Source organism: Colossoma macropomum, unplaced genomic scaffold, assembly GCF_904425465.1.
Source record: "Colossoma macropomum unplaced genomic scaffold, Colossoma_macropomum, whole genome shotgun sequence".
Classification (NCBI taxonomy): domain Eukaryota; kingdom Metazoa; phylum Chordata; class Actinopteri; order Characiformes; family Serrasalmidae; genus Colossoma; species Colossoma macropomum.
In genome coordinates, this window is record NW_023496050.1 from 1,773,776 (window position 1) to 2,062,133 (window position 288,358).

Consider the following 288,358-nt stretch of genomic DNA (forward strand, 5'->3'; position numbering starts at 1 on the left):
AATGTAGGATAATATAGTATGAAAGGTAGATGTAGTACATATTTTTGATTAAACACTCATGTGCAAATAAATAAATAAATAAATGAATGAATGAATGAATGAATGAATGAATAAAAAAGGCCATGTCCAAAATATATAATGTTTTTACTGATGGTTTTGACCTGTTCTGAGTTCAGATTTAAACCATATTAAACCGTATAGAGAACATTTGTTCTCGCATTAAAAACAAACTAGGTTGCAATGTTTTTCAATTGTTCAAAGCCATCAGTGCTGAGCACAATACTGACTCTGCTTTCTGTAAATGGCTGCCTACAAGCTGTCCCACAAGACTTTTAAAGAAATCAAAGGAAAAGCTATTCCATACTTAGTTACTTTCTCTATTTGTTTAATTCGTGCTAATTTACTGACCAGTGATTTGTTGTTAAGGCCGTTAAAATATTAATGATTTGCCATTTTGGGCTTGGCCAATTTTTAGGAGCAGATCTTTTTAATATGTTCTATTATAATAGAAACAAATTCATACATTATTTGACATAAAGTGTCTTGAGGAAAACATCACAGAGAATAAATATAGATAAAATGTATTATCAAAAAACATTCGCGTGAAATGTGCGATTTGTTTATTATTATTTTGAAATAAAACAATGTCTCAAATAAATTGCTAATTTATATTTTTTTATATGTGGGGCGTATTAGACCCACGCGAAACCTCTTCAGTTCACGCTCTAAAATACGGTTTAAGTATGTATTTGTTTTTTGTTTTTTTTTGTTTTGTTTTTGTTTGTTTTTGTTTTTTTTTTTCATAGCAATAAAATTAATCTGGTAATAAAACAGTTGATATTAGAAAAACACACTGCCGACTCAACATGAAGCATTTCCGGTAATGTATCGGAAGTGACGCACACAGCAGCTCCGCCCGTTGTGTTGAAGATGGCCCATCTGGAACGAATATCGAGTAGATTTTGATTAATTTTAATGATGTTTCTGCAGTTTGCTGCGTTATTTATCTGATAAAAGTACAGTTTCCATCTGCTGTGTCGCGATACGCCGTAAGGCTGCCTTTGCGGTAAGACTGTATGCACAAAATATACAGCGAGCTGAAACGCACCTGCCAGACTGACTCACTCTCCCTTTAGTAGACTCGGTAAACATCAAGCTGAGTCGCTTAACTGTACGAAATTTAGCGTAAATCTGAACATGGCGTTTGTGCTTATGTGACTACTGAAAACAAAACACAAACACAACGTCGTTATTTTAAAAATCGTCATTGTTTACAGTTCACGAATCTAAAGTAGGCGTTTTATTCGAATTTTCCGTTCCACCTTAAATAGCTACAGTATAACGCCTGCAGGTGCCAGAAGTGGCGGAGTGCTGCCCCATTTAAGGTGGAACAGTAGATTCTAATAAGTGTATAGCGAGTTTTCTGTAATAAACCTGATAACCATGACTTCATCGGAGACAGTTGTTAAGGTTAGCTAGCTAGCTGGTTGAATTTTTGTCTGGCGTGACTGGCATGATGCATACACGAAGCAAGCTAACAGGTTAAAATAAAGTTGCTGGGTAAACTGGGGGAAAAAGTGCTCATCAACGTTTAGGTAATAGCTATTCAGCGGCAGGTGTGTTGTTTTCAGTGTTTATTGGCCTTGCTGGCGAGTTGAGCCTTATTGTGGTCAGCTGTACTCTAGTCTCTACTGATAGGAAAAGAGCTGATCTTATGGTCGTATTAAAGGTTTGATTGTGATTCACAGCCTACAGTTACTTTAAGAAGACTGACCACTTCCTGGCATGTTTTCGGACATCATGGACTACGAGCTGGAGGAAGATAAACTGTAAGTGCTACAGTCATATGCAAAAATTTGAACACCCTAGTCAAATAACATGTTTTGATTTTCTAAGTAAAATCATTTAAGACATATTATCCCTGTGGTGCTTTAATACGTAAGTTTTCTGCAAAACTTAATCTATTTGTTGAATTTACATTACATTAAAATGTAAATGTTCCCTAACCTTGGCACACATTTTATGTTTTAATATTTTTCATAATATGTTAAAGTCAGCTAATAAATGGTGCTTTCTGTAGAGAGTATGTTAATTTCATATTACGTGTATTGTTGATTTTGAGTCTTTTGTTTGTTGGTTTATGGCTGTGTTATTGTGTTCAGTGTGTTGTGTATTTAATTTGTGAAACATTTTGTGATTCTTCTGTATAGTTTTGCTATATACATAAATATTTACTTCCTTTTTTACCACTGGTTAGTTCTTATTATTGCATGACTTTGCATGATCACTTCTTCCAGTGCAAGCCATGTTCAGAAGCATTGCTGCATGAAAGAAAACAACACTGTTGCTTTGGCTCCTCTGCACCTCTAAGTAATAAAATAGTCATGTTCTTTGATAAGACTGTGTTGTGTTTCCCCCTGCAGTGGGATCCCCACTGTTCCTGGCACAGTGACCTTGAAGAAAGATGCACAGAACCTGATTGGGATCAGCATAGGAGGAGGCGCACAGTACTGTCCCTGTCTCTATATTGTACAGGTTAGTGCTGGGCAATATATAATTTACAGTACAATGCCAGAATTGGTACAACAATATCGCTTCGAGTTCTTGCGGTATTGCTGAATGCCAAAGACTGCAGTGTATGTCATTTGAATGATGCTTCAGATTTTTTTGAAAGAACGGTTCAAAATGCATAAAAACTAGATAAACAGTAAGTTTCCTTTCTAGAACGGAAGCAAGACGTATCCATGCAAACTTAAATTTCATCTGACACCATTAATTATTTGGAAAATATATGATATATGAGTTATTCAATACTGTGCAGGACTGGTACATGTAGTCTCTTTTTCTCTGTGCTGATGTGATGCTTATGTTTACTTTTGAGGTTTAAAGTAAGGTGTGGGGTTTGGTAAATTGTTGTATTTGGACTGATGGCGAAATGTGATATATAACAGAAATAGGAGTTTTTATTATTTGTAAAGTGCAGGGGAGAATCAAAGTGTTAGTTTATGTGCCTCTGTGTGTTTGTGGATGTGGGTCAGGTGTTTGATAACACACCGGCAGCACTGGACGGAACGCTGGCAGCAGGAGATGAGATCACAGGTGTGAATGGAAAAACAGTGAAGGGCAAGACTAAAGTGGAAGTGGCCAAGATGATCCAGGCTGTGCAGGTAGAGTGACGTGTGAGAGAAAGAATGAATATATTTATAAAAGGGTTTCAAAAATTGAGAAGACAGAAGCAAATTCTGAAGGACCAGGTTTTCCAGACATAAGTGAAACCAAGTGTTGCGGTATAATGTAATTTCTGTTGACCTTATGATGTATTTAGTATAGTTTGAGAGAAGATATAATCAATGTTTGAAAAACCAAAATATCACTCAGGCACTGTGCAAAAGTCAGAGACCACCCACAAGTTATTAATTTTTCAGTGTCACGAAAAAAAAAAGGAAATATTTATGTAACGGAATACAACAAAACATGTAATAACAACAACCATGTTATAAGTATAATATTAAATCTGTCAGTATGTAATTTGTATACTCTACTGCAACTGTAACTCAGAACTCCCAAAACTCTCCCTGACATTATTCCCTTTTGAATAGACACTAACATTAAAAGAAAGAGACAACATGGGATTCCTAACAACTGAGCAAGGCCTGGTAGACCACCAAAACTGTCATCATCAGATAAACAGCACTTAAAGTTTTTATCTTTGAGGATGAGGAGAAAATCAAACTCTACTTTTGCTTCAGATTTGAAAAAAAAGAATCCACAGGTGTTTCTGTCTGTGCTTCCACTGTGAGAAAACCACTCAACACTATGGGTCTGAAAGGATGTGTAGCTGTCAAGAAAAGACAAAAAGAAGAGTATTTGCTTTTTGTCTTGAACCTGAAAGATGAATAACTTGTACTTGATGGCTGTTTTGACTGTCAAAGAAATACATGGAAGGATGGTTTCTGACATTGCACAGTACTGTTCGTGCCACCCTTGTGCTTCAGGGAACAGAAGTGAAATTGTGGATAAACTCATAACCACTCCTAAAATTTAGACAGAATTGAATTGCCTTTTAAAAGAGGTAAAACAAATCTTGTTAATGCAGTGTCTCTCTATTTTTGCAGGGTGAAGCTGTGATTCACTATAATAAACTGCAGGCTGACCCCAAACAGGGAAAGTCTCTGGATATAGGTAAGGAGAGAGAGATGGGACATGATTGCTCAAGCTGTGTGTCTTGAGAGAGTGCGTGTGCATGCATGAGAATGAGGGACAAACTGATGGGATTAGTGTAACATGATGAGGTGGGGTAATGTTATTTTTACTGGAGATTTTCACTGGTTTTAATCCCATTCAAATCTGTCACATTAGTCATTTTTTAAGAACTATGCTGCTTTATCCAAGATTCCACTGTCTTTTACCTGCTATAAAACAAACCATAGAAATAACCCTGGATTATGTTAATCCTTTGTGCGTTGACATGTTGGTCAAAAAAAAAAATTGCATTGGAGGCACTTGAAAAAGTTTTTATTTGTTTTTGCCTTGGGTTAAATCAAACTGATATGTATTGTCCTATTTCAAGTATAATTCTAAATGTTAAAATGTAAAATGACAGTAAAAAAAAAAATGTAGTGATGCTGACGTTTGGCTGTAATGTTAACAGTGCTTATAACGCTGCGCTCACTTAAGACAGCTAGCTAGAAGGTTTGGGTAAAAGGGATAACAGCTAAATTGAATGGGTCTAAATTGCCTGGTTTCTGCTGTCTTTTAGAGTGAAGGCAGTGTAAAAATCAGGTAGCCTGTCCTATATCAGTCAATCACACCAGGAATTCTTATGCCATGCAAATCGTTTCTGTTGTAAATCTGTTTTACCCTAATATAATCCCATCTCAACAGTACTTTACAAAGAATGAAGTAATGACAGAAAACCTCAGGGGAACCTTAAATGCTGAGTAATATTGTCTAATGTTCTGATCTGCAGGACTGAAAGTGGTTTTGTGTATGTATATGTGGGTAAAGCTGTGTATGTTTCCTCTCAGTGCTGAAGAAGGTGAAGCATCGTCTGGTGGAGAACATGAGCTCAGGAACAGCAGATGCACTCGGACTCAGCAGAGCCATTCTCTGCAATGGTGACCATTTACACTCCTTTATTCTGTTTAAAGGCCGATTTATACTTCATAGATGATGCATGTAAATGAACACTACCAGCAAAAGGTTTAGACGTTTCTGATTGGATGTATTTCAAATTTCCTAGACATTTTGATTTAAAGGCTTCTACTTGAAATGTTCGAAGTCGGTTCTAAGACAGATATTCAATTTCAATGGCAGTGTATGAATCAATGTTCAAAAGAACAGATTTAGTTGTAAACAATATTTTTTAAAAATAAGTTGTTTTCATTTTGCATCTTAAAGTTAGAACCACAATCATTATATAATCCTCATTACAGTGTGTTTCTCATTAAAAGTTTATTCCTTAAGTCCTCATTCACTGTACATTGGGTCTTGGACGCTGCCCCTTTCACACATTCACAGTATGTGAGGGTATGTTGATGGACACCCAGGGGTTAAATTGGGCTGGATCGCACTGGAGCCGAGCTCCAGCACCTTCGATTAGCCTAGATTATTTACTATTGTTTATCCTGTTAAGTCAGTTTGCAAAGCCAGATACAATTCCTGACTGAAAAAGCTAAATTACACATTTGCTCATACTGTAGTTCTGTTGCATGTAAAGATTTTTTAGGTTTTTACCAAATTTAACAGCCTGGTTTAATTATGATGCCTTCTGTTGCTAAATATTCTCAAAGTTGCACATTTGAACTTAGTACGCTGGGTAAAAGTGTTTTAGATTTATGTTGCTAGTCAGCTCTATCAGTTGGTTATACTGGTTAGTAATGTTCTGTAGGAACGCTGGGGTTGCAGGGTTTACAGATGTTTGTGGAAAAAATGGCAGTGAATTGGCTATAAAATGTTGCACAGAGGTGATGTGGTTTATAGATGTTTATGTTTTTGTTCATTTAGATGGGCTTGTAAAGAGACTGGAAGAACTGGAGAAAACTGCAGAACTTTACAAAGGTAAAAATTACTGTTTTTAATTGGTTAATAATGGATTTTTTTTACACTTAAAAAATATGATTTCTCTGTTTTGATTGTATGTGTGCAGGGTTGATGGAGCATAGTAAGAGGTTGCTCAGAGCTTTCTTTGAACTCTCACAGACCCACAGAGGTAAGACATCTCTCAACAGAATTAGGGGAAACATTTCTTGCAGAGTGGTGATGCACAGTACTGTGTAAAAGTCTGACACCACCTTTTGTTTATTTAATCTCCAGTCAAAATGCCTCTAAGTTATTAAGTTTTTAGTGACCGGAAGAAAAAGGTAGAAAATATATTTAATGTGAAATTGTGCTTTATTACAGCTTCCATTCTTTTCAGAAGACTTGCTTTCAGTTTTCCAAAGAAATCTGCAGAAATGTTTTTCCACAACTCCAAAGTTTAGTCTGTGAAGTTGGTTGCATTTTCTGCTTCTTATAATCCTAGTCATTCCAAACACATTGGGTAGTATTAACTCTGGGGTGGGGGGGTCCATTGTTCTGAAAACACAGGCAGCTTCTTTTTTTAATTTGCAAATTTTCTTTGCTTTTCTTGGCAGCTACACATCCTTTTAGAATTTTTTTGTCTGAAGCAAGAATAAAGCTTGATCTGTTAAAGATGAAAGCTTTAGGTACTGTTTATGAAGTAAATGAAAGGTGGTCTCTGACTTTTTCATAGCACTGTACTTGATAATATGTCTAAATGTAAACTCTTCTCTGTTTCTCTCAGCTTTTGGGGACGTTTTCTCTGTTATTGGAGTAAGAGAGCCGCAGGCTGCAGCGAGCGAGGCCTTTGTCAAATTCGCAGAAGCTCATCGTAACATTGAGAAATATGGCATTCAACTCCTCAAGACCATAAAACCTGTGAGAAACTTTATGACTAGGCTAGGGCCTTTCAGTGTGGGCTGTCTGTGGGACTTGTGGGAAACTACACAGATACTTTATCCTGAAACAGTTGGCCAGTCAAATCCAACACATTATATTACACAACCTCCTCTGTTCAGCTCCAACAGTGCTAAGGACAGAAAAAATATGCAAAGCCATCTGCTAACTGTGTTTTCCCTGTCCTGTGACTAGATGCTGCATGATTTAAACACTTACCTGCATAAGGCCATTCCTGACACCAGGCTGACCATCCGCAAATACCTGGACGTCAAGTTTGAGTATCTGGTAAGACGTTCGACAACGAGTGCAAAAGGACCAATAGCTCAGATCATAGGGTATAGTCATTATATATCCAAAACTTGTTATACAGTAACCGATTTGAATTACTCTATATCCATTATGAATTATTCAGTAACTACTATGAACTGTTCAGTATTTTCTATGAACTATACAGTGACTACTATGTGTTATTCAGTGTCTACTATGACTTACTTAGTATCTGGTGTTTATTATTCATTTTTTACTATGAATTATTTAGTAACTACAATGCATTATTCAGTATCTGCTATGTATTATTGAGCATCTGTTATGAACTATTCATTACCTACTATGAATATTTAGTATCTACAATGAACTGTTCAGTATCACTCGGTTATGAGTGAAGAATTACTCTTTATAGTTTTAAGGGGTTAATAAACTCAAAACATTTTAGAGTAGAGATAAAAAAAAAATACATTTTCATGTGTTTCTTGTGCTTTGTGTGTGTGTTAGTCATATTGTCTGAAGGTAAAGGAGATGGATGATGAGGAGTACAGCTGCATTGTGAGTTCCTCGTGTTTTATTTATTCTTATTAATGAAATCAGTATAATTAAAGACCAATCTTTTTGTGGATAAAGGTATCCACACAGTTCTATACTCATGATAGGATGAATGTTTGAACCTGACCACAGATCTAAAATTGACCAAATTTTCATCTGTGACTAGGAGTCCCCGATGAGAGAGTTAAGCATGTTGTCATTAGGAAGGGAAGGTCACAGGATGATTGTTTGCCATGTAATTTTGGGCCTTTCATTTGATTAGGCATTTTACTAAAGTGGTGAACAGTTTTGGAAAAAGTAATTAAATATTTTCACAAGTTAGGTTATTTATGTAGAATTAGTGTGTAATGTTTAAGCTAAAGTTAATGTTTAACTACCATGTGTTTCTGGTAGTAACCCCTTTATGCTTATTCACTTCCTTACTAACATGGCTTGATGCTTTTTTCCCATCATTACGCCATTCCTAGCGTACATGCGGATGTAGCATTTTAGTCCCAACCTTTCCAGAATCTGTGAACATGTGAAGTTATTGCTCCTTTAATATTTTATGGCTATCAGATGATGCATTATGAAATGAATAGTGTGGGCACTGAAAGTCGCCGACTCGCTGTTCTTATTACTCAGGGTTGGGAAACTGTTTTCAAAGTTGATTCAGCTGATTCTGTTTTTAAAGATGCCGTAGTTGAAGTGCTGAACTGTTTTATTTAGAAGGTGAAGGGGGCCCTAATAATCTGTGGTGTGCATGTGTGTGTGTTGTGCAGGCTTTGGGTGAGCCTCTGTACAGAGTGAGCACAGGAAACTATGAGTACCGTCTTATCCTGCGCTGTCGGCAGGAGGCTCGCTCACGCTTTGCTAAAATGCGCAAAGATGTCCTGGAGAAGATCGAGCTACTGGACCAGAAGCATGGTGAGTTTAATATTTGAGTCTGCACCCAGGATGGATTCTGGGTGGAGAGGATCGTTATTGCATTATCGCACTTTCATGAAATCGTGGCTCGGTTGTGTAATTCACGTTTGTTTGTTGTTATTGCACAACGATTAACAGTGTTCCTTCAGTGCTGGATGTCCATTTGCAAGAGTAGCTGAAATCATTGGGCTGTTCTCAGATGAGAATATTTTTAGCTATCCTGGCTGGCGCAAGATGTGAAGCAAACACTTGCATCACTTTCTCTCTCCTCCGTAGACCTAAGCATTCCTTTACCTGCTAGTACAGAACTTGACACTGAAGTAACATGACTATACCTGCAGGATCTTTTTAGCAGTTGACCGATCACAGTTCGAATTGTGGAAGAAGTTTTCTGGCAGAGGTTTTTCGAAGGTAATAGTAGGCAGGGGTATTTTAACCTAACATCAGTATATGTCTAAAAGCCTACCTTCTGTCAGTAAATTTAAGTACATTATTTAGATTGTAAAAAATGTATTTACTTGTAAACAGGCAGGCCAGGTGGGTCCTACAAGAAATTAAAACCAAATTATGTTTCAGTTTGATGGACAAATGGGTAAATATTTTATGTTGTTTGTTGTGCAGAAACATGGTATTACATTCTCAAAAAGCCTACAATGAAAACTACTAACAAAAACATATTAGTTTATGTCATGGCTGCTAACACTATTTATTTTCTGTGTCTTTTTGGCTGTGGCCGTCTAAGGCCTAGTCCACAATTATAATAATATTTTTCCCCTGTTTAAAAAAAAACCAAAAAAAAAAACCTTTGTCTACATCAGCACACCAGACTCTAAATCACTTGCATGAGCATACCAGCCCTGTAGCTGTGATAATATCTCTAGAAAATTCAAGAACACCTCAAGAACATAGTGGCATGAAACATTATGCAAAATATAAAATGTGCCAAAAGCTAAAGAAGAGATTTTGTAACATGAAAGCAGGGTGTTACAACCACTGCAGACTTAACCTGCAGGCCATCAGACCTTCATAATTTGACATTCCCACAGATTCAGAGTCAGATTTTTCTTGGAAATAAAAGCTTTAAAAAGCAAAAGAAGACCTGTGGGTTTGTTTACACCACCACAGCTACAGCAACATCAATCCTGAATCAGGTTTCAAGATGATTGCTACTGTTTAGATAGTAGATAGATAGTATTAGAGATGTTCATTCTGACTAATTAATGAATGGTTATTCTGGAAATTCGGGAAGGGGCTGTAGGCACACAGTCATGATTAGGTGGAAAAGCTGGGTTTTTCTAGCTTTTCTGCCCATTTTAATTGTGAGGTTAGGATTTACTTCAGATCTGACTTTGGTTAATGATCATCAAGTGAAATTTACTTGGAATCATTGAGGTATTTTTAATATTTGCAGTCAAGATGACGCCCCATTTACAAGAGCTGAGTACATTCTGATGCTGCTGCACTACAGTTTAATGAAAAAGTAAATTCAATTCAATTGTAAACATGTTATCAACTACAAAATCACCCCTAAATTGGCACCAAACTAAACTGAAAAGTTTTCTGAAATGTTCAGATACGTGTAGATGGGGAATTAAAGTCAAATATATCAAAAGATTCTTGGCAGTTTGAGCTTTAATTTTCTCCAGTTTTAAACCAGAGTGACGTGACTCAGTGCATCATGTATTGTTAAATTTGGAATTTAGGCTGTGTGAGTTTACAGTTTATATGGGGGATACAAATCTTGTTGAACACGTTGAAAACTTAACAAGACATTTACCTTGTCTGAGGGCGTTTGTGATGTCAAAAACAATACATCTTATTCAAGGAAATAACACGGGATATAAGTCCCAATTTGATGACTACAATTCATTTATTTTATTTTATTCCATTAAAATGTGTAACTGCAACAACTCAGTAAAAAAGTGAGATCTTAACAGTAATTACTGATCAAATAAAGATGTGCTGAAGTCTTTCATGCATGGAACATCTTGCCTCACTAAATATAAACAGGGGCATAAATGATGTAAATGTTGTAGTTACATCGATGCTGTTAAATACAGAAAAGGCCATTTAATATTGTCTGGCCTAGTAGCTAAATAATAGGCCACAATAACAGTAGCATATAGGCAGACTTAACAAGGTAAGCTTTAGCCATTTTATACTTTTAATGAGAAGTAGGCTTTTACTATGAATCTAAAGCAAGAACAACGTTTCTGAGCAGAAACATGAGCATGTTTATTTTGCCTGGTTTAAGTAGACTCCTCTGTGGCATTACTACATTACTTGGTTTGCACAAAAAGAATTACTGTAGGAGAAGGCTGCTGCAGCTATAGATTAAGAGGCTCTTCAGTCTTTAGGTTAGGAAAACCTCTGTCAGTATTCACTTAGGTGGTTTGCTGGTGGCTCAACAAAAATCTGAATTGACCATGAATATGCAAATCAACATATTCTAGCATCAGTGTGGTCAATGATGTAAGCATACAGCACTAAGAGCAGATAGCTTTCACATGTTATTCGGACTGCTCCATTTTCAGGAGGACCAGGAATCGGTTCTCTGGACCAAATGCTTGATCCAGACTGTCTCTGATCTGGAAGAAGCCTGAAGTGTTCCCTTAGAGCGCAGTTTTACTGCAAGCTGGCTTTATGCACTGAATCCCAATGTTCACTGTAAAATAATACTCTTCGTAATGATACTGAAGCTACTGATGGCGATTTGTTGCTCTGTGTTGGTTTTAGGAAACCAAAGCTGGTCTGTTTCCCTTTCAACGTGAGCCTACTCATACAGAATTACAAATAGAAGAAACTGGTGTTAGCTAACATAAGACAAGCTGAGACAAGCATGAAATGAGCATAAATGCAGTGCAAAGCCAGGTAGGGATCTGCTCTGTATCTGTTTACCATGAAAAAGTGTTTAAGTTGTACGTTTGCCTTTAGCTTGCTGCAGACTTTGCTTTAGAACAACAAATAGTTTCTGAGCTTCGAGTAAATATTATTGGTTTATTATAATGTTCCCAGATCTTTGGTGAATGAAAACAAAAGGATGCTAAAACTGATCTAATATGGTCATGTTTTCTAGTATGTATTAATTTTCTTGCTGCTGCTTCATTTTGTACACGCTGTAGTTTTTTGTGGTTGTAGGAAGTCCTGTGAGCAATGCATTGTCATAATTGAGGTGGGGAAAAAGCTAACTGGTACAGCAGTGGATTCTGATAAGGACTTAGCGGTTTCTACACATGGTCTTTTGTCCATTGGACAATGTGCCAACATGTTAGTTTGTCAGAGAAATATACTATTTTCAGTGTTTCTGGATCTAGATAACATCAGCTAGAGTCATTAGCCTAGTGTGCGGTAAAGTTGTGCTACCTCTGACTTCTCAGTCACATCCTTAACATCGCGTCCTTGGCAATGTGCTAATGTTAAGGCACTCATGTTTTATTGTAGCAGTGGGTCATATAATATATACAGTAACGTGCAAAAGTTTCAAAAACTGATAAGAAGCTATTTGCTTGGTCTGTAAGCATATATTTGCTCCATTTTTATGTCTTTTTATGAGCACAACCTCAAACCTTGAGTGGTTAACCAAGTACTCTAATGAAGTACATCCCTAAACAGTGTCATATGGTGTCAGAAACCACATAAGCAAGTCTATAAACAGATCACTTAATGATTCAACACAGGTGGGGCAACTGTTTGATGATTTTCAACCTCTGAAGCTGTGCATTTTAGTTGAGAAACAGCAATGAGTACCATGCAAAAACAGCACACACCATCACAGATGACCATGCAATAAATACATTTGATATTTGCTGAACTGTTGTTTTAAAGTGTTCTTGCTTCCTCTTCCAGTTCAGGACACAGCTACAGCATCATCAATCCTGAATCAGGTTTCAAGACGATTGCTTCTGTTTAGATAGTAGATAGATAGTATTAGAGATGTTCATTCTGACTAATTAATGAATGGTTATTCTGTAAATTCGGGAAGGGGCTGTAGGCACACAGTCATGATTAGGTGGAAAAGCTGGGTTTTTCTAGCTTTTCTGCCCATTTTAATTGTGAGGTTAGGATTTACTTCAAATCTGACTTTGGTTAATGATCATCAAGTGAAATTTACTTGTAATCATTGAGGTATTTTTAATATTTGCAGTCAAGATGACGCCCCATTTACAAGAGCTGAGTACATTCTGATGCTGCTGCACTACAGTTTAATGAAAAAGTAAATTCAATTCAATTGTAAACATGTTATCAACTACAAAATCACCCCTAAATTGGCACCAAACTAAACTGAAAAGTTTTCTGAAATGTTCAGATACGTGTAGATGGGGAATTAAAGTCAAATATATCAAAATATTCTTGGCAGTTTGAGATGTGCTTGAGCTTTAATTTTCTCTAGTTTTAAACCAGAGTGACGTGACTCAGTGCATCATGTATTGTTAAATTAGGAATTTAGGCTGTGTGAGTTTACAGTTTATATAGGGGATACAAATCTAGTTGTACACGTTGAAAACTTAAGAAGACATTTACCTTGTCTGAGGGCGTTCGTGATGTCAAAAACAATACATTTTATTCAAGGAAATAACACAGGATATAAGTCCCAATTTGATGACTACAATTCACTTTATTCATTTTATTTTATTCATTTTATTTTATTCCATTAAAGTGTGTAACTGCAACAACTCAGTAAAAAAGTGAGATCTTAACAGTAATTACTGATCAAATAAAGATGTGCTGAAGTCTTTCATGCATGGAACATCTTGCCTCACTAAATATAAACAGGGGCATAAATGATGTAAATGTTGTAGTTACATCGATGCTGTTAAATACGGAAAAGGCCATTTAATATTGTCTGGCCTAGTAGCTAAATAATAGGCCACAATAACAGTAGCATATAGGCAGACTTAACAAGGTAAGCTTTAGCCATTTTATACTTTTAATGAGAAGTAGGCTTTTACTATGAATCTAAAGCAAGAACAACGTTTCTGAGCAGAAACATGAGCATGTTTATTTTGCCTGGTTTAAGAAGGCTCCTCTGTCGCGTTACTACATTACTTGGTTTGCACAAAATGAATTACTGTAGGAGAAGGCTGCTGCAGCTATAGATTAAGAGGCTCTTCAGTCTTTAGGTTAGGAAAACCTCTGTCAGTATTCACTTAGGTGGTTTGCTGGTGGCTCAACAAAAATCTGAATTGATCATGAATATGCAAATCAACATATTCTAGCATCAGTGTGGTCAATGATGTAAGCATACAGCACTAAGAGCAGATAGCTTTCACATGTTATTCGGACTGCTCCATTTTCAGGAGGACCAGGAATCGGTTCTCTGGACCAAATGCTTGATCCAGACTGTCTCTGATCTGGAAGAAGCCTGAAGTGTTCCCTTAGAGCGCAGTTTTACTGCAAGCTGGCTTTATGCACTGAATCCCAATGTTCACTGTAAAATAATACTCTTCGTAATGATACTGAAGCTACTGATGGCGATTTGTTGCGCTGTGTTGGTTTTAGGAAACCAAAGCTGGTCTGTTTCACTTTCAACGTGAGCCTACTCATACAGAATTACAAATAGAAGAAACTGGTGTTAGCTAACATAAGACAAGCTGAGACAAGCATGAAAAGAGCATAAATGCAGTGCAAAGCCAGGTAGGGATCTGCTCTGTATCTGTTTACCATGAGAAAGTGTTTAAGTTGTACGTTTGCCTTTAGCTTGCTGCAGACTTTGCTTTAGAACAACAAATAGTTTCTGAGCTTCGAGTAAATACTATTGGTTTATTATAATGTTCCCAGATCTTTGGTGCATGAAAACAAAAGGATGCTAAAACTGATCTAATATGGTCATGTTTTCTAGTATGTATTAATTTTCTTGCTGCTTCTTCATTTTGTAAACGCTGTAGTTTTTTTGTGGTTGTAGGAAGTCCTGTGAGCAATGCATTGTCATAATTGAGGTGGGGAAAAAGCTAACTGGTACAGCAGTGGATTCTGATAAGGACTTATCGGTTTCTACACATGGTCTTTTGTCCATTGGACAATGTGCCAACATGTTAGTTTGTCAGAGAAATATACTATTTTCAGTGTTTCTGGATCTAGATAACATCAGCTAGAGTCATTAGCCTAGTTTGCAGTAGAGTTGTGCTAGCTCTGACTTCTCAGTCACATCCTTAACATTGCTTCCTTGGCAATGTGCTAATGTTAAGGCACTCATGTTTTATAGTAGCAGTGGGTCATATAATATATACAGTAATGTGCAAAAGTTTCAAAAACTGATAAGAAGCTATTTGCTTGGTCTGTAAGCATATATTTGCTCCAAAAAGCTAATATTATAGTAAGTACAAATAGTGTTTTTATTTATGTCAGTGTGTTCACGTCATTTCCGAACCTCTGCTCATGGCGGCACTTTATTATTTGTAGTAATCATCGAATACCTGGTTTGGTCAATAAATACATCATACTTAAGTTATGTTAAGTCAAACGTGCAGGTGATGGAATTGAACAAATCCATGTGATGGCTGGGGGCATCGAAGAACCAATCTGAAAATCTGGAACTAAACTTTGTTCTTCCGACTAGCTAGCAAGATATTAACCACACTTTTCTGAAAAAATAAATTCTTGTCAGTATTTATTTTGTTCATGTTTATTTGTATTTATTTTAATGTTATAAAGTGTTTTACTAGCAGAAACACACTTACTGCACAGGTATTACATTTTACAATCTTGCTTAAACATAATCACTGAATTGTTGGCCTACATAATTTTTTTAAGTCTTTTTATGAGCACAACCTCAAACCTTGAGTGGTTAACCAAGTGCTCTAATGAAGTACATCCCTAAACAGTGTCATATGGTGTCAGAAACCACATAAGCAAGTCTATGAACAGATCACTTAATGATTCAACACAGGTGGGGCAACTGTTTGATGATTTTCAACCTCTGAAGCTGTGCATTTTAGTTGAGAAATAGCAATGAGTACCACGCAAAAACAGCACACACCATCACAGATGACCAGTCAATAAATAAATTTGATATTTGCTGAACTGTTGTTTTAAACTGTTCTTGCTTCTTCTTCCAGTTCAGGACATCGTGTTCCAGCTGCAGAGGTTTGTGTCCGGGATGTCCCGTTACTATGACGAGTGCTATGCCGTGCTGAAGGAGGCAGACGTGTTCCCCATTGAGGTAGACCTGTCCCGCACCATGATCAACTACAGCAGCCAGAGCCAGTCCTACGAGGATGATGAGGAAGAGGAGGAGGAAGAGCGGGAAAAAGGGGAGGGAGGCGGCTCTGCAGGTCAAGCAGAGAATGGGGCTGAGAAACTAATAGATGATGAATGAGTGAAGGAAAGAACTGGACAGTGGCTGAGAATGAAGTGGAGAAACCAATGAATAAACCTGTCCTGCTGAATGAATGAATGAATGAATGAATGAATGAATGAATGAATGAGTGTGTGAATTAACAGCTAAGTCAGTGAGTAAGTGTGTCTCAGTGTGGAGAAACACAATGTATGAATGGTGTAGATCGTTGTGGAGGGAAATGCTTGAGTGAATGTGTGAAAAACAACACTGTTGTTACAAAGAGATACAGTCGTCTTTATTTGTACTTCTTTGGCAAAATCACAGCAGATCTTTTATTTTCAATTAGCGTAGTTACTCAGTTCTTTGTAGAATGATACATTTTAAACTGCCTCATAAAATCAACACCCAAGGGACTATCTTAGATTTTCACTATACATATTTAACTTCTCTGAGCATCTTTCTTCAATCTGTTTTGTAGTTGGATTTGAGTTGGATTTATCTCCCTTGGGCCACAAATTCTATGGATGAGTGAAAATGTTTTGATCAATATTGCCCATCAAGTACAAATCAACAGAGATTGATTGTGTATGACTGAACAGTTGAGGATTTCCTCAAGTGGTTTGGGTGCCTTGAGTCCTAGATTTCACTGCATTACATATTCGAGTGAAACTGCAGTAGTGAGTTCACTCATTGTTAGCTAATCATATTTGACGGTCATGATTTGCATGGTTATCTGAAATAATTGGTAATTAAGACATTTCTTTTTGTTGCTGAATTCAGAAGTTGATTTTGTCATTGAAAGATAGACTTTCTTTGCACACACTATGCAGATAGCAGTGCATTCTGGACCAGACCAATGGCTTTCAGTTCCAAAATTGTTCAGATTTGTTCAGTTTTAATGGCTACATTTTTGTTTTCTTTGGAAGTGAAACGTTTTGATTCCGTTTTTGTGGTTCCTCTACTCACTGTGGCAGAGTAGCTGTCTACAACAGGCTTGCACTATCCAACTCCTGGACATCTACTGGCCCACAGAGTTTATTTCCAATTCCTAATGAAGTATGTAGCTAAGTATGTTCGGTTCAGGTTGGAGTTCATGTTAAAATCCAGTTACATTTTGTAGGAAGGCTGTTTGGATAAACAGCTGTGATCTTGTAAACTGAAACATACTCTATTTAAAATTGAAGGGATGTGTATTTATCTGCATTTATTTATTTGATTATTATGATGTTTAACACTTTGTTGAAGAGGACCTAAAAAGTGAAAAGTTACTAAAGCAGTCAGCTGCTGTGCTAAACTGTTTGACTGGATAGCTTTATTTAAAAAAAACCCTTAGTTAATGAACACTGGAGAAGTTTGAACCTTTGTCTATGTAATGAATTTCTCTGTTATTTTTACACTGGTTTATTCTCTTTCTGTTTGGGGTGCTTTGAAAATGTGTGGGATTCAGCCTCTATTCAGCCTTTTGTGTGTCTGTGAATGTTACAGAGACATTACCATGGTGGGAAAATGTACTACAGATTTATGTAACTTCAGAAAGTATATTAAAAATACATTAAAAATATTTGTTGCAAACAAAAAAGCGTTAACGTGTTTAAAGCTCAACACACTTTCTGCACACGACTTACTGCCTTTTATTCCATATGCAGGCGACTAACAGATTACTAATATAAGGGAATCACAGTAACGTTGTAGAAACATCGCCCACTGCATTACAATGTTGTCGTGTTTATTGAAATAGCGCAGTACATCAGAATGTGGAGTCGCTTTATAAACGCCCCGCCCCTCGAGCTTATAACGCCGCCCCAGTGGCCTAATGGATAAGGCACTGGCCTCCTAAGCCAGGGATTGTGGGTTCGAGTCCCATCTGGGGTGAACAGCTTTTCTTCGACCTACTTTCAATTTGTCTTTTTGTGATTTACGTTTTGTTTAACCGCTAAAATAGGACACATTAACGAGATAATCGGCGAAAGTCATAACGCCTCGGTGACGAGGAAGCTGCTCCACAGGCAGAGATTTTCCTAGACCACTTTCAGTTCTGCTCCGTGTTTTTGAAGAGCCTCAGTGCAGAAGTGAAGTGCGTCCTGTCTGTGACATTAAAACAATGACAGGCATGAAAATATCTGTTTTCATTTTCGCCTGTGTAACATTATGTGGAGCCGTGGTGAGAGCTGAAGGTAAGTTACCTTTACTTCATTTGTCCTTCACTGCGTTAAGTCCATGTTGTTTACGCTTGTCTGGAGACGGTGCCTGAGCTTCTGAACTTCTGAACTAGCTGTGAAAAAACAAGATTGTTTTTCGACATAAGTTGTGACTGCAAATGGTTAAAAAATCTCAGAACTGTAGTCAAGTCGGTGTTGGGTGAATATGTGGGTCTATCCACAAATAAAGACCTTTTCGCTTCGCCCGCAGAGCTGATTTAAGATGAATGCTAAGCCGATTTGGCTAAACATTGCTGTCTGTGTTTAGCGGTCTTACTCAGGTAGAGTAATGCTGACCATACACTAGAAGACTTTGAAAAGATTTTTGAAAGACTAAAGTCTGACACCCTCTCACATCTGAAGACAGTGTCACGTTTTTTAGTCACAGAATATGATTTTGCGAAGACTAGGAATCTTGCAATGTCACTATTTACAAGACTGCAACTAGATTTTTTGAGATTATTCCCCATCATGCACCTGGTGGAGATTTACAAGCAGAGAAACACTTTTCCCTCCACTATGTTGTGGTACAGATGGGAAGATGCGCTGGCTGGGCGTGTTTAAGATCTGGGGCTCAGCTCAGTTCACTGTAGAACTGTATATTCTGGCAGATCATCACCCAGAATCTTTTAATTAACCTGTAAAATGTGCAGCTACTTTTTAAATTTGATATAAAGATTTACACATCAACACAACACGCAGCGATTCAGCATTGTCGACTGGGTGTCATGAACTAAACCATAAGAAACAAACAAACAAAATAAGAAACCACTGTAACAGAAAACGGAAAAAAATAGAAAACAGTTGATCGTTCTTCAGTGATGGCGTTCTTAAATATTAAAACAGTTTACATTTTAAGTTAATATGATTATTGTACTGAACTGCCGTTTTTTACTGAGATTTCAGGCAGTCATGCCTGCATATATTCTCTCTCTCTCTCTCTCTCTCTCTCTCTCTCTCTCTCTCTCTCTCTCTCTCTCTCTCTCTCTCTCTCTCTCTCTCTCTCTCTCTCTCTCTCTCTCTCTCTCTCTCTCTCTCTCTCTCTCTCTCGCCCGCAAGCACTCACGTGCGCCCCTGGCACTTCACTATTTGCATGAGCCAAAACCTACGATAATATTAAACACGGTTGATTTTGTCGCAGCGTCAAGACTGACTTAAGACCTCCATCTTGACCACCTTACACCAAACGATCGAGATGACGCGAGCGCGACGCGACTCTAACATGACTCTCAGGATTTTATTCCGACATGGATTTGTCTGCGACAGTGAAATCGCTTGAAAAGTCGTTTGGTGTAAGGCCGGCAGAAGTCTGCCTGAGGTAAAAGTGGTGATACTGCAGTGACTCCTGTAGAAGTTAGAGTAGCTCCCCAAACCAAGTTAACTAAAGATTCAGGTCAAAAACTGCTTAAAGGGGAATCCCAACAAGTGTTCAAACCACCTGCATAATTCAGTCATTAAGGTAGTAGTCATGAGGTAACAGTCATTCAGAGTATTCTGATTTAATTCATTAGAGAGAATCAGTGGTGGTGATAGGAACTAGGTGTCACGGTGCTACAACACAAATATAGCCATTAGATTTACTATCCAGAATGATCTGTACAACTACGTATCTTCTAAGCTTCTACATGTAGTGCTGGTCTTGTTAAAACAGTGGTAAATCTGAACAAGCTTTCTTGGGAATTTTGCCTTCCAACACCCTGTATGTACCTTTCCTTCATGAATGGATTAAAAAAATATATAATTTTTCACCACAATCTGGTGCATGGTGACAAAATCACAACTCAGAAGACATTTTAGAGGTGGTAAAAACTCTACATTTGGTAGAAGATTACAGGGAAACAAGAAGTTTGTCTTTTAAATCATATCAAGCATGATTTATCTTATCATATAACCAGGAACATAAATTAAACAGTGTAGAAATGGTCCATTTTTATTTCAGGTTCACTTTAAAGGTGCAGAAGAGTGTCTTATAATTTCCACACCTACTTTTAAGCCTCCAATTTGTCCTGTCTAATAGGTATGGTTTCCAAAATTGAGTGAAATCATTCAGTTTGTGACTGCAATAGCTGTAGATCAGGAGTAAGACTTGCTTTGTATAGGGCTGAATGATTTGAAGAAAATATCTAAATGCAACTTTCCTGACCAGCATTGTGACAGTGATTAAAATTGCAGTTATTTTCTATAAATTGAGGTCCAGGCCTGTTTCATGGCCAAGAACACCAGTACGTCCAGCTTTTAGAACACATGGTCAGCCTAAAGGAATTGATTACTTGTTAAGACACTTTTGACAGCGTAGACTAAAATTAGAATAGCAGTTCTTGTGGAAAAATTGCACCCTTTTAAATCGCAGTTTCGATATAAAATGGTTAATCTTTCAGCCCTACTTGTGTGTTTTCTTTTGCACCTGTTAAATGTCATTTTACATCCTCATAACAGTTCCTTTCTCAGTGTGGAGAAAAAATTGCTCATTTAGAGTGCGTCTTTCATTAGTAATGCAAAAGGGGAAATGTTTTCTGTATCAGAAAAGGAAGTGTGTCTGTTAGAAATGTGGTTGAGTTCTAAAAATTTGCTGAACAGAATTTTCCATAAATTCAAACACCTAAGTATATATAACATTTAAAAAATGACACAGTGACTCTGGGGCATTTAAGATGCTGATACAAAAGCTCATAGGCAGAGCTCTTTTCTGCAGTGGTCAGAGCTTCCTATAATAACCTATTACTAAGGTATGTGGTCAGCCATGTGACCAGCAGCAAGGCAGTTATACGAACCTAACATGTATGCCACAAACTAAGTGTGAAAATATTACCCTGTTTAGTGTGAAAGACCTACATTTGGACCGCAAACGCAATACAACGACTGGCCCAGAATAGCTGTGTGTTGACTGACCAACCGAGGCTTAAATGACATCCTAGCTGTTGCTCAGTGTGTTGTTTGAAATGCAACTCTATTCTTGTTCTCACATCAATATGGAGTGGAATTCATGACAAATCGAAAAGCTCACTATGGTGGAAAAGCATGAAATGCAAAGCACTCAAGACATTACTTTTCCATAGTGATATGCAGAATATATGTCAATATGAAAAGCAAAACCTTTATTACATTGTTTTCACGTCGCTTGTCCTCTTTACTGAAAAACATGAGGAATTGCATTTTAAAAAATGTTGAATTCATGTTAGAATTGAAATTATACTTAAAATGCATTTGCCTCACTGAAATGCAGCCAAAACTGTGAAATGCAAAGTATACATATGATTGCTTTTAAACAGCAACAAGTACAAGATCCACTACACAGACTTAGCGTTGTTTTAAGTATTGCACAGTGGAAAGCAATATAACTCGTGCCTTTATTAGGCTACATTTTAAGGTGGATTGTATTAATTTCTTACATAAATTCAGCATTTCCTTTTTTTTTAAATGCAAATCCTCATGCATTGTTTTTCATTAAAGAGCTCAATAGACATGAAAACAGTGTAATAGAGGGTTTGTTTTTCATTTTGGAATAAATTCTGCATGACACCATGGAAAAGTAATGATATGTATGCATTTCATTTCATGTTTGTTCACTGTAATTACTGCTTTCTAGTTTGGCATGAATTGCTCTCCACAAAGTTTTCCTGAGTTTTTGCCACATACAGTTTTATGCAAATGTTTTGGCATCCCCTGGCTAAATTACATACTTTGTTGATTTTTAAAGTGAAAAGGAGTAAAAATGTTCACAGCAAACTATTTTAAAAATAACAAATTTCTGCAAATGTTCATGCACATTTAGTTAAAAAGGAAACAGAATAAAAAAAATAGTAATTGTGGCATATACAAATGTTTAGGCACCCTGCTAAGTCAGTACTTATCAACACCCCCTTTGACAGACATCGCAGCTTGCAAATGTTGTTTGTAGCCAGCTATGAGACTTTCTGTTCTTGTTTTAGGAATTTTCACCCACCTTTTCTTGCAGAACACTTCTAGTACTGCATTTTCCATGGGGCGTCCTGCATGAACAGCGTGTTTAAGATCTGTCCAGAGACTTTTAATGATGTTCAAGTCCAGGGAATGTGAAGGCCTTTCCAAAAGCTTCAGCTTGCATTTGTTGAAGTAGTTAATGGCGGTGTTTGAGGTGTGTTTTGGATCATTGTCCTGTTGTACAAGCCAGCCTCTTGGTGTGGCGTGCAGTACCAGTTTGGTGTGAAATGCACCATTTTAGGAAAAGTAACCAAGTCAGCATTGTTGACAGTGGTGGTAATAGGAGCCAGACATCTGAGGAGTTTGACTCACCTAAATTCTGTCACACTTGCTCAATGCCTGAGAAGATGTTTTACGATAGTTTTGCAAAACATTTTTTAGGAAATAAAAGAGCTGAATATAGTGTGTACAGAGCTAATTCACATACATTCACAGTAAGGCACAGTAACAAAAATAGCCTGTTTAATTATAAAGGGCAAAAAAGAAGTTGGTAAATGGTGATGTGAAAATGAATCAACACGCATTTTCTAAACCGCTTATCCTTCTGGGTGGCGGGGGGTGCTGGAGCATATCCCATCGGTCATAAGGCGGAATGCAGGATACACTCTGGACAGGCCGCCAGTCCATCGTAGGGCAGACAGACAGACAGACATATACATTCACACACACATTCACACCTAGAGGCAATTTAGCGTGTCCACCTGGCCTGACTGCATGTCTTGGGACACATTCTAAGCAGAGGTAAATTATAAAATACAAGAAAAATGTAAGATATAGGCCAGTTAAAATCTATTCATGGCTGATGGGTACATGTGGAAGGTTGTGAGGCAAAATAATACCCAACAAAACATATATTTTTAGATTTACCACTATTTTACCATCAACTTAACATATAAAAACTCCAGTGCTTTTGGATATTAAATAAAATGGCTATATTTGTGTTGTAGACATTGTGACTTCTGGTTCTTATGACCACCATTGTGGAGAAGTCTGAGTCAGCCGTTTTTTAAAAACTTGTCTGTGTTTTTTTTCCCCCAAATGCTACAGTAATGGCTGACTGTGTCATTATCTGACTCATGGACTGCTAAACATGTGCACTCAATTTAGCGACACACTTGACAATAACCACCTCAGTGCAAGTATGAAGTTGCCGTTTGACGATATTATTGCAGTGATAATTGTTCAGGTCTGTTTTTTTTTACTAGCCATTCAGTTGCACTGGCTCCTGTCTGAATCTTTAATAAGATTTTGTGGCTCTCTTATTGTGTTCCTCACTCAGGGGTACTGAAGGCCACTGTCTACTGGAACGCAACACAAAAGTCCGTGTCACTGAAAGAGGGTGTGCTGGATAAAGCGGGCGATGCTTACGGTTACTATAATGACTCATTCTCCTCCACGGGATGGGGAGTGCTGGAGATCCGTGCGGGTTATGGAGAGACTCCAGAGCCAGATGCCATCACGTACTTCCTGGCTGGGTATTTGGAGGGGTTCCTTACTGCCCGGTAAGTGGACACAGATACAGTTTGTAAATAGGAGTCACACTTATACTTACTGTGTAATTCATTACTCGTAATCACCCCTTACCCAAAGATTACTCCACTGAATAGGCTTGTACTGGGCAATATATCGTTTATACAGCTGTACCAATTCTGTTGTCACACTGTGATATTGATTTTCACTTTCATAGATGACTAGCATTATATTTATGACTTTATATTCCATACAGTGGCATAAATGTTTTTTTTTTTGTTTTTTTTTAGTTTGTTTTTCAGTTTTTTAAAAGTGTTAACTACAGTGTATGTCATTTTGTAGGTGCCTTGAAAGAACAGTTTTAAAGACGTAAAAATGAAATAGATTGAGGTTTCCTTTCTGAAAATGTGTTTTTTTTTGCCTGGTTAACATTTACAGTGCTGTGTAAGACAAAACAGCAAAACAGTCCATTCAAATAAGCTGTTTTGGGCTTGTAAGACTTTCTTATAGCATAGAATAGCAGCACTCAGGAAGCAAGTGGACCTTTAACCTTTCTTAATGTTAATCATTAATATCATCTGATGTTGTGGTGTAGTAGTTCAGGTTCAGAAGGTAAAAAATCATTTTTTTATTCAAACTTCTTGTCCTCTGCTGCTAGTTTGAGCTAATTAGAGAAGCCAATTGGATTTTTTTTTAGCTGAATTTTCCACTTCAGTAAAAACATGTCCAAGAGGGACCTAGTGAGAGCACTAAGGAATTGGTGCTCTATCATCAATGTGACTGTGTAATTGTTTTTTGTCTGCAGGCAGATGTATGACCACTTCACCAACATATATCCACAGATTATAACGGAGCAAAAAGTTCTGTTGGCAGTGAAGAAGTTCATGAAGTAAGTGTGTTTCTTCTCAAAACCTCTCCACTGGGCCCCACAGAGCTGAATTACAAAGCTAACATTAGGGTACATCTCTGTGTTCAATAGACAATAATGGTTAGAAAATAAAAATACATAATTAGCAGTCAATAACAGTTAGAAAATCTGCTTCTCAGTTGTCTCTGCTCCAGTTGGTCACTCTAGCAAAGTGTGTCAAATTGGATTCCTTGCAGGCCACAGCTCTGCAATGATTAGTGTTTTTTTCCTTTTCTAACACTCTGAATTCAACCCATGATGGCCTTGCTAATGAGCTATTGAGTCAGAAGCAAGGAGAAACACTAAAGTTTTCAGAGATGTGGCAATTTTAGGCTCAAATAATCTGGCTAACTAAAATCTTTTAATGTGAGACACTACACTGCTTCCACTTCTACATAGACTACAGAATAGGGGTTGTGGACTGTCCTGCTTTTTTATGTGGGCCAAAGAACTTTCGCCAGCCTATCACTGTTTCCATTTGTGGGATGAATGTTATCTTAGTGTCACAGATATCCTACTACCACAAGCAAGGCAATGAACATAAACTGTACTTGACCCCTTAATGATCGATTTAAAGGAGAATTCCATTTTTTTTTCAAAATTTCTGCATAATTAAATGTGTAAGATAAAACACAGTGGTTTAGAGTGGTTTGATGTGAAATGCTCTGTTCTAAAGAAGCTTACTTTCAAAATTGTTCACAGTGGTGGTGATAGGAACCAGACATCTGAAGACTTCAGTGCTACTAAAAGCTCCCTCACAGAAAGTTATCTCATGAAAAGGTTATGGATACGCTGCCTGAGACTTTATTTTATAATAGTTTCGAGATTTGATTTGGGCTTAAACATATTTTTTAATGCATTCATTGTGGGGAGTTACGTGCAGAATGTTATAAGGCAAAATAGTCCCCAGAGAAGACATATTTTTCAGATTTATCACTATTTATCTGTTGTCAACATGACATCCCCTAGTCTTTATTTACTTTATTACTTGATTGTATTTCTAGTCTCTAGTATCTACTATTCTATCTTCTAGGGTTATCTCTAGTTTTCACTGTATGGAAATGTTTTTGTTATTAGGAAACAGGATGCGTGGGCTCGGCAGCAGGTGAAGCTGAAGAGCAGTGATCCTTTCTGGAGCCACACCGGCTTCATCTTGGCTCAGACGGACGGGCTGCAGGCTGGTGTGGCAGACTGGGCTAAACGCATGGGGAGGAAGGTGAGGGGAAGAGAATGCGGATGGAGAACGGTCATAAAGTATAGAATTATTGGGGCAATACGTTTACAGGATGCCATACAGTCAAACGTGTAATATATTAATAATTTAAATGCACTATTGGAAACATTGCTTAAACAATATCAATACAATACAGCATTTTTTATGGCTCCATGTTTGGAGGCATTCCATGGTTCATAGAACCTGTCAGTTGATTGGGTATAAAAACAATAAATGTTCATGATGTAAACCCACATACATATAAAGATATGACAAAAATTAAGCAAAAAAGGACTTAAAGGGCAAAAATGTCTGGCACAATATTACCTTCACAGTAAAAGGCAGTGATCTGAGAGTTTTAATTCTAATATGGTTTAATAATAACAGTTCATATTGCTCTGCAGTGCCCCATATCCTTAGACTATTTTAGAATTTCTTTATTCTCTCTAGCCAATTTATAATGCTCTAAAACCTTTTGGTGCTGTTGTTATATTAGGCAAAAACACTGTAAGTTTCTTACTCTTCTGAACTTACTTGTTTGTTTAATTATCATAGTCTTTAATGGTATAAATAAATCTTACATAAATCTATGCCAAGGGTTTTACACCTGGTCACGTTACATGATTCTAAGTAAAATTAACACATCCTCTACAGCGAACAAATGTACAAGTTTAACATATTGTGAAAAAATGCAACATAGAATATCAAATGTGCCATATGTTTTGTACAGGCCACATTTTTTTTTTCCCACTCACTCCAATATGTTAAAAGCAAATAACCAGTAATTCTGTGCTTAAATGTTCAGAAGTGTGTTCTCTGCAGAGGACAACAAAACACATGTTTTCTCCAGGAGTGCTCAAACAATTTACTGGTTAAGAACCGCTGACTTAAAACATGTATACATGCTGGATAACCTTGCAGTGTTCTTACTAGGTTTGTCACGATAATGAAATTTTAGCTGACAATTAATTGTCTTATGAATAATTGCAATTAAGGATTTCTTTTTTGTTCATTTGTTGCTGTCTTGCTTTCTAGCTGTCTTTTTCCTTTGTAGCTACCACTAGATCATACTGATATGAAATGATACACTGCGCTGTAGTGCTGATGTGCACAGTCTACAGTCAAGTTTCAACACTTGTTCTGCACGCAAACATACAAAAGTTAGCGTTAGCTATCCATATAACAAACAAAACCCCCAAACATTTCCTTAAACGTGTTTTAGCACTCAGTTAAAAGTTGTGAACGTGCACTGGGTTTAGAACGTCTGTGAGACCCATAGCTTGTCTCAGTGACTTTCCCACTTTCATTTTTTCTCAACAAAACTGATGAAAATGCATCCATTTCATAGTTTGCCTGTGATGTGATATGAGAAGTGACTGGACAATAATTACGGTCAGCTTAAATAATTGCGATCAGGCGATTATGTAATAATTGTCAGGCTAAATTCTTACATCTTTCTTAAAATATGGGAAACATTCTATATAGTGACTGGGTTTAAGACCGTCTCATGACTCAACAAAAACACAAACATTTATTTGTTAATTTATTGTATTGTATGCATTTATTTATTAAATAATTTGCTTAGCAGATACAGTCGTACGCAAAAGTTTGAATACCGCCAGTCAAACTACATGTTTTGTCGTAGTGACAAGCTAACACACCCTCTACAGAGAACAAACTGAAGTGTACAGTTTTTCTGGAACTTTGGTTTGCAATTTCTATCAGTTTGCTAAATGTGCCATATAAACATAAATAAATAAAACATGAAATATTAAATGAGCCATAACATTTTTGTTTTATTTTTTCCCAATATGTTAATTTCAGCAAATAAACGGTAATGTACAAAATGTAAATTAAATGTATTAAAATGTGCAGACATGTGCTCCCTCTAGAGGATGTGTTAATGTATTTTCACTTTGAAAATCAACGAAACATGGAACCTGACCGGGGTACCCAAACTTTCACATACGCCATGTAAACGCGTCTATTGTGTAGTTGCATGTTTGTGTAAATGAGAAGAGAGCATTAGTAGCGTTAGTATCGTTCATCCATAAAATCTCACGGTGGTTAAGCATTACATAACACTTTACTGAGCACTGTAACTCCCATTTAGCCTGAACTGTAAGTGTAATTGTGTCTCTTTCTCTCCCTGTAGCCCCTGTCTCTGTTTGAGGTGCAGTTTCTGAATGCTGTGGGAGATCTGCTGGACCTGATCCCTGCACTGGTACCTGGAGCTAAAGTGAATCTGAAACACTATAAAGAGCCACCCATGGGTCACTGCTCCGCTCTCATTAAGGTAGACCTGCACTTTAGAACCATGACAGCCAGTCAGCTGATGAGTGATCATGAGGGTCCAAAGTATTAAACCCAGTTTTACACACAGTGCTGACTCTCAGTAACAATAATGCTTCAAAGTATTCACATCAGCATGTTTTATGCTACACCTTATCTCAGATTGGTTGAGGTGCCTTAAATACAGCGACCAACTAGTTTATTAAGTTCACCTTCTTGCATCCATTTTATCTGGTTGACTTACTATATACGTGCACTTTTTAGTTCTACAATTACAGTCCATCTGTTTCTTTAACCCCTTTCACCCTGTTTGTCAATGGTCAGGACCCCACAGGATCATCACAGAGCAGGTGTTATTTGGGTGGTCGATTATCGTCAGCACTGCAGTGACATTGGCATGGTGGTGGCGAGTTTGTGTGTGTTGCGCCGGTATGAGTGGATCAGACACAGCAGTGCTGCTGGAGTTTTTAAACAAAGTGTCCACTCACTGCCCTAATAGACACACATGGCTTATTGGTCCATGTTGTAGATGGTGCACAGATTGTGTTGGCCATCCTCTAGTCCTTCATTAATGGTCACTTCTGGCTGGATATTTTTGGTTGGTGGACTATTCTCAGTCCACAGTGACACTGAGGTTTTTAAAAACTCCAGCAGCCCTGCTGTGTCTGATCCACTCTTACCAGAACAAGACACTCTAACACACCACCACATCAGTGTCACTGCAGTGCAGAGAATGATTCACCACCCAAATGATATCTGCTCTGATGTAGTCCTGTGGTGGTCCTGACCATTAAAGAACAGGGTAAAAGGGAACTAACAAATGAAACAGATATATAGTAAGTTGAACTGATAGGATGGAAAATGAGAATAGAAACAGGGAAGTATACTTAATGAAGTGGCTAGTTGGTGTATACAGTACCAGAAATGTAAACACCAGAGGCCACCTTAAACACAGCTTGTTTTACATGAGGAGATGGGGTAATGTCATTTTTATCAGTGTTTCTCAGATATTTCAGTCCTGCTTGAATGCGCCATGTCAGTCATCCAGTCAGTACAGATTCTGCTGCCTTTTACTTAATATATACAAGCAGTAGAAATAACAAGGTTATGTTAACCCTGTGTGAATTGACATGTCACTATTGATGATATTTATTCTGTGAAAAAGGAGTTTTCTTAAGGATACAGTGTGTCTAAGATCAAACCGATATTTTCTATTTTACCTTGTGTACAACATGTACAAGAATATTGAAATGCAAAAAATGACAGAAATAAAATGTTGATTTTATGCAGCACTGTTGACTCTTGACTAATAATAATGGCAGTAACACAGTGCATTCACCTAAGACAGCAAGGTTAATGTTTACGGTAAACAGAATAACAGTTAAATTATTTTCTTTTTTTTAATGTCTTCTTTTCTTTTCTGCAGTGAAAGCGCTGCGTAAATCGAGTAGTCACTTTTGTCTCAGGCATTTATACCAAGATTTCTTATCACATGCAAATTGGTCATAACTATTAGACATCATGTGGTAAAACATTTAGTTTATATTTATAATATTGGAATATGGGCACTCAAAACGAGTAACTGCTGTCCTGTTTGCTTAGAGGTGTTTTCAAACAAAGCTTTGAATCTCAACAGTTTACACCATCATTTTAGACTGAACACAGTGAATGTGTATCCATACCTGATATGTATCTGAGCCAGATCTCCACTTCCAGTTTACAGTCGTGGTGGAGTAGAGGAAAAGTAGTCACTGTTGTTCTCATGGACGTCACTGATAACTTTAAACTTCATTCACCCTGTTTTATGTTCAACTTGCATTAACATGATTTTCATATTCAGTTCATGTGAGCTGTTAAGTTATTGTAGGTAGAAATACATTCTTTGCTTACTTTGTCCACTCATAGAGCTCCTACAGAATGCACTGCTTTTTAAATTTAAATGGAACAAAATCTTTCTTTACTCAATTAAGTACTCAAACTAATGTGATTCATCAACTAATTGCTTTACAGTCCTAATTTTTATATTTTAATTTAAAAAGTATCTGAATATATCAGGGACACCCTGTCTAACCCAGAGGTAAATGGGGCAGTGTTGGCCAGATGGTCATTATCAGCTGTAGTTCCCGAGGCTCGATGTAACTGGCCAAAAACAACTAAACCAATAAGCCAATTCAAATAAACAGAGCTAAAAATATTACGTACAGGCAAACTAATATTATAATTAACATAAAGCACAATACAAACAAAAGAGATACATTTTTTTTTCCTCAAATGTATCTAGAACACTCAGCTAGTGTGTTGCGCTTGCTTGAGAACTTGATTTTGATAATAACTATACATTGTGTGTGTCTGTGTGTGTGTGTCTGTGTGTGTGTGTGTTGCAGATGTTGCCAGGTTATGAGAATGTGCTGTTTGCTCACTCTAGCTGGTACACCTACGCCGCCACTCTGCGCATCTTCAAACACTGGGACTTCAAACTGAGTGAACCTCACACAGCCACAGGGAAACTCTCCTTCAGCAGTTATCCTGGTGCGTGCAGAAACCTACCTATGCATGCGCTCACACACACACACACACACACACACACGCAATTATTCAGCATATAATGTATTTATACCCTGTGTGTACCCTGTGTTTGATTTGTGTGTAATTGCTTTAGCGTAATAAACCTGTGTTTTCCTGCATATTTTGTTGTTTTCTCTATTCTGCCACACCTGTTGCAGTCAGTCGGGTTACTAACCCTGCCAAACTAGGGCTGAGTGTGGCTCAATTTTTTTCTGATACTTTGACTCCAGTAGACCACTGAACTCATGTTGAAATTCTGTAGTCGAGTGACATGCAGTGGAAAAATGTGTAAAGGATAAAGTTCTGGGTTTAGAACCTTTTTTCTGTAAATTTATAAATCACATTCATTTTTGCTATAAAAAATCCAGCTTAGATCCGGAGTTCATAATGTACATATTATATAATACCAACTATAGAGTGATGCGCTACTTCAGTGGTCTATACCGGTTCCTGATGAAGTGCATTTATATGCCACTTAAAGGTGCCGTTTTTCACTATTAAAGAGGACCTAAAATTATAAAATTAGAGTTTTTAGTGATTTTAAGTAGATTAACAAAAAAATAAAAATTGCAGATGCCACATGCACACACACTCCCAAACTGATGTGTAGTCACATAGTTTTGTATCTGATGTCCCGCAGGTTTTCTGGTGTCTCTGGATGATTTCTATCTGCTGGGCAGTGGTTTAATGATGACCCAGACCACTAACAACATCTTCAACGCCTCTCTGTACAGCTATGTCACCCCTGCCAGCCTGTTTGCCTGGCAGAGGGTCCGACTGGCCCATGCGCTCGCCCACAATGGCCTGGAGTGGGCTAAGGTCTTTGGCAGGTACAACTCTGGTGAGAAAATGCCTATTTAACTGGGAGTTACATAGTTAAACAGTTTATCTGATTATCGTTTCCAGTCGAATGCAAAAGTTTGGCCATCCCTGGTTAAATGATATGTTTTGTTGATTTTCTAAGTGAAAGTAACACATGTTAACAGTTGGGGACTGTTCAAACTTTGCATACAGCTGTGTATACAGGTTAGGATTTAATTACAGTTCTACCAAATTTGATGTCCCTCATTTTTTATGACCTTTAATACCCCTAATGGCCTAGCTATTGTATGTTTTGCTGATTTTTTGAAGCTTTATGGCCTGTCCAGCTGTTGAATAGCATTACAGATACAAGCTTAATAGGTGTTTAAAATACAGATTAAAAAAAAAAACACATTTGTTCAGCCCATGACAAACATGTTGGGTCACTTTTTATATTAAACATTTATATAAATAAAGATTTGTTGTTGTTGTTGTTGTTGTTGTTGTTTATCATTATTACTATTATTATTATTATTAGTAGTAGTAGTAGTAGTAGTAGTAGTAGTAAGAGTAAGAGTAAGAGTAGTAGTAGTTTGAAGTGGTGGTAATTGTGATAGTAGTGGATAGTAATTGTAGTTGTGTGGTGTTTGTAGTTGGAGGTGGTAATGATAGTGGGCAGTGGTAGGTGGTGGTTATAGTGGTGGTGATAGTAGTAGGTGGTTGTTGGTGGTTGGTAGTGGTAGAAGTTGTAGTTGTCATTGGTGGTAGTCATGGTGCTAGTAGGTGGTGGTGGTGGTAGGTGTTGGTGATAGTGGGTGGTAGTAGGTAGTGGTTGTAGTATGGTCGTGGTGATAGTAGTAGGTGGATGTAGCTGGTAGTGGTGGTTCTAGTTGGTGGTGGTAGTATGTGATAGTGGTAGTAGTTGTAGGTGGTGGTGGTGGTAGTAGTAGTAGTAGTAGTGAAACGTTTGTCCTTTTTGCATGGATGAAATGTCAAGGTCAGTGACAATGACTGTCTTGTTTTTTCTTACTCTCAGGCTCATATAATAACCAGTACATGGTGCTGGACACAAGTAAAGTTTCTCTGGGCTCCAGTATTGATGATGGCGCTTTAATTATAGTGGAGCAAATCCCTGGCCTAGTGGAGTATTCGGACCAGACACAGGCACTGCGCAGAGGTAAAGCTCTCTCAAAGTACTTTTAATTGGCACATATCATAAAACCAATTTTTCTCTGCTACTTTGAGTTTAATGTAGTATGTACACTTTGTTACAATTTCAAACTGTACCATTCACTTCCCTCTCACTCCTCACTGCCTCACTTAACATTTTTTTTTCTGTACATTTCGGTCTGGACTGCTTTTTGAATAAGGCCAACCAGAACAGAGGTCATTTACATATCAAATGTTCAGGGCAGAGTAACAAAAAAGCCTGTTTAATTCTAAGTGATAAAGTGAGGTTGGAAAACGATGAAAAAAGAGTGCATATAACCACACGATCATTATAGGTGAAAATAAAATGCATACTACATACAGTACACACTCATGCAGTAGTGAACATGCAACATGCAATAGTAATGCTTAGTGTCCAGTTTGCAGTTAAATTGCTCTGCGTGTTCCTAAGATGCTATCTTGTTGACTCCAGGTTACTGGCCCTCCTACAATGTGCCATTCCATCAGAGGATCTACTCTCTGAGTGGCTATAAACAGATGTGGAAGAAATATGGAAATGAATTCTCCTATGACCTTTGTCCCAGAGCCAAGATCTTCCGCAGGGATCAGGGGAGCGTGACTGACTTGGCCTCTCTCAAACACATCATGAGATACAATGGTAACCATAGTAACAGTAACATTAATGTCTAATACTAGGATGTCAGTCTAAGGCTGCTTTAACACACAGTTCGTTTGCTAAAGTCCACTCCAGAGTTTGGGTCATGATATATCTTTTTCATTTGGTTGGTTTGGTTTCACATTGCATTGTCCACCATATAATAGAGGTGAGTGTTGGTTAATTGGTCAGAAATTAGGTAATTAAACAAGTGCCTCTACTTTGCCTCTATTAATGCCAAATGTGCCCAATTTTATATTTCAGTTACTATTATAAGATCCTACAGAAGCCCTAAAGAGCCAAGAGTTTCTTCCAGCATCAACATTACTCATGAAACTAATGTACAAATATAACTAATACTTTTCATTTTGAGTGAAAACTAGCATAGGGCTACATCAAAAACAACTCAGAAAATAATTTAGATGTGTAAATGTTTAGCTCAACCTGAAAAGAGTGCTTTAGTTACATGCATAACCTCTTGGTAATTTGAATAAAATATATACATTTTTAAATCCAGACTTTCTGTATGTTACTCTGTAAGTTGTAGTTTTATAGTAAAAGCTCCATAACTACTCAAATCTAAAGCATAACACTGAATATTCTTAGAGTAGCCTGTTAGCTCTTTGCCAAGCTGTTCATCCAAGATTAACTAGTTAAACATAACTGCATACCAAATACTCTTCTTACCTGGAGTATTTAGTCTGTCTTCAGCTGTTTACTCCATACTGGGGCTATATGGCAAAAATATTTAGTGTTTTCCATTCTAAGGGCAGCTGTCTAACTAGTCACTGCCTTTAAAGGCACCTCTCTCTTTGGGCAGCATTTTAGCCGAAAAGGAACCTTAGTAGGCATCGCATTTGGGACAGTGCTTCAGAACCATCATATGTCATAACTTTCACTATGTTGCACACGTTTCATCTGTTTACTCACAGTCACTGGTCAGCTTACACTCACTGTTTAGCTGTTAAATAATATCAAATAAACTTGCTTACATGTTTTCTAAACCTGTATGTGAGGTGTGACATATGGGGGTTCTGGGTGGTCCGGGACCCCTTAATTAACCTCTTGGATACCCTGAATGTCTCAAAATTGTGGGGTGGTCTCCGAAAATAAACAACGATGTTACGATGTTAGACTTAAATACTAACTGAAGGAAAGGTCATTGTTTAGCTCACTGGAGATGCAGCACTGGTCTACCTCACGGTGGCGCTGTACCAGATTGGTTCATTCAGTTGGTCTTTCATAGCCTACCAAAAGTAGCTTTACCCAGGATACCTCTGAAAATCTTCACAATATGCGACAGCATATTTGTAAATCTGACAAACGTGCCAAGTTTTCCAAGACTTTGGTGGAAAGAGTGAACTGTTACTTATTTCTCAACCAAAGACACTGAGATGTGGAAGATCTCAATTAATTTGAAAAAGAGCACATTACCAAACTAGAAAACAGCATTTCCAGAAGAAGAACTGTTAAAACAAACATTTCATTGCCATTGAAGCTATCATCAGTGCCTCTGTGGTGAGGTGTTTTGCACACTGCCTGTATGACATGGTTATATATAAAAATATTCTGTATATGCTATAAAACCTGAAGTAGAGGCTGTTTTGAAGCCTGAATTTTGTCTTCATTTTTGTCCATCATCACTTAACAACTACCTTTTTGAAAACTGTGGGTGGAAACATTAACAAGAAAGCTAAAATTGAAGTCAAATTTACTGTTTTATTCTCTCTTCTATTGTTGATTTCCCCTTTAGAGATAAAAAGATACATTTTTTTGACATCTGTTCCTGAAAGGATTCTGAACTGAAAGAATTCATTCTGAACTGAAAACTAGTAGAATGACCTCTGCACTTTTGTTTTATAGATTATGAGAATGACCCATATTCAGAGGGTGACCCCTGCAAATCCATCTGCTGCCGTAACGACCTGCGTAAAGAGCATGCGTCTCCTGACGGTTGCTATGACACCAAGGTAACATTCCTCTATCTCCTTCCCTTCTGTGCTCTCCTTCAGCCTGCACTCTCCCACATTCAGGTCACTGTCTGTGTGTCCTGTTTTTATTACACATTACACTTGAGTAATTTCGGTATTAGATTAGTTCAGTACATACTGAGGTGAGTTTGCTCATCTGTGTATTTGTATCTCAGACATTTGTGTGTGTGTCTCTCTCTCTCTCTCTCTCTCTCTCTCTCTCTCTCTCTCTCTCTCTCTCACTCACTCTATCACTCTCTTGCTAGGTGACAGATTTCCTGAAGGGGCAGAAGTTTGTATCTGAGGCTCTGAATGGTCCGACCACAGAAGGTGGTCTGCCTCCATTCTCATGGGATCGGTTTAACAGTACAGCTCACCAGGGTCTGCCACGTGTCTACAATTACACCTTCATCACCATGCAGCCTGTGCTCTTCACTCCATGAGCTGCCTCTGGGGGGGGGCAGTTTTCCTCTGGGAGATTTTAGGTACCACCTGTTTGTTAAATCAGTAACACTTCTCCAAACACTCTGAGGTCTTGCTTCAAAACTTAAGAATTACCTTTGTGCACAGCGAAGTTCAGAACTGCTGGGTGAAGTCACTTTCAGGACACAGTGTTTTTTAATAACTGGACATTTTTGTGGAACATTTTAAGTATGATCTGATGTAACTAGCTAGATGCCTTCTTTGCTTTATGTTGTTCAGTGCCTTTTGTTTTCGAGTTCTTGAGTCTTCTGTTAAGGTACAGCCAGGGTGGTGTCTTTGAATGTCGGTATTCAAAGGTTTTGTTTGTTTTTGTTTTGACAGTGTATGTATTTTGTGATTTACAATGCTGCAACAATCAAAAAGCATCTCTTGCTCTCAGGGCTGTAGTTTAAACCAAAGTTAATCAGTATTTTATACAATGTGCACGCAATCAAATGGGATATGCTGCATTTTTGTATGTTTTTTTCATATACAATCAATAAAGCCAAACTATTCTCAACATTCTGGTTGTTGTCTTTCATTTAGTATTGATTAGCAGGGCTTTGGTGCTAGTTGCAGTGCTGTGAAAAGGTATTTGTCCCATCCTGATTTTCTGTATTGCTAAATATTTGTTACTGTGAATGCTTTTAGATATTTAAAAAATATTAGACAAAGAGAACAACTGTAACTAATTATTATTTTATTTATTTACAGAGCAAAATAACCAACATGTCAAACACGTGTGAAAAAAGTCATTGCCTTTTCAATTTGTTTCAAGTTTTAGCGAAATAACCACTATCAACGTTTCCTGTAGTTTGATATCAGCCAATGTTAGGAAGAAATTTGAGCCTGCTTTGCAGAACTGCTTTAATAGTTTAATTAGTTGCTTTTTACTTTTTTGCATAATTTGACAGCTAGTTAACCTAAAATTTCATGATGATGATTTCATGATGATTTCATGATGAAACACATACCACTGTTTTTATGTGATATGGTCCCTTTAATTTAACACATGCCTCTGTTTATTTGGCCTGTTTATTTAACACATGCCCCTGTTTTACATGATATGGACCCTTTAAGTTAACACACGGCACTATTTTTCAACATATGGGCCCTTTAAGTTATCACATGCCTCTGTTTTTCATGATTCAGGCCCTTTAATTTAACACATACCTTTGTTTTTCATACTGTGGGCCCTTTAACACACGTATCTAGTAAGTGGTATATATAGTAATGCTGTTTAATCTGTTACGTCTGACCCTTATTTCACTTATGACTGATCTCACAGCTCATAAAAACCCCATCTAATGTGACTCATGCTGTCGCTGAGTAAAGGTTCAACTAATCCTTTTCAATACAACATGTATATTTATGGCTTAATGTGTTTTCGCCACAAGATCGTCTATTTTTTCCCCAACTGTTACTGCTTTCCTGTTCACATGCTCAGTCCACTCCACTATCTCTCTTTCTGTCTCTGCCACCCCTCTCTAGGGAGATGCTCAGTGATTCATTCTTTCCTAACTCGCAAAAAGAAGAAGTGAAACATTTAAACCTTATTGCTCTCTCCTCCCCAGTTCTCTCTCTTTCTCTCTCTCTCTCTCTCGCTTTTCTCATTAGTGTTCTACAGTCTCCAGCCGTACCTGAGCAGTAATCGCCTCAGCAGTGTTTGTTCAGTAGTTTTATTGGGGATGGATAAGAAGACGTGTGGTCCTGGATTCAGCTGGGATGGTCTGGTTAAAGACTGCATCCAAGAAACTCAACCGGTCACTGGTGAGTCAGTTGCACTCATCTGTTGATCTTTGCTTGCTCAGCAGTTCTTTTGGGAAAGACCATCATGAATATAATATAAGGAAAGAGCGCTACTATGGGACGAACAAGTAAGCAGTATTAACACTTAAGACATTGCATGTAAGGTACCACAACCGCAGAAGACAACTCTCATGACAAAAGGCTAATTAAAAAAAGTATAAGTATTAATAATTTGAATTTCACTAACTTTTTTGCACATCAAAAAATAAATAAATAAAAAGTAGTGCAATAAAACAGTAAAAACAATGTTAATAAAAGAGTGCATTTACTGTTTTTGTCTTGTTAATAGAATTTTTAAAAGTAAAAGAAAACATTAAAAAAATCATGAAAGTATTAAAACTATAAAAAAAAAAGATTTAATATATAATGTGTAATGCCTTAATGTACTATACCTTGAAGCCAGCATATGACACCATAAGTTTACAGCATTATATCAATGTATAGAGCAGTGTTCGCAGTGTAAAGTGTTAGCAGTGTAAATGAGCCTTTGCAAAATACCAATTGATGTGCCTCTCAGCCAATCACAGCTGCCTCTAAGCACTACTTCCTCAATCAAACAAAGGACAAACAAACCTGCGGGGAGAACAGCGGTGGCAGTAAATTAATCCAAATTATTCAACTAAAAAGTGGTGAAAAGGTGTTAATGTGTAATTCAGACACATGCTGTCTAGATCATCTAGAGGATGATGTTGTTTTATTTCATTCCTAAAGCTGAAAAAAGTTTGGATTAAAGTATTAAGTGGGAGACCACACTCACAGCTCAATGGCAAAGCTATTAACCGACTCAAAGTTAAGATCAACTTCATCTAAGTTACTGTATTTACTAATAGAGTTTAATATCACATCTAATATTAAGGTTACACAAGAATGTTAAGATGGGTTTTCACTGGGTTAGTACTGGCTCATCTGAAGGGACAGTTTTAGTCATTCAAACCTCCGCCTTATTAGACATGAAAACCTACAGCATTTCCTTATGTTCTTAAGTCTACACTAAGCATTGTGTAAAGCCAGGGGTAAAATTCTGACGTTCCTATTCTCAGCCACCTGGTAGCGTCTGAAAATGTAGAAGCACACGGTGGAGAGCAATTGAAACAATTGAGACCTTTGTCATTCCAAAATAAAGTGGCTTTACATGATGTTTGGTGCAGACATACGTGTTTGAGAACCAACAAAATATGATTCCAGACCAATTTAAAGTGAACAAAAGGACTCTGGAAACCATATTTACATTAATCAATCCAGGTCAATTCTTTTGCCACTTCACATTAAATCGGCATGTTTTCTTGTCTAATAAGAAGAAATGTTTAAACTGCCGCTTCAGATGAGTTAATGCTAAAAAAGGTAATGCTAAAGTTAACACTGGAGCTAATCAAAGCAATGTTAGATACTGAGGAGGACTCATCTTTTACAACAAACCTTGATGAAATAATATGCAGAATGGTGCACAAGTGCATTAATATCTTTACACACAATGTTTTAATCACAAGTGTGAGTGCTGTACAGTCCTGTTTAATCTGACTGATTTATCAAGCTGACTGTCAGCAGCTATTAGGGTTGCCACCTATCCACGTTTTTCCTTGATTGTCCAGGTTTTTGGTTGCCTTTAAATTGATTATGTACTGGGATACAAAATGTCCAAGAATCCAGGAATTTTCATATGTTAGTATTTCTTATGATGTTTCACTGCTCCTTTTTGCTCAGTCAAATCATTTCTATACAAAGAATGGGTTTAAGAACTGTTTGAGAAAGGTGCACTGCTGGTGACATTAGGCATAGCATAGCTACCTGTCTGCTCAGTTCAGTTAAAAATCAAGGCCCTAATTGAGAGCTGAGGTGGCAACCCTAAAAGCTAGGTTAAAAAAAAGATTTTAATGCTAAACGTTACAGAAAAATGCAATCATTAGACATCATATTAAAATAAATTTTAGAGCTAGCATAGGTCTGCTTGTTCATAGTTGCTGCCACTGAGCTAATATAGATTAATCTAAAACATTTACAGCTTCGGGCATGAAATAAAAAACTTCACCCAAGATGATGGGGGTAGTATGTGCCAGGCACTATTGACCCCTGAAGTCAATCATCATTATCTAGTCAACGTCATGCCCATATTAGCAAATCTGGGTCTAAGCTGGATTTGTCTGTCGTGCCCCTTTTTGTTTACCATTTGTTTATGGTAAACAGAAAGTTTCCAAGCGACGTACATTTTGAACTACAAAGATTTACCCATTGAATATCACTGGGTCTTCTGAATTACAAGATCATTAAAGAGTCAAAATATGAACCTTGCTATGTCCATGCTATTAGCAAGCTATCACTCCAGTGCACACAACACCATTATATAATAACACCAGCTGCTCCTTTTTGTACTCGACTACTGCCAAAGCAACTTAACTATCACACTTCACAACACTTCCTAGTTTGTTTGGGGTGTTTTTCTGTAGCTGGCTGTATCTTATGATGTCGATTAAGTGTTAGCAGCAGCATTAGCTTGTATATAGCAATATGTAAATGTTGGCTCTTTAACAACCTCACAAAGCAGAAGATCCAGACATCTATTATTAGGAAAAATGTACATAGGATATAATGTATTATAAAGTTTAATGTAATGTATTTGCACCAAAAGTAACACTTTTACATCATTTCTTGGTCTAATAATTCTGCCACTGTCATTCTCGCTGCAGATCTGTTTTGAGGAGTTCTGTCAAAGTTTTCCTTTGCTTGATGAAGGAAGAAACTTTGCATCTTTACTGTCTTTTTACAAACAGAAACCCATGCTGGTTTTGATGTGCAATGTGTTCGCATGGAGTAGGTAAACAGAAAGTGTGTGTGTGTGTGTGTGTGTGTGTGTGTGTGTAGCAGTAGATACCCTTGCAGTGATGAGAACTAATGCTCCAACCTCGTCGTGGACTGCATTCGCCCCCAGCGTGTGGATCTGTGTGGGGGTAATCCTGAGCAGCTTGGTTCTCGCACTACTGCTTTGGTTCATCATCTACAGGAGACACACACACAACACAGGTACAGCACACAAACACACACAAAGGACACACTGAGCAGGAAGACTAAAGGGCAGTGAATGTGTTCAATAAGGACTGTATGAGCTGTGTTAGAATGGAAACTCCACGGAGCTAAATATAGAACTCAACAATACATCTAATAGTATATAAGAACGCCCTCAGTTACTCTGTACTTTTTTGTGATGTCATACATCAGGGGCAGGCGATGGAGGTCCTAAACAGTGACATACACATATATTTAGATGAGTTTCAGTTCCTCTTTAGGGAGGTCCTGAGGGACACCCCTTTTACAAAACCATTGTACACACACACACACACAGCAGAGAGAGATCAAAACTCACAGACCTTATCCAAAGGAAGCACACAATACATTCTGTTTCTTGCTATATTTAGCTGTTTCCATGTTCTGCTTATCAGACAGATAGCTACATCTGGGCTCACGTACAGCACCCTCCAAAATCTGGACAGTATTGTTATTGAACAGAAAGATTTTAATTAGCTTGCACTAGCAATTTATATTGGATTACACTGGATTCTAGAGAAGAGTACAGCTTTCATTTCTGAACACGTGTGTTTTTACCATGTTGGTGTTGCGTTGTTGGAATTTGTATCTCTTATGGGGCCAAACTTGACAAATTATCACTTTGAATGTCATATACGGCTCAAAACAAGGCCAAAACAAGATATTGCAAAATCATAGCATTTCTTCCTATTATTCTAGCAGTACATCAACACTGCACTGTATGCAACATTTCCTATCATTCTTCATAGACACTCAAATCATTTTTGCAGTACAAGCTGCTGCTAATAGTGACAGACGAGAAATAAAAATTGTGTTTTGTTTTGTCACATGTATTCTGGGTAGGTGGGGCCAGGCATCAGCGACCTGGTGAAACCAACTGAAACAAATGAAACAGGTATAATGTCACAAAAGTGTAAACTCAAGTACTTGTTAGCAAAGAAATTAGGTGTGAAAACAGCCTAAGAGCAGGTTATATGAGAGGGCAACTGTATTTTAATAGTCACAGTTATATATCAGCAAAACATTCTGCTATTACATCAGTCTCCCACTCCAGAGCCTCAATATTTGACTTGGACTCGCCCTCCACATCCTTGAGACTCAACTTAGACTTGCACCTGAGAGCCTCGAGAGTCAACCTGGACTCACACCTCAGAGCCTCCCGACTCGGATTTGCACCTCTGAGACTTGACTCAGACTTGCATCCCACAAACTTGATACTCAACTTGGACTCACACCCTGGAGACTTGAGACTTGAAACTTGACACAGGCTCACACCCCAGAGACCTAAGATATGACTTGGACTCACACCCTAGAGACTTGAGACTTGACTTGGACTCACACCCTAGAGACTTGAGACTTGACAGTCTCACACCCCGAAGACTTAAGATATGACTTGGACTCACACACCAGAGACCTGAGACTTGAAACTTGACACAGTCTCACACCCCAGAGACTTAAGATATGACTTGGACTCGCACACCAGAGACCTGAGACTTGAAACTTGACACAGTCTCACACCCCAGAGACCTGAGACTTGATATGGACTCGCACCTCAGAGACTTGAACTAGGCTTTAAATGCCTTGTAAAAATCTCTGTGATGTAGGCTACTTTACCACGACTCAGGGTGCCTGGAGCTATAAAATAAAATGACAAGCAAAAGTCACCTCTGCACAATGAAAACTTTTTTTTTTTCATGAAAAGTGCTTTCATTCACCGACAATCCAGTATGTATGCCCCAGCACCTTCTAAGATGACTGCATTCTTAATACTTAATGTTCAATTTAAATATCCAGAGAGAGAAGTCTCTGATTCACCCAAGAAAGCAGACATGAAACCAGTGTATTTGTAGCGTAAATTCAGAAGAAATATAGAGTTTCAGGTTTCAGTGTTGTTTTTACAGCACTACAAAACATGAGCAAAAATATGAAGTGTCTCATGATTAAATTATCAGTACTGCAGCATCGGTATAACCTGATAAATGCAGCCTGTGGATAAAGTTCTTATATTATTATTGGTTGTTGATAGGGCACTACATTTTTTAGAGGAGTTGTACATAAAGCTGTATATTGTATATTGTTAGCTCCTGAGGATAAAGCTCTATATTGTTGGAAGGAACTGTTGTATAATATGTTGGAGTGCTGTTGGCTCCAGGATGGATATTTCTAAATTCCATCGCTGGTTATATCTGTGTGCCTTCCTAAAACCCCAGGAAACCTAAATATGTGTTTTCTTTCTAAGTAAGTGATTTTTACTTTTGTGGGGGCACACAATATACATGTATACACAGTATACACAGTATACATTCCATTGTCCCTGTCTGATCCCACCTTAACCTCTCTCTTTCTGGATGTTCTCCATCGGAGCTCCGGGAGTGTGCTGTAACAAGAGACACACTCAGGCGCATCAATGTTCAGAGACACACTCAATTATTTTTGGGATAGAAGCATCTTTATACAGACATAGCTGGCGGGTGGCCAGTACAGAGATAAACAAGATTTCTGAGATCAAAATGTTGAGTAGCTGTGGGAAAACAGGAAAACGAGAAAGACGTGGCTGCCAAAAAAATCCACTTGCAGGTCAGGACGCTCTGCTCTGACATACAGACATAAGATGATTACTTTAATAAACTTGGTATGCTTGTAGAATAGCTTTGTACAGAAAAGATTCTCTTTGCAGTTCTCTACTTGCAGGCATCAGCTCCTCATTACTTCATAAACTTCAGACAGTTCATAACTCTGCTGCTCGTCTCCTCGCTTACACCCAGTCACATCACCATATTCCACCTACTCTCCAAAACTTCCACTGGCTTCCCATAAACTACCATATTCAGTTTAAGATCCTTCTTCTCACTTACAAAACTGTCAACAGTCTTGCTCCTTCCTACCTCTCTGACCTTTTCCAATCCTACAAGCCGAATTTCCTTTCAATACATGTACAAAAAATGTGCGATTACTTTCCAAAGCTCAATAAATGGTTGATGTATTCTGTGTATTTTGCCAAAATCACAATTTTTGTTTTATTTTCCTCTTAAAACATTAACTGGGCAGTGCTAATCTTGGGCCACCCATGTGTAAGCAGTATCCCCACCAATCACAAGACTGATGGCGGTTACCCCGCCCACATAGCTTTAACAACTCTTTCTTCACTCTGTTCTCTGTATTCAAGTCAGAAAAACATATTGAAGGAAAGCTAAAGTCCAAGCAAAAGCTAACCTATGCTTTACTATGCTGGCACATTCATCTTTTTGTTGTCTGTCTGTCTATTGTCCATTTTTCCATTTGTTCATTCATCTGGCTATGTTGGGATTCCCTGAATGAGCATCCAGCTGTAAAGGGAACAAAAACCTTACATTCATTAAGACATTAAAACATCATATATAAAACAGATAGTTCTGGTCCTAAAATCTGATTGGCTGAGCCTCGTTCGAAGCCGTTGTCAAATACACAATATACACGCACCCATGACTGCCTCATAACAACTGAACTCTGTATTACTGCACCACATCAGAAAAACCCTTGTGCTGTTAGTAAGATAATCGTTGACTCTCATGCTGCTTGCACGGACCACTGAGTGTACTGAAGAAGTAAGATCCCATTTTTTGTGTAAGCTAAGGGGCTTACAGCTTATTTTCTTAACGAGAACTAGGCTGGTCAGCTAGCTAACAGGCTAAAAGAAGGTTAACAGCCTAAACAACTCCATCAGTACTATAACACAGGCTTGAATTCAAGTACTTACGATATGATTCACTGTAAAATGGCAATATAAAAGTCTAAAGAGTGTCACTTAAATGGCTTACACCCTTCAAACGTCTGTGTTTCAGTCAGAAATCACATCAAGCCCAGGCTGAGTAACAATCGCCTTACATACTCACTAAGTAGTGTGCTAGCTGTGGAGGTTTTGAAATTCTAGCTACTGTAAAGGAACTACATTTCTTGGTGGAATACTTGTTTATGTTGAGTACTTGTTTCTGTAAAATTGTGTATATTATCATATTTTTTGTTGGCTGCTGTTTTATAAAAACAATAAGCCACTTGAGGTCGTGCATTACTGTGATTTTATCAGTGGGAAGGTATTTTTCGGCACTCCAAATATAAAATCGCAGCAACGCACAGCTTCAAGTGTCATTGCTTTAATAAAAAATCTGCCATATAACAGCTGGAAGGTGTGGTGTACAACACGAACTGCACATGTAGAATTTCTTTCATTTCTCCTCACTGGTTGCTGTTAAGTTCTGCATTAGCAGTGTAGCAGGAAATGTTGGAAATGTTGAACTTGACCATCAGAATATTAGGACCTTGTCCAGACAGTTCTCACACTGGTCTGATAAGTAATTTTTATCTATTTTGTTTTTGTTTTTTTTTTTCATTGCTGGATGTTTAATACATATATACTTAAATATATATATATATATATATATATATATATATATATATATATATATATATATATATATATATATATATATATATATATATATATGATTTTAGAATCATACAAATATTTTAAATATTTTACACTGTGTCACTGGTAGCATGGTAACATGCAGACATTACAGAAAGTGAATCAGTCAAGAAACATTCAGAACCCATTTATTTTGCCCATTACATTATGGTCAAATACTACTCAAATACCCACTCTCAAAACTTTCATACCCATCTGTTGTGAATGTGTTCTGTTCTACATTATATAACATAAAATACCGTCCACTGTCCATTTGCACTTTGGAGATGGCGAGAGGGACCACGTTATTTCTGTCTCAGTGCTGCTATCTACAGGCAAGGGATTGTAAATGTCTCAAAATGTTATAAATGACTTCTAACAATTCTCCAATAATGATCTGCTCTCTGCTTGTTTGGTTTTTATCATAGAAGCCCTCTTAAGAACAATACCCATTTACTGTAAAGCTAAATCATATCTGTGCATATCTGAGTTCAACATGTACTGAATGATGATTCATAAATCTACTCACAGTTAAGGAAAAAGAATTGGAACAACAGTCAATAATGTTTTTATAGCACTTAAAGGATGTGCTATATCTGCTGAGTCTTTTCAGACTTCTAGGTTTTGTATGTATAATGTATAATTTATGTCAAATCATTGTTAGTATTTGCGCTTTTCAAAAGTTATGTAATTAGTACTTTTAAAATACTTTATTTTAAATTAAGATCTCTGTCGGTTTGTTTTATTGATTACACTTAATTGCACACCATTTTCTTTACTAAAGAACCCTTCAGGAACCATCATTTTTAAGTAGTGAACAGCTTTGTCTTTATAATTTCAATCCAAGTAAGTTATATTTTTGGGGCAGTGTTGTAAAGGGGGCCCTTTGTTGCTTGTCTGGTAGACACCTTGCCCCAAAGGTCTTTATTTACAGTTTCTCTTCCAAAAAAAAAAAAGGACTGCTCTCTTCACAAACCATTGATGTCCACTTGACACATGTGAATTACACGTGGCTTAAAATTTACATAGAGTAGGCAGTCAGTCTTGTAGGTAACCAGACAGATGCTTATAGCACCTCAGCTAACATTACTAGCCTAGCCTTTTTCTGACAGTTTATGAAGAGGTAGTAAACTGATGCCAGGCATCTTGATGAACACTGAACGCTTTAGCTATTTCATTCAGTTTATACGAGTGGAGTGTTAAAATGAACTTGAACCTAGCTTTTGTCGGCTCTCCCTGCTGGCATTCTATTGCAGTGCTCTGCTACGTGATGCAGCGCGTGAAGTGAGGTGGTCTTGACATACATCAGGCAGGGTCGTTTTGCGTGTGCTCACTTCTTCCTCTGGGTTGGGTTGCCAAGTACCACGACACATATCCCACACAGAAACTAAGAAAGTCCCATTTGATTTGTATCACTATGAAATCAGGAGATTAACAGACTAAATTACCGATCAGAAACTCAGCACGGGGAAAGGGTTAAAAATAGGGAGACTCCAGTGAAAAGAGGGAGTGTGGGCAGGTATGCACCCCTCATCCTATATTTAATTTTTCTTTTTTTTCTTTTCCAACTTAATTTAAATGTATAATTCAGTGAAAAATCTAATCAACTGACCCCAAAAGTTTCTTGGGGAATACATTCCAGGAATGCTATGATCCAGATGATTTCAGAATCAATTAAACCATCGCTATTTAGTAAATGCGTGTCTGTGTTGGTTTCCTCCGGGTTCTCCGGTTTCCTCCCACAGTCCAAAGACATGCAGTTAAGCCAATTGGACACGCTAAATTGCCCCTAGGTGTGAGTGTGAGTGTGAATGTATATGTCTGTCTGTCTGTCTGCCCTACGCTGGACTGGTGACCTTTCCAGGGTGTATCCTGCCTTCTGCCCTATGGCTGCTAGGATAGGCTCCAGCTCCCCCCGTGACCCAGAAGGATAAGCGGTTTAGAAAATGTGTGTGTGTGTGTTTGGTAAATGTGTCAAGACTGGGTTTGGCCCCATCATTTCATCAGGAGTGGGAGAATAAAGCAAGGAGGGGTGGCATTTTCTGTCTTATCTTTCATTTGCTTTCATGTTCTTTTTGCGTTAGTGGTTTCTATGTGTTGCGTATTGTATATTCCGATTCCTAAAGTACACAAGATTCAGTTCAGCTGTGTTGAACTTCAAGATTTTGATGTGCGATAAATATTAAAAGCTTTTATATTTGTTCTGCAGGTAAGAGACGCTCAGAGCCTGCAGCTCCTCCTCAGCTTAATGGAAACACTGTCAGCCCGGCATTGCTGGAAGAGAGAGAAGACCCATCTCTTTCCTGTCCACACTGGAACGGAAAGACAGAGGAAGTGTCCGTGTGTGAAATGGGCTGGGGGCGGGGCATTTGTGAAGGAAAGATGGAGCACGGAGTGCCCGTACCTGCTACTGAACTTGGAGACTCTGCCCTCGTGACTACCAAAACCGTGCAGCAGGCCGAGGCCTGATACGGATGAGTGTACTGCTGCTGCTCCCGAAGAGTCTAAAGCACCTGTCAGGATGTTTTTTACACCTCAATTACACATAGAATCATTAGCATCCAACTACTCAATCAGTTAAATAGGTTTGGCAGAAGAAACAAGAAGTCAAAATGAGCTAATCAGATAAATAATGACTATACTGGAAACTGTACCTAATAAACAAATCAAACAGAGTTAACCCCTAGAAGTTTAGTTAAGCAATAGAAAACAAGAGTATGTGGTGTGAATATCAAGTAGAATTTCTTTCACCAAAAAAGTAGTTCCAGCAGCTTAAAGCCTGTTTACACCTTGTATTAACAAGTGTTTTGTGTCCAGATCGTATCTAGAAAAACTCTGTCCGGATTCCGTTTACACTATTCACTAAAATGCATCCCCTATGTGACCAGAGGAGATCAGATGTTACTTTCCTTGCATACAAAGCACATCAATGCAAGCGTTGTTTCCATTTTAATTTGTTTTATTTTTTTCCCATTGAGATATGAGTCATCAAGCTTGGTTCGGACACCTACACCTGACCAGAGTGCAAGAAGGCAGGTGGTTTTGGGGTAACTTTGTGTGTCCTCTATGTTTCCTTTTCTTGTATATCCACTCACTTTTGTCAGCACTCAGCACACGCTCACATAGTTGTATATGAACAGTGCTAGCTTTATCTAATAAATGACATAAGCAGCTATTTATGGCCCTGTGCTGCCAGGGGACCACTAACAAAAAGAGATGTGGAGAAAAATCTTAAGGATAAACGTATGTTTTGTTTTTTATGGTGTTAACATCATTCCATTTGTTTTGGCTTGTAGTTGGACAACAAGAATACTTACTCAGGCTGTAATTAACTAATTGAGGTTAATATACTCAAACTGTGATTAATCCAGATTTAGATACTCAGGCTGTAATTAACGAAATCGAGGTTTAGATACTTAAACTGTGATTAATCCAGGTTTAGAGGCTCAGACTGTGATTAATCCAGGTTTGGGTACTCAAACTATGATTAATCCAGGTTTAGATACTTAAACTGTGATTAATCCAGGTTTAGATACTCAAACTGTGATTAATCCAGGTTTAGAAGCTCAGACTGTGATTAATCCAGGTTTAGGTACTCAAACTGTGATTAATCCAGGTTTAGATACTCAAACTGTGATTAATCCAGGTTTAGGTACTCAGACAGTGATTAATTAATCGATGTCTAGATACTCAGGCTGTAATTAATTATTCCAGGTATAGATACTCGAACTGTGATTAATCCAGGTTTAGATACTCAGGCTGTAATTAATTAATCCAGGTTTAGATACTCGTACTGTGATTAATCCAGATTTAGATACTCAAGATGTGATTAATCCAGGTTTAGATACTCAAACCTGAATCCTCATGCGCTAAACATGTAAGTGTGATGTTTATGATGAACAGATAATCTACTCTATACTACTAAAATACCTAGAAAAGTAAAGCATTTAAAACAGTAATTTACTCTGTTCCATTTACAATTGCGTTAAGTGTGGTTAAGATCCGTCTCTGTACAACGCTGAATAAAATACGAGGGATCTGATCGTAATCTGCTCACAGTGCATCCTGAGAGTGTTTACACTTAGCTTTTCATGCAATCATGTGAATCTGAATCCAGTCACTGAAAATACATGTTGATGCATAAGAAACACAAGTCATAATAAAATCTCCTCTGTTTACAAACACAACACTTAGAATCTGCAATTTCCACAGAATATCTCCTCCTGTTTTAAAGAGAAATAATTCAACAATATAGGAGACCTGGGGAGACATTAGCTTGTCTGACTAGAAAGGTGGCAAATCTGCCAACTTCTCTTCTTACTGAGTTGTAAAAGAGGTTCTGTTTAATTAGGCTGTAGTAAAGCCTTTACAATTAGCCTGTATTATTATCCTACGTGATTATCCTTTAAAATGAGTGTTTTAGGGTTTAGTATTTTTTTTGGATTAAATTGTCATTAGCACCAGGTGTGTGACTGACAACTGAAAATCCAAACATTCTGGTTAATTGCAGTATATTCATCTGCTGCTACTTTCTGAGTTTTATTTTCTATTATCCTGTTTACAAATGTATCATTTCATGAAGTACTGCACGTTTGCTGGTTGTTCTGTTGTACTTTTACTGTAGTTTTCATTTAATCCTTCAGGTTTGTTCGTTTCTTTTTTCCATTATGATAGTATTGATTTGTTTATGCTGTCAGGTTTTCTTTTGTTCTCTGTAAATAATATAAATGCTGTTTACTCTGGTGTTTTATTTTGTGTTTAAACTGGTCACTGTGACTTTGACCCTGAATGCAGGCTGCTGGTGGCTGCAGGGTGTTATAAGTTCTCTACAGCAATGTCGGAGATGGTAATGTTACTTTTAATTAAAGAAATTAAAAATCATGTTTTTTTATTGGCTCCAGAATATTGGAGCGTATGTGGAACATTTTGTGACACCGACTGAACAGTTTTGGTTTCAATTTTTTCAAAATGCTTGTTCATTTGTATGACTGTGTTTAAAAAATGCTGTTGCAGAGCCAGTGAGATCTGGCAACCCCTTTTGTACATGATGGAAAATATATTTGATTCAGCAATAAGTTTCATGTTTTCAATGGATAAGCTTAGGAAGTTTTTCTAAGTTGTCTGATGGGTGAAGCTCCTCTAGCACACATGGCTTCAACTTGGATAATAGTGAGCTCCATTAATATTGGCACCCTTGGTGAAAATGGGTAAAATGTTCAAGAAAAAAATGTATTGTGGTTAAGTATCTTACACTGAAGAAAGGAGAGAAATCTAAGCTTTCATTGAAGTAAATCTAGTGTCCAGTCCTAGATATGTGTTTACTGAAGCATGTTCCTATTTATATCCACATGATATCCATATTAACGCCACATGAATGCTCAGAAACTCCATGACTACCTGTTTCACTGAGGCACACATTGAGGGGAAACAAGCATTCAGACACTTTTGTTTTTTGTTTTAAATCAAATATACTTCCAGTGCATATATCCACTTCAAATTCTACTTAAAAATTTTGCCAATTCAGTATGAACAACGCAGCATCTAGGTATGTATATCTATATGTGTTCCTAATCAGAAGCTATTTTGTAGGATATTTAAGAGATATTCCGACCAATGTTCTGTGCAAAGTCTTTTAGGTTTTCCTTACAGTTCTTGTGTTTCTACTCAGGTTAAGACCCCTTGTCTTACTATTTTGATGTTGAGTTCTGGATTGTGTTTTTGGACCGTTTGCCTACTTCTATATGATGGATGTCCTGAGAGTTTTGACCCTGCCTGTTGTGTTTTACGAATCTTCTAATAGTTCAATAAACCTGCACATGATTCCAACTACCATCTGGGGAGTTAACCAGTACAAGATGGAATATGGCCGGAGAGTGATTTATAAATAAAAATAACCCTGCTAGTGAGGACCAACCAACTTTATCATACAGTCTGCAGTGGTAAGTGTTATAAGGGTCACCAGTAATGAATCTCAGAGTGGAGTGATAAATTGAGTCTAGTGGTTTGAGGGCACTGGCAGCTGGATGTTTATAAGCTACATCGACATATTCTAGGACTGAGATTGAGGTCGCCCCCACGACTCTTCTTCTGGCATACATAGGCAGACAAGATTAATTTTGATATAGGAACCTAAGCCTCTAAGTTTTTTGCAATGTAGGAGGAGGACAGAGGAGAAAGGACTCCAACACAAAACCCTTGCGAGAGCCCAGAGAGTAAGTGATCTACAAAACAGGAGTCAGGGTGAGACAGATAGCTCTAGAGAACGGGTACACTAACAGGAGTGGAGGGACAGCCACTCAAAAGTTCTTTAAGATGGGGGCCTTTCCCCACCCTGCAGGACAGAGGCGATGAGGACAGGTGGATTTCTGGTGGGGGTTCTTGCAAAGCCAAAAATTTACAATGAACAAAAATGCACACAGATTCACTGAAATTATGGCATAAAACATTCCCATGAAAACTGACAAGGGGGCGACAAGGAGCCCTTACAGGTTCAGCACCATGGACAGCGACTACCCAAGTACAGGCCCAAGGACACGGTGACCGCTTAAGTGGCGAATCAGCAGTTCTGTAACAGACAAGTCCAGTCTGGAATTGTAGGGAGCAATGAACAAGCAGACACAGCTTAAAACGATTTATGTTATTCATAAAACAGTGTGATAACAAACTCCCCAAGAAAAAAGATTGTGCTGCAGCCTAGCATCAGATGTCACACCTACGGGTTAATGTACGCTAATGTTCAAAGAGATATTGTGCAGTAGAGCTGTCAGTAAAAATGACATTACTGAGTAATTTATCTTAATCTACTAATCTGTTTTCATTTATTTATTTTAATATAGACTTATCTATATCTATACTCTAATCAACTTTTTGTTGAAAAAGGAAAGCTTCTAAGCCTTATATAATCGTTGCTTAATATAGCAATAAGACACGAGAGGCTGTTGGTTACTGCAATTTTATTGCAAGGAAGGGTGTTAAAACTCCTTTCCCTGTGTTAAATCGTAGTAACTCACTGCCTCCAGTGGCTTATTGCTTTTATAAAACAGCGGCCAACATAAAATATATTAAAATACATAATGTTTCAGATAATAATTTGAGTTATTATTAATAATAATCAACATAAACGTTCAGCATAATAATCAACACAATAATCAAGATAAGTATTACGCCAAGAAATGTAGCTCCTTTAGAGCAACCATTGACCGCTGAATGAAGAGAACGTCCAGTTGCCCACCACTGTACACTACAGACATTTCATGATTTTTAAAACTCTTTCATAAACAGTGAACATACGTAACACAGCACTGTTTAATGCAAAAACGTTCACTTTATAGTAAAAAATACTGGTCTCTAATTACCACTGCGAGTCTTCTTCTGCCAGTCTGACTCCACTTTTCTCATGCTGGGGCTGAAACTTGAATGGCTCCCTGTTCCCTACATAGCGCACTAACTTATGTCGGAATTTTAATATTCACTCCTGCACCACAAGAATGCAAAATATCACCAAAAATGATCATTTGGGATTCATCCAAATACATACTTGACAAGCAGTGCACTTGAAGTGAGAATTTCTAAACGTAATGTTATACAGCACACTATTTAGCTAGGGAGCACAGAGCCGTTTGGGATTCAGCCTGGGTTTGATACTACTTCTGACTGAAACACAGACATTTGAAGCGTGTAAGACATTCAGGTGACATTCTTTAGACTTTTATATTGCCGTTTTTCAGTGAATCATATCGTGACTACTTTAATTCAAGCCTGTGATATTAATGTTGGCATTGTTTAGCATGTTTGCTATCTTTTAGCTTGTTAGCTAGCTGACCAGCCAAGTTCTAGATAAGAAACTAAGTTTTCAGCCCCTCAGTTTAAACAAAAACGGGTTCTTACTTCATCATTAGAGTCAAAGATTAATCCATTAAGAGCAGAAGGGTTTTTCGGACGATCATAGCTGTGGCATATTGTGGATTTTACAACGGCTTCGAACACGGCTCAGCCAATCAGATTTTAGGTCCGGAATTACCCGTTTTATAATATAAACTTTGTGCCTTACACAATGTGCACTAGCAGAGCATACAGTGATCTAAAGACTCAAACCTTTTTTCATGTAATGTCATAGTTTGCTTTAGTTTTGTTTGTACAGGTTATTTCCAATGACAGATGCGGCCCCAGACCGGCTTACCAGCTATGATGAGTCAAAAAGGTGTGTGTTTTCTCTAACCCACCAGCAAGGACCATCCAAACTACTCAGGAAAAAAATGGCATAGCTCATGTTGGGGCCCTTGTCTTTAGACTTAACAGTTACGTCTGGTGTTTCATTCTCCACACCTACTTCACCATTAAAACACACTCTTTTTCCTATTGTAACGGTCTGACCTGAGCCAAGTCGCAACCAGGTCACAGATCTGACTATTTTCATTCATAAAACTGAACTGAAGTCTTGGAACAAAGCCGATCTTTTTATTTCAGATGCAAGGAGGAATCATCAGGCACCAGGATGTCCACTAAGGTTTCCCCTCTTCCCTCACACACATACAAACTAAATCTTCCTCATCTCTCATGATGCCATTGTGTGAAAGGAAGACATCTGGCCTCAAATATAGATAACATAAGGCCATGACTGGATAACCCTGAGTTTTCAACGTTAATGGACCACCTCACAAAATCCTCTTTTAAACACTCCTCATGTTCCTCCACTACCATCTGCACTACCAGTGCATTTCAATTGGTCATGAATCAGTCCCCAAGGTCCAGCGAGACTCCAAAAGCCCGTCTTGTTCTACTGCTCTCTGACAAACTATAGGACATGCCCCAATCTTTAGCTGAATGCCAAATCGAATAACTCCCCTTTCCTAATTGATCTGTGAAAGGATGGTTCCTGTGTGTCTGTTAAAAGTATCAATTTCTTACACAAACCTATATTTTCCCACACAGAATTGTCAGGTGTGGGTAATTAAACTTAATATTCTCTTTAGAAAGTTATTATATGGCTCTTAAACTATAACTCAATCTCCAATTTCATTCATTGAGATTATCATTGAGTTGATCTTTGATAATTTGGATCTTCTGTTCATTTAATCAGCTTTAAAAATATCGTAAAGTTAGTAAGTAAAATATATTCCTTTGAATCATGTTTTCTTATGTTAATATATTTCATATGTTAAAATAATGCAGGATGCTGCAGGACAGTAGTGACATAAACATAGAACCAATCTGAAAATACCAACATTATTACATCATCACACTGAATGGTCCTGTGGCCCTGAACATGGTTAATTAAACTGCATTTACGCAGAATGCTTTCAAAATGGAAACATCACTGGAATCGTCACCTTCCATGTTCAGAACTGTTAAGCCCTGCAGTGAAAAAGAGGCTTAAGAGTCTCTGCCTGGCTTTGCTTTAGAAAAATAAGAAAGACAGTGTATTTTTAAGACTTCACTTTCTTTTTCAAAAACAGGATTATCAGAAAAGAGGCATGCATGGTGATGATCATGCACAGTACATTCACATAAGAACTGCGCTGATGACATGGATAAATTGTAGTCAGTCATGTGAGACGGTTGTATGTGGGTAAGTATGAAACGAGTGCTGAACGATACCCTGATGAGTCTGATGATTGAGAGCACGTTGAAAGAGTCTCGAAAGAAAAGTCAAAACATGGTGAACAGCATTCTTCTGGGGAAGAGAATTATCTATTATTGCCATTATATATTCATCAGTATAATGTTAGTGATACTACATTATAACATAAAAGAATTTTCTGAGACCATTTGAGACACGACGGGCACCAGACCTCAGCCAGTGTGTTTGTGTCGTGGTCTGAAAAACTCCTGAGAAATCTGAACCGACGCCTCTGACATGTAAATGATTATTTCAGTCTTTACAGGGCGACTCATAGCAGCGCACACACACAGTATTTTAGCGGGTTTTTTCCTCAGTAGTTCTACTTCTTTTAATTTGAACAAAAAAAACACAGTACAATGCTTATAGCAACTTTCACACTGTAATTCAACTTCGAGATTTTTTATGTTTGGTATAGTGTATATACTATTCTCTCTCCTTCTGTCTCCTTTTGTCTGTTTCTCTGGAAACATGTACTGCAACACCACTTTACACAGATTGTTTACCTCACTAAACAGTGTACAAAATTATTACTTGTTAGTGTAACGTCTGTGCAAAGATACTGCAGAATCTTTTTCAGGAATGTCTGGCATCAAATCACATTACTTCTTTTTATACTTCCGCATAAAGAACAAAAGTTGGGGGAATTCCCAGTTTAAGATTTGAATCTGTCTGAAAATAATATGACAGCTTAACTGAAGAGGAAGGAGATGAAAATCTGCTTAATGATAGACATGATAGAGCCCGGGCTTGACATGTAGAAAATGTTAATGTTTTTTCCCATTTATTTATTTATTTATTTATTTATTTCATTACCAGGAGTATACTCATCTGTGCTGCCTACTAAAGTTACGTCAGGGGGGAGAGCTTTCTCATACAAAGATTTGGAATAATCTTCCTGTTAATGTTCAGGACTCAGACACAGCCTCAGTGTTTAAGTCTAGGCTAAAAACTTACTTGTATAGTCAAGCCTTTGGTAATTAGTTTTCCCTGTCAGATCCAGACCTGCCAGAGTAATCAGTCTGTAATCAGTCACTCATTACAGAACTGACTCTCTGTGTGTTTTTCCTTTCTTTCTTTTCTTTGCTGAGTTGAACAGCTGCCCATCCTGTGCGTCTGATGCTGCTGCCTCTTCTGCCTTGATCAGGTGCCACTGCTGCCAGCCCTCTGGACCAGCTTGACCACCATGTAGCTTCATGCTGTACAACGCCGTGCAAACCTCACCCTCACAACCTGACCCCACTGATGCTGCCGCTGCTGCTGCATGAACTAAACTAATCAAATTAATCATTTGCTCCACTTGTTTTCCCTGTTTTTGTACTATTATACCTTATACTAACAATGTTTACTATCCGGTGTTGTCCAGAGGAGGATGGGTTCCCCTTCTGAGTCTTGGTTCCTCTCTAGGTTTCTTCCTGTTTCCCTAGGGAGCTTTTCCTTGCCACTGTCACCTCTGGCTTGCTTATGGGGGCTTGGACCCGGATTTCTTTCTGTAATGCTCATTTCCTTGTAAAGTTGCTTTGTGACAACACCTGTTGTAAAAAGCGCTATATAAATAAACTTTGCTTGCTTGCTTGCTACTGGCTTCTAATGATGAACTGACGCTTATACCCCCTTATATTTATTTAATTCCAAGGCCACATTCCAAATGGCCTCAGTGAAATCTCAGTTTGATTGGTCAGTTTCACATGATAACTGTTAAAGCATTGTGAATGGTTAATGTTTGTCTATCTCGTCAGTCTCCAGCAGTCTGATTGTTGGTATGGTAATCATATAATAATGTCTAACATTGCTTTTCACTTCAAAACAACATTAAACGATATTGCCCAATATCAAGAATTGAAATTATATAATAATTATATGAATTTACACACACACACATATATATATATATATATATATATATATATATATATATATATATATATTTATATTATATAAAATTGATGTAAATTATAGTTTACATTAGTAATGACTTGTTTTGTTTCAGAAACAAATGACAGGTTTCAAATAACCAGAAGGGACAGATTTGGACTGTTCAGCCTAAAACACTGCTGCAGCTTCCCCCAGGGCACATACAGCTGCTGTTAGTAAAGTTAAAGAGTTAAAATCTTCAGATAATGAACTTTTTTCCATTACAATTTAAAGGAAAGCTTTTCTGCTTCTGAAATGTTCTTTTTCTTATCAGTACTGAACGAGACTAGTAGTGATGAGATGCGGTATCATTGTGGTTTAAATGCAAATGTCACAAGATCACAGACTAACACGTCCAAGCCCTACTGACACCCGGTGTTTCAACTGACACTGTTAATTGACACTGAATTGAGGAACATGGCAACAGGTCTAGGTTTTTGTTTCAGTTGCTAGAAATTTACTGGAGAAATGCGCACAGATTACAACAGAAGAGTACAATGAGAGTCAACTCATGTTGCTCATAAATAACATTAGTCTCCTTTTTAAAAATGATTTTTTAAGTTGCCAGGGCAGATAAACTCATGACCTCACAACAAACACACAACACACTCACGCTCTCCTCTCTCTTTATCTCTTGGGTAAAGGCCTCAGTACCTGCTTGGCTGTCCCTAGATTTACAGCTATTTAAACCAGGGTCAATATACATCCATAAGCCAATACATTTTCATTTTTAATGTCTGCAAACAGCTGCCTCAACATATTTTGAAATTAGCCCTAAAACACACTTCATGCCTTAACACCTCACACACATTTTCGGGACCGCTACATTATCTTGTGGCATGGGATTAAATTTCAGTGTTGTGCACGGAAGCGGGCGGGAAACCAGCCCACTGCGGGTGGGAACGGACTGAAACACGCGTGAAGACCACTCCTGCAAATGAATAATTAGCCATGTAAAATGTAAACAATAAAACTGTTATTCTAAATAGTTGTGAATCAACCCGATAACGTGAACAACATGCAAGTTCTTGTAGCTTAGGCCTGATTTACACATACTGCTTCTGTGTTGCATGAGCGATGCGGAAAGTCATGCTTTTCATTTCGGTGCCCTATTAACTTGTCAGCACTTTAACATATGTTGCGTGTGTAAAGCGGCAGGGCTTCCCAGAGGCTGCACTGAAGCCTCGCAGTGTTTACAGAACAGACCAGATGTCGATTCTTCCATGTGCTAAGTGCGTCATGCTGCAAAATACACTGAAATAAGCCATGAAAATCAATGGAAGTTAAACAGAAAACAATAAAAAAAAACATTATAAACAAATATACTGTTTACATTTATAAATTATATTTCTATTGAGCACACACACATGTACCTGTCTGGAAAAAGGAATGTCTGTATAACTCACTGCTCTGCTCTGCAGAGCTCGCTCACACTGCCACGTCACTCATGCCACACAAAAGTAGCATGTGTGAATCAGCCATCACAGAGACAGTGGAGCCTTAAGTCCGACGGCCACAGCTCCCCTGCAAAACACCAAAAATAACCGCTCTGTAATTTGATTAATGCTTTGTGTTTACTGGGAATGAATGGCGTTTGGTGAAATAATTCACAGTGAGCCTGATGACCATGACTACTGTGTTATTTCAGCAGAGGATAATGTATGTGTGATTAGACTGTCAGATTTTGGATATCAGTTCGCCTTAACAGAAATGCACAGGTGGGAGCGGAACAAATTGTTTCGGTTGCGGGTGGATGCAGGACAAATGATTCTGATTTTCTGCAGAAATCTTGCGGGAATGGGACTGAAAAAACAGCCCTGTGCAGAAATCTACTCCAAAGTTAAAAAGTGCTATATAAATGAAGATTTTCTGGTACACACATACATCTATGCATGTACAGCTGCATCTGCTCAGAATTGAATAGGTAAATATGAAGCACTTACAAGTAATTTTCTGGTACATAGTAACTATTTTAAGTAAGTATCATACATGTACAGCAGTATTTACTCAAACTTTTTATGGTAAATATGTAGCACTTACTTATGATTTAATGGTAAATTTGTAGTGCTTACTAGTAATATTTGGTACATAATTTCCAAGTTCAATATGAAAATACTAAGTACCTAATATGAAAAATACCAGGTATATTTTTGCTTTTAGTGATTCGGTATTTCAGTAAGTTGATACATATGTATGGAATTAGATTTAAGCCAAAACATATTGTATTCATGATTCAGTTCCATTTCCAGATGTTTCCGAACATGAAAGTAAAGGCAGATTTGAACTTTATGCGCAATCTTTTTGATACTTTCATTTGGATTAAGTCGCAAAAGTTTGCATCTCATTTTCTCATGCTGGTGTATGCCTTTAAATCACAGTTCACAAACACAATAAGTTTTGTTTTAAATCCAAGTCCATACATGTGTGACAGTGAAGTAAATAGCAAGATGGAGTAAGTACTTTTATTCCAGTACGCACTAGTCAGTGACTTGTCGGTGAAAACAAACAGAAAGAGCCAGCATTCACTGCGGCATCATCACGCCTGCCAGAGGATGCTGACCCAAAGGTGATCTTAAATCTACTTTACAAAAAAAATGAACTGAGAAATTGATGCTAAAATTGTCAAATATTTGCTCATTCGGTACAAATAAAACCTCATATGAAAGTTTGTCTGATAATTTGTACGGACCAGGGTCCATTTAGACCAACAGTAACGTTAATACTCAACTGTGGTAGCCTTAGCCAAGTTAGCAATGACTATGCTAAAAGGTATATTTTTACTATTATAGTTAACAACATTTTACCATTGTATAATTCTGAACTCAACACTATGAAAGCTGCTGGTAGATGGCTTGAGCTCTACATGAAAAACCGGCCACTTGGTTCACCTCTTGCTTTTGCAGACCACATCAATCACTATAAAGACATTTTTACTACCACCAGGTGAGCCTATCTGGCTAGCATCATTCCCAAAAGTAGCAACAAACATAATAACCTCTTCAAAATAATGAATACACTTTTTTTTTCAGTTTCCATCTTCTGTACAGTCAGGTTAAACTAATCATCTGTTTGAAGACTTTCTCAAATTTTTTCCAAGCTAAAATTTACACCATCTACAACTGTAACTTTATGCACTGTCACTATTCTAGCTGCTACTGAGTTTTAACCTCACCAAACCTGTATACATATTTGAACTTATCAGGAAATCCAACATCTAATTTATTCATGGTCTCTTATCAACTATCAGTGTTTTTGACAGCTTGCTGACATCAGTGTGTCCCACAAGTTTTGAAAGGCATTCATTTAGCACAGAAACAAAGTGAGAACCGAGTCTTAGTCCTCTCAGATCTTACCTCTGCATTTGATACAGTCATTGCTATCCCATCTCATATCATTTCTAGGCATTAGTGGCACTGTCTTAGCTTGATTCAAATCATATCTTGCAAATTCAAATCTCACACTGTTCCAGTTTATGAAGGTATACCACAGGGTTCTGTTTTAGGTCCTTTTTCAATTTATCACCTTTATGTCTGTCCATTAGTTTCATAATCCGCAAACATGATCTAAATTATTTTTTTTATGCTCATGATTCTCAACTGTACCTCAGTATTCGACCCACTGCTTCTTTTTCACCTACAAATCTACTAAACTACTTGCAGGATATTAAATACTGGATGTTGCCATTTGAAGGGTTCAGTTATGTTTAGTTATGTTTTCATGTGGGTTCAGATGGGTTCAGTTAGGTTTAGTTGTGAATAGAACGTACATGTGACAGATAATGGGTCATCAGGGACATCTGTGTCTGCAGCATGGGGGAAAACACATGTACATGTCATGTACACACACAGATTACACTTCACGCATATGCACATACATTCCAGACATACAAGATGTGAGTTTAACTTAAGGTTAACAAACGGAAGTCCTGCTAAACTAATTATCATGGGTGTGTGCTACACACATACACACGTACACCAGCAGATAGAACTTTCTGGAACAAGTTATCATGGTAAACACACACACATACGCTTACAGACACACATTCTGCAAAGCAACTAGGATGTTTTGGGATATTTGTGGACCTGATTCCATGTATGTAATTTATGTATATGTCACTCCAGCTATGCAAGTTTGTGTGGGAATATAACTTCAGACAGAAGCTGTGAGAGAGCTTGTATTACATCTGCCAGGTACTGTGCTGTTACATTGACAACTTCAGATACAGGGTAATTCATAAAGATTCATCCAATTTCAAAATGATTTATTTCACTTGTAAATCATTACAGAACAATGTAGTAAATTGTAAATGTAAGTGAGCATAAACTTTATATAATTTTACAAGTGCTCAATATGACCTCCTCCAGACAACATCAACACCATAGTCAAATTCATCCCACACTCGATTGAGCACGTCGGGTGACACTGTACTCACGTCTCTTTCAAAGCGACTTTGGAGATTATCCAGTGTTGTGGAACCAACAACCAATGCTCTGAGCTGTAGGAGGTTCACTGCCAACAAAAATCACATTGCACAGTTATGACGGATTCACTCTTATTGAAGTGGAAAACTCTTTCCGCACAGAATGAAGGGAGCCATATTCAGGTGACAGTCAGAAACTCTATATATGTCCCCCTCTTTCAGTTGGTGTGTGATTGGTTCCTAGGTGTCTCAGGGTTTTAAAAATATGGTGCTTTGAAATCGGATTAATCTTTTTGAGTCACCATGCATTAAATACATTAACTTTTATTGTCGTATGCAGCGCTCTTTATTATTGAAAAAGATCCCGCTTCTTTTAGGTTGGAGAGAAATCATTTCTCTCCTGTCAGTAATGCAGTTACTTTTATTATCGTGATTACCTACCACTGTTACATGTATTCTGTTACTATCTAAGACGCTGCTACACTGTTTACATTTATTATTAACCTAAATCAGCTGTCATCTGTTTTACTCATCTGCCCCTCATCTAAACACTGTAACACGTGGAACAGGGTAGAAGCAGATTAAAAGTGTTTTTGTTTATCTGAAGCATTATTTTACTTTCTTTCTTTCAATCCAAGCATTTATTTGACTGCTTGTTACCACATTAAGTATTTTTAGATTGAACAGAGGAACCACTGCTTTACAGTGTGTAAACACCATAGTCACCATTGTCGTTCTGGTTGATATGGTGGAAAATGAATGAAAGTTTGTACATTTTTCTTCCACTAAGGTTTCTTCATGCACATGGTCAGGAGCAGTTTTAAATGCACACGCAAGAAAAAACTGATAAATCATGTTTTAAACACAGAAACCTGCGTATGCGTTGTAGATAAATTGAATTAGTTATATATCTACTGGCTTAGAGCCTAATTTAGTCAGGATCATAATTAATTGGTGGGAAGAGGTGGGATTGTCATTCAATATGCTTCTGAATAATACTATTACATTTTTGAAATGTAGGCTATTGTAGCAGGGTGACCCAACATGAAGACATGGTAGATTTTTTTTTAAAACAGGTTAATCCAGAAGGAGGTATTTAGGTCAACAATCACAACAGATTCACAAGGAAAACATACAGCAGACATGGATAACAATCAGTTATATGAGAGAGATGCAGACAGACTCAAGGTAGATTTGAAACTGAACGATCACAAAAAATAAAATCTCCAGATTTTAGTAAGATTATGCCCTTAATGCACAGCTCTTAATCACTTAAATCCTGTGTCACTTTACCTCGTTTACTTTATTAACATTAGTGTGTTGTTGCAAAAATAGCATTTGCTCAAAAATTCAAAAAGTAAAATGAAACTCAAAACACCAGGTTTGGCAGGAAAAGGCACAATTTCTTTTATGAAGATTAAGGCATTGCTGCAAATAAGCGTTAATCTGAGTTGGCCCAGGCAGCAACTAAAAAAACAGGAAAAATTAAACTAATTAAATTAAAATTTAATTTTTTATGCTGCATTACCTCATCTCACCTGATCTGTCTTACTGTCACATGTAACTCTGTCTATATTGAGTTCTATTATAACTGTAACAAATTTGTAGCTTTTACATACACATTGTTTCTTCAGTTATCCTTGACCTCCTGTGACAAACACCTTTTGTTTTCTTCTAAAAGTGCCATGTCATCCTTCATCAGTCATGTCAGTTCAGTTCATCAAATAATAATCACTGGCATTAAGTTATTGCTTTTGAATATATTATTTATAAATTAAAACACACTTGGCTATGCTCTATTACATCATAGCATGTCAATTAACATACCCCTCTGTTCCATTTTTTCACTGATCAAGATATAGTACAAAATAAGTTAGAATCTATTGATTACCCCTTAATGATGACTAAACAGATTGTTACCATGGTGACTAAGTAATGAAGTGTTATTTGCTCTGTACATGAGATTAAATCAAGTGATGTGTGTGTGTGTGTGTGTGTGTGCGTGTGTGTGTGTGTAGACCAGGGCTCCTAAACTATGGCCAAGTGTCCCTATCATAGTCACAATTTATGTTCACAATGAGACCAGGCCTGGTTGAAATACAATGATACAATTTGTAGCAACAATAACAACAACATTTATTTGTATAGCACTTTTTTGTTAAAATCTTTGCTTTGTACATGAGATTAAAAATTAAGATTTAACAATAAAGTTATAGTCCAAACTAGGCCTGTGTGTGTATGCAGGCCAAAGTTAAACCAGGTTTGTGTATGTGTGTGTCTGTGTGTGTGTCTGTGTGTGTGTGTGTGTGTGTGTGTGTGTGTGTGTGTGTGTGTGTGTGTTTGTGTGTTTGTATGTATGTGTGTATGTGTGTGTATGTGGCCAAGGCTCCTAAACAATGGCCCACTGTCCCTATCATAGTCACAATTTATGTTCACGATGAGATTGTTTCCCGGGCCTGGTTGAAATGCAATGATACAGTTTGTAGCAACAACAAATACATTTATTTGTATAGCGCTTTTTACAACTAGTGTTGTCTCAAAGTAGCTTTACAGAAAAGCAGTCCGTGTATAGATGTAGAACTCAAGGAAAGCCCAAGTACAGTGAGGCCATGCATGTACACACAGAGGCCTGCATGCAGTAAAAGAGAGAACCAACACAGCATAGAGTAATTAACTGTGGAATTAAATCGACTCTCCTCTCGAAGACGTTCTTGATAGTATAAATTACAAACAGGATCTCTATAGGAGGTGCGGCTGGAGTGTGTGTGTGTGTGTGTGTGTATGCTTCTCCAGGCCACAGTCTGTGAAACTGTTTGGTACACACCAATACAATTTGTGACATACTGAGGGTGACCCACAAGCACGGACACACACACACACACACACACACACGCATAGCTTGCATACAGACCATACAGCATAATATGATTAGTTATTGTTAGTTAATAAATTTAGTTAATAAAACTATTACAATACTCTATTACTTTTTGGGTAACATGTATTGCAATCCTACATTTGCTAACTCATTTACCCATAAACATGGAGTCCAAAACAACTGATCTGTTAATGTAATGTCTGTGTAAAACACTCCCAAATCTTTTTCAAGAATTTTTTTTGTCATCAAATCACATTCCACCCTTGTAAAGAGCAAGTTGAATTCCAAATGTAGCATTTTAATCTCTATATAAGTAAAAGCGAAATGAATGAGAGGGAGGATCAGGACAAATGAGAAAAAAATGCGGAAATGAATGCTGAAAACAAAAAGAGAGGCAGCAGGATGACAGGACAAAAATAAACAGGCAGATGAAAATCTTTTTAATAATAGAGGTGATTTTAAGCCGAATATATGTCACAAACAAAATGATGCCATGCACAAAGATATGCTTTTCCCCATTCAATTATTACTATTATTTTATGTATTTATTTATGTATGTTAACACTTTACTTGAACTCTGCCACATAACATTGACATAACCATGCCACACACATGCCATGGCAGTTTTTGTCGTACGCTGACAAAAGCAGTTGTCATGACAGATTAACCCTCCTGTTGTGTTGTTTCTCATATATAACACTTTTGACTGGGATCATTTTATTTCATTATAAATCAACAATAATACATATATTATCACCTAATGTTGTGTTAGATCTTTTTATGAACTTCAGCTCTTGTGAACATTATAAGTTTTGAACTTGTATTTGCTGTTTATGTCCTGCAGGCCTCATTTACCTGAGCTGATACCGCTTGTTTTTTTAGGGATAAAACATTATATACATATTTTGACTATAACGAATACTAAGATGAAACCTGTTGTAGTGTTTGTCACAGAGTACTTCACTGAAATGTTTACCACAGTCACTTTTCTGAAACCAGTTAAGTTTTCTAAACTGTGGCACAAAATAACAACTTTTGTGTTCCCGGTCAAAACTATATGATTTATTTTTTGAAAACAAAAGCCCAAATGTACACAGGGAAAATTTAAGAGAAATGCTTGAACCATACACTGTATGAACATATTTACAATTTTCTATTGTACTCTGAAAAGACAGTGCCATAATGTTATCCTTATGTTCCTCAGTTTTGTCCTCTCATGAGCATGTGGGGCAATATACTGTGGTCGTTGCATGTTCTTTGCATATATATACACCGCATCTGTGGCACACAAAGCTAGTTTTTTTATCTCTTGGTGCACTCAGTTGGCACCTCTTTCTTTTGGCTCCTCCTTCTCTGGTTGCTGTGGATGTGCTTGATATGTGCTTGAACTCTGTTTTATATAGATTCATTTCCAATAACCAGCCATTTTTGACCGGGACCCCATGGGTGTATACAAGTTCCATAAAACACACAAATTTTCATAAAAATATTTCAGATTTATTTTAGGTGTTCAAATACCATGTGTGAACAAAGTCATGGAACCTCATGACAAACAGATGAAATTTACTACACTTTTTCAAGAGGAAACTTGTAAATCGGTCAGATTGGACCGGAACACTACAGGAGGGTTAAACATATAAAGTAACAGTGTTTTGTTGTCATTACTGGTATATGTCATGGCAGATGCTATAATGTTAGATGTTATAACAGTTTATGTGCCATATTTGACATCTACATATCACATAGTTTATGAACGATTTATGAACATAAAAATCTCATTTTTAATGACAGATACACTGTAAACATCAATTAGTTGGCTTAAAAAAATAATGAAAATTGTTTTGAAAAAATCAAGCAACACATTTCTATATTGTGGTCTATTTACACAGAGTTAGGTTAGTTGCATCTTTTATGTTGAATAGACACTCCCAAAATTTAACGCTGCTGCACTGATGTTGAACCGTGTGCTTGCACTAGGTAGGTATGACCAACAGGTCAAAACAAGCTCAAAACAAAGCGCACGCTGTGCCCTGATTGGTGTTCTTGCTTCACGTTTCTTTCGTTTTGACATGTTATGTTTTTATACACACCTAAGCCAAAAAGAATGACAGATTTCACATAATGTAGTGGAGTAAAAAGTATGATATTTGACTTTGAAATGTAGTGGAGTGAAAGTAAAAAGTCACCCAAAATGGAAATACTTCAGTAAAGTACAGATACACAAAAAAAATACTTAAGTACAGCAACGAATTACATTTACTGAGTTACTGTCCACCACTGCTGTTTTGAATACAGAGCTAGATGAGAGTCAATATTTGTGGTATTTGAAAGCAAATGGAGACTCAGTATTGGCAGTCATGTCAGTCATATAATCAATCATGACTGAGCTTTGCAACCTTATATTTATTTATGTTTCTGAACCTGTGATGACACTTTATGAAAGATGCATAACACATTAATGGCATTTTTTTTCTATAGTTAAAGTAATGCATTTCCTTTTTTCAGCTTGTTTCAACACTCTGTGACAAACATTTGCCTCATTTGTGACATTTCTCCCATAGTTAAAGCAACGCTGTGCAGGATTTGGGGATGCGGAGGCCTCTCTGAGCGAAATATGCAATTGCACACAATGTCCAAAAGAACATTTTGTTTTGATTGTGCTTCGGACCCTCACAAGTGGATGAATCTGACTTTTGCAAGTGTGTTGAGAGAGCATTTGAAAAGAACTCAAACTTAGTGATTGACGTCTTCCAAAGCGGTGTCAATTGTCTACTAATGTCATCATATCTTCATTAGTATAATGTAAATTTTGCATTTGAGATGTACGAGGTGGCCCAAAAAAACTCCTGCCAAATCTACCCCGGGATTTTTAAACGATTATTTCAGGCTTTACAGGACTGCTCGCAGCGGCTCATGCACACCATATTTTACTGTGTTCTTTTTTTCATGCTTGGTAATGCTACTTCTTTTAATTTTAACAAAAAAATACATAGTACTGCCTTAAAGCTCAATAAAATTCTGTGCGTGGCCAGTTGATGGTCAAGTGATTTTCCTTTCACTTGCAGGATGAACCCGTTTGTGCCTATAGGAACATTTAGGAGTTGGAAAAATCAGTAACCAGTGTCACTGCTGTGCTGCTTAACTATCTTGTTGCAAAGGTCTAGTGAAAGCTGTTTGCTTCTACCCGTCATGAACTGTGTTTTGCCTGACAGCTTGGTCATTTGTTTACTTGCATTCAGAGGTTGGTAACCCCTTTCAAAGAGACGACGTGATAACATACCTGCACTAACACAGCTGATCCTAATAAGCACAGATAGGAAATCTTGAATCTGTGCTTGCATCTTTGCAACTTTGCTAAATAAAGGTCATCATGCCCAGACCATGTTTTCTTTGAGTGTTCTCTTCTGCCTTCAGGTTTCTTTTTCTGTCCCTCTCTGGATACACAGTACAAGGAAGAGACTTCAGAAGAGACTGACATATCTCAGATCTTCTGTAAAAACAGATTTGCTTGAGTTTCCTGGTCACATTCTTCAGCAAAGGTACAAATATGGAGCTGCATGTGCAGCAAATGCGGGAGATACAGGCACCACTGCTGGAGAGAGAGAGAGTTTGCTCTGCAGTGGCTTCTCAGGTAAGCAGAAAAGCCCTGTCTCTTTATTCATCCTTCATTATGGAGCTATATTTTTATTTCATATGCTGCTTATCGCAATCAATTCTGTTTCAGATTTTACCTTTAAGGTTGCTTTATATTATGTTATATTATAAAAAAGATCCACTGCAGTGCAGCACTTTTTTATAATTCAAAATATATGTTGACAAACCACCAACAACTATTGGTATCATTCATGCAAAATATTGAGCATGCAGTGGCCACAGCATCATTTTGTTGTGTGACTTTTATTATTGTGTCAGTTATTAAGTTATATATCCTGTGTTACGTTATAATAAGTAACATTCATTCCACTTCAAGGATTCTCTCAAATGCATAAAAATTCAGATCAGATCTGTCTGGTTTGTATTTTGATCTCTCAGGAAGGTTTGGGAGCAGTTCTTCACAATGAAGCTTCTACTCCCACTGTGTGTGCCTTTTCTGCTGCTGATTGACAGTAAGTTCTGGTAACACTGAACTGCAGCATAGACCTTAACTGATGTATATGGATTTACTTAGATCAGTGGTTCCCAACCATGGTCCTGATGGCGCTTCTCTTGTTGAAGTGAATGTGTTTTGGCAAGAAGGGCAGGGCGTCCTCCAGGAACAGGATTGGGAACCCCTGGTTTAGATTACTAAGAGGGCTTTGTCACCTACATAATTAAGATTTATCTACTGTCAAATTTTAGGTGATGCTGAACTCGTTTTGTTTAGTTACACAGCAAATATATTTCTATAACTGGAAGCAAATCTGCATTTTTAGTAGCCCAGGATTATGTATTTCAAGAAACTGATTTGCCTTTCAGTTAAAGACTACTGATTCAATACTGCAACAATTATAGGAGGTGCGGCTGATTTTTGTTAGAAATAGCCGAGTTAATCTAGATTTAGGTAAACCTATATCACAAATCCTACTAGGAAAAAAGGTATTTTACTCTCACAAAATGTAAAGTTATCCAACATTAATCTGCTATCAGCAAATTTGTAGGAGGACTAGACAATGTGGGTCAGTAGTAGTCAGTTGGGACTGACTTACAAGCTTCTTTTCATGTTGTATAATATTTAAATGAGATAATGGCGTGCCCAAATTTATTCTTATATTCAAATAATTTCTATCATATTAATGCATATGAGAAAAATTTGAGTATGCCTTTATTTATTCAGGGTTATGATAGTGAACCAATAAAGCTCTCACATTGCCGCACTATCACTACTTAGAATTTACATTAATAAAAACCTCCTAATTTAAAAGCCAATATAGATAAATGTGAACCAGTTCAATGAAAGCATTCAGCAGGAACACGTTGCCATTGTTTGTCCTGAATGAAATATGCTCGGGTAAAACCTAAATGAGTATTATTATAGGATTCGTTGGTCACTGGTTCAAGGTGAACCCCACCCTCTTAACATATAAAGGCCCACGTATAGCAAGGCCCCACCCCCTCCCCTCCAACCAGAGAGCAAATTGCTGGTACTTTGGCACCTACAAAGTGGAAAACCTAATGAAAAACTGCAAAAGGATAAATTAAGCACACAGAGTTGGACATGATGCCATCAGAGACTAAGAGACTAAGAAAAAACTTAGTCAATTATCAATCAAGCTGTGAAGAAATTAAATTCTTGTAAAATTGTATTGGTGCTTGGAAAATTTTTAAGTAAGACAGTCTGTATTTCATATGGAGCACTGCATTACAGTTAGGCAGTACAGGATCATAGCATCCAGAACCAGCTAGTTCCAGGACAGCTTCTTTCCCCAGGCCATTAGGCTGCTGACCAGCCTGCAGTTACACAGTGTATTAGTCATGTAGACTCACAGAGTGCACCTGAACTCATGGACTCACTCAACAATCCCCATCTCATCCTCACCCCTATATGAACCGCATATGAAACATGAGTCAATCTGCACTTATTCTACAGTAACACAACAGCTTACTGCAAACTGCACACCCTCTACAGACTTAGTCTACAGTCATTCATTCTCCTCTATCCAGTGCATCATGTATAGTATAATGCCTACTCGGGGACATTACAGTGTGTGATCTAGCATGCAATCTATGTACTTCGTATGATTGGCACTACGGGACATGCTGTTAAGAGTATATGATAATGTGTACATCACGGATTTTTATATCTTGCATATTTTGTTATCACAATATTCACATTTTGCATATGTTGTATTACAGTATTTCAAAATTGATTGCAATATACAGTCAAATCTGTATATATAATGTGAATATCTTCAAGAGTTTATAGCTGCATAATTGTGATGGGATAGTACATATAGTGTGCATAATTATGCATATATGTTGTATATTTATGCAAGGATAGTGCAATAGTACATAATAGCACTAACATACAGATTAACTAATGTAATAACTAAGGTTAACTAATATAGTAATTCACATAATTCACACAGTATAGCAATTCACACTGTAATATAGTAATTAAAATGAACAAACATAATAACGAAGATAAACTAATATCGTAGCAACCAGAAACAGATCATGAATGAACATAAAATAAATATTAATAACAGAATATGTGTTATGATACTTTATGAATGAATAATGAATGTGAACTAAAGGAAAACTAATAAATATATTTCATGGAAAACATCAATAATTAACCAATATTATAACTTTCAAGAGACATGTGCTTCATGAGTGACCTAATATATAACCAGAAAGAATGTTGTCACTAGATAAGGAGAGACTTTTCTGCATAAACATTTATAGGGAGAGCTGAGAGCTGCAGGCGGCCGAACTGAAAAAAAGATCAAATTAAACTACATAGCATGCCATAGGCTTCTCTTTTGTGCTCATCATTCTGGGTGCATTTCCCAGCAATACTTCATTAACTTCTTCTTAATTAGTGAGTTTTTCCAGAAGCACTTAACTAAAATACCACATTAACTCACCCATAAATAAATGGCTAACATAACTTATTCATCCTATTTATAAAATGCTTCTTTATTTCATATGTTTCTCCTGCATGTCTGCAAAAAGAATGCAGTTGCAAATTTGAGCCCCAAAATTATGTTATCTGGTATATAGAATATATAGAATACCTTAACGTATGCATATGTTCAGACACTCCTTGTTGTTTTTATTATTCCCATTATTCTCATATTTATTGACAACAACAACAACAACAACAACAACAAAGCATATGCAGTGATTATAGAAGAGTCAACAACAACATCAATAAAAATAATTATAATAAAGGGGAGAAATGATAAGGCCAAAAATAACCTCAACACATTTACTGACATGCTCCTTTTTTTGTGAAAATGTGCCCCCAAGACAATTATTTAGATGTACTATATTATTATTATTATAATAAAAATAATAATAATAATAATAATAATAATAATAATAATAATAATAATAATAATATATTTTAAATACTATTATTATTATTATTATTATTATTATTATTATTATTATTATTTATGTATTTGTTTATTTGTAGTAGTAGTAGTAGTAGCATGAACATCAAAACAAACTGCACATGTATTCAGGACACTTATATGATAGCAATGTTGTTCATGCTTGAATGGAGTATCAAAACTTTACAGACCATTTTTCACAGTCAGTGCATCATCATATCTGGCTATAAATGTAGGGTTATCAAACTACTTATTCTACAGTAGTTATGTCTTCAGGGATTTTTATGTGTTTCACTTTATAATACTGTTCCTGATCATCATTAATTAATGAAGAACACAGTAACACCTTGTTCATTAGTAATACGCTACAATATGTTTCATTTCATGTTATTTTGTAGATTTTTAACTCAAAATGAAGAACAGCAACACCTCATTCATTATCTAACACACAGTAATTACATAATCACTTGGTAATACTTGGAACCAAGTGAATTTGAAGGTAGAACACACACACACACACACACACACACACACACACACACACACACATATGGTTAGGTCCAGAAATATTTGGACAGTGACACAGGTTTTGGCCTTTTAGCTGTTTACCAAAACACATTCAAGATACAGTTGTATAATCAACATGGGCTTAAGGTGCAGACTCTCAGCTTTAATTTGAGGGTATTCACATCCTACATTGGAGGAAGGGTTTAGGAATTACAGCTTTAATATGTAGCTGCCTCTTTTTCAAGGGACCTAAGGTAATTGGACAATTATCTCAAAAGCTATTTCATGGGCTGCATGGGCTATTCCCTCATTAATCCATCATCAATTAAGCAGGTAAAAGGCCTGGAGTTGATTCCAGGTGTGGCATTTGCATTTGGAAGCTGTTGCTGTGAACCCACAACATACGATCAAAGGAGCTCTCAATGGAAGTCAAACAGACCATCATTAGGCTGAAAAAAAAGAAGAAATCCATCAGAGAGATAGCAGAAATGTTAGGAGTGGCCAAATCAACAGTTTGGTACATTCTGGGAAAAAAAGAGCGCACTGCTGAGCTTGGGAACTCAAAAAGGCCTGGACGTCCACGGAAGACAACAGTGATGATGATCGCAGAATCCTTTCCATGGTGAAGAAAAACCCCTTCACAACATCCACCCAAGTGAAGAATACTCTCCAGGAAGTAGGTGTATCAGTATCTACATCTACCATAAAGACAAGACTTCATGAGAGCAAATACAGAGGGTTCAGCACAAGGTGCAAACCATTAATCAGCCTCAAAAATAGAAAGGCCAGATTAGACTTTGCCAAAAAACATCTAAAGAAGCCAGCCCAGTTCTGGAACAGCATTCTTTGGACAGATGAAACTAAGATCAACCTGTATCAGAATGATGGGGAGAAGAAAGTATGGAGAAGGCTTGGAACAGCTCATGATCCAAAGCACACCACATCCTCTGTAAAACATGGTGGAGGCAGTGTGATGGCATGGGCATGCATGGCTTCCAATGGCACTGGGTCACTAGTGTTTATTGATGATGTGACAGAAGACAGAAGCAGCCGGATGAATTCTCAAGTGTACAGGGATATACTTTCTGCTCAGATTCAACCAAATGCAGCAAGGTTGATTGGACGTTGCTTCACAGTACAGATGGACAATGACCCAAAACATACTGCGAAAGCAACCCAGGAGTTTTTTAAGGCAAAGAAGTGGAATATTCTGCAATGGCCGAGTCAATCACCAGATCTCAACCCGATCGAGCATGTATTTCACTTGCTGAAGACAAAACTTAAGGCAGAAAGACCCATAAACAAGCAACAACTGAAGACAGCTGCAGTAAAGGCCTGGCAAAGCATCACAAAGGAGGAAACCCAGCGTTTGGTGATGTCCATGGGTTCCAGACTTCAGGCAGTCATTGCCTGCTAAGGATTCTCAACAAAGTATTAAAAATGAACATTTTATTTATAGTAAAGTTAATTTGTCCAATTACTTTTGAGCCCCTGAAATGAGGAGGCTTTGTAGAAAAATGGTCGCAAATCCTAAACGTTTCAAGTGAAACAAATATCTAAATATGAGAGGCCGTTTAGGCCAAAACTCCAACTTACCTCTCACATTCACTATCAAACCTCTCACACTCACTATCAAACCCTCTCACACTGTCAAACTCTCTCACACTCACTGTCAAACGCTTCACACTCACTATCAAACCCTCTCACACTCGCTATCAAACCCTCTCACACTCGCTATCAAACTCTCTCACACTCACTATCAAACCCTCTCACACTGTCAAACTCTCTCACACTCACTGTCAAACTCTCTCACACTCACTATCAAGCCCTCTCACACTCACTATCAAACCCTCTCACACTCATTATCAAACCCTCTCACACTCGCTATCAAACTCTCTCACACTCACTATCAAACTCTCTCACACTCATTATCAAACCCTCTCACACTCGCTATCAAACTCTCTCACACTCACTATCAAACTCTCTCACTCTCACTATCAAGCCCTCTCACACTCGCTATCAAACTCTCTCACACTCACTATCAAACTCTCTCACTCTCACTATCAAACCCTCTCACACTCGCTATCAAACCCTCTCACACTCGCTATCAAACTCTCTCACACTCACTGTCAAACTCTCTCACACTCACTATCAAACCCTCTCACACTTGCTTACAAACTCTCTCACACTCACTATCAAACTCTCTCACTCTCACTATTAAGCCCTCTCACACTCACTACCAAACCTCTCACACACACCATCAAACTCTCTCACACTCACTATCAAACCCTCTCACACTCACTATCAAATTCTCTCACACTCACTACCAAACTCTTTCACACTTGCCATCAATCTCTAAGGCATTCTTCATAGTGAGTGTGAGAGAACTTGATGGTCGCGTTTTCTGATTGGCCCAGAGAGTCATCATTTAAATTAGCAGTTTCTGATTCGCTCATAGTCAAATATGCCCGTCCCCCAGTGCGGTAGTTCACTCTTAAAAACAGATGGTTCTTCAGAGGTCCTTTAGTAAAGACGGTGGTTCTACATAGAACTAGGACCACAAAAACAATCATTTGCCTGATTAAAGAGCATGGTGAAATTGTTCTTCAGATTGATAGACAATGTGCTGTAGATGGTATGACTGAAGTCGTTTTGGTGCTATAGCGGTCCGTGTGTTCTCGGCCTTTAATCTGGTAAATTGGAGTTTTGGCCTAAACGGCCTCTCATATCTAAAGATATATATATATATATATATATATATATATATATATTTCTCTGAGCCATCTCTTTGATTCAGCCTGCACTCAAGAGAACTTTAAAAAATAACTACTGTTCAGAAGACACAGCACCGGCACACGTTTCTGCAGAAAAAATATTATGTTCTATTCTAAAGACAAAAGGTAAGCAGACTAGCAGATTGGTCTACTGAATACTGTGGTATTTTAGCAGAATATTGAATACTGTAGTATTGTGTGCTGTAGGCCCATGAACATGTAAGCCTTTAAAGCACAAGAAGAACACCAGTCAGTACAGTGTGGTGTGGTGCCCCGACTTCTCTGAGCATACCTGTTTCTGTGGATAATAATGGAGGATATAGTCCTTTACACTGTATAGACTGCTCACTGTGTAGTGTGATCAATACTTTTAAAAGTGTTGGAATACACTACATAAGTTAGTAGTTCACTAGGAGCCTTGTAAGACTGAATTGATCAGTAATTCATGAGCAGTTATTCTAAGAAACCATAGTTACTAAGTAATTCAACTGCTCTGAGGATGAAAAGAAAGTTGCTACCAGCAGTGTCCGCTTCACCTCCACAGGGCATTTCAGTTTGAACCTGGTAAGTGCTGTGAAAAGAACAAAAAAGCATCTGATTGACTTAAGGAAGGAGCAGGTCTTAGGTAAAGGAGACCATTCCTACTTACGACTTTCAGTGTCACTTGTAAACACAAGCTATGGAACAAATGGAAAATCAATCCTTCACAATTATGTGTTGCATTTTGGGTGTCTGGTGAGGATGCCTACCAGGTTCCTCCCAAAGATGAGTGATGTGTTAATAGAGTAAAGGCCAGTCATTTCCTGGGCCCAAGATTGATTCTGGGATCCTGGGTTAACTTTGATGATTCTGACTTTTTGGCCTTTAATAGATCATAATTGCCCAATTTTCAAGTCATCCTGATATTCTCTTCTATGAGCTCGCTCAAACATGCAGCATGACAAATTTTGGTTTGACTGAAATAGAATATCCTAAGGAGTAGCTACTAAGCTGTTATAACATCACTTATTGAGATGCATTGTTAGGCTACCTCTGCATCTTCTAATGCATAGGCTTGTCATGTTAGATCAGAATCAGACAAAGCATTCCTGAATTGCCTCAGGCCTCAAGGACTGTTTGGTGTGTGGCAGCCATATTGTTTAGAAATATTCAGAAATGTTTGATATGTGCTAAAGTTCAGACACTTGTTTATATTTTGACTACAGTTTTGTGAGTAATTCTTAGAACCTGGTTGAAAAAGTAGGTTTTGCGTATTATGCAAATTACCTAAAAAACAAGTGGTGCTTAATATTTATTGAACTTTTTGTTTGCTTTGAGATAGGGAATCAGCAGAGGCAGTCAGAGCTGTGGGCAAAAACATAAAACATGATAGAAAACATAAACGTTTGCTGTAGCACCCCCTTCAGGCACTGGTCTGGACAATTTGTTTTAGTGGTGAAAGACAAAAATCCCAGCATTAATAGGCTTCGAGCGCTGAGTGCTTTGGACCCCTAATGAGAATAAATTAAGAAAAGTCAAATTTTTTAGTGTTATGACTATCTACAAAGTTCTAATATGTACAGAATATTTTTGTCAGGCAGTGATTTCCATATTCATTCATTTGTCTTTCAATGACAGCTATGTCCAGTACAGACCCTAATGACCCGTGCAATAACTACACTTCTTTGGATCAACCCTGGAGAGCCAACAATGAGACTGGGTTGTGGATTTGTGACCAAGACTTCAACTGGCACGGCTGGTACCGTCTGTTCTATCATGGGATGAACATCCGTATGCCAGAGAGCTGTGTTGCTGCAGGCATATGTGGTGGTTTTTACACTATATGGCTCAATGGTCCTCATCCTCAGATACAGGACGGAGTGGTCACACGCCAGGTCTGTGCAAGTACTGGGTATGACTGCTGCATCTTCCATCCCAAACCCATTCGAGTGAAGGCTTGCCCAGGTAGCTACTATGTCTATGAGCTTCTCAGTCCACCCACTGTTGATTCAGTGGACGGCAGCATGGTGTACTGTACAGGTAAAGGGTTTGTTTGACATGTTATACTCATTTTTTTCTTAAGAAAGTATTACAGCTCTTTTGTCATGATTTCATGTTTGTCTTGAAATTTCCTCTTTCTAGATGTTAGCACTATAAGTCCCACCGCTGCCCCCACAACCAATGCCACTGCTCAAAGATCCAACAACACCATGGGTAGGTCACGTATGCTGTTTATAAATTTGGTAGTGAATCGATCAACTCTGCAGGCATTAGTATATGAATTGCCTATAATATATTCATTTTAATTCATCGCTATAGGTGTCAGCATTCACATAGTAGAAACACAACAAACAAAACAGCAAAACAGCTCAGATCACAGTCATGTTAAGTGAATGAAGATGCAGATGTGGTAGATACAACATTCCCATTCAAATTAACAGCTATCACCAACTATTGTATTAACATTCCCACTGATGACTGTTTGTTGAAAAGTCTTTGCTCACTTTATGCTGCTCACAGGATGCAAAGACTTTTTTTCTTTTATTAAATATGTCTGTTATAAATAACATACAGTGAAAATGATGTTGGTACAGGTAAAAGTTTGGAGGCGAGGGGCTGAAAATCACTCAACCACAGCAGCTTTGGACACCATTCCTGCATTTCTAACTGGACCTTCAGTTATAAAACAAATCTGAAATTCATTCTCAGTCACTACCAACTACATACAAACGATTTATAAAAAAAAATAAAACAAAAATGTAGTCTTGGATGAAAGCATGCAACTTAGACATGCAACTGAGTCATATATAAATCTTACATTATTGTAGAATTCACAGCACAAAAAAAGGCAAAACAGTTTTAGTAATTTAGTAATTAGATTATTTGGATTTTTGCTTTAGTAGTAAAATGTTGCCATGGCAATAGGAGGGTTAGGCCTATGACATAGGGCTCATGGATCATGCAGTCTGCTTGCAACACACTGGCAAACACCCTGGAAGTGCCACTTTGAAAACCTAGATAGAAAACAGTCATTTAATCCCTGTTAAATCAACATCGAAGTGTCCATGTCAACTTTCTAGAATCAGCATTCTAACTTAATGTTGATGTTTACTCACTTTTGCAGTCTGGTCTAATATTGAAACAACATTGAGAGCACGATCTGGCTTCATTTGTAGTTGTGGTCAAATGAATGTATATCTAGCATCGTTGTGGCAGTTAAGTTTTATTGATAGTTTAATGTTGATCCACACAATGTTCACCCTGAAATTTCAAGTTAATGAATCAGTGCCACCCTGCTATTTAGGAAGTTTGTATGTCAGTTTGGAAAACTGCACTGGTGTATACTACATGGACAAAAGTATTGGGACACCTACATATTACACTAAAAAGAGCTTTTATAAATCCCATTCTAAATCCATCTACGTTAATATGGAGTTGATCCCCCTTTATAACAGCGTCCACTCTTCTGGGAAGCTTTCTACAAGATTTTGGATTGTAGAGGGAAGGTTTGGAACTCTGCGGTCATTGAGTCAGCAAAGCGTTGGAGACTTTTATGCACTATGCACCTCAGCATTTGGCGGCCCCACTCTGTAACTCCATAACTGAGTTTCTGTGGTTCCTAAAGACTTCCACTTTTCAACACCTTACAGTTGATTGTGGAATATCTACCCTTTCTTTCACAGATGTTTGTAAAGGCAGACTGCATTGCTAGGTGCTTAATTTTATACACCTGTGGCGATGGGACTGAATGAAACACTTGAATTCAATGTTTAAGAGGTGTGTCCCGATACTTTTGTCCTTATATATACATTTTCATTTTAAATTCACATTTTATAAACCTTTATATAAATATTTATTTCCTTGTATAATCGTTTTAATATCAAATCCATTCATAGAAATGTTTTATAAATGACTTCCCTGCAGTACATGAGCTCCATCATTTCAGCAAGTCTGAAAAGTATTGGTTAGTTTTCAGCAAGTTTTCTTAAGTTTGTGATGTCAAGCAGACCATTTCTGGGTATAAAGTTTTTCTACATGTAAACATCACTCACTTCAATCCACAGCAAAAACCCCAACTAACTACAGCTATGATCCCTGCAACAACTACACTGTTCTTGATGATATCTGGAGAAACACAACCAGCCTTTACACAATTCACAACGGTGGTCATGATGACAGCCTTGTTGAATGGAATGGGTGGTATCGGCTTTATCTTCATGGACTCAGTGCTCAGATACCTGAGTGGAGGGTGACTGGCATGCAGTGTGGTGGTTACACACCACTCTGGCTCAGTGGGTCTCATCCACAACCAGAGGACGGAATTGTCACCCGAGAAGTCAATGGAGCCTATTATTACATTAGCATCACATATATTTATGCCAAATCTAACCCCATCCAAGTGAAAGCCTGTCCAGGAAATTACTATGTCTACAAACTGGTCAAGCCCCCTGTATCACTCCCAATGCCTTCATACTGTGCAGGTAATTTTTCTTGTTCTCTGTTACTTTTTTCTCATTATATACTTGTTAAATATTGCTTTCAAAAGTAAACACGCCAAATGGATTTGGAAGTCTTATGTAGAGGAGCTTGTAAAACTGCTCCTCTGTTAGCTTACTGTGTAGGTAGATAAGTAAATATGAAAAAATCTTGTTACAATTTAGATGTTTCCTATGTTTTTATTGATGACTAAAAAAAGGAGATATACTGTAAACCACTGACAGCACAGTAATTTCAAATCAAAAAAGGAAAAAAAGTGGATAAAGTTTCATTTGAGGCACGTTTTAGACCAGAGGCAGAAAGCACAGAGTGGCCCATGTTATTAAGTATAAAGCAAATTGAAAGTCTTACACGTATGCCACTCTATCCTCTAACGCAGTGTGCCTCCAATGGTAGTACGGCATATCGCTTTGATGCACCCAAACATCAGAGTATTTGCAGCTGTAACAGCAACCTCTGTAATGTTTCTACAACAGTGGCTTTCGTCAAACCAAGTTATGACCCATGCAACAACTACAAAGAACTGGACGAGCCGTGGAGAGCTACAAACAACACAGAACCATCCTGGATTTGTCAGACCACCATAGATTGGAATGGCTGGTATCGGCTTTTTTACCGAGGCAAATCTGTCCGGATGCCAGATTCATGTGTGAATGAGAACAGATGTGGCAGCTCCTACTCTCTCTGGCTCAGTGATACTCACCCACGACTGGAAGATGGAGTGGTGGTCCGACAGGTCTGTGGGAGATCGTCCGACGACTGCTGTTATCTCAGATCCTACCCCATTCAAGTGAAAGCTTGTCCAGGGAATTTTTACGTATATGAGCTTGTAAAACCGCTCATCTGTTATGCATTTTACTGTACAGGTAGATATGTTTGCTGCAATACACAATATTTGATCTCTTGATCTATTTACTGTATTGTTCTTAAATTAATATTGATGCAAAATATTTCCCCAATACAGATGTTGATAGCATTGCTACCACTCCAGAAACCCCAACAACAACAGTGTTTAAAGTGTCCACGACTGTGTCCACCACTACAACGACTGGTAAACCACTCACACTGCTCACTTTCTGTCCTGGAAATACTTAAAATTTACAAAATAATCATTTACTCAATATTATATTAATAAATTACTTATGAATGCTCCTTTCTAAAAAAAAAATCTAAAACTATAATGTGCAGTCGCAATAGAATGAAATAAAATAAAGTAAAATTATATACTTATCTCAAAAATCACAGACACAAAGCTTCTAATGTGTCCTTTTACAAATAGGATTCATAGTTTATGTATAGCTTTGTTGCTAATTTGACATTACTGTTTAATGCATTTTTGTCTTTTGTTCAGTGAGCAGTAGCACTGTAAAAAATCCACCTATGACTACTACCACTACTACTGTACATCTAAGCTCTAACACAAGTATGGAAAGCACACATTCTGGGCAACTTTTCGAGACTCTACTGATCGTTCTTCATGGGGATTGCTGAGATCCTCTAAACTGATGTCTAATAACTTACTAATATACACTCCTGGGCAAAAAAAAAGCCAAACCCAAAATATTATGTTTTTTGCTGATTGGTTTGGCCTGGTCAGAATCCATATTTAACCCCATAGAGAATATTTGGTTGTGGTTTGTGCAATTAACAAAGGAAGTAAAAGAACCTCTATGTCTGCATTTCACTGCTGCTGACTAACGTTACGCTGAACTTAAAGCAGCTTTAAAGTTGTGTACTGATGAAGTATGAATGTATTTTTAGTTTAAACTTAGGGGGGCTGACAACTTATTTTACTAGTATGAGGCTGGCCAGCTATCTAACAGGCTAAAAGACAGGTAACAGGCTAAACAACTCCATCATTAATATCACAGGCTTGAATTGAAGTACTTATGATTCACTGTAAAACGGCAATATAAATGTCTAAAAAATGTCACTTAAATGGATTACATGCCTCAAATGTCTGTGTTTCAGTCAGATGTCGTGTGAAACCCAGGCTGAATCCCAAACAGCTAAATTCCATACTCCTTGAATAGTGCACTAGCTATGGAAATTTGGAGATTTTAGCTTATACAGCCTATTCGTACTCTATTTTTTGAGTGTGGCTCAGTCACAAATAACTCTTTTTAAGTATATTATGTGCTGTTGGAGTTCAGGATCCAGTATTTAAATTCCTACGCTGTAGCTAATGCACTATGTAGGGAGCAGGGAGCCATTTGAGATTCAGCTCCAGCATGAGAAGAGGGCTGCCATTAGATTGGTGCTATAGCAGTCCATGGTTGGTTGGCTATAATACCATATTCTAAAGGAACTACATTTCGTAGTGGAATACTTGTTTATGTTGATTATTTTTCATAATAACTTAAATTATTTGCTGAAAAAATTGTGTATTTTATCAGATTTTATGTTGGCCACTGTTTTATAAAAGCAATAAGCCATGGGAAGCTATGCCTCACTGCAATTTTATCATGGGTAAGGAAGTTTTAGGCACTCCACTTTGTGTTGTGCCTAAGAACACCATTCCCTGTGACAAACCGCAGTAATGCACAGCTTACAACTAATTCAGTGTTTATTAGTGGAATCATAAACAGTACAGAGGAAACATTATTTGTAGTGCCTATGAATGAACATAACCCAGAATTGTAGAAAACATAAATAAACTGGATGTAAATAGAGGAACAAATGCCCAGCATTAGACATCAACATTAGACAATTTTCTACTGTTTCTCTTCAGAAAATTGAGTTTGTAGCAAACATCTTTCTTTTATTGCAGGTGATGTCAACTGCTTTTTCTTACTATTGGGGAAACAGGTGTTTATTATTACTTTAGGAGCAAGTCTTTTAAAAGGGACTTGCCAGAGAGGGTTCAATCTAGAGATGAATGAAAAGAGCATTGCTTTGTTTAATTGGTGCTGCATTATATTATATAATATATAGTATTATATATATATGTTATTTTCAAATAAAACTCTGCTGTTTACCTGCTCTGCTCTCTGTTCCTCAACTGTGTCTCAACCAGGCTGACACCATCCACAATTATAATAATAAGTTTGCTATCTTTTTTCTCTTGTTAGCGAGGGTGGACCCCTGTGCGGAGCTGAACTGCACTGCAGATGAGTGGTGTGGGGACAGAGACGGAGTCTATGGCTGTTTGTGTGATGAGAATCTTCAACGACAAGAGTCTTATGGTACAAACATATTTTAACATAGAATATTGTTTAACACACTTAACTTTTTTATTAACACCATTCCTCATACCTTTTTTCATTTTTCTCACTTTGTCCCAGACTCTACTGAAACTTGTCAAAGCAGCTCTGGCACCATGTCTCTGTCCCGCTGTCAGCTCTTTGAAGCTGGTTTCCCTGCACACGTCCTGCACCTGAGTGACCCCAGCTGCAGAGGATCTCTCCAAAACGGCAGACTGGTGTTCAACTTTGATAATGATGACCACATCTGTGGCACAAATCTCACGGTAAACTAAACAGAAACTACACAAACTGTTCCTCTCAGGCATGCTTTAAGATAATCATACATACCGCTGCTTGCAAATAGAGATCGTTGCAGTGTAAAAACTGTTTTATCCACAAATATTATTTAAAAAAGAGAAACACGGTCTCAAAGAGTTTCCATCATAAGTGAAAATGTTTACAGGCCAACGGTACCCACTTCATCTACGAGAACTCTATCCAGGGGGTAGCTGACTCAGCAGGAGGCGCCATCAACAGAAAGAAACGTCTGGATCTGCGTTTCTCCTGCATTTATGAGCTCAGCCAGACACTCACCATGGACACAGAATTCAACGCTCTGCAGAGGTGGGACTGGTCTTTAAATATACAACTCTAAATCTTCCCGAAGTCTAACTGTCTGCAAATGACTTTCAACAATCCAATAGTTCATTAAGAAGTACACCGATTGGCCACTTCATTAAAACCACCTCCTAATCTCTACGTTTATTGTCCTTTTTATCAGCTCAGTGCACTTCTACAATTACAGATTGTAGTCCATCTCTTTCTCTGCATACTATGTTAGCCCCTTTTTACCCTGTTCTTCAATGGTCAGGACCTCCACAAGACCACCACAGAGCAGGGATTATTTAAGTGGTGGATCATTCTCAGCCCTGCAGTGCCCCTGATGTGGTAGTGCTGTGTTAGTAAGTGCTGGTATGAGTGGATCAGACAAAGCAGTGTTGCTGGAGGTTTTAAACACTGTGTCTACTCACTGTCCATTCCATTAGACACTAGGGCTGTGTATTGGCAGAAAACTAGCTGTACAACACATATTACGATATAGGGGTTATAATTCAATATACTGCAATATATTGCAATACTGTAAGCAAGGCGACATATAACGTTTTTTTTAATCTAATTTTTAGGAAAGCTGTCATGATATAAAACCACCATATGCATAAAATCTGAGCAAAAGAAAAAGAACAGTGGGATCTGCATTTGCATTGATCACAGTCCTTATAACATAAAACACTTCTTTTTGTGTAATCTGAAGAAAGGAATTAATACATGCCTATATCAGTAAAAACCAGTAAAAAAATAAAATAAAAGTTTGTTTTTACCTCCTTGTACAACATGGGCACAGCAATGTCAGTGATGTGCTGTCTGGGACAGATGGTGCAATGAGGCTCCACTGTATTCACCATATTACAGAAACCTTGTTCTGACACAATGTGTTGTCTTATCGGAATTTCCTATTATAGGCCATAAATATAAGTAGCTCCCCACATAAAACCATAGGTAGGACATTTTGATAGCCTAAATTACACAAAGCTGAATTCAGCATCCTGTTTGCCAGTTTCTTGTTTGAATTTTCCTGCTCCACCTTAAATGGTGCAGCAGTTATTATTACAATATATTAGGTGGCAGAAAGTACCTACTGCACCGTTTAAGGTGGAACAGGAAAATTCAGACAAGAAGCTGGTGAATAAGAAACTGACTTCAGCCTCCTCTAAATCTCCTTTTTAGAAAATGTTACCAGCATTAGGACATTGTGATAATCTAAATCACCTTATCAGGGGGTAAGTATTAATATTAAGTTGTACGATACAATAGACCGTACAATAGACTTGAAGTAACTGTGAATGTGAATTAACATTAAAAATATAAGTTACTATAGTAATGATATAGTCATGCTTGCTTGATAGGTAGGACAGTCTACAACATTGCCAGCTAGAGGTTTAAGGGGTTTAAACATAACACAAAATGAACCACTGTCTGCTGCAAAACTTTGCATGTAAACTATTAATTGAAAATCAATTCTATTGTATCAATATTTTCTTACACCCCTACTATAAACTCTTACCTTGTCGTTAGCTCATCTGTTGATGCACAGTTTGTGTTGGTCATCTTCTAATCCTTCTTCAGTGGAGAAAGGATACTGCAAATAGGATATTTTTGGTTGGTGGACTATTCTCAGTCCAGCCATGACTCTGAAACACCAATAGCACTGCTGAATTATCATAATATGTATTGTACTGCTAGATCCTTGCCAATGAACATCCCTAGTGTCTAATGGAATGGATAGTGCGTGGACACAGTGTTTAAAACCTCCAGCAGCACTGCTGTGTCTGATCCACTCGTAGCAGCACAACACACACTAACACGGCACCACCACATCAGTGTTACTGCAGTGCTGAGAATGATCCACCACCCAAACAATACCTGCTCTGTGATGGTCCTGTGGGGGTCCTGACCATAGAAGAACAGGGTGAAAGGGGGCTAACAAAGTATGCAGAGAAAGAGATGGACTACAGTCTGTAATTGTAGAACTACAAAGTGCAACTATATGGTAAGTGGAATAGATAAAGGAACAATGAATGTAGAAACAAAGAGGTGGTTTTAATAAGTGGCTGGTCAGTCTATATACAGTAAATCTGATTATGGAATTATACTGTTAATAGAATAGTGTTTGCACCAAGTGTACCACTTCAAATTATAAATAACTTGTGATTGGACATTTGAACAGCATAGTGCACAAGACCTTTCCAGACGGTCAGGGGATGTACCAAGTCAGGATGATTCCTTATCAGGATGCTGCCTTCTCCCACCCCTACAATGGTATTGTGGACATAGTGGTGGACCAGCGGATCTATGTGGAAGTGATTGTTAAGGGAGTTGACAGCCGTCAGATTGCTACAGTGATAGATTCATGTTGGGCCACTCCTGTGAATGACCAGAACTATGCTGTCCAGTGGAATCTCATCAATAATAAGTAAGACAAAGCCAAGGAGAGCTCATACACTGGTGTAAACCTGCTGTAATACATCTTTTATAAATTCAACATAACTGTTTGAAATGCCACAAAATTCTTTCAGGTGTCCTAATTCAGGTGACCACACGGTGGACATGCTGCAGAATGGTGTCTCCACAATTGGCCGTTTCTCCTTTAAGATGTTTGCCTTTAACGACAACTACTCCAAAGTTTTCCTTCACTGCTCCATCCACCTTTGCCTTCTGCAGAGCAGCAATTGTGCAGTGGTGAGTTCAGAAACCCATCTTGAACAGCTGAAGTCCTGACTCCTGGACAGACATTATCCTGACATTAGTTTTTCACTATAAACAGTGGCTTAAAATATTTGCCCCACTAATAATTCACTATTTATTTAGTGTGTATACTGATGGCTAAGCTATTGATTAAAAATGTCAGTTCTTTCTTTACAATTAATAGCTTCTGAATGATACTCCAAAATGCACAACTCTTGCATGATTTAGAAATGATACTGAGCAAGTACGTTATATTACAATGGATGTACTTTACAGAACTTAATTATATACAGTGCTGTGAAAAAGTATTTCCAATGTCTTCTAGTTTTGCATATTCGTCACACTTGAATGTTTCAAATCATCAGAGAACTACTTTAATATTAGACAATGATAACCCAAGTAAACACAAAATTATGTTTTTAAATGATGATTTCATTTATTGGAGGAAAAATACTGTTCAGCCCTACCTGGCCCTATGTGAAAAAGAAAGTGCCCCCCATCTACTAAATCAACCAGTCTCAAAAAGATGCACACGATGCCACATTTTAAAGAAATTCAAATACAGATGCGAAGCGAAATCACTGAAATTCACTGGTCTGGAAAGGGTTATAAAGCCATTGCTAAGGCTCTGGAACCACAGTGAGAGCCATTATCCAGAGAAAACTTGGAACGGTGGTGAACCTTCCCAGGAGTGGCCGGCCTACCAAAATTTCACCAAAAGTGCATCAACGACTAATTCAGGAGGTCACAAAAGAACCCTGACAAACATCTAAAGCTGCAAAGCGCAAACCACTGCTAACCAAGATGAACATAACGGCTCATCTCACATTTGCCAAAAATGCGATGACCCCCAAGACTTTTGGGATAATATTCTGTGGACTGATTAGTCAAAGGTGGAACTTTTTGGAAGACATGGGTCCCTGACATGGTCAAAGGTGGAACTTTTTGGAAGACATGGGTCCCTGACATAAAGTTAACACTGCATTCCACCATAAGAACATCATACCAACAGTCAAACATGGTAGTAGTGTGATGGTCTAGGGCTTATTTGCTTCTGCAGGACCTGGACAACTTGTCATAATTAAAACATGAGTTCTACTCTCTATCAGAAAATCCCAAAGAAGAATGAGAGCACAGTTGAGTTATCAGTAGGACAGTGATCCAAAGCAAACAAGTCCACCTCTGAATGACTCAAAAGAAACAAAAATGATATTATCCTGACTTGAATCCCATTAAGATGCAGTGGCAAGACCTTAATCGGGCAGATCATGCTCAAAAACCTTCCAATGTAGCCAAATTAAAAGCTTCATTTTGTTTTCACTCATGTTGTCTTTATCTTATATGAAAATTAGTTAGATGATCTGAAACATTTTAGCAAAAAGAAAAAAAAGCAAAAATACAAGAAATCAGGTGAGGGGCACTGTATATATTTTTTTGTACAAATATGCAATTATGTGTGCATATTCTTGTAATATTTTACACCCATAAATTATTTATAAAAACATGTTTGAAACAAATGCACTGAAAAAAGTGCATCTTTTTAGAATACAGAAGTACATACTGACCACTGATGAGTAATTTCATTCTCATATCTGTAAAAGAGCTTGTATGATTTGTAAAATTGCTCCAATGTTCATGAGATCTGATAATTCACAGGATGTTTGTTAAAAGTATATGTCTCCCTCTAGTGGCACTGCAAGTTTCTTAACTGAAAAAGATGACCTGGTTTGTCCTTTACAGAACTGTTCCACTGGACACCAGCACAGAGCTGGCCGGGCTGTGGACATCCATGATAGAGCCTCTATCTCTGTTGGGCCTTTTATCTGGACTGCTAGAAGCACAGGTGAACACTCACACAAGCTATGCACATATCCATGTTTTCTTTTATTTCTTTTAAATATTTTGAGATAATAAATCACCTAGAGTAGATAAATCAGTAAACCTAACTCTTTTTTTAGCCCTTTTTGTTGTTTCTTAAAAAAATTCTCCATTTCTGGGCTAGTTCTTCCTTCATTTTACACTGTAAAAAGTATTGTAAAATTTTATGATCAGTACTCTTTTTTTCAAAGGTAATGCATGTTGATTAACTATATGTACACATATACTGTTGTTAATTACAGAAACAGAATGTAAATTTACAAAAACAAATAATTCTAAATTATAAATAATAAAATAACCATTATTTCACAGACATTTCTGTTTATTTTAGTAGTTGTTACTGTTGTTATTACTATGACAATACTGTATGTCAGAACAATAGAGTTATGAACTAGTGAAACTGTTGAATTGCAGTAAAAGTCAGTATTTCTGAGAAATGAAATGATTGTAATACAGACTTTTACCATCACTGAGAAAACATACTTTTACTGTTAATTAACAGGTTTTGTCCGTATGCACTCATAATGTGTCTGAAATTAATGCTCAGTTTACTAAGGCTGTGTACAGGACTGCAAGCTACTCACAGCGCCACCCAGTAACTGCAAGCACATGAGGTGCAGGGGCTCAAGGGAATTGAAAACAGTACAAAAGCAGTGTATTTGATGTTTTAACTTATGAACTTTTTTTTTTTTTTTGTTAATACAAATTAAATATACACTTGTTCCCGATTTGGTGTCAGCAACACATTCCAAAAAAGTTAGGACAGGCACATGTTTACCACAGTGTTACAACACCTTTCCTTTAAACAGCACTTCAAAATCATTCAGGTTTATATATTCCATCAGGCTTATATAAGTCTTAAGCTGCGGAACCATAGATGGTATTCAGCATCATATTTTGCACTTCTTAATGCACCACATGTTTTAATGGAAGACAATTCTGGACTGTAGGCCAGTCTAGCACCTATGCTCCCTATTATAATCCCTAATTATACAGCCATGCTGTTGTAATACATGCTGAATGTAGCTGAATGTTGAAATAAACATGAATTGTTCTGAAAAAGACATCATCTAGAAGGCACACTTTTAGAAAAAAAAAAGACAATAAACTGTGACCAGGGTGGTACCCCTCACATATCATATCAATTGTATCATATCTCATTAAAGTTATAATTTTTAAAGTTAAATTAACTCCAGACATTTTACTTTATTTTTCTTATTTCAATAATTTGATGAATGAAAAGCTACAAAAAAGCACCCTGAGAAAGTAAATGTGATGTAACTTAAAGGCATATATTTAAAAAACACAATGAAGTTGATAAAGTAAAACTTACATATGTTGTCTTTTTACTGTTTTGCTTTTTCTACAGGTCAATGTAGATTAACAAATAACTAACAAATCACTACTTTCTGTTGTTTGGAGTTTTTTGGTCTGAATAATTTGAGAGTGGGTTCGGGAGATATCACACCCTTAACGCTCAAGAGTACTAATACCATAATAAACAGACAGAAAGTTGCTCCTGTGTTTTTACTGTTACAGTAGTCAGACACAGTGACCATTAATTTAATATAATTGTTTCTTCTTTACTAAAATGGGGCAAATACAATATGCTGATGCTATTCATTTAGAATTAAAATATTTGTTTCTCTTTGACATCATTGCATCTTCCATAATATTCCCATTTTGTGTTGACAGATGACTGAAGGCGTCAGGACCTTGTGCTGTATGTGGATCTCCTTACTATGCAAATTCTCCTTTAAAGACAATCTGAAGACAATCATTATGAGTTCAGGCATTTATCAAATTGATTACATGAGGAGCTCAATAAATAAGTGAGAATATCTTTATAGTTGCAATTATATAATATACAGACCATTTTTCTGAACGCGATCTTTAGCATTACAGATTATACTGTCTGGGTAAGAAAGGACATTAATATCAGATGGTAAACAAGTTGATTAGTGCAAAATATGTGCTTTCATTTCTCCAATAATTCTGTGTTGTATTTTCTTCTTTATCATCACATGTCTGTCAAACTCTTAATATTACCTTTGGAAAATTTTCATTAAATTTCTCTGTAGAGCATTGCTAATGTACCTCATCATGGTTTCTTTATTTTACAACTTTTGTTATACTACAATAACTTGCTTTTTGAACTTGCTGTTGCCTCTGTTCTTTAATGCACACACATAATTACCTCCATTTCATATTAGTAGCCACTACCTGAGTGACCCTTGGGTCGGATGAAGTGACTATGACATGCAGTTGGACAATATTTCTGAACATTTAATACCCAGACATACAGTGGCAGACCAGAACCTCACATCAACATATGCCTGTTAAACATCTTTTTCTAAATAATGCATATTAAAATGGAATTGGTTCCCTTTTGCTGCTATAACAGCCTCCACTCTTCTGAAAAGGCTTTCCACTAGATGTTGAAACATGGCTGTGGGGTTTGCTTCCATCCAGCCACAGAAGCATTAGTAACATTGAGTACTGATGTTGAGCATTGAAGGCTGACTCACAGACTCACTTTCAATTAATCCCAATATGTGTTGGATTGGTTTGAGTTCAGGGCTCTGTGCAGGCCAGTCAAGTACCATACCAAACTCAGCAAACCATTTCTTTATAGACCTAGTTTTGTGCAAGAGGATACTGTCATGCTGAAACAGTAAAGATCCTTCACCAAGCTGTTCCACAAAGTTGGAAGCACACAGTTCTGTAGAATATAATTGTACACTGTAGCTTTAAGATTTCTCCTAGACATTTCCAGTTCACAATAACAGCACTTAGTTGACCAGGGCAGCTCAAGCAGAGCAGGAATTTGAGAAAGTGACTTGTTAGAAAAGTGGCATCGTATGCTAGTGCCATGTTGAACATCACTGAGCCTTTAGTACAATTCAACTGCAAGTTTTATGTGCCTGCAATCAATCTGTGTGGCTGACATAGCCAAACTCCTAATTAGAAAGAGTGTCCACTGCTTGCAGTATACCTGCTCTATTTATTACAGTTACTCTTCTGCTTTTACTCTTTGTTAAGTCTTGCCAATACCCTTCTTCATTATTATCTGATTAGTTTGAGTGTTTGTTCACTTCAACAGTTTGGTGGGTCTTTGATACATCTGTCCACTGTGATTTTGAGCACTGCCTGAATGACTCTACCTCATCGTCTTCTCTACCGCTGAAGCTCTGTACTCATCCATCCAACATCATGGCTGGTCATTATTGTAAGATGTCCAGCTAGAAGAAGTGAAGAGGACAAGAGGACCAATTCACAATTGGGCTTTTATAGTTGATATGAAAAAACAAACACAGAAAAGGCTTTTTCCTCTGGCCCAGTGCACATCACCAGTCACGTTTACATGCAGCCTAATAATCCGACTAATAGCTCGATCGGAATAGAATACGTCCATGTTAACACCTCAATCGGAATAGTCTAGTCCGATCGAGGCCATTCGGAATACGATTTCTATCCGATTGAACGAGGTGGGTAATCCTGTAAATAATCCGTTAAATAGGAGAATAATAGCCATGTAAATGCCTGTATCCGATTACGCTTCCAATCAGAACTTTCGCACATGTGTGACGCGTCATAGCAAAAGTTTATAATGTTTAACATGGTGGGAGCAGAAACTGGTCTGCAGAGGAGACAAAGTTTATGCTTTGAGCTTTAAAAGACGGCGGTTTCAGAACACGACGTCTTCCTCTCGGCCTTCTTTAATAAGGACATGTGAAGGACGTTTTCCTGATTCTGACTTCATTTTAAAGCAATTAAAAACACAAGCGCGCCAACTGAAAACTCATCTCACTCTGACTGGACCTCACGTGATGTTCGCTGTCATGGTAACATGTACTCTAAGTGGTACTCCACGCATACGTGCCATTTTGGATCGGATTACTTGCAGTGAGCATGTAAACAAAGATTTTCATCAGATTGAGTGAGCATATAAACACCTCAGTCTAAATCTGTAAGAATGTATTCAATCAGATTGGCAAAAACCTTTGCATGTAATCATAGCCACTGAGATGCATCTGGGCTTATTAGTAGCTTAGTGACCATTAAAACTCAATTTAGCATGCAGACATTAAAGTGCAAGCAGAGCTTTTCCTCAAGCAGGTTCAAGATAACAATGTCAAGATCACCTCACTGTGTCCAGTCAAGACCATATCACCATGTCCACCTTGAATAATAATCTATTGCTAGAATGTAGGTTGTGCTTTTCAGGAAGACCAGATCTATATTTAGTGCACTACCTGGGGGGAGGTGCTGTCACAGCTCATAGCCTCTGCTATGCTACCACAGATTTAGTAACGTAACGTGAAAAGTGGAACCCCCAGCTCATTCAGTCATATCAGACCTCATAAGTTGTAAGCAAATCATATCAGACCTGAGGGGAGGGCCTCTGGTTTTGCACTGCAAAGTTATCAGCAACCACTGAAGCTGAAACCAGGATTTTAGCTACAAGCTTACTAAAATAAACATTAGACCTTATTCAGCAAATATAATATACAGAGTGAAACAGTTAGTAGTTACATAGTGAATGTATCCATCTACAGTATGGATTTGCGGCAAGTTGTGGTCAGTATAGCTGGCTGGTTACTCAGTTGTATGTTAACTTCCAACCTTTGGGTTTTCATGAGACAAAAAACACATTAGCTAGCTAACTGACAAGCCAAATATTTTAATCTGTGTGAATGAGCAACAATATAGAAATAACATTATTGACAGCTCTGAATACTCTTTGTTTTTATATTTCTCTTTAGCATTTAGAAACAACGACTCCAGTATATCCACATATTGTTGTTTATAGATTTTAGTATTTACTCATCACACCCCGGGCACCACCTGTTCCAGCTCCTTCCCTCAGGCTGGTGCTTCAGCCAGATGAAGATCAGGACATCCAGGCTACAGAGAAGCTTCTTTCCACAAGCCATCACTCTCTTTAACAATTAATATATTACACATAAACAATATTCCAGCTTCTAAACTGCACTTATAAATGATTGGTATATAATATCACACTCAACATTCCATCCTCTGAAACTACCGTTACAGACCAGTGTTTCTTCTAGCATCTTACTTACCTGCCTTATTACCCCACCTATCTGACTGTTACCTCACTTATCCCTTTCTTTGCCACTATACACCCTTTAACTGCTGCTGCACTCAGCACTTTAACTTAAGACACACACTTTGCACAATGTAAGTTTTACAGGTATGACTGTGTGTTTTGTGTGTGTGTGTGTGTGTGTGTGTGTGTGTGTGTGTGTGTGAGTGAGTGATGGTGGGAATGCATGTTTTATTTTATTTTATTTTATCTTATTTTATTTACTACACATAAATGCTTGTCTGATACCGTGCACTGTGAGCTCCTGTAACCAAAACAAATTGAATGTGTAAGCTTACCTGGCCAATTAGGCTTGATGCTGATTGTAATTCTGATTCTGATTGTACATCTCACCTTGAGAGTTAGTCTTTAAGGCCAATGCCTCCATCTAGCTGCTATGACTGATATTGCTGCCATTGTTAAAGGATGTCTCGCAACAACACGCTTTTGAAAAGAATGCTTTAATGGCACATGGAGTACCCAAACTTCTGTCAGTTAAACAGAATATGTAATCAGCTGGTTATCCACACATTATCTTGTGCATTTCTTCCACATTTTGCATGGGAGAGGAACTCAATTTGAAGTTTTCCATGCACATGGCCCATAAATGGTACAACAGTTTTGTACATAACACCTGTGGGCAATGCATCATATTTGCATCTGAAACTGGTGCAAAAGACTTTTGGCCCATGGTGGTATAAAGCAGTGTTTCTCAACCCTGGACCTGGAGGCACACTGCCCTGCACATTTTTGTGATTATCCTCCACCTTAACACAATACGGTGGTGTTAGTGAGCTGATTAGTTGGATGAGGTGTGTTGGGAGCAGGGGAAATGCTAAAAGTGTAGAGCAGTTCATACCAGCCAAGGGGTGTACAGCTCTTGGTGTATGATGAATTCTTTTAATGTTCTTAGTTGAACCTTGCTAGTATGTGGATGTGGGCTGCTTCTGGCAGAAGTATGGAACTGCTGGCCCTTGGTCTGCACCGGCTAACTGCATGTGAGCCAAAAGTGGGACACATACTAAAATTCTCGTATGGCCTACATGTCTCAAAACATATCTGGGCCACTTCTGGCAAACATTGCCAGTGCTGACATGAACTCCGTAAGCAATAGAAGACCAGAGGGAGTGTGTTATTGCGAAATAACACCACAGCCATGATATTATTCGCAATAACGCACAACCTTGAGTGTGCTATTGCTTTTATACAACAGTTAAATAAATAAAGTAAGAAATAAATAAATTGGGCCGCGAACATGGAAATTCCTTCCACCAAATTATCATTCCTTAACAAGCAGCTTGTTGCTACATCAGAGTAATGAACTCTGCTAACTCACTGCACTGTCTGCTGTAAGCCTTGCCTTTTGAAGTACGGACTGAGCCATAGAACTGCCGCAATATCAAGTTTAGCTTAGTTTAGTTTAGTTTAGTTTTGTAAATTTTTGCTAGATCAATGTGTTCTTCTGTCACAGCTGCCGACTGAAAAGCTTGCTCAGTAGTAATGACAGTTTCAGAATCGACTCATCTTCAGAGTCTGACCAAATCAGCTGTCGGTCAAATGTGATCTTAAAAGTATCCATTTTCTGTTTGTGCGCAAAGTAAGAAGTAAAAATGTTCAGATGGTTGGAGTGTCTCCTACAGCTGTCAACGTCATCGCTTAGCAACGGCATCTCAGCAGAGTGATACAATGTTTGTGAAAAAAACTTGCTATTATTTCGCCATAATGCTTCTCAACCAATTAGCTTGCGTGGCCGGAGCTAAGTGTTGTATAAATGAAAATCATTTATATTTTAAACAGGGATTAAAAGGACTGTGGGAGAGCATAATTTACATTTAGATCTTGGCCATAAATGGCACAGTACAGTGCTAAGACAACAGCAAAACTAAAACAGTGAAGAAGAAGAACAGTTTATTGACTGGTTGCAATCCCATTACTTCCTGACTCATGTAGACCTGGAGTTTCCCATTATCTGATTACTCAAGTGTATGTAAATGTGTTGATCAGATTACTGACAAAATCTGATTTTCTGCAGTTACCAGATTATGCATGTGCATGTAAATGCACTCATTGTGGGCAGGTGGACACTTGCATGCTAAATTATATGCAGGTGGTACAACAAAACTAGTCTTGCCTAGTCTTGTTTCTAAGTAACTTGATGAGGTTCTGCAAGGGCGCATGGCTTCCGTATGAATAAAACATTAAAAGTATTCAAATGGGCAGTCAAATGTTTTGACTTCATGAATGTATGACCTCATGAAGTGTTACGATATGCATCTAATACTCTCTATCAGTAGTGTAGAACAGAAAATAAAATGATATTTTTTAGATATCGAAACAGTATTAAGTTATACTTCTTAGGTACACTAAACACTTTTCTTCACAGTTTACACTACAGTATCCTCCAAACAAATGTTTTCTTGCACTGATTTAGGTTTGCAATTCTACGGTCACATTCTCTGGTCAGTAAGGAGATGAAGCCATCTTTTCTTCCCTCTCCTTTATCTACCACCCACTTCTGGATAATGCTAAAAATGCAATATAAATGGTTAAGCCTGAGAATGTATTGGTTTTCAAATGAAAATGTGAACGTTTTTAAAGGAAATAACCAAAACCCAATAAGGGAAATAAATGAGGCAAAGTATCAGAACGTTTAAGAATGTTGATGTAAATGAAAATGAAGAGTGCGTTATCAGCATTAAAAATCTAAAATACGGCTTTCAAAACTGGTTTCAAACCTGCCTGCACCTGTCAAACAATGGCTGATTGTAATTCGGCCCTGTGTTTGATACACATCTCATGTGACTCAACTGTGTCTCCTTTCAGCATTTCTGCTATATTGAATTATATTCATGCAAGTTGACCATTATTACATTATTCTGATTGATTAAATTACATTCTCAATCAGACACTCTTCTGGCTATTAAACTATTCCAGATGCTGGACAGAGGCAGATGCTAATAATAATAATATGTCAGTAATAATTTGAAAATCATCTAGTTTGCTTTAATGTACCTGGGTCCATTTTTTTTTCTTTATGAACCATGCAACATTAAATATACAACTATTCTGCTCATATACTCAAAACGAAACCGCTCTCTTCTACATAAATCAGCTTAAAACTGTATATTTATTACATTATGAAAAAGCCTTGTCAATAACACTTTACAATAAATAAATGAATAAATTCAATGTATAATTTTTGTCCCAATACAGCACCATGCTAGTGCGAGCCTTCCATTTTTCCTTTTTTGTTCCATTTTTGTATCTAAATGTCTGAAGTCTCAAGGGCTGGAGCGAAATATAAAACAGTCATCATAGGTATTGTGTGGTCTTTAACTAATAAATTGGAAGAACTTGTAAAGCTGCTAAGAAATCAAATGGAATATTGAGAGTGTAGCCTTATGTGTTTTACTGAGATATGGCTAGGAGCATATCCTGCATGCTATTTTAACCATCACAGGCACTTGATAGGTCAGGTCACTGCTCTTACCTACATGTTGAAGCTAAAGGAGAAGTGGGTGGACACCACCATTATTACCTGGATTACTGATTACCTGATATCTAGACCCCAGTTTTTGCTTTGTCTGTAGTCTCTTGAGCCATGTCTCATTTCACACTGCACATTCCTGATTACTCAGAGAAAAGACATCTGTTCTTATGACTCTGCTGTTGTGGGGTGTGTCAGTGATGAGCGAGAGTTGGCTGTGATCCATAGCTTTGTTGATTGGTGTGAGAAAAACCTACAGCTCAATATGGCAAAACTAAGGAGGTGGTGAAGGACTGAGACCCTGCTGGAGCTGGTCTCCATTTTAGGACTAGGGATGGTGATGCTGAAGACCTGCAAGTATCTGATAGTATAGCTAGATATCAGACAGGACTGGACTCATCTGTCTAGTAATTAAAATAGTAGCAACCATAACAGAATAAAAACAAATAAATAAATAAATAAACTAAACAAAACAAACAACACTATGGTACAACCATGGTTAATTTATGGTTAATACATAGATTTTGCTGTTATTTTTGTGTAGATAAATATATTTACAGTCATCTTTTAATTAATTACATATTAATCGGATAATTAATATGTTTGTTATATTTCAAGATAAAATGTCTGCTGTTGCTATGTACCATAACTTTACAGCAGGGCTTAAATCTAGAACTTTTGTTAGGTTGTAACAGAACAAGCATATTACTACAGCTAGCTGAATATTAGAAAATGTTTGTAAATACTGTTAGTGTAAACACTCTCATAATGTTTGCAATTAATCAGAAAAATTTTGTGAGAATAACAGGAATTTATATAAATGTAATTGCACATGAGTAATTGCCTGAGTGAGTATGTGCAGTTACTATCAGTAACTGTCAGTAACTATCAAGACAAACTTATGTAATTACATGAGTTAAACCTGAAGTTGGTACACATGTGTATTTACATAAGCAATGCTACCATAATCCATCCAGAATAGTGAATACATCAATAGTAGTTACAGTGTCATTGTACCTATTGTTAATGCATCACTACACAATTATTAAAGACAATGTCAGATGGACCGAACACCCTCGTTGTTACAATAGGGGTTCATATAATTCCACTTTTTAAAAGTAAGTAGATTGTTAGTAGTAATGACAGTAGTAGTAGTATGGTAGTAGTGGGAAAGAAGTGGCTGGCAAAAATTTGGCATCCATCAGACATTGGGTGAAGTTTCCTTGTAGAGAACAGAAACTAAAAATGAACTGAAAGTAAAATCACGTTACAGACACATATAAACAACTCCTACTCAAACTGTACCATGTAGACTTTTGTGCATGCCTGCACCACTGTTTAAGCAGGACTGGCCAGTTCCAGAGCAAAGACGTTATTGTGTGGTGCCAGGAAAGAGATTCTTAACTTTTGCCTCATTGTCTATTGGCATACCATGACATTTCTCTCATAATAGGGCATGGTGCAGGTGGGCATATACATAAGTAAGCAAGTAAGTAAGTAAGTAAGTAAATGAATAAATAAGTAATAAAAAATGAAGTGTGATGTACAAACTCCAAATGTATTAGGTACCTGTGTTGGGTAAAATGATGGAGACAGTTTAACCCCTAAATAGCCTGGGCCCATCAGCAGGCCCAACGTTTTATTACACACTTATAACCTAAGAATAGCTTGGCCAGTTTGCTTTGAAGTCCCTTTAGTTACTCAATAATAAGCCCCATCATGTAATAAGCCTGGTATTTTAAGGGACACATTGAAATACCAAATAGGTTCTAGCTATTTTATGGGTAAGTATGCAGAACAGTCTCCAAATTATTATGTAATTATTTGGGGTAAATAATAATAATTACCTTACACTGAAAATACCCTGAATAGTTTCTAGCTATTAACTGGAAAAAGAACAAAAACACAATAAAATAATTTAATAATTGTTTGAATTAAAAAGGTGATAGTAAAACTATTCACATATATTCACAATGGGAAAAGTATTTTTTTTAAAAGGGCTAAAACCTTAGTAAGAATAACTTTTCTTTTTCAACACAGACACAATGTTGTTTCTAAGTAATAAACCCTTTATGTAACAATGTAACTTGAACTTTATGTAAAGTAATAATCTCTTTATGTTTTCAAATGTCTTAAGCCCTATTTGGAAAGGATTAGTTTTATATGAGGAGGTGTGGTAATGTAGTTTTTACCAGCATTTCTTAGTGACTTTTATCCTGTCCAAATGTGCCATGTCAGACATTTTTACCAATTGTGTGAGTCAGTGAAGATTCCAGCCTCTTACCATCTGTAAAATGAGCGATAAGAATGACCTTAGGTCATATTAATCCTGCACAAATTGACATGTTGGTAAAATTATTGTCATATTCTGTGAAAAGGGATTTCCTTTAGTGTTGAGACACTCAAAGCAGTCTCTTACTCACCCACTACTTCAAAAAATTTTCCGTTCCACTTTAAATGGTGCAGCACTTACAATGCCTCTTGCACCAGATGTACATGCTGGACCATATAAGGTGAATAGGAAGCGAACTTCAGGCTCCCAAGCTGGCATGTAACGTTACTGTCTTGTCTCGTGTACGACTGAGAGCATAAAAATTACAGAAAAAAGTTTGATTTCATCAACTAACTATTATGACTGTTTGCTGTGAATTTCTAAGCTAATGGTGAGGCTAATGATGCACTGCATTCACTTAAGAAAGGTAAATGGTTAAGGTAAATTAAATAATGGCTAAATTAAATGTTCTACTTTTCTGTAATGAAGGCAGCGCATAAAATGAGCAGTCATTCCCATCTCTGTCATTGAGAACAAGATTTCTTATCCTGTGTGCATTTCTCATAAACAATACAGACATCCTGAGGTAAACTGGCATTAGCAAACCTCCGGTAAAACTTTATTTGGATAGTCCTTTTTAGATGTTTTTTAGATAGTCAATTTACTATAAAGATTAATAACTAAATATTTACTAATTAACCATTATTTTATTTAATTCTAAACCTGGCTGTAATCCTAACCCTAAACTTAACCTCAACCCAAAACCTAAACCCAACCCTAACTCTGGTCCAAATCCTAACTGTAACCCCACCACTGTTTAGAATCAACTGAGTTTGAACAGATAGTTTGTTTACAATTTGAACATCTGTAGATAATCTATAGAGGACTATAGCGAACTATTCAAATACAGTGAGACCCTTTACAGATATTCAGATTTGCTTTTCTGCTTAAACATGTTACATGACAGTGAAATTTAGTACACATTTGTTTACACTTGCCATCTTATTACTCCACACAATTATCCAATTATGAGATATTTTTCTATCATCAGTTTAATACCTACAACCTGCTCTTTCCAGTGCAGTTTCCAGTAGTTTGATTGTCTGGGTGCTGAATATGTTTGGTTACCATTATTTAGTCCACAATACTTACACTGCACTTTGTCTGTACTTGATGTAAAAACTGTCACATTTAGCATTAGTTAGTATTAGCATATATGATGACCATTCCAATGTCTAACTATATATGAAACATTTGCTTTTGTTTTACTAAGGCCTTTTGTTTTTAGTTTTATTTTGGATAGTTGCACAACACACGTGTAGGTTCTTAAAAAAAAACTGGTTGAATTCTTCTGGAGGTTTCTTTGCTGCTTATGACCCGCCCATATACATGAATGAAGGTACAGATATGACACAGGTGCAGCAGAAGCAGCATCTCAAAGAGAGAGAGAGAGAGAGAGAGACTGAGTTAGCTCTGCAGTGGCTTCTCAGGTAAGAAATGCAGCCACTTATCTTCATTTATCCTCCATTGTATAGTACTCATATTTTCTGCCTTTGTTTAGTATAAAAGAAACACAAGTCCAGTACAATACAGAACAATATAACTTCAAATTCAAATAAAATCACATTCCTTTGCTGACCCTTTCCAACCAATTTTTAGAAGTGCATGAGAAATTGGTAAATATTAAGACATGTTATTAACATAATTACATAGCATAACTACTAACATAACACAATTGAAAAAACCATCAATTCTCAGACACGTTTCTTTATTAAATTGAATATTTCAGGTAGATTTGGGATCAGAGAACCACAATGTGGTTTCTAATTCCACTTTGCGTGGCACTGCTCTCACTATTGAACGGTAAGTTCTGGCATAACTACTATAAATGTTCAGTTGCTTTTTTTGTAAGCAACTTAAATGATCATTATTAAACCATCAAAATTATTATTTCTCTCTCAGGAGGATTGATCAAAGGACAACAAACAGGTAATTGTTCTATTCTGCACATTTCTACAGGCTGTCCACTTTGTTGTTTATATTACTGCTGGTGTTGTTCTTTATTAAGCAATTCACCAACGGCTTTCATAGTCAAAGCGAAAGAGACATTCGGCTGTCAGAATGTGTTGTATAATTTCAGAGCTTGAAAAAAAAACATTCTTAAGTCATCCATTAACACAACATACAGACACACCCTACAGATATGCTACCCATCCCAGAGGGCATGACAACATTTTTGAATGGGTTTGGGATGATTTGCGAGTAATTTTTGTGTAGTATGTTGTGGTACCACCACTTGACTGGCCAATTGGGTGAGCGGAGAGGAGCACATAGAAGACTCCCAGAATGCTGTGCGTCTCTCCACAGCCTTTATTTAGTTTCATGTTTTAATGTTGTTGTTTATTAGTTGAAATATGTGTTTGTGGTGTGTGGTGGTGCTTTATCATGCTCTTTTGAGTTTAACTAGTGTTTACTGGCATCGTGTGGTGCTTTTCTGTTGGTGACCTTCCCCTCATTCCCCCATATGTTAGTTCTCTTCTATATTTGCCTCACTAAAGAAGACTGGCAGACTCTAATATTTATTTTTATTTATGGAAATCTGCTTACACAAGTTTCACATTACAAAACAGGTCTTACCAAGGCTGATTTTCCACGATGAAACTTTCATGCAACTGCGATGTGTTATTTACACTTGCATAGTAGTAATATTTTTGTCATCTTTGAGGACAGCGTTCTTTGCATTTCAAAGACTCTTTGTTATTAGGGTACATCAAGGGTACTTACGGTTAAAAAAAAAAGGTACATCGAGAGAGGAGAAAAATAGATATCATATCACACGATTACATGAAGTGTTTAAGAGTCCTAACTGGTTGTTTCATTAAACCATTTTCACAAGTTGAGATGGCTGCAACTGTTGCAGCTGAGTTGCAGGAGGCATTATATTATGCAATGTTTCACTATGTAGAGTGAGCCTGATTGTTCACTAATGGAAAAAAAAAAAAAACTCACAAAAAATTTCAAATGAGTCTGGAAATGCTTTGTTGTGTATACATTATGATCTGGTCGACATGTCAATGCATGTACAGTGTAGAGCTTGCAATAATATTTTGAGCTATGATAGCAGCAGGACTGGCACGTCATCTCTTCATTGACACATTGAACATAGATGAAGCTGTCAGTTTCAGAGTCATTCCTCGCACCAGTTAAGTTCAACAACAAAGCCAGAGGGGGTGGTCCTGGTGGCTACCCCTGAAATTGGAGTGGCCACCCTGGGTTCAACCCCTAACTCTCATTCATGCTACTAGCTGCAATAGTGTAACTACTGGGGATGGTAAAGGGGGAAAACTGGGCCTAATGTGCAGGGGGGTCCCACGTTGACTAGGCCCCCATATTTTTTCTATTTTTTCTTAAGTTAAATGATATACTCTTACTTTCATTCAATTAAATGAGGTGTTCTGCTAACAAAATTAAACAGATTTATTTATGTATCTTTTTAATCAGGATAAGAAATACTTTATAAAGTATTTATGGTTATATGTACTGTATATGAACTGTATTTACGCAGTTTATGCATAGTCTGAAAATGTTTAAAATCCTATATTTATACTGTTCTCCTTGTGTGTATATAAGTACACAATTTAACAGCAAGCCAAACTCCATTCAAACGAATACATGGGAGTCAGGATATAGCCTCCAAGCTCCAGTGCTTTATTGAGCTGCACATTCATGCACTGAGTGAATAGGAGTGAGTATATATATATGTGGCCAAAGTTTGTGGACACCTGCTTACCCATTGTTTTTTGGTTTCAAAATCCAAGAGTATTACAAGGAGTTTGACCCCCTTTGGTGCAGAGTAACAGCCTTTACTATTCTGGGGGAGCTTTACACTTGACATTGAGACATTGCTGTGAGGATTTGATTGCATGAAGTCAAAAGAACATTAGTGATGTCAGGTACTGATGTTGGATGATCAGTTCTGGATCACTCCAACTCATCCTAAAGATACTGGATGGAGCTCCATTGCTCCAGAGAACACAGTTGAATTCTGTGTGTATTTGTACTCCTGTGTCAGCAGTGGTTGCACCATAATGCAACTGAATTCACTAACAAGAATGGATGTCCACAAACTTTTGGACATATAGTGTATTTGTGAGAGAGTGCAAATATAACTTGACGACGGTGTGCAATCAGGGGTATGTTAATGAGTGTCGCTTAACTAATATTGTTATATGCAGTAAGTATAATTAATAATATGTCATGTAGCATGTAATGCCCTACAGTGCATTCACTACACTACTACATGTGGAAAAAACAGCAGCTATTAAGTTACTCATTCATCCAGTGTTATAATTTTGTAGAAAAGGAATGGGTCATCATCTCATTTTCTGGGGCATTTTTATTTAAAATCCACATGTTTAGGGTTTATGAAATTTGGACCCCCTAAAGTTGGCTTGGCCACTGAAAGTCCTCACCATTAATATAGTCTTAGGACTATGACATGTGACATGGCCTTCTGTTAAGGGTTGTTTTGTTGTTGTTGTTGTTGGGGAAACAAAAATGAAAAATGATTCAGGACATTCTTGGTCTTAAGGCTCATGGCAAAAACATGTGAAAAAACCTGCCAGTCCAGGAGCCTCATGACAGGACTGCCATTCTTGTGATATGACTAGTTTGACAATATCAGGTAACAAAACAAAAACCACTTAGACTGACAAGATGATAATGGATAGCTTCTATACAGATACCTGATAAAGTATCCAATCTCATAGAAAAAATTAAACTATAAATAAATAGAAGAAGGCAGTGATTTGTAAACTTTTCTTTTACAAGTAGTTATTTGAAAACAACAGAGAGAAGAGATACTTAATATTTTATTCCATAAACTTTATTGATTTTTGTAAATATAAGCCAATTCCAAATTTGATGCCTAATACATTCCAAAAATGTTGGGACGGGGCAATGTAAGACAGAGGATTGGGCAGCGATCAATCTTCCTTTGGGCAGCGATCGAACTTTCCACAGTAAACAGGTGAATGCTATCATGAATGGGTATAAAAGGAGCATCAACAAAAGGCTTGGTCATTTACAAGCAAAGATGGGTTGAGGTTTCCACTTTGCAAAAAACTGATTAACCACTTAAAATCACAGTCTTGTCACATACTTAGGCTTGTTATACAGTAACTACAGGGACTTCAATGCAAATTAGCTATTCTCACGTTATTGAAGTGTGTAATAAAGTTCCGGGCCCCCTGGCTGGCCCTGGCCATTTAAGGGGTTGAGTGAATAGTCCAACAGTTTAGGAATGCATGATCACAAAGGATTTAGGGATCTACATTCCATAACATTATTAAAAGATCCAGAGAATTAATTGAAAATGTATGTAAGGCAAGTAAAACAAAACATCAGCAGAACCAACATTAGTGTCTTTCCATTATTTTAGGTTAGTTTTTAGTATGTCATTTAGGTCAGTATTTTGTTACATATCTCTTCTGGATGACAGCTTGAACTCTTCTAGGCATTGAATACATGAGTTTGCACAACTGATGCTCAGCCAGGCTTGTGAAAAATACATTTTTCACTCTTGATTTTTGGAATTTTCGGGTTATCTGTATATTTATAATTCAAAGCTACTTTTGAGCAGTATATATATATATATATATATATATATATATATATATATGTACATGCATATGTGTGTGGTGTGTGAGTCTGTTGGTGTGATTGATTTTTGTGGTACAATTACTGTCTAGAATATCAGCTCAAAAACTTCCACATTGATTTTTTCAGCACCTTTTGGTTTCTAGGAGTACAGGAACCAAGAAGCTATGACATATCAGTATTTATCAATATAGTTCTGGTAAAGGCTATAAGCTGTAGTTATAAGCTAACTAATATCAGTTTGAAGTAGAAATGTCTAACTCCTGATATTGAATTTAAATTGTGCTCTTGGATTTGGCGATCACTGGTATCTACTTCACGTCACAGAGACCTGGTGCTCTGCTCAGTCACAACACATCTCATTCGGCCCAAGAAGAGCTGATAATTAGGTGTTTTCAAGTAGTATTAGTTATATCAACAGTTCAGTTGACAACCAGTAATTTCAAAATCCAAGACTGAGAACGGAGTTGAATACACCTAAGGAATACTAAGTAGAATACGCTTAAGGAATAGTTCAGTTAAAATCAAAATTACATAGTCTTCCTATTACAAATTCAGTTAGATCAGCTAGGACATGGCTGGTGTCCAAGGTGCTTCTTTAGTTGTGCTTAGAAGCTGCAAGGCTATTGTGGGCAAAAGGGCAATGTCTACATTTGCATGCACATAGTAGAACAACTAAGCTCTTACTAAGTCAAAGAAACTGGAATGATCCAATTTTGCTTGAGTTTTTTTTAGACTAACTAAGAGCTTAGTTAGGTTACTGTGTGCATTTAACATAGTTATTAAGAGCAAAAGGGCAGTGCCTTTTGCCTCTCTTCCTTAAACATTTTGTTTGTCTGCTTATTTCTTTTGAGCCCACAGTTTGCAATCATCACCTTCTAGGGCTGAACAATATGACAATATATATCATTATTGTGATAATTTATGTCACAATATAATACATCATGCTTTTCTGAATATATTGTGCATAACTCCAGTACTTGTACAAAGCTGACCTATTGCATGTTTCTTTATGAAGAAAGCAAAATGAGTGCAACACAGAATGCCAGATATTGAATAAAAATCATTGTATTCACAGTTTTTGATGGCATTTTTAAAATTGTAGTGCTACTGGTTCTTTGTTTCTTTTTTCCAACTGAACATCTTGACATAATTACAGTTTTCATTTTTTCTTAACATTTGGCTTCTTATTTTAAGCAACCCTTTTAATTTCATTTTAGCTTTTTCAACTGAAAGTGATAGCAAACGAAGGTGTGAGCGTAACTTGATATTCCTGTTAATCATGTGACAATTATCTCATCTTAAATAAACCCTGTACTGTTTATGTAAGCGTATTAAAGGTCACATATCCCCTGAGAGTATAACACCCAGGGCAGGACTGCTCTTCCAGCATTCCTTTCCATAGTTTGCGCACTTTCGGCCACTAAAGACAATTCTTTTTTACTGTGTTTTTGACATTTAAGCACTTTCATTTAAGCTTTGCATTAATGTATATATTGTGCATTGGATACACTCTTCTGTTGTATCTCCTTCTTATAATGTCCTTGCAATGTGCTTATTAATCCCTAACATAGCAGTAGTGGGTAAATAACAGGCTGCTTATTAAGACATTATTAAGAAATAATTAAGGTGAATTAAGCATTTTCCTGAGCACTTGTAATGATCTTAATAAGCATTATCATATCAGCTGGCAAATTCAACCTTTCAGACAAATGATGCCTATTGGAGTGTTCATGAATGTTTAGGTAGGTCTATGTCAGTTGTTAAGAAGGGCTTCTGTAGGTGTCATGTAGTCTTTTGAAGACTGCCTTACAGTGAAATGTTACTATTTCTCTTAGGGTTTTCTGTGTTTTAATTTAACTTATCAAACTTCTGAGAAGCTTACTTGTGTCGAAAAGCAGTGAAACAGGATAAACAAGCTCATTCCTGCAAACAAGTGACATAAACAACTATTATGGAAGAAAAACATTCTGAAAGTATTTCAAAAATGTTCCAGTCATCTATCAACATTGAGGCTGATGGAATCAAGCTAAACTTGATCACCACTGCATGGTGACTGATTGGTATTAAAAATAAATAAAATTTGTTAGTCTTGTAAATTTGACCAATAATATTATCAGTACTGGTGACATTTAAGGCTGTTGTTAGAAAATGTAATACAACATTTAGAGTCTAACAACTTAAATGGCCAGAGCTCACCAGCAGGCCCAAAGTTTTTACTTCTATAACCTAAGAATAGCACAACCAGTTTGCATTGAAGTCCCTGTAGTTACTGAATAATAAGCCTTAGTAGGTAAGCCTGTGATTTTAAGGGTTTGAATAGAACTCTAAAATATTTAGAGGAAATCTTTTATTGGCATTGACCCTCCTTTATGACAGTTTTTGGAAGAAATAATCTGGACAAGAAATTCATGTTGGTAAAAGCCATATTTGTACATGTAACAGTTGATGGGGCATAGTAAATATATTTGTAAATTCATGTAAAAAATCTGAAGGTTTTTGGCATGAAAAAGCTGAAAGTTCTTATAATCCTCAATAAAGTAGAGAGCTTGAAGGTTTTCAAGCAGGTTTTCCTCAACTTACATTTTCTCAGGACAGAAAATTTCTTTTCCAAACATTAGAAGTGGACAGACAATGATACTTTTTTGAACATCACCTATTTAGCAGGGTTATTGCTGGAATCAGACTCTGTCCCTCGGCCAGGGAATTGAACCCAGGCCCTTCGTGCTGTGAGGCGACAGCACTGTGCCGCTGAACAGTAACAGTATATTTTAATAAGTATTTTTAAATTTTGGAAGTTTTAGGAACTTTGGAATTACTGTAAATGTTTTTCTGCCTCTTCTCACCGCACAGCTCATCATAACATATCTGCCATTCAGCCATGCTGAACATCTTTTCTTATTCCTGTAAGCAAAAAGACCCTCCACTAATGAGTAAAGAAATGATGGTGAGTTAGGACTGAGCAACAAGGAGGAGGTAAAGAGAGGTGGTGGGGTGCACAAATCTTTCCACAGGAAACAGAAAGAAGAAGATAATTATAGGATGTTACCTAGGATCGGCAACAACATCTCCGGCGCCACAATACTGAGCACAGGTGCCCCTCAGGGCTGTGTGCTTAGTCCACTGCTGTTCACTCTACTGACTCAGGACTGTACTGCAAAGTACAGCTCAAACCACATCATCAAGTTTGCTGATGACATGACTGTGGTGGGTCTGATCAGCGAGAACGATGAGTCAGCATACAGAGAGTGTGTACAGGTGCAGTGGCTAACGGACTGGTGCAGAACCAACAACCTGTCTCTGAATGTGGACAAAACTAAGGAAATGGTTGTTGACTTCCGAAGAGTGCGAGGTGACCACCTCCCACTTAACATCACTGGCTCTGCTGTGGAAATCGTCAGGAGCATCACATGTTCACATCACAGAGAACCTGGTCCCTCAACACTAACTCCATAGCCAAGAGAGCCCAGCAGCGGCTCTACTTCCTGCGGAGACTGCATCTCCCCCCTCCCACCCTCACCATGTTCTACAGGGGGACCGTGGAGAGCATCTTGACCAGCTGCATCGCCAGCTTTGGGAATTGCAATGCCTCTGAGCGCAAGACCCTACAGCAAACAGTGAGGACAGCTGAGAAGATCATCGGGGTCTCTCTCCCCTCCATCATGGATGTTTACCCCACACGCTGCATCTGCAAAGCCACCAGCATTGTGGACGACCCCATCCATCCCTCACACAGACTTTTTTCACTGCTGCCCTCTGGCAGAAGGTACCGGAGCATCCGTGCCATCACTGCCAGACTCTGCAACAGCTTTGTTCCTCAAGCAATCAGGTTTTTAAACTCACAAGGACTGAACTGAAATCCCCCTCACACACATACTATACACTCTCTCACTCACACACACACATACTCTACACTCTCTCACACACACACAAACATACTCTACACTCTCTCACACACACACAAACATACTCTACACTCACACACAAACACACTTTTTGATGCTCTACTTGCACTATCTGGAACATTGCTGCTAACACTGTATATTGCTGCTAATACTGTATTTTGCTGACAATACTGTATTCTACTAAAGTACTGTATATTATACCTCAGTAACTGCTGTGCTCACGTTTGTCATAATTTGACTGCGTATACTCACATATCACAGCATGTTAAATATCTCTGCACCTTATTCCACTACCTCATGCTCAGAAAGGAGTGCTGTGTCGGCACTGCACTGTCCTGTCTGTTTTCTGTGTCTAATGTCTGTTTTATTTATCGTATTTATTGTATTGTTTCTAGTTTAATGTTTTGCACACTGACGTCTGCACGTTTGCATTTTGTCTGTACTGTCTATTTGGTTCCATGTTGCACCTTGTTTCTGGAGGAACGTCATTTCGCGCCACTGTGTACTTGTACATGGATGGAATGACAATAAAAGCCTCTTGACTTGACTTGAAAGAAGAGGAGGTATAACTTTAATTATGACTAGTTATTTCAGAAATTCATTTATTTGAATCTTGCCTACATCTTGGACTTCTTCCTACATCACTTATAACATGTTTCTCTCTTACATGCATCTGTTTACCTCAGTAAATGCTTGTCTCTTTAAGTTGTTCCAACATGTGCACTGAGATCTGCAAATCAATAAGGCAGAGGGGCTACTTTTTATTGTTGCCATAGATCTTTTCTATGGAACTCAATACCACATTGACATTATCTCTAAATACATTTAAACAAGGAAGGAGGGTCTTTCTTATACTCTTAATAATAAACAGCTTTTAAAATAATGCAGTTATGTTATTAGACATAACTCCTGTTTCACCAAGACTGTCATGATAGAGGTTTAGGTGAATAAATTATGATCAATTTGTAATCGATTTGTTTACTAAGCATGATGATAGACCCATGAATCCATAAGGCAGCTGCGGAGTACAATGGTGAAGGTAACATCTCTGTTAAATATCTCACTGCAGGTTTTACAACAACTTTTCCTCAATCTGCCACAGGACAAACCACTGCAGAAGGTAGGCAAAAACCAAATTATATAAACTTAGAAGTATAGTGGTAGTTAAAAAAACAATGCAAAAATCATTGTAAGATACTGATTGAAATAAAAAGGGTATCTCGAAGGTATATTTTGTCGGATGACATGTTCTTTCGACTTCTAGAAATAAAATTATTTGGACATTTCATTTAAAGGGTACATGTCATGAACAAATACTCTATTTCTTAAAGAAACCAAGCAAATAAAGCAATAAATTTGTTGTTGCTGTGATGTGATGAAAACTAACTAATTTATATATATTGAATATATTGACTTATGCAGCCTATCTAAATAGCTTTTTTTTAAAAATAAGGCACAATACTGGGTAGCCAATCAGAACAGAGATCATTTACATATATCACTCTTGTAGGATGTAGGAAATGGGCACTTTAAAGCCTTGACAACTGCCAACCTGACAACTTCACTAACTGTCCTTACAATCCTGAACTTAATAACTAGCCTAACATGGATATAATTGCAAAAGTTTAATCATTTTCCCATTTATGTACACTAGACTATACTGAAACATTAGTTGTTCAGGGCTCTGGAAGCTTCTGTCATCAGACTTGATAATTTCCCACTGGGTATCTATATTATTTAAAGAAGTAAAAAAAGTGATATTCGAAAGATAGGGTCAAACGATAAATTGAGACTTGTTTAGACAATATATTGTACCTAAACAAAACACTGTCAATGACCAGAAGTCTAATGAGAAAAAAACTAATTTAAAGAGTGTTAAACTCGACACAAGTTAAACAGGATTAAAAAATACTCAGCTTTTGAAAATAATTCACATTTACAATGAAATCAACACTTTCTCATGACAGTTACTGGCAGCCGCCCCAGTTACGACCCCTGCAATAACTACACTTCTCTGGATCAACCCTGGAGAGCCAACAATGAAACTGGATCAGGCATCTGTGACAGAAACTTCATCTGGAACGGCTGGTACCGACTGTTCTTTTATGGGATGAACATCCGTATGGCAGAGAGCTGTGTTCCTACATCTAGGTGTGGTAGTTACTACACTCTGTGGCTCAATGGTCCTCATCCTCAGATAGAGGACGGAGTGGTCACTCGCCAAGTCTGTGGGAATCAAGGAAGTGACTGCTGTTATTTCACATCTACCCAAATAAGAGTGAAAGCATGTCCAGACAACTACTACATCTATGAGTTTGTTCGTCCAATCTACTGCAATATGGCTTACTGTACAAGTAATGTATTCATGCTTTCATTAACATCTTGTTTTTATTGAGCAAAACTGGCCATTTTCTGTACATATTTTATGTAAAAATTTGGTCTCTACAGATGCAAGTACAATCACCCCGACTATTGCTCCAACGATGGACACTGGTGCAGCACCTATCAGGACCACATGTAAGTTTCCATGGGTACTATAAGCTTTTAAAGTTGAAAAAAATGTTTTTGAACATATCAGTATTTATATAGTAACTCATACCAATGCATATTTAATAACTCAGCTCTCTGTCAGTATTAAATAAGAGTATAAGGCTTCACACTGCAGGGCAAATCAGATTTGTTTTATAACTCACTTTTTAGACTGACTGTTCAGATTACAAGTTGTAAGTGACTAAGTTTGACTTGTGTGGTCAGACTAGTCTCATTTGCTTGCATATTCATATTGGTTGGTCTAGTACCAATGCACATGTGCATACGCTGATTAGGTAGGAGCAAAACTAGGCAAAGCTATTTATGATAACTAGCTAATAAAACGATCATGCTATATGTCACATCAGTGTTTCACATTTTGTTAACTACAGCATGAACTGAAAGTGACTGCTAACAGGTTTCAGAGACAGGCTTTCAGTTCAGATCTTTTAATGAAGCAGTCAGTGTAAATACAACATACAAAGTAAAATGAATGTTACCTAAATGTCTGTTAAAAGTTTTTTAAGCTGCCATATGTGAATGCGCACCTCTGACTTTCATGATGCACATTCTGATGTCATAACCTGCCGCACCCCGAATGAAGAAAAAAATCACATGGAATTTGACCGGTCAGACTGAGGCGCATATCCAGAAAAACTATTTGAATCAAAATTGAAATGACAAACTACGACAGCGTTTTAGGGCCACTGTTAATAAAAATAAAAACAGTAGACTTCGAGAATAAAGTCACAACACAAGTTAAAACACAGTTTTCTGCACAGCCGTTTCAGCCATTTCTCATACTAATAACAGGCTGGTGCTGATGTGCCTGGAGACACAGGGAGACTGAGTGTTTCTTTATGGGTGAAATCAATATGAAAGTATAACTCCACCAACTCCTCACCGTCCCTCATTTTAACATGAGGAGGTGCTGCTTTCCCTTTGCAAAGTCTTTGGCCACAATATTGCAACCTTTCCTGGTATTAATGCCACTTTAATGTCATAATTCTACAACTTTTTTTCTCAAAATATGCCCCTCTTTTTTCTCAAAATAGTATGACTTTATTCTCGAAATATCGTACGGTACAGCTTTTTCCTCTAAATATTACGACTTTTTTTCTCGAAATATTAGAACTTTATTCTCAAAGTCTACTATTTTTATTTTTATTAACAGTGGCCGTAAAATGCCGTTGTAACAAACAAATGTGGCTTGTGGATTGGAAAAAGTCAAATGTGATGCATAGAAAATCTGTCCTGCTCAAATCAAAAAAGCCAAAAATTAGATTGAAATAGAATATAAACAATAGTCGTCAAAAATGCCTGAAGGGCATTTTGTATCTATAGATTCATAAGGGGTAAGGGGAAAAAAAAAGAGCCACACCCTGAAACGGATATATAATGCAAATTTTTAGCATTTTAGCCATTTTAATTTTTTTACCTGATCTTTGAGGAATAATGAACAAAAAAAATGTCAGATCTGTCTCCTATTGAAAATATACGGTGCATCATGAAAAGAAGAATCAGACAATGACGACCACAGACTGTTAATCAGCTGAAGTCTTGTATCAAGCAGGATTAGTCAAAGTTCTACTTGCAAAACTGCAAAAAGTAGTATCCTCACTTCCCAAACACTTAAAAAGTGATGAACATGCCTCTTCTGCTACTTTTTCGAAGTGTGTCATAGGCATCAATTTTGAAATTTGTTTTCCACAGCAACCAGCAACTCCACGTCTGACCCTTGTTACAACTATACTGTTCTTGATGACATCTGGAGAACAATATACACTTCCAATGGTTATGGTTACTACACTTATGGCACTTCTAGCTACTACAGCAGTCATGATGACACCACTATAGAATGGAATGGCTGGTACCGGCTTTATCTTCAGGGGACAAATGCTCAGATTCCTGAATGGTGTGTAAATTTCATGACATCTGGTGGTTACACCCCACTGTTGCTTGGTGGCTCACATCCCCTTGTGAAAGATGGTGTTGTTTCCCGTGCAATTTATGGATCCTATAACAATGGGTACTACACCACCCAGTGCAATTACTACACATCCAACACAATTCAAGTCAAAGCGTGTCCAGGACATTACTATGTCTACAAACTTGTTGAGCCAGCTGTATCAATTCTGATGCCTACATACACTGCAGGTACATTCTTTTTCTGTCTTTTTCCCAATGTGAACAATAATAATATCCTCAGAGTAAAGATTAATTACAAACAAGTTCCATTAGGCCTTACCAAACATTGTTTTTTCGATTAATGAATATAATCTCCAGGGATGATAGTACAATGCATTTAATTTCATGTCCATTGCAGTTGCTTTAAACAGGCCGACTTACGATCCCTGCAATAAATACACTTCTTTGGATCAGCCCTGGAGAGCCAATAATGAAAGTGGATTAGGAATTTGCGACAGAAACTTCAACTGGAATGGCTGGTACCGGCTGTTCTATTATGGGATGAACATCCGTATGGCAGAGAGCTGTGTGAATGTTTCCAGATGTGGTACTGATTACCCTCTGTGGCTCAGTGGTCCTCATCCTGAGATAGAGGATGGAGTGGTCACTCGCCAAGTCTGTGGGAATAGAGGAAGTGACTGCTGCTACTACAAACCCATTCCAATTCGTGTCAAAGCATGTCCAGGCAATTACTATGTGTATGAGTTTGTCAGTCCAGCCTCCTGTAATATGGCTTATTGTACAGGTAAAACATTTGATTTGCATGTTTATGAATGTGCTTTTAACATTTTCATTATAAAATTATTTACATATTTTCCCCTAATCAGATGCCAGCACCATAACTCCAGCTTCACCAACTGAGGCCAATGATGTACAGTCCAACATCACAATGAGTAGGTTTCTCTCCTTTGTGTCTCTATTAATAAATAAAATAAAATATAAAATAAAATAAATAAAATAAGAATAAAAAGCATTAAGGGTTTGTGTTAATGTTAAGAGGGTATATCTGTTAGGGATGTGTTTTGTCTTTGATCGTGGGGGCCCTCCTAAGTATCCTGGTATGATGTCCTGCACTGGGGACAGGCTGTTCCAGAGAATGTCTGAACTCTCCTGAACACCCACTTCAGAGTAGTTTACAAACCAGGCTGTAATGAAGCTAGTGAGATCCCTCTCAATGAAGCACTTGAACAGGTTTCTCAGGATTCTGGAACAAGTCAATTCACACAAAAATCAAGGCACAAGTTTCAAACAACTGAGCAAAAGATATAAACAAGCATGGTCAACAACAAAAAATCATCCAGGACAGAATAAACAAGCTCAGTAAGCAGTAAGAATGAACTGGCAATACTGGCAAAACTATTTCAGAATCTTGACAGGACCAATATAAGAGGTACCTAGTACCTAGTGCTCAAAAGTGCTCAGATGTCTGCATGGTGTGTGAGCTTCATGCCATGTGGAGGGGGTTCTGTCCCCTCCCCTTTCATTCCTAATTGCTCGCTAGCATTTCACACAAAATCGAGAAAACAGTGTCCTAATCAACCCAATAACAAAGTTATGGTGAAGTATATTTCATTTTTTTTACTTTAAATAAAATAATATTATAGTCAACTTCATGCAAAACAGTCTACATGTTCAATCCGCCCACTGTGTTGAGATAAATAACTTGATAGAGGTGTTGAATTCTTTTAAGTTTAGATTTAGAACCTGTAAATGATAACTAGAATGACAGTAAGAGGATAAATCAGCAACAAAACATACTGCTAGATCATGGTCTTTGAAATGGGATCCAAGAACCCAGCAGGAAGCTCTGGGGGAAAGAGTTCTGTGGTCGACCCAGCTGTCCAGTTTTATGGATCTTTGAATAAAGTTGAAGTTTGCGTCTTTCAATGCCATCTTACATTTTAGTACTTAATTTAAAATAAAAGTCAAGCTTTCCTCTGCAGCATGCAAAATGCAAGGGTATAATTGACAGCTGAACTCCTGTCTGTTTCTCAAATGTCATGTATCGTATATGTAGAGTATATGTATTTCATATGCAGTGACACTTTCAAGCGTTTCTCCAGTCAGCAGAGAACAAAAGTGATTTTGGATTAATTGGTGGAAAAACCGAAAGCCGGCATTGGCATCCTGTTTTGATATCCTGTTAAACTATAGTGTCCTTCGTTAGCATTCTGACTCTGGTTAAAAAACAGTTAAGCATCTTAATAGATATTACATTTATGTACGCATCTTCCTTCACAGTACCCACCACAAACAACTCCACCTTTGACCCCTGTAACAACTATAGTGTCCTAGACAACTACTGGAGAAGCGTCAAGAGCAGCTATGATGGCCATGATGACACTCTTGTTAAATGGAGTGGCTGGTATCGGCTGTATCTTCAGGGAGAAAGCGCTCAGATGTCTGAGTGGTGTGTGAGCTTCATGCCATGTGGTGGTTACACACCACTTTCACTCAGTGGTTCTCATCCACAGCCAGAGGATGGCATTGTCACTCGGGAAGTCTACGGATCCAATGGCAGCCAGTGCACAGCCTACAGATCCAAACCAATCCAAGTAAAAGCCTGTCCAGGAGATTACTACGTCTATAAATTTGTCAAGCCAGACATTTCCATCCCGATGCCTTCTTACTGTGCAGGTACAGTTGCTTTATCCAACATGCTTTACAGAGTGCAGAGAAAGTATTGACCTGTTTGTGTTGGAGTGAATCTGTAGTAGTGAGTCTTAATAGTGAATTGTTGTTGTCAAAATTAGATAATGAAACGAAAACAGCATTGATTTTGTACAGAAGTTGACACTAATTATTGACTATTTACTGACAGTTACTGCAAGCCACCCCAGTTATGACCCATGCAATAACTACACTTCTCTGGATCAACCATGGAGAGCCACCAATGAAACTGGTGTAAATATTTGTGATTTATCATTTATCTGGAACGGCTGGTACCGGTTGTTTTATCACGGGATGAATATCCGCATGCCGGAGAGCTGTGTTCCTGTATCAAGATGTGGTACTTATCATGGTCTGTGGCTCAACGGTCCTCATCCTCAGATAGAGGACGGAGTGGTCACTCGCCAGGTCTGTGGGAAAGGAGGAAGTGACTGTTACTACATCAAGTCTTTTACAATCCAAGTCAAAGCATGCCCAGGCAACTACCATGTGTATGAATTTGTCCACCCAGTCTTCTGCAGTATGGCTTACTGCTCAGGTACTTGCAGATTTACATTTTTTTGTCTTTTTTGAAGCTTAAAATGATTTTTGAATGTTTATTTCTTCTTTTACAATTTCTTTTTATTTTCTTTAGACAACAGTACCATAAATTCAACCTCAAACTCAACAACTGCAGCCAATGAAGAAGAATCCAACATGACCATAAGTAGGTGTTAAAGAAGCTCTCAAGACCCCACAGATTTCTTGCTTTATGCCAAACCAAAAAAATAAAACTCCAAGTGTTTCATGGCTGTCACTAGATTTGTAGTCATTTTCAAAACCCCTTTCTTAAACCCTGATATCTTAAATATTTTGGCCTATCTAGTCTATCTTTTACAAAACTGCCAAAAGCCTTCTTAGTAGTTGAAATGCAGATAGAGTGATGATAGTGAACTTTACCCAAGGTTAGCTACTGTGTTGTGCTAGTGTGCTCATGTCACACCAATATTAATCAGAATCAGCATTTAAAAGTTTTCAGTCAGAAGGTGTCTTAAACATTATGGTGTTGTGTAGTGGTATCTGTAGAAGTTGTTGGAAATGTACTAATCACAATTATATATTAATTATTAAATTGACCAATCAAATTGTGCTCTTGAAACTCATATATGGTGTTTTATGTTTTTTTTGACTTGTGTGGAATCGTGGAATTTGGTCCTGTCCATGTCTACCAATTTATAACATTTGACTTCAGTTGGCCACTGGGGGCACTGTTCATAATCACATTTACAGCATTTGGCAGACATTCATATTCAAAAATAAAAACATGGCAATAAGGATTTCATTACATCATTGTTAAAAGAAATATATGGAGTTGGCAACTAAACAGTTGCTAAAGATTTTGTTGTGTGTTTGACGCAGTAAGGCTACATCTTGCATTGGGTGCAAAGTAGGTAGACATGTTATCAGACAGGGAAACCTTTAGCAAAAAAAAATCCAGGTTTCGACAGCACAAGTCCCAACTTTCCCTGGCTCCATGAAAATGCTACGCTTTCATCAGCTAAAGCTTTCAGGGAACTCTTCTTTCCCCCAGGGAAACCACCTCCCTGACCTCTCAGCTGCTACATTATGACATGCAGCCTGGTTGCAAAGGCCTTAATATGACCCCTTACCCAACAGTTATTTGTTTTTTATGCATACATGCATTCTATGTACATATATATATATATATATATATATATATATATATATATATATATATATATATATATAACTGCACTAAAGTTTTACAAATTTGAGAGTGAGATTTTAATAATTCCTAATGCTTCTATATGGTTCTATTTCCACAGCGACCAATTCGGGCAACTCAACGTTTGACCCTTGTTACAACTACACTGTTCTTAATGACATCTGGAGAACCACATACAGTTACTACGGTTATGGGTACTACACTTATGGTTACTCCAGTTACTTCAGTAGTCATGATGACACCCTTGTTCAGTGGAACGGCTGGTATCGGCTTTACCTCCAGGGAGCAAATGCACAGATAGCTGAGTGGTGTCTGAACTCTATTTCATCGGGTGGTTACACCCCACTTTGGCTTAATGGCTCACATCCTCGTTTGATGGACGGCGTTGTAACCCGTGGAATTTATGGATCCTATAGGCTTGATCAGTACACTGGTCAATGCTATTACTACAGATCCAAACCAATTCAAGTCAAAGCATGTGCAGGACATTACTATGTCTACAAACTGGTTAAGCCAGATATATCAATCCCCATGCCTACATATACTGCAGGTACAGTCTTCTCATATTTATCATCATGAGCTGTCTGGAAGATAATAATTACTGTACCATTAGAGTAAGAAGCAGAGGGAGGGAGGTTCTTTTAGAGCTTACAACATAGTGCATTATTATTTGTATTATTATTATTAGTAGTAGTAGTAGTATTTCTAATAATAATAAGAAGAATAGGCAAAAGAGAGATTTTAAATAGGCAAGATGTTTAGTAAATGTAAGGGGAATTTTATTGTAGTAGCAATAAAACGTTAGGATTTCTGTCTGATCCACTGTGCCATTGGCATCCTGTGTTAGCAAATAAGACCAAATAGATCTACTTTCTTGTGGATTCAACTGATATTGTAATTCAGTTTGTTTTACTACTCTGACAAGCTGTGTATTCGTTTTTCATTAAAGAAACTATAGACATATTCAGATAAATATCTATATATCTATAAAAAGCTCTAAATTTGCATACTACAAGATTTTAAAACTCTTATTCCACAACAAGACTCTATCAGAGTCTATACTGATTTCTTTACAAACACACTCTCATACAATTGTCTACAGTTAATCAAGCAAATTTACCATTTTAATCTGAGAGTATAAAAATGAAGATACTAATTTTGTACCTTCTAGCATACGTCTTAGCTAGATATGAGCTAGATAAAATTAACTTGGTTCTAGCGATTATCATATGAAAATAGTATTCCATTTTAAATTGAGGGATGGCATGTTTTAGTCAATGCATTTTGTTTGATCATTCATATTTCAGCTCTTCCTTTAATTAGCCGTAAAGTATTGCCTACTTTTTGTTTTCGGTGATGCTTCCATTTAAAAAAAAAAGATGCACATTTCAACATTGACTCCAGGGACAGCAGATCAATTAGTCAGTGACTCAGTAAAAGACAGACACTATCACAAGCTGGCAGCTTACAAGCATTCTTTGTTTCCATGACAGTTGCTGTAAACAGTTACATCAGTTATGACCCCTGCAATAAATATATCTCCCTGGATCAACCATGGAGAGCCAACAATGAGACTGGACTGGGAGTCTGTGACAGTCATTTCAACTGGAACGGCTGGTACCGGCTGTTCTATCATGGGATGAACATCCGTTTGGCAGAGAGCTGTGTTCCTACATCCAGATGTGGTACTTCTTACCCTCTGTGGCTCAATGGTCCTCATCCTCAGATAGAGGATGGAGTGGTCACTCGCCAGGTCTGTGGCAGCACTGGAAGTGACTGCTGCTATTACAAATCCACCCCAATTAAAGTAAAAGCATGTCCAGGCAACTATTATGTGTATGGGTTTGTCAGTCCAAGCACCTGCAATGCAGCTTACTGTACAGGTACAGTTGGTTATCACATTCATGGATTTTTCAGCCATCAAAAATGTTTAACACAATGTCAGGAATGTATTATTTTTTTTTCTCTTTTCAGATGCCAGCACCATTACTCCTGCACCACCAACTGAGACAAGTGGTGGACAATCCAACACGACCATATGTAGGTTTTTATAAATACAGTACCCTTCAGTTTCTATAGATCCATTATGAATATTAAACACGTATCCTCTGCATGTGAATCATACGTCTGATCCCATACACTTAGCTTGAAAATATATATATGGTTCCACATCCTACATATGCAAGGCATGCAAAGGAATCCATGAAGTCAATTTTTGTACCCACATGTTTATGTTCACATACGGGTTTTTATGTTAGACTTCAGTAAGCATTCTCTAATTAAGTATTCTGATACACTAAATACCAATTATTAATTTGTATAAATGTGTTTTCTCCTACATAGCGCTCACTCTAAACAATTCCACATTTGACCCCTGCAACAACTACAGTGTTCTGGATGACTACTGGAGAGGCATTGGAAGCAATAACAATGGCAATGATGACACTCTTGTTAAATGGAACGGCTGGTATCGACTGTATCTACAGGGAGTGAGTGCTCAGCTTCCTGAGTGGTGTATGAGCTACGTGACATGTGGTGGTTACACACCACTTTCGCTTGGAGGTTCTCATCCAAAGCCAGAGGATGGCATCGTCACTCGAGACATTTATGGATCCAGTGGTAGCCAGTGCACAGCCTACAGATCCAAACCAATCCAAGTGAAGGCCTGTCCAGGAGATTACTATGTCTATAAATTTGTCAAGCCGGACATTTCCATCCCAATACCTTCTTACTGTGCAGGTACAGATGATATATGAAACAGTGATTACAGAGTGATAGCTTTGATGGACCTTATTTGTGTATTTATTGATTGATTGACTGATTGATTGATTGATTGTCAGAACAAAACCAAAAAAGCAACATTATAAAAGAAGGAACAAAAACTTTGTAAGTTGTAATGGGAGTTAATGTAAAAAGAATTTTTTCCGAATAATTTTGGACCATTTCTGTTGGTCCGTTCCTCGTGAAATTTAATTGCTGAAATAATTGTCTTGCAGCATTGTCTTGCTGAAATAATTTAGGCCTTCCTTGAAAAAGATATCATCTGGATGTCAGCACATGCTGCCAAAACCTGTATATATCTTTCAGCGTTAATGGTGCCTTCACAGATGTGCACTAATGCACCCCTATACCATCATGAATACTGGCTTTTGAACTGTGCACTGAGAACAAGCTGAGTGGTCTTTAGCCTGGAGGACACAGTGTCCATGATTTCCAAAAAGAATTTCAAATGTTGATTTGTTGGACCATAGGACACTTCTCCACTTCTCCTCAGACCATTGTGAATGAGCTTGGGCCCAAAGAAAGTGGCAGCTTTTCTGGATACACTTTATGTATGGTTTCCTGCATTTTAGAGTTTTAACTTGCATTTATGGACGCAGCGATGAACAGACAGTGGTTTTCAGAAGTGTTTCTGAGCTCATGCAGTGATTTCCACTGCAGATCCATGTCTGTTTTTAATGCAGTGCCGCCTGAGGGCCCATAGATCACGGCCAGCAAATACTGGTTTTTGGCCTTGTTCCTTGCATACAGAGATTTCTCCAGATTCTCTGAATCTTTTAATGATATTATGTACCATAGATGATGAAAAGATGATTATTTGCAGTCTTTCACAGAGTGGTGAACCCCTTTGCATCTTTACTTCTGAAGGACTCTTTTTATACTCAGTCATTACTTACTAATGGTTACTGACCTGTTGCCAATTAACCAGCAGGTGTAGCATTACACAACTTTACCAGCCTTTTGTTGCCCCCATCCAAACTTTTTTTTGGAACATGTTGTTGGCATCAAATTCAAAATGGGCAAATATTTTTTCAAAATACAAAATTTCACTGGTTTTCAAACAAAACAGCTCTTGAAATTTATTAACATATTTAATCATTCTTAATATATATATATATATATATATATATATATATATATATATATATATATATATATATATATATTTACATTTTTTAAATCTATTTATTTTTTGACAGTTACTGGCATTCACCGCCCCAGTTATGATCCCTGCAATAACTACACTTCTCTGGATCAACCCTGGAGAGCCAACAATGAAACTGGTTTGAACATTTGTGATGGTAACTTCAACTGGAACGGGTGGTACCGGATGTTCTATCATTGGATGAACATCCGTATGGCAGAGAGCTGTGTTCCTACATCCAGATGTGGTACTTCTTACACTCTGTGGCTCAATGGTCCTCATCCTCAGATAGAGGATGGAGTGGTCACTCGCCAGCTCTGTGGGAATGGAGGATATGACTGCTATTACTACAAGTCTACCACAGTTCAAGTCAAAGCATGTCCAGGAAACTACTATGTGTATGAGCTTGTCCGCCCAAACTACTGCAATATGGCTTACTGTACAGGTCCTGCTTATTTATTTATTATTATTATTATTATTATTATTATTATTATTATTATTATTATTTTAAATTATATTTTAGCATTCCTTCATCCTTTTTTTAAAACATCTTTTCTTGTTTTTTTTAGACTCCAACACAATTACTCCGACTTCAGTTCCAACAACTTCACCCAAAAATATAGAATTCAACATGAGCTTAAGTAGGTTATTACCATGAGTTGGAGGTAAAATAATGGGTGTGCAAACTCTTATATAAAATCAGGACCACCACCTCCTTTAAAATGTACCAGGAGTCAGAAGCAAAGGACGATTTTCAGAAGCAAAAGATTTTTCAACAAAATCGACAAATAGCAAAAAAAAAAAAAATGAAAAAAATGAATTGGCAAAATGAGTGACAAATTGAGTGAAAACAAGTATTAATACTTTGATGTAGCTCTCATGATTTGCATCTGTAACATATTTTGGACGCAACTTTGTTGGGTATAGTGGTTTCGTTGAGAGTGCTAGTATTTGGATCTGTCATTTTCAAGAATACTGGCATTGCTGAAATTTTAAGTAAAGATGGTTTTGGCAATGCTGTTACTTCGGTAAGGAAGCTGTGTTGAAGATGGCACAAGGTGGAATGGCTGGAAACATAGATTAGAAACTTATCCCTGTAGTTTTCCGTCCATTTGAACATTTGTTGGTTGATGGTGTGGTTCAAAGGAAAAACCTTTTAAAACCTTATTAATGTTTGGAATCCAAAAGGCAGGCGTGGAAGATGCTTGAGTGATTGTACTTTGTTGGTATATTTAAGTGTAGTTTGGGAAGATGTGTTCTTTACTGGTTTTGATATTTGAATATTACTGATACTTATATTTTTACTGAATTACATTTTTAATGGAAAAACAACAACTTTTATGGTCCTACATATATTAAGCATCTCCAACAACTATATACATGTGTATCAGCTTCAGCTATTACTCAGGATAGTTGCAACAGCATATTTTCTGTAATGTTATTACATACATGTAATAGAGTTAATGTAATTACATTTGTATAAGCTGCTGTTTTTCTAACAAGACATTTCTAGCTGTAACTGGAGGTGTGTATTTCCTGACATTAAAAGACTACTTACACTGCATCTAGACCATTGTATAATGTGACAGTATTTACACAGCAAGAGCAAATGTCCATTTAAATTTAAAAGGTATATCTTTTTTTGGGGTACTGTTAAATTACATTACATTGTTTGTACCATCATACCATTATACAACAGTAGCTATGTAAAAATGTATGCCTTTAAATGAATGACGAATTTAAAATAAATGAATCACATTACAGGTTGGTTATACAGAAATTGCTTTGTAGGTATAATAATTACATAATAAGCTGCTAAGTTATGTTTGAAGATGTGTGCTGCTGCTGTGTGAATACCGAATAGTTTGACACTTTGGTTAGGTTACCATGTCACAGTGCTGGTAATTGTAGACCTCCTGTTACAATCAGAAAAATCTTGTTGGAAAACAAGAGTTTACTCTGTTACATTTGTAATTACATAAGAGAATGTGCTTTTACAACTATCAAATTACACTTCTGTAATTACATAATTAAAAACTGAAATTGATACTCGTGTATTTACAAAAGCTGCACTAGTGAAATACATCAGTTACACAGGTACATTGGTGTTGCATGTATTGTTAATGTGTAACAAACATCAAATTTTATCAAGGGTCAAACTTTTTTGCTGAAGTCAATTAACTATTAACTATGTCAATAAAAACAGAATGCAGTGATGTTTACACCACATTTTCCGTTGAAAATAGTACAATGACAACATATCAAATGTTAAAGACTCTTATACTGCAGAGCCATGCTATTGTAGAATGTAATTTGGCATTGTCTTGCTGAAATGCGCAAGGCCGTCGTCTGGATGGCAGCATATGTTGCTCCAAAATCTGTATATATTGTTTAGCATTAATGGTGCCTTCGCAAATGTGCAAGTCACTCAAGCCATGTGCATTAATGCACCCCTGTACCTTTAGGGATTGTTGGCTTTTGAACTGTGACTGATAAAAAGCCTGATGGTCCCTCTCCTCTTTAGTCTTAGTTCATGATTTCCAAATAGAATTAAAAAAATGTATTTGTTAGACCACATGATACTTTTCTACTTCGTAAATGACAATGTGGTGGCATTTCTGGATCCTGTTTCTATGTGGTTTCTTCTTTGCATGGTAAAGTTTTAACTTGCATTTGTGGATGCAGCGGCGAACTATGTTTCCATGCAGTGGTTTTTAGAATTGTTCCTGAGCCATTACAGTGATTCCCACTATAGAATCAAATATATTTTAAATGCAGTGCTACCTAAAGGTCCAAAGATCACAGCTAACATTGGTTTTTGGCTTTGTCCCTTGCAGTAATGTTATTGTGTATCACCAAGTTTAACTTTGGGAATGTTTGGAATGTTTCATTCATTCAAACTGAAAAATGGTGGAGCAGTGAAAAAAGTATATTACCACTGGACATATACCGTACATTGTCTCAACACAATTACTTAATGAATTTTAAAAGTGGAGTTTGTCTTTACATTGCTTTTACACGTATGCAAATGCACAATTATTTGTAATACTGTTATTTTTTTTCTTTATGTTTAACATACATTCTGTTCTCATCATTTGTTTGTAATGTATCTATTTCCACAGCAACAAGTCCAATCAACTCCACTTTTGACCCCTGTAAAAATTACAACGTTCTTGATGACATCTGGAGAACACCATACAGTAACTATGGCTTTGGCTACTACACTTCTGGTTCCTCCAGGTATTATGGCACTCATGATGACAGCATCCCTGAATGGAACGGCTGGTATCGGCTTTATCTTCAGGGACGAAATGCACAAATTCCTGAGTGGTGTGCGAGCACAATGACATCGGGTGGTCACACGCCACTTTTGCTTAGTGGCTCACATCCGCTTGTGAAAGATGGCATTGTGACACGAGAAATCTATGGATCCTATAACAATGGCTACTACACAGCCCAGTGCAGTAAATATAACTCCAACCCAATCCAAGTGAAAGCGTGTCCAGGACACTACTATGTCTACAAACTTGTAAAGCCAAGTTTATCAATCCCAATGCCTGTCTACACTGCAGGTACAGTTACTTCTCTTTACCATTCATGTTTCATTTATGTAGTTTCCCAGCTGTGGTTCTGGAATATTCACTTGTTTTACCTTCTCAAATGCACTCAGTTAAACCCAGTAAGGGCTTATAAATTAGCTAAGTAGGATCATGTCTGTAGAAGGAGTCTCAACAGAAGGAAGCAGGATATGGGGTCCTCCAGAACAGGGTTAGGAACCACTGGAGTAGAGGATCATATGAATGATCAACAAAAAAAATCTTTCAAACCATTTAATCACATGGTTTAATCACACAACTGTTGTCTTTGTGTCCTTAATAGTTGTTTTAAACAGTCCAGCTTTTGATCCCTGCAATAATTATACTGCTTTGGATCAGCCATGGAGAGCCAATAATGAGACTGGGCTGGGAGTTTGTGACAGAAGATTCCCCTGGAATGGCTGGTACCGGTTGTTGTATTATGGGAAGAGCATCCGTATGGCAGAAAGCTGTGTTCCTACATCCAGATGTAGTACTTACTTCACTCTGTGGCTCAGTGGTCCTCATCCTGAGATAGAGGATGGAGTGGTCACTCGCCAGGTCTGTGGGAGTTCAAGCACTGACTGCTGTTACTACAGGTCCATTCCAATTCAGGTGAAAGCATGCCCAGACAACTACTATGTCTACAAGTTTGTCCATCCAATTGACTGCAATTTGGCTTACTGCACAGGTACTCTATTTTATTGTACACATTTTATAAGTTCTAGACATTTTGTCATATTGTCATAGTTATCTCTGCAGATGTCACCACCGTAGCTCAGACTCTCATCCCTACAGCTGTGGCAAATGTTACAGAAGTCAACATGACCACAGGTAGGCTAAAATATAGTCTATGCCTTGTTGTTTGCAATAAATTGATTGATTTTCTGAATAATATATGCATACACCATATCCAAAGACATGCATTATGACCTACCCATATTAAGTATAAGTGATTTTTATAAACAAGACACATTTCAAATAGTCTTTTTAAAGATTCTCTAATGCAGCTTATAAGTATTAGTGAAAGTCAGACATGATATTTCTCTTTAAAGGATCTTGCTAAATTTTTATTCCACAAATTTTATTCCACAGCAACCAGTCCAACCGACTCCACAGTAGATCCCTGTCACAACTACACTGCTCTTGATGAAATTTGGAGAACCGCATACAGTTACTATGGTTATGGCTACTATACTTCAGGTTCTTCTAGCGACTACAGTAGTCATGATGACACCCTTACTGAATGGGACGGCTGGTATCGGCTTTATCTTCAGGGAGTAGATGCACAGATTGCTGAATGGTGTGTAAACTCTGTGTCATCTGGTGGTTACACTCCACTTTTTCTTGGAGGCTCACATCCTCTTGTGCAAGATGGAATTGTGACGCGAGAAATCTATGGGTCCTATGGTCGTGACTACTACAATGGTCAATGTAGTTACTACAGATCCAAACCAATCCAAGTCAAGGCATGTCCAGGACATTTCTACATCTACAAACTTGTACGGCCAAGTCTATTAATGCCAATGCCTACATATACTGCAGGTACGGTCTTTTTCACAGCCTTCCTATTATGAGTGTAATAATGAACTATGAATGAAGTATGACTTAAAGGGGCTGTAGGTTTATTTCTTCTTTATGACACTTTTGGGCTTCCTCTGTCAGATTTTTGTTGCCTGGGATTATGTACAAAGAAACTGACGTCAGCTTGTCCCTCATACCAATTAGAATGATGTGCAGATTTTTTAACCTAGTGCTGCTCCTCAAACCAATAGCTCTTTAGTTGAGCCTGACAGTCTACCACTGAGCAAGATAACTAGCATTTTGAGCCTTGTGTGTAAAAAATGATATATATAAAATCACTGTGACATAGAGGTCAGCATGGGCTTGATTATTAATGACCAGACCTGCCCTTCAACTACACATCAAAATCAACTGAGCTTGCAAAATCTGCCTGCGAAAACAAAACCTAGGACTGTTACCTGCCTTGTATAGACCTTTACTATTACATAAAATTGATGAGGAAAATGTATGATTTGCTGTACTTTCCTCCTTTTCCTCTCACCTTCTAATATCACTGGATGCCCATGATGCTGCTGTGCAATTAAGCTCAGATTTCTTGGCTAGTCTAACTTGTTTGTATAATGGACTGACCAAATTCAGCCACAGTTAGTGTGTGATCTGATATCTCATACCGACTCAATATCAGACTTCTGCTTGAGAACAAAAGCTTTTGAAAAAAAGCTGCTGCATTAGCCTGCTACCTTATATTTCCATTTTTTTTTATATTTCCTAGGCTATGCCACTGCCACCATGCAGTCTAAATACTCATGCAGAAAAACTGTGTTTTATAGCTATTACATTTAATTTGTATTGAATTATTATTCACATCATTTTCACTTACATATCATCAAGTCCAATACAAAGCCAAATATAAAAAATGGTGAGGCAGTAAGTAAAATGCAAGTAAAAACAGAAAGCAGAGATTTTTATGCTGTGTTCTTAGGGGTATTTTATTAAAAACAAACAAACCAAAAAGATTTCATATGAAATATTTTACCATGTCAACAATTGATATTTGAAAATATAAACTAATTTTAAATCAACACATTTCAAATAGGTTGAGACAAAACAACTCCCCAGGTAAACATATGAACTGGAGATGAACTTCGGAAAACCCTATTGTCCGTACATACAGTTTGTCACTGCATCTATAAATTCAAGTAAGCCTGCGCTATACAAAGTGGAAGCCATATATCAACAACATCCAGAATTGCTACTGATGGACTGATGCACGGTGGAAATGTGCCATGGTTTAACTTGATTATGAAAATAAAATTATTAAGTGAATAAAGCAGAAAGGCCACTGAAAAACAAAACAGGCAGGTCACTCTTGGCCTTACTCTTTTTCTTGGTGGAAACAAAAAGCACAAACCCTTTCTAACTAACCTGAGCCCAGACAAAATAGCACAAACACATAAACACATCTCACCCGGCAACCAACAGCTACACTAACAGCAACAATAGCAATCCTTTTCTCGGTGGCCATACATTCCCCATGAGCCTCTTTTGCACATGTGCTTCTGTTTTTATTTACACTTTTCCTACTATCACATTTTTGTTTATTTTAATTGAGTTTAAAGCCCCTTTAAATCTTTCCAGAATTACCTGACATTAAAAGATGAGATACAATCTTCACTGCAGTGATCAATTCTATCAATTCAATCAATTCTACACTGCAGTTGATACATGTCCTTTGTATCTATGACAGTTGCTTTAAACAGTCCCGTCTATGACCCCTGCACTAACTACACTTCACTGGATCAGCCCTGGAGAGCCAGTAATGAAACTCGGTTGGGAATCTGTGATGCTGATTTCAACTGGAACGGCTGGTACCGGCTGTTCTATTATGGGATGGACATTCGTATGGCAGAGAGCTGCATTCCTACATCCAGATGTGGGACTGATTACACTCTGTGGCTCAACGGTCCTCATCCTCAGATAGAGGATGGAGTGGTCACTCGCCAGGCCTGTGGGAATGGAGGAAGTGACTGCTGCTACTACAAAGCCGCTCTAATTCATGTTAAAGCATGTCCAGGCAATTACTATGTGTACGAATTGTTTAAGCCTTCTGCCTGCAATATGACTTACTGTGCAGGTACAGTATTTAAATTACACTTATATGTGCTTTTAAAGTGTTTATTACAACATTTTTAGGAGTGCTTTAAATATTCCTTTTTTTTTTTAGATGCCAACACTACGACTCCAACACCTGCCTCACCAACTGAGGACAGTGTACAATCAGATACGACCATAAGTAGGTTGCTATACATACTTTCACCATATACCTTTTCTAAGCATATTTCTTCTTTCATTTAATCTGCAAACATTTAAGCAATGTGCAGTTGACTGTATACACTATAAATGGACAAAACTATTGGGACATCTACACATTACACATAAAGGAGCTTATGGAGTTGGTCCCCTGCTGCAGCTTTCACTCTTCTGGGAAACTTTCTACAAGATTTTGAAGTTTGTCTTTGAGAATTTTTGTCCATTCATCCAGAAGAGCATTTGTGAGGTCAGACACCAGGTCAGGGGTCTGTGCAGGCCAGTGAAGTTCTTCCACACCAAACTCACCCAACCATGCCTTTATGAACCTTGCTTTGTGCACTGGTGCACAGTCACAGTCACTGTTAGCACAATGAAGTCAGGCAGGTAACGTTCTCCTGGCATTCACCAAACCCAGACTCATCCACCAGACTGCTAGGTAGAGACGTGTGATTTGTCACTCCACAAAAAACGTTTCCACTGCTCCAGAGTTCAGTGGCCCAGCACTTTACACCACTCCATCCAACGCTTGGCATTGTGCTTGGTGATGTAAGGCTTGCATGCAGCTGCTTGGCCATGGAACCATGGAAGCTCTGTGACTTTATGTGATCTCCCACTTTGTGGCTGATTTGCTGTGGTTCCTAAACCACAGGAGGGAAGAAATTTCACGAACTGACTTGTTGCAATGGTGGCATCCTATCACAGTACTACATGTGAATTCAGTGAGCTCTTAGAACTCTTAGAACGACCCATTCCTTCACAAATGTTTGTAAAAGCAGACTGCAAGGCTAGGTGCTTAATTTCATATACGTGTAGCAATGCGACTGAATGAAACACTTGAATTCAATGATTAAGAGGTGTTCCCAATACTTTTGTCAATATATGGTGTATTTATAGCATATATACGTGTATATTTCCATTTGTCATTTTTCAGTTTTTGACATAATTTGCCTTTAATATTACAAATTTCCTGATGAATGCATTGATAGAAATGATATATATATATATATATATATATATATATATATATATATATATATATATATATCACATTTTTGAGTTTTTCCCCATTTAAATGTTTCTTCAATGACCTTTTTTCCACAGCACCCACTACAAACAACTTCACATTCGACCCCTGCTACAACTACAGTGTCCTTGATAACAACTGGAGAAGCACCAAGAGCTACAGCTACAAAGGTCGTGATGACACTCTTGTTAAATGGAATGGCTGGTATCGGCTGTATCTTCAGGGAGTGAGCGCTCAGATGTCTGAGTGGTGTATGAGCTACATGACATGTGGTGGTTACACACCACTTTCGCTCGGTGGTTCTCATCCACAGCCAGAGGATGGCATTGTCACTCGGGAAGTCTACGGATCCAGTGGCAGCCAGTGCACAGCCTACAGATCCAAACCAATCCAAGTAAAAGCCTGTCCAGGAGATTACTACGTCTATAAATTTGTCAAGCCAGACATTTCCATCCCGATGCCTTCTTACTGCGCTGGTATTGTCTCTTTCAACTTTTATCAGCACAGATCAGAGCAAGATCAGTCTTGCTATATCATATTTAAGAAATAACAACTTTCAGCTAACCTAAATACAATTTCAAATCACATTTAATCTCACATTGCTACTGTTTAAACGCCAGTCATATCATTTATTATGTTTACATTAAAAATGGACTCTTTCTCATTACAGTTACTGTTAACCACCCAAATTATGATCCATGCAATAATTACACTGCTTTGGATCAACCCTGGAGAGCTAATAATGTGAGTGGTTTTGGCATTGTTGATGACATCTTCAAGTGGAATGGCTGGTACAGGTTACTGTTTTATGGAAACAACATCCGTATGGCAGAGAGCTGTGTCCCAACATACAGATGTAGTGGTCGTTACACTCTGTGGCTCAATGGTCCTCATCCTCAGATAGAGGATGGAGTGGTCACTCGCCAGGTCTGTGGGAATCAAGATAGTAACTGCTATCGTTTGAAAAGTCTCACAATTCAGGTGAAAGCATGCCCGGGCAACTTTTATGTGTACGAGTTTGTCCGCCCAGGTGCCTATGATATGGTTTACTGTTCAGGTACTGCTTACTTACTTTGCCTTGCAGACTGTTCAAAATGTACAATTTTTAACAGGTATACATTTATACTTTAATATTTTTTATATTTTTTTTCTTCAGACTCCAGCTCTATAACACCAGCCTCAGTTCCAGTCACCAATGAAGACTTCAACATGAACATGAGTAGGTATTTTTGGAAAATCATATACTCTATAGTTACCGCTGCATGATTAGACAAGCATTTCAATGTTTTGTGTTCATCTTGAATGTTTTGTAAAATTCTATTTTTTTTTGTTAAAAAAATAACTATGTTATCTTGAGATCACAAGATCACAAGATAATTAACCCGATCTCTCAAGATAACAGTGCAGAAAATTATAACTCCCTCATGGCCTCTCCAGACTTCTCTACTTACATGCTCAATAAGTTTAAAACCAGTCATACGTTTTTTGTTTGAACAGTTCAGATGTTACATTGTCCTGGAAATCACATACATTTGACATTTGGATTACAAGATTCCTGTCATTTATATTGCTTAATTCAATTGCCTTGTCTTTATCTGTACTTGTGTCTGTATCTGCTCTGTTCCCACAGCCCCTGACCCCTGTAACAACTACACTGTTCTCAATGACTCATGGAGAACCACATACAGAAGCTACGGCTATGAGAGTTATGATGACACTACTGTCAATTGGAATGGCTGGTATCGGCTGTATCTCCAGGGAAAGAGCGCTCAGCTTTCAGAAGCTTGTTTGGGCTACATATCATGTGGTGGTTACACCCCACTTATGCTTAACGAGTCTCATCCACTAATACAAGACGGCATAGTAACCAGAGAAGTTTATGGGGCATACTACAGCGAATGCCGCTACTACAAGTCCAACCCAATCCAAGTCAAAGCGTGTCCAGGACATTACTATGTCTACAAACTTGTCAAGCCAAATGTATCAATCCCGATGCCTACATACTGTGCAGGTAACAATCTCATCTATTTTTTTCTGTTTTGTTTTAATTGGATGCTGTTTGCTTTTCACGCATTAAGTACAATTCAAGATGACAACTTAAATCTTTAGTATGTTTTGAAAGCAACTTTAAAACTCTGTCTGTCTGTCTGTCTTAAATGTGAGGAAAATCACTAGACAAATACACATTTCTTTAATCTAATATAAAAGTGTCAGTGGTTTGATTGCAAGATGTATAATTCTTATATTTTCACCCTTTTTTTCACGACAGCTGCTTTTGATAAACCCACTTATGACCCCTGCACTAACTACACTTCTCTGGATCAACCATGGAGAGCCACTAATGCAATTGGACTAAAAATTTATGATGGTCATTTCACCTGGAACGGCTGGTACCGGATGTTCAATTATGGGATGGACATCCGAATGGCAGAGAGCTGCGTTAATGTGTCCAAATGTGGTACTTACTACACTCTGTGGCTCAATGGTCCTCATCCTCAGATAGAGGATGGAGTGATTGCTCGTCAGGTCTGCGGGAACTCGGGATCCAGATGCTGTTTCTTCCAATTCTTTGCAATTCAAGTGAAAGCATGTCCAAACAACTACTATGTCTATGAGATTTACAATCCATACTATTACTTCGGTAACAGCTACTATTACTACTACTACTCCAACCGTCACTTATACTATAATTCTGCTATGGCTTATTGTACAGGTACAAACTTTGACTTCATTTGTATTCTGGGTTGTAAGAGCATTGCAATGCTTTATCATGTATTTGATTTTAAAATAATTTGTTCTTCAGATAGCAGCACCATAACCCCTACTCTTGCCCCAGTAATCGCAGATACTGGATCCAGAGTGACGATGCGTAAGTTTTCCCAGCGATAGACGTCTCCATTAAACTCCTACTGTTGTCATTCAATGAAGCCATTACTACACTACTATACTACTAATATACTTCTACTATTCAGATAGTTTTAAATCTGATCCTGAAAAGAAATGATAATAAACCAACAACTGTAGCTTCAGTGGATAACTATGGTTATGAGTTTTGTATGTCATATGTTGAATTAGGTAGTCTAGTTTAACAATGTGGGGTATTATTGTATTTCCATTCTCTGTATAGGCTCCACATTTCACTTGTTGCATATGAAAGTAAGTGCACTAAACAGAAAATTGACCAATTCATGATGACTTTTTCCACAGCAATCACACCGACTAGCAACAATTTTGATCCTTGTTACAACTACACTGCTCTTAATGACTACAGGAGGGGCATTACCAGTTCCTATAGTGGTCATGGTAATGATGACACCCTTATTCAGTGGAATGGCTGGTATCGGCTGTATCTCCAGGGAAAAAGTGCTCAGTTGTCTGAGTGGTGTGTGAGCGACGTTTCGTGTGGTGGTTACACTCCACTTATACTAGGTGGCACTCATCCAAAGATACAAGATGGCATTGTTACAAGAGACATTCATGTATTCTCCGACGGAAACTGCAATTATTTCTCCAGATCCAGCCCAATCCAAGTGAAGGCCTGTCCAGGACAGTACTACGTCTATAAACTTGTTAAGCCATATATATCAATTCCTTTGCCTGGATATTGTACAGGTAAGGCACAACTGTTTTCTTGCTTTATGCATCATGGATAGTGAGAAATGTTATTTATAGTTGGCCCTCTGAGGAGTGTATATTTGTTTGGGCAACACTTTTTTTAACAGCAATCTGCATTGGTACTTTATAAGCAATGAGCATTGCACTGTATAAGGATAAGCACTGCATTGCATATTTAAAATGAATACTTAAGTATTAATCAACAGGCTTTGTTAGATCATCGTGGAAAATAATATTGTTGCTGTATTTATTTATTTATTTATTTATTTATTTTTAAAAGGTTTACTAACTTAGTTACTTATTTACTTACTTACTTACTTACTTCTTTACCCATTCAGTTTATTTTGGCATTAATTTTTCATTGTTACTCCAAAGCAACTTGACTTGTGAATACAGTTTTTTTAAAAGTGATATGTTACTACTTTCATTTGAGAGCATCAAGTTATTGAGTTATACTGATACATACATTTCATAAACATGGGAATGATGCTTCATAGCAGTATCATAAATATGTCATATTTCTATTTGCTTTTACATGAACTAAATTGCGAAAGTTGACAACAAGAATAATAATGGTTACATTATTTGAGTGGTCTTTTTAAGATGAAACTCTCTGTAATTTATCGACAGCATATCAATGATGTAGCAGCAGTGAATACATTCAGTAGATGTATTCTATGTGTCCAAATTTATATCTGTAGATCTTAACCTGAGAGGCCACTGAACATGTAACAGGTCTAATACAGACCATCTCAACATACTCAACAAGCTGTTATAGACACACTATTGACACCATTATGTAACTGGAGCTTTACTGGATTAGGTTAGGGTTAGGATTAGGCCCAGGGTAAGGGTTAGGGTTAAGTATTGGGGTGAAATTAAGATTTGGGTTAGGACTAGAGCCAGGGTTAGGGTTAGGATTCAGTTTTAGGTTAAAGTTAGAGTTAGGATTAGGTTTTGGGTTGAGGTTCGATAAGGTTAGGTTTTGCATAATGAAAGCAACACATTAAGTCTACTTCATGTAACGCATTAACAATACATCTATCTAATGTAAGTGATGCATCAGCAGTATCTTCAAGCTACTTCACTGATCACATCATAGTAATGTCAGTTATTGTTCCTTGAATCTACATTTATTGTGTATTTTATCAGATCCACTTACCAATATACATGCACTTTCTAGTTCTACAATTACAGATTTCCATCTGTCTGTTTCTCTGTATAATTAATTACTCCCTATTATTCCATTCAGAACTGGCCAGAGCCCACACTGGACCACCACAGAGCAGGGATTATTTGGGTTGGCAATCATTCTCAGTATCTCCACACAGTTTATGTTAGTCATCCTCTAGTCTTTCACCAGATGTCAGTTTCTGGCCAGCAGACACACACACACACACACACACACACTATTATGTCTGAGTCAATGCAGCGCTGAGAATGATCCACCATCCACATAATACCTTATCATTGGTGGTCTTTTGTGGTTCCTGACCATTAAATGGCTTAAGGGAAAATAAAAAATAATGCAGAGAAACAGATGAATAACAATTTTAAATTGTAGAACCACAAAGACCATATATATGGTAAGTGGATCCAATTTCACAGATAAAGTTGTAGATATTAACCAAGTGTAAGTAATTATTTTCAGTAACAAAAAAGTTTAAAGTGTAACTAAATTACACTAAACTGCCCCTCACCGAGTTTGTGTGGATTAATTAAGTAAATGTGAGGTACAAACTCCACAGTACTGTTTAAGTAGCGCCATGGCATAAAAGATTGCTCACTAACAACGTATTTAGTATGTACTTGTTTATTATCTAGACACAAAATTGAATCTGGGCTGTAAAAGAAAACAATAATTCTTACAGTGGTTTTACTGCATACTTCCCATTTGCTTTTTGACATTTTATGGACATGTATCTTATTCAACACCTAATTAATTATGACTAATAATCACTACGTCCCTTTCACATATCAGCTTAATAACTAGAACCTGTTATTTCATTGTAATTTGGATAGGCTGTCTTGGTACTCTGTATCATTTTACCCAAAATAAATACACAGCACTTCAGAGTTTGTACAACATATTGTTACCCAGTGAAGACCAAGAATATTTTGGTCATTTCATTGTATTTTATTTAAACTGTCTACAAACTTACCATCATGTTACCCAAATTAATTATCTAATACTTTAGAGTTTGTACCTTGTGCCGGGTTAATAACTTAAATTTATGGGACTGTATAAGTAACTGTTGTCATAAAATCTAATATTCTGTTTCTCTATCAATGGCTTAATTAAGTCCATTAATGTACTTGCTTGTCATACTTTACCCTAATTAAATCAAAATATATTCTGACTTGTTTCTCAGAAAGATGAAAATCAGAAAAAAATCGCTGTTCCAAACAATTCCATCCATCCAATGTAAAAAAAAAAAACCCTACCTGACAATTGAAATTGCATGCCAAGAGCAGCTTTCTACTATCCGCTGTTTTAACAGATTGATGGTAAAAACAAATGGGATCATCCAGGAAACCTGTGTAATGCTTCACATCTGTGTAGCACTTAAAACCATGCGTAGAAACAGTAGAAATACTGTTAGCTCAGTGCAAATGCGTGTCTCTGGGAACACTTGGCAAAAAGTAGACTAAACGTCACAGTCCTATAAAATGTTTGAATTATCTTCCTCTGAGGAATGACACCAGTATCTGACTGTACAAACATGGCCCAATACCTTTGAGACAGAATTGTTTGGAATGACAAATAACAGATAAATATTAGAGAAGTAATGGATAAATAACGGTCAAGGCTACCTAAAGGCTGAGGCACGATGAACAAAACAAACAACATTAACAAATTAACATTATGTTTTGTTGTCCAATGTATTCCTGGTTTTATGCAAAGGATGTTTTGCTTATATTTGCAGCAGGCAAAAAAAAAAAGAAAAAAACCTTGGCGTTTGGTTGTTAAGATAATGTTAAGATGATGTTAGTTATGTAAGTTAATGTGATGGTAAGATAATTTTTATAGTTTTAAATTATATCAAGGGTACCATCCTGTTGTTTTTATTGAGTTTTGAAAATTAGACATCCGCATAAAAATGTAGTTTGAGAGTACATATGACATTGTTTTTAAAAAAGCATTTTGTTTGTAATGAAATGTACTCCATATGCAGAGCAATGTGTTGCCACAGTTCAACTTCACAAGACGTTTCTTTGTTTGTTTTACAGCGTCCTTCACTTACCCAACTACTGACCCCTGCAATAACTACAATGTTTTGAATGATATATATCGAGCAACAAGCAGTACAAACGAAATATATCAGTGGTCATTGTTTAGACGGTGCGACACCGATAACGTTTGGAATGGCTGGTACCGGCTTTCCTATCAGGGCAATAATGCTCGTATGCCAGAATCATGTGTTAGTCCAGGGAGATGTGAAAGTAATGCCCCTCTTTGGCTCAATGGTGGTCACCCACGACTGGAAGATGGAATAGTCACTCGGCAAGTGTGTGGGAGCACATACCAAGACTGCTGTTATTACAAATCCTATCCCATTCAAGTGAAGGCTTGTCCAGGAAATTATTACGTATATGAGTTTATCAGACCACTCACCTGTGCAGTGTACTGTATAGGTAGATATGTTTCTTTTTATTTGTGATGTTTAATTGCTTGCATTATATATTTTTCTTTGTCTTGTCTTTCAAGTTGAATTAATTTTTTAAAAATGTCCCTTGTTACAGATGTGGCCAGCATTACCTCAATTTCTGCTCCAGGGATCTTGCAAACAACAACATCCATGACTGTGGCCACCACTACAGCTACAAGTAAACTTACTGCATTGACCACTATTTCTCACTCATTTATACTATGGGATCACAAGTAATACCAAAAATGTATATTTTTCCTTTTTATTATATTTTAAAAAGTGTATGCTGTACACTGTAAAGAACTGATGTAAATGATATAGCAGACATTCTTAGTAAACTAATGATAATCCTCAAAGAAACAGTTCAGGCTTCAGGATTTTACGATAATTAGCTGTTATTTGCAAAGCACATTGGGAAAGTGGTCGATACCTTATGTTGTAATGATCTTACATAGCATTCCTGACATTTTTGTTTGTTTATGTTCATTTGTGCTTTTTTCTGTCTACAGTTCATTTTTTGTTTGTTTGTTTGTTTTGTTTTACCTAAATATTCAAAATACATCTGAATGTATTTTGAATAGTTAAGTATTCCAACCATGATGATGTTTTTTTTAGTTAGGGCCAAGGCCCTTTGGCTGGCCCAAAGTGTAATTACACACCTCTATAACCTAAGAAAAGCTCACCCAGTTTGCATTCAAGTCCCTGTAGCTACTGAATAATAAGCCTTAGTATGTAATAAATCTGGGATTTTAAAGGATTAACTAATTTATTCTGTAACGTTATAATTGATAATAGATAATTGGTTACTGCCATCTTTGTAGTCTTAATGACTGGTGTAGGTGCAGTAACTGCTGTAATGTGATGACCAGGTCATGGTGTGATGAAGGTTCAAGCATTTGCTACCAGAATCTACCTAGACAGATTTGCCCTGTTTGCATGTATCTTGTAGTATATAATGTAATAAAACTGAGGGTCATCATTCAGCTGTGGGTTCACATTAGAGCACATACTAGCTGTACATTAGAAATACAGGCGAGTAGAAAAACAAAGTACAAATACAGTAATCAGCTGTGTTTAGAAATAAAGTACTGTAATTCTATAATACAGTATAAGTGCTGCAAGTAAACAGTAAATTACTGGAGAAACTTCTGCCAGTAAATGACTGTAATTTGATACTGAATTTTATCTCTTGATTTTACTATTAACATCTCATACTCTCTTTTCCTTTTCCTTAGAGAGCACTACCACTGGACTAAATCCACATGAGGCTACTACTCTACAACAAAGCTTTACCACAGGTATGGCTAGCAGAATTTCTGGGAAGGTTTTCAAATTAAATTTGCATTGTCGATCAGTAGCTGCAGCTGTACTGATGTTTAACCTCTGAAAGTGCTTTCTATAGCAGCACTGAAGATCCTTGAACTTGAGAAAGCAATTATATATAAAACAGAGAGATCAGGCTACTCAGCCAGTAGAGAGGCTTGATTCAATTTTTAGTTTGACTTTAGAAATGATCTGTACTGACTAGTAGTTTTGTAGAAGTCTCCTAATTTGCTAACATTATTTTTCAATTGTTTTTCACCAACTAACACACAATGCTTAGCCTATTTTAAATTATATAAGAGATGTTCCTGGTCAAATGAAGAATGATTAGTTGCACCATTAAGAAGACTAATTTTTCAATTTTTCATTTTCCATTTTTCATAGTTGATTTTTAATCAAAATGTAATAATATTTATTTGCCTCTTAATAGCTTGGGCATCTTTTCAAGTCTCTTTTTAACTTGGCCTGACCCACTATGACTCACCACTCGGTTTTTCATCACCTATGCTGTGTGAGTGGCTACTCACAGCAGAAGGGGGGTGCAGGATAACGAGGAGCAGACTATTGAAATGGAGCACACTCGCACTTGACAGATTAGCCTGTAATTGGCTAACCATAAAACCTTTACCATGCAAAAGTTGTTTTGAGAAGTTTGTGCATAACCTACATAATGTGTGTGAGTAATTGCTTTGTCTGGCTATAAGCTTGGTGTAAAAGCGTGATGTAGTGCCTTTCTCTTTGTTGCTGTTAGCCGTGTAGCAGAGGAAAGTGATGAAGCTGTATCAGCAGTCACGTATAAGAAACAGAGTAGTTCAGCACTTAAACCCCAGCAAATCTACTTTTCTAGTTTTGAAATGTTAAGCATTCAGTGGCGAGTGGAGGAGGATGATGAAACGTTGGTTGACAATGTTTTTCCATACCCAAATTTATTTAATAGAAAAGAGCTGGTACAGTGTTATTATAACTTCTTACCCAGGAAATTGATATCTACATGCACCTGTACATCAGTTTACTGTACAGGTAAATACCTTCTCAGAAATACATGTTTTTTTCTTAGTTGGCAAAGATTTCTCTTAAATTACAGGTGTTAATAGCATTACCCCACCTACCACTCCAGTACATTCAGAAACAGCAATCGTAGAGTCCACAGCTGTGTACGCCACTACCACTACAGGTAAACACACTCACTTTCTCTCACCAATTTGCCCTGTGGAATCAGCAATAATCAGAAGTTATAGCAGAAAAATATATATCTTTTCCTTAGAGAGCACTACCACTGATGTGAATCTACATGAGGCCACTACTGTACAACAAAGCTTTACTACAGGTATGACTAGCACACCGTCTGTTAAAGTTTTCTGCTTTTCTGAAGTTTGCTTCTTTAGTTCTGCACTGGAGCTACCTCTGCACATAGCAGCACTAAGGACCCAAACTCATTTTAGCAGTGTCTAAACATGACTCTTTACATAATTTTTCCAACCAACAACAAATTAATATATAAAACACAGAGATCATAGTACACAGTTAGTAGGGAGGCTAGATTAGTTGCTAAAACTATACTAACTTTGGTGTTTTCACTGTTTATGCTTGGCAGGTTAGCTTTCTACTTCATGTATATTGTGCAAGCCAATGCAAACTGCAATGTATTAGTGTGACATCTTTAGAGATCTTTACTGTAGGAAGCCAAAATTCTTGTTTTCCTGTAATCTTTCAACAAAATGTAATAATATTAGCCTGCTGATTAAATGTCTTCTGGTTGTCTCATTGTATCATTGAGCGTAAATGCTCAGTTAGCTCTGAGACCCTCTTAATATCTTGATTTACTCCAAAATACATGTTGATAAGCAAGGAAAATTCATTTTTCTGTTCAACATTCAGTTTAATAGATGCAGCACCATACAAATGAGAGTCAGGTCAACCTAAAATGATAAAATAACTGATTACCCTTTTTGTCTGTTAAATTAATTTGAGGACACTAGAGGCCACCCAAATCAAACGTCTTAGTTTAGTCAAAAGTTCTCCCAACTCGCTTTTCTAATTCTGCATCTCAGTCCAGTAAACAAAATAAAAGTTGTGTTCCCCACTCACTGTAACTTTTCCTATAACACAATCCATTCAAACATTTTCTCTTCCTGAGCTTCTACATGACAAAATTCCTTCAGACACTTCTCTTCTTAGAATAGGAACGGTTCAGGCTAGTAGGTAAATTAAGTTTATATTATATTATTATACTAATTATTATTAGTATTAATAATAATAATAATAATAATAATAATAATAATAATAATTCTACATTATTTACTAAACAAAAGCAGAAGCTGAACTAAAAAATTAACAGAACTTTTGACTTAAGTAAGTTGAGTTGACTAAAGACATGCTGTGGAATCAGTTATGCTATAATTTTATATTTAGCTGACTTATTTTTAACAGTGTGGAGTATAACCATTATACTACATTTGCCTAGTGCAAAGTGTACCCTGAGCATTTTGACTGACATTGGCCAAACCCAGAGTTATGCTATATTTTCATACCAAGGACGAAAATATTAAAAGAAAACAGTTGGCAAATTAAAGTATTGGTAAATGTTAATATTAATTTTAATAAAATTGTAAGAAATAATAAAAAAAAAAAACCTTCTCTCTCAATTACAGATGTTTACAGCATTGCCCCACCTACCACTCCTAAAAACGCAGAAACAACAGCAATCATAAAGTCTACAGCCGTGGACACCACTACCACTACAGGTAAACATTACTCACAGAGGGTCCCATGTTGGCTGGCTACTCCAACATTGCGGTGGAGTACGGTTACCATAGCGACTCTACTATAGCTTAAATGATAACAAAATGTTCTTTTCTAGTTTGTTAATGTGCTCTTTCATGCATTAAGTGAAATTTTATACATCTCTTCCTCTGTCTTCAGTTTGAGAAATGAGTAACAGTTCACTGTTTCCACCAAACTAGCGAGTGTTCAGATTTACAGATATGCTGCAATACATTGTAGTTTTTCAGAGGTATCCCAGGCAAAGTTTCAGTGGCTATAGGCCTTGAAGGACCAAAAGGGTGAACCAAGTTTGCTGTTTGTTTTTGAGTGTCTAATATTCCCTATTGGACAGCATAATGTCATGAGAAGATTTTTGGGGGTCACGGGGTCCAACAGTTTATTTAGAAGGTCCCGGACCCCTCAGGACCCCCTGTATTTTGAACCTTGATTACTTATATGCATATAACAATATGATATATATATATATATATATATATATATATATATATATATATATATATATATATATATATATATATATATATATATATATACATACACACACACACACACACACACATATATATATATATATATATATATATATATATGTGTGTGTGTGTGTATGTGTGTGTGTGTATGTATGTATATTTAGACAATACAATCTATCTATCTATCTATCTATCTATCTATCTATCTGTATTTCTATAAATACAGATAATATATAGATATAGATAATGGATTTAGGACGTGTATTGTGTATTGTCTATCTGTCTACAAACTAAGCTCTCTTGTTGTAATTTTAGAATTACAATGTTTTAAATATACATGTCTCATATTTTCTTTGTTGTCCCACAGAGAGCACTACCACAGAGATCACTACCACAGAGATCAATCTACATGAAGCTTCTACTGTAGAAAGAATCTTTACCACAGGTATTGCTAGCACACATTCTGGGAAAGTTTCACTCGTTACACTAATTTCAGTAGAACTCGCCTCACTGAACATTGAACCATGATATACAGTCAGTGCACTGATAGTGCTTAATTTGCTGGAAGAGTAAAGTTAGAGAAGAAAATCTAGTTAGAGAGTTGAACTGTAATGCATGTAATTTGCTTGGTGCACCAGTTTGTTTTAAAGGAACAATTATAGATTATTATTATTTCATTTCTGCTTTCTGATTACAGTTAACAGTTAGAATGTGGTGTAAGATTCTAAATGACGTTATACTGTGATATTTTTTAAATACAATGAACCAGATTCATTTGCCTGCATCAAATGTAATGTTTGGAGAATCCTCTTCTTGAGTGTTGGAAGTAGGATTAGCTTTTAAACCAAATAAGTAAAGAGTTTGACATGTTAAGAGCTGAAATGCATGTTGACATTGATTTTTACTGCAATCGGTTTTAGCTTTTAATCCTATTGTTCATTTTACAGTAGATTTTCGCTAGTAAAAACTATTAAAAAGATATTTAATATTTATTAGTTGAAATTAAATTTTCACATGTGCAAATTAAATTCATATCAAGAACTAGATATGAATTAGTTGAAATTTAATTCTCACATGGGAGTTCAAGAGATCAAGCAATTATAAAGTAGTACAATTTTAAATAGGAAAAAAAAAAACACACAGCATAGCTATAAAAAACGGATCTTACATTGCCTGATTACATTATCTAGAGGTAGCATGCCATGTGAAAGAAAAAAATTCAGGTCCTAAAATCGAACCTTGTGGGACTCAATAAGGAATGTTAAACATTTTTAATGACATTAATTGAGATCAAAAAGTATTATTCATTAAATATGATATAACCCTTTTTGATATAACTGTTCCTCAGTGGCCTACTCAGCTTTCAATGTGGATAACAAGGTGAAGAGAAAATGTATTAAATTGCAGAAATCTTCAGAGAGAGAAAAAAAATCAAGCTTGTTATTGTGACGCGGCAACAGAATTCAGACGCTCGCGGATGAAAAAATGCAAACAGTGTTTTATTATCAGGGGACACAAGCGGGGTTGAAAAACAAGCGTGTGTCTTGATCAAAAGGCAGCAGAAGATCACCGAAGTGATCATAACACAGGGCAGACAAAACCAAGGGGAAAGTCAAAATCGTCGTCAAAAAGGCAGGCAGAAAGGTCAAAAACACAAATCCAATACAGAATCAGCAAAGGTACAAAAGGAGTAGGCAAAAATCAAGCTCGATATAACAAACGTGGGTCGAAAACAATCACTCATAAACAGATCAGAAAAAACGCTCAGTAAGTTCCGGAGAATCAACACCTCGCAAAGTACCCTAACTAAAGCCCGGGCTGATATACTATTCTAAGAGAGTCATATGATTCAAAACACAGGTGTTCTTAGTCAATATTCAGGTGATTGGGAACGCTGACAGGTGCGTGAACGATTGTCATAGGTCATGTGATCACCCAAGGGATTATGGGCAATGGAGTCCGCTCTGGACTCCGAGTCCGAGAGAAGTTGCTCATCCACGTGATCTCCCAGGTCCTTCTGGGAAACGTAGTCCGAATCCGTCCGAGGTGTGACAGTTATTCTTAAAGAAATTCAGCAAATTCTGTCAAAAAAGTCACCAATTTGTAAGTTTTGTGACTAGCAACTAAAAAAGTCACATACTAAAAAGACATGAATTCATCAACAGTGGATGCTGATTTTTAAGGATGAGTCTTTAATTGAATACGATTATTTTGACCCATATTGCTCTTTAGCTTTCTTATGTTTGAAATTGCACAAGTTGTGTTGACTAATGTGTTTATTAAAACAAATACTTTGTTTTGTTTTTGAACTGGTTGAATTTTGAACCCAGTCTCAATACTGTGGGGCTTGTTTACTAATCTTAATTACCAAGTTAAGTGGCTTATATGATGTCAAAGTAAAGGGGAACTGTAGAAACCAAGCAAGAGATTGATAGTTTACTTAATTCAAATAACTTGCCTGTGTGTTCTTTTCTGCTACACCTTACTACCCTTTCTGTCTTTTCTTCAGAAACAAGTACAACCAAGATCAAACGAATTGGTAATACCACTTCAGGATTTAATGCTACCACAGGTAGGTAACAGTTACATTGTGGGTAGGTTTTCTGAATGCCTCTTAGATTTTCTCTTGGTTGTGTTGAATATTGAAAGATAAACAGACTCTAAACCATGCAGGATATTAAAAAAGCCCTAAAATGTCATGGATTTACATATTTCATTTACTTTATTTTTCATTCTATGATGAGTAATTTGCTTCTCTAGATAAAGTTCTATCAAACTGAACTACCAACTAACACACAGTGCTGTCTGCTTAAATATATATAGGATATAAAAGAACTATGTCTTAATTGGCAGGTGTAACACCAGCATCAAACACAGCACAGATCATAGAGGCAATCATAGCTGTAGCTTAATAATGAAGACTCTGTTGTGTCATTCAAAGACTGCTCAAATTCAGCTCCTCAGACTCAGGAGGGTCAGTGATTACTCACATTCAAAAGGGTTCCTCGGTGTTGTCACAATCCAGATTTAAGCTAATGCTTGTATTTTAATGCTTGTATTTATCGTGCTTCATTCCGTTGTTAAAGATATCATTTTCTCTCTTTAGCCCATTTGTACACTTGCATGAAGCTGAACTGCACTGTGGATGAGTGGTGTGGGGAGAAAGATGGACTCTATGGTTGCTTCTGTAATGAAAGTCATTCTAGATCAAGGCCTGAAGTTTACGGTAAAGTAAATTTTGATGTGCAGCAGCTTTAAGAGTTGTTTCACTAAAACAGTTTTTCACACCTCTTTCCATTTTATGCTGCATTTTGTTTCAGACTCCAGAGAAACCTGTGAGAGCAGCTCTGGCACCATGTCTCTGTCCCGCTGTCAGCTCTTTGAAGCTGGTTTCCCTGCACACGTCCTGCACCTGAGTGACCCCAGGTGCAGAGGAACTCTCCAAAACGGCAGACTGGTGTTCCACTTTGATAATGATGACCACATCTGTGGCACAAACCTCACGGTAAACTAACAAAATATGGCTAAAGTTCTTTATAGAGCTTAGTAAGCTGACATCTGCATACAGAATAATACAGAAGTCTGAAAAGGCCATGAGCTGTTACTATAATTTTCTGGATAGTCATCTTAAGATAACAAGTTGATTATCTTGTGATCTCAAGTTAACAACTTAACTGGTTATCTCAGGATAGTTATCTTGAGATCACAAGATACTTAATTGGTTATAACAAAGTTGTTATCTTGAGATAACCAGTTAATTATCTTGTGATCTCAAGAAAACAAATTTTGTTATCTTGAGATAACCAGTTAAGTATCTTATGATCTCAAGATAAAAAAGTTTTTATCTTGAGATCACAAAATAAATAACTCATTATCTCAAGATAACAATCCAGAAAATTATAACTACCTCATGACCTCAGACTTCCGTAGTATAACAATAAATTCAAAACTATTTTAATTTACATGCCCACAAAAAGGCCACCTAAATCAGTACATTTGGGTGATTTTTTTAATCTAAGAAATAATAGAGTAATCTGAAAAAAATACATTTAAGAAAGATAAACATCAAGCAATTCTTGCACATCTTTCTAACAGATTTCTGTTCTTTTTCTCTACTAGTTTAATAATCAGTCATGGAGATGCATTTTGTAACTTACTTTTTCTATAGTAATGTCTACCAGATTAGTTCGATGTCAAAAAAGTTGAAAACATCTTATGGACTTTTTAACGAATTTGGACTTTAGGCACAGACTCACCCCAAACATTTGAGATGAAGACCTTTGCCCACTAACATCAATACATCATCCCAAGGCATGGTGTGTGCTCAGTAACATGCATGGTGGGGACCAGGCTTTGGTAGAGAAATCACAGGTTCATGTTTTGTAAATTGGGCAGGGACACCCAAACTTCATAAATCATGCCTTCCACAGCCAATATGGTATGTCATTTCACAAGAGGTCTTTCGGCTTTGTGGGCTTTTAGAAAAAAAGTCACATTCTCTGGTATTTTACAGCAATAACGTCTGTCTTCATCCACTTTTGCAAGGTATTGTAGGATTAATGTGGTCTCTTTAACTACCATCATTCCCACAGTATTCTGAAAAATGTTTTTTTTTTAGTTTTTATATTTTTATGGTCGCTATGTTGTGTTTTAAAAAAGCCCCTCTTTACACAATAATCTTAGCACTCAACGTAACATATGTTGGCATTCGGGGGATTTTTCTCACATGGTGTTTAACAATGTATTTTCATGACATACACTGGCTAAATGTTCCTAGAAGATTAAACCAAATTAACAATATCAACAGGCCAACGGCACACACTTCATCTACGAGAACTCTATCCAGGGGGTGGTAGACTCAGCACATGGCCCCATCAATAGACAGAAACATCTGGAACTGCAATTCTCCTGTGTTTATCAGCTCAGACAGACACTCACCATGGAAACGACACTCTATGCTTTGCACAGGTGGGACATGCCACTGCCTGGGTCTTCACTGAAATGTTACTGATTAGAAAAGACAGACAGAGTGTTTTAGGATTTTGAAACAGGCGTAATATGTAGTTGGATGCATGGGTACCTGACTTTGAACGAAAGTGGAGGAGCTATTATTTTGTTGTCTGAGCTAAAATCTATAGACTATCAAATATTAGTAACAATAATTTTTACACCTGTGTGTTTAATTATATAGGGGTGTAATGATGAAGACCTCTAATACATAGTAATACATATAATGTTTTAACATTGTGTGAATGTACTATTTCAATCAGCCAAATCTTGAGAAAATAAGACATTATTTGACATAATAATTTCGAGAAATGTGTTTTATAAGTTTCCACATCCTGCTGCAAGAAAAGTTGAGAAAAACATGGGAGGGTGATACAGTTACAGAAAAAAATGTCATTTTGTTAAATAATGCTCACACAGGTATTTCACTTGGTGATGAAATTTCATTTGAATTAAAAGTCTCCATTCCTGTAGGGCCCACCTTAATATCTTGCAGCATGGGGCTGATTTCCAGTGTGGAGTGGGGGATTAGCCCAATGCTGGCAGGACTCAGACAAGACGTGTGTAGAGAAATCCTATAAATTTATGAATAGCCTAAATAAAAGGATAAATAAAACAATCACTTAAACAGTGGAGGAAAATAAGTATTTATCAACAATTCTTTCATGAAATGTATTTCCAGTGCAGCTATTCACATGAAATTTAGACCAATCATTTGGAATTCATCAATAAAACTATACTAAAGATATATAAAGAATTTCTTACAGTCAAATCCAGAAAAGGGTTATGAGTAATAAACTGAAATGACACAGGAAAGAAGTATAAGCACCACTAGGGCCATTATCCACAAGTGGAAGTAACATCAATTGACCATCAACTGACCATATAAAGGAGCTCCTCGCAATACTTCCAGCCAGGCAGTCAGAAAGTTAGTCATAAGAGTAGCCCAAGAGCCAAGAACTACTCGAAAAGAGCTTGAGAAAGACCTAGAAGCAGCAGGTACAGTTGTCACACAGAAAACAACAGGCAATGCACTCCACTGCCACTGCCTCCATTCGCAATCACACCAGAAGATTCCATTACCAAATAAAAGATTCACCAGTGGGCCCACAAAAATCTTCGAGATTTGTAGACTGTCTGTGAGAGATTAGTTTCTTTGTTCAGGAAAAGCCTGAAGCTGTCATTCCGAAACGCAGAAAAATTTCAGTGCATTTAATAGTTTATTCTTGTGTCATTCCACATTATTGCATATTTTCTTATATTTATGTGGATTGTAATGTTATGATTTCTTTAGCAGTGCAGCTATGAGATAATTTCAATTTCTGGTCAAAATGTCATCTGAATACCTGCATTGGGAACTTAATTTTTAATAATTAAAATAATTATAATAATAAATAATATCCAAAAGTAAAATTATGAAAAATCAATAAAACCATTAAAAATAGTGGTAAAGCAATTAATTGCTTGAACAACACACAAATTGCATTCTTGTAAGCTACAGAAATGGCAGAGCCTTCAGTCAAAAGGCCACAGCTGTGGAACGTGTCATTAATAAAGGTGTACAAAGATATATCTGACGTTTGGCAGTCATTTTCAGTCATGACTAACACTACAGAAAACCAATTATAAGACCGTAGGGGTGGGAGCAGGACAACACTAAACATGGTTATATGCAGACCTCTAGTTTGAATAAGAAGTGCTCCATTGGCTTCATTGCTCAGGTGCCTATGTTTCATGGCCAGGAAAACATTTCATATTTACAGCTTTACAGCACATCATTTGAATGTTTCAACTACTAACCAACGTGTGTTTGGATGTTTTCACAGTATGGTTCACAAAACCCTTCCAAGTGGTCAGGGGATGTACCGGGTCAGGATGATTCCCTATCAGGATGCTGCCTTCACCCATCCTTACAATGGCAGTGTGAACATAGTGGTGGATCAGCGGATCTATGTGGAAGTGGCTGTTCAGGGGGTGGACAGCCGCCAGATCGCCACAGTGATAGATTCATGTTGGGCCAGTCCTGTGAATGACCAGACTTTCGCTGTCCGCTGGGACCTCATCATCAATGAGTACGTTTTTCTTTGCCTAGATGCATACATTTCTGTTAAACAGAGCATTAGAGGTGGGTGATACAGAACATTTACCTGCCTCTACATCTATTTTCTATCTAAGCTGTTCTTTATTGATTTGAAAGTTAAATATGATAAATAATTTTCAGGTGTCCTAATCCAGATGACGGCACAGTTGAAGTTCTTCAGAATGGTGTCTCCACTACTGGCCATTTCTCCTTCAAGATGTTCTCATTTAATGGCAACTACTCCAAAGTTTTCCTTCACTGTGCCATTCACCTTTGCCTTTACCAGGGCAACAACTGTGCAGCAGTGAGTTCCGACCTTCCATCACCCTTTCCCATGTGGAATAGAGTGAATACTTAAGAAAACACTAATACTACTGTTTTAAGATATCTCAAATAAAATAGTATTCACAATCATAATTTCTTATAAGCCCATAAGAGCATAAGTATAAGAGCCATATAAACACTATTGTGAAAACCCATATTCTTCCTGGTCTCACATGTGCATGGTTGAGTGAGCAAAACAGCAGATTATATGGCAATAAATATCATTTTAAGATAAGAAAATATTGAAAAGTGTTGGTGACACTATTTGACTGGTCAGTTTTAGATGAAATAAACACTCAACAGACTCTCAGGTACATATCAACTGGATTAGGGGTTGGTTAAAAAGGAGGATTACATCTTACATTGAGTTCATGCTACAAAGAATTGAGACTTTTAAAGCAAGGGGAGGCCATACTCAATATTAGTACAGTTCTCTTATAAAGTGTCCAGTGGTGAATGAGCTGCATGTTCTACTGAGAGTTTTTCTTCAACCTTCAGTGCAGTAGCTAAATGAAAATGCTCAATTCAGCCAATTTTGGACAGAGAATTTCTAGCAAGACAGAATAAATACCCAATTTGTGTACAGAATAAATACCCAACACCACAGTCACCCATGTGAAACGCAAATTATCTTTGAAAATTAACACTTGGTTGTGTCATTTCACAATAACTGCAAACCTTTTTTTCATATAACTTGATAGGTATAGGTCATTCACATTGTCATGGATAAATGTCAGAGCACTGTTTAATTTTTTTGAATTCAGACATATTCATAGATTTTTATATACATAGATTCTTTTTTACTGGATAAGACACTGTTTTGGCTTTTTAACTTATGCTTTATATATGTGTTACAGACAATTTTGGCTGAATTAATCTGCATTTGACCCGTATGCACTTGAACATATAGCAGCGAGAATTTGTTAATTAAATGAAGTGTGAGAAACCCCCCATTTATCTTATGTATTCTGCAGCACTGTTTCCCTGGACACCATCACAGAGTTAGACGATCTCTGGACATCCATGACACTGCCTCCATCTCTGTTGGGCCTTTTGTCTGGACTGCTGGAAGCAGAGGTGAATGCTCACATTTTAAAAGTCACACCACCTTATTTAAATACAATTTAAATTATTAAAGCTGTCTAAACACAGTTGAGTAACTGTGTTAAAGAAACAAACTGGCTTAAAGGTTATAGGAGTGAGGAATTGCCCCAGGGACAAGTCTTGGATATTTAAGGGGTTAACCATTAAAAAGCATAGTTCTATATAAAATCTATATGTTGTTCTAGTACCCAAACTGAAAGAAAAAAAAAATCTTTGAAACTTTTTATTGCTTTTCATAACAAGCAAGGCAGTATCAACTCAGTAATGGTGGGCAGAACAAGCAGTGTAATACGATTTTACAAAGTACAGGCAAAAAATACACACAGTAGAGCTAGAAAAATCAGTGATCATTATAAGAAGTCTTGGGCCCAGTGTTCTTGAATAGACTTGTCCCATTTCCCATTTACTGCTTATCTTTGTTTAGACTGGCAGTGAGATGCATGCAAACTATAATTTCTATTTATTCTTCTTCTTTTGTTTGTTTTTTCTTTTTTGTTGTCTGTAAAATATGCCATTAGCACCTTTTATTAAATCAAAGAAAAATGAGAATCTAAAATGAGCATGATTTAGGAATGGAATACAAACCTCAGTTCCAAACATGTTGGGACTGTATGTGAATTTCAAATGATCACAGAAATCAGTGTATGCAAATCCACTATTAGCAGTCAAGTAGCTTTTGTGAGCATTACTGAAAGGGAAGAATAAGCTAAGACCAGCAGAATCTCATGAATTCATGTCTGTTAATTTTCTCCTATGTATTTACTGTAGCTGATGTAACTCATTGTAATTTGAATTTATTTTTTATTTGTAACACATCATTTTTATTTTTTCTGTTTACAGGTGTCTAGATTCTAGAGGCGATGAAGCTGTGGCAGATCCATCTCCAAAACACATACAGACATGTTCAAACACTTTTATACCCTTTTATTTTATCAAAAAGAATGCCTGATTAATCCTGAGACATTTTCACATTAAAAGATCTTCATCCTTACATGAAGCTTCAGATTATCAAGTTATCGGCCCTTAGGCACAAATATTTGGTGGGCGCCCAACATTTTTCCTGTAACTTGGGTGGCTGGCGATCTTATATTTGGCTTTTGAAATGAGCGTCCTCCACTCTTGGGTCTCACTTTTAAAGACTGCCAGTTGAGAATTGTACAAATCTCACTCCTACATACAGACTTCTCTTCAAAAGCTTTGCTAAGGGTCCCAATATTTTTGTCCATACCTGGAGAAGTATCAGGTCTCACTTTTACACACCCCCAAGCACATCTTTTGTATATCTGGAGTTTAACAATGAGTAAGGGTACCAATACTTTTGACCTTTTATATTCATTATTAATGAAATTTCCCACAACTCTGTTTTATATTCTTTCAAAGAATATGCTTAGTGCTGCACTATATGAAGATCTCTGTGTAATTAATATAACAGTCAATTACAAAATCATATGTCTGTGAAGGGGCTTCTACAACTGTAGAGATATGTACAATCAAAATATATAGTTACTAATGTAAGCATTAATCAGAAGCAAGCACAGCTCAGCTGTGACTGGGCAAATAAGTGAATGTTGGTTGATTATTTTCATTGGGATAAAATGTTCTTTGATCATTTAAACAGCATTTATGGCATTTTCAACATTAAAGTTTGAGCAAACAAGCACTGTGTATCTTCTGATTTGACCACTGATGGAAACTATGATTCCCACACACACCTCATCAACAAGCACTCACCAACCAGGTACCACACTCACTCTCCTCATCAACTAGAGGGCTGTACCACAAAGAAAGCTCAATAAAATCAGGATTTGGTAAAAACAAAACCAAACATTCAAGAGTATATGACTTTATTGGTTTCCTGTAATATTATAACAATGGTTCTTAAACTGGGGAGGGGGTTTGACGTTTACACTTTATTTCATTTTTATTTCAGTACATCAGCTGGCTGCCAGATACTTCCCTGATACAAACAACACAAACAGCTCTGCACTCCGCTCACCCACTCCTGAGGAAGAGAACCTCACTGAAACTGCTACGAGCGAAACTTTGAATACTGAGATCAATTAAAGCCATTGCCAGATTTCTGGATATCTTACATGCTGGTGTATATGCATGAGTGATGAGTGAGTGGGATATTTATAACATCCAGGGGGACTGATTTTGTAAGACTAAATGTCTTACATCATGGCAATATGTGCACGTGTACATATCGCTGCTATCCGGACAAAACCTTCTCCATCTCCAATTTTGTCATTTTTCATTTTGTGACATAATTTGAAAAAAAAGCAGTTGCCCTTTCTGTTGTGTCAAAATTTTATGATGAGGCACTATAATGCAGGTGTCAGAACACTTTATACCAAATCACCAAACCACAAAACATCTTAAAGAACATCTCAAGGTTGTTAAATGAGAACACTGGCTTGGTAAGAAAACACAAGTACAGGATCCTTGGATGACCTTGTTCATCAAAACAATTTAAATGTATACTCATAAGAGACCACTACTTGTGCTTTTTTGTGAGTGTGACTCCATCTTATGATTACAATGAATTTTATTTTTAGTTATAAAGGGCATTTAATGAACACAATTTACTTCAGGCCTGTAATAACCTGGTTTAATGGTAAAGTTTTGGTAAAGGGCAATTTGAGTTTATAAATGTTAATACATTATGGACACCAAATATTTGTCAAAATTATTTAAGCAATAGAACATGAGAGGGAGTGTATTATCGCGAAATAACATCACGTGATTTGTGATAACACATGACTTCAAGTGATCTATTGCTTTTATACAACTGTTAAATAAATAAAGTAAGAAATGAATAAATTGGGCTGTGAACGTGGCATTTAATATGTTTTAATGTTAGTGATTCCTTCCACCAAATTATAGTTCCTTAACAAGCAGCTTGTTGCTACGTCAGAGTAACGAACTCTGCTCACTCGCTGCACAGTTTGCTGTAAGCCTCGTAAACTGCCGCAATATCAAGTTTAGCTCAGCGTTGTCTTTTTTTGCCAGAACATATTATGGTTGTTTTGTTCCAGCCAGTCTGTAAAGCATCTTACAGCCCATTTAGTTTGGCGAATGGTATTCGGTTAATTTCTGGCTAATTCCAGGTTGTTTAGCTGTTCTTCTGTCACAGCTGCCGACCGAGAAGCTTGCTTAGTGGTAAAGTTTCTGAATTCAGTGTAGTCTCATCTTCAGAGTCTGACCAAATCGGCTGTAGGTCAAATGGAAGCTTAAAAGTGTCCATTTTCTGTTTGTGAGCAAAGTAAGAAGTAAAAACGTTCAAATGGCTTGAGCGTCTCCTACAGCAGTGAAAGTCGTTGCTTAGCAATAGCGTCTCAGCTGAGCGATACAGTGTTTGTGAAAAAAATGTGATGTTGTGGCGAAATAACAGCACAGTTAGAATGCTTCTCAACCAATCAGCTTGCGTGGCCGGAACTAACTGTTGTATAAAGTGCATTACAACATGTGTATATGGTGCTTTTTTAACAGATAGCTGACTTTATAAAGTATTGCACTCCTGCATTATAAAGAAAAGATTTCTCACTAATGTACTCTTGCATTATAAGGTGTGTTTCATACAGCTTTAACTACTTATAAGTAATTATACAGGTGTGGGGCAGTCATTATAAAATATGTAGCCATATAATGTATTATAAGTATTATAACATTTTTTTGGCCCACAACTTATTAATTAAAATAGCGTAAGTATATCCTTTAACGGCACAAACCAGGATTAATGAGATCAATTTGGCTACTGTTGGGGTGCTGAGGGACATCACTTGTGGATATATTAGTGCCCAGTATCTCTTGCTTCAGTAAAGCAAAACAGACAAACAAATGAACAAACAAACAAACACAAAAAAACAGTATCTGTTACTCACAGAACAAAGGTTTCTGTAAAGCTTCACAGTGACAACATATATTTACAATGTGCTATACAAATAAAATTGAATTGAACTGAATTGAATTGAGAAGCAAAGATAAAGTGTTAATTCTTCAGATGGGGTTGATGAGGCCTGTATGAGACCCTACAGATTTTTTTCTTGACTTACCCTGCTATAAACCCTACGTAGATTAATAGAATTCTCCCTATAGTGCTGGGACAATGTAAAACATCTGTCTGTTAAGGGCATTTTATTTGTGCATGGATTTTATTATTACAAAATTTCACCATAAGTGTAAAAAACTAATATATACCTATTAGCTTTTAATCCACCATCTACTCGAGCTTTGGAGAAGGTGAGAGAGTCCATTCATTTCTGTCTTAATGCTGCCATCTACAGGCAAGAGTGTGAAGTTTATGAATGACTCATAAGCATCTCCTAAAACAAACCTCTTCCTGGTGATCTTCCACCCTGGATAGTTTAGCTCTAGGTTGGGCATCCTCTGTTCTAAAGGAACCTTGAGAGAAAAATTCTTTGCACATGGTTTGTTTTCTATAAAACCAACTATAGCTTTTCATCAAATACAACTCATAATTTTCTTTTCTTTCTTTTTTTAAATTAGAAACATAAGGGTGATTTCATGTGGTTTTAGTTTAGAGTATAGAATGTGCGTTTTCCAAATAATTCCTCCGATTGTGTCCTTTACAAAGGAGAATTAGTTAATTCCTCCGACTGTGTCCTTTACAAAGGAGAATTAGTTAAGTTACTCTTTATCAATCCCACAATGGGGAAATTCACCTCCACCTTTAACCCATCTGTGCGGTGAACACCCACATACACACTAGTGAAAGCACACACACTAGGGGGCAGTGAGCACACTTGTCCAGAGCCTTGCCTATCCACGGTGCCCGGGGAGCAGTTGGGGGTTATATGCCTTACTCAAGGACACCTCAGTCACCTCAGTCACGTCCTGTAAGCTCAAGAGATTGAACTAGTGACCTTCTGGTCACAAGGCATGCTCCCTAACCTCCAGCCCATGACTGTCCCAAAAACTTGCACCCATACAGGGAATGAACCTACGACCTTGTCGTTATCAGCACCAATCTGAAATTATCCTAGCTGAGGCTTTAATAATGGTCTAAATAAAGTGACAAGAAACAAATTGAAATCAGCAAAGCTGTTCACCAAGATACAATACAATAACAAATAGCAAATGACAGTTTTGGTACACTCAGTGATAAATGACATGCTACCTCAGAAACATGGCAAGGCGAGGAAACATGGAGAGGCAGTTCTGGATTGTTACCTTGAGATAATAAGTTAAGTATCTTGTGATCTCAAAATTACAAAGTTGTTATCTTGAGATAACCAGTTAAGTATCTCGTGATCTCAAGATAACAAAAGTTGTTATCTTGAGATAATGAGTTATTTATCTTGTGATCTCAAGATCACAAAGTTGTTATCTTGAGATAACAAGATACTTAACTGGTTATCTCAAGATAACAACTTTGTGATCTTGAGATCACGAGACACTTAACTTATTATCTCAAGATAACAATACAGAATCCAGATAACGATCCAGAAAATTACAGCATCAGCTCATGGCCTCTTTGGACTTCCGAATCTTTAGGCATGAATCTGGCAACAGAAAAGCATCACTGTCAGCTGCTGTAAGTTGAATTATGGCCACTGTGGAGATGTTGTTGAAATTCTCCACAGCACTGGCAGACATGGTTGTGTTGTGTCGGATATTTCTGGAGGATAAGCTAAGAGGACGTTTAAAAAAGATTGATGAAACTCTACTAAAATATGCAAGGCTTCAGCCTGGATTAGATGTTAAAAGTGTTAAAATGAGCAAACATTAGATTTAAGCCGAATGTTTAAACCTTATGAAATTGTGACAGTGCCATACTGTGCATCAAATATTAGGTATCAGTGGTGAAAAAAGGCATACACATTTCTGATATACTGAAATAATTACAAGATATATATTAAACTTGCTTTGCCGAGACTGAGCATTAGTGAAGAGTTCAAAACAATAGTGAGGAGTTGAAACCATTTTTTCTTTCATCCATCCTTTTCTGTTTAGTGAAGAAAAGCACACAATGTTTTAATCACTCCACTGCTGTCTGTCATTTACCATCAAGTAATGTACTATTCAGTTCTCACACAAATGTACTGTACCATTTTTTCCTGATGAACCTGTTTTAACAAAGAAAAAGAATTCCAAGTGATGGTGCTGGACAGGAGTTATGCCTTTTTTCTAGAACCTAGTTTGCTCATTTGTACCTAGTGTGCTATCGAATATCAAGTTTGTTAAGTGACACATTACCCTTTTAGTATGCAGCGCTGGAAACTTTCACAATCTTGCTGTGAAAAGAAATCTCATGGTATGTCCAACTGACTCACTGAGTCAAGTTCAAGTTATATACAAGTACACAGTGAAACAAAACAACATTCCTCCAGGACCATGGTGCAACACAAGAACACAAGTGCAAAACAATACAATATACAGAGTTCAGACAACACAGTGCAATAAGTACAAAGACTTACAATAAATACAAAACAGAACACAGGCAGTACACAGTACTGAGGATATGTAGAGTTATGCAAAGCAGGATGTCACTTACTATGACATATTAACAGACAGCCTAGCATATATGAGCATAGCAGTCACAGAGGAACCAGAACAACAGAAACAGAATACAGCATTTGGTTGATACAGTATTTTAGCAGCCAAACTGCTTTGCCATTGACAAGGCTCTGGTAAAACAATGGAATGAGAAACAGCTACTGAAGTGTTGAAATTCTCCATTGCTCAAAGATCATGACATCACTATCACTCCATCCTACTATCATAACACAAGCTAAGTTCCTCCTTCACTCAAGTTACTGTTTGATTTAACTTCATCTCCATCCAGCTCAGTAGCATCAACGTTACAATAACTCTTCTTCTACCAAAACTGAAACTCTTCTTATTCCACATTCTTTATTTGATCATGTGATGAAGATGGTAAAACATGTTTATAGTGATTGGATAGGCAATAAAGAGCAGAATAGGCTTGATGACATGGTGATCAGTGTGGCCAGAATAGAGGACTGTTTTCCGATCACTGGCCATCCATCTGCTGCCCGTCCACCGCATTTAACTCACTCCGAGAATGTCAAGTGTGTAGCTGTTGAATTCACGCAACAGTAGCCTGAGATTGCTGCACTGGTGAAGCTTTCGTACGTCCCATATTCCAATTCTAGTTGTCTTTATTGCTGTGATGATTCTGTTTTTCTTCAGGCTCCAGAGGTCCTTTCGGTTTTGCTTCGACGCCATCATCAATAAAGAGTCATCAATGGAATTTTCCAGCTGAGACTGTTGCTTTCTTTCATTTGTGCTTGTTGTTTCTGTAGCAATTGGTATTTTTTTATGAGGTCAGGTTGCTAACCCGACGCTCAACCCTCCTCCTTTCTCCGCCTGGCTTGGTACAGGCCACGACGGAGTTAACCACGAGCAGTTGCACGCTGATGTAATTAGCACTGGCCTACATGCTAATGATTATGAGCTGCACTTCAAATGATCGTTTTAAGCAGTGTACCAGTGGATATACACTTGCATGCAAATCCTACTCTAGTCTTACTCCAGCCACATGGAAATCACACTCAAATCATATCAACAAGTTGGCATAATCTGAATATATCATACAGAACCTTCATCTAAGTGGGGCCTCAAATTCTTCATTGCCTGGGGTGACAAAATGGCTTAATCTCACCATGTGGGCATGACAATGTTGTTGCCATTATTTTTAAAGGCCTCTCACAGCAGTGCAAATCTTTTGTCCAGTGAATTTGTGGTTAATTTGACATCAGATATTCTAAACAGGCTTTAACCCTTCAAAATCCCAGGCTTATTTCACACTAAGGCTAATTATTCAGTGTCTACAGGGCCCATGACCACTTCTACAACACAAGAATAGCTCAGCCAGTTTGCATTAAAGTCGCTAGAACTTTGACCAATCCATGACATCAGAAAGGACTGCATGAGGAAAGGACCTGACAGGTCAAAAGTCACCACTGTATGGAAGGTAAGCTAAGAGGACGCTTAAAAAAGATTGATGAAACTCCACTAAAATGCACAAGGCTTCAGCCTGGATTAGATGTTAAAGTGTTCAAATGGACAAACATTAGATTATATCCAAATGTGAGAAGTTGAAACCATTTTTTCTTTTCTCTCCCTTTTCATCCATCCTTTTCTGTTTAGTGAAGAAAAGCACACAGCGTTTTCATCATTCCACTGCTGTTTGTCATTTACCATTAAGTAATGTACTGTTCAGTTCTCACACAAATGTACCGTACCATTTTTTCCTGAAGAACCTGTTTTAACAAAGAAAAAAATTCCAAGTGATGGTGCTGGACAGGAGTTATGCCTTTCTTCTAGAACCTAGTTTGCTCTTTTGTACCTGGTGTGCTATCAAATATCAAGTTTGTCAAGTGACACATTACCTTTTTACTATGTTCAAGAGGCTTTCTTGTCATTTCAGCTATATACAAGTACACAGTGAAAAAAAACAACATTCTTCCTGGACCACGATGCAACACAGGAACACAAGTGCGAGACAATAAAACAAACACAATTCAGACAATACAGTACAATAAATAGAAAAACTTACAATGAATACAAAACAGAATACAGGCAGTACACAGTGCTGAGAATATGTGAGCATAACCCGTGAGCATAACACAAGCTAAGTTCCTTCTTCACTCAAGTACAAGTTACAGTTTGATTAACTTCGTCTCCATCCAGCTCTGTAACGTCAACATTACAATAACTCTTCTTCTACCAAAACCAAAGCTCTCTTTATCGGCATACTTTGTTTGATCATGTGATGAAGATGGTAAAACATGTTTATAGTGAATGTTTTTGATTATAGTGATTGTTTTCCCATCACAGTGATTTCACTCACTCCGAGAATGTCAAGTGTGTAGTTGTTGAATTCACGCAACAGTAGTCTGAGATTGCTGCACTGGTGAAGCTTTCGTACGTCCCATATTCCAATTCTAGTTGTCTTTTCTGCTGTGATGATTCTGTTTTTCTTCAGGCTCCAGAGGTCCTTTCAGTTTTGCTTCGACGCCATCATCAATAAAGAGTCATCAATGGAATTTTCCAGCTGAGACTGTTGCTTTCTTTCATTTGTGCTTGTTGTTTCTGCAGCAATTGGTATTTTTTTATGAGGTCAGGTTGCTAACCCAATGCCCAACCCTCCTCCTTTCTCTGCCTGGCTTGGTACAGGCCACGACGGAGTTAACCACGAGCAGTTGCACGCTGATGTAATTAGCACTGGCCTACATGTTAATGATTATGAGCTGCACTTCAAATGATCGTTTTAAGCAGTGTACCAGTGGATATACACTTGCATGCAAATCCTACTCTAGTCATACTCCAGCCACATGGAAATCACACTCAAATCATATCAACAAGTTGGCATAATCTTTATATGGCATACAGAAACTTCATCTAAGCGGGGCCACAAATTCTTCATTGCCTGGGGTGACAAAATTGCTTAATCTCACTGTGTGGGCATGACAATGTTGTTGCCATCAGTTTTAAAGGCCTCTCACAGCAGTGCAAATCTTTTGTCCAGTGAATTTGTGGTTAATTTGACATCAGATATACTAAACAGGGTTTAACCCTTCAAAATCCCAGGCTTATTTCACACTAAGGCTAATTATTCAGTGACTACAGGGCCCACCATCACTTCTACAACACAAGAACTTTGACCATTCCGAAACATCAGAAAGGAATGCTATGGGAAAGGACCTGACAGGCCAAAAGTCACCTCAAGTAGGAATGAGCAACAGCTGAAATTCATGATTTTAAAAGACAGCAGAAAGAAAAAAAAAAACAGTTTGTAGAGTTGGTAACAGGACTATTTCTGGAGGAATGACTGTGAGAAGATGATCACTGTCACAAAGTATCATAAGAAAGTAAAATTAAAAAATTGCTTCCACAACTTTTGAGAAATTGTTTCCAGGAGATGACCAAACACAGGTTACTTTTCACATCAATCACAAATAGACAAAGGATTTCCAGTGCTGTAAGACCATTAAAATAAATGCAACAATATTAACACGTCCATGTGGACAAGGCCACTAGCATGTTTAGCCTAGAGGAATTCACTATTGTACTAAAAAGTACATATATATGAAAAGCGATTCTGTATAAATAGCTATCATGAATAGCGTTTTTATGTATACAGAATAAAATAAACAAGTTTATAAAAAAATAACCTGATGAGTTTCCTTGTAGAGAACTATGCAGGGCAGTGACCTCAGCACTGGAATGCAGTTTGACAGTTTTATTCTGTACATACTTAGAAGTACTTTAACATTAAGGAATTTTCAGAGAAGCCTCAGCTAATTTAAAAAGAAAAGATAAGATAAGATAAGATAAGATAAGATAATCCTTATTAGTCTCACAATGGGGAAATTCTCAGTGTTACAGCAGCAAAGGATAGCAAGGCACTCAAGAAAAGAAAAGAAGTAACAAGAAGAGAATTAACAAGCAGGTACCTGACCTTATTAAGTACTTAACAAGGTTTTTACAGTTTGTTACTTGTTACCATAAAGACAATATATATAATACTAAAAGTAAAAATAAGAAAAAAATATAAACTCTATCCTCTAAACTCTAAAATTAACAATATAAAGGATTATAAATAAATAAAAGCTATGATATTTACACTGTAAGGATATTTTACCAGTATTGCACATGAGATACTGATTTATATTACACATGGGATGGTGAGGAGTGAACAATATAAACATTATAAATAGAAAAGCAAAAAATCTTTACACTATAGAGATATTTTTAAAAATATTGCACATGGAGTGTTGATTATATTGCACACAGGACATGGTGATGAATTCACAGTTTATGTTCTGTAGGTGTGTGAGGTCTAATGGGGGGTGGAGGAGGTTCTACTGGGAGCAGTTCTGGTTGTACAGTCTAACAGCAGCAGGAAGGAAGGACCTGCGATAGCGCTTCTTCACACACCTGGGGTGAAGCAGTCTGTCACTGTAGGAGCTGCCCAGTGCTGCCAGAGTCTCATGAATGGGGTGGGAGCTGTTCTCCAGCATGGACGCTAGTCTGGCTAACATTCTCCTGCCTCCTACGTGGGTCTAGGGGGCTTCCCAGGACAGAGCTGATTTAATTTCAGTGTCCATGCTCTGCCTTCATCACAACTTTTATTCTTTTTGTCAAACTTGCTTTCGTTTTCTCAAGTTGTTCAAGCTTCTAGAAACTGCAACCAAAGTTCAGAAGTTGGTTATATTTTTTTCTGATCAAAGTAATCCCTAACACATTTAATAATGTTGAAGTCTTGGGCTCTGGGTGACCAGTCCATTGTTCTGGGAACACCAGCAGCTTCTTTGCTTGATGAATATTTCTTGATCTTCTCAGGAGTTAACCTGGGGTCCTTATTTTGCTATAGAATGAATTTCTTCTCAAATGTTTTCCAGAAGGTACTGCATGGTGAATTGAATTTATTTGTGCTTATTGGCATTCATGATCCCTTCACTCAAAAACAAATCACCAACTTCAAATGTTATATTACATCTCCAAACTTGAACTGACCCCCACACCATGACTGATGGTTGCAGAAATTGCAGAAGTTTTCTTCCATGCTCAAAATTGTGTTTTGTAACACAACAAAAAATAAAAAAGGAAAAAAAAATAACATGAATTTTTCATTTTTGTTATTAAAGAACAAGCAAGAGTTTTTTGGTTCAGTGTTAGACTGTTCAAGTGCCAGCAACTACAGTGGCATTAACAACAGTTACTACATTATAATCTGTTGTTCTAACATGTCCAGTTTATTGTGTACTGCAATTTTTGGCTGTATGTCGAGTATTACTGTAGACAGGGGTGGTGTTTGCACTAACCAATGGGAGGCAGCAACCTACCTGTAGTTATGTGACGACTGGTACAGTATATCTTATTTATATTTGGTAGCCAATGCCCCCCATGAAAATATAAATGAGATATACTGTACGAGTTGATGTTAACCTATGCCAACACATTTTTAAAAGAGCTGCTACTTGCAATTGCAGTGATTATTTTCAAGAATATCAAGGCAGCCCCTCCCCTTCAAAATAATCTTTTAATCTTCTTACAACAATCTCAAAATGAAAAATATTCAACATATCCACCATATTGAAGATGATTTCACTTGCCACTTTTTGTCTTTTGCTAGGGCTCCAGAATGAGTAAATTCACCCCTGGCTGTAGATATAGAGGAGAATACGCCATGTAAAATTACGTTAAAATGACTAAGCTGAGCCACCAATCTGTCAGCAACTGAATTTCACACTTTTGTGTGTGTATTAAAGAGAAAACGAAAGTTAGAAACACTGAAAGAAAGTCTGTGTGTTTGACGTTCAGACAATGCACAAGGTAAACCATGATGTGACTATAATTTCTTAGATGACTGATCCCATCTGTCTTTAAAATTCTTTTCATTTTTGCTCTTCTGACGGCTGCATAAGGAAATAATCTCATGAACTGAACTGATCCGCCCAAATTCCTATAGATAGGTACAAATATGGTGAGAGCAAAAAGAAATCTGCAGGTGCTGCAGGAGCAGCATTTCTATGCACTGTTATAACCAGTAAAGAGAGAGAGAGAAAGAGAGAGAGAGAGAGAGAGAGAAAGAGAGAAAGAGAGAGAGACTGAGTTTGCTCTGCAGTGGCTTCTCAGGTAAGGATAATGGCCACTCATTCTCATTTATCCTTAATATTGAAGCTCGTTTTCTTTTCATATGCTGTTTATGACCATGCATTTTGTGTTTTTAATCAGTATTACGGATTGAAAATAATCCTGTCATGCTAATGGTCTACATTTTACTAAGTCCAGTGTGATCTTACCTAACTACACTATTTATTCCTGCCTTTCAATAACACACATTTTAAAAATTATAACTATATCTTTACATGCTTGGGCCTTTCTACAACTAGAAGCAATTTTAAGGCCCAGCAGTATATTTTTGCAGATATCTCTACATTTTGGTCATAAAAACATGTCGTTGTGTCATGTTAGGCATGCATGTAAATATTAAGAAACTAAGGACTACAACAACACTAACTGTAACATTCTGACAAAATTTTGTATATAGTGTATAGAATTGTATATAGATTTGTATATTTTGACGATTTTCAGTTTTTGACATAATTTGAAAATGCCTGTTGCTCTTTACATTGTGTGTAAATTTCATGAGGAATGGACCAAAAGAAACAGCCCAAAATAACTTGGAAAAAAGTCTGGTTCCATTGACTTACATTAAAAGTAAAGTAGGTAAAGTACATTACCTTTGTACATTAAAATTCTGAGTTTGGTTTGTAATGCTGATTGTTCTTGCAGGTTTAAAGTTATTCACAATGGGGTTCCTAATCCCACTGTGTGTGCCTCTGCTGCTGTTAATGCATGGTAAGTTCCTGCTATAATGTTTGGATGTGCAGTTGAGGTTCATTCTTTCTGGTAAACATTTGATTTTATACTTATTAATTCACTAAAATGTTATTTTTCTGACAGGAGGACTCATCAATGGACAAACAACAGGTAACTGTGTCACATAAGTTTCAATAGACCTTAGCATAGATTGTGATTCTTTGAGAAAAAAACATTTATGTTTAATAAAAATATATTTTAATACATATTAGAAAGTCAGTTTTTTAAAGAACATTTCATGTCTAAACTGAGTTATGACGTAACTAAAGCTCGGAAGGAGGACCACACCTAAAAGACCTCCTGCTTTCAGTATAACATGCAATACATTTCCGTCTCTGCCTTATGTTCCTTGTGATAAAGTTTCCTCAGTCCTCTCTTAAAGTTCTACCTGTATTTGTCACAGAGCTCCAGTGTTCTAGCTTAAAGCAAATGCCATCCAATACACCAGCCCAAATTCTCGGAGTTATCTTGCCTCTTAGTCATAGAGGTTTTAAACCACAACTAAGGTTGTACTGACAAGCAAATCAAAACAACCACTAAATTATAGATAAGTAGATAAATGGGTGGATGGATGGATGACACATCATAGACATATGCTTGCACAATTACAAATGGGCAATAGTCACATTTAAGATTCTAAAATAAAAAACAATATCAAAAAGAAAGTATTTTACCATGAAAAAGGAAGGTAAGGTGACTGTAGCCTGCTAGCAGAGTCACCCTCCTTTAAGGACAGCAATTTAGAGATGTTTAATCATGGACTTGATGATTATCCTGGTTATAAAGGCAGTATTGTCCAAGAAGCATAACATGTTCAATCACTTGTGATTTACCTGTGTGGGCAGGCTGGGCAATCACACTGGGACCCATGGTGCAAAATTTGTTATTGGGCCCCTCAGGGTGATACTGCCCCTCAGGTGTACTGTAAGACTATCAGTTGCATTATCTACTCCAGTTGCTCTAAAGATGAACTAACCTGGAGCACATAATAGCTCATTTAAAAAGAGAGCAACAGGTCAGTCTTTAGCCTCCTGTACTCACCTGATTAACCTTGCAAGCTGCTATTTCTGTCAGCTGTTTCCCTCTGTTGTGAAAATATCAGATGAATTCACCATGAACTGAGATGGTCTATGTTGTTGATTTCAGCACATTCTGCACTGGTTCACAAAAATATTCCTGGTTCTACGTCCTAGCTTATTCATCTTGCATTTAACATTACACAAGCAGAACCCAACAGAACAGTCTAGTTTCCGTTTAGGATGAGTGAAAAGCATCATTTCACTTGTCCAAGAAAGTAAAGTATCATATGGAATGTAGCATTATTTACACTTGAATGGTTAACCCCTTAAAAGGCCAAGTCCTACCGACAGGCCCAAAGTGTTATTACACACTCCTATAACCTAAGAATAGCTCAGCCAGTTTGCACTGGAGTCCATGTAGTTACTGAATAATAAGCCTTAGTATCTAATAAGCCTGGGATTTTAAGGTGTCAAGTGACAGAGCTGATAATGGTACTGTAGTACTTTATAGATTGGTATCACAGTCAGGTAGGCTTTTTGGTGTGACATTATACTTACAGTTTAAAAGTTTGGAATACGTTCTTATTGCGAATGAACAACAGTATCATGATAGAGATCATAAAGAGTACTATGCAAATGATTCATGCATCTGAGAAAATGTTCCGTAAATCTGTTTATCTGGGCATTTATTATTAATTGAAAGTAATTTTCAATGTGGGGGGTAATTGTTTTTGTTTAATAGGTATGCCACTCCTTGTAAATAATGTGGTGAACCTTTCCTTCAACTTAAATAACCCTCAGAGACATTGGGAAAGGCTTTGAAAGTTCATAAAACCACTGGCATCATCAATCATGACATCTCATCACCAAAATGCAACTTAACTAACAAAACCTGCCCGTCCAGGGGCACACTAGGCATGGCTGTCATTTCTGTGATATTATCTGTTAGTTGCTATTATCTGTGACAAAACAGAAAGACCAGAGTCAAATTACAAAGATAAAGGAGAGTTCTGATCTGGACATTGCTTTCGTTCACATATTAACCTTGCATATTGCTAACATTTGTGTCAGAAAATAAACTTGACTACATTATATTTCATATTACATAAAAAGATGGACTTAAATGAGAAACTGAGTACTGATATGCTTGCCTATATTAAGACTGCCCTGTAAAGTATGTGAATTCATTATTAAGGCAATAAGAACAGTGAAACGTAAAAGTGGCAGTGTAAAGAAAGACATGCACACAAGACACACATAACTTACTGTAATGTAAGTGAAAATGTTACTCTCTAATATTAGCTACCAATAGGAGATAGGAGTAGACATTTCAGATTTCATGTATGGTGTGCTCATTGTAATACAGTATAACTTACACAAAGCACATTTAGTTTGTACATTATTTGTATATTATTATTTATTATATAGTCTTTTTGGATTAATGAACACAAGAAATTTGGGGATAGAAGGTTCTTGACTGAGGCACATTGTTGCTGTCAATAAATAAATAAATGTATCAAAGTTACCTGAATTGTAATTTCACTGAGGACTGGGCAAAAATGGTCTTCACTTTTAATGTTAATGTAAAGAGGTTTTATTCCAAGTTATTTTTGGAGCATTTCTAATAGTCGATTCATCTGTGTTCAAATGGTGTAAAACAGTAAAATAAAAATATGTTTTGTTGTTCAATATACTGTCTGAAATAATGGAAAATAATGTTGACCCCTTAAAATCCCAGGCTTATTACTTACTAAGGCTTATTATTCAGTAACTACAGAGACTTCAATGCAAACTGGTTGAGCTATTCTTAGGTTATAGAAGTGTGTAATGAAACTTTGGAAAACTTTGTCCAGCATATTTTAGAGTTGTCCCTGTTTCAGCACACCAGATTCATCTGGTAACACTTTCTAGCCATAATACGTTCATAACATTGTGTGTAATCACTTCATAATTAATTTCTAAGTGCTTCAGTTACATTCATGAAGTATTTGTACTCTACATGCCATTAATATAGACTACTATGTCATTTTAATCTAGCAGACATTTTCAAAAGGAAAGTCTGCATATGCTATATTATATGTATTATTTCCTCATATTGAAACAGTCAAAACTGAACCGGGTTTGCCGTTTTACCTCAACAGTGCACATGATAAAAACCTGGAATACCTGGCTGGAAGGCATGTTGTTTGAATCTCTTAAATAAAATGCAAAGTAGTCAACATCATTCATGTAGTGTTAAGAAATAATTTGTTTTACGATAATAATCTGGCTATTTTCATATTTTGAGTTGGTTAAACCTCAAACAGTAAGATAACATTACAATAACCTGTGCTTTGCATTCTATAATGAGGTATATACAAAGCATTATAGACCTGTGAAATAGTTTCACTCACCGTACTTGTACAAAGTTTTCTTGTGCAAAGCAACAAAGAAAAGGGGTCAATAAATGAATGAATAACCCATGAAAATTTTACAGTACATGAATTGAAGTATAGACTATGTTGTATTTCACTGAAAAGATCCAAATAACTTGCACTTCAGTCAAGCAAACATGATTTTCATCACTAATTCTGTATATGTGTGTGTGTGTGTGTGTGTGTGTGTGTGTGTGTGTGTGTGTGTGTGTGTGTATGCATGATAATACAACAGTTTGGAATGTCTAGAAAGAAAAAGAAACTGCTGGTGTACTAACAACCAGATGCTGAACCAAGTATGCAAACGTATATGTTTAAAAAAAGGCCAAATTAATTTAATGTAAAATGAATACCTGTGAATTCTGATTAAAATACGTGGAATGGTTTATACAAGATGTTATGACTGTGACATGTAGACACCCTCCGTGTCCCCAATGTTGCCAATTAATAAGCTCATTAACGAAGTGTGTGTTGGAGGAGGAACACACTTACTGTGTAATTTTACTGTGTAATTTTATTTGGTAACACATTACAATAACTACATTTACATGAAGCAGGGTATATTCGTAAACAGTACAGTAACACTCCATTACATTTACACAATCATTTTCTATATTAACTAAACACATTCATTATATTATATTGAATATATAACATAATTAATTGAAAACACCCTCATTGATGTTTAGTGTACTTGGTATGATCAATAATAGATTAAGCACACAGCAAGCCTAAATCCTAAGTGTATTCAGTGTTGTTTATGGTCATAAAGCATTTGTGATTGATATGAAATTGCAAGAGCAACTCATTCAGGAAATATTACTATAGCATTCATGAATATGTATATAGTAGCATTTCAGTAAACACAACAGTCAGGATGATCACATTTCAAAATAAAGTCAGTATTTGATAAAACGTATGCACAATTTTAAAAGTAATGTAAAGATACATGAAATTTTACGTCTTTGATTTAATATTGGTATCATTTCAATTACATGCTTAAAATGATGTGTTTCCTGAAATGATGAAATGTGTTTTGAAATGTATTTATGATCATATCAATAAGTATACATTAAATACAATTGACTGTGTTTTCAATTTATTACATTACATGCGTTACATAAATGTGTTTAATCAATGTGTTTAAACATGTGTAATTCTAAGTGAAAGTGTGATTGCAATAGAGCAAAAAAAAAATCCAATGGGATGCTACTGTTGATGTGATTATAATGCATTGTTGCCAGAACATGCCATGAGTTCTTCTTGTACATGTAGTTCAATGAGCAGTTGAAAGTGTGTCTGCGTAGGAGGACGAAACAGAACTTCTTTTTCTGAAAATCATGTGATCGACTGACGCGTCTATTCTTTATCGTGAAAGTTGAACAAACAACAAATGATGCCAGTATCAGTTTTCAGGCTGAACATAACTGAGACAAAAAAAACAACAAAACCTGTCAGTCCAGTGGCTCCCTGGGCAGGACTCCCATTCTAGTCATACCATCAGTATTGTAGCATCGACAGAAGGCCACAGGAGTGGCCATGATTCCGCTGCAAGAAGTGCACTTTATTAAACACACTAGCAGAAAGGAATACATCCCAAGGAGCACTTTATCCCAAAGGTGACCCCCCTCAAACACAAAACCCCCAACTAAACCCCCACTGCAACACATATTAACACAATAAGCACATATACACAACCCAAACTGACAACAATCAACAAAAACAACATAAACAGTCCCTTTTTAGGAGAATGTGCACATGTCATAAGCCTTTGTGCATAGCCATCTGTAAAGCCACACCTCCAAAGTCTCAGGCTCCAGTGCCAGCCAGTAGCAGAACACTACACAGCTCCTCTTTTAAAGTCAGTTGGCTCCCAGCAACCTACCAGCTTGAGCCAAGTCCTTGGGTGCACGCACAGTCCCACCAGAATATAAACGCTTCAAATGCTCCACCATCATCCCAGTCCCCAAGAAACCTTCCATCACAGGACTGTCACTCTGATGTCTGTGGTCGTCAAGTCTCTTGAACAACTGGTGTTGGCCCACCTGAAGGATGTCACAGGACTCCTCCTGGACCCCCTGCAGTTTGCCTACCAGGCAAACAGGTCAGTGGGTGATGTGTCAACATGGGACTGCACTACATCCCGCAACACCTTGAATGCCCAGGGTCATATGCAAGGATTCTGTCTGCTTGGGGTTCAACACCATCATCCCAGAAATCCTCTCCTCCAAACTCTCCCAGCTCACTGTATCTCCAGCCATCTGTCAGTGGATCACCAGCTTCCTGATGGGAAAGAAAGAACAAGTGCAGTTGGGAGAAGGCACTTCTGGTTTACAGACAGTCAGCACCAGTGTTCCTTAATGACGTGTACTCTCCCCACTGCTCTTCTCTCTCTACACCACATGTGTTAAGCCCCAGTCCTCGAGGGCCAAAACAGTGCAGACTCCAGCACACTGCCTCACTGAACACACCTGATTCTGCTCATCAGCTAATTAACAAAGCCTTCATGAACTGAATTCTGAGAGTTAGATGAGAGTAAATGCTAATCTCTGCAGCACTTTGGCCCGGAGGGTCCCCAGTTTGACATGCCTGCTTTACACCAGTGACTTAATCTGTAAGGACCTATTTGTTAAACTCCTGAAGTTTGCTTGAACTTCTTGGAGCTGAACATGTTCAAGACTGTGGAGATTCCTGTGGACTTTAGAAGACACACCTCAGCACTGCTCCCTCTCACCATATCCAACAGTCCTGTGTCAACCGTGGAGACCTTGAAATTTTTGGGAAATACCATTTCTCAAGACCTGAAGTGGGAGACCAACATCAACTCTATCTTCAAAAAGGCCCAGTAGATGATCTGGCCCAGGATCTGTTGAGCCAGTTCTACACCGCAGTATCAAATCTGTCCTGTGCACATCCATCATGGTCTAGTTTGGAGCAGCCACAAAACAGGATAGGGGGTTTGCCAGGGAGACAATGATGAACAGTAAAGTCAGCTGAAAAAATCATTGGTGCTCCCCTGCCCACCCTCCAGGACAGTCCTCTTCAAGATCCAGGAAATGGGCAAGGAAAATCATTACAGATTCCTTGCACCTGGGACACAATCTTTCCTCCCTTTTGACAAGTGCTACAGATCCCTGTACACTAAGGCTACCAGACATAGGAGCAGTTTCTTTCCTCAGGCCATCACACTCATAAATAGCTGACCAGTAATATTGTCTGTGAGGCCACTGTGTTTTCTTCTCCACTCTCTAGTTATAACACCCTGCTTCAGATTCATACCATTGTGCACCACAATTTCATTCCCACTGTTGCTTGCACTACCACACACATTTATGTAAATTGCTTGTCCCTACATTGAATTGAATTCAGAACCATTAGCCAACTGTGTTTGCACACAGAGGAATTAGACCTCTGTATTTAACCAATCCGTGCAGTGAATACATGCACACTAGTGACACATTAGGGGGCAGTGAGCAAACTTGCCCGGAGCGGTGGGCAGCCCTATCCAGGCACCTGGGGAGCAGTTGGGGTTAGGTGCCTTGCTCAAGGGCACAGTCACGTACTAAGTCGGCGAAGGGGACCTTCCGGTCACAAGGCTGGTTCCCTAACCTCCAGCCTACGCCTGCCCCCCAAAAGTGCTCCGTTCTCCCAACAGACTGGGTCAATTTAGCGTGTACAATCAGCCTACCCGCATGTCAAATTCTCCATGTGTGTCAACACACTTGGCCAATAAATCTGATTCTGAGGTTTCTGAGGTTCTGAGGTTTAGTATAATGGAGAACTTAAAGCAAGTCAAAAGAGCAGCTTTTAAAAGTTTACACATTACTCAAAACCTGTGTGCAAATTGTAAATGCATTTAAAAGATCTTTATTAATAAATTTGCAAGACCAAAACTGGAACATATGAAACATGTGGAATATATTTATTCTTAATAACCACTTTAACTGCTTAGTAAATGTTTACAAATAATATATTTCTGTTCCTCAGGACATTATTAATTGCTTGTTAGTCATTATACAACTGTTAAGAAGCAGAGTTTGAGTTTAGTGCATAACTTGTTTGCCAGGGACCACAAATTTTGCATACAGAAAAAAAAAAAACAACTTGACATGCCCATATATTAATAAAACTGTATATACAGTGCAATTTTAAAGTTCATCTTCAAAGCAAAGAGAAGAAGTTGTATGCAATTATATTGTAATTCTAAATGTATTTCAAAATCAACAAATGTAGAGATGGTACCAATTGTACATTCTTGCCTCACTAGATAGCAAGACTCTGCACCAATAACTAGCAATGTAATCATTGAATTTTAAAACGCATTTAATATATTTAACCACACTTAAATCAAAACTTAAATTTGGTCAGTTTATTAAGTTGTAACACAGTTATTATGTTGCTATAACATATTTCATTTATGTGTAGCCAGTGTGCACATTTGAATCAAATAAACCTAAAGAATTTCTTCAGTGCATTATCAATATTCTGTCAGTCTTCTCAGCCAGACAGCTTTCATTTTGAAAAATACCAGTGGTGCCTCCTTATTCCAGCAAGTCATACAATCAGCCATTATCTTATCGTAAATGTAAGACAGCATTCTGGAAATGTTCAAGTCATTCATCCACTTAAGGCTGAATGTGTCTGAATCTGAACTTGATCTCATCACTATGTTGTGTTGCTGCATTCCTTTTTTTCTTGTTTTCTTTTTCCTTTTCCCCTTTATTTTTATTTATTTGTTTATTTTTACTTTTTTATACACAAGTTAAATGAAATGCAAAATACTAATTATTTATGTACAGAAAGTCCTATGGAATAAATCATAATTGAAATGGTTTATATTTTATTAAACTTGACTGTTCTATTAAAAATATGACAAAAGAAAATTAAAGAAAAATAAAAATATGATAAAGCACTACTTAAAACCTGAACTTGCTGATCGAGAGCTGTCTGAGTGTGGCTTAAAATTCTAATATGCAGATGTCTGATTGGACTGTGTGATGGAGTAAGTTCCAGAATAAAGACCAAATTTTATATTGTTTATGTAACTGAGATGCAGAATTAACCACTTAAACCAGGCTTATTACATACAAAGGCTTATTATTCAGTAACTACAGGAACTTCAGTGCAAACTGGCTGAGCTGTTCTTAAGTTATAGAACGGTGTAATAAAACTTTGGGGCTGCTGGCAGGGCCTGGCCCTTTAAGAGGTTAAAACAATGTCATATTTATAATTATTTGCATGGGATTTTCCTGGAAACATACAGCAAATGCCTCCAATAATAACAACTAAGTTGTACAATTCTTTCATGTACTCAAATCATCACAGCATCAAGTATTGAGATGTGTAAATTTTTAATAGTGACATAAGCTTTATGTTTTACCCAGGATGTATATATAATGGTAAAATATCTTCTGGCTTAATAACAGAAAATGTGTGTGAATTAATAACTCCTGTTAACAGATGTGTATAAGTTATACATCTCAGTACTTTGCTGCAATGATTTGTTTTTACATGAACTGATGTAGCACAACTCATTATTTATTAGCAAAGTAGCATGTTGTAGGTATAATGGAAAATATCATGAACAGCACTATAAATAGGAAAGCACACATCAACAACTACATTGTGTATAGTTTTGCATTTTGTTTAGTCTGGGAGTTTTTCTTCATTGTGTTATTTATAAATATCTGTACCTTTTCAAATTCTGATGAACTAATGAGTTATTAATGCTCAGTTAATGGTTTATTAAAGAAAGTCATTATTAAGTATTACTGGATCTATAAAAGTCATGGATTTAGATTCCATTGATCTTTAATAATTATTTCAGCAACATGCCATCCCAGCACAACTTTCAAAGCCTGTGTTCCTTACAAATACAAATATTTAATTCAACAACTGACTTTGACACTTAGCATTAGGGTTAGTGCCTCCTTTTTCCATTTAGGCCAATCATAACCGAACGTTGCTGTGATCTAGGTAACTGTTGCTATGATGGCCACTAGATGGTGCTATTATATTAAACAAAGTACGTGGCAACAGATGGTAGACACATAATGAGGGGCTTTTAATATGTGTTTTATGAGAAAAGATATGGATGCTATAGATTTTTTTTCCTTTTGTTTGCTCTTTGTTCAAGTGCAAGTACATTAACAGTGGTTCAAACATGACATAATGGGGTACCTCCTCACCATTAGTAATTATATTTCCAAGGATTTGGCCAGTAGGTGTCACCAGCATGCAATGTTTCAAGCATTTCAAAAGTGAGTCTTTTTCTGAACCGACTGTTTCCGTTCAAAAATGCACCACACACACCAGTCACTACAAATACTTCTAAAAGTTTCGTTTTCTTTTTCATTACTTTTTCCTTTATTTAGTATTTGGAAGCCTCGTTAGTAAAAAAAAAATAAAAGTAAATTAATGACATTGTACATTTCAGCCACTTCATCAATATGCCTCCTTGTTTCTACACTCTTTGTCCATTTTTATGAGCTTCACTTACCATAAAGGAGCATTTTGTAGTTCTACAAATACAGACTGTAATCTGTTCGTCGATGGTCAGGTCCCCAACGGGACCTCCACAGAGCAGGTACTATTTGGGTGGTAGATCATTCCCAGCACTGCAGTGACATTGACATGGTGGTGGTGTGTTAGTATGTGTTGCGCTGGTATGAGTGGATCAGGCACAGCAGTGCTGCTGGAGTTTTTAAACACCTCAGTGTCCTTTTGGACTGAGAATTGTCCACCAACCAAACACATCCAGCCAACAGCGTCCTGTGGGCAGCGTCCTGTGACCACTGATGAAGGACTAGAGGATGACCAACACAAACTGTGCAGCGGCAAATGAGCTATCGTCTCTGACTTTACATCTACAAGGTGGACTGACAAGGTAGGAGTGTCTAATAGAGTGGACAGTGAGTGGACACAGTGTTTAAAAACTCCAGCAGCACTGCTGTGTCTGATCCACTCGTACCAGCACAACACACATTAACACGCCCCCACCCCAGTGTCATTGCAGTGCTGAGAATGCTGCTCTTATATGGTAAGTGAACCTGATAAAATGGACAAAGAATGTGTACTGTAATGGCCAATTAGTTTGTGTATATATATATATATAAACACTCAATCTGCATTTTAGAAGGGGCTTTGGGGATGTGGTATTACAAAGATATGTGTGCCTCCCACTCCTCATTGAAAGGACATTTGATTGGTTGCTAAGATGTGTGAATGTGTTGGCTGTCTTTTATCGTGCTATGCCATTGGTCATTTAGTGTGAGTTTAGTGTTCACCACAGAGAGAAGTGGTATGGCTGGAAGTGACCTTGCCCCCTATTCCAGCTGTTGTTTAGTGGCTTTTTCTGCCAGTAAACCTTCTGCTGTTGTTTAATGGCCACCTCTGGCTCCTCTTCACTGCCAACACTACCATGCCAGAAATTTTGCATGTGCCACATTTTATCCCCAAAGGGGTGCAAAAACATTTGCATATGACTCTAAGAGGCCACATTAAGATTGTTTCAGGTTACATGCATTCTGTGTTGAAATATTCTCAAATATCTGTATTATATTTTCTGCATAAAATTCCTCTTTGCAGACTTTATCATGACTGCTCAGGCTGACACTACACCCATAGAAGAGACCACTGCAGAAGGTAGGCCAAAAGCATTTTTTGTGCAAAGAATTTTGTGCAACGTTAGAACACCATTGCACAGTTACAGTTAAAAAAGACATAAAAATAACCATATTCTATATTTTCTACCCACTTATACCGTATTTATACCTGTTTTATGTAAATAAAATGGTCAACATTTTTTTCATGACTGTTTTCCAATCTCTCTTTATCCCTTAAAATGAAACAGGCTGTTTTTGTTACAGAGCCTTTAAGATTAATATAAATAGGGACAGACTGCTGCCTGGGCCAGTGGGGCCAGCGCTCAGGCACCTCTGACTGTCAGGGGTCTCAAGGGACCCCAAAGCCAGATGTAGCTCAAAGAATAGGGACAATCCACTGCAAATGTAAAAATTAGATGAACCAATGCAATGACTAAATTACTGCCCATACATTGCCACTGTGTATAAAATAATTGAAACCCCCCTAACACCAAAACATGCAAAAAGTGTTTTTACCTTATTTTTGTGTTATTGTAGGAGTGTGGTTAGGCGGTTCATGAGACCAGGATCCATATCTGGATATAAGATTTGTACTCTGTCTAGAGAATGTGTTGACTATTTTTTTTTACTTAGTAAATGAAGAAAATATGTATTTTGACTAGGGTGCAAAACTTTTTGCATACAACTCTAAGAGGCCAGATTAAAAACCTTATGTAACAAATGGATTGAAGCAGGCTGCTTGTGCAGAGTGGCTTCATTATTGCAAATCCACCCACTCAGAATCCACAAATCAAACACATGTAACAGAAGACAGGAACATCAGAGGCAGAATACAATAACTAGTGAAACATGTACTGTGTCAAAAAAACAGTTCAGTTCACTTTGAACCAATGCTTGGCTATTGAACAGCCAGTAATCACTGCTCTGCCCAGCCCAACCCTTCCCATTACACGTACGTGCACCCACTGTACTCCTGCACTTTACTTGCATAGCTGGACTTTGAATACCTATCCAAAGACAATACTCTCCCCCTGCGCTTCCACTTAACTTCCTGTACCTTGCACTTTACTAAATACTCTGCCACCTACTGTACCATCTTCTACCTCCACACCTAGTGTGATTATTTGCACATCTACATAGCATTGTAATATCCATTACTATATATAGTATATAGTTGATTACACTCACTCTACATTCCCAGTGCAATATTATATGTCTCGGTGCAATATTATTATTTTTAAGTTATTGTGTAAGATTATATGTATATATTTTAGTTAAATTGGTTTTATCTATTCTTCTATCCTATCTATAGTTTTGTTTATCTATGTGTAAATACTGTTCTCTGCATAATTTGTGGAACTCGCACTCAAGTTTTTCACTCACCTGTGTCCCTGTACTCTTGTGATGTGACAATAAATCTGATTTGATTTGATTTGATTTGATTTGGTTCATGTTAACTAAAACACACATGATCAATGACGTCCGAAGCTTCCTTTGACACACATCCATATGACTGTTTTGGAAACTGATTCCACCAAATTATAGTTCCTTAACAAGCAGCACTCACTGCATAGCCGGCAGTTCCGAAACTGTCATTACCACTGAGCAAACTTTTCTGTTTTTTTTATTGCGGCAGTTTTATGGCTCAGTCCGATTTGGTCAGACTCTGAAGATGAGACCACACGTTTGGTGAATGGTATTCAGTTAATTTCTGGCAGATTCCAGGTTGTTTAGGTTTTGATTTCAGTTTTGACTCGTATTGTGCATTTCATGAAGAAACACCAAAGCCAAAGTGAAGCTTGGATTTTCTTTTCTCTATTAGCTTATTCATTTTAGATTTGGCCATGAAAAAACAGAATAATGACTAAAATGAAATGACAAACAGCTGTTTTGCATTTATTTTTATGTTTGTCACAAATGGCCCGTGCTCATGTGAAAAATGAAATTGCAAATGTAGGCATTTCATTTCATTTTCAATTTTGGCAGGATATTTGCGCAGAAAGAAATGGCAAAAAGAGGTTTGCATTTTCATTTTATGGTTTTAATATTATTTTCTTTTTTGGCTGGATTTGCCTCCCATACTCCTAGAATGGAGTGGACCAGAAGCAAACAGAAGTGTATATATGTGGGGGCTAATGAGTCCAGGAATAGGCTGCATGTGAATGTGGTTATGAGAAGGTGGGGCCAGAGCAGTGCTAAAGCTGACTAGAGCCAATCCCAGACAGGAGAGTCCATGTAGAGTCTCTCCAGAGGGATGAACTGTGACCTAGAAAGCTTCATACTGTAAAACAAGGTTTTAGATTGCATGCATTCTGAAAAGAAATAATCTCAAAAATTTGCATTACATTTTCTGTGTAAAAATCCTCTCTACAGACTTTGTCACGACTCCTCAGGCCGACACTACAGACATAAGAGAGACCACTGCAGAAGGTGGGCTAAAAGGCCTCTCTTTATCCCTTCTTTTTTTCTATTCTGGTTTCCCTGTACTGTGCCTTGTTCAAAAAGCACTCAGAGTGAAGCTAGGCTAACAAATGATAACAGCTACAGAGCAACTAAAAATAAAAAAATGATCAACTGAAGGCCCAGCACAACATGCATAAGCAGATGCTAATGCCAATGTAAAGATTAATACCAATGATTACAATAGGAATGCATTATGCTAATTTTAAGCAACAAATAGAAACACAATAAGAATGACTAGCAAACAAAGAAAGAATCCTAAAACAAAGCAAAGCAAGACTATGGCAAGAATGGTAACAAGACAAGATTATGAGCAGGTTTAAGGCTGCTGAAAATCTGTTAGAGTGGGATTTAAAGTTTTTTTATGTTCATAGTTGTTCATTTTACCAAAAACACATTTAATCATACTGTACATCTCTATTCATTCCCTGTCTGAAATGCTTTGTTAGAGCTCTTGTGTATTTAAGCCCCACCCAGTCTGCTTTGATTGGTCAGCTTACCCACTCTGTTCTGATTAGTCAACTGCCAGAGCTACAAGTTCCGCTCCTACACAGCTGTGGCTATTTTTACAATAGTAGAGCCAGAATCCGATCCTGAGAGTTATGTGAGGGCGTACCAAGCTTGTCAGTGAGTGGGCAATAAGGACTGTGTTGTGAGATTGTGTCATCTTGTAACAAAGGTACAGGGCTGGAATTCCAACAAGGCATTGCAGGCAGCTGACGGTGGTTTCTGTGGGAGAGAGTTACTTTAGGCTGGGTGACTTTGTAAACTGTTTACTCGCACAAAAAGCTACACACCACAATAAAGGAAAGGGAAAAAACTGAAAAGCTTAATGGATCCCCTTTAATTAAAGTCGATAAGAAAGAGGTACAAAAGGTCACAACAAGAGGGACAAAAAGCAGTGCTGGGTATGCTCTGCTGAGGACAGATCAGTGATGCATCTATGCATCTTATATAATGTGCAAATAAGGCATTTGAAATGTAAGATTTTCTAATTATTTTATTTATTATTTATTTTATTTTTTTACAGTTATCTTTACTGTTTCTGATGATGACCCTTGCAACAACTACACTTCTCTGGACCAACCCTGGAGATCTATTAATGCAGCTGGATCAGGCATTTGTGATGCTTACTTCAACTGGAACGGCTGGTACCGGCTGTTCTATAACGGGATGAACATCCGTATGGCAGAGAGCTGTACTCCTGTATACAGATGTGGTACTTATTACACTATGTGGCTCAATGGCCCTCATCCTCAGATAGGGGATGGAGTGGTCACTCGCCAGGTCTGTGGAAATATAGGATATTACTGCTGTTACTTCAGTTCCACCCAAATTAGACTGAAAGCATGCCCAGGAAACTACTATGTCTATGAGTTTGTCAGGCCAAACTACTGCACTGCAGCCTATTGCACAGGTACTCTGTTCATTTTACTTCTGTCTTTTTTTTTTTAACTTTCCTGAACAAAAATGTTAACCCATAATGTTTGTTAAAAATTTTGCTTCTACAGATCCTAGTACATTGGACCTGACTGCTGCTCCAACAGCACTTATTGGTACAGAATCTAACTTTACCACAAGTAAGTCCACGTACTAGATGACAAGGATAAGTCCCATTTACAAAATGTTTGGGCCCCCTTTGGCTGTTAAATGTAGAATAACACTTTGTCATTGAAGAATTTGTAAAATATTCTCATTATGTCATCAATAGATTTATTGATCAGATTAAATATTTATATAAATAAATATTTGTTTTTCATTTTGATAGTTTAATATAGCAAATAGTTAAATGAATCATTTAGACTGGAGTGAACTACAAGCATTGAAAGGTGCAATTGTAAATGGCAGCATTAAGGTACAGAGGCTTTTAATGCCATTCTATTCTGTTCAGGTGACAACAGTACAGCAGTTTTCATAAAGGTTATATTAAACTGTTAAACTGCTTTGAACAACACCCAATGAAAATGGAAATCACATGCATGAGGGAAATGCAAATGGTTGAATTGAAAGAGTATTACATATTTTCCTTTAAATTATAAATGCATATTTTATGCCTGATGACAGCTGATGATTTAGCACATTTCTATAAATAATGAGTGTTCTGCAAATGAGTTAGCAGAGACCAAAACATACTGTAGTGAAATTTATAGAAAATCACAGAATAAATCACTAAATCATGTCTCCTCTCCTGCTACATATACTTTTTACTTCCCCAAAGTATATATCTTGCATAAATTTTGGACACTGCATTGTTTTGCAGCTATATAGCAGAAATTAAGAAATAAATTATCTTTATTGCAACTATTTCCACAGCAACTACTCCAGCTATCTCCTCTGTTGACCCTTGTTACAACTACACTGTTCTTGAAGACATCTGGAGAACCACATACAGTTACTATGGTTATGGCTACTATACTTACGGTTACTCCAGCTACTACAGTAGCCATGATGACACCACTATAGAATGGAACGGCTGGTATCGGCTTTATCTTCAGGGAGAAAATGCACAGATTCCTGAGTGGTGTGTGAGCTACATGACATCTGGTGGTTACACCCCACTGTTGCTTGGAGGGTCACATCCTCTTGTGAAGGATGGAATTGTGACCCGAGAAATCAATGCACCCTATAGCTATGGGTACTACAGTTACCAGTGCAATTACTACAGATCCAATCCAATCCAAGTGAAAGCCTGTCCAGGACATTACTATGTCTACAAACTTGTACGGCCAGATGTGTCAATTCCATTGCCCACCTACTCAGTCGGTACAGTGTTTCTCATATATTTTTCATTACATGCATTACGTTGCAGCTTCAGTAAACAATGTTTATATGTTAATGTTAATGATGATGTAATACATGACAGAGCACTGCAAAAGTCATCAGATTTTGTCGAATTGCAATCTACTTTTAAAAACGGCACTGCAATTTTTTGTCTTTAAATCCATAACAGTTGCTTTAAACAGTCCCAGTTATGACCCCTGCAATAACTACATCTCCTTGGATCAGCCCTGGAGAGCCAACAATGAGACTGGATCAGACATCTGTGACAGTTACTTCAACTGGAACGGCTGGTACCGGCTGTTCTATTATGGGATGAATGTCCGTATGCCAGAAAGCTGTGTTGATGTAAACAGATGTGGTACTTATTACAGTCTGTGGCTCAATGGTCCTCATCCTCAAATAGAGGATGGAGTGGTCACTCGCCAGGTTTGCGCCAATGCAGGAAATGACTGCTGCTACATCAAGTCCACCCCAATTCGTGTTAAAGCATGCCCGGGAGACTATCATGTGTATGAATTTGTCAGTCCAACCATTTGTAATGCGGCTTACTGTACAGGTACAACTTTTAATGTACTGAAATAAATATTTTATATCCTACTGTACATATTTTTTTTTGTTATTTTGTCACATTGTCATGAACACTTTTTTTTCTTCTCAGATGCCAGCACCATAACTCCAACCCCTGCCCCACCAACTGAAGCCAGTGGTGTACGATCAAACACAACTATGAGTAGGTTTCTGTGTAGGCCATGATTGTTTTAGTCTCTTTAGAATATATCAAATAGGATAAAATATGAAGCTTATCAATACAAACTGAGAAATCTTTTCTGGATACAAGTAATCAAGCTGCAGTTATGCACTCCTGGGCAAGAAAAAAAAGGACCAAGCCCAAAATAAAATGTTTTTTACTGATGGTTTTGGCTTGATGAGAGTTCAGATATAAACATTTTTTAGAGAACATTTGATCTCACATTGAACACAAACTAGCTTAGAGATTTTTTTTTTTAACTGTTTGCAGCCATCAGTGCTGAGTGGAAAAATACTGACTTTCTGTAAAAGGTTGTCTGAAAATTTACAAACAAAACTTCAACATTTAAGAAATCACAGAGAAAAGCCTTCCCATATTAAATTACTTTATATAATTGTTTATTTGCGCACTGAAATAAGTACTTGAAAAAAGTCTGTTGCAAAGCTAAAAAAAATGTTTTTTTTATCAACCAGTGTGGCTTTCTTAACTGATGGCAGCTCATCTGAACATAGATAACAGCCCTAAATATTAGGTCAGAAACTGAATAAATTCACTTGCATTCACAGATTTTTGATGTTATATACAATCCTGGGCATGGGCCAAGCCATCAATACTGAGTAGAAAAAAATGGATTTCTATAAAAGGTAATCTGCAAATGTACACACAAAACATCAACATTTAAAGAAATCAAAAGGAAAAGCTCTTCCATATTAAGATCCTTGAATCAAGAACCATACGGTTTTTTGAGCCATTTTGAGTTTAAAAATGACGTCTGTCATGTGTTAAGAGCATGTGATGCTGGTCAAAAGAGGAAATGTTAAGCACAGGTGCCTCTATGAAAAAAAAACAACAACTTCAAAATAATCTGTCAACAAAAAAATCCAGTTCTGAGAAACAAACAAACAAAAAAAACTACCTGAAATGCTTCTTAAGAATTGCCTTTACTATTGTTTCTTTTAATTTTACTTTGACTTTAGTTCTTTTTTTACCATATGAAAGAACAGTCATTTTGTGTTCTCTGGAAAAATAGTTTTTATATAGTTTCCACAAATTCTCAGTTCATTTATTCATGTACTGTACATAAGTTTGGTTTGCTTAGAGGATTATACATAAAGCATTTGAAGTGTTATATGTGAATTATGAGAAAAAAAAGTTAAACATATAGTGTCCTCAGTGTATCAGTGCAAGCTAATGCCATGTTTGTGGATAACTGTACTCAGTGTTAGCAAATATAATGAAAACCAAAAATGCTTCTACTTTCACAGCAACAACTACAAACAACTCCACATTTGACCCCTGTGACAACTACCGTGCCCTCGATGAATACTGGAGAACCATCAGGAGCTTTTACAAGGGTCATGATGACACTCTTGTTGAATGGAATGGCTGGTATCGGCTGTACCTTCAGGGAGTAAGCGCTCAGATGTCTGAGTGGTGTATGAGCTACATGACATGTGGTGGTCACACACCACTTTCGCTCGGTGGTTCTCATCCAAAGCCAGAGGAAGGAATTGTCACTCGAGAAGTCTATGGATCCAGTGGTAGCCAATGCACGGCCTATGGATCCAAACCAATCCAAGTGAAAGCCTGTCCAGGAAATTACTATGTCTATAAACTTGTCAAGCCAGATGTAGCAATCCCGATGCCTTCTTACTGTGCAGGTAGAGTATCTTTATCAGTGATTTCATACTTAGCATAAAGCAAAAACTATAATCTAACCATTTTGTAAAAGAGACTATTAAAAAAAAAAAAAAAATCAGATTTCACAATTTACACTAAAAGTTTGCTATTTATCATGACAGTTACTGTTAACCATCCCAATTATGACCCATGTAATAACTACACTCCACTGGATCAACCTTGGAGAGCCACTAATGGGACTGGGATGGATATTTGTGACATCTACTTCAACTGGAACGGCTGGTACCGGCTGTTCTATTATGGGATGGACATCCGTATGCCAGAGAGCTGCGTTCCTGCATACAGATGTGGCACTTATTACACTCTGTGGCTCAACGGTCCTCATCCTCGGATAGAGGATGGAGTGGTCACTCGTCAGGTCTGTGGGAATTCTGGATATAACTGCTATAACATCAGGTCTACCACAATTCAAGTCAAAGCATGCCCAGGCAACTACTATGTCTATGAGCTTGTTCGTCCAGACTACTGCAACATGGCCTACTGTACAGGTAACAGTTTTTCATTTTCTTAGATTTTTTGTTGTGACTGTTTACATTTCTTTCAGTTATTCGTTTTCACAAAGCTGAGCTGAGCTCAGATTTCTTCATATTTATCAAGGTTTTTGTGACCAATTTTATATCAGCACATTCCTTTAAAACTAAAGGTTTTTTTTTTGTTTGTTTTTTTTTTAGATGCCAGCAGCATAACACTGACCACGTCCCCAACAACTATAGCATCTACTGAATTCAGCTTGAGCACAAGTAGGTGTTGTTTGTATTGTGTTGAATTTATACAGACAGTTTACATAAAGGGAAAACCGAGAAGGCAATCTTAAGTTTTGTGGAACAAAATCAGTAATGTAATACAAAACAAGCTATTGCATGGTGAACAGAATTAAGAAAAAAAATAATCAAAGAAGCCAGTCTAGAATTGAAGAGTTTAATTCCAAAATGCCGTATGTACATTTGTAGCAATTACAAAAATAACATTTTTGAAATGAACACCAGCAGACATTCTATAATTCTGTAGGTGGTATTAATCATAATATAATGTTACTGTATGTGTAAAGCCTACTTCCAACAGTATATATCATGCAAAAAAAGAAAATTCTTGGCAAGTGATTGTATCTGAAGGTGACCAATAATGTCTAAAAAGAAAGAGATAAATAGACCCTTCTGAATTTTGAAAGCTCAGTATGCACTCCAGTGTGTTAACTGCTTATTCCAGAAAAATTTCCATATATATGTAATTTTTGTTGCAATGTTATTGATTTCTGAGGGTTTTTTGGCAATGATCTTAGCACCATGCTGATGTTACTGTAGCACTAAAATGTCTTAGCAATTGGTATCTTTCTATAGAAGTCATCTGCATATTTTTTTATAATTCTTATTTCATGTATTATGATTTGTCTGTTGAGATCTCTTAGATGTTTAACTCATGGCTGAAATTTATTTTGATCTCCTGTATCTTCATGATATCCTTGATTTTCCATGTTTCTTCCCCTTTTCAATATCCTTATAGATGTTGTTGTAGTATTGATCCTTGTCCTTCCCGGCAGCTCTCTGGAATTCATAGCTTAGGTGTCTTAACCCTTTAAATAGCCAGGGCCCATTAGCAGACCCAGGTTTCTAACACATTTCTATATAAACCTTAGTATGTAAAATACATCCTATGGGATTTTAAAGGGTTCAAAAACCTTTGTCCCTCTGGAATTTTGTTTCTCTTCTCTTTTTTGTGATCTCCTTGTATCATTAGTCATCCACTTTCTTCCTCTTTTTCATTGATTTCTTCCTCTTTTTCATTCATCCCAGGTTCCCTGATTCTTCTTTGATTACCTCTTAGCTCCATCCATTGCTTCTCTGGTTCAGTGTCAGTTATGTCCAACGTTTAAAAGTGGTTTCTGTGTGTTCTTCAGGTTATATCTTGGAGGGCTTGATGGTTTAATCATTTTTTTCTCACCTTCACTTGAAGCTTGCACATTAGAAGTTTGATCTGCTCTACAATCTGCTTCGGTCCATGCCTTTCTAATTACAATGGAGCTCTACCACCTGTCTCTGTGACAATGGTCATGATGCCATGATGTCCAAATGTATTTCCCTCCTTCTCATTTCTACCCTTCTCATTCCAATCTACAATCACCAGCAGTATACCTATAATTTCACTCCTTGAGGTTGATCATAGAACATTCTAAACATTCCAATTTCCTCATAGACTGTGTCCATTGTTGCGGCTTAAATCTGGATAACGGTAATATATAGTTATTGTGCACAAAATCAGATTGACATGAGTTCACAGCACTATATCCAAGAACAGTCTTTTTGACAATGAAAGCCACACCATTTCTTCTTTCAGTGATCCTAATGGTTTTCAATTTTGCAGTAGAGGCTACTTGTGAAAAACTGCTTATTTGTAACTGCTTTTTTTGTATTGTTCCCACAGCTAACTCTCCAACAGGATACGATTTTGACCCTTGTGAAAATTACACTGTCCTTAGTGACTCATGGAGAAGCGCATACAGTCACTTGGGTTACAACAGTCATGATGACACTCTTGTTGAATGGAACGGCTGGTATCGGCTGTATCTTGACGGTGAAAGTGCTCAGCTTCCCGAGTGGTGTGTGAGCTACATGTCTTGTGGTGGTTACACACCACTTCTGCTTAATGGCTCTCATCCACGGCTACAGGACGGCATTGTCACCCAAGAAATCTATGGACCCTTTAGCAGCCAGTGTAGATATTACAGATCCAACCCAATCCAGATCAAAGCCTGCCCAGGACATTATTATGTCTACAAACTTGTCAGGCCAGCTCTATCAGTCCCTATGCCTACATACTGTGCAGGTATATCTTTCATTTTTTATAGTTTTATTTGTGACATGCATTAACCTAATTCAGAAAGATGTTTCAGATTAAACTAATCTGTTTTCTTTTTAAATAAAATATTAAATAACGTTTCACCTTCATTTTCTATTACAGTTGTTTACCGCACCAGTTACGATCCCTGCAATAACTACATATCTCTAGATCAACCCTGGAGAGCCAATAATGCAACTGGATTGTATATATATGACAGCTATTTTAACTGGAACGGCTGGTACCGGCTGTTCTATCATGGGATGGACATCCGTATGGCAGAGAGCTGTGTTTCTACATCTAGATGTGGTACTTATTACCCTCTGTGGCTCAATGGCCCTCATCCTGATATAGAGGATGGAGTGGTTGCTCGCCAGGTCTGTGGAAACTCAGGACAAGACTGTTGTCAATTCAGCTTTTTTGCAATACAAGTAAAAGCATGTCCTGGCAACTACTATGTCTACGAATTTAAGAGTCCAAACGTCAACTACTATTACTACTATTACTACTACTACTACTACTACTACTACAACTACTACTACTCTGCTACAGCTTACTGTACAGGTACACCATGTGTTTGCTTTGTTTGCATTCTTGTTTAAGATTATTACAATGTCATCATCTTATGAAGTTGGATTTAAATTGTGTCTCTTCAGATGCCAGCACCATAACCCCGACCTCTGCTCCTATAACTACAACTGCAGACACTGGATTGAACATGACGATGAGTAGGATTTCAATTTTAGAGCTGTTTAGAGTTTGTGGCAATAAATACTCCCAAATAGAAATAAGAATTTTCAATTGTGATTATTTCCACAGCAACCACACCAATTGAGTATAACTTTGACCCCTGTTACAACTACTCTGTTCTTAATGATGACTGGAGGAGCATTTACAATGGCTACAGTGGTCATGATGACACAGTTGTTGAATGGAACGGCTGGTATCGACTGTATCTACAGGGAAGAAATGCTCAGATTTCTGTGGGGTGTGTGAGCTACAAGACATGTGGTGGTTACACTCCACTTGTGCTTGATGGCTCTCATCCACAGGAGGATGATGGCATTGTTACAAGAAACATTCAAGCATTCTCTGGTAGCGACTGTAACACAGCCAACAGATCCAACCCAATCCAAGTGAAGGCTTGTCCAGGACATTACTATGTCTACAAACTCGTCAAGCCAGATGTATCGATTCCAATGCCAACATACTGTACAGGTAGCAAAACACATTTTTTTTTGTGCATGGTTTGTGCATTTCATTGGTAAAAACATTGTTTATTGCTTATTCTTTTGGTCTTTCATTCAGATGATTAACAAAAATCTATCTTTTATTTGAAGCACAAAGATTGAAAAAAAAATCTAAATTATATTATGAAGTTAAACATTTTATGTCTATGTGTGTCACAATTGTTGGCACACCATGTCTCCCTTAGCAAAGATAAAAGCTCTGAGTCTTCTTCTACAATGCTTGAGACTGGAGAATACACAGCAAGGGATCTGAGACCATTTCTCCATACAGAATCTGTCCAGATCCTTTGGTAGTTTGGGAGATGTTCTTGACCCCAAAACTAATGTCTGTAATTCCTAGCTGTGATCCTTGGCAAATGTTTGGCCACTCAAATTGTCCTCCTCACTCTCCATGAGGGTAAAATAGACATATGCCCTCTTTCCAGCAGATTTTTTGCATATCCAGTTGCTTCTTAATTATTGGCCTGATAGGGAAGATTTTTAACTGTTTAGCTTTTTTTTTTTCAATTACAATCAAAATGGTCTGCTAATGTAGTGAGATAATTAGTAAGTACTAAGTTTTGGGATTACCTTTTCTAGAAAGTATTAAGTATTCCCTTTGCAGTTTGAGAAGTGTAATTATGATTGCTGACCAACTAAATGTTCTCAGTATTTCAGTTAGATTTCACTCATAAGAAATTCTAGGGGGGGCAACAATTGCCAACACATACACTAAGCCCAAAAAAATTGGGCCAAGCCCAAAATGGCAAAACATTAAGCTTTTAACAGTTTTAACAACAAATTATTAAACAAAGTAACTTAAAATGGGACAGCTATTCTCTTTTATTTCTTGAAATGTTAAAGTTTTGTGTTAAATTTACTGATAAACTTTTACAGAAAGAAGAGTCAGCATTTTTCCACTCAGCACTGATGACTTCAAGCAGTTGAAAAACAACGCCAAGCTGTGTTTAATATGAGACCAAACATTATCTATAGGGTTTAAATCTGGACTCTGACTAGGCCAAAACCATCAGTAAAAAACATTATATATTTTGGGAAATGTGTATTTTGGCCATTATTTTCACTCAGGAGTGTATGCATCAATAAAAAAAACCAAACATATTTTTGCATGATCAGTGGTTCCCAACCCAGTCCATAGGACCCCCTAAATAGTCCTTCATCCCTATCTGTTGCAAGTTGGCTGGTAGGAAAAATTTGTGTTGTCTGTGGTGTCCTGAGTTCTGGGTTGTGAATCACTGATGTAGGTAATTGTAACAATGTGCCTAAGGTCAATAATTCTTGAAACACAATAGTATTTAAAACTCTCATCTTTAATAGCTGTAGTATCAGATGTAATTTATTTCTCATGAACCTCTAAAAAATGCATTTTCCTTGCCCATTGGGTCAGTGAAGCAAATCTTTGTACAGACACTGTAGCTTTGTACAGCAGTGTAACTATTGTCAGTAATGACTGTCAGTATATTAACTGAATTATTAAATATGTTCTGCTAGTATTAGTATATGATCATGCTTAGAACTCCTCAAGATCAATATCAAACTATCCAATACCAATATAAAAAATTTGAATGTTTCCTTTTTTCTCATAATTTGAAAACTAAACAACCATTTTAGTTTATACTACACAAACACTTTTTACAGCAACTGAATTTTCCAACAACACTATTTCATGTTTCCATGACAGTGGGCCTAACTTACCCAAGCACTGACCCCTGCAATAACTACAATGTGCTGGACCAGCCCTTTAGAGCCACAAACAATTCAAACCGGAATATCTATCCCAATTACTGGTGGTGGTGGTGGTCATGGTGCGACAGTTACACCATTTGGAACGGTTGGTATCGGCTTCTCTATCAGGGCAATAACATCCGGATGCCAGAGTCATGTGTCAACCAGGGCATGTGTGGCACTGATGCCCCTCTCTGGCTCAATGATCCTCATCCACGACTGGAAGATGGAGTGGTCACTCGGCGAGTCTGTGGAAGCTGGAACAATGACTGCTGTTATTTCAAGTCTTACCCCATTCAAGTGAAAGCTTGTCCAGGAAATTATTATGTATATGAGTTTGTCAGTCCAGTCACCTGTTCTTTAGCCTACTGTGCAGGTAGATATGGTTATAACATTTTTAGCATGTTTTATTATTGCCATTATTTTGTCATTTTTTCTTTTGAATTTAGTATTATCTTACAAGATTCTTTTTTATTTAATATTAACTTAAATAAAATAATAATTAAATAAAAATGTTGCATTACAGATGTTAGTCATCTTACTGCATCAGACAACACACTAAATATGGTCACAACTGAGCCAACCACTACAGGTAAACTATTCACATTCCTCACCTCCTATTACTTTTTGAATTGATTAAAGTTTTTCCAAGTACTTTTTGGTAAATAAATAAAAGGACTCTGTTTTGCAGAAAAGTTAAAGAATAAAATAAAATATATTTAACCAAATTTTGTCTAAAAAGTACTACAACATTTTGATGCATCTTGTCTGTAGTTTCTGAAACATAATTCATTAATTTTTGAAAGTTTGATTTTAATTTTTACTTTTTAAAACAAGCTAATGTAGCAGGCTAGCCTTTTAGCATCCACATTGTTCTCACACCTTCATGGCAAAAGCAAGTAAAAAAATAATTCAGGAAAAAAAGAAATTAGTTTGTCTTTAAAATAAACTGATGTAAGTGTAACTACCTAATATGTGTAAGACAGACTTTTTTTTTTTTCAGAGATCACTACCACTGAAACTATACCTCTAACTAGTACAGTGCAGATACCCACTACCACAGGTAAGCATGAATACTCAAGTTTTTGTTGACATTTATTTCCCCTTAAGACTTCAAAAGCACAAATCATGCGCGCACACACACACACACACACACACACACCTTATTGCAGTCATTTCCCTCTGAACCACACACACACATTCTTACACACTCTCTCACTGTAACGTGCCAGAATGATTCAGAAAAAAAGGGAAAAAGGCTTTACTTGTGAAATTGTGATCCAAAATCGTAGTCAGGTAACAGGCAAAAGTCAAATCCAACAGAGACAGAAAGTACAACCAAACAAACATAACAATCGGCAAACAGAGTCCAGAGGGCAAAGGCAAAAAGGGAAAGGTCCAAGAATACAGAAAAGTAGTCACATCCAGAAACAACAATACCAATGATAACACTCAGCAGCTCTGGAAAGAATGCAACACCTTGCAAAGAACTAAACTAAAAGCCTGGGCTTTATACTACTCTAACTAGGCAAACAAAGACACGAACAGGTGAAACTGATTTGTATTCAGGAGAGGCTGAACAGTGATTGGAGCAGGGTGGAAGGTCAGGAGTCACATGATCTCCCAGAGGAGATGTGAAGAGTCACAGACAGTGATTCTTTTTTTTTTTAATAGTAGTTGTCTGACTTAGTATAGGTGCTTTTTATTTATTTATTTTTTAATTGGACTTTGGTTAATCATCAAGTCAGTTGTAAGATTATTAAAAAGTTTAAATTGCCAGACGGAGGGAGAAGTGTATGAAATGCTGTCTGGTATTTGAGCGATCCCATGTTGGCTGGCTACTCCAGAGTTGCTGGCTGCTAATTCACCTGCTATAGTGGTGCTGAAGCTAGCTTTGATGGCAATAAAATGTCTGGTTTAACAATTTTTCTTTTAGAAATGCTCTTTTCTAGTTTCGTAATACTGTCTTCCACACATTAATTGAGATTTTACACATCTCCTCTTTTGTCTCTTTTGTCTTTGGTTTGAGACATGAGCAACAGTTCACACTTTCCACTTGTCACAAACTAGTGCTTTCAGTCTTGTCTCAGTCTCGTGGTAATGTTGACTTTGAAATTGTTCGTGAGAGTGTGATGCCTCCATCTGAGGTAACCGGAAGCTGATTTATTATAGAATATCAACACAACCAGAATAAATAGAAAAAAAATCCTCTCTCTGTATCAGGGGTTTCCTAACTTTTGCAACCCATGTCCCACACAAGCGACCACAAAAACTTCTGTGGGTTTAACCGATCAGATCATCTTTTTATGACTCATCTAATGAGAAGGCTGATTTGGCAGCTACAGAGTGCAAGATGTCAGGCTGAAGAGTACAAACTTGCAAACGTAGTTCTGGCTCAAATCAACAGGTTTAGATATACATTCACTATGTTTGGTCTCCAGGTGACAGTGTAAATTGTTGGGATTCAAAGCTTCATTTGAAAAGACCCCTTAAGCAAACAGCACAGACTTGTTTCCATAGTTCCCATAATCCTGTATTACAAATGTAGTGTTTTATTTTTGAAAATATTTTATAAGATTTAAAATTATGTTTTGGTGAAATGTGTATTGCAATGAATTTAAGCATTAAAAAAACTGTAGTATCACACAGTCCACTGGGGGGCCGTAGCCCACAGGTTGAAAACCATTGCTGTACATATGCTGTAAATAAATCTGCTGGTTGAGGATCTAACTGAGTATTACTAGTTTGTTCATGTTTATTGGTTCCAACATTTAAACATCTCCTGAAAGCAGATCGGAATGTTATTATTATATATTTTATATATTAATATTTTACTCGGACTCAACTCTAGCAGTCCTGATTACAATGCTAATTTCCATAAAACTCTTGAGAAATTGGGCATATTTTCAGATTTACAAATATCCTATGCTATAATGTAAAGTTTTTCAGATGTGTCTAACAGTTCAGATGTAACTACAGTTACAGTTGCTAGGCTATGAAGGACCAACTGCCTGAACCAAAAGCTACAGCACCACCCTGAGGTAGACCAGTGCTGCTCTAGTAAGTTAAGAAAACCAAAGACAGAAGCTTGTCGATTGTGGGTGAAGCAGGCTAAACAATGACCTTTCCCAGAATTGTCTGGGACCCTCCAGAAGTTTGATTTTGAGATATGGGGAGGTCCAAGAGGTTAATTAGGAGGTCTGAGACCCCCCAGGACTCCCTGTGTTTTTGATCTTGGTTTTCTTTTTCTGGAAAATAAATAAGTACAATAATAAAAATATTATTAGAATTAGGTCTGTTCTTTGTCCTTGCAAAAAGAAAAAATCTGATTTGAATATACTGATAAGTGTTTTTAACAAATAAACCATCACTGTTAGAATAAACTGTCATATCTCTGAAATGGTAACTTTACAGGAGAAGGAAAAACATTCTTAACTTTCAATGTAAGTGAATGCAACAAGATTTTAATCTAAATAATTCTGGGCTGTTTTTATTCGTCCATTCATAATGAAATTTTGACACATCATACGTGGCAGCTGAATTGTTCCATTTATGTAAAAAAATGAAAAACAGTGAGCAATGAAATGCTTCCTGCCCAGACTAATGACATTGCATATTGCTTTCTAAAATGCCTAATACTGTTACACAGAATTATCTGGATGCTACACTCTTACTTACACTCCTATAGTTTTGACAAATGAACTGAGGTCAGACATATACTTTAGTACCTCCACTATCTATACTACACCACCTCCCACTGTCCTTCTGCAGATTGAGTTTGTAACCTATGTGTTAACTTGCAATTGTGATGTTAAAAGACCTTCTCTCTTTTCCTCAGAGACCACCACCATTGAAATTACTACTCCAGAAAGAAATACAACTACAGGTACAACCCCAGAAAACATTCTGGACTCCTGGATACCTTTTTATAAGTATTATTGAAAAAAACAAACTAAGCTGTACAATAGGTACTGAAAGAGGACTGAAATAGTTGCCCACCAACATAATATAATATATTAATTTAATATATTAATCCCACATTTTGCTTTAACTCAAAAAAAAGTCTGTTGTATATAAAACTGAATACATCCCACGTTGCGTATTTTAAGTTAACTCTTTTGATGGTTTTGTGCGCTAAAATGGCATTTTTTATTTGAATCAACTTATTGCAGTTTAGTTTACTGTGGTGCCATTTGGAGCTTTGAACTGCCATATTAAAAAAAAATCAATAGCACTGCTGTTGGTTTTAATCATTTCTTTCTCATTAATGTTCTTCAACAAATGTGTATAACTGAATGAGACTATATAAGCTTTGTTGTTTCAATGAAATACAGTGTCAGTTTGTTTAGTTAACATAGTCTTATTGGGTAAAACCTCTCTTTCCCTTTGACTCCTGGCTCCATCTATTTGCATATTGGGTGTTTCTTTTCCCTTGTTTTAGTCATCATCAATGTATGTTCATTCCACCCAGGCGAACTTCCCTGGGCGTGTACACTTGTAGTTTTTCTTGCCGCAATCTGCTGCACCAGATCTCTCTGTGGGTGTTTCTTATGGCAATGAAGGAACCATACTGAACCTATGGAGCAGTAAACTACCTGATATACTGTTTGCTGCTGCAGAGAAGCTTGCAAAAACACTAAAATACTGTAGACATATTCTTTTTTATGCTTTTATAATTTTCATGCACTCAAGCTGGAGAGTTAGCTTGCTCAGTCTCACTAGTAAGCTAACATTAGATAGCTTCTGTAGCTCAGTGTGGTTTAAATTTTGCCTTTCCAAACCATGTAAACTTTATTTTAATCATATGCCTTCTCTCCAAGTCTTTACTGCCTATGGTTCTGTATAGAACAGTCAACTATTGCCTGATTGGCTAAATGCAGTGCGTCAGCTGGATTCATTTGCATAAAGTTAACATCTGCTGAACTTTTTCGCAGCGTGGCAAGGCAGATTTCACCACACCTCAAAGTGTCATGCTCAGCTATTCTCAGTGACACTGAGGTGTTTAAAAGCTCAGCACTGCTGTTTCTGATCCACTCATACCACACTGACATGCCACCACCACATCAATGTCAGTGCAGTGCTGAGAATGATAGGAGTGCTTGAAGATGTACATAATGAAGAGGACAGTCATTCTAAAATGTAGTAATAGTCAACAGTAGTTAGTAAGAACTTCAGGACCACTTAATAGAATACAACCCCATTTCCAAAAAAGTTGGGATGCTGTGCAGAATGTACATAAAAATACAATGCAATGATATACAAATCATGTAAACCATACTTTTAAAGGAAAATACTACAAAGACAACAAATCAGATGTTGAAACTGAGAAATTTTACTGTTTTTTGAAAAATATATGCCCATTTTGAATTTGATGCCAACAACACATTGAGTGAAATGTTTCCCCATACTTGTTTGATGTAGGATTTCAGCTGCTCAACAGTTCGGGGTCTCCTTTGTCGTATTTTTCATTTCATAACGCTAAATGTTTTCAGTGGTGACAGGTCTGGACTGCAGCCATGCCAGTTTAGCACCTGGACTCTTTTTATATGGAGCAATGCTGCTGTAATTTGTGCAGAACGTGGTTTGGCATAGTCTTGCTGAAATAATAAAAGCCTTCCCTAAAAAAGACGTTGTCTGGATGCCAGCATATGTTGCCAAAACATGTATATATCGTTCAGCATTAATGGTGCCTTCACAGATGTGCATGTCACCCATGCTATGTGCAGTAATGCACACCTATACCATCACGAATACTGGCTTTTGAACTGTGCACTGATAACATGCTGAGTGGTCTTTAGTCTGGAGGACACAGTGTCCATGATTTCTAAAAAGAATTTCAAGTGTTGATTTTTCGGACCACAGGACACTTCTCCACTTCCCTCAGTCCATTTTAAATCAGCTCCGGCCCAGAAAATTTCTAAATCCTGTTTATATTTGGTTTCTTCTTTGTGTTTTAGACTTTTAACTTGCATTTTTGGATGCAGTGACAAACTGTGTTCATAGACAGTGTTTTTCAGAAGTGTTCCTGAGCTCATGCAGTGATTTCCACTACAGAATCATGTCTGTTTTTAATGCAGTGCCACCTGAGGGCCCAAAGATCACGGCTAGCAAATACTGGTTTTTGGCCTTGTCCCTTGCATACAGAGATTTCTCCTGATTCTCTGAATCTTTTAATGTTATCATGTACTGTAGATGATGAAAAGCAAGAGTTATTTGTTATTTTACGTTGAGAAATGTTATTCTTGAATTGTTGCACTATTTGATCGTGCAGTCTTTCACAGAGTGGTGAACCCCTCCTCATCTTTACTTCTGAAAGACTCAGCCTCTCTGGGATGCTTTTTTATACTCAATCATGTTACTGACCTGTTGCCAATCAACCACCAGGTGTTTTTTTCAGCATTACAACTTTGCCAGCCTTTTGTTGCCCCGTTCCAAATTTTTTGGAATGTGTTGTTGGCATCAAATTCAAAATTGTCAAATAATTTTCAAAAAACAAAAGAATTTCTCAGTTTCAGCATTTGATATGTTGTCTATTTTCAATGAAACATAGGGTTTAAATGATTTATAATTAATAATTAAAATAATAATTTTTATTTATATAGCACTTTTTATGCTGGTGGCAGCTCAAAGTGCTTTATAGACAGCTGATAAAATATAGTTATACAAGAAATCAGGAGTATTTATTTAGAATCAAAAGAAAATTAAACAGATCAAATTAGACGATAAACACCAGGAAACATAGTTTTAATTAAATGCAAAGTTAAAGAAATACGTCTTTAGATGCTTCTTAAAAGTGAGCACTGTACTTGACTGTCTAATAAAAGTTCCACAGTTTAGAAGCATAATAACTGAAAGAGTCTCTCCATGTTTTCTGTATTTTACAGAGGGTATTTGTAGAAGGCCACTATTTGCAGATCTTAGATTACGTGCTGGAACATAAACAGACAGACACTCTGTAATGTAAGCAGGTGCTTTAAAGTCATTTTGAGCTTTAAAAATTTGCACATCATTGCATTCTATTTTTATTTACATTTTGCACAGCTTCCCAACTTGTTTGGAAATGGGGTTGTAGATACATTCATTTATATATTGAATCAATATAGTGCAGTTTAGGCAAACTTAATTGCTGAAGTATATACTGTATTACCACAACTAAAACTAGTGCTTCCATATATCACTATAAATTAAATAAACTAGGAAATACTGCGATAAATTATTAAAGTAACTTTTTGTCTTGAAACTTGCAATTTAGCTACTTACCTTATCTGTTATGTCTAAGGTCCTTTCTATCCCTATGGAATTGGTGTTGGAGACATAGTAAATGGACGGATAGATGATGGAGGTTCATCTGCTATTTCTCTGGAGCAGCCATTTATATTCTTTGGAAAAACCTACAGTCAAATATATGTAAGTCAATCTTAATTTACTAATTTCTTTCCTTCCATTTGGGAAAGATTGTTGATTTCTTAACCAGCTGGCTAAGTGTTTAAATACCCAACAGTGTGAAAAAATCCACACACAATTTAACAATCTATAGATATTTCCATTTATTCACAATATGATTCTTATAACAGATGTGGCCATAAAAAAGTCCAGGCTAAAAATCTAACATGTCTAGCTACAATAATCTGTGCCCAAATGTTCCACCCAAATGAACCCAGTGTATATATTTTTGCATACTTGTAATTTTTTTATGGTTTATAAATGTCAAATGTGTAATGATGTCAGTAGAAAAAGATGTTGGGTCATGTGTTGTGACATTTGTTTTTTCTGTAGGTTAACAACAATGGTGACTTAACCTTTGATCAAGCATGGTACAGCTACACCCCCTATCAGTTTCCTGCTAACGGTGGACGAGACCTCATTGCTCCATTCTGGACAGACATTGATAATCGTGGAAATGGTGTCATCTCTTATCAGCAATACACTTCTGGAAATGTTCTCAGACAGGCTACCCAGGACATAAACCAGTATTTCCCTCAGCTGCAATTCAATGCAACTTGGGTCTTTGTTGCAACTTGGGATAAAGTAGCTTACTTTTCTATGTCGGGCACGGTAAGAGATCATTCTCCTCATGTGATTAAACTGTAGACTCATCTTCTTACAACTGACCACTAAGAAAGACAGCTACAATACCCTAAACTGCAAGAACAACAACTTTGATATCTGTAAGACAAAAAGATATAGGACATACAATACAAAACAGAGCCCTCTACAAATATTGGCACCCATGGTAAACATGACCAAAACGGGCTCATCTTTCTTTATTGCTTTTTTTTTTTGGATCTTTCAGAATATTAACAAAAATCTAACCTTTATTTGAATTACAAAGATTAAAAGAAAAAAAAAAAAACCTAAATCTTACCTTGAAATAAGCATTTTCTCAAATCTATGTGTGCCATAATTCTTGGCAGATCTGAGACCATTCCTCCATACAGAATCTAACCAGATCTTTCAGATTCCTAGGTTCATGCTTGTAGACTCACCTCTCTATCTCTCTTAGTCAGTGGACTGGGGTTGCCAAGGCAAATCCTTGATTCTGTAGTCAGTGAACCTTTTTTTTTGCCCCACTGAAAGATCTAACCACAGCAAAGTTTAAGCTTTTGATTTGAGGTGTCAGGATTTGAGTTAATATGTGCTGGTACTTGATGAATCCATAATCCCATGTATTAAAAAAAAATTATTCATCCCATGAGCCTTTGAAAGAAAACCAGCTCTGCAACATCACAGATCGACCATCATACTTCACAGTGCGGATGGGGTACTTTTCTGCCTTGCTATCTTTATGTCTACGCCAAACTCACCTCTGGAGTTTGTTGCTAAAAGGCTCCATTTTGGTCTCATCTGCCTATAGAACACGGCCCCACTAAAAGTTCCAGTTATGTCTGTCAAACTACGGTCTAGGTGCTTGATTTTATATGTCCTTGAGAGCTGAGGCTTTGGTCACTATTCCTAAACAATTTGTGGTTGTGTAGGTGGCGTCTGATTGTAAATTGAGAAATGTGCTGATCCCAAGACCTAACTAAAGTCTGTGATTCATCAGCTGTGATTCTCAGAGATTTGTTGACCATATGAACCTCCTCACTATGCGTGGGGTGAACATACAGTCTTCTTCCCAGCAGATTCTTTACATCTCCTTTAAACCTATTGCCCTAATAGTGGTAATGTGCATTTTCAACTTTTTGCTGTTTTTCGTGTTCATGTTTATCAGAATATTTGTGGAGATACTATAAGAAGTGTATGTTAGTGCTGCCTCACTTATTTCTGCAAACATTTTTCAGGAAACATCTTTTCAAGCAGTTTTGATTTCAGATGGCCATCTGTCTTTTATACTGATGAACTATGGTGAAATTGCTCCAACAGGCAGGGCTGTGCAGGTGAGCATTAATTTGGAGCAAAGCTGTCCACTATCTTACCTACCTGTGACTTGCAAATTTAATTTAATTTTATTTTCAAAATTGGCTTTTTTTTCTAGGCTGGTTATGACACAGATGACTCCAGCTACTATTTCTCAATTCCTGGGTCATTTCAGTACAACTACAGTATCTTTACATACAGCACCAATGTCAATGTCACAGGCAGATGGGCCTTCCGTGTGGATCATGGTTCACAGAGATGCCAATTTAACAGTAAGCCACTCTGCATGCTTTTGAAAATCAGCATCAAATTCAGACTAAAATTAATCTAACTAAACTTTTATTTATTTATTTATTTATAGACAACCCCGTCCCACAGGGTACCTCTTTCTGGACAGATGCCTCTTGCCTGGAGAGGTGCACCTGCACCCGCAGAGGTCTCCAGTGCAGCTCACAGCCCTGCACCTTCTCTCAAGCCTGCCGTCGTGCTGCTTTCCAGTATGGATGCCAAAATATTCAACGCCAAACCTGCACCATTTCTGGTGACCCCCACTACTACACGTTCGATAACCAGATCTTTCACTTTCAAGGGATATGCACTTATGTCCTGTCTGAGGTACAGATTTCAGTCATGTTTCCTTTATTGGTGTGGAGTTTATGAATAGATATTCAAAATGGTGTCTAGTCTCCCTCCTCTCTAAATTTAAAATCATATTTCTGTACAGGCCTGTGGTGACGGGTTGCCGTACTATCGTATTGAAGGAAAGAATGAGAATCGAGGTAGCACACGTGTGTCATGGACACGCTTGGTCAGAATATTTGTCTATGATGTAGTATTAGAACTGGTAAAAGATCATCAATATGAAGCCAAGGTGAGCATCACTGAACTGCTTCAATCAAACTTGTTTTTTATGTTTTCTTTTCTCTAACTTTGATTTTTCATTGCCTGTTCAGGTGAATGGGACCTTCACAGCAACACCGTTCAGCCTCCGCAATGGCTCCGTTCAAGTCTATCAGTCTGGCTTTTCTGTAGCTGTCAGTACAGATTTTGGCTTAGTTGTTACATATGATGCATATTCCTATGTGACCATCAGTGTGCCTTATGACTATCAGAATGCCACATGTGGCCTGTGTGGTAATTTCAACCATCGCCCCGAAGATGACTACCGTACACCTACAGGAGAGATCTTGAGCTCAGATGTGGAATTTGCAAACTCTTGGACAGCACAGGGGGACACAGATGCTATCTGCCAGGATAGCGGGTGTTCAGGTCTGATGTGTGCTGCTTGTACCACTGCTCAGAGCAATCTGTACAGTAACTCAGACTACTGTGGAATCATGAGAGATCTTAGTGGACCGTTTGCTTCATGCCACTCAAGGTTGGCACCCCAGACCTTTATAGAGAATTGTGTCTATGATCTTTGTGTGGGAGGAGGTTACCAGCCAATCCTGTGCCAGGCATTGAATGTATATGCTGCTCAGTGTCAGCAGCAGGGCATTCAGATTGGCCACTGGAGAAGACAAGGATTCTGTGGTAGGCATCATATATGTTTCTTTTAATAATATGACTAATTAAGACTTAATAATCTTAACATAAAAAACACTATTTTTCCTACCATTTTCTTTCAGAAATCCAGTGTCCTGAGCACAGTCACTTTGATTCCCAGGGCACAGGCTGTCCTGCAACCTGCAGTAACCCTTCTGCACCTGTAAACTGTCCCTTGCCAAGCCAGGAGAGCTGTGTCTGTGATGCTGGATATGTCCTAAGTGCTGGAGAGTGTGTTCCTCTAGCTAACTGTGGCTGTTCATTTGAAGGACTCTACTATGCCAACAGTCAGTCAGTAGTATTGGACGATGACTGTGGGAGGCTGTGTACATGCAACAACAGAGTAATGAGCTGCCAAAATCACCAGTGTGGTCCACAGGAGATGTGTGCAATCCATGATGGAGTGAGAGGGTGCAGACCATTAAGCTATTCCACCTGTTGGGTTGAAGGACCAGGCTCATATCACACCTTTGATGGTCTGACATATAGCTACCCAGGAGCCTGTGGGCTTACCCTCTCTAGGGTGATGGGACCGTCCCCACTTCCTAATTTTGCAGTAACAGTCCAAAAACAGCCCAGAGGGCCTCAGAGCTTTTCCAGATTGCTGAAGTTTGAGGCAGAGGGAACTCAGGTCACTATTGAAATGGGAGAGGGAGGAACAGCAACAGTAAGCTCTTTCAAAACCTAATAGTGGACGATTCAAAATGTTATTTGAATAGAAGTGCTAAAGATATTTATCTCTTGACCACTTATTTTTTATCATTCAGGTGGATGGGCAGGCGGTTGCTGTACCATTTAGTGTTGGCACTGGTCGCATCCGTATCTTTCACAGCAGTGTGAAGGGTATAATCATGGAAACCACCTTTGGGGTAACTGTGCGAGCTGACTGGCCACACCTAATTAGAATCACTGCACCCAGCAACTACAATGGCACACTTGGTGGTCTGTGTGGGAATTTAAATGGCAACCAAGAAGATGAGTTCCTCAGCCCGGTTGGTGTCTTGCTGAATGATTCACAGGCATTTGGGAATAGCTGGCGAGATGGATCCCTCTCAGCGTACTGTGAAGAATCAACAGACAATTGGCAAAGAGGATATTATCAGAACAGCAGCCAGTTCATGCAGCACTGCAGCATCATGGCTTCACCTTATGGACCGTTTGCTGAGTGCCACAGCAGCCTGGATCCCAGGGCAAGGGTAGCAGATTGTGCAAGTTCCCTGGAACACTCAGGAGGTGCAAAAGAGGCCTTTTGTGAGGCACTGCGAGGCTATGCTGTGCTTTGCCAGCAAAATGGCATTGATGTGCGAGAATGGAGAAATATAACAAACTGTCGTGAGTTTTAACTTTCTTTTTTTCATTAAGAGCATCATGGCATGACTTAAAGGGTCAAAGCTTTTTTTACTAGATAACATTTTACACACACCAATCAACTAACTGGTACTTTCTGTTTTCCTTTTTAAGAGTTCCCCTGTCCAACCAATAGCCACTATGAGCTGTGTGGTACTTCCTGCCCTGCAGCCTGCCCCAGTCTCTCATTTCCTTATTTGTGCACCCAACACTGCCAGGAAGGATGCCAATGTGATGATGGGCTACTTCTAAGTGGAGACCGTTGTGTGCCCCCTATGGGGTGCGGCTGTCTCCATGAAGGGCGCTACAGGCAGGGTGGAGAACGTTTCTGGCACGGTGAAGAGTGCCAGTCCCTGTGTACCTGTGATGGGACCACAGGTTTCGTCCGCTGTTCTCCATCATCTTGCAGTGAGCAGGAAACCTGTCGTATTGTCGGGGGAGAATATGGCTGCCACCCTCTACCCCGTGCTACCTGCTCTGCTTCAGGAGACCCCCACTACACCTCTTTTGATGGACGGACATTTGACTTCCAGGGCACCTGCAGATATTTACTGGCAACTGTATGTAATGATACTCAAGGGCTTCCATATTTCCAGGTTGTTGCAAGGAATGAAGCATGGCAAGGACTCCCAGTTTCAATCACTGTGGAGGTTTATGTCAATGTTTCTGGGTATATGGTTCATGTCACGCGCAACACACGGGGTACTGCTGAGGTAAGCAACAATACCTAAGGCTTTTTCTGCCGCCAGGCGTTCCATGAGTAACTGCTCCATTGTTCAATTGCTTGAAAGAGTGTACATGCAAAGTGTTTGCTTGAAGACCTTCAAGCTAAAGATTATTTAGTAATCAATTAATCCACAGTTTTCCAAGCCCTGGTCCTAGAGTTCCATCTGCCCCATACATTTTAGTGTTCTGTTCTATTACACCCACTACATCTATGAAAGAACTTGTTAATAAGCAGATTATTTGGATCAGGTGTGATGGGAGCAGTGAAATGTGCACTGGGTTAATATATAGGTAGTTTGATTGATGCATTGATTAATCAAATTGAATCATTTCATAAAATCTATAAGACCAGTTCACTTAAGTTCACTTAAATTGTATTCTTTTAAAAAATAAAGAGATTAACTGCATTTTTAATGCTTGTATTTTAATCAAAGACTTGTCTTTGGTTACAAAAACTGCAATTGCTTTTACACAGAACAATAAGTAAAATACTGGAAAAAGGAAATACCATGGTTTAAATTAAATAAAAGTACAATTAGAAACAATAAAAGAAAACAAGACCCAAAATACTAGGCTTATGCTAACCTACACAAAGATGTTTTTAAACAGCTTTTAGGAACACCTATCATGTTTTCTTTCCTTATATTCCATGGAATGATTCCCTGCAGTTAAGGAGCTACATTAGAAAAGAATCTTCACCAACTGAGCTTTGAGTGATCCTACATGTTTGCAGTACGCCTGCCTCAGCTGAATAAATTGAATGAGCTATAAAGCTTCAGCCGATCATTTACCTATGCCAGAGTGAGGCCAGTAAGGGCTTTACATGTCACATGCAGGAATCAGAAAAGGATCTTCCACCAACCGAGTTGTTAGTGATCCTAGACATTTGCAGTAATCCCGCCTCAGATGAGTTTTAAATAAGTTTCAAGAAATCAGCAAGATAAGCCAAAGCTAGGTCATTAACACCTGATTGCAGAACTTAACAGAAAGCCAGTGACAACTAAATAATAACAAAGTCATATACTCAGATGTTCCTTTTCAGGTACACAAACACAAGTGAACTAATTGGAGCCTTTCTAAAGAGACAAGAAGGCAGTCCGTCAGTTGCATATTTAGCAGACTAATCTAGAAGTTATGAAGAAGAGTATGAACAAATTTCTCGGCATCTTCTGAGTGTCTCATTTTTAATGCTTCTTAAATGATAAAAAGCACTTAAAGATATTGGACATGGAACACTAATGATTATCTAGCATCTAGGGCTATGCCTGTGTTCTATAGTGTAGCTTCTTTTTGCACAGAAAAACATCCAGGTCTGTTAAAGGATAAAATGCAACCACATATTCAAATGTACAGCTCTTGGGCCCAGCAGCAGTATTTATGTTTTATCAAACTTGAGGAAAAGGAAATTAAGGCTTCTAGGCTTTAAGGTCTTCCTGTGTAGCTATGCCACTAAATATTTTAATGTTGGCACATGTAAGTGCATATGATTAGCAAAACAGTGATAACATTGTGTTTTCATATAATATGTGCTAAGCAAAATTCTCTGAAGTTAGACAGGCCTATCGATTAAAATACAATAGGATCATGTGTCAGCACTAAATATACATTCAAATTCATCAGTACCAGGAGAGACATTTCCATAATATAAGCCATCTAGTAAATCACTGACCACTATACCAATATAATTCAATAAACAATTTATTAAAATAAGTGGTATCTAATACCAAGTGTTAAACACACAAAGTTGTGCTTTGCATGTATGTGCATCTTTCAACAGAATTCTTTTACAGGTTTACATGATTTTGAAGATCATTTAAAGCAAAGCATTAAAACCTTATAACAATAATAGACCACAGTGGCTTAAATAAAAGAAACCATGATTTATTAAACCTATAGCAAAAACCAACAAACTACCCCATTTTTTCTTAGATTTAAGAAGGTGTCTTATTCCCATATTATTTGCCATGCTGAAATGGGTTTTTGGGGAAGGTGCAGTTAATCTCTACTGATAAATGTACTTATGCCCTATATTTAACACATTCATTGAACATTTAAGGCAAATACTTTGATAAAAGATGTTGCATTGTGTTCGCACAAGAAATGTCTTTAAAAAATTAAATATATACCAATACAGATATACATTAAAAATACTACTATATAATTTTAATTTCTTTCCATTAGATTGATGGTGAGACCAGGAATCTTCCTGTCCTGCTTGATTCTGGACGTGTTTCCATTTACTCCAGTGGACAGAACACATTTATCACAACTGACTTTGGCCTAAGTGTGAGTTACGATGGCAATTGGGTCGTGCGCATCACTGTCCCAGCTAATTACAGTGGAGCCACATGCGGCTTGTGTGGTAACTTCAATGGCCAGAGGGGTGACGATTTCCTTACGCGCTCGGGTGCACTGGCTCCTTCAGCCTTTGAGTTTGGAGCTGACTGGAAAGTGGGGAATGATACGTTGTGCAGTGATGGATGTGGAGACTCTTGTTCACCATGTCAAAACCCAGTTGAGGCACGGGCCCAGTGTCAGATCCTCAGGGACAGCCAGGGTCCCTTGAGCTTCTGTCATGCCACTGTGGACCCCCAGGCCTACTTTGATGACTGTGTGTTTGATTTATGCCTCTCTGGGTACAGGCATGATGTGCTGTGCCGTTCCATCCAAACCTATGTGAGTGCCTGCCAGTCTGCCAATGTCTGGATCTACCCCTGGAGAGAGAACACAACCTGCAGTAAGTGAATAAGCAAAAGTGTGAAAAGTTCAATATAATTACTGAAAAATGGAAACAAATCTGCATTTTTTTCATGGAATATTTTGTTGAGAGGAAGAAGAATGAGTGATGCATTTGGAACTGAGATTTTGGATCTCAGGTGTATTCTTTCAAATTAAATTTAGTATTAGGTAGTCATCTGACTATTGTGAGGCTCAGACAGAATTCAGATGTTTGCAGACCACACTTGATTAAAATGCATTTATTAACAAAGTCAGCCAATTCCAAGTCAAAAGCCAGATCACAAAAACAGTGACCATGTGGGAAGTCCAAAAAGCAATGTCCAAAATTCAGAAAAAGAGTCAACCCAGAATATAGAAAATATTGAAAGGGCAAGACAAAAGCAAGGTTGAAAAAGAAACTAGGCAATGGTCATACACAGTAACGCAAACAAACAGACTGCAAGGCTCAGTAAGGCTCTGTAAACAAAGGCAATTATTTGCAACTAACCTAAGCTAAAGCCCAGGCTTATGTACTAAACTAACAAACACAAGAAATAAGGAACAGGTGTAGGTAATCTATAGTCAGGTCAGGCAGACCGGTGTAGAGTCATGTGAGGGAGATCGAAGGTCATGTGATCCGGTGTGGAATTCTGGTTAATGGAGTCCGGAGGTTAGAAGGCAGAGACAGCAGGATCAGAGGGAAGCGTGACTATTATACTATTATAACTATAACTATTATACTTACAGGTACATACTTGATGTGTAACTCTGATTGCAGAGTGTAGCTGGGACTGAAATGGATCCCTAGTCCCACATTAATATATTAATATGCAAGGCAGAACTGTTTAGTTTACTAAATAGCATTAAAATGCATGAATCAGAGAATTTTTCATCTTCACTTTCACTACTACATAAAAAATCCAACGTGAGTTTATTGTGAGGCTGAAGTTGGCGTCCTATTCCTGACCACAGTACCCTGCACTTACATCTCTGTGTTTTTGCTGTCTGATCAACAGCATTAAGGTCTTTGTTTTTAACTGAACAGAGATACAATTTTTGTAGTGTTTCTCTTGAGACTCAAGCTCAACGGCCACCATTACCATTTGGTTCCTCTATCAGTTGATTAGAAAAAAGAGACCCACAGTACACATTGGTATTAATTATGTTATGTAATTTCACAGGAATTAACTGTCCCATGAACAGCCACTATGAGCTATGTGGCACAGACTGTGGTCATACCTGTGCTAGCAGCATTGATGCTGTATGTGAGCGGACGTGTTCAGAGGGCTGTTTCTGTAATGAGGGCTATGTGAGGAGTGGAGGACGCTGTGTTCCAGTGGAACAATGTGGCTGCTTGTACAATGGATTCTATTATCATGTGAGTTCCAGTCAGTTATATCGAGACATACAGTCACAGTCACAAGTGAATTTGTCTGGAAGCACCTAGACATTGTTATTATTGTTTTCATTATTACTATTTAGTCATTATTATTGCTTGCACTTGATAATGTCTTAATGTGTTGTGGTTTTGCAGATTGATGAGCAGTTCTGGACCCCAGGATGTTCACAACGCTGTGAGTGCTTTGCTCCAAATGACCTTCGCTGCTACTCTGCCTCCTGCTCTCCCAACCAGGAGTGTGAGGTCAGGAATGGCCTGCTTGGCTGCTACAGCAGAATGTCCTCATGCATGGTCTGGGGTGATCCCCATTACCTTTCCTTTGATGGAGCTGTAACCACCTTTCAGGTAAGTATAGGCAGTTTTAATAAACACAGCTAAAACACTGGTCTAAAAATAAAGGGGACACGATTCAAGTGTGTCACATGTCACTAAAATTTAAAAATCCCAGTCCTAGTGGACATCACACATAAGACCTGTATAATTTACTTCGAAATGTGGATTTTTTCTTCAGGGAACCTGTTCATATGAGATCTCTAAGACCTGCTCGAATGTCTCAGACAATGGCTTACAGTTCCGTGTGGTGGCAGCTAACATGCATCGTGGGAACATGGCTGTGTCCTTTGCGTCTAAAGTGGATGTGTGGCTAACTCAGTGGGGACAGCAGACACAGATTACTATTGGACAAAACAAGAGAGTGAAGGTATTAGTCTGTCCACTGTGTAATTCTGCTTGTAGGGAATCAGACGTTGGGCGTTTAAGCTTTCCTTTCATTCTTCTTTTTCAATGTCTTTTCACTTCTTTTTGCAGGTTGATGGGACTGACATGGACTCATCTGCTTTTCAAATCAGCCACCTTGCAGAAGTACATCAGGAACAAGATTTTGTGGTTGTGAATGCATCAAGCGAGCTCATGGTCTACTTTGATGGTCGTTACACACTTTCAGTGAAACTGGGCCCGAGCTTCCAGGGATCTGTTTGTGGAATGTGTGGCAACAATAATGGAGACCCTTCAGATGACAAAGCTATGCCCAGTGGAGCTCTTGCACCCAATGACAATGTGTTTGGCAACAGCTGGAGATCAGATATCAGCTCTCCAGGGTAGATAAGAGTTATATTAACAGTTTTAAAAATACAGATACCATATGCATGAAATTAAAATAGACAAACTAAGGAGTGCTGGGCATGACTTATCTATCTAAAGCAAAAGTAACGCATTTCCATTAGAATTTAATGAACAACCATTTATTTAACATTGCCTCCATCTCAGTAACTACTTGACCATTTCTTAAGATGCTCATTTTCATGCTAAGTCCAGTCTGGTTCATAATTAATGGATTTCATGCCTACTATTAAATAAAATAACTGTGAAAGGTACTATTCAGCACTCTTTCACTGTCTCAAATCATTACTTGTGTCTTGTTTTCTTTCCAGGTGTGGAGCAAATGACCGGACACTTGACATGAATGACTGCGCTTTTAGACAGGAGTACTCTGAACTCTGTAGCATCATCACTAACACCAGTGGACCCTTCCAGCTCTGTCATTTCCATGTCAACCCCGTAGTTTACTTCAATTCCTGTGTGTACGACCTATGTGTTTATTCATCTGCCAATAATATGCTGTGTTCAGCTCTGGAGGCCTATGAGGTTGCTTGCACCACGGTGGGGCTCCAGATTTCAGACTGGCGGTCTGGTCTAGATTGCGGTAAGTCCGCTATATTTATAGACCTGTCCCATATTCAAATTTATAGGGATTTAATGCACAATAGAAATTGGATTGATTAAAAAAGTTTATTCTTGTATAAGTATTTATTGTGCAATGTTACCTTTCTTTCTCATTAGCGAGGGCGGACCCCTGTGCAGAGCTGAACTGCACTGCAGATGAGTGGTGCGGGGAGAAGGACGGCATCTATGGCTGCTTCTGTAATGAGGATCATCCAAGACCAAAGTTTGAGGCTTATGGTACAAGCAAACTTTTCATGTGAACATGCACTAGAGGTTCTGGCTAACTGCTTGAATTGGTTTTATCTCATGTAGTATTTTCACACACACACACACACACACACACACACACACACCCCAACACAAACACATACAAACTACTGTGTTAACCAAAAACTGTTTTCTCTGCTCTCCTCTTGTCTATTCACTAGTGTTTTTTTGCACAACTGCATTTTAAACAATGTCCTAGTTGACTTCTGCCTAGAGCACCGACTAGTGGATTTATTACTTAATTACTAGACAAGTCTATGAAACCCCTTAACATGCCAAGATATCCAAATAGCTTTTTACAACTGCTTTACTAAAACAAATTCCCACATCTTCTCCTTTCTTTTTGTTCCAGACTCCAGAGAAACCTGTCAGAGCAGCTCTGGGACCATGTCTCTGTCCCGCTGTCAGCTCTTTGAAGCTGGTTTCCCTGCAAACGTCCTGCACTTGAGTGACTCTAGCTGCAGAGGAACAGTCCAAAACGGCAGACTGGTGTTCCACTTTGATAATGATGACCACATCTGTGGCACAAATCTCACGGTACACTAAACAGTATCCATGCTGAAGTCAGTTTTAAGCTGCTATTTCTATTCCAGAATCATAAACATAATTCAAGTCCCTAATCAAAATCTAAAGTCAGGTCCATAATTATTCAGACCTGATTTTAGTGCTCTAAATATTAATTTTAGCTGTTTACCACAACAAATTGTAATTGAGTTTAAATAATGACTATGAGCTCAAAGTGCAGACTTACATCAAGACTTACAACCATTTTCTGACATAGTCACCCCCCCCCCTTTTTTTAGGGACCTAAAAGTAATTGGTTGACTGTATGTTATTCCCTCATTATGTCTGTTACAAGTAAGCAGAAATAAGGCCAAAGCTGATTTTAAGTGTAGCATTTACTGCCAGTGATGCAAACCATCGTTAGGCTGAAAATAACATCAGAGATATAGCAAAAATCTTACGTGTGGTTTAATCAATTGGTAAGCGTTACGAAGCTGCAGTGTTCTGGAACAACATTTTCTGGACAGCTGAGACCAAGATCCATGCTATCTCATCTGTCAAGCATGGTGGAGGTAGAGTTATTGCGTGGGCATATGTGGCTGCCAGTGGAACTGGTTCCTTTGTGTTCATTGATAAATAACTGATTATAAAAGCAACAGGCTTAATTCTGAAGTACATAAGGCCATATTACCTGATCAGATTAAGCCAAATGCTTCAAAACTCACTGGATGGTACTTCATTGTGCAGATGACGATGATCCAAAGCATACTGTGAAAACAGCTCAAGATTTTCTTAAAGCACGTGGAAAAAAAGTGGAACTTTCTGCCGTGCCCAAGGCACTCAGCTGACCTCAAGTCAGTCAAGCATTTATTTTACTTACTGAAGAAAACACTGAAGGTAAAATGCTGGTAAAAAAAAGAAAAACTGAAGACAGCTGCAGTAAAGGCCTGGCACAGCATCTCCAGGGAGGAAATCCAGTGTCTTTTGATGTTTATGGTTTCCACACTTCAGGCAGTAATGGACTGCATAGGATTTGCAACGAAGTACTAAATATCATAATTTCATTTATGACTGTGTTAGTTTTTTTTTTTTATTATGTTTTATTATGTATGAAAATGGTTGTTAAATGGTAATTTAATTTTAATTCAATGCTGTGGTAAACAGCTAAAACAACGATAACTTGATCACCTAAATATTTATAGAGTTGACTGAAAGTCTTTTACCATAAAATTGGTATTAATTCTTTTTCACACATTTAGATTCTGACTAATCATTAAATAAAATACATCAACAGGCCAACGGGACACACTTCATTTATGAGAACTCCATCCAGGGGGTGGTAGATTCAGCAGGAGGTCTGATTAACAGACAGAAACATCTGGAGCTGCGTTTCTCTTGTGTTTATCAGCTTAGTCAGACACTTTCCATGGACACAGAATTAAACCCCTTGCAGAGGTGAGGTGTGCTACTGCCTGAGTCTTCAATAAAATCCCACTAAAACCAGCTGTTAGACAGCTTCAGTTTAAAGGATCTAAAATAAGCTCAGAAATATGAACATTAAATTGCACATTTGCACACGACTTTCATACTATGAACTAACCAGTCTATGGTTTGATACACAGCATAGTGCACAAGAACCTTCCAAACGGTCAGGGGTTGTATCAGGTCAGGATGACTCCCTTCCAGGATGCTGCCTTCTCCCACCCTTACAACGGTAGTGCATACATAGAAGTGGACCAGCGGATCTACGTTGCAGTGATTGTTCAGGGAGTGGACAGCCGTCAGATTGCCACAGTCATAGACTCATGTTGGGCCACTCCTGTCAATGACCAGAACTTTGCTGTCCGCTGGAACCTCATCAATAATAGGTACAAAGCTTTTTCTTTCATTGACTTTCAAAAGGACATTAAAAGGAAAAACAGAGAAAGTAGAAGACAGCCAACACACTGATAAGTCTACCAAAAGATGTGCACTGTGCTTTTTCAGTTTCCTGCCTATAGACCTCAGTCCAAGATTTTTTGATGTAAACATAAAATATCACATATTTTCAGATGCCCTAACCCAAAAGATATCACAGTGGAAGTTCTTCAGAATGGTGTCTCCACAACTGGCCGTTTCTCCTTCAAGATGTTTGCCTTTAATGACTACCGCAAAGTTTTCATTCACTGTGCTGTCCACCTGTGTCTTCTGCAGAGCAACAACTGTGCAGCGGTGAGTTTGGCCGTCTTTTATCGTCCAGTCTCACATTACTGTGTTCAGTAGAGAGTAGGCAGTGACACTTTACTTTGAGTGGTCCTTTTTAGATGAAATAAACACTCAACAGACTCTCAGTAACATATCAACACCATATAAATGATAGAGCAGCAGTGAGTAGAGAGTTTTTCACTTACACTGATACACTGTTAAGAGTTTATTAATCATCTACAAAATAAAGTTTTACCAAGTAGGCTTGAGAAATACATTGATAATGCAAAGTAATGTGGTCATGGTCATATTATAAATTATATTCATCCCCATGGCAAGAAAAAAGGAACATATTGGTAGCGAAAATATTCAAGTATTTAGGAGAGAATTAGGAGATCTCTCTGCAAAATTGTCTTCCCAGAACATACAGTGCATCCCTAAACACAGCAAACCTTATTTTGTTGATCATTTTATACAGGACTCAGTCTACAAAAATATTATTGCACTCCCAGTGCAAATGAGGGTTGATCTGATATGATGTATTTGTTTTCACTGTTACTCTGCCCCTGTTTACAGCTGCATTACTTTCGCTGGATTATAACCAGTGCTCCAGAAATACTAAAGCATCTCAAATATGCATTATTCTTACTCTCATAACACATGAAAATAAGGCCCATGGTAAAATAGCCCTTAAAAAACAGAAAATTAAAGTACTATAATGAGGATATTGTGACGTCAGCAGAGGAAGAAACAGAGGGGTGACCATGATTCTGCTGAAGGAAGTGCTCTTTATTGAACACACCAGCAGACAAAGCACATGCAGACACTCGCAGGGGAGGTCACCACCAGCTGAACACTCCCAACTAAACCCACTCTCCCCAACATAAAACAACACGTTAAACACACACCTTGAACCAACAGACCATGACAATAACAACACAAATAGTCCCTTTGTTGCAGGGCGTGCACATACCATGAGCCTTTGCGTGTGGCCATCTGTTTAGCCACACCTCCAGAGTCTCTTGGTGCCAGCGCCAGCCAGTAGCAGGACACTACATTGCCCCCAATTCAATAGTCAGCTAGTCCCCAGCGACCTACGAGCCAAGTCCCACCAGGTCACACTGCGTGAAGTCCTGCATAGCTGGGGTGGGGACAGCAACAGCAGCACTAATGCCAGCCCTTCCTCTTTCACCACCACCCACCGTGCCAGCAACATTGTCCCGAATCCCAGTCGTGCACACAGGGGTTTCACCACCACTGCTGATGACTGACCTGAGCTGGACAGTTGTGTGTGATGTGCAAGCTTCCTGGTTGCTGTAGAGATATTGCCAAGCTCGTGATGGCAAGCACGATGATCCCCCCAACCCCCCCGCAGCCCATCCCCCACAGCCCCGCCTCACCCCCCCCCCTTACAGTTGTTGTGCAGAAATGGTTTACTGTCCCAGTAAACATGCACAACATGGGCATGCGCTCATCTTGCTGATTGTGTTGTGTAATTCATAAATAAATAAATAAACAGGATTTAATTTAGAAAATTCAAAATGTTGCACTAGTAATACTTTAAGGACTAGTGAGTGTTTCTTAAATCCATGGCAGCCTCACCAACTCTCATTTATCTTATGTTTTTGCAGCGCTGTTTCCCTGGACACCATCGCAGAGGTGGCAGGTCTGCAGACATCCATGACACTGCCTCCATCTCTGTGGGACCTTTTGTCTGGAATGCCTGAAGCACAGGTGAATACTTATACACTTCCCTTTGTATTTCCTCATGATTTATAAAACACAGGGGCAATGTCAACACAGGCTGCCAGAGTAAATGTGTTTAAGAAACAAAGGACTGTTTTTGATTTTGTCAGTGGAAAGCTGAGTTATGTTTAAGTAAATTGGTTTAATGTTCAGAAGCATAAATTCCATCTCATCCCATCCATCAAAAGCATAAATTAGGACTTTGAACCTTTGAAGTTTAGGTTGTGATTGTATTTGGTGATAGTTTTGTGAATCTAATTTGTCTTTTATAATAAGGAGCAGTAATGCATTATGCACATTAACAAAGGGCCAAATGGGAATAGGAATAGGAGTGACATATAATAATAAAACTAACCCACCTGGCTCTGTCTCAGCAGTATCATTCATCTGATGTTGCTGTGTTGCTAAATTAAATGAGAAAATAAAAGTCGTTTATAATGTAAAATATTTTCTTTGATGCACAATGCAGATCAAAGTGAAGAAAAAAGCAGTATATTGTACTAGGTTACATATGCGAGCATGACTGGAAATACATTATTATCTTCAATAAAATAAACACACAAACAAAAAACTCACATACACATAATCTTCCTTAAATGCTTAGCAGATGGTATTTTGGTACTGCTTGCTTTTACAGTCCCTAAAGTTCTAGGTTTTAACCTGATAAGTATTTGTTTTTTTTGTGTGTGTGTTTAATATGATAACTAAATTATATTGAAATATTTATAACATAACAGTTTCTATGTATTAATTGGATTAGTGTGATGTACAACCTCCACAGCAATGTGCAGTTATTTGGACTAAAAGGTACCATGTGGATACGTGGCATACAACAAACAAAACAAAGTACAAAGTTCTTACCACTTACCACTTAGAAATGAAGCTGAATCTGAGAAGTGTCTGGGCTGCGGTTTTACTGGGGCTTTACCATTTACTTCAGAATATCTAATCTGGAGAAAGCTTTAGTAAAATATTGCATAATAACAACAGTTAATATGCTGCAAACTAATACCAGCTAATTTAGTTTCTGTTAGTTCAGCCTGCTACCCACTTCTATTTATATTTTGGATTATTCACCTCAAGTGTTTTTCTCATTCCTGTCTTTTTGGTGCCGTCCTTTTTTAATCACTTTTTTTTATCCCTTCATGTGAAAATGCTGCAATGCAAAAAATGAAAGCACTCAGTAGAAGACTGCCAGCAAACAGCTCCTATTTATATCACCATTAGCTTTCAAACTGGGACTGTCTCACATGAGAAGGGGCACCTCTGAATACCCCCCCCCAATTTACTAGAAATACAGGCTCAGTTGTGAAGGTTACTGTTTCTGACCATGTTCTTATGTGTTCATTTTGATTCAAATACACATCCACTTTTGATCTGTAGCACCTAATTTCCCATTTTATATTTACAGGTGTGTAGATTCCAGAGATGCCGACGCTTCTCCAGCAGCCACCTGAAGGCAAACTTTATGGGCAAAGATATAAAACGACTTTTAGTTAATCTCATTTTAATCAGTGGGGTACTACTGCTATTCTGTTTTATTAATTTTGCTATCAATAATTATTTGCTTCCATAACTTGTTGAGTTTGATTGATGTGACATATTTACCACATTTTGATTCTATGCACATTTTGAAAATTCTTTGATTGTTATCTTTCCAAACGTGGATTCATTTATCAGGTGTCTATGTTCATCCTTATGAATAAATTTTAGTAGCTTGTCCAATAAATTCTCTATAACTGGCATAACAAATCTTATGATATGTATGTTATCATTTCTTCAAATTGGTTACATACAGAACTTCAGGCTTTTGTTTTCCTCGTTTTACACTTTACGAATGCAATAAATGATCAGAGCATGATCCAGAGTTGTACTTGATGTGTTTTATGTAAAATACGTAAGAGGTAAACAATTATTGTTACAGAACAGTTTTCTGGGTTGCTTTTGTGTTCATACACATCATGTCTGAGGTGAAACTGAAAAGGTGAACAAGCTCTCTCAAGTCCACAAATAATATTCACCAATGATGAATTATAAGTAATGTAGTAACAGGTGTTGACTCTAGTGTCCTGGGTGAAAGAATTAAGATAAAAAAATTTCTACAACTAAAATCATGTTAGACAAAAATCAACTGAGAAACAATCATTTCCACATCTGTTGAAGACAGCAATGAATAAGGCAAAACATGATAAATCACCGTTCATTCATTAATAACATTTTTATTTCTGCATGGAATACAATACTCAATGTTATTAATTTAGTTATCATTTTTGTCCCTTGAACTTATTTGACAGTAACTGCTGGATTCATTTATGTTTGTTATTAATTCACTAAAGTAAAATGACACATATTTTGTTCTTAAAACTTTAAAACTTGTTAAAACTATATTCATGAATATTTAATATGTTCAATCATGAACATACAATAACTGGACATTTCATTAAGTGCAATGTATCTACACTGTTTGTCTATTTTATTAACTCCACTTACCATATAACTGCACTTGTCTGATCCACTCATACCAGTGCACCACACACTAACACACCACCACATTCAATTCCACTAACACACCACCACATTCAATTCACTCCAATTTTCCCATTCCACCTGCAGCAGTTACATTCTCGTGTCTCAGGCATTATTTAAGGTGGAAGAGGAAATTGAAGCTGGTGAATCATAAGCTGACTTTAGCCTCATAAAAAGTTGCATGTTGAGAGACATTTTACAAGAAACTCTTCTGCTTTTTGCAGAAAAGTTTTCTGCTGGAGATGTGAGAAAAGTGGCTATAGCTGAGCTAAAGTTTAAAGCAGAGCAAAGTAAGTTGGCATTTTCATTTATATTATATTTTAAGTAGTTGTTTATTTGTAGAACATATTGAAACATATTTACAGCCAAGATGGTAAAATGGACATAAAACATTGTGGCTCCCAAGGTGGTTTGATTTTTGTTGAAAGACAACATGGCTCCTCTTAACATTTGGGTTGCTGACCCCTGGTATAGGTGTACCTAAATGGTGAAAGGCTAATGAGTGTAGGTTCAAGGTAAGTATAAAGTAGATAATACTTTATCTACTTTATACTTAGTGCTAATAAACTTGCACATATTGTATATGAAATGTTGCAATCTGCTGCAATGCTGCCACTTTATAGAGCATGATATGCCTTGCAGTATATTATAAAAATAATAAAGCAACAGCATAATCAACATATGTTGTACTTGTTGTTACTAAGTAGAAAGATTTAGTCTCAACATACTAGAGTTGTGAGACATGTCAATCTGTCTGAATGGCTGGGGTGGATGATGTGCTAAGAAATAGTTATTTACACTCTTTTCTTTTTCTCACTGAATAAGGCTGGCAGCAATAGGCTTATATTTTTAAAAAGGCTTAATCAGACTACAGTTCACTTTGGCCATGTAAGTGATTACATTTTGTTATGTAACCCGTAGGACAGAGAAAATATGAGGCACTTGTTGCATGTCAAAATTTTGACAGGTCCAAGCCACGCCCCTTGACCAATCAGAACATGCCACGCCCCCAAATGTACCATGATCCCCACCCCTCAACCAATCAGAGCAGGCATTTGCTATAAGTCCCACCCTGGACCTTCCGCCCGGAAGGCCTGCCATCCTACCCCTCAACCGTTTTTCCTGGAAACCCCACCTCAACAGTTTTTTAATCTGGAAACCCATCATCAACAGTTTTTTTATCTAAAAAAACACAAACCTTCAACCATTTTAACCAGCAATTTTGAACAGATAACAACTTACTCTCTCGTTGTTTTTTAATCTAGAAATCCCCACCCCTCATATGTTTTTGTTCAGCCATTTTCAGATGCTATGACGCTAACATTGATTTAAATTTCCTGCCGAAGTTTTAAACATGCCAAACAATCAGATATTTGTATTCAAATGTTACGACCCTAGGGGTCATGATGTTTTGTTCTTCGTAATTTTTTTGTTTCTTTCTTTTTTCACATATTGCAGTGAAATGACAACTCCAGTCCAGCAGGGGGCTCGATCTATAAAAGCTGGATTACAACCAGGTGGAAGCGTGAGACGAGAGAGAGGGTTACACGCTGTTGCTTCCTGGTTCCCCAGCAGTTGGTCTCCTCAGTCAATCTGAAATTTTAAAATCTAGACCTAACCCTTAACCTTAATGAGCGAGTCTGGGGACATTTTTTTTTTCTTTTTGCACATATTCTTAAGTGGCGCCTTTAAAGGACCTTGCATATGACATGATACATGTCACATTTCAAAATGTTCTAAACAATCTCAAATCTCTCTAATAAGGCCATTTTGACCTGGAGCACTGTGTAAAGAGATTATTCTGCCCTAAACTGAGAACTAGTTTTAGACATTTGTAAGATCACTTGTGAAAACTTACCTTTACTTATATGGATGAATTGTGTTGGTACTTAAAATGGGTTTACCAAAGTCTTGGATTCACAAAGTAGTGGAATGTATGAGTTGTAAACTCATTATAAAACTGTAAATGAACACTAATCTAACACATATTGAAATATAATGCACTGCATACATACTGCAATGTTTTGGAATGGCAGTCAATCACCAAACTTAAACCCAACAGAAAATTTGATGGAGAAATAAGGATTTACCAGTGAGCTCCCTGTAATCTTCAAACCATGAAGAATCTTCAAAAGCCACGCATAAATGATACAAAAAACAAACATTGTGAATGGGTTATTGGAAAAATGTATTGTAGCATCGGCTCAGAAGAAGATGCAGACAACAGTGTGCATACAGGCAAAATGCTCCTTTCTTATTTACAGGCACTTTAATAAAGGCAGCGAAATGGCCAGCCCAGCACGAAACCCAGTGAGGGGGTGACGCAGGAGGGACACAACATTCAAAATATATTATTTCTTAATAGGAAGAAGCGAGCCTGTCTGTAAAGTATTTTTTTGATACAGTACTGCTAGCACCGAAGGATCCAAAAAGCCACCTAAAGTAAGAAGGACAGACATTGAAAGTCACGAAAGATAGAAAGAAAAGTCTTAAAACCTGTATAAAGAAGATTTTTTTCTTGAATTTATGATGTAGCTGTTTCTAGACCAACAGCTGAGAGAAGACTTTGTCACTGTTACAGATAAACTGCATTAAGATTTGCTTCCCAATATAAAGCATTTTTTTACAAGATTACTGAGCAGAACTAATAATGCTTCACCACACAAGAGGTGATTTTATTTAAAATCTAAAAATCTTTCATCTTTTCACCTGCTTCAGATTAGTGCTCAGGCTGCCACTCCTTTCTCACATGACATGACAAGTGTAACATGCTGTTATTTAATGCCTTCTTCCTGATTAACTTGTTTTTAAAATGAACGCCATTTTAACATTAAAAGAGCCCTCTAAAGTCATGTCTGTCATTCTGGACATCCATGTAAGTTGATTTCTCATAATCACTATAAAAAAACTCCGTCAGTCAGTTTCCTGACTTTTAATCTAAAACTGACTCAGAGAGGGTGAGAATGATTGAATAAGCCTGCAATTATTCTATTTTTGATTCAGTACTGCCTGGAGGAAAGGAGCTGGAAGGCCTAAAGCCACACATCAAGTAGGAAAACTCACAACTAATTAGGTTAATTGGCAACAGATCAGTAACTTAAATGGGGATAACTGAGCATCTGAAATCCTTTATCAAGCAAGAATAGAAAAACATTTCATTTTTAAAACTACATCAAATGCTATATATCACCTCAGTTCCCAAACACTTGCAGACTTTTGTTAAAAGAATAGGTGATGCAACACAGTGGTAAACATGCCCCTGTCCCAACTTTTTTGAATTGTGTTACTGACGTTGGGCATATGTTCCAACAGTAAAATTTCAGTTCCAACATTTGATACGTTGTCTTTGAACTATTTTGAATTAAATTAGGGTTTAAATGATTTGTAAATCATTGCATTCTGTTTTTATTTACATTTTGCGCAGCATTTCAATGTTTTTGGAAATGGAGTTGTAGAATTGTTACTAGGAAACTGTAAATCATGACAAAAATTCAAAGTATTGTCAAGGTCTGTTAGTGTCAGTAGCACCACCAACTTTGGACAATTTTGGTTTATTTGATATCTGACCCTGCCTGTTATTGGACTTGATTTGAGTCATTTACCATGCTAATGCCTTAAGGGATTATCATAACACAGGCCATATTTATCTTCCATGAAATTCACTCATTGAACAAAAAGCCTAATCAAGACTGCATTGATTAAGAAGAGAATGATTCATCAATCTGTGTTTATGCAGTCTAGTATTTAATTAAAATATGTCTTGGAATATGTCTTGTTTTGTCCACAAAACTTTATGGTGGAAGGTATATAGCACAGGAATGGAGTTTAGAACCCATGTGATAGAGATTACAGCTAAGATAACCAATAGCTAAATACCGCTAATGACAATGCAGTGTGTCCAGTCTTGTATCTTTTTTTTTGGTGTTTTTTCATCCATGGTGTTATAGTCATTTTTGTTTTGTTTTTATTGTACCTTGTGTTTTGTTTTGCTTTGTAAAAAAAAAGTAGTACAAAAAAACTTTTCACTTTTGTGAAATGACACACAAAAAATATCAAAACATCATATCCTCACTCTTTAACTCTCATGGCTATTAGAATCCTGGGGCTGAGAATGCAAATCTCTTTCTATATATGAGTTTATAAATAAAGACAACTGTGCAGGGCCGTGGCTTCAGCTCTGGAATATAGTTTAATAACTTTACTGTGTACACACTTAGAAGAACATTTCACATAAATCGAAACTAAAGCCCCAATATATTCATTATACCTGTAAATCCAACAATACAGACTTAAAACAATAAGTATTGTTAAGGTTTATGGCTTCTGTATTCAGTTCACTAAGAAATCTGTCATACCAACTGAAACCTCTAATGAAGCCTAAAATGAGTAATAATTCTCAGACTCAGACTAATAATTCTTTATTGTGACTAATTTCCTTGTAGTGAACAGTTGCCACAGTCCTGGAATGCAGTTTGACAGTTTTACGGTGTACATATTCAGAAGTTTCACATGAATCAAAACTAAAATCCCATTATGCCTATAACGCCTGCATACAGAGGATTCAGAAAATATTTAGACCCCTTGACATTTTGCAGACTTTATTGTGTTGTGGAATTAATTGTGAATGGATATAACTGCCATATTTACCTATCAAACCGCACTTAATCACCGATTGTGACAAAGGGAAGATGTTTTTTTTGAGAGTTAATTTAAAATCAAAAAATTCACTCAAATTAATTAATTCATATTGTCCTTATCAGTAAAAAAAGTGCAGATTGATGGGAATAATGACAGTTATATCCATCATAAATGATGATTGTTGATGACATCAATGAATATGAGAAACTGAATAGAAAAATAGATGAATACACTTGTGTGCAAAAGTTTGAACATCCTGTTAAAGTACACGTTTTTATTTGAAAATTTGAAAATAAGTTAACACATCCTCTATAGATAGATAGATAGATAGATAGATAGATAGATAGGTGTACTTTTATACAAATATTCATAAATGTATCTATGAAGTATTAAGCAGGATAACTACATTTAAATTTGTATCTATCTGTTCACGTTAAACCTGTCATCAGGTCTTTGTTAATATAATACTATCATTTAACCACCAACAGGATGCTGTCAAATGGTAATGTACACCTGGCATTAAGATGCTATCATGATCCTTGGGGTTACGTAACATCTTCTTCAGGACAGCATTCCAGAGGCATATTGGTAACCTTGATCTTCTGCTTTACTGCTTACCCCACTCAGATATTATTCCCCTGCTCCCAGACCATCATTTCATTTTTCAGTTTTGCACTTGCTCATTAACAGATTTTAGGTTTGTCTGTTTTGTTTGTTGTTTCTATAAATACTCTAAACCTAACTCTTAACTTTAACAAAAAAAATCTTGGGAATCTTGGCATTTTTTACATTTTTGCATATATTCTTAGGTGTGCCTTTAAAGGCACTTCCACATGATATGATACCCAAATGTCAAAATGTTCACAGCAATCTCAGCTTTCCCTGTAATAAGGCCCTTTTGACCTGGAGCACTGGGTAAAGAGATTATTTCCCCCTAAAGCTGAAAAACTGTCTGGTTTTAGACATTCTTAAGATCACTTGTGAAAACTTGGCTTAACTAATGTGGATGAATTGTTTTGGTGCTTAAAATGGCTTTACCAAAGTATTCTGTTCATAAAAGTAATGGGATGTATAAATTGTAAACACATTATAAAACTGTAAATTGTAAAATTGTGAATGAACACTAACCTAGCACATATTAAAATATCATGCACTGCACTCATGCTAATGCTTCATTCTAATTGTCCTTCTCAGTATCAGCCCTGACTCTTGTTTCTGGCAGTGACTGATCAAAGTGATAGTTTTAACTCTAACCTGTTTGTACCAGCTATAGCTGCAGGGTATATTCTCTTGACTATAAAGCACCTTTGTAATAAAGTGGCTCAGGCGACAAGCACTTATTATTTTAATGGGTGCCCAGGTCCACATACCTGAAGCCACTATTATTCCTGGCAGACTGAACTACCAAAACACCATGCTGCAGACAGAAAGGTGAATCTGGGAATTCCAGAGTGTCTGGTTTTACTTTTCACAGTGCAGGCATCTGACAGGAAGTAAAAGAATGCTGCCTGCTGCTGGACTCGAGTCTGTGAAATTTCCCACTGCACTGTAAGCTTGCGCTCACCTTCAGACTACATCAGTCCTTCTGGTGTTTGTTCATCTTAAGATTGATTTATTGTAGCTCTAGCCAAGATCAGCAGATAATCTAAGCTAAAATGAAAGCGACAGAAATGTATTCTTTCAAAAGTCTTTCAACACCCTTCAGCCTATTCAGCATGTCATTCCTCTGTCACATGACTTACAGTCATTTAGTTCTGTCTTCCTTACCGTTCTTGCTAGATATGATGTCATCTGTGAGTTTTTTTTATATATATTTTTTTTAACAAATGCCTAATCTAACATGTTTTTCACATTTCACAGAGCATCCTGCTAAATCACTAAAAGTCCTATTCTGAATTATATGCATGTAAGCTAACCAATAATAATTTCAATTAACAACTCACTCATGGCTGTTGAACTAAACCTGGTGCTGGACAGGTGAGGATGTTAAACAGCAGGACCACCATTGAAAACATATTGTGATATTTTGGAATGGCACAGTAAATCACCAAACTTAAACCCAAAAGAAAATTTGATATAGAACTGAAAATAAGGATTTACCAGTGAGATCCCTGGAATCTTCAAGACTTAAAGAACTTAAAGACTGTGTGTAGAAGAACAAGAAAATGATTTCTCAATAGTGAGAAGCGAGTCTGTCTGTAAAGTTTTTTGATATTCTGTGGAAGTGAAATAGTACTGCTAGGACAAAAGGATCCAAAAAGCCCAAAGCCACCTCAGGTAGGAAAGACAGACATTGAAAGTCATGAAAGATAGAAAGAAAAGTCTTTAAAACATATATAAAGAGGATTTTTTCTTGAATTAATGATGTAGCTGTTTCTAGAACAACAGTTGAAAGAAGACTTTGTCACTGTTATAGATAAAAGTAACCTGCATTAAGATTTGCTTTCCAGTATTTTTTGATGACTGAACAGAACTAATAATGCTTCTCCACACAAGAGGAGTCTCAAAAAAGAAAGTTTAACACCTGTTTTAGATCAGTGCTCAGCCTGCCACTCCTTTCTTACATGACATGCCAAGTCTTCAGTACAGTTCTCAAGTGTAACATGCCATTATTAAATGCCTTCTTCCTGATTAACTTGTTTTTAAAATGTGAACGCCATGTTCACATTAAAACAGCCCTCTAAAGTCACCTCTGTTGTTCTAAATATCCATATAAGTTGATCTGTTATAATCACTGTAAAAAATGTCCCTCAGTCAGTTTCCTGACTTTTAAACTAATCCTGATGCAGACAGGGTGAGGATGCTGACTTTATTAAGCCTGTAATTATACTACTTTTGATTCAGTACTCCCTGGAGGAAAGGAGCTGGAAGGCCTAAAGCCACACAGTGAGAAAGACCAAAGGTTAACAGTCATGATATTAAAAGACAGAGGGGGAAAAAAAATCTAAAAAACATCTCACAACTAATTTGGTTAATTGGCAATAGGTCAGTAACATAAATCTTATATCAAGCAAGAATGGAAAAAAAAAAACATTTCACTTTCAAAACTACAGCAACTGGTCTCCTCAGGTCCCAAATGCTTACAGAGTTTGGGTAAAAGAACAGGTGATGCAACACATTGGTAAATATGCCCCTGTCCCAACTTTTTTGAAATGTGTTACTGACATTGACATATATTTTTTAAAAGTAACATTTCTCAGTTGCAACATTTGATATGTTGTCTTTGTATTATTTTCAATTATAATAGGGTTTAAATAATTTGTACATCATTGCATTCAGTTTTTATTTACATTTTGCACAGGGTTACAACTTTTTGGGGTTGTAGAATTGTTAATAGGACTGTAAATCATGACCACAAAGTATTGTCAAGGTCTGTTAGCTGTGTGGTCTTGTTATTGTTCAGTCAAAATGCATTAACTAAAACCAAGTAGCCACACACACACAGATGAACCCATGGTGTTTTTTAATTATTCACCAGTACAAAACTAAACAATACTGACATTCAGCCTGGCTAGAGCATTATTTCTTTCTTCTTTTTCTTTCTTGGGTGGGGCATGAGGAAATGAAGAACAATATGTTCGCTGAGATTTAATGAGTGTTACAGTTGCCCTTATGAGTCATTAAACATGCTAATGCCTAAGGGGATTATCATAACACACAGCTTATTTATCTTCTCTGAAATATATTTATTGAACAAAAATCCTAATCAAGACTGCATAGATTAAGAAGAGAATGATACATCAATGTGTGTTTATGCAATCTAGTATTTAATTAAAATATGGCTTGGATTCCACCAAAATTTATGGTGGAAGGTATATAGCACAGAAATCGAGTTTAGAACTCACGTGACTCATTCAGATTTAAACTCGGGTTAAACACTAAAGAGTTCACAGCTAGGACAACCACAACTAAGCTAAATACAGCTAATGACAATGCAATGTGTGTCTAGTCTTGTGTATTTCTTGGTGTTTTTGCCTGTTATTTAATTACCTCACCAAGTTTTAATTTTTGTTTTGTTTTTATTGCTCCTTGTGTTTTGTTTGCTTGGTATTCTTTATTATAAAAATATCTTATCATATTGTCACTCATTATTTCTCATAACTATTAACATCCTGGGGCTGGGTAGGTGAGGATGCAAATTTAAGCAAAGCCTTTCAGTACTTTCTCCCTTTTACTTGTCTTTACCTGTTTGTCAACTTTTAATTAATTGCAAAATTAAAAATACTGCATTTTATACACTGGTTTACTTGGTCTACTTGTGCACCAAAATGTATGTATAATGTATGTATAAAACACTTTATTTGGATGATCCACTGATGCTTTGTAGTTGCTCAGTGTGTGTGTGTGTGTGTGTATATATATATATATATATATATATATATATATATATATATATATATATATATTATACAAAATCTAACCCTAACCTCAGGACACTAAACATAGTATTGTTGATAATCAACTGGGCATCACCAGAAAGTTTGTTAATGATTGTAGTACCTGTAGATCATCTATAGGGGACCATCAAAAAAGTGTGACCAAAAATTATGCTTCAGTTTATAAATAAATCAATGCTTTGATAAGAATCCTTGTAAAAATCCTTGCAATTCCTTGTAAAAAACTGTGCAGGGCAGTGGCTTCAGCTCTGGAATGCAGTTTGACAACTTTACTGTGTACACACTTGAACATTTCACATGAATCGAAACTTAAACACCAATATATCTATTATACCTTCAAATCCAACAATACAAACTTAAAACATATCAACAATTGTTAAGGTTTATGGCTTCTATATTCACTTCCTAATGCGCATTTTATTCCCACTGGCTCATCCCAACTTAGCGTAACTATGATGTTGGGGATCATGAATTGCTAGCGGTATAGTTGGCTCTGGAAGAGTGGAGACACTGGCTGGAGGGTGCCAAACATTCCTTCCTGGTCTGGATGGACCATAAGAACCTGGCCCATATTCAACAGGCCAGATGGCTTAACCCCATCAGGCCAGGTGGGCATTGTTTTTCAGTCAGTTTGATTTTGTTCTTTCTTACCGACAGGGCTCAAAGAACATCAAGCCCGATGCTCTCTAGGCAGTGACCAACACCATATGCCAACCACCAGAGCCAAACATTTCAGAGGCTGAATCATCTAGTGGGGTCATTCTTCCGCTTTTGTAGGTCACCCCAGGGGAGACCCTCACCCTGGACTTATGAAAAAGATGCTTCTGGTGGCCTAACATGAAGAGGAATGTATGTGGCTACGTAGCAGCCTGCCAGGTGTGTGTGCAGAACAAAGAGCCCAGGACCTCACCGGCAGGCTTACCATTGCAACCTTGGGCAGGGATCTCCATAGACCTTATTACCAGGTTGCCAATGTCTTAGGGCAACATGGTAACCTTGAATGGACCCTCAGGTGCTTGGCCTCTTCATGACCCACTATGTGGTCTGAGCACTTGTTCTGCATGGAGTATGCCCATAACTTCCTTTGGCACTCCTCTCTGGGCATGTCCCCTTTTGAGTGCCATTTTGGGTACCCTCCGCCCATGTTCTCAGAACAGGAGTCTGATATTGAGGTCACTGCAGCCAGAGACTATGTTAGGCAGTGTTGGTGCCCTTGGAAGAGAGCCCATGTTGCACTGCGGAATGCCGTAACAGTGCAACAGAGGACTGCCATCCGGAAACAGCACTCAGTTCCCTTGTACCATCCTGGGCAGCAGGTTTGGCTCTCCACTATAGACCTACCATTGAGAATGGAGTCCCAAGACTCACCCTGCGATATGTGGGACCTTTTAAAGTGGTCAAACGGGTGAATCTGGTATGGTTTCGGCTCTTCCTTATCCGAACTGAATGTGGATAAACCCAATGTTCCTCATCTCGAGGCTAAAACCAGTTCTCTGTAGCCCCCTAAATTTTGCCCCCATCCCTCTGCCACCACAGATAATTGCTGGTTTGGGCATGTCGGGAACCGTTCCTAGGAGGGGTGTACTGTAATGTCCAGGCAGCCTGCTAGGCCACCTCTGGCCGCTAGGAAGGGCCAGAGAGCTAAGACTAAGTATTTAGGGCTAAGTGGTAGCAGTCTTTGCTTTTCTCTAGTTGTTTTCCAGCATGAGTATCAAAAAAATCCTCTTGAGTTTGTGTCACTCTCTGAGTTTAGGGAGGGATAAGTTTGAGATAAAAGAAGTGAACTTTCTGGTTTCAGTTTCGGGGAGCTCTTAGTTTGGGTCATGCTTTTAAGTCTTTAGTTAGCATAGCCATTATCCCCCTTTGGTGGCACGCTGTGTAGCAAATTCGTCTGGCAGCATGGTGATTGAGGGCTCAATCGTCCCCCATGACCAGCTGCTCCGCACTTGAGGCTGTCCTTTAGTGTCTGCCAGGTTGTTCGTCCTGTAGCGGTCCTGAATTTGATCCTCACTCAGGGCGAACCCCTAAGCTGGTTACAAAAAATTCTGAGGAAAAAAGGCAACAGGATGTTGGTGGTACAGTCAAAATCCCTTTAAAATAAAGTGATCTTGGTTTTATGTAACTGAAACTAAAAGAAACTGAAAAATGCTGTTTGTGTCAGTACTCAACTCCTGTGTTGTGTAAGCTTTTTAAAAATTAAAGATTATGAGCAAGCCTGGGTCCAGGCTTACCACTTTACCAAAAATACATCAGCTAAAATCCACCAGTTTAAAAATCATGTACTACAGCCAGAGATTAAAGAATTTTAGGTATTTCACCCTCTACGGTGCATAATATCATCAACTGATTTATGGAATCCAGAGAAAACCACAAATGAATGTCTGAGACCTTTTGATCCTTCAGACAGCACTGCTTTGAAACTGACATACTTCAGTTATGGATATCACCACATGGGCTCAGGAATACTTTGAGAAATCAATTCCAATAAACAGTGTTTGTTGCCGCATCCACAAATGTAAGTCAAGACTATGCACAGTGGAAGTCATATCAACAAAATGCAGAAACACTACCAACTTTTCTGGGCTCAAGCTCATCTTAAATTGACCTAACCTCAGTGGTAATGTGTACTGCCATCTGTTGAGTTAACCTTTTTAAGGAAATAATGGATGTCATTTTGGCCAAAGAAGAAAAAGACCATTGTTACCTGCTTATAGTTCCAAAGCCAGGGTCTATCATTGTATTAAGTGGTATTAGTGGGTACCCTGTACATCTGTAAAGCACAATGAATGCCAAATACATTTTGGATCAGCATATGTCTTTTTTAGTGATGTCCATGCTTATTTCAGCATGACAACACCAAGAAACATGACTAATCAGAGGTCTGTGGGTGGTAGACTGCCCTGCCTGCAGTCTAGAAGAGTCTCCCATTGAAAATGTGTGCCAAAATATGACAAAAAGACCCTGTATGATCGCACAGCTGAAGACTTTGTGTAACAGAAGAATGGCAAAAAACATTACGCTGTCAGAACTGGATCGGTTTTTGTCTTCATTCCCCAAATCTTTATTAAGTGGTCTAAAAAGGAATGCTAATGTGACATAGAGGCAAACATGCATCTGTCTCCACTTTTTTGGAACATCTTGCAGGCCTCAAATTTGGAATGAGTGTATATTTGCAAAAAACAATTAAGTTCAAACATAAAATATAGGTAAAACAAAATATTTTATTTTTGTGTCATTTTCAATTTATTCTAGGTCAAACAGAATTTACTAATCACTACTTTCTGTTCTTATCAGCATTTTGCACACTGTCCCAACTTTTTTGGAATTGGGATTGTAGATTAAAGCCCCTCTTTATTTTAAATTGGTCAGACAGTAAATCCAAGCATATTGTTTTGCAATAAAAATATTACATGGACTTAATCTGTAATCCAGACAAATCTGAATACTTTTAAGGGGGTTGAATATTTTTACAAGGCACTGTAAATAAGACAAAAAATAAAATATTTAAAAAATAAAAGAAGGAAGAATTAAATGAATTAACAATGCTACATTAGAACATAATTGTGAGTCAAAAAAAAAGAGTGTGGCGAGTGGCTCTCCTGAAGGTCAATAATCAGAGAAAGAAATGGGGAATGGGTCATGTATCTAAAGACATTGCAATTCACATGCAAAAGATTGTACTCACATACCCTGACAACGTCAGCATGTTTACACCCTATAACTAAAGATGTTATCACAAACTAACCTTGCCTAATTTGAAGTATTAACTGTGGAGTACCCATACCATAAACTGTTGAACACTATCTTCACACAACACAATGTGCATATTGTGAAACACTGCAAATTATTTATACACACCCAGGTGCGGATTGCTCCTGAGGGTGATAGGATGACACACCACAAAATGGGGAAAGGGAGGAAATTTTTCACATTTTTCACAATATCACATTCTACCACAGTGTTACCCAAGCTGTGACTGTTCTAGACAGTTTGTCCTGCCGCTGAATATCATAGTACAATCAGCCAGTCAAGTTGTTCTGTACAGTACCGCCCCTTTTGGGTGATTTTAGTCTGGTTGAAAATTGCCCAGATTGCTCTGACAGACTCACATTAAGGCATTTTTTCTAACAGTAAGCACTCCAAGAGACACCATGCCAATACCTGGATCATATATGGGCTCCAGGAGGGCTAGCAGTAATGTGCTTTCATCACCTGTAACCTGGGCAATGTTCAGCCTCGACAAAACATAACAATATGTTTATTTAAACAGAAATGGTGGTGACTCTTATGTTACAACAACATTGCAACTGAGGCAGCTGAGAGACTATTCTTGGTATTCTTCTTTTTATCTCACTTGCTATGTACATTTATTGAGCATGCGCCAGAACTTTGCCTTTTTTTTTTTCTACTTGCCAGCTTTTGCACAAAATGTTCCTGTTTCACCTTTAATGGTGCAGCAGTTACAAGCTAGTACCTGAAAAAGAAGCTGACGAAAAAGAAGCTGACTTCTACTTCATACGTTCTCCTGGGTTTTGTTAACTTTATACTCAAGTGTAATTTTAAGCAGCAGTTGTACCTCATCAGTCCATATAAATGAATAACCCTCCTTATTTATGACAGTCCTTCCTGTTTAGACACTGTTTAGCAATGTTCCTAATATTTTTCTTCAGGTATTTGACATCACATTTTATGAGGTATTATCCCCCCTACTGGGCTGGCATGCCCATGTGAGCATTTTCAAATCATTTTTCAGTCTTGTTTGAATGGAGAGATTTTTCAAAATGTTGTTTTTGTGGAAGAAAAAAAAATGAAGAAAAAAATGTGCGTTTTCAAAAAATATGCAGAAATGTATGGACAGGGCCTTAGCCACAGCCTAAAAGCTTCAGAGGCTGGTTTATGTACCAGCTAACTAACCAATGGTCCAACAACAGTCTGCCCTCAACTCAAGTTCACTTCTCTACTTGTTATAAATTATCATTAGAATTTATTATTAGAAAGGCTGATGAGTGTATGTGCAAAGTAAGCACAAAGTACAGTGGTGCTTGAAAGTTTGTGAACCCTTTAGAATTTTCTATATTTCTGCATAAATTTGACCTAAAACTTCATCAGATTTTCACACAAGTCCTAATAGCAGATAAGAAGAGCCAAATTAAACAAATGAGACAAAAATAATAGACTTGGTCATATATTTATTGAGGGAAAAGTTCCATTATTACATGTCTAATGAGACATGTAATAATGAGACATGAGTGGCAAAAGTAAGTGAACCTTTAGGATTAGTAGGTAATCTGTAGGTAAGACTACAAATGGAGGAAATTCAAGACCATTGTTACACTCCCCAGGAGTCACTGACCAACAAAGATCACATCATAAGCAAGGTATGTAACAGTCTGCGAGGTCAAAGAAAACCCAGAGTAACTTCTAAGCAACTAAAGGCCTACCTCACAGTGGCTAATGTTGATGTCCATGAGTCCACCATCACGAGAACACTGAACAGCAATGGTGTGCATGGCAGGGTTGCAAGGAGAAAGTTGCTGTTCTCCAAAAAGAACATTGCTGCCTGTCAGCAGTTTGCTAAAGATCACACAAACAAGCCAGAAGGCTATTGAAACGATGTTTCGTGGACGGATGAGACCAAAGTAGATCTTTTTGGTTTAAATGAGAAGTGTTATGTTTGAAGAGAATAGAAACATATCTTTTTGCTGCACTGATGTCACCTGAAAATATTGGCTGCACCTTCAAAGAATCTGTAAAGATTGTCCAAAACTCCAAAATCTTTTTTTCTGTTTTTCACTCCAAAGCCGATGACTGTGAGGTAAGTGTACAGTCTTCTGTGATAGAGGATAAATGGTCTACAGACATTTCCATAAGCTTGTACAGATCTTTGCAAACATTACTCATTTAACCACGTAAAATGGATCAGTTCTTACCACAAAATGCTGGTTTTACACTAGTTGAAGAAAAAGAACAGGCCTTCTTGGAAAACATTTGCCTTCTTGATATTGTCATTTGTCACTTTGGTCTCTCTGCTCAGCCTTCTGAGAGTGCTGTAAAGAATGTGGTATTCATGTTTGGACACCGCTTCCTCAAGGTCATTTGCCACAAGGTCATTTGTTCCAGTACTCCTCTTATTAGTTCTTCGTTTTCAGGTGAACTTCCCGATTTAGTTGGCAGTAGCTTTTGTAGTTAGTCAGCTTTGCTTGTTTTTGTCTGGCCACCTGCTTGAGACAGTCATTGTTGGAAGTCCATGGTTGTGTTCAGTGGCAGATGGATGGGCACAGGTGGTTGGCACAATGAAGGATTGCATTTTAGAACCTTTTATATCTTTATGTGCTATATTATGTTCAGTATTGCATGTTATAAATGTGACCTGTGTGATACGTGTATGTTCTGGGATGAAAATAGGAGGACATCCCAGGAGCACCTATTTGCCTAGACCTATATAAACCCATTGGTAACACTTTACATTAAGGGTTGCAAATATTTAATAATTATCTGCTAATACGTCATTAAATACTCATTACTTATTTATTAGTTAGGTAATCAATAAACATTAGTCACTGATTAAGTACTAAGTAATTAGTAATTGAGCACATATTTAAATAATAGTTTAGTTTGTCCTTAGTTCACAGCTTAATTACTCATTAACCATGTACTACCTGCTGCTTAATACACTGTTAGTGAACTGAGAAGTGTGTTTACTCATGTACATAAGTAACATGAGAACTAACAAGCATTTATGAGTTAATCCCGTTAATTATCTGTTAATTAATCTACTGATCAGGTTTTACTCCACTGTGCAGTCTTATATGGAACACAGTCCTTGGGCTTTACTTGACACTTTTCCTCACCTCCACAAATTCAGCTGCTTCTCTATCCTCAGAATTGTCTTTATATTTTCACTATTCATTACTCCTGACTTTATGCTCCTTAAACATTAATTACTGCTTTTTGTGTCCCCCCAAGTAAAGTGACAATTTTTACTACTAATATACAAATTATACTACAAATTAATGATAAAGGGCAGCCTACACACACTTCACTGTGAATCACAGAGGAAACTTAAGTGGATCTACTGGTAAGGCCTACAACACAGGCTGCTTATTCAAAGACATATGTAGACAGCACCATTTATAAGCATAAGAATGAAATATATATGCATGAAATGCGCGTATTTACAATATCTGTCACACTATTATCCTTTTTTCTTAAATTCTAAGGTGACAATGTTTTTTTTTTGGGATGACATCGTGGAAATCCAATCTTGGATCCTTAAACAACCTGTCATTGGATGAGATGTGTAAGTATGAAGGACTAAACAGACTAAATTTTAATTGATAACAAGTGTATATTTTCTTCTTTACTTGAGACTAGTCATGTCTTAATCATGAGTTCATCGTATAATTAGTAACAAGAACAATCACTTTACTGGGAAGGACACAAAATGGCAATTAATTAATTAATAATGAGACTAACTCATAAGTACTTGCTAGTTCTCATGTTACTCATTTACATTAGTAAACACACTTATCAGTTCATTAACACAGTTTGAGGAGTAATTAAGTTGTGAACTAAGGACAAACTAAACAATCAATTAATTATGTAGTCAATTACTAATTAATAAGTACTCAATAAGTAACTAATGCACAATGAACAGTTAATTAATATATAAATAATGATTATTTAACTGATTATTAGCCTTTAATTATCAATTAATTTGTGACCCTTAATGTAAAGTATTACCAAACCATTTTCTATGTAGAGTGGGTTGGCATGTTGTTTGTGAACCTGCGAAGAATTAAAGATCAATGCTCCAGACACAAGACAGGCCTCCTGGTTCTGATTCTTCGATTAAGGAAGAGGAATCCAAAAACCTAAATCACAACTTTCATTCCTTTTGGGAGACTATTTTCAAGCTGCTTATACATCCTGAACACACTAATAACATTCAGTCTTAGGAGTTGCATTTTTTGTCTCTCATTTTTTGTGTTTGGGATTACTTGATCCAAGTAATCCCAAACACATTTAATAATTTTGAAGTCTGGGCTCTAGGGTGACCAGTCCATTGCTCCACCAGCTTCTTTGCTTAATAAATATGTTTTGATCTTCTCAGGATCATATAACACATATCAGATGTTGAAAGTGAGATATTTTACCATGTCATGAAAAATGAACTCATTTAGAACTTGATGGCATCAACACATCTCAAAAAAGTTGGGACAGGGCCACGTCTACCATTGTGTAGCATCCCCTCTTCTTTTAACAGTGTGTAAACATCTGGGAAGTGAGAAGACCACTTGCTGGAGTTTTGGGAGAGGAATGTTGTCCCATTCCTGTCTGATGTAGGATTCTAGTTGCTCAACAGTTCTGGGTCTTCTTCATCGGATTTTTAGTTTCAATGTGCTAAATGTTTTCTGTTGGTGAAAGGTCTGGACTGCAGGCAGGCCAGTTCAGCACCGGACTCTTCTTCTGTGAATCCATGCTGTTGTGATGGATGCAGTATGTGGTTTAGCATTGTCTTGCTGAAATATGCAAGGCCTTCCCTGAAAGAGACGCTGTCTAGATGGGAGCATTTGTTGTTCTAAAAGCTTTATATACTGTCCAGCATTGATAGTGTCTTTAATGTCTACAGAGATACAAGCTTTTGAACTGTGTGCTGATAGCAAGCTGGATGGTCCCTCTCTTCTTGAGTCCACAGGATACGATGTCCATGGTTTCCAAAAAGAATTTCAAATTTTGATTAATCTGACCACACAACAGTTTTCCATTTTGCCTCAGTCCATTTTAAATTAGCTGTGGCCCAGAGAAGACAGAGGCGTTTCTGGATTGTGTTGGTATGTAACGAACACTGGCTGAAACTTTGCCCCTAGGTTAGTGTTTGTAACGTATGAACAACCCAAAGTTAAGGGCCTTTTGGCTCCAGCGAGTCTAGAGTTGAGGTGTAAATCTGTCAGTTTAACACCCCCCAACCCCAGACTCAGTCAGATTTACTGCTGAAACAGGAACCAGCACCCCTCTCCCTTGACCTAGAGGACAACAGGACGACGCCTCCCTGAGATATTGGCCACATGGCCCTCCAAAGTCCTGTGGACAACTTTATCTTAAATAACAGAAAGTACATTTCTAAGGTATATTTCCACTCCAAACTGCAACCATTCGTTAGAACTCTTTTTAACTAAACTAGACATACCAAAAACTGAACTCGTACGACTTTGGGCGGCAAAATTCCAAATTTCTGAATTCCCTAGGGATCTCAAGCATGGACCCACAGCACCCCCAAGGGGTGAAACCGCCAATTACCACATCACCACCGTAAGGACTTGTGCTTATAAGAAACACGAGAAACTTCTTGCTTTGTCTGCTTGATTATCAACATTTATATAATCTGTAAGCAATACTACTTGTTGTATTAATCTTGTTGTTGGGTAGTACCTAAATATTACCTGTATCTTTTTTTACTATTAAGTGCTAGAAATGTGTAGTGTATAACTTTGATAACAGACAGAGACAACCACTTTATTGTAATGAATTTAGACCATTTACGAATTTGTATCCTGAATGTGGTTTTCTTTTCTTTTCTTTCTTTTGTTCCTTTTCTTTCGCTGTCGATTTTATTTCTTCATGCATTGGGTCATATTCAGATATTATAGGCAAATATTACCTGAGTTCTTTAACATGTGTTGTGTATCAGGTAACAAGGGTTAAACTCTCTCTTATAAATATACCTGAATATCCTAGTTGTTCATTCCTTGATTATGTAAGTGTAGCGAACAGTGGCCGGAATTTCAACTCCAGCTGAGTGTTTACCCAAAGTTAAGGGCCTTCTGGCTCCAGCAAGACTGGTTGGAGGTGTAAATCTGTCAGGCTTGATAGCCCAACCCAGACTTAGCAAAATTTAACAGACATCAACATTTAGCAGAACCAGCACCCCTCTTCCTTCACCCAGCAGAAAAACAGGACACTTCCTCTGGAATGTGGCAGATGCCTCTCCAAAGTACTGTGGACAACTTTTTTATCTTAAGTAACAAAGTACATTTCTAAGGTGTTTGTCCCCTCCAAACTGCAACCATTCGTTAGAACTCTTTTTAACTAAACTAGACATACCAAAACGGAATTTGTACGACTTTGGATGGCAAAATTCCAACTTTCTAAATTCCCTAGGGATCTCATGGACCCACAGCACCCCCAAGGCAAATTACCACATCACCACCACAAGGACTTGTGCTTATAAGAACGCAAGAAAACTTTGTCTGCTTGATTATCAACGTTTCTGTGATCTGTAAGTAATACTACTTGTGGTATTAATCTTGTTGTTGGGTAGTACCTAAATATTACCTGTGTCTTTTTCTATCGTTAAGTGCCAGAAATACGTAGAGTATAACTTTGATAACAGTCAGACCCAACCATTTAATTGCTATGAGTTCCGACCATTGACCAAGATGTATCCTGAATGTGGTTTTCTTTTCTTTTCTTCCTTTGTTCCTTTCCTTTTATTGTTGATTTTATTTTTTTCATGCACTGGGTCATGTTCAGAGATGATAGGCAAATAGTACCTGTGTTCTTTGACATGTATTGTGTATCAGGTAACAAGTGTTAAACTCTCTCTTAGAAACCTATCAGAGAACGTATCAGCACTCTGGCACTACCTCCAAAGGGTAGGGCCTCCAGCCGAGCAAAACCAGAGTGCACCGCAAATTTAGGGAGTTCCTGCGTTCGCAACAAAAGTTTCTAAGTTTGTGCCGGCCTAGGTCAGAAAGACAGGTCAGAAGTATTAGGACGCTAAATTTTCAGATGTGAAACCTTTGTTTGTTTTGTAACTTGCCTGTTCGTCTACACACCTTAAGTTTGAACCACCCTCAGAGAAGGAAGGTGGATATTTCTTGTCTGGCCGGGGAGGATATATCCATAACTTTTGATTCTGCTAAAGAGAGGTAGTTAGTTAAATTAGTATCACCAGCCTCAGAACCCTGATTGCAACCTGAACCTCGCCAGCGGAGTGGGAGCAGTTCTGACGCCACGGAGGCCCAGCATCGCACCCAGAGCCACGCACTGATCTGTGAACAGATCGACCATCGAAAGGCCGCCCAAGCCTCACCGTCAGACGGCCACGAGACGCCTCCGCCCAATCACTGACGGAAAGGCGCGTGCCCGCGCGGAGATGCAGCATCCACGGCCAGCGAGGAGAGGAACCACCGCATGAGCTCCAGCCTTCGATCGAGTCTGTCCTGAGATGACCCCGCCTGAAGTCAGCCCCCGACTCCCACGTAAGCTGGAACCATCAATTTGCAGTCAGGGCCCTGACGCCAGTTTATTTAATAAGAGAACTTTTATAGGTACATCCAACCATATAGTTCTTCCCGTCCAGGCTTAGGTTAATTCTCTAGAGGCTCTCCTAAGCGACTCCCCAAACCACACTGCCTCATACCATTTAGCCGTGAATCACTCTAACTTACTCGAGCTATTTTGTCTTTCATTACTATCACTTTGTTTTGTTTTGTTTTCTTGTTTTATTTTCTATTGTTTATCATTGAATGTAGTCCAAAAGTAGTTTGATATTTAGCCAATAAATTCCCTTTTCTGAAGCATCCTTGGTGCGAGCGTTTCTCTCTCTTGCTCTGGTCTGTAGACTTCAAATAAATCCGGGTTACCTCACACCCTCACATAAGGTTCTAGCAATAATAATAATAATATTAAAAATTGCAAAACCCGTTACATAAGTTAAACCAATTTGATGATATAAGAATGTTTCTTTTTCTTTGTTTAAACTAACTGAAACAAAGAAGGCAGTGATTCTGGGGAAGGCGTTCCTAAGATTATGCACAACCAATCAGAGTTGGAAACAATGAATAGCTAGTTAACCATTAGGTGAGGAGAACCTATCAGCACTCTGGCTCCACCTCCAAAGGGTAGGGCCTCCAGCCGAGCAAAACCAGAGTGCACTGCAATTTGAGCGGAGATGCCTGCGTTCGGAAAAAGAATAACTAGGTTTCTAAGTTTGTGCCGGCCTAGGTCAGAAAGACAGGTCAGAAGTATTAGAACGCTAAATTTTCAGATCTGAAACCTCTGTTTGTTTTGTAACTTGCCTGTTCGTCTACACACCTTAAGTTTGAACCACCCTCAGAGAAGGAAGGTGGATATTTCTTGTCTGGCCGGGGAGGATATATCCATAACTTTTGATTCTGCTAAAGAGAGGTAGTTAGTTAAATTAGTATCACCAGCCTCAGAACCCTGATTGCAACCTGAACCTCGCCAGCGGAGTGGGAGCGGTTCTGACGCCACGGAGACCCAGCATCGCAACCAGAGCCACGCACTGATCTGTGAACAGATCGACCATCGAAAGGCTGCCCAAGCTCCACCGTCAGATGGCCACGAGACGCCTCTGCCCGATCACTGACGGAAAGGTGCGTGCCCGCACGGAGATGCAGCATCCACGGCCAGCTAGGAGAGGAACCACCGCGTGAGCTCCAGCCTTCGATCGAGTCTGTCCTGAGACGACCCCGCCTGAAGTCAGCCCCCGACTCCCACGTAAGCTGGAACCATCAATTTGCAGTCAGGGCCCTGACGCCAGTTTATTTAATAAGAGAACTTTTATAGGTACATCCAACCATATAGTTCTTCCCGTCCAGGCTTAGGTTAATTCTCTAGAGGCTCTCCCAAGTGACTCCCCTAACCACACTGCCTCATACCATTTAGCCGTGAATCACTCTAACTTACTCGAGCTATTTTGTCTTTCATTACTATCACTTTGTTTTGTTTTGTTTTCTTGTTTTATTTTCTATTGTTTATCATTGAATGTAGTCCAAAAGTAGTTTGATATTTAGCCAATAAATTCCCTTTTCTGAAGCATCCTTGGTGCAAGCGTTTTTCTCTCTTGCCCTGGTCTGTAGACTTCAAATAAATCCGGGTTACCTCACACCCTCACATAAGGTTCTAGCAATAATAATAATATTAAAAATTGCAAAACCTGTTATAGGTATATGACTTCTTTTTTGCATGATACAGTTTTAACTTGTATTTGTGGATTGCACAGCGAACTGTGTTCACAGACAATGATTTCTGCAAGTGTTCCTGAGCCCATGCAGTGATTTCCAGGACAGAATCATGAATTTAATGCAGTACCGCCAGAGGGCCCGAGGATCACAAGCATCCAATATCGACCATCTGCATTGTCCCTGTACAGGGATTTTTCGAGATTGTCTGAATCTTTTGATGATATTATGTACTGTAGATGGTGGGATATCCAAAGTCTTTGCAATTTTACATTGAGGAACAATTTTCTGAAATTGTCCCACAATTTGTAGATGCAGTTTTTCGCAGATTGGTGAACCTCTGCCCATCTTTGCTTCTGAGAGACTCTGCCTCTCTAAAATGCTTTTTTTATACCCACTCATGTGAGTTAGTTGAAAATTGCTTCTCCAGCTGTTTTTTTTTTATTACCACTTCTTATTTTTACTTTGTAAAAGAAAAAGCAGACGTATTTAACATTCATAACAGTTACAGTATAATCTTACAGTTTACTGTAGTTTTCAGTGTACTACACTCTTTGGCTATATGTCCAGTTTTACTGTAAATGTCACATCCCTCCAGCCATGACTCTCAGAACTCCAATTCCCAGAACCCCCTGGGTGATCATGTGACATCTAGGCCACCCAGTTCCACCTATCAGAGCTTAGCTTCACCAGACTATTGATGTTTTTAACCTGTGTATTTGATCAAATGACTATATCCAGTTAGCTTATAAGCCCAGGGTTTAGGTATTGTTGGTTGCAAGGTATTGTCTTTTCTATAGATCTAATGAACATTCTTGTCTGTGTTCTGATTTATTCCTTGTGTATCTGACCCTTGCTGACTTTGCCTTTTGCCTTTTGCCTGTTCCCTTTTTGGATCTCGGTTGCCTGGACTCATGTTTGTATATTGTTTACTCATTCTGGATCTGTCCTTCATCTGTTTTGAATTTGATTGTGGATTGTGGACAAACAAGTAAATCCTCTTTTTCTTCTTTTATCCCAAGCATCTGGCTAGGTTTGTCCCATTACAGTAAACATTTAGGAATGTTAGACATTAAACTTTTCTTACGCATGAACGACCAAGCTGTCAGTAAGAGAATGAAAGAGATTAACCTTGAGAAAATGTCAGTTTGCTTGACTTTCACAAATAATGGACATGGTAAACCATAGTGTGTCTGTGTTTTCTTTTATCTCATCTATCATCTCATCTGTCTTTCTTTTTTGTTTTCTGATTGCCATACAAGGAAATAATGTAATGACATGCTTGACATGTTTAGTTATGATCCGCCCATAATCCTAGAGAAAAGTACAAATAGATGAGAATAAAGGGGACCTGCAGGTGCTGCAGAAACAGCACTTCTGTGCACTGGTACACCAACTAGTGTGTGTGTGTGTGACAGAGAAAGAGACCAAGACTGAGTTTGCTCTGCAGTGGCTTCTCAGGTAAAAATCATGACCATTCATCCTCATTCCTATATAGAAACTCATTTTATTATTTAGTTTGCTGTTTATGCCATGCATTTTGCATTTTTGATCAGTTTTGATGAATGAAAATAATTCTGTCATGGGTTTTCTTGCTGTATGTGCTTTTTTGTTGAAATTTAGAAAACATTTATTCAAAATTTTTCAATATTAAACATTTTTAAAATCATAATTATCTCTTTACATACTTGGGACTTGGGTACATACTTGCATACTTTACATACTAGAAGCATTTTTATGTCTGGCTGGAGATTTTTGGATATATTCTCACATTTTCAGAAAATATGTTCTTAGTGCCATAGCACGTTTACATAAAATTTATTTATAGTGTATAAAACAAAGTTACATAAATTTGCCGTGTAATTGTAACTGACATAACAGATTTTGTGTTTTGTAATGGAAAACATATAAACCATTTATTTGCACTTCAAAATTCTGAGTTTGGTTTGTAATGCTATTTGTTCTTGCAGGTTTAAAGTTGGAAGCAGTTATTCACAATGGGGTTTCTAATCCCACTGTGCGTGTCTCTGCTGCTGCTGCTAATGAATGGCAAGTTCCTGTAAAAAAAAAATTAATGTGCAGTTCCCACTTTTTTCTGCAGTTGATTCATTTTATTTTTATTAAATTACTAAAATTGTCTTTATTTGTCTAACAGGAGGACTGATTGAAGGACAAACAACAGGTAAGTGGTTATGTTTCAGTAGATTTTAATGTTGTTAATGGTTAATGTTTTCCATCAAAAACTATTTGTTTTCATCCAGAACATCTTTGAGACAGACATTATATTTCAAACCCATGAAATTACTAAGGGTTAGGAGGAGGACCAAGCTTGATCTCCTCTTGCTTTCAATCTTATGTCCTTTAAAGTTCCATCTCTGCCTTCTATTTCTTGTGATAAAGTTTTCAGCTCCCAGTCTCATTCCGTTTCTTCAGTCCTCTCTTTACCTGTGTACATCACAGGGGGTTCAGCTTTCTAGCTTAAAGCAGAAACCGTTCAATAAAAGGAAAGTAAGGCAACTGTAGCCTGCTAGCAGCTGGGTAATGCTCATTTAATGGCAGTAATTTAGAGACATTAAATCACACTCCATGGTTATCTTGATTATAATGGCGGTTTTGTCCAAGAGGCATAAACATATTCAATCACTTGTGTTTTACCTGTGTCTCCATGCAGACAACACATTTCACTCTTTCAGGCAGATAGAATGCAGTCATGTACAATTTAGTAGAAACTGAGCTCTTTGGTCAGTAAGTGGGACTAAGGAATGATGTCTAATCCTGTTTATGTTTAAAATCTGTACATCTTGATTTCTTAGTGTAATCCTAATTTGAATGTAATCCTCATTTAGCTTACTTCTAACCTTACCATGCTCTGGGTCAAAAGTGACCCTGTTTGGGTTACAGTGTCTCTAAAATAAAATCTTATTACACTTCGTGAAACTTGACTTCCTCAACAGTGATTATATAAGCATGTAAAAATTAAGATGATCAATTTAATGTTTTTATAAAGTCTCTACACCATTTAAGTACAAAGATACTGTTCCGGAACAAATTTGATCCTGTAGTTCAGAATGACAGTTGAGAATGCAGCAGATCGGAGAATTCTACTGATGAGGAAACTGATGTATAATGTAGTAAAGAGAGTAGACCGTAATTCATCTGAAAGACTAGTTTGTTCATGTTAAACCTTTTTAAAACCATTCTTTTCATGAACTGGAAGTGAACTGTTTTTATTTCACAAGTTACTTGATGGCTAAAACCCCACACCATTTATATGAGTGAGATCAATCTTGCTTGTTTGCTTGTTCTATGTACTTATTCTATGTGCTTAATTTCTTAACATGTATCTCTTTTCAGTAGTTGCTACGAGTGTTGAATGTCTAGTATACCCTGTTAACTTTATTTTTAGACACTTTATAGCGCTAGTGAGTTCATGTAAGCCTGGGATGCATATTCCCTTTTCTTTTGTGATTGTTTGCTCTTTAAGGTAACAATCATGTTATGGCTTAGTTACTCATACCGAATGTTACCTAGACACCTGCTGATGTCACCTTTGTTTCTTTGTAGTGTTCACACTATTATAACCAAAATGTTTTTATTTTATTCTTCATTCTGCAATTTCGAGGGAGTGATTCTAACTGTGAATGTATTTGGGATTAGGCTTTTTTAAAGGCTGCTTCAAATAGGCTGATTTATTCAGTTAAGCAACTCACATTTAATTAACAGAGAGTTTCTCACAGGTCCTGTTTATGAAGGTAGGGGCACCAATCACAGTTGAGGACAGTGAATACTTACGAATCATATCTACGCAGGAAGGACCTATCAGCACCCTGGCTAAGCCTCCAAAGGGGTTGGCCTAAAGGCAGACCAAATCAGGGGTGTGAGGCTTCTCAGAGAGAAGAGACAAAGAGAAAGAGAAAATTGCAGCAAAAGTGGAAGTTGGAAATAAAGACACATGTTTAGTGCCAGCCTAGGTTAGTTTGCAAGTTAGTTTAGAAAGAGAATCTAGCCTTAAAAATCTGAGCATATTTAAAACTGTAGCCATAACATTTCCTGGGAAGTCCCAACTATTCCCCAGAGCCATTGGAGTCACACCAGCAGTTGTGCAAGAAGCAGCCATAAGCTGCTTTGTCACTTGGAAAGGCTTTGAGTTCCCCCCTTTCGGTGCCACACAGTCAATTTACATCAATTGGTATAGATCTCTAAAAAAACTCTTAACTCTTATTTGAGGTTAAAGTAATAACAAACTGATCAAATAGCTTATTACCTCTGCATATAATGGCACTTGAACACAGACCTGATGTTTTAAATGTTTGCCAATCATTATACATATATTTGAGGCCTTGCAAACAATCCCTGTTGACTACTAGCTCAGTGCACTAGCTACTTAGCTTAGCATTAGCTTTGGTTAGCCTAACATCGCTTTTTTGTTTACATATGCCACTTTCTGCTAGTGCCCATTGCAAGCACCACCGTGTGCCTATTGAATTATTTGAGAAGTACTGTACAGTTGACTGTGCCGCTGTGCACCCTTTGTTGATGCGTGCATAAGTGTAGTACACACTTGTTAAGAAGGACTTAAAAGCGAATTATTGTTGTGCAAAATTTTCGTAACTGTTAATTGCTGGTTTGAGAGGATGGTGAACTCTTGTGCTGCATACTTATCATACTTATCAATCTCAGCTTTGGTACTGGAATACAGTAGTGTCTCTATCTCAGTGTCCAGGTGGATCAGAAAGAACCTAAAGGCATTTACACTTCATCAAATGCACTTGTGTGAAAAGGGTTGTGGAGGAGAAAGATAGATAGAGGAACAGAGGTAATCAGAATCTTTGCAAAGATTATCCCACCATCAACTGAGACAGTCTCCACTGATGATTTTGGCTTTTTCTGTGTTCGCTTATGAAAATAGTCCTTGTTTCACTTCTTAGCATATCTATCTTACAACAGATTTTACACAGACAGAACCCAACAGAACAGTCTTTATTCATGTGTTGTGCTGGATACTTAAACAATATCACAAAGCTTTCATTTCATGTATCCAAGTGTGTAAAATATCATAAGGAATAGGGACAAACATTGGAATGTTTAAATGACTGATCATAGTACGGTCATACTTCATGGATGGGTATCATTGTTAAGTAGTGTAGATGGTGTCACATATACATATATACAGTTTAAAAGTTTGGAATTATTTCTCATTGCTATTTATCTATGTATTTTTATTAATTGAAAATAATGTTTATTAGAGAGGCCTTTAATTGTTTTTGCACTGGTTCCCATAAAATCCTATTAATACCAGTTCATGTAAATCATGTGGTGAACTAATGAATCAACTTTAACAACCTGCAAAGACTTTTAAACATCACAAATCCACTGGCAGCATCAGTTGTGAAATCTAGTCACAAAAATGCAACTATGAGTTCAGAACCAGCAAAACAAGTTCAGTGGCAACCGGGACACAACTATCATTCCATGTTTTTATTTATTACATTCTTTTATCTGTGACAAAACAGATATACATTGTATGGAAAAAAGTATTGGGACACCTAGACATTACACCCATAGGAGCTTTTATGACATCCCATTCTAAATCTATAGGCATTATTAAGGAGTTGTTCCTCCCTTTGCAGCTTTAACAGCTTCCACTTTTCTGGGAAGCTTTCTACAAGATTTTGGAGTGTTGTTCATCCATCAAGAAGAGCACTGATGTTGGCTCACAATCTCCATTCTAGTTCATCTCAAAAGTGTTTGATAGGGTTGAAGTCAGGGTTTTGTGTGGCCCAGTCAAGTTCTTTCATACCAAACTCACCCAACCATGCCTGTACGGACCTTGCTTAGTGCACTGGGGCTCAGTCATGCTGGAACAGAAAAGGTCCCCAAATTGTTCCCATAAAGTTGGAAGCATATATATAATTGTCTAAAATGTCTTAATATGCTGAAGCATTAAGATTTGAAACTAAGGGGCGTAGGCCAACCCCTAAAAAAACAACCCCATAGCATTATCCCTCCTCCACCAATTTGGCAGTGCAGTCAGGAGGGTAATGTTCTCCCGGCATTCGCCAAACCCAGACTCATCAATCAGACTGCCAGATAGAGAGGCTTGATTCGTCACTCCACAAAATACATTTCTACTGCTCCAGCTTCCAGTGGCAGCATGCGTTACAATGCTTTTAAAGTACAAAAAATAGTATAGATCTCTTTGCATTTCACTGAATAGATCCAAATGGCAGTCATTTCAGTCAGGCAAACATGATTTATGTTACTAACTCTGTATAAAGTTTGAAAAAGGAAAATAAAATAACTGGTGTGCTAACAACTAGACAGGTCAAAGAACACAACAACAGCTGTTGACAGAAACTCTGTGAAAGCTGGGAATATACAAACATTTATAATAAATAAAATCAGGCATAGTAAATACCTATGAATTCTGATTGAAACATTTAGAAATGTTATGTTATGTTATTATGAATGTGTTATGTAGACACTCTTCAGAAAAAAACATTGCTAATTATTGCTAATTGACAAGCTTCTAATGGTGTTACAGCACTAAACATTAAATTTTATTAATTTTACCATGTAATTATTTTTAGTAATTCTTTATATGGACAATATGTACATGAAGCATAGTTATTCATAAACAGTACAGTAACATTCTATTAAAATTACATAAACATTTTATACGCGATCATTACATACATTCATTTTGGTTTAAAGAATAGATCATTTTATGTATTGAAAATGCTGTCTGTAATATTTAGTGCATATTGCATTCATTGTTAATTAAAGCATTTATGGTAACAAAGCAAAATTTTAACAAATTAAACTAGCAAGTCATACATGAAATATTTTTGTAACATTGATGAACTGCACAGTAGTATTACAGTAATCAGAACAACCACCATATAAAATATCAATTTTACATGGAAATCATATTTGTTCCTTGAAAAGAAGGAAGGGGTCTTGAAATGTTTTTATAACCATGTTATGAAGCATATACTAAAATTATTAATGCCTGTTACTTATTAGTGAATGTGTTTAATGAATGTTCCAAAATGAATTTGTAATTCTAATGGAGTGTAAACATTCTAATCGAGTGTTGCTGCTGCTGTTTCTGTGCTTATAATGTAGTGTTGTGTGAATCTGCCATGAATGCTTCATGTATATTATTAGTATAATGAGTAATTACAAAAGTACCTGTGTAGGAGGAGGAAACATGCCTTCTTATTCCTGAAAATCATGTGATCAGTTGGCATTTCTATTACTTCTTATAAACCTTATATAAATGCCAAAAGATGCCAGCATCAATCTTAAGGCTGAACCTGATCTTTCCACAACAATGTCTTTGTGTGTCAACAAACCCTGTCAGTCCAGTGAGATTCAGGGCAGAACTGCAATCTAGTCATGCCATCAGTATGTTAAGTAGTTAACTTTAGAGTGAGAATTGCAGTAGACTTTTAGATAAAAATTGATGTTTTCAGTGATAAAAATGACAAGTTAATTATTCTATTATATGTATCATGTGTAACTTCATCAGTTTAAGATAATTAACTAGAAGGCTGTGAATATAAATTAAGATGTGTCCAGATTGAAGAATTCTAAAATAACTGAAAACCTGGGTAGAATTAAGTTTAGTTAATTAAAATTACACTAAATATCTGTGATAAAAGCTATTAAAAAAGCAAAGATCGAACCTCAAGGCAAATAACTTGACCACAAAATAGATGAAAATAGACAATTAAAGTCTGTTATTGAGAGTATTATTCCTTACTTGTTCACAAGTTACTAGAAATATTGTTCAACACATTTTACATTTTAACGTCTACATCTTAAAAGCAAATGTAACTATTAGCAAGGAATTAATAATGCCCCAATAATAAGAAACATAACATTTTAAGCAAGCTTAAACATGTGATATAAATGTACTCATATGATGTGTTAATAAGTATTCTGTAAATTAGCAATTGTTGAGTAGTGAGTTAAATGTTCATTTATAGTAATCTTTCAGTTAAAAACATACTCAGAATGACTTTAAATTACAGTAATCAAGAAATATAAAGAGGTGTTAATTATCTAATTTCACAATGACCAAAGAAGCTAGTTAACAGTCATGTTTCATAAATAGTGGACACTTGGAAAAAGTGATTTTAAAGGGACCTTACAATATAGTTTAAAATACAAATGATTGGTATTTTACTGAAAAACTATGAGACCTGTTGTCCATGTTTAGCAGACAATAACTTGGAAATATTATTTATAAGCACTCACTAAAGGTCAGACAGTACTTAATAAGAATGAGTAAGTTCTATTTTAGTTATAGTTTTGAAAATTCTTCACTTAAGAATGTCTAAACATAGCTAGTTCTTTTAAATAAACTTTTAGATCTTTTGTAAGCATGCCATAAAATTTAGGTACTGATAATAAAGAATGGTCTTCCAAATTCAATAGTAAAGATCTTTGAAATGTATTTTGATCAGTTGTCCACTATTTGAATAGTAAGCAAACATGTGTATGCTCCTCCTTCAGTAAGCTCAATGATCAAATGGATGCCTAAACTAATTATATGAACCTGTGTTTGACTAGCATTGTTAAAAGCTGCTGAATCCTTTTATTATGTAGTTTTCAGTCTTCAGCTCAGTTGACTTGTTTCTAAATACGCTGTGCATGTGCTACAGGTGTCGGCAATTTATTATTACACTTTCAAACTCATGCCTGAAGTGGGCGCTACTACATAGTGTTGTATCTTTTGTCCTGTACACCATATAGACATAATACTGGGAATTCATCTGGTTGCTGATCCCCCGCATATGCAGTGTACATGCACCTTCGTTGTATCTGTTTCCGAGCTGTCTGAATGGCTGTTGCCTCAATCATTCATTTAATTATGGCACTCACCATCTCACACTACTGAATTCAGTAATGTTCTGATTTGTAAACATCAAACATGTTTAGAAATATCAGAAGACCTTTTATCACTCAGGATCTCGACTGAAAAAGCTAAAGATTGAGTCGTTTCCTCTCCAACAACATCAGATCACCCACACCATTAATCATTTCTGATTGAGCTTATTGGAACTGGAAAATTCAGGATAAAATTGGGCAAAAATCCTCTAGTGTGGGTCCTGCTTTAATCTTTAGTCAATGAAATGTTAAAAAGTAGACAAAGTGATTTTTTAATATTACTGTTTAATTGTTTTTTGTTTTGTTTGTGCTGTTTTCCCTAAAAGCACTGCAGGTCTCTATTGTTTTTGTACAAATTAACATGACTTATTTTTTCCTGCTAAAACTGTTTTTGCAGACCAAAATATAAAACGTACAGACATGAAGTTCTGTCATCAGATAGTCCCTCCCACTACTCGTGCAAACAAGATGATCCTGATTGGCCTGGTGCACAGACATGGAATTTAATCATCAGATTAAGTTCAAGACCCCTCATTACTTGAGCACAAGAGATGAGTCTTATTAGCCTGAAGTGGGCACGACAGCATAGTATTTTACATTTCGGGCTATATCTTTGACACCATGAGGCATACAGACTTAATTCTTGGTGATTATAGTTTATTGGCTTTTACTAACCCCAAATTCGTCAACTTGAAGGAATCAACATTAAAACTCAAATATTACTTCTATGAAGAGACTCACAAATGCCCTATGAAGGTTCCACTTGACCACTGGGAGGCACTACTCAATTTTCTATTTATTTTAATCAACTATATCTCATACATCATTTCACTTGAGAACGTGAAACTGGATACAGATAATTCACTTTACTGAGCCTAATAAAAATCTGTCATTAATTGTTTGAAAACAGCCCTTTATGAACTAGAATTAAGATTTTGAAAAAGATTTCCTCAAAATCGGTCCTGAAATAGTCTGTGGCATCTGGAGGTGAATAACTATCAAAAATATTTGGATGTTTTGGCCCATTTTCATCACCATATGTTAACTAATCATTGTGGTCTTGGCAAATCTGAATTAAGTTAGTAAGTCTCACAAAGGTCTCATCATCTCAAAATTTAAACCACTTGTATATGAACTGAGATTCAGTTAAAGCATGTTAAACATGACACAGACAAAACATTAAAAATCCAGTAGTCATTATTTTCTATTTCCTATAAACAAATAACAGGTCTTTTGTGATTCAAATATCTTTGCAATTACTAGTTATGTCAGTAAATGGACTGCGTGTCTCATATTTTGAATCAAAATATGTGGCTTGTTAGATCGAAACAACAATCTGTATAAAACTTGAACCATATCTTCATTCAAGGCCCATCTTCAATAATCATGACACATGAAGGACTTTTGATGAACTCTGTCTCTCTATCATTTACTTTCTGTCTGCAAATAGACCTTAGTCTGTCCATTTAAATCTGATTTTGCTGACTGGTGCTTGGACCCTGCATATTGCTGCATGCTGTGGAATTTTATGCTTTTATTATTACAACAACAAAACCAACATCTAACTACCAGACATTCACAATAATTTTTGTGTCCTATATTTCTTCCTAGTTCTTTAACATTTATTTTCATGAAAGTTTTCAGGAAACAATGTTAAAGTGGTTAAATATTAACACATTCTTTGCTTATATCTTAAATATAAGTGTGCTTTAAGACTGAAATATTTATCTCATGTAACAAACATGTATTGTATTATAATATTCATTTTTGGTCATCATATTTATTGTATTTCTCCATTTCTTCTGCAGGTACAGGAGTAACAACCTCTACTGGTAATTTTGATACTTTGATTCTGATTTAATGCTTTGATTGTGATTTGATTCTGGGGCTCTATTTGTTGAGGTCTGTTGAGTGTGAACCTTTTGCAGGACATATGCTACACCAGTGAATATGACTAAGCACCCTGAATTAATAGGTTGATGAACTCTGTTGTATATGTGACACTTTTTGAAACTTTTTCAGTGACAGTTTCCAGCAGTACTGACCCGTGCTATAACTACACTGTGCTGGATGAGCCTTGGAGAGCCACCAACTACTCCAACAGTGCGAATGTGAGGTGTGATCAGTACGTCACGTGGGTCGGCTGGTACAGGCTCAAGTATCAGGGACAAAACGTCCGGATGCCAGAGTCATGTGTAAATGTTCTCATGTGTGGCACTCACGCCCCCCTCTGGATCAATGGCATTCATCCTCAACTGCAGGACGGAGTGGTCACCCGCCAAGTCTGCGGTAGCTGGAGCGGCAACTGCTGTTACTTCACATCCAATCCTATTCGAGTGAAAGCTTGCCCAGGAAATTACTACATCTATGAGTTTGTCAGACCATCTGCCTGTCATTTGGCATATTGTGCAGGTAATTATTGCAGATAAAACCTAGCAGTAGAGATGTTACAGTATGTTTTTGCAATTATGTACATGTTCTTAAGCTGGTTGTAAATTATAGTACGTAAAATTCTTTAAATGGGGAGCATCACACACTTAATGTCAGTCTTTTATAGAATGTCTTGTATTTTTATCATGAGGTCATTCACACTAGAAGATAAGGCAAAGAAACTGTATAACTCAAATAACAAATTTCAGCAACGAAAAGCTTTCAAAACCCCAAATGTATCTTGTTTTCACATGATACAATGAAACCTAACTGGACCAGACCTGGTTGTGCTTTTAGTTGCACTCAGGATCTTGTTTGAAAAAGCTAAAGATTGAGTCGTTTCCTCGTAACACCATCAGATCACCCACACTTTCAACCACTGCTGATCGAGCTTGTTGGAATATGGAAATCGGGCATCAATTTGGGCTAAAAGTCATCTAGTGTTGGTTCAGTTTAAATCTTTAATCGTTAAAAGTTTAAAAGGTAGACAGTGTGCTTTTTCAACATTACTGTTTAATTGTTTTTTGTTTTGTTTGTGTTGTGTTCCCTAAAAGATGTTGGAGGAGTAACACCAACACCTACCTACCAATCCCCACCAAGTATGTTATTCTGTCTTTGATATCCTAATATTTATCTTATTTTTACATTTATTTTCATGGCAGAACTTTTAGTAAATGTTAAATTGCAATGATTTTTTCAATGATCTTTTTTCTAATCATTTACTAGAGGTGCAAGCTCTGCAGGTCTCTATTGTTTTAGCACAAATTCACATTGACTATTTTTCACTGCTAAAACTATTTTTGCAGACCAAACTGTAAAGTGTACAGGTATGAATCTCGGCCATCAGATAGTCCCTCCCACTACTCGTGCACACAAGATGAATTGGCCTGAAGTGGGCGCTACAATGTAGTGTTTTATGTTCTGGCCTATATCTTTTACACCCTGCGGTATATAGACATAATTCTGGGTGGTGCTTATTTATTGGCTTATACTAAACCAAAAATGATCAAAAACCCAAAACACCACACATCCCCTTTCCTCTGGAAAAATTTGAGATAATTAACGTGTTGCAACACCTAGCTTTACAAACTTGCCTTAGGTTGATCATCCAGTCATCATTAAACTGATATTCATTTTTCTCTGCAAGATCCTGAAATATAATAGTTCCCCAAACTACGCTGACATTTGTATACAATAAGGCAGTCACGTGCTGAACAATCCTTATGGATCACAGCATTGATGACTAAAGCAGCTGTAATGCATGAATGCTTTGTCTGTTTCTAATGAAAGTTGTTTTGTTATGTGTCAAAACATTCTGAGGTAGCCTGTCAATTTTGGCACATCTATGTCAATAGGGGAGCTGTTAAAGCTAAGTAGCAATTTCTCTGCCAAAAATGAACTATTACGGTTATAACATCATCTGCTAGTTACGACTCACAAAACATTTATTGATTTTTTGTATTAGACAATAGTGGTTCACTTAAAAAGGGATTTATGGTAGTAAACATGTTGGAGATAAACAATAGAACAGTCAGTTTATTAAACTATGATCTATATCCACAAAACAGCAGTTTGCTGAGGGCACTCAGGTGTTTTTCCCATTTACTCTTATCCACTCTCTGACTCTCTGAGCCTCTGATCTCCCTATTTGCACTGTGTATTGCATGCCCCAGAGGAGGGTCTCTTTTATTACAGTTTTCAAAGATGATCTGATAACTGGAAAACTTTGGCTGCCAACAGCCAATCAATTTCAGCTGGGATTTGAGAGCTTAATACTGAATAATTATTCTAAAACCCTAATAGTATTTCTATCAAGATCTTTTATATATCTTTTTGCATCTGTGTACATATTCTTCAACTGGTTGTAAATTATATGATGTGTACAATTTTAATAGATTTCTAAAAGTGAGAGCATCACACACTCGACGTCACTCTTTTACAGAAGGTCTTGTATTTTTGTTATGAGGGCACTTACACGAGACAATAAGGCAAAGAGAGTTTTAACACCTATAACATATTTAAGCTACATAAAAGATGTACCCCGTTATCACGTGATACAAAGAAAGCTAAATTGGACCGGACCTGTTCGTGCTTTTCAAACTGTGAATGAATATGTGGTTGAAAAGTGCCGGACAGCATTTTATTGTACAGTGAAAGCTGAAGAAATATTTTACCACAAACTGCATCTGCATTAAATTGTAAAGAGAGTAATTTAACATCTGGATCTGTACAGTATTAACATTAAATATACTCTACATATTACATTGCCTCCTTTGCCTGTGCTGTACAAGCAGAATTCATCTGGTGGCTAATCCCCTGCATATGCAGTGTACATGCATTTTCCTTGTATCTGTTTCCTACCTCTTAGATTGGCTGTTGCCTGAATCAATAATTCAAAAATGGCACCCACGATCTCACACTAAGGAATTTGTTAAGATTTTAATTTTGTTAGCATCAAGCGTGTTTAGAAATATGCATTTTTGGTCATCATATTTATTGTATTTCTCCATTTCTTCTGCAGGTACAGGAGTAACAACCTCTACTGGTAATTTTGATACTTTGATTCTGATTTAATGCTTTGATTGTGATTTGATTCTGGGGCTCTATTTGTTGAGGTCTGTTGAGTGTGAGCCTTTTGCAGGACATATGCTACACCAGTGAATATGACTAAGCACCCTGAATTAATAGGTTGATGAACTCTGTTGTATATGTGACACTTTTTGAAACTTTTTCAGTGACAGTTTCCAGCAGTACTGACCCGTGCTATAACTACACTGTGCTGGATGAGCCTTGGAGAGCCACCAACTACTCCAACAGTGCGAATGTGAGGTGTGATCAGTACGTCACGTGGGTCGGCTGGTACAGGCTCAAGTATCAGGGACAAAACGTCCGGATGCCAGAGTCATGTGTAAATGTTCTCATGTGTGGCACTCACGCCCCCCTCTGGATCAATGGCATTCATCCTCAACTGCAGGACGGAGTGGTCACCCGCCAAGTCTGCGGTAGCTGGAGCGGCAACTGCTGTTACTTCACATCCAATCCTATTCGAGTGAAAGCTTGCCCAGGAAATTACTACATCTATGAGTTTGTCAGACCATCTGCCTGTCATTTGGCATATTGTGCAGGTAATTATTGCAGATAAAACCTAGCAGTAGAGATGTTACAGTATGTTTTTGCAATTATGTACATGTTCTTAAGCTGGTTGTAAATTATAGTACATAAAATTCTAAATGGGGAGCATCACACACTTAATGTCAGTCTTTTATAGAATGTCTTGTATTTTTATCATGAGGTCATTCACACTAGAAGATAAGGCAAAGAAACTGTATAACTCAAATAACAAATTTCAGCAACGAAAAGCTTTCAAAACCCCAAATGTATCTTGTTTTCACATGATACAATGAAACCTAACTGGACCAGACCTGGTTGTGCTTTTAGTTGCACTCAGGATCTTGTTTGAAAAAGCTAAAGATTGAGTCGTTTCCTCGTACACCATCAGATCACCCACACTTTCAACCACTGCTGATCGAGCTTGTTGGAATATGGAAATCGGGCATCAATTTGGGCTAAAAATCATTTAGTTTGATTTCAGTTTAAATCTTTAAACATTAGAATGTTTAAAAGGTAGACAGTGTGCTTTTTCAACATTACTGTTTAATTGTTTTTTTGTTTTGCTTGTGTTGTTTTCCCTAAAAGATGTTGGAGGAGTAACACCAACACCTACCTACCAATCCCCACCAAGTATGTTATTCTGTCTTTGATATCCTAATATTTATCTTATTTTTACATTTATTTTCATGGCAGAACTTTTAGTAAATGTTAAATTGCAATGATTTTTTCAATGATCTTTTTTTCTAATCATTTACTAGAGGTGCAAGCTCTGCAGGTCTTATACTAACCCAAAATTCATCAACTTGAAAGAATCAGCCTTAAATCTCAAATATTACTCCTATGAAAAAACTCACAAATGCCCTATGAAGTTTAAAAAAAATTACCACTGAGAGGCGCTACTCAATTTTCTATTTATTTTAATCAAGTATATTTCATATATCATTTCACTTGAGGACATTAAACTGGATACAATTAATTCATTTTAGTGAGACGAATAAATATATCATTAATTGTTTGAAAACAGCCCTTTATGAACAGCCCTTTTTGCACACTAATTTTTTATGAACATTTTTTTTTTCTCAAAATTGGTTTTGAAATATTCTGTGGCACCTGGAGATGAATAATTATCAAAAACATTTGGATGTTTTGGCCCATTTTCATCACCATATATTAACTAATCATTGTGCTCTTGGCAAATCTGAATTAAATTAGTCTCTAAAAAGGTCTCATCATCTCAAAATTTATACCACTTTTATATGAACTGAGATTCAGTTAAAGCATTTTAAACATGACACAGACAAAACATTAAAAATCCAGTAGTCATTATTTTCTATTTTCTATAAATAAATAACAGCTCTTTTGTGATTCGAATATCTTTGCAATTAGTAGTTATGTCAGTAAATGGACTGTGTGTCAAATATTTTTTCTTCAAAATATGTGGCTTGTTATAAGATCGAAACACCAATCTGTATAAAAGTTGAACAATATCTTCATTCAAGGCCCCTCTTCCGTAATCTTGACATATGAAGGACTTTTGATGAACTCTGTCTCTCTATCATTTATTTTCCATCTGAAAATAGGCACTAGTCTGACCATTTAAATGTAATTATGCTGAATGCTGCTTGGACCCTGCATATTGCCGCATGCAGTTGAATTTTATGCTTTTTAATGTTGCAATAGCAAAACCAACATCTAATTACCAGACTTTCAGACGATTTGTAAAATTCTAATTGATTTATAAAACTCAGAGCATCACACATTACTACTACTGCTATTAATATTAGTAGTATAATAATTTTGTAGGTAGTTTGACCAGAGGAGGATGGGTCCCCCCCGTGAGCCTTGGTTCCTCCCAAGGTTTCTTCCCCAGCTCTGAGGGAGTTTTTCCTTGCCACTGTTGCCACTGGCTTGCTCAGCTGGAGGATTTACATTTCATGTTAAAACTTTGTCCTTAATGGATTTCTGTGAAGCTGCTTTGTGACAACATCAGTTGTAAAAAGCGCTATACAAACAAATTTGACTTGACTTGACTTGACTTGACACACACTTAACGCAATTGTTGTGAGGGCCCTCACACTAGACGATAAGGCAAAGAGAGTTTGTAACATATTTCAGCCATGAAATAAATGTACACCGTTATCACGTGATACAAAGAAATCAAAACTGTACCAGAGCTGATTGTGTTTTACACACTGTAGATGAATATGTGGTTGAAAAATGCAGACAGGTTTCTATTCTACAGTAAGAGCTAAAGAAATATTTTACTACAAACTGCAGCTGCATAAAATATTAAAGAGAGTAATTTAACATCTGGATCTGTAAAAAATTGACATTAAATATATTCTAAATATTACAAATGCTCTTATTTGCCTGTGCTTTACAACAAGAATTAGTTTGGTGGCTGATCACCTGCATATGCACTGTACATGCACTTTTTCTTGTATCTGTTTCCTAACTCTCTGATTGGCTGTTTTCTGAATCACTCATTCAGTAATGACATTCACCATCTCACGCTACAGGTAATGTTTTGATGTGTAAACATCAAACATGTTTAGAAATATCAGAAGGCCTCTGATCACTCAGGATCTTGAACGAAAAAGCTCATGTTTGAGTCATTTCCTCTCTCACATCATCAATCACTCCTGATTTAGCTTGTTGGAATAAGCAAATTGGGATAAATTGGGCTAAAAATCATCTAGTGTGGGTCCAGCCTTAATCTTTAGTCATTAAAATGATAAAAAGTAGACAGTGTGTTTTTTTAATATTACTGTTTTAATTGTTTTTGTTTTGTTTGTGCTGTTTTCTCTAAAAGCCATCGGAGGAGCAACAACAACAACATCAACAAGTACCTACCAATCCTTGCCAAGTATGTTATTGTGTTTTTGATGTTCTACTGTTTATCCCATTTTTCATGACTTTTCATGGCAGAGCTTTTAGCAATTTTTGAATTGCAAAAGAATTGAAAATGAGCTTTTTCAGTGATCTTTTTCTAATAATTTATTAGAGGTCCAAGGTCCGCAGGTCTCTATTGTTTTTGCACAAATTCACATAAATTATTTTTCACTAAAACTATTCATGCAGGCCAAACTGTAAAGTGTACAGGTGTGAAACCTGGTTTTCACATAGTCCCTCCCACTACTCATGCACATAAGATGAACCCAATTGGCCTGAAGTGGGTGCTACAACACAGCGTTTTATGTTTTGCCCTGTATCTTTTACACTTTGAGGCATACAGACACAATTCTGGGTGGTGCTTATTTATTGGCTTATACCAAAATTAATCGAAACAACAATCTGTATAAAAGTTGAACAATACTTTCAGTCAAGGCCCGTCTTCAGTAATCATGCAGCTGAGGATGAATGCCATCCAATATTACCAAATATGTGTTAATATTTAACCACGTTAACATTGTTTCCTAAAAACTGTCATGAAAATAAATGTTACAGAACTAGCATAAAATGTAGGACACACTTTTTTCTTCAAAATATGTGGCTTTTTATAAGATCAAAACACCAGTCTATATAAAACTTGAACCATATCTTCATTCAAGGTCCCTCTTTTGTAATCATGACATGTGAAGGACTTTTGATGAACTATCGACCTCAAAACTGCTGTTATTAACCCTGTCCTGAAAAAGCCAGGTCTAGACTATCATGACTTAAATAATTACCGACCAATTTCTAATCTCCCATTCACTGCTAAGCTGTTGGAAAGAGTAGTTGCTACACAGTTGCAGTCCCACCTGGAAGCAAATAATTTATACAAGCCTTTTCATCCCTTGCAGAGTACAGAGACTGCACTTCTTAGAGTTACTAATGATCTTCTATGTGTAGCTAATTCAGGAGCTCTTAGTATGTTAATACTTCTTGATCTTAGCTCCGCATTCAATACCATATCTCATGATCTATTACTCTTTCATTAGTATTACCGGATCCGCCCTTTCCAGGCTTTCCTCATATCTCTGTGACAGACATCAATATGTAGCTATTCAGAATAATAAATCCTCTATAGTGTCTGTCACTAAGGGTGTTCCACAGGGTTTTAGGTCCATAGCTCTTCACCATTTAAATGCTGCCACTTGGGCAAATAATACGCCTTCATGGTTTAATTTTTTATTGTTACACAGATGACACTCTATGTTAGCGTTAGCCCTGTTCAGACTACACCACCACCTGCTCCATCTGACTGTATCCATGACATAAAGTCATGGATGAGTTTGAACTTTTTAAAACTGAATGCTAGCAAATATTTCAATATTATATTCAATATTATATGCAATATTCTTGCCTCCGACCATTTCTCAGCCAAGCTGATGTAGAAACACTTGTGCATGCATTAGTGACATCATGGCTAGACTACTGCAGTGTTCTTTTTTCTGGTCTCCCTGTCAAAGCCCTCACTAGGTTACAGTCTGTTCAAAACGCTGCTGCTAGGATTGTCACCTTTTCAAAAAAGAATGACCACATCACCCCTGTCCTTCAGAGTCTTCACTGGTCCTTGAGCATGGGAACTATATAAATAAAAGTGATGATGATGATGATGATGATAATGATATGATCCCTATCATTTATTTTCTGTCTGCAGATGGACCCCAGTCTGACCATTTAAATCTAATTAGGCTGATTAGTGCTTGGACTCTGCATATTGCCGCTTGTAGTTCAAATTTTATGCTTTTATTGTTACAACAGCTAAACCAACATCTAACTACCAGATATTCACAAATATGTTAGAATAATAAATTTTGTGTCCTACATCTTATCCTAGTTCTTTAACATTTATTTTAATGACAGTTTTTAGGAAACAATGTCAACGTGGTTAAATATTAACACATTCTTTGCTTATATCTTAAATATAAGTAAGATATGCTTTAACATTGAAATATTTATCTCATGTAACAAACATGCATTGCATTATAATATTAATTTTTGGTCATCATATTTATTGTATTTCTCCATTTCTTCTGCAGGTACAGGAGTAACAACCTCTACTGGTAATTTTGAAACTTTGATTCTTTGATTCTGTTGAGTGTGAGCCTTTTGCAGGACATATGCTACACCAGTAAATATGACCAAGCACCATGAATTAATAGGTTGATGAACGGTTGTATATGTGACACTTTTTGAAACTGTTTCAGTAACCGTTTCCAACAGTACTCAGTGAATTCCAGCGTGGTACCATGATAGGATGACACCCGTGCAACAAGTCCAGTCGTGAAATTTCCTCACTACTAAATATTCCACAGTCAACTGTCAGTGGTCTTATAATAAAGTGGAAGCGATTGGGAATGACAGCAAGTCAGCCACGAAGTGGTCGGCCACGTAAAATGACAGAGCAGGGTCAGTGGATGCTGAGGCTTATAGTGCTCAGAGGTCGCCAACTTTCTGCAGAGTCAATCACTACAGACCTCCAAACTTCATGTGGCCTTCAGATTAGCTCAAGAACAGTGCGTAGAGAGCTTCATGAAATGGGTTTCCATGGCCGAGCAGCTGCATCCAAGCATCACCAAGCGCAATGCAAAGCGTCGAATGCACTGATGTAAAGCACGCCGCCACTGGACTCTAGAGCAGTGGAGACATGTTCTCTGGAGTGACGAATCACACTTGTCCGTCTGACAATTCGATGAACGAGTCTGGGTTTGGTGGTTGCCAGGAGAACGGTACTTGTCTGACTGCATTGTGCCAAGTGTAAGTTTGGATTATGGTGTGGGGTTGTTTTTCAGGAGTTGGGCTCGGCCCCTTAGTTCCAGTGAAAGGAACTCTTAATGCTTCAGCATACCAAGAGAGTTTGGACAATTTCATGCTCCCAACTTGGTGGGCCAACATCATATTAAACCCTATGGATTAAGAATGGGATGTCACTCAAGTTCATATGCGTGTGAAGGCAGACGAGCAAATACTTTTGGCAATATAGTGTATGTTACACAAGTGAATATGACTAAGCACGAATAGGTTGATTATCTTTGCTATGTCTGAATCACTTTTTTTCTTGTTGATCATCTTGTTGTAGTCAATAAGGCAAAAACAGAGAATCACACATACACCTTATGGACAAAAGTATTGGGTCACCTGCACATTACACCTACAGGAGCTTTTTAATGACATTCCATTCTAAATCCATAGGCATTAATATGGAGTTGGTCCCCCCTTTGCAGCTATAACAGCTTCCACTACTCTAGGAAGGTTTATACAAGATTTTGGAGTGTGTCTGTGGGAATTTTTGCCCATTCCTCCAGAAGAGCATTTGTGAGGTCAGACACTGATGTTGGACGAAAGGGCCTGCCTTGGAATCTCCATTCTAGTTCATCCCAAAGGTGTTTGTTAGTGTTAATGTAAGGGCTCTGTGCGGAACAGTCAAGTTCTTCTGCACCAAACTCATCCAACCATGCCTTTATGGACCATGCTTTGTGCACTGGTGCACAGTCATGCTGGAACAGAAAAAGACCTTGCTCAAACTCTTCCCACAAAGTTGATAGCATACAGTTGTCCAAAATGTCTTGGTCTGCTGAAGCATTAGGTTTCCCTTCACTGGAACTAAGGGGTCTAGGCCAACCCCTGAAAAACAACCAAATAGCATTATCCCTTCTCTACCAAACTTTACAGATGGCACAATGCAGTCAGGCAGGTAACTGCTTATTAACTTATCTTTTAAATATGTTTATACAACAGCTTGTGTAAAAACAATATGCTTTAGTTTACAAGGACATTATTAATTATGCTTGCTAATCATTAATTAGTTTTTTAGAAGCAGACCTTAAAGTGTTACCAGTGTGCTTGCTGCAGAGGTTGCACAAGGCCAGATTACTGTAATGTCCTGGCCTCATGCTAGGCCACATCCAGCCACTAGGGGGAGACAAGGCACCACTAAGGGGTAATTAGGACTGAGCAGTAACAGCTGTGGGCACCCTACTTAAGGGGTGCTGTTAAAAATTCAGCAGGAAGAGTCAGGAGACTGGAGCTTCGGCGTTGACTGGAGATTTATTTCCACATACAGAGTATGAGTACAGTGTGGTCAATCAACAGTCAATCAGCAGTATCAGGAGTCTAGTCTTATTCATGTGCATGCAGACAATCATGCACGGGCACAGCTTGGTCATCAGTGTGTCACCAGTCTAGTCTGGTCACCAGTCCATTCTAGTCTAGCCTGGTCAGCAGTCCAGTCTAGCCCAGTCTGGTCAGCAGTCCAGTCTGATGAGTACATGGTCTGACATGGTTTAAATAGAGATACTGGGGGTCGGGGGAGGAAGCAAAAAGGGAGGGGAAGTAGGTGACAATCAAAAGGTTGGGGAAGAAGGGGAAGGGGGTCTGGGGTCTGGGGTCAAGGGAGACCCCAGGGGTAAGGTGAGGTTGTTCTCACCTCAGGGGGAACAATACAGATAAAACACCAAAAGGCACACAACAGTAAGACAATACAGCTGACACAACAAAAAGACAACATAGGTTAGAGCATAGAAGAAAGCAAATGTGAAAAGACCTATACTTTCTCTCAGTGCTCACATGCTGCTTTCTGCTGTCTTGAGATTATGCTGCCATGCGAATGGCTCTCTACTGAGCTGATAAAGGTGCTCTCTCAGGTCTCGAGTTCTTTGTTAAAATCTGGATTCTCTCCCAGTGGCCTTCCTGATGTAAGTATTAAAAAACAACTTTGAGTGTCCTTTTTGGTTAATTACTTTTCCCCTTAGTTTTCAGGAACTCTTTTGTTTTGAAGATGATGATCTGGCATTTCTTTTGTTTAGCCTTAGCTATTCCTAGGGCAGAACCCAAGCTTCTTCCTCCTGAAAGGTATAACGGGGGGCTTTCTCCTGCAATGTTCATCGGCTTTTGAGCAGCAGCCCTCTAGGTTCCCCACTGAATGTTCTAAGGTAGCATATGTCATCTCGTTACTTACAGGTCGGGCCCTGGCATGGGCTACCCCTGTGTGGGGTACCCCTTCTGGACCTCCTCAAGTCCCTGACCTGCTTGAACCTGTTGACCAGCCCACACAGTTAGGTCATACCCACCTTTCTCGCCAGGAGCGGGAGGCCTGTATGTGGGAGAGGAGGTGCCTATACTGTGGAAAGGCTAGTCATTTATGTTCTGGTTGCCCTGAACTGGGGCATCTATTGCACAAAGCGAGGTCTGTGATGGACCCTAATCAATTCTCCTAGAGAGGGCTTTTGCTAACTGACACCCTTTCATGGGGTAAACATTTTAAGAAGACTTCAAGTCTTTGTGAATTCAGGGGCAGTCGGTAATCTCACCAGCTGGGGCTTGGTTTCCTCTGTGTGGGGAAGAAGGATGGGGGCCTTTGTCCCTGCATTGATTACAGAGGTCTTAACAAATTACAATCAAGGACCATTACTCCTTGTCTTTGATGTCCTCAGTGTTGGAGGCACTGCAGCAGGCCTTGATTTTTTTTTTCTGATTGGACCTGTGCAGTGTCTATAACCTCATTAGGGTGCCCCAAGGAGATGAGTGGACGACAGCATTCATTACTCAATCTGGGTATTATGAGTACCTTGTAATGTCATTCAGACTCATGAATGCTCCCTATGTCTTCCAGCATTCTCAAAGAGACATTAAACCAGTACATGTTCGTCTACCTTGATGATATCCTCATCTATTGTCATTCAGTAGATGAACACGTAACTCATATCCATCAAGTATTCTGGCTCCTGCTCCAGAAACATTTGTATGTTAAGCTCGAGAAATCCGTCTTCCATGCCCGGTTGGTGAACTTTCTTGGGTTTGTTGTCTCCAAGAACTGACTGAGCATGGACAAAGTTAAGACTCAGGCCATCTCAGAATGTGCCATGCCCCACATCTTTGCATGTTCCAAAGTTTTCTGGGCTTCATTCAAAACTTTAGTATGGTGGCAGCCCCATTGACTGCCCTTACTAAAAAGGGGACAGGTCGCTTTCAGTGGACACCTGAAGCCTAGAGAGCCTTTGAAGAGATCAAACGATGTTTGACCTCTGCACTGGTTTTGTGACTGCTGGATCTTGCCTTGCCATTTGTAGTGGAGGTTGACACCTCTGATGTAGGTCTAGGAACAAAGTTGTCCCAGCATTCTGAGGATGACCACAAGCTACACCCTGCGCTTTCTACTCGCTAAACGTAACTACTATGTCGGGGATCATGAGTTGCTGATGGTAAAGATAGCCCTGGAGAATGGCAGCATTGGCTGGAGGGGGCCAAACATCCTTTCTTGGTCTGAATTAATCTAATTAATTTGGCCTACATACAACAGGCCAAACGTCATAACCCCTGTCACCCAGGTGGATGATATTCCTCAGTCTCTTCGATTTTATTGATCTGGCTCAAAGAACATCAAGCCCGATGCCCTCTCCAGGCAATGGGATGCACCTCCTGCTAACCAGTCCCCAGAAACTAGCATTCTCAAATCTCAAATCATTGCCCCATTAAGTTGGGGGCTGGAATCAGCCATCCAGGAGGCTCTTAGAACCGAACCAAACCCTGGGTGTGGACCATCTGTGCGACAGTATGTTTCATCATCTGTTAGGGCCCAGGTTCTCCAGTGGGGTCACTCTTTCCCCTTTAGTAGTTATCCAGGGGTAACACAAAAACTGGAGTTCCTGAAAATGCATTTCTGGTGGCCCAACCTAGAAAGAGATGTAAGGACCTATGTAGCAGCCTGCCAGGTGTGTGCCCAGAACAAAGAGCCCAGATGGCAGGGGTTAAATACAATCTCTGACTATAAAACTGCCTCTCGCACTCTGCCCAGTACCAGCGCTGATCTGCCGGACGAGCTTAATAACTTCTACGCTCGCTTCGACGGAATTCCCGCAACACCACTGGAGAGCGCCCCGCCCACAGCTGATCCCAACGCCCCCTCCGTCTCCGTAGCTGATGTGTGCAAAGCCTTCAAGAGGGTGAACCCACGCAAGTCAGCAGGACCAGATGGCATTCCCGGGAGAGTGCTTAAAGCCTGCTACAGGGAACTAGCAGGAGTTTTTGCAGACATCTATAACACCTCACTGTCTCTCTCGGTCGTGCCAGCTAGTTTCAAACTAGCCACCATTGTGCCAGTTCCAAAGACAGCTAGTATTACCTGTCTGAACGACTGGCGACCTGTTGCCCTGACCTCCATCGTAAGCAAATGCTTTGAGAGGCTGGTCAGAGATATCATCTGTTCCTCACTGCCTGCCACCCTGGACCCACTGCAATTTGCATATAGGCGGAATAGATCCACCGACGATGCAATCGCCCTGACCCTGCACACTGCCCTCTCCCACCTGGAAAAGAAGGACACGTATGTGAGAATGCTGTTTGTAGACTACAGTTCAGCATTCAACACAATCGTTCCTTCGAGGCTCGACTGCAAGCTCCGGGATCTGGGTCTGAACAGCACACTGTGCAGCTGGATCCTGAACTTCCTGACGGACCGACGGCAGGTGGTAAGGATGGGAAGTATCACATCCTCCTCTTTGACCCTCAACATCGGAGCCCCCCAGGGTTGTGTGCTCAGCCCGCTCCTGTACTCCCTGTACACCCATGACTGCACTGCTAGACACAGCTCCAACGTCATCATAAAGTTTGCTGACGACACAACAGTTGTGGGCCTGATCTCCAACAACGATGAATCGGCCTACAGAGAGGAGGTTAAAATCCTGGAAAACTGGTGCCAGGAGAATAACCTCTCTCTAAACGTCAGTAAGACCAAGGAGCTGATCGTGGACTTCAGGAAGCAGGAGAGAGTACACCCATCGATTTCCATCAATGGGACTGCGGTAGAGAGGGTCAGCAGCTTTAAGTTTCTCGGTGTTCACATCAGCGAGGACCTGACATGGGCAGTGCACACCTCACAGGTGGTGAAGAAGGCCCACCAGCGCCTCTACTTCCTCAGAAGGCTGAGGAGGTTTGGCCTGAACCCCAGCATCCTTAAGACCTTCTACACCTGCACTGTGGAAAGCATCCTGACGGGCAGCATCACCACCTGGTACGGGAACTGTACTGTTCGTGAGAGGAAATCTCTGCAGAGGGTGGTGCGGACAGCACAGTCCATCACCGGGGTTCAGCTCCCTAACCTATTGGATTTATACACCAGTCGCTGCCTGAGGAAATCCAGAAGGATTATGAAGGACCCCTCCCATCCTAGTCACTGTCTGTTCTCTCAGCTGCCGAGTGGTAGGAGGCTCAGAAGCTTAAAAGCCAGAACCAGTCGGCTCAAAGACAGCTTCTTCCCCCATGCAACCAGGCTATTGAACAGCCAGTAATCACTGCTCTGCCCAGCCCAACCCTTCCCATTACACGTACGTGCACCCACTGTACTCCCGCACTTTACTTGCATAGCTGGACTTTGAATACCTATCCAAAGACAATACTCTCCCCCTGCGCTTCTACTTAACTTCCTGTACCTTGCACTTTACTAAATACTCTGCCACCTACTGTACCATCTTCTACCTCCACACCTAGTGTGATTATTTGCACATCTACATAGCATTGTAATATCCATTACTATATATAGTATATAGTTGATTACACTCACTCTACATTCCCAGTGCAATATTATATGTCTCGGTGCAATATTATTATTTTTAAGTTATTGTGTAAGATTATATGTATATATTTTAGTTAAATTGGTTTTATCTATTCTTCTATCCTATCTATAGTTTTGTTTATCTATGTGTAAATACTGTTCTCTGCATAATTTGTGGAACTCGCACTCAAGTTTTTCACTCACCTGTGTCCCTGTACTCTTGTGATGTGACAATAAATCTGATTTGATTTGAAAAAAAAAAAAAACTTGCAGGTCTGTTCCAACCTCTGCCCACACCATCCAGGGCTTGGTCAGCGATCTCCATTAATTTCATCACTGGCTTACCACCATCTCAAGGGTATACAGTGATAATGGTTGTGGTAGATCGATTTTTCAAGGCCTGTAGATTTACAGCCTTACCAAAACTCCCATTGGCCAAAGAGACTGCCACACTCCTGCTGCAGCACATGGTCAGAATCCATGGTTTTCCCATGGATGTGGTTTCTGATTGAGGACCCCAGTTTACCAGTAGGTTTTGGGGGGCATTTTGCAAATTGCTGGGGGTCAGAAAGAATCCACCAATAGTAGGCGACATTTGGGTCTTTCCTTCCATCTGGGGCAACGAGTCTAGCTCTCCACCAAGGACCTACCACTAAATGTGGAGTCCAAAAAACTGGCCCTGCATTATATCGGTCCTTTGAAAATGACACGTTCGGTCAACCCAGTGGCCTACCGACTTCTCCTCCCTCTGCACCATGCGCATCAACCTAACATTCCATGTTTCCTGCCAGAAGCCAGTCCTCTGTAGTGCCCTACTTTAATCTCCTGACCTCATGCTAGGCCACTTCCAATTGCTAGGGGGAGACAAGGCACCAATAAGTTGTAATTATGTCTGAGCGAAAACAGCTGTGAGCACTCTACTTACAGGGTGCTCACATGCTGCTTTCTACTCAGTCTTGAGTTTCTGTTGCAATGTGCATGTCTCTTTGCTGAGCCAGTAATGGTATTCTCTTAGGTCTTGACTTCTTTGGAAAAATCAGATTTTTCTCACGGTGGCCTTCAACGGGGTTTTTATACTTGTAAGTAAAACTTTGAGTGTCCTTTTTAGTTGATTACTTTCCCTCTTAGTTTTTAGAAACTCTTTTGTTTGAAGATGCTGATCAGGCATTTCTTTTGTTTAGCCTTAGCTCCCCCTTTTTGTTTATCAACTGTACCCTGAGGCTCTCCTCAGCATTGCTGCAGTAGCTCAACAGTAGCGCACTAACCCTATGTTGCAATTTTGCTTTTCTCTTTCTTTCCCCTCCATTCTAGAGTCTCTTCAGTTCTGCAGAGTCCATCTCTGTGCCTGGTCAGCAGCTTATCCCATAGCGCACTGCATTTCTAATGCGGGAATTGTGGGCTCAATCCTCATGTGGGATAAACTAGCCATCATGTTACAGTTTTTTCACATTTTCCACTTTTTTTTACTTCAGAAATAAACAAAATACACTATAAGGTAAAATTGTCACACTTGACTATTACACCTATAAAATCTTGTTGGACACTCCCATTCCAAAACCACTGGCATTTATATGGAGCATACAATTTTCTAAAATGTTTTATGGCATAGCATACCATTACCTTTCATTAAAACAGCACCAGACCATTATTCTTCCTCCACCAAACTTTACTGTTGGCTCTATGATTTCCTGTAGGTAGCTTTCTCATGGCACCCACCAAACCCAGATTCATCTATTAGACTGCCAGATAGTTAAGCATGATTCATCACTCTAGAAAACACGTTTCCAGTGCTCCAGAGTCCAGTGGTGGTGTGCTTTACACCACTTAAGCCAATGCTTGGCTTTGCACAAAGAGATCTTAGGCTTTTGTGCAGCTGCTCAGCCATGGAGCTCCCAAAGCAGAGTTTGTGCTGATGTTGCTTGGAAATGAGTGATGCAACAAAGTATTGACAATTTTTACATGCTCTGGCTCTGCTCTGAGCATGTGGGTGGTCTACCACTTAATGGCAGACCTGTTGTTGCTACCATATGCTTCCATTTCACAATAATAGCACTTACAGTTGACTGGGGCAGAGTTCTATGAAGTGCCACATTTAAAATCAGCGTTGGTCGCTATGACCCATTCTACTGCCAGTGTTTGTCTATGGAAATTAAATGCCTATGTGCTTGATTTTATACATTTGTTAGCATTGAATGCAGCTGAAACACCTGAACTCAATAATTAGAACAGTTGTCCACATACTTTTGGCCATAGAGTGTATTAAAGTTCTTTTGAAAGGTCTTACTTTGATGGCATAAATGTCCATTAGTTAAAATAATCACTTGTGGTTTAATGTTCTGCTGGCAAAATAGCCGACAGGCTGCAGCGGTCATGCATGGTTTCAAGGGATAGCTTGGGTGGCCAGCTCCCTCCCTAAAATTAGCCAGCCCAGATGCCACCCTGAAATTTCTGTCACATTATTGGCGTAGTGTTCTCTGTAGATACTTGACCAGATGGGTGTATGTTTTTACACTATGGTGCAATGGTCTTAAGCATTCAACAACATTGTTTAAAACCATAATGCAGCATTTTTACCATATGTTTTTGCCAGTAAAACACTGCATTATCTAATCATAGACACTGCTTCCCTTGCCTCACAATACAGTGAGCACTTCTAATATTCATATAAACTAACCATTATTATAGGTTTTCTTTGTGATATGCTTCTAACAGTAATTACTGGTTTTCACTGGTAACACTGATTTTTACAGATCTGTTTGCTTAATGTAAATACTTCTGTCCACCAGATGTTTTTTTTTTCACTTTCTCTGTTTTTTATATTTTACATTAATGGTAAAAGCTTACTATCTGTTCGTGTTGCTTGTGTATTATTATTTTGCAATCTGGTGTTAACTAGAGGAAGATAGATTCCCCTTTTGAGTTTTGGTTACTCTCAAGGTTTCTTCCTCTTGCTCTTAGGGAGTTTTTCCTTGCCAAAGTTGCCACTGGCTTGGACCCGGGATTTTTCTGTAAAGCTACTCTGTAACAACGGCTGTTGTAAAAAGCACTATGTAAATAGACTTTACTTACATTATAATGGATAAAAATAATAATAGATACATTTAAAAATGTACTGAAACATTTAAAAAGAATACAGTCAGAAGAACACAGATATATGCCTAAGACATTTGTACAGAATTATTTACATGCTACATTCCCACTTATACTCCCACAGTTTTGCTAAATGAACAGGGATCAGACATGCTCCTGTTTCTTCACTATCTATACTACACCACCACTTGTTGTCCTGCTAAAAATTAAGTTTATAACTTACATATTAACTTGTAATTTTGATGCCAAAGCACCTTTGTGTTTGCTGTCTTCTGCTACTGAAATCACTACTATATAAAGCAATGTAACTAAAGGTAATCTTTTTCTGGGTTCTTTAGATATTGTTAAAAAAAAAGAGAGAGATATAAAGTGGAAAATACTGAGAAACTTTTTTGCTCAAACTTGAAATTTTCTTGCTTACGTTATCTGTTATGTCAGGTCATTTCTATCCTTATGGAGTTGGAGACTCAGTGAATGGACGGATAGATGATGGAAGCTCCTCTACTGTTTTTCTTGTGCAGCCATTTACATTCTTTGGGAAAACATACAGTCAGTTATATGTAAGTCAGTCTCAGTTTCCTATTTGGAAAGAATTTTGCTGTCTCAAGCAGCATGTTGTCTCAAGCATTTAAGACTCACTGATGTGTGCATGAAATCCATTGACAATTTGAAATTCTGTAAATATTCTCTATTAATTAAAAATCAGTAATAATTATAATTGCAACATAATTCTCAGCAAAGACGTGGCCATAACTGCACAAAATACAAAATACAACATGACCAGCTACTATTATTTGTGCCTGAATGTTCCACTCAAACTAATTTGAATCCCAGTTAGAAAAATATGGGGAAAGAATGTGTGTGTAGCACAATTTGTGTGCTAAAAAATATTTTTACCTTTTAAATGGTGATTCATATTTGTCAAATGTGTTGAAACCTCACCTCAGTTTTACAAAAATCATACATTTTAACAATGTCAGCACAAAGAGATTTTGGGTCATGTGTTGTAATAACAAACTAATTGTTTTTCATGTAGGTTAACAACAATGGCCACTTGACCTTTGATCAGCCATGGAGCATCTACACCCCCTACCAGTTTCCTGCTAACGGTGGACGAGACCTCATTGCCCCATTTTGGACAGACCTTGATAATCGTGGAAATGGTGTTGTCTCGTATCAGCAATACACTGCTGGCAATGTTCTCACACAGGCTACACGGGACATAAACCAGCATTTTCCTCAGCTGTATTTCAATGCAACTTGGGTCTTTGTTGCAACTTGGGATAGAGTAGCTTACTACCCTTACTCAGGCACGGTAAGAAAGTCTTCTTCTCATGTGATTAAGCTGCTTTACACTGATAATACCCTAAACTGCAAGTAAAACAATTTTGCTTCCTTGTGACATAGTAGGATATAATAAAAAAAGAAGTGTATTTTAGTGCTGGCTGACTTATTCTTATAAACATTTTGCAGGAAACATCTTTCCAAGTTGTTTTGATTTCAGATGGTCAGCTCTCTTTCATACTAATGAACTATGGTCAAATTGCTCCAACAAGCAGGACTGTACAGGTGAGTATTAATTTGATGCAAGTAGTCCACTATATGGTAACACTTTACAGTGTGTTGACCAAATAATATTAACTAATGAATTTGTTGACAGGAATAACTCATGAAGTACTATATCAATAATGCTTAGCCAGTATTAAGTAAACAGGAAATAATTGAATTTATTAATGTATTTTGTCACCATTAAAAATACAAGATACAAGAACAGTTACATTGATTAAGAACATCATACACTGTTAATAAATATATCAGTTAATATAAGTCAGCCCTTAATGTGAATACAACATTAACTAATGTGGTGCTAATTGTTTACTTGATGTTAGCTAACCGTTATTAATGTGTACTTCAAATGTTCGTGTTAACAAATACATAACTTAATATTAGTTAGTCAGCACTTATTATGTGTTAATAAAGCCCCTGAATTAAAAAAATATATTTTTTTTATTTTACTTTCAAAACCTATTGTTTTTTTCCTAGGCTGGTTATGACACAGATGACTCCAGCTACTATTTCTCAATTCCTGGGTCATTTCAGTACAACTACAGTATCTTTACATACAGCACCAATGTCAATGTGACAGGCAGATGGGCCTTCCGTGTGGATCATGGTTCACAGAGATGTCAATTTAACAGTAAGCTGCATGATATTCTATTTGCTTTTGAAAATCAATATCAAATTCAGACTAATTTTAATCTCACTAATTTTTATTTTGTTAGACAACCCCGTCCCACAGGGTACCTCTTTCTGGAAAGATGCCTCTTGCCTGGAGAGGTGCACCTGCACACGCAGGGGTCTTCAGTGCAGCTCACAGCCCTGCACCTTCTCTCAAGCCTGCCGTCGTGCTGCTTTCCAGTATAGCTGCCAAAATATTCAACGCCAAACCTGCACCATTTCTGGTGACCCCCACTACTACACATTCGATAACCAGATCTTTCACTTTCAAGGGACCTGCACTTATGTCCTGTCTGAGGTACAGATTTCAGTCATGTTTCCTTAATTGGTATGATGTTTATTATTGGGATATTTAAGATAATGATTCAACTTTCAATTCAGTCTAAGGATAAAAATATATTTCTGTACAGGCCTGTGGCGATGGGTTGCCGTACTTTCGGGTTGAAGGAAAGAATGAGAATCGGGGTAGCACGCGGGTGTCATGGACACGTTTGGTCAGAATATTTGTCTATGATGAAGAATTAGAACTGGTGAAAAATCATCGATATGACGTGAAGGTCAATATCACCACCTACTTGATTGAATGTGTTTTTTTTAAATATTTTTTTCTCTGACTTTTTTTTATTTATTATTTTTTTATATTGCTTGTTTAGGTGAATGGGAGCTTTGCAGCAACACCGTTCAGCCTCCGCAATGGCTCCATTCAAGTCTATCAGTCAGGTTTCTCTGTGGCTGTCAGTACTGATTTTGGCTTAGTTGTTACATATGATGCGTATTCCTATGTGACCATCAGTGTGCCTTATGACTATCAGAATGCCACATGTGGCCTGTGTGGTAATTTCAACCACCACCCCGAAGATGACTACCGTACACCTACAGGACAGATCTTGAGCTCAGATGTGGAATTTGCAAACTCTTGGAAGGCAGCAGGGGACACAGATCCTGGCTGCCAGAATAGCTGGTGCTCAGGTCTGATGTGTGCTTCTTGTACCACTGCTCAGAGAATTCTGTACAGTAACTCAAACTACTGTGGAATCATGGCAAATTCTACTGGCCCTTTTGCATCTTGTCACTCAAGACTGGCACCCCAGACCTTTGTAGAGAATTGTATCTATGATCTTTGTGTGGGAGGAGGTTACCAGCCAATCCTGTGCCAGGCACTTAATGTGTATGCTGCTCAGTGCCAGCAGCAGGGCATTCAGCTAGGCCAGTGGAGAAGACAAGGATTCTGTGGTAGGCATCACTGGTGTCCCTTTTATAATATGACTAAAGAAGCACTTTATTTTATTTTATTTTAAGTTACCAGTATCTTATAGGTAAATATGTGGTACTTGCAAGTAATTTTCTGCCACACAAGTAGCAGAATACATTGTAAGTTATTTAAAAATCTACCAGATATGTACAGCTGCACTTTTCAGGTACGTACTTTGGACGTACTGGATACTTAGTGACTATATATAAGTGCAAGTTGCATGCAACAGTATTTACACAGAATTGATTGATAAATATATAGTTCTTACAAGTAATATTTGATGCACACTTTGCAAGTTCAGTATGTAAATGCAGAGTAAATAATGTGAGACACATCAGTGATAACAAGACTGTAAAATAAAAACTGTAGCTTTTTACATAGTAATTATATAATAACTATCTATTCTCTTATTGTATGCAGAAATTAACCAGACGTATTATCAATTAAATATTGGTAGCTTCTCATATGATGAAAGCAGGACTAAAAGATACAGTGTTACTTTGTACATAGTAAACAACTGAAATATAGCTGGGATTTCTCACATTAGTCATGATGTACTTACATCATAAATTTGCAAAGTGTAGCTCATGTATTTATCACTTCAAAATCCTACATATTTGTCATCTGTATATGCACTGTTGTATAAAGCTTGCACATACTATGTACATGAAAAATATGGACCAAAAAATTACTTGTAGGTGCTACATATTTACTTATAAAATACTGGGTACTTACCACACCATAAAATAAAGAGCTACCATGACAAATTATGAAGACTTAAAAACTTTAACATAAAGAACATTATTCTTCTATTCTTCCTTTTACTTTCAGAAATTCCATGCCCTCAGTACAGTCACTTTGAGTCCCAGGGCACAGGCTGTCCTGCAACCTGCAGTAACCCTTCTGCACCTGTAAACTGTCCCTTGCCAAGCCAGGAGAGTTGTATTTGTGATGCTGGATATGTCCTAAGTGCTGGAGAGTGTGTTCCTCAAGCTAACTGTGGCTGTTCATTTGAAGGACTCTATTATGCTAACGGTCAATCAGTGGTATTGGACAATGACTGTGGGAGGCTGTGTACATGCAACAACAGAATAATGAGCTGCCAGAATCACCGGTGTGGTCCACAGGAGATGTGTGCAATCCATGATGGAGTGAGAGGCTGCAGACCAATAAGTTACTCCACCTGTTGGGTTGAAGGACCAGGCTCATATCACACCTTTGATGGACTAACGTTCAGCTACCCAGGAGCCTGTGGGCTTACCCTCTCTAGGGTGATGGGACCATCCCCACTTCCTAACTTTGCTGTAACAGTCCAGAAACAGCTCAGAGGCCCTCAGGACTTTTCCAGATTGCTGAAGTTTGAGGCAGAGGGAACTCAGGTCACCATAGAAATGAGAGAGGGAGGAACAGCAACAGTAAGCTCTTAAATATTATTATTATTATTATTATTATTATTATTATCATTATTATTATTATTATTATTATTATTATTATTTGCAAAGAAATTCCAAGGAGATATTTTAACCAAAGAGATTTATCAGCCTAATATTTTTTCTTTCAGGTGGATGGACAGGCAGTTGCTTTACCATTTAGTGTTGGCACTGGCCGAATCCGTATATTTCACAGCAGTGTGAAGGGTATAATCATGGAAACCACCTTTGGGGTAACTGTGCGAGCTGACTGGCCACACCTAATTAGAATCACTGCACCCAGCAACTACAATGGCACACTTGGTGGTCTGTGTGGGAATTTGAATGGATACCGTGGAGATGAGTTCCTCAGCCCTGTTGGAATCTTGCTGAATGATTCACAGGCATTTGGGAATAGCTGGCGGGATGGGTCTCTCTCAGCCTTCTGTGAAGAATCAACAAACAACTGGCAAAGAGGATATTATCAGAACAACAGCCAGTTCCAACAGCAGTGCAGCATTATGGCTTCAGCATACGGACCGTTTGCTGAGTGCCACAGCAGCCTGGATCCCAGTGTCAGGATAGCAGACTGCATCAGTTTTCTGGAACAGACAGGGGGCGCAAAAGAGGCTTTGTGTGAGGCCCTGCGAGGGTACGCCGTCCTTTGTCAGCAAAATGGTGTTGCTGTGCGAGAATGGAGAAATATAACTAATTGTGGTGAGTTTTATTTATTGATTTTTTTTTTTTATTAAGAGTATCATAGCTTAGAGGGTCAAAGCTTTTTACACTAGATAACATTTTACACACACCAATCAACTAATTGGCACTTTGCTTTCCTTTTAAAGAGTTCCCCTGTCCAACCAATAGCCACTATGAGCTGTGTGGTACTTCCTGCCCAGCAGCCTGCCCCAGTCTGTCTTTCCCCTTTTTGTGCACCCAACACTGCCAGGAAGGATGCCAGTGTAATGATGGCCTACTGCTAAGTGGAGACCGTTGTGTGCCCCCTACTGGCTGTGGCTGTCTTCATGAAGGGCGCTACAGGCAGGGTGGAGAACGTTTCTGGCACGGTGAAGAGTGCCAGTCCCTGTGTACCTGTGATGGGACCACAGGTTTCGTCCGCTGTTCTCCATCATCTTGCAGTGAGCAGGAAACCTGTCGTATTGTTGGGGGAGAATATGGTTGCCACCCTCTACCCCGTGCTACCTGCTCTGCTTCAGGAGATCCCCACTATACCTCTTTTGACGGACGGACATTTGACTTCCAGGTCACCTGCAGATACGTACTGGCAACTGTATGTAATGATACTCGAAGGCTACCATATTTCCAGGTTGTTGCAAAGAATGAAGCTTGGCGTGGACTTCCAGTGTCAATCACTGTGGATGTTTATGTCAATGTCTCAGGGCATATGGTGCATGTTTCACGCAACATGCGTGGTACTGCTGAGGTAAGCAAAAAAAATGAAATATTCTTATGTGTTTTATTGCTGTTTATTGATTTATTGTGACCAGTGATGGGCACAGACATTTTGAGGGGCCATAACTGTAACCTGAAAAAAGGGCAAAAGCAAGGAAAGCATTATTATTGTTGTGCTCAAGGCGAGATCTATATTCAGGTTCAAGAGGGTTTATTATCATTTCAGCTATATTTAGAAGTACACAGTGAAATGAAACAACATCCATGGTGCAACACAGGAACACAAGTGCAAAACAGTACAACATACACAGTGCCGACAATACAGTGCAATATATATATACATATATGAAAGACTTACAATAAATACAAAAACGGCACAGAGTACACAGTACTGAGAATAAGTAGAGTTGTGCAAAGCAGGATGTAACATACTATAACATATTAGCAGATAACCTAGCATATATGAACATAGCAGTCACTGAGGTAGCAACCAGAACAACAGTAATAGAATACAGTAAGCGTCTTAAAAGAAGATAAAGAACGAACTCTAAAATATGAACATATTTTAAAGAGACTACTTCATGTTTTTTTTTTCCATTAGATTGATAGTCAGACCAGGAACCTTCCTGTCCTGCTTGATTCTGGACGTGTTTCCATTTACTCCAGTGGACAGAACACATTTATCACAACTGACTTTGGCCTAAGTGTGAGTTACGATGGTTCGTGGGTTGTGCGTATCACTGTCCCAGCTAATTACAGTGGAGCCACATGCGGCCTGTGTGGTAACTTCAATGGCCAGAGGGGTGACGATTTCCGCAAACGATCAGGTGCACTGGCTTCTTCAGCTTTTGAGTTTGGAGCTGACTGGAAAGTGGAGAATGACACATTGTGCAGCGATGGATGTGGAGACTCCTGTTCATCATGTCAAAATCCAGTTGAGGCACGGGCCCAGTGTCAGATCCTCAAGGACAGCCAGGGTCCATTGAGCTTCTGTCATGCCACTGTGGACCCCCAGGCCTACTTTGATGACTGTGTGTTTGATTTATGCATCTCAGGGTACAGACATGATGCACTGTGCCGTTCCATCCAAACCTATGTGAGTGCCTGCCAGTCTGCCAATGTCTTTATCTACCCCTGGAGAGAGAACACAACCTGCAGTAAGTCAATAAGCAAAAGTTTTGAAATGTTTCAGCAATTTCCTAAATAATGGAACCTGCATTAAGTGTATTTTATAGTGGAATACTTTAAGGAGATTTGGGTTTGGGTTTAGATAGCAAGGCACCAGGAAAGACACTTATGGGTAGTATTGGCTGATGCAAGTATATTTGGATTTGAGACTGAGGAATCTGGGCTAGGTGTTATTCTCTTCATTATGACACAGTAACATACAAAAAAATACTACCACTACATGTTCAAGATTGATAAATAAATATATATACGTCAGGTGGAATTTATGATAACTTGCATTTGTGGTATGATAGCGCTAATTGTGTTATGTAATTTCACAGGAATGGACTGTCCTGTGAACAGCCACTATGAGCTGTGTGGCACAGACTGTGGTCATACCTGTGCTAGCAGCATTGATGCTGTATGTCAGCGGACATGCTCAGAGGGCTGTTTCTGTAATGAGGGCTTTGTGAGGAGTGGAGGACGCTGTGTTCCAGTGGAACAATGTGGCTGCTTGTACAATGGATTCTATTATCACGTGAGTTCCAGTTAGTCAGTCATACGGTCAAAAACCTGAACTGTTAAAGTGATTAAGTTTATCTGGAAGCATCTATACATTGACTGTTTTATTTAAATACTGCTCTATTAGGTACTGTATTGACATTTGATTGTGTCTTAATATGGTGTGGTTCTGCAGATTGGTGAGCAGTTCTGGACCCCAGGATGTTCACAACGCTGTGAGTGCTTTGCTCCCAATGACCTGCGCTGCTACTCTGCCTCCTGCTCTCCCACCCAGGAGTGTGTGGTCAGGAATGGCCTGCTTGGCTGCTACAGCAGAATGTCTTCATGCATGGTCTGGGGTGATCCCCATTACTTTACCTTTGATGGGGCTGTCGCCACCTTCCAGGCAAGAATAGGCTTTTTCAATTAACACAACTAAATACTGGTCTTTGATTTAATGGAACATGATTCAAGTGTCTCACTGGATAATTGATCATGTTTAGTCGATGTCACATATTACTGTTGTATTTACAACCCCATTTCCAAAAAAGTTGGGATGCTGTGCAAAATGTAGATAAAACAAAATGCAATGATGTGCAAATCATTTAAACCCTGTATTTCATTGAAAGTAGTGCAAAGACAACATTTCAAATATTGAATCTGAGAATTTTTACTATTTTTTAAATATCTTTGCCCATTTTGAATTTGATGCCAACAACACGTTACAAAAAAGTTGGGACGGGGGCATGTTTACCACCGTGTTTCATCTCCTTTCAACAACACATGGTAAGCGTTTAGGAACTGAGGAGACCAACTGCTGTAGTTTTGTTGTATTTTTCATTTTATAATGTGCCAAATATTTTCAGTGGCGACAGGTCTGGACTGCAGGCAGGTCAGTTTAGCACCTGGACTCTTTTAACTACAAAATCATGCTGCTGTAATAGATGCAGAATGGGGTTTGGCATTGTCTTGCTGAAATAAGCAAGACCTTCCCTGAAAAAGACGTCATCTGGATGGCAGCATATGTTGCCAGAACATGTATATATCGTTGAGCATTAATGGTGCCTTCACAGATATGCACGTCACCCATGCCATGTGCTCTAAAGCACCCCTATACCATCATGAATACTGGCTTTTGAACTGTGCACTGATAACATGCTGAGTGGTCTTTGGCCCAGAGGACACAGTGTCCATGATTTCCAAAAAGAATTTCAAATGTTGGTTCGTCAGACCACAGGACACTTCTCCACTTCCCCTCAGTCCATTTTAAATGAGCTCAGGCCCAGAGAAGGTGGCAGTGTTCCTGGATCCTGTGTATATACGCTTTCTTCTTTGCATTTAAGAGTTTTAATTAGTATTTGTGGATGGAATGATGAACCGTTTTCTCAGACAGTGTTTTTCAGAAGTGTCTTTATTTACATTTTTCACAGAGTCACAACATTTTTGGAAATGGGTTTATAATATGAAAATATGTGATTCTTTTCTTCAGGGAACTTGTTCATATGAGATCTCAAAGACCTGCTCAAATGTCTCAGACAATGGCATAAATTTCCGTGTGGTGGCAGCTAACATGCACCGTGGGAACATGGCTGTGTCCTTTGCATCTAAAGTGGATGTGTGGCTAACTCAGTGGGGACAACAGACACAGATAACTATTGGACAAAACAAGAGAGTGAAGGTATTTCTCCTCTTTACTGTGTGCTCCTGAATCAGAAAATCAGAGGTGTGGGACATTTCCTGATTTCTTCTTTTTTAATACCTTTTCTTCTCTTTCTTCTCTGCAGGTTAATGGGACAGACATGAGCTCATCTGCTTTTCAAATCAACTATTTTGCAGAAGTGCATCAGGAACAAGATTTTGTGGTTGTGAATGCATCAAACGAGCTCATGGTCTACTTTGATGGTCGTTACACACTTTCAGTGAAACTGGGCCCGAGCTTCCAGGGATCTGTTTGTGGAATGTGTGGCAACAACAATGGAGACCCTGCAGATGACAAAGCTACGCCCAGTGGAGCTCTCGCACCCAATGACAATGTTTTTGGCAACAGCTGGAGATCAATTAACAGTGCTGCAGGGTGGTTAACCATATTTGAATAACACTTTTAAAAATACAAGGATGGTGTATGTGAAGTTAAAATAGATACACTCATCTAACCAAAACAAAAAATACATATTCCCATTAATATCTATTGAACTGCCATTTATTTTACACTGTTTATGTCTAAGCAACTTTGCTTTCTTTCCAGGTGTGGAGCTAATGACCGGACAGGTGATGTGAACGACTGCCCTTTTAGACAGGAGTACTCTGAACTCTGTAGCATCATCAGCAACACCAGTGGACCCTTCCAGCCCTGCCATATCCATGTCAACCCTGCTGTTTACTACAATTCCTGTGTGTATGACCTATGTGTCTACTCATCAGCCAATGGTATGCTGTGTTCAGCTCTGGAGGCCTATGAAGTTGCTTGCACCACAATAGGGATCCAGATCTCAGACTGGCGGTCTGGTCTAGCTTGCTGTAAGTCCAATAAATTTATAGACCTGTCTGTGATTTTAATTTTCTGGAATTGATGCACAGGACAAATGGTTTTTATGAATTACATGTTTTTTCATGAATTTTTACCTTTTTTTCTCATTAGCGAGGGTGGATCCCTGTGCAGGGCTGAGCTGCACTGCAGATGAGTGGTGTGGGGAGAAAGATGGCATCTATGGCTGCTTCTGTAATGAGGATCATCCTAGACCGAAGCTTGAGTCTTACGGTACAGGCACATTTTAACATGTGGGCATGCATTAGGGGCTGTGGCTATTTTGCTTCCATACACCAGTTTAACAGTCCAATGGAAACAACTGATTGTTTATACCAGCTAGTACTAAACTGTCATCACCACATACCAATGAGCTTTTCAAAATGAAGTTGTGTGTAAAAAGTTGTGTGTGAACGTTGTATGTAAAAAACATTAAAATTTTAAAATTACTATATTGCTAAATTACTATATTTTGTTGATTGCCATTGGGAAGTAAATCAGAAATCCTCAGCATTTGTCAAACAATGTAAGTTACCATTTTATTTATGTGTTATATCATGGTCACATCGAGCTAAACTTTCTGTAGATAGTTGTTTTGCACATCAGTTAAATGGTCTTTTTGCTACCCAATTAGGTACTTCTTGAAATCTACCAGTCCTAGTTTACTAGGCTGTATTTCAGCAAGGTTTACACATTGCTGAGGAAAAAAAGTCTCTAGTCTCTCCTCCTGCTGGTCATTACTGTCTTCTTTTCTGTACCTTCAATTTAGGCATTGTCCTCAGCTAGTTTGTCTTCTGCCCACAGCACTAACTAGTGGATATATTAGTTGACTAGTCAGTTCAACCACTTGAATATACTAAAGATATTTGACATCTATTTCTCTAAAACAAATCTCACACCTCCTTACTTTTTCTCTTTTCTTCTTGTACCAGACTCCAGAGAAACCTGTGAGAGCAGCTCTGGCACCATGTCTCTGTCCCGCTGTCAGCTCTTTGAAGCAGGTTTCACTGCTAACATCCTGCATCTGAGTGACCCCAACTGCAACGGAACTCTCCAAAATGGCAGACTGGTGTTCCACTTTGATAACGATGACAACATCTGTGGCACAAATCTCACGGTAAACAGTATACTTGCTGATAAAGTGGATTTTAGGTGCTTTTTAGGTTTATAACATAATTCTGACCTTTGCAAACAGAGTGCAACTGTATTGTAAATCCTGACTCAAAATCTAAACTTAGTCCCATAAATATTTGGACATCAATAAAGTTATTTTTCTTTTATATATCTGCCACAGCACTTTTAAATTGCAAGTCCTTGAGTGTATATTTGGTGGTAATTAATTTTCATCACATTCAGCTTCTGACATTATTAATAAATCATATCAACAGGCCAATGGCACACACTTCATGTACGAGAACTTTATCCAGGGAGTAGTGGACTCAGCAGGAGGATTCATCAACAGAGAGAAACGTCTGAATCTGCACTTCTCATGCATTTACCAGCTTAGCCAGACACTTACCATGGACACAGAACTAAATCCCCTGCAGAGGTGAGGTGTGCTACTGCCTGGGATCTTCACTGAAATCCCACTAATATCAATTGCTGTAGTTACATGGCTTGTTTAACATTTGATCCTTAAGTTTATGCTATGAACCAACCAGTCTGTGGTTTGATGTTTACACAGCATAGTGCACAAGGACCTTCCAAACGGTCAGGGGTTGTATCAGGTCAGGATGACTCCCTTCCAGGATGCTGCCTTCTCCCACCCTTACAACGGTAGTGCATACATAGAAGTGGACCAGCGGATCTACGTTGCAGTGATTGTTCAGGGAGTTGACAGCCGTCAGATTGCCACAGTCATAGACTCATGTTGGGCCACTCCTGTCAATGACCAGAACTTCGGTGTCCGCTGGAACCTCATCGTTAATAGGTATGAACATTTTCCTCGCTTCGACTTTTGGCAGGAACAAACAGGGAAAAAACAGAAAGTTTTAGTTTTTACCGCATTGATTTGAGCCTGTCATAATATGTGGATTATAATTTATCATTTTTTTGCCACTACATCTCATTTCAGTCCAAGATATCTTTTGTTTGATTTAAAGATAAAATATCACATTTTTTCAGATGCCCTAACCCAAAAGATATCACAGTGGATGTTTATCAGAATGGTGTCTCCACAATCGGCCGTTTCTCCTTCAAGATGTTTGCCTTTAATGGCTACCGCAAAGTTTTCCTTCACTGCGCCATCCACCTTTGCCTTCTGCAGAAGAACAACTGTGCAGCGGTGAGTTCTGTAAATAACTTTGAACTATAATGATAATAACAAAAAAAATATATATATATAAATTATTATTATTATTATTATTATTAAAAAAAGTAGGGACACTGTGTAAAATGCAAATGAAAACAATATGCACTGATGCATGCCATGTGCACTAATGCACTAACATCTCAAATGAGCTCAGGCCCAGAAAAGATGGCAGCATTTCTGGGTCCTGTTAATATATATGTTGGTTTCTTCTTTACATAGTAGAGTTTAACTTGCATTTGTGGACGCAGTGATGATCTGTGTTCACAGACAGTTGTTTTCAGAAGTTTTCTTGAGCCCATGCAGGGATTTCCACTAGATAGTCAGGTCTATTTTAATGCAGTGCCACCTGAGGGCCCAAAGACCTTGGCTAGCCAATACTGGTTTCAGCCTTGTCACTTATTTACAGAGAGGATTGTCTAAATCTTTTAATGATAGTATGTAGTGTAGATGATGAAATCTCCAAATTCTTTGCTATTTTACATTCAGAAATTGTTGCGCTGTCACACTTCTGGGTTCTTCTCCCTTGCCTAACACGCTCCAGGACTCCATTTCCCAGAATCCCAATCATCATGACATCACCCCTTCCACCAATCACAGGCCTCTGCCTCGTTCTCAATCACCTGAGTACTGATTCAACACACCTGTATCTGTTTGTCTTAGACTTTAAAAGCATCCTGGTTTGTTCTCCTCTTTGCGAGGTGTTGCCACACTTCTGTTTACTGAGCGTTTATCTTCTATTTTCATGTCCTGTGTACTCACCCCATTGTTTTCTCCATTGTTTCTCTTTTGGATTTGCCGTTATTGCTCAGGTTGCCTGTGTTTTTGCATTTATGGTTTCTGACCTTTGCCTGTTTTTGGACATTGTTTCTGGATTTGCCCTAACTTGTTTCTCTCATTAAACCAACTGTTGTTTTTAAGATCCGCAAGCATCTGTTCAGCGTTACATGCGCTATTGGCCCACACAGTCTTTCACAGAGTGGTCAACTCCTCCCCATCTTAACTTATGAAAGACTCCAGCCTCTCTGGAATGCTCTTTTTCATGTTACTGACCTGCTGCCAATTAACCTCCAAGTGTTTTTTTTAGCATTACACAACTTTTCCAGTCTTTTGTTGCCCCGTCTCAACTTTCTTTAAATGTGTTGCTGGCATCAAATTCAACATAGGCATATATTTTTCAAAAAACGATAACATTTCTCACTTTCAACATTTGAAATGTTTGAACTATTGTCAAATAAATATAGGGTTAAAATGATTTGCACATCATTGCATTTTGTTTTAATTTACATTTTGCACAGCGTTTCAAGTTTTTTGAAAATGGGGTTGTAATAACTGTAGTGATCTCCCACCAAAGGTATAACTGTTCTGTGCTGCCAGTGCATGTGCTACTCTAAAAAAGATACCAGAGTAGTTGTTTTGACTGGATGTTCACTATAATTCCACCCAGTTTGCAGTTGCACTGCTCTGTGCCAGGTTAGAGCCAGTGATTATAAAAATATGCAAAATGGTCTTTGCCAGCACCTTAAATACTCCTTTGTTTTTACTCTTAAACTATGACAATGAAAATAGGGTCTGTAGTAAAACAGTGATGAGGAGATATCATGGAATGACTCAATATGCACATGGACATTATGGCTGCATCATGTCTTCTCACACATATACATCTGATCCTGAAAGGTGAAGTCATGATATTTTGATGGTAGAAAGCCTTTCAGAATGTGTTAGCAGCTTGGGTCTCAGTCTAGCTGTTATATTTGCTGTCATTGTAAAGGGAAGTCTCCTAAGAACATTTTGAGGCTCTACCACTTATTTATACCTGTTTAAACACTTTTAGGTAACACAAACAAACCTGACCTAATAAAGCTGTGCAAATTTAGTAAATCAAGCAGCATATTTAATCCGCCACACGTCAAATATCTCCAACCATATTTTGTGGGTTCTTTTCTGAACTACACGTTCCAATCGTGTACACATTAAATCCAAATTGTTAGAGTATGCATGTCTTGCATCCATGCAAATTTGTTTATGCACAATTTATTTTGCACTTGGAATACTATAAAAAACAGTGAGTGCTTCTGAAATCCATGTAAGCTTTAACAACTCTTATCTATCTTGTGTGTTTTGCAGCGCTGCTTCCCTGAACACCGTTTCAGAGTTGGTCGTTCTGTGGACATGCATGACAAAACCTCCATCTCTGTTGGTCCTTTTATCTGGGCTGCTGAAAGTGCAGGTAAACACTCTCACAAGACACACTTGCCTTGATGTTTTCTCATGTTCTTTAGTATCTGGGGCAATGTAAGCACAAGTAATGCCAGGTACTTCTATTCTCCTAAAAATTACAGGAGAAAACAGCCAACTTACAGTAATCTTGTTTTCCAGGTGGTTGTTAAATAACAGTTTATAGTTGCTATTGTACTTTTATTTACTGTCAGTATAGTAAATTAATGTGAAAGCAGTGCCATTAGTAGCCAGTGTACTGTTTGCTCATCATGTTATTTGGAGTTGAATAACTGTGTTTAAGAAACACAGGAATGGATTCTGATTTTTTAATGGAAGGCAGAGTTATTTGTAATGTAATTGGTTTATTGTCCAGAAGCATCTCTCAAAAGCATGAACCGAGAGTAGATGTGATTGTATTTAGTGATCTCTCTGTAAATCTAATTCATCTTTTACAATAATGAGCAGTAACACAGTAATGCTTTACACACATTAATGCAGGGCATGGTTAACATATTATTAAGACTAGGCCACCCCAAATTTATTTATTTATTAAATTCTAGCAAAAAAAGAGAAAAAATCAAAGTAATGTATATAATAACAATGCAAAGGGGAAATAAAAGCTTTTTAAAATAGTTTAAATGTCATAGGTTTCACACTGTACACCAAAGTCAAGCAAATTGTATTTGATTACACATTTAAGCATAAATACAAAAATACAATGGGCTTCATTCACCACTATTTTTCTATGCTTTTCTGAAATTTGTTCTTGAGAAAGGTCCTAAGAAAATGTCTGCATCAAATTGCACCTTTGTGCTCTTGAGTGTGTGTAGATTTTGTTTTTACTCAAGAATATATCCCAATTAAGAAAACGTTGGTGAATGTCAGAAGTGAAAACTGCAGAAGTGGGTTTTATTAAGAATTTTCTTCCTAAGAACGGTTGGTGAATGAGGCCCATTGTTCACTGAAGCTCCCTTAATAGCTTAGCAGATATTACTATGGTAATGCTTATATTCTAGGTATTCTTCAGTCTCTTAAGTTCTAGGTATTATGTTGGTAAGTGTGTAATACAAAATCCAAAGTGCTGGATAGTTATTTTGGGTAATATGATGCAAAGTTTCATGAGAGTTGGACTAAAACATACTGAAATGACAAACAGTTTCTATGTATTAACTGGCTAAGTGTGAGGTACAAACTCCACAACACTGTAGAGTTATTTTGGGTAAAATCTACCTCCCGATTACCCAATCTGGTCCTGCTTTACTGTAATTCAGAAGCAAATGTAACTCATTATGATTTAAGCATGATTTAAGTTATTTATAGCACCCAATTTTTCATTTTGTTTTTTACAGGCGTGTAGATCCCAGAGATACCGATACTTCTCCCAAGGCCATCTGAATGAAAACTTCATGAGTGAAGATTTTACACAACTCTTAGTTAATCTCTTTGCAATTAATAGGGCACTAATGTAACACTGTATGGGCTTTTCTAATTAATTAATGTTGCAGTCAATAATTATTTGCTTCCATAAATAGTTGATTTTAATTGATTTTAAATATGTAATGCATTTTTCACTGTGATTACATTTTGAAAACTCCTTAAATTGTTGTCTTTCCAAATGTGGATTCAATTATAAGGTTCATCTTTATGACTACATTTTACATCTCAATAAATTCTCTGCATGCCAAAAGGGTATATGCCATCTATAGTATCATTTCTTTAAATTGGTTATAGGCTATTGTACTAATGATCATAGGTAGCCAGAGCTGTACCTGATGTGTTTTGTGTAGAGGGCGAACAACAATTGTTACAGAAAAGTTCTCTGGGTTGCTTTTATGCTGCACATCAAGTCTGAGCTGCCATCACTGACCTTCATTAGTTTGGGCTTAACCCAAAATAATGGGCTTCATGGTATTTACGGCACTGCAAAAGTCAAATATTATTTATTACACATGCCACAATCTTTGGGGGCTATTTGGGAGGGCAGAGTACAATGGGAAAGACTTTTTCTCTATTATCAAAGGAATTGACAAAGAAATATTTGTATAAATCATACCTTGTTTTGTCCTACTTATCAGAATATATGATAAATGTTTAAAGATGTAAAGATGTTAGAATTACATGCTATTGCAAAATAATAATTTAGTAACTGTAGTGCCAACTTATTATTAATTAACATAGAGAAAATAAGTGTGTCATGGTCAGGTAAATACAATTTCCTAAAAAATACTACCATATTATTACCCAATTATTACTGATCTGTAACATGCTACCATTTTTTAAAAATATATATACCTTTGTGTACAGATGACTGAACTATAAGAGATATCTAAGGGATTGTTTAATCGTTTATTATGAGAAAAAAAATTCCATGTGGTATTCTGCTTATCTGGGGAGAATTCTAATGTGTAATGTTACCATTACGTAAAGTGGATCGAAATACTTGATCATAAAACATACAGATGTTATTGGTAGTCATTTTAAATACACTGTAAAAAAAAAAAAATGGTAAGATGTCTGGCAGCAAAAGTTGCCAAACAGTTCCCATCATTTTACAGTAAAATTCTGTACAGTGGATTACTGTAAAATTACAGATTTTCCCTGTAAATATTCTGAGTAATTTTATGGCCAAAGTTTAGTAAATGTACAAATTTCCATCATTAAAAACATCTCTAGAATGTATTAAAATCACATAAATACTGCATAAAAACATCTAAAGTTTAAATATTTAAATTAACATAAGTATGTAAGTATTTAATATTAACATTTAAATATACTCAATTACATGAACATTCTGCACAATTACCTTTTACTTCAGCAGATAAAAGAATGGTGTACATTTTACATAAATACACGACAACCAATACACTATTGCTCTTTCAAAACAATGTAAAACCTTTGGCCAGAACAATAAAACCTCAACCATAATACATACTTTCAGTCTTTTTATTTTTAAAGTTGAACTTCAACAATCATGACATCACCCAGCAACCTAGCATTCAAAATAAACACCAAAAAGATAGCTACTGTGGATCTTTCTACAGTTTTAAAGATTTATTATGTCTGTCTAAAACATAAACAATGAATGATTTGGCAAAATATTTCATTCAACCTTCCACCTCTCCCTGGGCTCACCAGTGGTGTTAGTGCCAAAGAAGGATAGCAGTATGCAGTTTTGTGTGGACCACCATGAACTCAATGCCAAAACCCATCTAGACGCATATCCAATGCCTCAAGTTCAAGAAATACTAGTCCCTACATGGAGCATCCATGTTTAGCACACTTGTTATGACATTGGCAGGTCAGCATGGACTCCCTGAGTACACAAAAAACAGTGTTTGTGACCAACAAAGAGTCATTTGAATTTCTCAGTCCAGCAATTTCTTGGCCTAGTGGGGTGGTACCATCGTTGCATCCTAAATTTCTCTTACAGCTGCATCACTGCATGCCTTGAAGCAAAAAGAGGTGGAATAGGACACATTATTGCCAAAAAACTCTGTGCCTGTTCTCAAACCACCAAATTTCCAGAAGCCATTTTAAGTACAAATAGACAAAAGCAAGTCAGGCACAGGACCAATGCTAATGCAAGAAGAAGATGAGGAACATGTTATAGCCTATGCTTCCAGATTGTTCAGCTGGGCAGAGAAGGTGTATTTTTTTTGTTTGTTTTTTATTATATTTTTATTAAGACACCTGTCAGGTAACAGTTTACATATACAAATGCATTTGGAAATGCAGAGGGACCATATGAGTAGAAAATCTAGGGATGATTATACAACGACTAAAAAAAAACAAAACACATGGATAAGTACAAAATTAAGATAAATGATCAATATAATTCCAGAGAGGAAACCATATTTGCCAATTTTTTTCTGTCTTTTGGTGTAAATCAAAAGTTAACTTCTCAAGAGGAAGTAAAGATGTTATTTGACAAAACTACAGATTGAGAGATGGGACTTGAGGAGAAGACCAGAGAAGTAGAATACATTTTTTAGCAATATAAACCAGCGGAATAAATATCTGTCTAGCATTATAGTGAAGTGTATCTTCCAACTGGCCATAGAGTAAATATAATTTAGGGCATAATGTAAACTCTATATTAAGAATTTCTTATATAGCTGAATGCACCCCTTCCCAAAATGTTTTGATTTTATCGCAGGTCCAGAAAGAGTGAATAAAAGTACCTTTATGTAATTGACACTTGAAACATGAATCAGTTCTTTCTGGAAATATCCTATGTAAGCATAAAGGTGTAAGATAAATTCTATTAATAAACCTAAAGTTGAGTTCATGTATATTAATTGTATAATAATTATATAATAAGTGCACTTAGAACAGATAGAAACAGATAGAAAGCCAGACATCCCAGTCTCTTTAAGACTTGCAAAAGAGGACAAACATTCATCAGATAATATGGCATAAACTTTTGAAATCAAGCGATTTAACTCGTGGTGCTTAGTCAGAAATAGTTCAATCTCTGTCATGTCCATTCACAGCATTCCAGTATCCATCTGAACTCTAATGAAGTGTCTAATTTGGAGATATCTAAAAAAGTCAGTCTTTAGTAACTTGTGCTTGTTTAACATCTCCAAAAATGGCATCATAACACCCTCTGAGAACAAACAAGAGATCTATGAAATAACAAGTTTACTCCAATTTAAAAGTCCAATATTAGATAACTGAGAAGGGAAGTCCGGATTGAATGCAATCGGATAAAACAAGGAAAGGCCTTTAGGTACCTTACATTTTTTTTTTACTTCTTTCCAGGCCAGTAACTTATTGGATACGACAAAGGAGCCAGAAACATTTCGTAATTTCTCCACATTATGTATGAAAGGTAAAAACTGTATAGGTAAAGCAGAGCAGGCCTTGGATTCCATGTGGACCCAGAGTGAGACAGACCTGTTAGCACATTAGCTGATTATGTGTTTCATCTGAGCTGACCAGTAGTAAAACTGTAGGTTTGGCATGCCCACTCCCACTTTGTCTTTAGGTTTCATTAAGTTCAGTAATTTAATTCTGGGTTTTTCGTTCTTCCAAATAAACCTTGAGAAGTGCCCATTCAGGTCTTTAAAAAATGAACTAGGTAAATAACAAGCAAGACACTGAAATGAGAAAAGTAAGCGAGGTAAAATATTCATTTTCAAGGTATTTATTCTACCAAAAAAAGAGATTGGGAAAGAGCACCAGTTGGCTAAGTCGGTCTTCAATTTGTTTACAAGAGGTAAATAATTTTTGGCATAGAGATTATTAACATCTGGTGTCAAAAAAATGCCCAGATAATTAAAACCTGACATTTTATTTAGAAAAGACCTTATTTCAGTCTGAGAGGCTGTGTTTTCTGACTTATAAAGGAATTCATAGTAATGTTTGAAAGCAATGTTTATAAGCAAGGCATCACAAGTAATAGAGCCATCTGCATTTTTTAACAATTTAATAATCCTCTCACTTTGGTCTTTTTTTATCTGATGGGCAAGCAGGCGACTTGATTTATTCCGGAACTCATAATACTTCTGTTTAGAAAAGCAAAGTAATTTTTTTATATGATGACTGCGGAAGAATATGATATAATATAACCCCCGGATTGTGGCCTTGGCTGCATCCCATAAAATGGCAGGAGATACAGAAGAATGTTTATTATTCTCCCAAAAATTACGAATCCACTGCCGTGCCAGGCTACAAAAAGCTGTGTTATTGAGAAGAGTTGAACCTCCAGATATTACTTTTATTTATTGTAGTACCTAGATTCATGTGCACACACACACAGGTGTGTGATCAGAGAGAACGATGGAGCCAATCTTACTGAATTCTACCAGATGGATATAATTATTAGGAATAAAAATATAATCAATGCATGAATATTGTGACGGGCCTGTGCCATTACAGGCGGAGTTGTAGTGGGTCGGGCTGAACTTTGGGAAAACTATGCATTATAAGAGAGATGTTGCTTTTCCATGTGAAACATAACCGGGCTACTGCCTATCATGCCTAGAGCCAGGGAGCCTTAGAAAGGTTCCATCAGACACTCAAGTCTTTACTACGTGCTTACTGTGTTCAAATGCAAGGGGATTGGGAATCAGGGTTGCCGTGGTTATTGTTGGCTGCTAGAGAGGCATCTCAGGAAAGTCTGGGATTTAGTCCTAATCAACTTGTGTTTGCTCATAACGTACAGGGTCTATTGTCACTGCTGGCTAATGATTTAAAAATGTCAGACCCACCTAAAATGTTTTAGGTTATGTTAGTGACTTTCAGAAGCGTCTCTATGGGGCTGGTCAATTTGCTAAAGAAAAGCTCAGCCGCTCTCAGTATAAGATAAAGCATCTCTTTGATCGTAGAGCAGAGGTTCGTGTGTTTCAGCCGGGTGACCATGTGCTTGCTCTGTTGCCTGTTGTTGGCTCTCCTTTTCAGGCCAAATTTGCTGGTCCCTATACTGTGCTGCGGCAGACATCTGATCCTAACTATTTGTTAGAGACACCAGACAGAAGGAAAGCAACTAGAATCTGTCGTGTTAACTTGTTAAAGCCCTATTATGGCCGTGAGCCTCATGCAGAAACATTGTTGTGTTAAATGACAGAGTACAAGTTCATGTTAAACCTGTTCTTTTAGCTGATGCCAGTTCTGCTGATGAGCTATGTCACCCTTCTGTTTTTCCCATTTCAGAGCCTGTTGAGGAGTTTGACCCTGGTGATTGTGTTTTGCTGGGCCAGTTAAAAAATTCGGAAGCATTACATAATTTGGATAGCGTGCTTGAGCATTTGCCTGCCTTGCAGTGTTCAGATTTGATTAAACTGATTAGTGGATATGGGTCACTGTTTTCAGATACCCCCACTTACACGAATCTTATTCAGCATGATATCGATGTGGGTAATGCAGCTCCTATTCGGCAGCAGTACTACCGTGTCTCTCTGGATAAGAGAAGACAGTTGGAGAAGGAAGTTGATTACATGCTTAAAAACAAAATAGCTGAGCCTTCATTTTCCAGCTGGGCCTCTCCATGCCTTTTGGTAAATAAGCCTGATGGTTCTTTTAGGTTTTGTACTGATTATCGGAATGCAGTGACTAAGCCTGATTCATTTCCTTTGTCACGGGTGGATGACTGTATAGACCAGGTAGGGTCCGCCCAATTTGTGAGCAAGTTTGATTTGTTAAAGGGTTATTGGCAGGTTCCTTTTACAAAAAGACTTCAAGACATCTCTGCTTTCATTACACGATTGGGTTTATATTCTTACAGGGTTATGGGTTTTGGATTGCAAAATGCTCCTGCTACATGTCAGCATCTAATGAAGCAATGTTGTTGCAGGTTTAGAGGGTTGTGCTGTATATTTGGATGATGTTGTGGTTTTTAGTGATACCTGGGATGCCCACCTTTTCCATATAAGGGCATTGTTTGATCGCTTTGTCAAAGCTACACTTACAATAAACCTGGTTAAATGTGAGTTTGCAAAGGCTACGGTAACGTATTTGGGTATGGTTGTGGGGCAGGGACAAGTGCGCCCGTTGCGGTCTAAAGTGAAGGCTATTGATCAGTTTCCCCCTCCTTCCACCAAGAAGGAATTATACTATCTATTGTGCTATCTGCAAAAACCTTTCTGTGGTGGCAGCACCCCTTACTAACCTATTGTGACAGTATGTTAAGTTTGACTGGACCCCATCTTGTCAACAAGCTTTCGAGGAATTGAAGTCACTCCTTACGGTAGCTCCAGTCTTAGCTGCACCCCGATTGGATCAGTGTTTTACATTGCAAGTTGATGCTAGTAATGTAGGTGCGGGGGCCGTTTTGTTGCAGGTTTCTGAGCATGGCGTAGATCACCCAGTGGGTTTCTTTTCCAGAAAATTCAATTCCTACCAGTTGAATTATTCTGTAATAGAGAAAGAGGCTCTGGCATTGATTTGGGCATTGAAACATTTTGAGGTTTATGTGGGTTCTGGTCGTCCCCTGGTGGTGTATACAGATCACAACCCTCTTACTTTTCTACATTCTTTACAGAACCCGAACCAGCGGTTGATGAGGTGGTGTCTGTTTTTTCAGGGGTACCACTTGGACATCCGGCATATTAAGGGTACTGATAATATAACTGCTGATGTCTTGTCACGCGGCCCTAATAGTGAATAATTGTTTTTTGGTTGCTGCATTGTCTTTGTCCAGTGTTTCCTTTTTCTTTTCTGCTACCTTTTCTTTTCAGTTTCTGTCTTAAATTTGCTTCCTAGGCACCAAGGTTGCTGGTGGACACTGGTGAATGGGGAGGCTGAGTGGTTCAGGATGGAGTGACAGGGACATGACATGGCAGAATCAGAGCTGTTGGACCTGTTCTTGTTGTCTTGTTTTGTTTGTTGTTAAGGAGGAATGTGTGACGGGCCTGTGCCATTACAGGTGGAGTTGTAGTTCTCATCAAGAACACTACTTACACCTGTGTGGTGTGCTTGTGGCGGGAGCTCCTCTTTTGTTTTGTTGTTTGTGTCCTGGGCAGTTTGGTTTTTTGGGCCAGTTTTCTTTTGTTCTTTTGGTGATTATGCTTCTGTTTATTTTGGTCTACAGGTTGTCCTTGAGATTTTTGCACCAGATCCTTAAGTTTGTTCCATATTAAAATCATTTTTTCATTTATTCACTGTGTGCTTCCCCCTTTTATTTGTCATGATGTTGAGCCAGGCATGACAGTATGAATTGTGTGAATTGGAATAAAATGTATAATCTCTATGCCGTGGATTCAATTCTCTCCAGATGTCTACCAAACCAGATTCATTAGACATCTCCTTAAGCAGAGAGGATGATCTGGTGTTACATACTGCAGAAGAGGACCTATCTAGAGTTTGATCCAAAGTGCAATTGAAGTCCCCAGCTAAAATCATTACACCCTTACAATTTTGGTTAAATAATAAAATCATGTCTGACATAAATTTAGGACAATCCTTATTTGGCACATAAACATTGAGTATAGAAAAATATTGCCCAAACATAAAGCTTGAAATTAAAATATATCTACCTTCTAGGTCTTTAATCTACTTTTCAAGAGTATATGGCAAACGCTAATCAATCAGTATAGCCGTACGCTGTTTTTGTGGGATTAGAGTTATATGATGCAAAATAAACCTGACCAACCCAGTCTCTCTTAAGTTTCAAATGTTCAATTTTGGATAGATGCGTTTCTTTAAGCATAGCCACCGATGCTCCCTCCTTTTTAAGAAAAGTTAATATCTTCTTCCTTTTAATAACATGCCCTAGCCCCTTCATATTCCAAGTGATACATCTACATAAACTTTTCATATCTGTATTTAAAGAAAAATATAATAGAAAAGAAAGAAAAATAGACTACCTCCTACCACATCTATAAATACCTTAATTAACACAGCAGATTAGTTGTATTTCAGTCAAGCTACTTATTGTTCTCAATACAGTCCAGAAAATCCTTCAC

The 288,358-nt window shown here is 37.7% G+C and overlaps 9 protein-coding genes and 1 non-coding gene across 12 annotated transcripts; all 10 read left to right on the forward strand.

The window, feature by feature from the left end:
* The first annotated feature begins 894 nt into the window (after window positions 1–894).
* pick1 (protein interacting with prkca 1) lies at window positions 895–17,540 on the forward strand. Its single transcript, XM_036565021.1, has 13 exons — window positions 895–1,066; window positions 1,749–1,829; window positions 2,424–2,535; window positions 3,039–3,167; window positions 4,116–4,182; window positions 5,028–5,117; window positions 6,007–6,060; window positions 6,149–6,211; window positions 6,806–6,939; window positions 7,153–7,245; window positions 7,732–7,782; window positions 8,541–8,685; window positions 15,741–17,540. Exons 2-13 carry the CDS (start codon window positions 1,786–1,788, stop codon window positions 15,998–16,000), a joined length of 1,242 nt encoding a protein of 413 aa, XP_036420914.1. The 5' UTR covers window positions 895–1,066; window positions 1,749–1,785; the 3' UTR covers window positions 16,001–17,540.
* A 220-nt stretch (window positions 17,541–17,760) lies between these two features.
* Window positions 17,761–17,833, forward strand: trnar-ccu. The gene has a single exon. It is a non-coding gene; the product is annotated as a tRNA-Arg (tRNA).
* Window positions 17,764–36,146, forward strand: plbd1 (phospholipase B domain containing 1). The gene is made up of 11 exons (XM_036565020.1): window positions 17,764–18,135; window positions 23,399–23,621; window positions 24,395–24,478; window positions 25,574–25,712; window positions 27,865–28,005; window positions 30,386–30,530; window positions 31,207–31,407; window positions 32,404–32,544; window positions 33,010–33,195; window positions 35,056–35,162; window positions 35,429–36,146. The coding sequence occupies exons 1-11, from the start codon at window positions 18,063–18,065 to the stop codon at window positions 35,603–35,605; spliced, it is 1,617 nt and encodes a 538-aa protein (XP_036420913.1). The 5' UTR covers window positions 17,764–18,062; the 3' UTR covers window positions 35,606–36,146.
* A 1,136-nt stretch (window positions 36,147–37,282) lies between these two features.
* On the forward strand, window positions 37,283–48,295 carry LOC118804547 (tumor necrosis factor receptor superfamily member 13C-like). Of its 3 annotated transcripts, none has more exons than XM_036565042.1 (3): window positions 37,283–37,394; window positions 40,290–40,448; window positions 47,120–48,295. In XM_036565042.1, the coding sequence occupies exons 1-3, from the start codon at window positions 37,313–37,315 to the stop codon at window positions 47,377–47,379; spliced, it is 501 nt and encodes a 166-aa protein (XP_036420935.1). In that variant the 5' UTR covers window positions 37,283–37,312; the 3' UTR covers window positions 47,380–48,295. The 3 variants fall into 3 exon arrangements, with proteins under 3 accessions (XP_036420935.1, XP_036420937.1, XP_036420938.1); XM_036565044.1 differs by having other exon boundaries at window positions 40,293–40,448; XM_036565045.1 differs by lacking the exon at window positions 40,290–40,448.
* A 27,380-nt stretch (window positions 48,296–75,675) lies between these two features.
* LOC118804503 (pancreatic secretory granule membrane major glycoprotein GP2-like) lies at window positions 75,676–88,690 on the forward strand. Its single transcript, XM_036564988.1, has 12 exons — window positions 75,676–76,075; window positions 76,178–76,249; window positions 78,100–78,516; window positions 79,009–79,398; window positions 79,497–79,583; window positions 81,604–81,717; window positions 81,817–82,001; window positions 82,181–82,341; window positions 84,503–84,748; window positions 84,852–85,014; window positions 86,761–86,863; window positions 88,594–88,690. The coding sequence occupies exons 1-12, from the start codon at window positions 75,676–75,678 to the stop codon at window positions 88,599–88,601; spliced, it is 2,346 nt and encodes a 781-aa protein (XP_036420881.1). The 3' UTR covers window positions 88,602–88,690.
* Window positions 88,691–99,209: 10,519 nt separating this feature from the next.
* LOC118804504 (pancreatic secretory granule membrane major glycoprotein GP2-like) lies at window positions 99,210–109,725 on the forward strand. The gene is made up of 5 exons (XM_036564989.1): window positions 99,210–99,257; window positions 99,557–99,630; window positions 99,730–99,756; window positions 108,400–108,450; window positions 109,298–109,725. Exons 2-5 carry the CDS (start codon window positions 99,582–99,584, stop codon window positions 109,723–109,725), a joined length of 555 nt encoding a protein of 184 aa, XP_036420882.1. The 5' UTR covers window positions 99,210–99,257; window positions 99,557–99,581.
* A 64-nt stretch (window positions 109,726–109,789) lies between these two features.
* LOC118804553 lies at window positions 109,790–124,051 on the forward strand. The gene is made up of 14 exons (XM_036565052.1): window positions 109,790–109,847; window positions 111,573–112,016; window positions 112,186–112,572; window positions 112,655–112,720; window positions 114,069–114,464; window positions 114,649–115,035; window positions 115,132–115,203; window positions 116,324–116,773; window positions 117,717–118,106; window positions 118,198–118,263; window positions 118,567–118,962; window positions 120,204–120,593; window positions 120,718–120,789; window positions 123,271–124,051. Exons 1-14 carry the CDS (start codon window positions 109,814–109,816, stop codon window positions 123,852–123,854), a joined length of 4,134 nt encoding a protein of 1,377 aa, XP_036420945.1. The 5' UTR covers window positions 109,790–109,813; the 3' UTR covers window positions 123,855–124,051.
* Window positions 124,052–125,165: 1,114 nt separating this feature from the next.
* On the forward strand, window positions 125,166–150,345 carry LOC118804505. The gene is made up of 25 exons (XM_036564991.1): window positions 125,166–125,268; window positions 126,995–127,381; window positions 127,472–127,540; window positions 128,659–129,057; window positions 129,252–129,638; window positions 129,738–129,800; window positions 130,212–130,592; window positions 130,851–131,294; window positions 131,385–131,450; window positions 131,789–132,193; window positions 135,428–135,832; window positions 135,941–136,024; window positions 137,082–137,144; window positions 138,254–138,343; window positions 138,434–138,496; window positions 139,821–139,913; window positions 140,791–140,868; window positions 142,933–142,995; window positions 143,530–143,649; window positions 143,744–143,928; window positions 145,231–145,391; window positions 147,257–147,502; window positions 147,652–147,814; window positions 148,809–148,911; window positions 149,779–150,345. The coding sequence occupies exons 1-25, from the start codon at window positions 125,244–125,246 to the stop codon at window positions 149,784–149,786; spliced, it is 4,551 nt and encodes a 1,516-aa protein (XP_036420884.1). The 5' UTR covers window positions 125,166–125,243; the 3' UTR covers window positions 149,787–150,345.
* An 11,142-nt stretch (window positions 150,346–161,487) lies between these two features.
* On the forward strand, window positions 161,488–212,878 carry LOC118804506 (alpha-tectorin-like). Its single transcript, XM_036564992.1, has 44 exons — window positions 161,488–161,568; window positions 162,229–162,294; window positions 162,400–162,426; window positions 173,336–173,392; window positions 175,726–175,782; window positions 176,843–177,229; window positions 177,324–177,392; window positions 178,126–178,575; window positions 178,763–179,149; window positions 179,252–179,323; window positions 180,607–181,002; window positions 181,144–181,530; window positions 181,714–181,782; window positions 183,461–183,862; window positions 183,998–184,438; window positions 184,531–184,602; window positions 184,694–185,092; window positions 186,806–187,225; window positions 187,376–187,441; window positions 187,853–187,912; window positions 190,688–190,735; window positions 194,129–194,256; window positions 194,626–194,904; window positions 196,131–196,226; window positions 196,325–196,478; window positions 196,568–196,821; window positions 196,931–197,077; window positions 197,160–197,739; window positions 197,835–198,418; window positions 198,519–199,083; window positions 199,213–199,811; window positions 202,006–202,561; window positions 203,724–203,920; window positions 204,077–204,286; window positions 204,453–204,641; window positions 204,749–205,038; window positions 205,372–205,643; window positions 205,781–205,900; window positions 206,283–206,467; window positions 207,729–207,889; window positions 208,057–208,302; window positions 208,486–208,645; window positions 210,250–210,352; window positions 211,776–212,878. Exons 2-43 carry the CDS (start codon window positions 162,246–162,248, stop codon window positions 210,343–210,345), a joined length of 10,383 nt encoding a protein of 3,460 aa, XP_036420885.1. The 5' UTR covers window positions 161,488–161,568; window positions 162,229–162,245; the 3' UTR covers window positions 210,346–210,352; window positions 211,776–212,878.
* Window positions 212,879–245,875: 32,997 nt separating this feature from the next.
* On the forward strand, window positions 245,876–281,050 carry LOC118804537 (alpha-tectorin-like). The gene is made up of 30 exons (XM_036565030.1): window positions 245,876–246,224; window positions 246,797–246,841; window positions 248,764–248,787; window positions 248,978–249,367; window positions 249,939–249,983; window positions 252,166–252,219; window positions 254,321–254,344; window positions 264,358–264,479; window positions 264,956–265,234; window positions 265,393–265,488; window positions 265,963–266,116; window positions 266,202–266,455; window positions 266,568–266,714; window positions 266,811–267,390; window positions 268,241–268,824; window positions 268,971–269,535; window positions 269,664–270,262; window positions 270,833–271,388; window positions 271,740–271,936; window positions 272,096–272,305; window positions 273,389–273,577; window positions 273,684–273,973; window positions 274,145–274,416; window positions 274,538–274,657; window positions 275,356–275,540; window positions 275,812–275,972; window positions 276,108–276,353; window positions 276,548–276,707; window positions 278,859–278,961; window positions 280,301–281,050. The coding sequence occupies exons 1-30, from the start codon at window positions 245,993–245,995 to the stop codon at window positions 280,306–280,308; spliced, it is 6,891 nt and encodes a 2,296-aa protein (XP_036420923.1). The 5' UTR covers window positions 245,876–245,992; the 3' UTR covers window positions 280,309–281,050.
* Window positions 281,051–288,358: the final 7,308 nt, after the last annotated feature.

Excerpts from the sequence above, each read along its gene's own strand:
- pick1 (XM_036565021.1), top strand. The coding sequence starts at position 1,786 with ATGTTTTCGGACATCATGGACTACGAGCTGGAGGAAGATAAACT. Across the intron at positions 1,830-2,423 it reads GAGCTGGAGGAAGATAAACT|TGGGATCCCCACTGTTCCTG; the intron begins GTAAGTGCTACA and ends TTCCCCCTGCAG. Across the intron at positions 4,183-5,027 it reads GGGAAAGTCTCTGGATATAG|TGCTGAAGAAGGTGAAGCAT; the intron begins GTAAGGAGAGAG and ends GTTTCCTCTCAG.
- plbd1 (XM_036565020.1), top strand. The coding sequence starts at position 18,063 with ATGACAGGCATGAAAATATCTGTTTTCATTTTCGCCTGTGTAACATTA. Across the intron at positions 25,713-27,864 it reads CTAAACGCATGGGGAGGAAG|CCCCTGTCTCTGTTTGAGGT; the intron begins GTGAGGGGAAGA and ends CTCTCCCTGTAG. Across the intron at positions 28,006-30,385 it reads ACTGCTCCGCTCTCATTAAG|ATGTTGCCAGGTTATGAGAA; the intron begins GTAGACCTGCAC and ends TGTGTGTTGCAG.
- LOC118804547 (XM_036565042.1), top strand. The coding sequence starts at position 37,313 with ATGGATAAGAAGACGTGTGGTCCTGGATTCAGCTGGGATGGTCTGGTT. Across the intron at positions 37,395-40,289 it reads AGAAACTCAACCGGTCACTG|CAGTAGATACCCTTGCAGTG; the intron begins GTGAGTCAGTTG and ends GTGTGTGTGTAG. Across the intron at positions 40,449-47,119 it reads GAGACACACACACAACACAG|GTAAGAGACGCTCAGAGCCT; the intron begins GTACAGCACACA and ends TTTGTTCTGCAG.
- LOC118804503 (XM_036564988.1), top strand. The coding sequence starts at position 75,676 with ATGTCCAGTACAGACCCTAATGACCCGTGCAATAACTACACTTCTTTG. Across the intron at positions 81,718-81,816 it reads TCAACGACAAGAGTCTTATG|ACTCTACTGAAACTTGTCAA; the intron begins GTACAAACATAT and ends ACTTTGTCCCAG. Across the intron at positions 85,015-86,760 it reads AGAGCAGCAATTGTGCAGTG|AACTGTTCCACTGGACACCA; the intron begins GTGAGTTCAGAA and ends TGTCCTTTACAG.
- LOC118804504 (XM_036564989.1), top strand. The coding sequence starts at position 99,582 with ATGTGGTTTCTAATTCCACTTTGCGTGGCACTGCTCTCACTATTGAAC. Across the intron at positions 99,631-99,729 it reads ACTGCTCTCACTATTGAACG|GAGGATTGATCAAAGGACAA; the intron begins GTAAGTTCTGGC and ends TTTCTCTCTCAG. Across the intron at positions 108,451-109,297 it reads AGGACAAACCACTGCAGAAG|TTACTGGCAGCCGCCCCAGT; the intron begins GTAGGCAAAAAC and ends TTCTCATGACAG.
- LOC118804553 (XM_036565052.1), top strand. The coding sequence starts at position 109,814 with ATGGACACTGGTGCAGCACCTATCAGGACCACAT. Across the intron at positions 116,774-117,716 it reads CATGCCTACATATACTGCAG|TTGCTGTAAACAGTTACATC; the intron begins GTACAGTCTTCT and ends TTTCCATGACAG. Across the intron at positions 118,264-118,566 it reads ACAATCCAACACGACCATAT|CGCTCACTCTAAACAATTCC; the intron begins GTAGGTTTTTAT and ends TCTCCTACATAG.
- LOC118804505 (XM_036564991.1), top strand. The coding sequence starts at position 125,244 with ATGCCAATGCCTACATATACTGCAG. Across the intron at positions 129,058-129,251 it reads GATGCCTTCTTACTGCGCTG|TTACTGTTAACCACCCAAAT; the intron begins GTATTGTCTCTT and ends TTCTCATTACAG. Across the intron at positions 135,833-135,940 it reads CTGTGCAGTGTACTGTATAG|ATGTGGCCAGCATTACCTCA; the intron begins GTAGATATGTTT and ends CCCTTGTTACAG.
- LOC118804506 (XM_036564992.1), top strand. The coding sequence starts at position 162,246 with ATGGGGTTCCTAATCCCACTGTGTGTGCCTCTGCTGCTGTTAATGCAT. Across the intron at positions 175,783-176,842 it reads AAGAGAGACCACTGCAGAAG|TTATCTTTACTGTTTCTGAT; the intron begins GTGGGCTAAAAG and ends ATTTTTTTACAG. Across the intron at positions 208,303-208,485 it reads TGGAACCTCATCAATAATAG|ATGCCCTAACCCAAAAGATA; the intron begins GTACAAAGCTTT and ends ACATATTTTCAG.
- LOC118804537 (XM_036565030.1), top strand. The coding sequence starts at position 245,993 with ATGCCAGAGTCATGTGTAAATGTTCTCATGTGTGGCACTCACGCCCCC. Across the intron at positions 269,536-269,663 it reads GAGAAATATAACTAATTGTG|AGTTCCCCTGTCCAACCAAT; the intron begins GTGAGTTTTATT and ends TTCCTTTTAAAG. Across the intron at positions 273,578-273,683 it reads GACAAAACAAGAGAGTGAAG|GTTAATGGGACAGACATGAG; the intron begins GTATTTCTCCTC and ends TCTTCTCTGCAG.